This window comes from Rissa tridactyla, chromosome 4, assembly GCF_028500815.1.
Source record: "Rissa tridactyla isolate bRisTri1 chromosome 4, bRisTri1.patW.cur.20221130, whole genome shotgun sequence".
In the NCBI taxonomy this organism is placed as follows: Eukaryota; Metazoa; Chordata; class Aves; order Charadriiformes; family Laridae; genus Rissa; species Rissa tridactyla.
In genome coordinates, this window is record NC_071469.1 from 28474956 (window position 1) to 28697583 (window position 222628).

The window sequence follows — 222628 nt, forward strand, 5'->3', positions numbered from 1 at the left end:
GGGACCTAAGCAAGAAGTAACTCCAATTCAAAAGGTTTTCCTTTGTAGCCCGTCATCTTGGATGGAACATCTAAAGGTGGCAAATGTAGTGTCATACAAGATTAGGCTTGCAATCAAGTACAACATAATATGTTGTGATCTTAAACTTTCTAAGAACTGTTTTAGTACTTTAAAATTGAGAATCTTCTCATTACCGCTATTTAGTCAATGGTCGTTGGATTAGACAGCTCAAGATTTGGCTTGCTGGACGTGGATACCTTTCAGAAAGCAGGAGAAACCTGCACTTTTCTGCTCACAATGCCAAAGAGCTCCTTGCAAGGATGGTAGTACCCATGCATAAGGAAAGCAGTTATGAACTCTGCGCATCTGTGTCTCTGTGTATATATGTGTGTGTGTCTCCCATTTCCAGCACAGGAGAGAATCCAACAATATTTCACCCAAATGAGAAATGTTATTCTGCAGATTAAAGCCACGCAGTGCCTGGTTTTGTCTTTATTTATGCCTTTCTATTTCCTTCTCTGCTGACATGGGTGCACATGCCGGGAAGCACTGAAGGACATAATTGGCGTTGTGAAAAATTATTGGGAAGCCAGGACGTTCCCTTGCAGTGATCCCCCCCTTCTCTTTCCCATCTGTCACCATCTAATGTGACAAAGTTTTTATCGGGCATTGAGGCAGAGGAGATTAAAAGTAAATACTGCAATCAGGAAGCAGCTGGGGGGAAAATGTAACACATTTCACACTAAGCTGAACAGCTCATCAACTTAGCCTTGTATATCTACGGCGGATGAGAGGGAGGGAGGGCGGGCTGCAGGGGGATGGTGTGGTTCAGCACGCTCCTCCACACTGGGAGTCTGAAGACAATCGTGTGTATTTTCCTATACAAATAGGATTCATGCTTTCTAGCACTTGCTTGTTTTGGGAAGGAAAAAGCCCCAGGAGCGCAGTAGTTTTCCACTGGCTTTTGTAACAAACTCCTCTAAAAATGCTGTTTTCCCAGGCCCCGACTCATATATTTTTGGATTCCCTTCCTTACTTTAGTGATGATTCTGGGTACTGTCATGTCCTATTCAGCTAGGAGGGCTTTACGAGACGTGTAGCCCTGGATGCTGTGGGCTCCTGTCGCACCATGTCTGGAGAGCTGCAGGATGGAAAGTTTGTTGGCTAAATGGGAGGCACCCTCTACAGGTAGATACAATAATCTTTTAAGCTCATGAAGCTGGACACTGTGATCTTTGGTACGCGCTGTGCTGGGCATTGTTATATTCTGTCCAAACTGATCTGCCTATAAAGGCCAAGAAACTTGAAAATTTTGTGCCACGGTGCTTTATACTTATGAGTGTGTATAAAAATAAAGGTATTTGAGCAATGCCAGTCACATTGTTTTCTTGCAAAGCTGTTAGAAGTCTTTGTTTTAATTTCCAAAACTGCTGCCTGTGTCTTCTTCCTTTTTTACAGTGCTGATATGATGTGAGCTCAACGCTGGTGAACAAGAGTAGCTGTCAGAATCTTCTTTTTATCCTTGGAAAATGAGGCTTCCCTGGCATCCCTGCCCCTGTGAACGCAACTCCTGCTACAGAGGGATGGGATCCTCCTAGATCAGGAGAATCCCACTCTCCAACATTTTTTTCATCCCTGGCTTTGCAGCTGAGTACCGGTAAAAGTCCAATCTATGTCATTTATGGTGGCATTTCTTATGAGGTAGAAAGCTAATTTTGCCAGGAAAGGGACTCTGACCCTGTTGCTTTAATTAATTTGATGCAATTTCCTTAATTTACAATTTATTCCTGGCTTTCTTGTCACCTGTTCTTCATTGTTGATGAGCTGTCCTGTCATTCGTAGCAAATTTTCTAAGGATAAAAAAAAAATAATCATAAAATCTTTCCAACTACTTGCTGAAAAGTTGGATTGAACAGTGTCTCCTCACATGGGGTGAACTCCCTTTCCTGTGCTTGGTAATCTTTCAGGGTTCCTCAAAGTACTGAGTTTGTTTCCCTTGTAGTCTGATAGCCAATAGCCTTGGTTCCAAGGTAAGTTATTGTCACTTTTTTTTTTTTTGGTGGCCTTCAGTTTCCTAGCACTCCTGTTGCAGTTGTGGTAGGGAGCCACCTGGGTTGGTGTTGTGTTGCCATTTGGTGCCCTGCTCTGGTGGTGTCAGCCTGGGGACATCCAGCTAGAAGAACTTGGTCATGTTGTGGAACACACGACTAGGAGAAACTGCATCCCAACCTCAGACAGTAAATACGGGATGATTCTGGGGCTTCTCTAAAGCTTCCAAATAGCAGATTGTAAGAATTTCTTGCTATTCTATCAGCATCCCTGTTCCTCCTTATAAATATTCACGTTGGCTTTGATCTCATTAATTAGTCATTCTTTGTTGGTTATAAAATTCACCAAGTAGGACAGTTATGGAAGTGCATACTTTCTAAATATTTGTTTGGTAACAAAAGTAGAACCTGTAATGTCTTCCAGTGGGAGCTTAAAAAGAATATCCTGCCACTGGCTTGCCAGCAATGTGTATTTTGTTTGTATAACAGCATTTACGTTATTGGCTAAAGAACCCTGATATCTCCATAGCACGAAGAGAATGAGGTAAGGATTTAAAATAAGGCAAAGGGTCATTATTATACTTTTTCCAGTATCCCCACATTATGAAAAATAGGTGAGTTATTGAGATTCTTTTTTTCAGTAGCTCACATCAGCTCAATATCTGCTTGCTATTGTTTGGCAACTAAATTCTGATAACACTATCTGCAACAAGCAGGTACCTGCCCTCATTACAGAACTACTCATTTGCTCTCCCGTTGATGCAGTTACATGCTTTATCTTAGGTCTGTGGGCGTTGATCTGGTCTTCTGTGTCACTGTTTCTCCAAATATCTAAAGGCCACTGTCATCTTACAAACCAGAACTGGAAGTCTTGCTCTTATTGTCACTCCCCTCCTACTGCCATCAAAGCCAGAAGGAGAAAAAGGAGCCACACTGGTATGAAGAACACAAGACAAGAGAAGTTAAACAAATGAAGGAGGGGCTTGGGAAAAGTGCTAGATGGGCACAGGAGTGTGTGCAGGAAAGATCAGGCTGGACCTTGACAACCTCCAAGGATGGAGATTCCACACTCTCTCTGGGTAACACGTTCATCTACTTATTTATGGTGAAAATGTTTTTTCTTCACATTCAGACAAAATCTCCCTTCTTGCAATTAATTCCACAGTCTTTCGTTCTCCTGCCATGTGCCTCTATGGCAGTATCTTAATCCTGGCTGTATCTTAATAACCTTCTTTTAGGTGTTGGAAGGTTGTTTAGGGTTCCCCTCTTGCTAAGCAGGCCATTTGTATTAAAATGTTCTTAATTTTCTCGCTTTTGGGGTACAAATACAAAGCAGCTAATGTAAAGTTGAAAATTAAATTGAAGAATTTGAATTGAAGTCAAAATGAGCTGAAATTTAGCCACATAAAAGTTGTGAAATCTAGGCTGATAAAACAGGCCTTCATCACACCACGGTGGTCCTCTAACGTGAAAGAATATGAGATGTAAGCTTTAGGCTGTATCCATCATCTTGCAATTCTTTCACGCCATGAGCTCCCATGCAGATATTTTGAAGAGAAATTTCTTAGTGTTTGTGACATATCTAGGTATTAGAGGGGAGATGTCCAAGAAAAAACTGATATTCCACTTAAACCATATGCTAAATGCAACTGTGCATTAAATATGGCTGAGGTCCGCACTTCAAATATAGATGACAAATCGAAATACAGAAATGCTGCCCTGTTCACTGAAGTGGGAGAACGATCTTCAGAGTGGTTAGTGGGGTCTCATGCCCTGGGTGAGTAGTAGGGGCAGGTGTCCTGCATCTGACTGGCCTTAGCATCTACTGTTGGGCAATGCCTTTGTTGCATTCTCTCTGCATATACTACAGGAAATTCCTGAGGCTTCCATGTGCTTCAGCATCCCGTTTGACATGACATTCACTGTAACCACCTTCCAGTGAGATCAAATGATCAGGATATTCGCAACAGGGGGAGATAGGAGAACATCTCTATCTACAGCCTCCTTAAAACCTCACTCACTTGTCCAAAAGATTTTACTGGTATTGGGCAAGCTGCTAGAGCTGACCAAAACAGAGGTAGGACATGCACGACTGAGGGACCGACTGCAGATTTATTGCCCTGAATATATTATGAAACTGCTGGATAAATCCTCCTACGTTTCCTGTGTGATTCCCCCTCCCCCTGCCCCAGGAATGCATGTTACATAGAATCATAGAATGTATTGGGTTGGAAGGGACCTTTAAAGGTCATCTCGTCCAACCCCCCTGCAGTAAGCAGGGACATGGGGCCTTTCAGGATGATGCTGTCAATCCTTCTGCTAGATTTATTTTTCAAAATACTCATGTCTTCAAGAAGAGATTTTTCTACTGTCTTAACCTTTATCATATTCCCTTTTTTGATCTGACATTAATAAAGAATTTGGGAAACAGTCCTTAATGTAATAAAGGAGGGAGAATTTTGTTCTCTCTCTCTCTCTCTCTCTTTTTTTTTTTTTTTTAACATGTGCTGTAGTATGTCAGCATGGTAATTCTGATAGGCCAAGAAAGAAAAGACAATGGTAAAAACCCAAAAGTCAGATGTAATTTTAGTACTAGATTAATACCTTTTACCTTCAAATATCTCTAAGCTATTTCTTTTTGGGTTCCCAGAGAACATATTTGGATTAAAATCCCTTAGGAGGTGGGTCTTTCACACAAGCGTTGGATAACTTGACACGACTTTGCAGATTAGAACCAGCATTGGTACTGCAGCCATTTCAGAAGTGATACAGCAAGGAAAAAAAGGTACTGGGGAGCTTGTTCAGCTTACACTCATGGCATACTGGTAAGAACTCCTGTTGGCATCTCATTTTCACAGGCACCATATTTATTTGAGAATTTCTGCATTTGTTTTTATGCAACTCACTTAACTCTCTGCCAAAGTCATTGAGGTAGTGATGCTCTTGATCCTTTAAAGCTTTTAGACTGAGTGGAGAATGTGGAAAAAGTACTCCAAGTGACTGATTACCTTTTCTCTCAGAGTTCCCCACTTCACTCTGTATCCCTTGGGCTTGGAAGATCTGAAGGACAGATTCCAGATTTGGGACTCCCTTTTGCTAGTCATCAAGGTGGGGAACAACAACAGTTGCTGAAGCCAGGCACGTGCCTGGTGCATTTCCTACACCACCCCAAGTTAAATAGAGGAGAAGGCAACTGGGTAATTTTTTTCAAAATGTCAGTACAGAGCGTCATGCTGTGGCTAAATATTTGCTCAAAATTATTGCCAGGAAGGTTGCCTGAGCCTTCCTCCTGTTTCATTCTTCTGCAACCCAGAAGAAACCCATGCAACTTATATTGATAGCTCCTGACGTTCAGTTCCTAGTAGCTTTCTGATTAATAGTGCTTTTTTAAAACAGAAGGAACTGATTGTCTCTAGCAGCTACAGCCTTAGGGTGCAGTCATGTGAGCAAGCGTGCTCAGCTCTTGGTGGTGTCCTCTCCAATGAATGCTTTCTTCAGGAAGCGCTGTTAGTAGTGCAGAAAGTAGCACTTTCCCAGGGTTAGGTGGACGCTTGCTGCTGAAGATTCTGCCTTTTGGATAAGACGTAAAACTGAGGTTCTGAACACTTGCATATTTTTATAAGTGTTTCCTGACACTCTCCTAGGTGTATTATAAAAAGTGCTTGTGCTTTGTTTGGGCAATACCAAGTAGCGTGATGAAGTGCAAGTAACTCAATGGGATTTATACGAGCTTATGAAGCGGAGAATAAACCCCATAGTTTGCACAGTAAATCAATTTGTAAAGCGCTTTGGGATCTTTCTGGATGAAAGGCGCTATATAAATGTAAGCCATGACCATTCATCATTATTGAATATGAAAGAGAGATATACACTCTATCAAGCTAGCAGCAATAGGCTTGGGCTCATGATTGCTCACAGGACCCAATCAATCATCAGATCACGACATAATGCAGCTAGAATAAAAAAAAGAAAACCCACAGCAAATCATTCCAAGCAATGCAATTAATGGGCATCTAGTATAAATAGTGATCTCAGTCAGGGAGACTGGGCTTTTCCTGAGCAGTAGAGTTGATGCCAGAGCCATACAGTGTGAAAGGGAGAATTACTGATCTAGTGTTAGCAGGGAAAGGAAAGATTCCTCACCAGCAGTACGCCGTATAGATATTCACTACAGCTAGACTAAAAAGACATTGCGTCTATGCTCTTCAGAATTGGCTTTTCTTTTTCTATTTGGAAAATGGAACAGAAAATGTTTTTGTATAGATGTTTGCTCTACACTGAGATGCTGTTCATTTTTTTTGCAACACGTTGTAGCCCAGGCACAACGTGTCACGTAACCTTGGTCATCATCTGTAGCACACATGGCTGTTGCAGTGCAATATGCACAAAACCACAATCTTCATTGGATGCAAGGATTTGGACCAGACTGCCTTGCATGCCAGGGTGTATAACCTGTTTCTTCTGCTCATCCTTGGAGACACTGACTGCCATAACGTGCTCCATTTTATGCCAATTAAGTTGAAGCGTAGGCTGCTCCAGTACTCTGCTTCAAGAGCCAAGCAAACTGAGGACTTTCTTCACATGTACAAGACCTCCTCCTGTCTACATATTTGCTTTACGAGGGAAGGCAATATCTGGTATGAGCTTCCCCTCCTCCCCCCTTCAGTTGTGCTGATGCGTCTGTCTCAAGCTGCTGTGATGCTATGGGATATAATATTCTGCTCTCATTTTCTGTTTGTTCGTTATTACCAAAGAGAGATTGAAATTTAATAAAATATAAGGGAGGGGGGTGAAAGCTGGGATAAGAAAGTGGGGGGAGGGGATCAACGATCCCCTTACATAAAACCTGTCTTACCACAGGTCAGTTTAGGAAGAATGGGAAGCTCCTCTCAGCTCTTCTACTGCCATGGTCACCAAGCAGTAGCCTGAAGATTATATGCAGTCTATAGTGCCCTATATTGTCACCTGCAGCTATCTTCATCTCCAGTACAGTGGTGTAGCCTGACACGTTCTGGAATTGGTAGGTGGAGCAGATACAGTGTCTCAGATGCCCCTTCTATGCCAGAGGTGCTGCTATTGCAATTCAATATCCCATCACAAGTATGACTGCAGGACTGGGAGATGGAGGATCCTGAGCAATCAGCCTGTAGTTCTGGTAAACCCTGTGCACAAGACCTTCTAGCAGTCATCAATGTGGCTGTTTTCAGTCACATTTTCCAGTAGCTTTAGAATCATGTGGGTGCTAATACCAGACGAAACTCAGCTACTGCTTGGCCTTGTCAAAATGGAACAAAAAAATTGGCAATTAGAAGGATCGGATCAGAGAAGTTACTGAAATTAGCTGCGGTCCTGCTCTGTAAGGTGTATAGCTTGGTAAGGTGCTCAGGTTGTATAATAGATGGCCTGGTTATAAACAAGAGGTAAAGAGTAAGTGGGTGTCTAACTCACCTGCCCTCAGGGGAAACTGCACTCCTGCCCCTAGGGCTTGGCCCTTCCACACCATGTCCCTCAGCGAGGGTGGGAGGGGTGTCTGTGCTACTTCTGTTTTATCCCTATCTGGGTGCAGCCCCTGGTCTCCCCTGCCTCTGCTCTTGCAAAGACTTAGACTGAATTGAGTCATGATCACAGAGTGAGCAGCACGTATTGAGCAATCCATTAGCATCTTCTCATCAGAGATTAATTAATTGGTAAATACCCATTTTAGTTCTTATCTCGGTGGTCTCTGAGAAACCATAATAAAGGCAGCAGCTGATACCGAGGCTGGTAAAGTAGAAGTATGTTTTCTTTTAATTTTTCCTACCTTTTCTTCAGAATGGGAATTACTTGCCAGTCAAGATCTCAGTCATAGCTTGTTCTTTTGTGTTTGAAAGTGGTGCCATTTCAAGCAACCCCTTAGACTTATGTTTGATAATACGTATTCTAGTTCTTTTCTGGTTTCCCATGCCATGCAACTTCAGGGTGCATCTCAAATCCCTGCATGTGAATCCTCACAGATCCACACTGTTGTTTTTCAGCTCTGAAATTCTTATCTTTGCACCACAACATTGCAATTGTATTGTTATTTCTAGCAGCAATCGATATCCTTTCAGTCAGGCTTTTAATAGCTTCTTGATTAATTAATTAGTTAATGTAGCTAATTTTATAGCTTCTTGATTCATTGATTAATCAAGTAATGGTTTTTGCAGTACTTCTAAATGCAAAGTGTGGTATAAATACTAAGCAATAGGATATTATTAATTATTGGTTTTGTTTTAATACTGCCCTGATTGGCCAAATCCTACCAAATAGCTTATTCAGACTGAATATTTTAATACTAGATTTACCATGGAGTTCTTTCAGTTTGCAAGAGTGGATGTTACTTTCATATAAGGTCAGAACAAACAAAATAGATACCATAAATTAATTTTGTTCTTACACGGAGATAATCTGTATGAGGCAGAGTAACATAAAAAGAGAAACTGTTAAAATGATCAACTCTCCATTAAAACTCTGCCATGTTATAGGAGCCTGTTGGCAGCATATGCTTCTACAGTTATTGTATGCATCTGTTGTTTAGACTGTGGATTCCCATGGGCAAGGACGTATCCTTACAGAATGATGATGATCCCCATACAAGATAGTTTCTGGTATATAATATTGATATATTTAAATATAAGTAGGTCACCAGGTAAATTTCGGTATTTGGTGGCAGTTTCTCTCTTTCTTTGGTTAAGATTATACCTGGAAAGCTTTACCGTGTGCTGCCCCCAGTGCTTAGTGTGAATGCAGCTAAGGTGGCGGCAGCTGTGGAGTTTTGTTGACAGGGCTTGTACCAGCCTCATCTTTTCCCACTCACCACAGTTCCAAAGATATTACTAAGTTTGTGTTAGCAGGTTTTGTAAATGTGTCTACACATCACAAAATCACATCTCACTTAAATCATGGAGAAGGAAGGTGGCAACGATACTACCTAACTCCAAAAACAAGGAAGGGTAAGTTTTCTAGGCCAAGCAGATCACTGGAAGCCATAACGGAGAATTAAGTGTGTTGATATGTGAGTAAATAAAAATGGAAGAATCACCATGACAAAGGTTTTCATAGTATTGAAAAATGTGAAATTACGCCCTGGGCAAAGGCAGGGTGTGAGAGGAAATAACCCAAAGTATGCTGTGGTTTATATTACCATCTGGAAAGAGTCTTTGGGTCATTGTGGTTAGATCTCCAAAGCCCGATGCCCCAAGAACACAGTCATTCTGTTCCTGCCTTGTCTCTAATCAACTTTCTTTAAGTATCTGCTCTACGCCATTGCCACAGGTAATGTTCTAACATTGATTGCACCCTAGACCGACATAGCTACAGTGCTGGACAAAATGGATCTTGTTTTAGGAGATTATAGTGCTTGGGCAAAGTGGAAAATAGAGCAGATAGAGGAGAGAAAGCGGCATACCTGCAGAGTGTGAATCATTTAAAATACAACTAAGTAGAACAGATTATTTAAAGCCTAACAGCTGTGAAATCTGCGCTAAACCACACACAGGAAAGAGAAACATACTGTGAGTTAAAACGTAAATACTGCCAGAAATCAAATGAGTCGGAATATAAAATCTGATGATGTGTACGTTGGGGAGATAGGTATAACCAGGTATGAAACTAGATTCAGGAGAAATGTTGTAGATCTGTTCCTGGGGCAGTGCTAACATGGTTAGGGCATTCTGGCGGAAGAATGCAGTTTGGTGAAAAAGTAATGGGCTCCTGAGCCACCTTTCTCCTTGCTGCTGCCTGCTGTGGTCTCCTCTCTGGAGAGCTGCACTGTTTTCTTCTACTCTCTTAACCAGACAGGTCCTCTTTCTTCTCCTCCTCCTTCTGCTCATTCAAACTTAGAGTGAGAAGATCGGGGGGAGTGGTCAAGTCCTGGCCCTTCCTCCACCCCTCACCCCTTGGCCTCTGCTCTGAACCAGAGAACTTTCTTTTTGCCCACAGGGTAGAGACTGTGGTGCAAGGATATGTTCCTTCTGCTTCCTTTGACTCTGGTAGCACATGTTTGCTCCTTGTTCACTCTCCCGAGTGGACCCCAGATGATCAGGCTGTCCTGCTACATCTGGTGCGTGAGGCCTCAGAGAAAGCAAAAGTGGTGGCATCTTACACAAATGCGTAAGGTGCAAATACTATGCTGGGAAAAAAAAAGTACGAGGTGGGGGCATACAATTTGTAAATTATGCCTAATACCTCCTAAATTGTCAGTTGCAAGCAAATTCAGGCACCCCCACAAACCATCTGTTTTCTGTTCTGCTCATGAGGTGTATTTACTGCCCTTGAATTACAAATTGCATGCTGATTTTGTGATGTTGCTGAGGCGTTTCGGAAAGTGAATGTTGTTTTTGAAAGAAGTCTGGGCTAGAATCCATGTGGCTAGAGAGCAGCTCTGCAAAAAAGGACCTGGGGGTTCTGAAAGACAAGTTGAAGATCAATCGGCAGTATGACTTTAAGGTAGTGGAGGCTGAGCACATACTAGCATATAATATTGCATTAATAGGATTGTATCCAGTAAGTTGAGGAGTGATTATTCCCCTCTGTTCAGCAATCGCAAGACTGTAGCTGGAGTACTGTGTCCATTTTGGGGCTGCCCCGTATAGGGAAGAAGTTGACAAACTGGAGCAAGTCCAGCCAATAGTGAAAAAGATGGTTAGAGAACTGGGGCACATGAGATAAAAGGAGAGACTGAAAGACCTGAGTTTATTCAGGTGGGGAAGGAAAAACTAAGGGACATCTAATTGTAGCCTTCCTACCCTACCTAACGGGTAGTTCAAGAGAAGACAGAGGCAGTTTCTACTTGGAGGAGCACAACAAAAGGATGAGAGGCAACGAATACAACCTGCAACAGGGGAGTTGAAATAGCTATAAGGAAAAAGTTCTTCATAATGGAAGCGGTTGCAGAGCGACTGTCTTATTTATAGACAGCCACAATTTGCTCTGAACAGCCTGATCTAAGTTCAAAGCTGGGCCTGCTTTGAGCAGGGATGAGATGACTGCCAGGGGTCCTTTCCAATCCTCTTTCTGTGATTCTATGTGATTTGTAAGTTACATTAAACTATGCAGTGAGTTAACTTGGAACATGGCAGACCAGAAAAAAACTAGTTCCTTGCTTTAGGAAGTGAATTGGGCAAAGAGCCAAATGAGGTATGTGTGTTTTGGTGCTTTAGCCTTCTCTTGAACTGAATCAGAAGCATCTCCTGAAGAAAAGGCTCCCTTCACTCAACAGACCCTTTGCTTTTTATTATACAATAGGTATATGTAACCTGATAGATGGTGGTTACACGTGTATGAGCTGCCCTCATACACCTAATGACGAGTTTCAGCGGCATTAATTAGAACTAGAGGAGGCAAGTGTCCCCCTGTGAGTTTATTTGCACTTGATAACTACCTTGGAGAACTGAGCAGCATACCTGGGGGGCCATAATCAGAGACTGAAGTCCCTGCTCTGTAAACTGGCCTACTGAACAGAGGATGCTGTGGAATCTCGGCTTGCAGTCAGACATTGTTTAATGTCGTCTTGATTGTTTTCAGGCAACTTTATTCTGTCACTGGCAGTAATCTTTCTTCAGTTCTGCTGACTCAGGGGGCTTTTGAAAACAGAAATCCTGGAGGAGTTCCCGTAGTTAGTGCTGAGTTTCAGGTAGCATGAGAAATGCATTTGTATGCTGTTTTTGTGAGCCTGTTTCCAAATGTTTGCTTATTTTTCCCATTTTATGCTTACCATTTTTAGAATAGTCTAGATGGGACTTGGTCTTCTGCCAGCTGTGGCAAGCAGCGCATACTCTGTCTTTGGATATTCAAATTAGGCATAGGTAAAACTTCCCTAGAGAGCCTGTGCAGCAGTGAAACACGTTACCCATAGATATGGTGGAACTTCCATCCTTGGAAGTTTCCAAGACTCAGATAGACAAAGGCACAGCTGACGTGTTCTAGTGATGGTAGTAGTCCCACTTCATGACTGACTAGTTGTCCCCCCAAAGATTCCTTCCTAATGATTTGATGAGCCTGCTGCATCAGGACAACTCCTCCTCTTTCAAGATCCCTGTTCTCACAGGAACAGCAGATCTATTCACAGGGGAGACAGGTGTCTTTCATCAAACACAAGCTGCAAGGACTTCTTGATCTGAGACAGGTGCAGTGTGCTGTACCTTGGGGCTGGCCTGGGTTTTCTGGAGAAGGTGTGATGTGAAGCGGCTTTAGTTGCCATATCTGTTTTCTGCTGTGAAGCGACTGACTTGGTGCATCCCCACATTAGATTGTATCCAGTTTCTCAGTTTTGTGTGTCAGATGTATGGAGCCAGCAACAGACTTGGGCATTGCTAGAGAAGCCACAGAGAGACTAGAGAGTATCACAGACCCGTTTCATTGTTTTGGTTTGGGGCATTTCCACGTTATTACATTATACAGCTGCCCCTCCGGTATTCTGTCAGTATAGGATATGCCAAACCTTTCCAGGAGGGAGCATGGCAGTTCTGCAGAGCCACACACCCCACTACGTGCGTGCACTGACCACATACTTACCCAGGTTTCATGCTAGGATCTCTAGAGGAACAGCCCAGAGTTCTCTGTGTTGCACTAACTTGAAAAAAATCTTGTTAGGAATTGGTTTTCTCAGCTTCTTGCAAGAATTTACCAGACTTCCCTGAGCCGATGTGCACAAGTGCTCTTTGTTTGCCGACACGCCACGTGAGTCCAAGTGTGCTTCCCCTTCTGCCCACCCCAGCCCATGACTGAGCCATGGAACAGCACATGTGCAAGAGCTGTTCCACTTGTGACTACATTGCTTCTTGCAAGAACATTCAAGTAAAGGCTATGGAAAGGTGATTGAATGATTGAACTGAACAGGGCAGTGAGCACTGAAAGTTTGACAGGCTTGAGATCTTCCTCTGTAAAAAAAAAATAATTAATATTTTCAAGCATTGGTGAGCCATGGGAAAAACTCGTGCAAATATTGTTAGCATTATGTCGTGGGAAACACAGACGCTGAGGCTTGCTGGCAGCAAAACAGTCAGACCCCAAAATTATGCTGTGCATGGAGACCATGAGGATGTCAAATGCTGACATGAACAGCGGCTTCTTTCACATATTACAGCCACAGGACTGACAAACAGCTCGGGTTGTTTGGGGTGATTCTCTCTAGCTGTGTACCTATATGTGTGCTGGCATGGCAGAGGTATGAAGAGATCAGTTTGTGTCGAAATATATGCCATGCTCACTAAATCAGTGACCTCATTTTGGAAGCTCCCTCCAAGTAATCAGTTCAAAATAGTCTGGAATAAATCACAGAATCATAGAATTGTTTGGGTAGGAAGGGACCTTAAGATCATCTTGTTCCAACCCTCCTGCCATGGGGTTGGAACTACTTGTATGTCCGCATTCCCCTCCCACCCCTCAGCTGGAAACCATCTTGTGTCACATTTTAAGGGAAAAGATGTGACTTACACTTTGCACAGAAGCCAAAGCTATTCTGTGTCACATAGTATTGCTTTAGCAAAGAAGTTACTGGTCAGAACTTGGGACCTTTTTCATTTATACCACAGCTTTCCCAACATCGATAACAGAGAGAAGCTTTATGCCCACTTTGCATATTCCTTGGGTATGCCCTGAATGATCCTTGAAATGAAGCCCAGGACACACCATACCCTAGTGGGCTATGTGGCCTGTTCCAGGATTTCCACTGTCCCTGGGCTTTGGGAACTTTCTTTACTGACATCCTCTTATCTTTTTTCAGAAGCTTGCCATGAGTGATGGTAGGGTCCATTCTTGGTGTGGCATAAGCTGTCAGTTTGGTTGTCTGCAGAAGAGGCAGATGCCTCTTCTGTTGCCTTCCACTGTGTCCCTCTGAGATTTTCTTAATGTCCATTGCAGCTATGTTAAATTGAAAATTGTAATTACAGTTATATACAGGAAAGCCAAACATATTACGGTATGTGTCTACATGGATATCTCAGAACATTCTACGTTAACCCACTTTCCAGGGGCACTTCACTGTTGTGAAAGTTTTTGAAATTTTTGTGTTTCCTTTATCAAATTCATCTGACTTTTAGAAGAACCTAATTTTCCTGTGATATTGTCACAAGAGGGCAGAATCGGGGTTTGTACATGCGGTAACATTTAGCGCAACTGAAGAAATTGCTATGTATGAGCTGAGCTGTGGTAACAGCTGCGTGCACAACTAGCCTGCAGCAGACATGGGGTAATTCCACTTAATGCTGTCTTCTCCTAGGTTAAGTCAAATGACCTTGTATTTATCATATGCCAGGACCATGCACGTGCTCAATTATCAAGCTAAGATTATATGCCACGACTTCTTAAGGCTCAGTAACTTAATCCTCTATCTGAGCCCTTAAGGCCGTTTGTGTACCTTGAATAGGTATCTTCCCTAGGTATTTTCATAAAGCTGGACTGCACTGGTAGTCAGAGTAGCATATTGTGCACTCTGGAATGCTTTGAAGAACCTGCAGCTCATTCCCTTGCTAAAAAGCTGCCTTTGGAAACCTGGCACTATGTGAGAGCAGTCCAGGCCCAAGCAAGGGTATCTTCATCCTCTGAGAGTTCCCCAGCATGAGCTACCTCCTTACACATGGCCCAGTTACTTCTGCCATTGCAACAGTCTCAATTTAAGGGTGACTAGAGTTGTTGACTTAGATCTGGCCTCCTGCTGTGATAATCGCCCATATAACTTTGAAATAACTCTCTTGCAAATGCATCCTGGTTTGCTTAGATCCTTAAAATGTCCCACAATTTTAATTACTAGGTGAACTTTCAATGGTCTTTTTTTTTTTTTTTTATTTAAGATTAAAAAGACCAACACAGGAACTACATTTTTAAAGGATTCATAAACTGTCTTTAATTTGTAAAGAAACTAGTCACATCTTTGGAATTACTAAAGCACTGAGTGAGACGTGCCTACTGAACTAGTCTGAATCAATTTGACCAGCTTCTAAGACAATTAAGTCTGTACACAGACAAAGCCTCAGATGTGGTAGCATTAATTCTAGAGTTAGTTCAAAAAAGTGGACAAACCCCCAAGAGAATCTGACTCTGCTAAATAATCATCAGCGAGCACAGAATTGCATGTTGTGTGCTTTCTGGGTGAGAACCGTGAGAATGTAGTCCAGTTAGGTCATAAAATGTGCCCCTTAAGATGGCTAAGTCTTTACCAGCAGGTGGCACAGCTACAGGAAGTGCAATATTTAATGTTTTCCTGCTAATCCTCTGGAAACTAGGCATGATAGGAAAAACAAATAAAAAAGAGTCTAAAGTCATAAACAGGCTTCATACCTGAGCTATCCAGGTTCCTGAATGAACCACATCATCACTGATCAAATACGTTCTTCCCAAATTAACACCTCCTCTAGTTTGCTAAGCAGAAGCTAGTATTAGACTCCAACATTAGTAGCTTCTACAGTAGTACATGCAACTACAATTATAATCATTATTCAAGAAGCATCTCTATGGAGACTACAGGTCCCACGATGCAATGGGGAAGGCCATTCAAATAGAGGAGACTTGTTGGGTGGGATTTGTAATCCCTGGGCACGGTGCCACTGCACAGAAGAGGCACGTGTGAATGATTTTACTCCACTGATGTGAATAGGAGCTTGTCTTCAGCTCCCAGCAAGTTGCTCTCATTCAGGCAAAGTTTGGCTGATCTCAGTCAGAATCATGGAAATCGTTCCTCCTGTTTTCCCTTCCTCCCAGCTGCTGCTTGGCACTTGACATGGCTCTGGCTTGTTATCTGCTTCTCTTTGTGGGGACAGAGGAACCTGTGCTGTGTGCGTGCGAGCATGCATGCGTGTGTGTGTGTCTGGCTGCCTGTCATTACAGCACTAATGGAAATACTGCACGGATCACAACTCTCAATTAGCTCCTCGGGAGATTGCTGTGACAGCCAGTTACTGAACAGCAAGGCCTGAAGGAATGAATTAATTTGTAGTACACGGCAGTTAGAGTCACAGTGTTAGCAATGGAATGAGACAGCAATAGACCCTTATTAGCTCAGGCTGTGTGATGCAAGAGACTGTTACCTGGGGGACGTATCTCTTTTTTTTCTCTATCACACCCCGCTAGGGTTAGGAAGGCTCTTGGCCCATGAGTGAATGAGTTTAGAGCTCTTAGTTTGGTTCTCCGAGTCACTGTCTGCCTGAGGCTATTTGGCAGCCGGCAGTGGGCTTTCATTCAGCACAGACAAGGGCATGCTGCTCTCCTCCTGGCCTGGAGCCAGCCCAAAGCCACTGAGTGAGTGGTATTCGGCGGAGGTAAGGCTATCTTTCTGTCCTCTTCAAACATCTTTCCTCCTTATTAGTTCAGATAACTGTATATCACAGAGGATATCCTAAGGCTGCTGCACCAGGGGATGCTGGTGTTTTGCCTTTGCAGTGCTGTTTGTACACATAGAGCTGCAAAATGTGCTCGGTTAAGGCGTGAGCACTCAGGTAGTCTTCGTAAAGTATTCCTAGAAAAACTGGGAATCTTCATAGACAGCCTGAAGTTTCCAGAGCTTCTGCGCACAAACAGCCACACATTCCCTGTAGCTTGAAGTACTGCACTATGGCCCAGCAATACAACTTTGGTTTTACACTCTCTTATTCTTCAGGTCTGCTGTCCAAAGATTCGCCCTCTCTTATTCTGACATTCACAAAACTAAGTCTTGTCTCTTATCAATTATGCAATGACTTCTTCTTAAAACTTGTTTTTAACATATTTTATAGACATGGCTTCTTAGGGTGCAGAGTGGATTTGTCACAGTGGGACACCAGCCCTTCTCTTCCCTTTATCAACCACCTCGTGAGAACCAATGCGAAGCCAATGAAGTTTTGGGCATGCTACTTGTTTTAGCTGGGACCGATCTGACCTCCAGAACTGGGTGACATGCAAAGCTGGGAAGGAGTAAGGTGAAAATAGAGGAACGTTCTCTTGAGCAATCCTTGCAGAAGGTAAAAAACAGGAAAGGAAAGTTTCCTACGAACTGTTCCTGTGGTGAATTTGGTGCTTGAGAACAGAACTCTGCTGTGTTGTTCTGGTAGGCTGAGGAATATGCTAAGTACCATATGGGAATAAATGGCCTGTGTCTAAAATTGTTTATGTTCTGGAAAGAAAGATGTCTAAGTGGTGAGGAAAAGAGAAATAGTTCACTGACAATGCAACGCCTAAAGGTGGTTGTCCTCTGTTTATCTGCTTAAAGGGACTTGGGAGCAGCACCAGCAGAGCCTTTTAATGCCATCCTGGTCCTTAGGCACAAGAGGAGTCTTTTCTTTTGAAGGAATTCCGGAGAGTGATTCAGTCTGTGGTCCCTGCATTGTCAACCAACAAATGGAGCCCTCAACGTTACCTTTGTTATCGAAAAGCAGGAGATGAAGCCCAAACTCCTCTCAGCACTGGTGTCCTCATAACTTGCAAGTCAGCAAAGTGGTTGTAAAAGGGTTTGCAGCTCTGGCAGTGTTCCTGCTGTGAGCGGTATCGCCTTGGTGTGCTTTTATTTTCCTTCACATCGAAGCACGAACAAAAACTGTGGTCCAAACAGTCCATCTTTTCCTTTTTGCAGCCTGTGGCTCCTCCTTGATCTGTGTGTCTGCTGCTTGTATTAGCTGTCTTGTCCCTTGCTGCACATTCTGGCCAGTAAGTGGTGCTCCCCCCTTCCTTCCTACAGCTCCATTCTTTGCGCAGAGCTAAGTGCTGTCATACATTGCTGTTCCTTTCAGGTATGTCTCACCCAGACGCTGCGTCATACTTTGATGTAGTGTATTGATACAATAATGGTATTTCTAATGTGTATTTTTAATTATAGAACTTCCTGGCATTGCCTGTTGTCCTTACTGGAGGTTTTACAGAGGTGCTTGAATAGGTTCCTCTGATGCAAGCCACCAGATGAGACGGGCCACAACTGGGTTTTCATGCATAATGTTGAAAGTGAAGAGGAGAACATTTATATGGCTGACATGGCTATAAGGACACTAGAAATCTTAGGAAAATGAAACCTTGGGATACAGCATATTTTGGATCCACACATCCCAGTGCTGTATTCTTCCCAATTAAAGAAGCATGTTTCTTTGCAGGGATATGTGATTTGGCTGGGATATGGAATGGGCCTTCTCCACTGGCACTTTAGAGCCAGGATCTTTTCAGTAACAGTTCCACTCTGAATGTTGATGGCCGCAGTCCAGATTTTTCCACTCTTGATCACTACTGTGCTGGGTTTTTTGCCTGAATATAAAATGCTAATATTCTGCTCTAGTACCTGTGTTGAGTTTGTTCTTCTAGGTGCAAGTGATGACACCACAACCAAGGCAGAAGTAGATCCAATCTTTTGTTTTGTCCTTAAGTGATGGTAGAGTTTTTGGAAGTAGCAAATAGCTACCCAAATGGTTTTGTTATAGAGACAGGGAGTACAATGTGTATGAAGAACGGGGGGGAAGGAATGGACCGAAAGAGGAGAGGCAAAGAAGATGGGAGTACAGAAAGAGGGGGAAAATTGATAAATAAAAAAGAGAGAAGTGACTAAAGCAGGAGAAGAGAGAGGGAGATTCTCTCCTGATTAGAATTCATGAACTCCATTCTTACATTAAGTCTATATATGACACCTGGCCTTTAATGTGAAGCTGCCTACGAGCATTAAAAATTAAAAGCAGAAGGTAGGATCCATCCATCTCGGGCAGCGCTGCTCCCCTCCTATCTGAGCTCTGCACAAAGCTATTACACATTGATAAATTATTTTGGGTAATAGCTGAGATATTACATTGTTTCTGAGTGAAGGTAAAATCTCTCCATGACATGGGCATTTATCAGGAGCGCATTTCATCCTATTTATTATGGCCGAGACGAGATCGCAGGCTGCGGGCAGAGCTGGCACGTCGTGCTGATCACCTCCCCCATCGCCTCCCTTCCCTCTGTCACTTAGATGATGGGATATTGATGGAGCTCATGACAAGTTAATTATTAACTAAAGATATGCAGTTCACCTTTGCCAGGGGAGGGGGCATAGAAGAGAGCAATGATAGTTCTTAAAAAAAATAAATATATCCATTGTATCTTAGGATTCTTCTCTCCACCTTCCTCTCCCTTCTACCTGTGGTATTTTACAATCCCCCAAACAAATCAGATAGGTTATTTGAATTCCAGTATGGTCTAGAAGGCCAACAGAAATGGAAGAACATCTAAGAACTTTAGATCTTGTTCAAAAAAAGTTTCCACAAAAGTTTTTCTCCATTGGCTTGTCATTGGAAATAGGTGCGGAGAAATTTTCACTGTCCACTGAGTAACACCGACTTTTCTCTCTCTTGAGAGGGCCAGAAAGCAGAACCACAGAATTTTGATTCTGTCCCATAAAAGAATGCTTGCTTTCTATGTAAGGAAGGGATGTCCTGACATCTTCTGAATATTTCAGCTGTTCCTTTCCATTGAGTGCTGGATGTTCCCCTGAAGGCTAGCTGGTGTTGCAGGACAGAAGCAGGAAGGCAATGGCCACAAAGATAATGCTTGCTCGCTTATCTAAGCTCCTAGGCTAAACAGGATGATTTTGCCAACACATGAAGGACTGTGTCATATTTGCATCCTGGTAGTCTTGGTCCCTGAGGGAGGCAGCTGCTACGTGTGAACCTTTGGGTTACAGTATCAGATACACTGAAGTATAATAAATAAGAGTTGCTCTGTTTATTGGCTGTGGATTGAGTAGTCTGCAGCATTCACCTTGCAGTAAAACAGCCAGTAAGTACTACCTCATGGCTGCGTACTATGAGTTAGTGTCCCAGCTGAACTAGTGTCTTACTCATTTTGCAGAGAAAATGGCCAAGATTTGCACTGGGAAGTTTTCCTGTCGGCAGTTTCATCAGGAAGGTTGAGGTGCGAACGACCCTCTGACTCCAATTCTGCAATTTGTTGACTAGGTTGGAGCCGAGGCAGTAGAAAGGCAGTCGGATGCCAGAGGTAACTAGTACACCATTTTATGCTAAGCTGCTTCTGGTTTGTCTGTAGCTATTTTAGCGTTGTGTTGGTCGGGTAATTCTAAAAGAAAGGAGCAGCTGCTGTAAGCCTCCATGACAGTGGTCATTTAGAAAAGAACAGGAGAAAATATCCCAGTTTAACAAAGGAATCGTTCACTCTCTACGGTCTATAGCAAGACCTGCCTAGTAAGTTTTTGCCACTTGAGAGTCCTTCAGGAAAAAATGTCTGTGATTATTTTTCAAAACCCAAGCTGCTTTAGATGCCAGTTTAAAACTGCAAGTGTGCCAAATTTCATGCAGGTTGGATTTGAACCATATAGCTCATTTAGGCCCCATCTACTTCACTTCCTTGAAGAAAGCGTAAGATTATTACTTCAGGGTTGTGGCCTGTTACCTTTGAAATTTTCCATAAAATGAAGCTTCTGCTTGTCTTTTCAAGTGCCATTACTACTTGGTGTTTCTGCAACAATCTGGTCTCCCCGAAGAAAAAATTTACGTACTTTCTTCATGCTTTTCAACTTGAAGTATTCCAACACTTCTGAAAGCTGCTGTGTGCTTTCTATTCTTTTGGTGTAAAACATATGCTCCTGTGCAGCAGCACTGAGCAGGGTAAGGGAAAACAGAGTACTGTTCTTTGAAATCCACCAGTTTTTTCCCTTGGATTAATGCCCTATGTTGGAGTTTCAGGAGCAGTCATTTTGTTGCACTGATTTTTTCCTTTTCCTGTGAAATCTGACAGTTTCAGTTCTGGGCTAATTCTGAAAGATCCTTTTTAAAAACTAATATCATTAATTGTTTATTTAAATCAGCTGCATTTCCTGTTCCACAGCTTTGAGGCATCTCTCTGAAAATATAGATTTCTACTTCTTTGCCTCAAACTGGGGAAGTACATTTTAAGCACAGGAATTTGGATTCTCAGGTGTAACTCTTCCTCTCTGAGACTATGCTAGATGCTTTTGCATTGAAATTGCTGTGTATGAAAGCAAAACTTTCAAAGTCTTCATTGGCTTCGTACACTTTCGCTTTCTGAAATCTTCGAAAATCTAGCTGCTTGCTATCAAAGGTATGAGAAGGAGAGATGGGATTGGGCTCCCACATACAGATAAAGTGAGCGCTGTCTGAAACATGGTGGGTAGATTAGCTGTCTGGGCTCCAAGTAAGAAACTGCCCATCACTGCAGCAAGGCTAATCTCCCTGTCCTTGTCTGGTCATAGTGATCAGTTTGCCCTCTACTTAATATAATAAAATATACAATAAAAATGTATTAACAACTGTGAACCACCCTCATCCCCTTTCCAAACCCCCCTGGGATCCTCCAAGGTTAGAAGATGTGCAGTATACTCACCTCAAAGAAAACGCACGTTCATTATCTTCACCCTTTTATTGCACACCTTGTCCTTGCCTGTTGCCTCTCTTGCAACTGCTTTTTACTCTGGGCATTGGTCTGCAGTCCCTGCGTGCACAGCGTGACTGTTGACATCACTGGTGAAATACTAATGGTGTAATGCCTGGTGGTCCCATTTATCTCCCAAAGATACCCTTCTGGTGAGTTTTGTGAGAACCACGTCAGGCTGTGAACTTGTAAATATGTGTTCAGGAGGTCTGGGCTTTTATGCTGCCTGTGACTCCTTCAAGGCAGAGACTCCGTCATTGTTTCCAAGCAACCTTCCCACCTGCTGGTTTTGGTAATGACAATGCTTATGGCATTTTTTTCCTAATTTTTTACTTTACCTAGACTTTCCTCCTAAGCACCTCATAACCCAAGCTGTAATTACTTATTCAAAGAATGCCTCTCACACTAACATAGACAATAGGAGGAGTTCAGTGCTACCAGATTGCTCATGTAACACGCAGTTCTAGAGAAGTATGAATAAGGAGCCAATGGAGAGGGGATTGCTCTGCTTGAACTTGGAAATCATTATGTTTATAGAATAAGCATTGAAAGCCCGTAAGAACAAGGCCTGTATTGAGAGACAGTAGCATGAATACATTTTGTTGAGGCGTATCCTCTGCTTTTATTAAGGATTAATATTAATCTTTCCTGGCATAAAGATGATGACATGTGGTTACGCTACCTCCTGGATACAGAAATATAAGAGAAACCTGAGTTAAGTTTATGCTAGCTTTATTGGAATTAGTTCAATCTTGAATGTGGCTCAGTGTAATATAACTGAACTGTACCTAGGAGAGTGTATTCAGGCTGGCAGTACAGGAGGCGCCACAGGGCAGGCAGTAGCAGGAAATCAGACAGACAACGCTCATCAGAACATTGCTCCTTCACAAAAGCTAGGCCTGAATGTGCAGTTTAACAGCTGTTGTGTCCTGTCCTATGTGACAGAGTTTTCACTGAGTGTAATCTGCATTGGGCAGGCAGCGTATTCTTTCAGCAAGGCTTTATGGCCGTGCTGTGCTATATGGGAGCTCATGTGCTGCTGCGGTGTGTCAGATCTGGTGTCCTTTGCTAACCTGATACCTTGTCTTTTGCTGTGAGTGACACAAAATGAGTTGAGAAGGTGCAAGGACTCCAGGCAGGGGGCAGTTAAAGAACAGCTGGACTGTGGGGTCACATCTGCTGAGATTGTATATGTAGAGATTGGCTTCTTGTGCATGGGCTTAGCTGTTGGTGTCCACACCAACCAACATAGGTCTAGACATGTCCTTACCTCTGCCTTATCCTTTTCAATTGTGTCAAGCTCCTGGCTTGGAGCTTAATAGCAGCTGAGGTGAATATTGCGCCAGCTAATTATTTGTGTGTGGAAAAATTACTTTGTCGTCTTTTAATTTCAATGAATAACCCCTTATTCTTTTTATATCCTAGTTCTAGACTAGTGGCAATAACAAGCCAACTCCTGGCTTGTCTGTTCTTGTACTTTGTTCCTCAGTATTCTCAGCAATTTGCTCTTCATGTCTTTCTCACTCATAAGGGAAGGTAGCAGAAACCTAGCTGGTCTGTCTGCTGTGGTACCCTTTTTACTTTGTCTTTGTATTTGTGTTCCCTGAACTGACTGGCAAAACCACTTCATCCATCAAATTTTTCCTTGTGATCCACTTCAGTGTTTTGATACTTCTAGGAAAATAACTGGTTCTGATGTCAGCAAGAAACTTGATATTTATTAGTATTTTTGTGTCTCACAATTTTTTTATTAAGAGCATATTTTCAAACGAATTTGTCTTAAAATTGTCTATTCTTGCTTGTGGCGAGTCTGTCACTGTATGTCACCTTCTTTCTGCCACTTGTTTCAGTCTTGCCTGTTGTGTCTCACCTGATTCTTCATATGGATTTAGGTGGTAAACTGAACAGTGAGGCCTTGAGCCTGAGGAAGGTGTGGTGGCTTTGGGTGGTACCGTAAAATAAATAATTCCTAGTAATAACCTGATTTGCTCTAGGCCAGACATGTTGCTGCTTTCCAAATGTGGCAAGCAGACACACAAGTGCTGGAAGCCATGACATACCACTGTGCTTGTTCCGTATACATGCAAGCATCGTGCACCAGCCCCCCCCCCCCAACAACCTTCCCCCCACCATAACATAAATGGAGGATCATGTTCCATATGCTCCTAGGTCAACCCTGAGAAACAGTTTAAGCAGCTCAGAGAAACACACAGCAACTTAAAGAGTTAACCCTACAGTAATTGGAAGGTGTGGGAGGGGGAACAGTGTAATGGAGGGGTGAAGAGTTTCCATAAACCCATTGCCTCAGCTCAGAGAACCTGCTAAGGGGCAGTGGTCAGAGAGAAACAGAAGGAGAGAGAGAGATATCAAGTGTAGTAATCAGAATGAAAAATGGAGCTCCGGTTACTTTAAACAAGAGCTAATTTATCACGAGAACGAGTGGATAAGTAGCTGAGTTTCAGGCGTTCAGTAAGTTCCCCGTTCTGCTCCAAAAATTATTCCACCCCTGTCTCCATGCTCCCATAAATCATCCCCTTCTTCACTTCTGCTCCGATTACCAATTACTCCTGCCTACGACACGCTTTCCCCTGCCCGACACAATCTGATGGGGCCCTGCCTTTTAATTTTACAAATGCTTTTTTCTTCTTGCTTCTCAGCTCCCGTCCCTACTCCTCCCCTCCCCGGTTTCTTTCTGTATCTTTGTTTCCCCTTTCCTTCCTCATCTACTTTTTTTTTTTTTTTTTTTTTTTAATTTGAAGAAAGGGAGGGCAGTAATGTTTTCTGGCACCACCCCCCATGAGGTTGACTGAGCTGAAGGAGACGAATAGAAATTAATTATTTTCCCCAACCTGAACTCTCTTTGGGTTTGTGAGTCCTCTCCCTAAGCACATGACAAATTCTAGATCCAGTACAGCTGTATCAAAGGTGAAAGTCTTGTTCTTGAAAGGACGCGTTGCTTTTTGTTGAGCCTTTGAAGGAAAACATAGTTTTTTTCCTTTTTTCTCTTTTTCTTTTTTACACACAGAGCTTTTTGCAGAATAGAGATATTTTGTGAGCCGCACAGCTGCAGGCAGGAGAATTTTAATTTCTATTGCAGTGTGTTATTTTTCTGCGTATGCTTCACCACTGCTAATATTTACACTGGAGTAGTTCTTACTAGCTGTCATACAAATATGGAGGTGCTGATCTGGACCCAAACCTTGGTAATTTAAGACTAGGTCCACACAGGAAACTTTTGTCGGCTTCATCGATTCCATACATGAAATCAACTTAAGCCAAGCTTGTACTAATAAGCAAATGTCTACTTTAGAAGAATGTGCTGGATTTATTGATATAGCTATACCTTTCTGATATAAAACCCTTTGACATTGCTTATGAATGGTATTCTAGTATACCTTACATCTGGTGCACTATTTAGGTGCTGAATGGATATACACATGCATTGCACATATAAAAAGCCTAGAAACAGATTTCAAACATCAAAGAACTGGCATGCAAGAATGCATTGTTTTGCTTATATATATTGTTTCACATCATAAATTATTGCTGATGTTTGCACAAGCTACAGTTGGAGCATTTGAAATCACTGTATGTCATGTTTATCAGTTCAGCACAGAGGCAACAGATCTGTTTGATTTCAGTAAAATAGTTTTTGGAGGCTTCATTAGTTGATGTTTAAATAGCCCGTGGAAAATAAAAAAGCTTCATGAGGGCTAGCTTGCATGAATCTTATAGATGCTGGCAAGTCCTAAGTTGTAAGAGCCATCCCAACTGAAGAGAAATGTTTACGCAGGTCATCAGTCTAGCCTAATGTGCACAGACCCGTTATTTCCACCTGTAAGACATTCAACCAAATTGCCACGAGGCTTACTGAATCTGAAAAGACAAAATTCCCTTGCCCTGCTGGGAACAGAGTAGGCAAAGTGACAGGTCTGCCTGCTACGCTGCAGAGAAAGTGGCTGTCCAGAGCTGATTTTTGTGCAGGATAATGGATGGAGGAGATGGATTGCTAGGTGATAAATCACACAAAGGAATTGGCTGGTGCCAGAACTCCTGAGCAAGGAGATAGCTGGCATGCTCTGCAGTGGGCATTGCCATCTCCACCTGAGGAGCAGTAGCCTTTATGCATAAACAGTAAAACAAAACAGGAGTTAATTATAGTGCAGCTTCTTGACATAAGGCCTTTACAGCAAAACAAGTGTGGCAAAGGGAACACATCAGTTCATGTTTATCTGACAGTTTATCTTTTTTCTCTTCAAGGAAGGAGTAGAGGAAATCCTCTGTGTTCTCATTTTCCATCTTTATTCTCATTTTGTCTTTATGCTCATTCTTTAAAGCCCTTAGTGGTATTTTCTGACCAAGGAGTATCGCAGGCATCTTTCAATAGAGAAATAGAGGAGCTAAGTGAGCATGACTCAAGCCATTCCTATCCCACGTGGTTCATATACATTCCCTCCGACCTGTCAGGCAAAGAACGGTTGCTGGCACTCACTGTGTGACTCGGTAATCAATAACGCTGCTCCGCATCACCCTAAAGACCAATGATTCTCTGAACTCAGTGTGCTCTGGGCTGGGCAATCCACGCAAAAGAGTTACTTGGAGATGGTGGAAATTTGGCTTCATCCTACAGCATCTTCATGTGGCCCACTGTTAAGTGCATGCAAAAAATGTGCAGTGGTGCAGACTACATTTGAAATCTTTTTCCATGAAAAGCAGTACAAGGCAATTCTTAATTCTGCTATTGACTGCGCACATGAAAATAGAGCCTAAAAAGAGAGCCATGTGGGGAAAGCTGCTGGCTCAAGGTCAGGACTTGTCAGGATGAAGTGTGTTCTGTTTACTTGTCTTTACTTTAATAATAATACTTTATTAAAAGCATAACAGAGAAAGGGGTTGTTGCTACTGTTATTTAAAAATCCATCTTTATTGAAGAGAGAACCTGTACCATACAGAAAGATACCATGTTTTCAGGTGTCCAGCAGTGGGCTGACGTTGCTGTGGAAACTGTACTAAACTAAACTGAATTATTCCTGACTTGGGAGTATCCCAATCCCCACTGCCTGTGTAGGCATGAAGGTGACAATGGTCATCCTCTTTTGATGGAGCTGTAGGGGAAAGTTGCCGGCAAACAATCAAAAGGGGAAGCTACACAAATGGTGCTTGTGCAAGCTGTTTCCAATGTGTCATATTTTCTGAAATGTGCAGCAAAAGAGAGCTTCTGCCGCTCTCTGAGGAGCTGGGAGCCCCCAAAGAGTTAGTGACAGCAAATCTTTGAACTAATTTTTTTCAGGAGGACAGTAGTCCATGGACACGTAAACTTTGTCTCATCAAAGTTTTGGGTATAATCTCTAAAGCCTTGTGTGACTTGAGACTTCTTTAGTAATTGTAACTTGACACTGTTGCTTTTAATAATGTAAAGGATTTGACTGAACCTTGGCGAAGTCATCCATTACATGTGGAATTAGCCCATAACTTGTTTCATGACGTGTAGGGCAACTGAGATTCACCCTGTACCCAAACATATGGGCACTGGGTTAGCATCTGACACACCAGCGGGCTGGTGGCAGTGACTGTCTCTTTTAGGTAGAGATCCTTGACGCTTGACCTGTATATTTTGAACATAATTTAAAAAAGGTAGTTCAATAGTAGATTAATCTTCCAGCTGGCTCCTCCCAAGGACCTGGCATATACTGAACACTGACATGACATATCCGCTACTTTGCTCTGCTGTCTCATTGTTGAAAAACTCTGTGTGAGTGATTTAATGTTTAGAGTTTTCCCAGTTTTCCTAGAAATCCCTACTATTTCACAGCAATCTCCTTCTAGAGAAATAGGCAGTGACCTTAGTTTGCCTTGAATTAAGCTTTTTTAGACTTAAATTTTTAGATGCTCTGACAGCTCCACTGTTTCATGGCAGTATGAAATTTGATAGGGAAAGAACTTTTAAAGGGGCTTTTTTGTTTTTGTTTTCAGGATTTGGCTGCTAGAAATCACGGTTTCCTTCCTGCAGCTTGTGTTTTTCTGGAAAAACACCAATATGGTATCAAGGCAGTGAGTAAACATGCAGGCTCTGTGTCCAAGCAGAGGCAGACAATTACGTTGAGTAGTCTGAAAGCTGGCGGAGTTGTATAAGATTGCGAGCAGAGACTTCTGGGCTTGCCTGGAGTGCCTTCCACCCACCACACCTTCCTTTGAATCTGTTAGGTAGCTTCCCCAGGACCCCCACATAAAAGAAGCGAGGGTCCTGCATTCTCTACTATGTGAGACCAGCCATCCATTCCCCATGTCAAATGGTACTGACTGCCAGCTGAGAGCAAGAGCAACTCTGAGAACTTCAGTGGTAGAATACCATTGAATTTGAGGTAGAATAACTTTTTTGAAACCCACATTTGATGTGGGGGAATGGATGTGCCTGGGGCTTTCTCAGCAGAGCAACTATGGCAGGAGCAATGGCTGCCATCAACACTTCTCCCTGCTGCCTGCTCACAGTACCGTCACCCTCCTGTGAGAACACTTTGCTCAGGAGTCTGGAGAGAAGGTTTGTTCCTCCCAACCCAGCGTGTTTGTGCACCAGGAATGGGGCTGAGAACTGCCTATTTGTTCCACAGAAGGATGGTGGGCCTTGCTTAGGTGACTGGATGTTTATGATACTATCACAGTGAGAAAGGACCCTTCCCATATCAAGAGATCATCAGGCTGTACTAATGCTACCTGCTACATCCACTGCGTCTTGAAAACAAATGTCAGTGAGGAAGGTTATCATGGAGCTCTTTAACCGATCCCCTCGTGTGTCCGTCACATCGAAGAAACCAATTAGGCTGTGCTGCCTGCTTGCCTAAACCTCACTTAGGAGAGAAAGGCCCTGGCAGGATTAGGGGTGCACTGGGAGAGAGGGAAATGGCTGTACGTTAGAATCCCTGCCTAGAAGCACTAGTACCCTTTTTTAGTTCTGTTGTTTTTCAGTGATGGTAACATTAGTGTAAAGCAATAGGACTTTACACTTGAGCTGCCTAAAGCATTCCGTTTGAATGACTCATCCAATGCATTCAGTCTCTTCCTACACTTATTTGACAATTACTAGTTAGCTGACATTGAATTTTCCAAATAATACTGTATATTTCTTAATTTTCTGCAATGAATTTATGTAAAAAGAAGCACATTTTACTCCCCCAGGGGAGAAAGTGGAGTCTATGTGTGTTCTGAGGAGAGATACGCAGTTTCTTCAAGCACACAGCATGATGTCTGCTTGCAAAAAGTTTAGCCAGGAGGACAGTGAGGCACAGAGAGACAAGCAGATTTAAAAAGTAATACTCTATTAAAATTTTTCACTTAGCCTTTTCTGGAAGTTGACTCTGGGATTTCCTACTTTTGTGACACAAGTGTAACAATGACCTTTCTAGGGTCTTAGAGTAGCAGAGTTTAGGCCTGCTCTGAAAAGTGATCACTGTCAACTTTTCATTCATAGAAATAATTAAAAGAAATAATTAATAAAGAGTACTGGGATGCCCCAGATAATGGGGAAAGCGGAAAATACATTTCTGAAAACTGTCTTTGTATAAGTTACCTTCTTATTAACAGTTACATAGAGTTAACTTTACTGACCCTGGAATCAAGAAGAAGCATTTGTGATCTTTTACTTTGTAGTTCAGTTGAGGCAGCAGGGCCATAGCAAAGGATGCAGGATTCTCTTCCTCCCTCACCCACTGAATGGGTCCAATCTTTGTCTTCCCAGAAGACGTGTGGAGGGAGGCAGGGGAATGGTTGCATTGTGCCTGTAGGGGTCAGTCGGGGTCAGACAGTATTTAAGCAGTAGAGCATTTCTTACTGACAAGGCACAAGGAATCAGAATACAGCATGATTTTGTGAGACCTGCGTGCGTTTACTCATGCCAAGTAACGATAGCCTTCTAAAAACAAGCACATTGTGTTTGGAGTCAATAGGCTTCAAGTACTCACACCTTCCCCTATGGTTTTAGCCACTATTTCATTTATGGAAGTACAAGAGAGACAAACAGATACGTGTTTACATTGCAGTATGCACATATATACATGCACTGATGGCCAAATATTTTCAACAGAAACCATTCATATGGTGCATCAGAGCCCAGGTATAGTGACCTTAGGGGTTTTACAGGGCTCATGTATTTCTTCTGCAACAAAAGCCTCCAGGGTTTATAGCAATAAGCTTTCAACTTCTGATTAGGAAAGATTTTGGACCTGTGTAGCTTCCAGGAAATAGCTGGTGCTTTCAGGTGCTCAGTACTATTCTGAACTGGAGCTTAGCTAGATTTTGGAGTAGCCTGTCTCTTTTTATTTATGTGCTTATTAATGAGGATGTTCTGGGTGGGGTTTTTTTCATTCCTTTTTATGGTCGTGCCTGGATTTTTATAGTAAGACGCATCCTATAAATTAACAGATAAATCTTTATTGCGGTCACTTCAAATACTCCCTGTGATTCACGGTACAAAAGTGTGATGCTTTGGTTTACCAACAGTCTGCCTAATTCAGCTTGTTCTCTTGAGCCTGTCCTGCTGTGTTAGGGCATTTCTCAGACCACCTACCAAGCTGCATTTTTATTGTTATTAAATGGCTCCATCCCTAAGTGCTAGAAATATATCTTCTTTAATTCCAGGCACTAATATCTCTGGAGAAATGTTTTTTTATATTAGTTCAAAACAAGAGCAGGCTGGATAAAAAAATGGAGTACAAAGAGTCTGGTTGTGCTGCTGAAACCCTGAAGAGTGTGTAAGAAAATAGAAGATTGTAGTAAAAAGACCACTGCATATCACCATTGCTCCCCCCATCAAGGGACAGAATTACCTACCTTTGTGCCATAAACTGTATACCATTAGCAGGCAATAGGGATTTTTCTCTAGCTTGTACAGTAGTTTTAAAGGAAAAGGACCCGCACAAGAGCAAAATAGAAGACGGGATAAAAAGCAATGAGATAGCTGGCTTTGATAAGATAACTGGCTAGAGCTTGTTTATCATGAGTTCAGAAAATCATTAGATAAGGTGCCGCATGGTGATTAGTGGAGGAATCATAAGGGTGACTGAAGCGGGGGACAGCAACAGGTAGTGCTGAAAGTCGAAGTATTATGCTTAAAGAAAGGCTTTTCTCAGGACTGGTCTTGTCTTGACCATTAATGGCCTTGGACAAATGTTCAGCATGGTGCTGATGAAAGGTCCAAACCTAGGAGGCATTTTTAGCGTAGAGATGCTTCCAGTAAAGAAACTGAATTCTTGTGCAGTTGTCCAAGAGCCTGTTATGCCACTCCTGAAATAGCACATACAATTCCAGTCACCAGTATCCCAGAAGGATGGGTATGAAGTGGAACAGAGCACACAAAGGTACTAGGATGACCAGTGATATGGGGAATCTGTTTTACAGGATATTAAGAGTTTTGCTAGTTCAGTCAGGCAAAATGAGGAAAGATGGGATATGATTTCTGTCTATAAATACATCATGCCACAAAACCCTCAAGAGAGAGAACAGCTATTTAAGCTTAAGGACAATGTTGGCACAAGAACAAATGGGTATAAACTGGCTGAGAATAAATTAGTCTGGAAATTAAACAGAGGTTTCGAACCATCAGAAAGAGAAGTGAGTTTCTGTAACATCCTTCCAAGGGAAAAGAAATAGAATAAATATTAAGATGGAGCCTGATCTTTTAGGAAAGGGCTTCTGTGATGGTGCTGGTAGCAGGAAGAGTGGACTGCATGACCAAAGAGTCTCTTCCAGCCTGTGCTCCTACCCCGCTCCCCGTCCCTCACCCTATACCATGCCCCTTCTCTTTCTTGGTGCTCTGAGCTCCACCTGCTCCCGCTCTGAAGGCACCATGGGCCCCTTATCAGAATTCTGCATTGCAATGGGTTGTTTTTAATCCTCCCCATATCTCCCTTATTTTTTTCCTTGCCGAGCTTGCTGGGCTGTAATGTTTCCCTTCGTGTAATCCATCACAGACACAATGTCGCTTGTGCAAATTAAAATGCACCTCGGAATAATAAAAAAGGGGCTTTTTTTTCTTCCTTCCCAGCAGCAGTTCCTCAACACAAACCATTTGTCTCTGGGAAGAAATTCAAGAATGTTAACCCTGTGTGTGCTCTGTGGGCTACACAGCACCTCCTGTAGGAACAACACTTAATGGAGACTTGTTCAGTGGAGCAAGCTGCCTTGCGCTGTGGACCTTGCAGATAGCTGGAACTTTAACCCATTTCTTTCCTCATGAACGCATTGATGATAGAGTTCAGTGCAACAAGTTCCTCCTCCATGTCTGGACAAAGAGGTACAACCTAGGAGAGCTACACAGCAAACCATGTGGTGCTCCACAGAACTCAAATGGTCCGAGTTGAGCGGTGTACATTGGGACCTTTAGAAAGAATCACAGGAAGATATTCGATTGATAAAAGAGTCACCAAGCTATCTCATACTGTACAGTTATGGAAGCTATCATTGGCCCACGGGTCAGGCACTGGTCGCTTTGGATTTAGAAATAAAGCTGCAGTGAACCGTTAGTGAATGAATTCTATCCTTGCTGAGACAGTGCATGTAAAAGGCTAAGTCAAGGACAGGATTTTATTTCTTCCTTCTTTCATTTGGGGAGAGGGTGTGAATTTCTCCTCAGTGGCATATAAATTCTATGAAGTTAAATATGTATTTTAAAAACCCAGTTTATGTGACAAGAAAGGTCCAGAACTGAATGGAGAGGTAGGCAGGTACTAGAGGATCTGAGTGCCTGGCCACAGAGAGGATAGGGCATTGCACAGCCACCTAGACTGAAATGACATGGGAATAGCAGCGGGGACAGTGGGCCAAGACTGACCTCCTCTGTGGAGGAGCACTGGTGGTTGGATAGAAGATGCTTCCATAAGGTCATTACTGAGAGATAAGACATCTTTATGGTTTATGGCATAGGCTTTTGTCTTATGGCTTAGGCTTTTACACATCCTAGATTTTGCTCAGACACAGCCGGGTGGTTTTTCTTACTTCCCCAAACAACTGTTTCACCGCAGACTTTGACTCCCATCACAGATGTTATTTTATTTACAATCACAGTAAAGGGTCCCAGTGGATCATCTCATACTCCAATGGGACCAGTATTCCTTACTCTCCAACCCCTCTCTTGCTCCCCCTTTTCCAGTTCAGGAGCTTGCTAAGATCTTCAATGCGTGACCTTATTGGGAACTAATAGTAGCATTAGTGCAGTAGCACTTACATGGATTTCCGTGTCAGGCACAGGGTTTGAATCATCCGCTTTGACCTGGGAAAAAGCATGTCCCCGGAACGGGAGCTAGACTAAGGCATGCAGGATGCAGAAAAGACAGCTGGTGTGTGAGGGGAAAAAAGGGCCAAACCCAGCATGAAAAAAGCAATTGAAAGCTTCAGGTTTCTGGCAGAGGAAATATCTCCATTGTTCTTCATCCTTATTAGGAATAAAAAGGCCAGGAGTGGTTAGAGAAATGGGCATGTATCCAACAGTGGGGAAATGCACAGGCATGCTGAACATCACCAGCTAGGTTGCCAGAGGAAGCTCTTGTCTCTTTGGGTGGACCTGATTTTGCCCTCATGAATTTCAGTGACCTCAGACATTTTACTGTGCTGTAGAGGCTGGGTAGGTGGCTGGAATTCACTCCGCAGAGCAGCAAATTCTATTTCTATAATGTGTTTTGTCTCAGCAGCAAGTCTGCTCTGTTCTTCATGTTCTTCAGGGGTCCCAAACAAATGACAGAAAATCCTGGGAGATGGTTCCTTTTCAATTTATTATTTTTTCCAATTCTTCCTTACTGTGAGTCTTGCTGTTTCCGAGCTTCATCCTTATCATCTGAAAAGAATAATTCCAAGTTGGATCTCTGCTCAAAAATTTTGGTGCCAAAGAATAGTGCTGTTTTCTTATAGTGTAATTGTCTTCCTTAATCTCCCTCTTATGATGCAAAGTTTCTCATAATTCAAAGACCCACCAATTTTCTGGTAAGCTCTTTATTTCCAGTAGACATAGAGGAGATTTTAATTCCTTCAAGCTTCATTTCCAAATGAAACAAGGCTCAAGTGATCATGCTTTCTGTCTTTATCTGTCTATATTTTTTCAGTCATTCCTCACAATAACTTTTGAATTGAACCTCTCATCCACAAATTAATTTACCTGAAAAACATGCAGAGCTCTTAAATGTGCTAGGTTCCAACAATTTCCCTGGACAGAGAAGACAATTTTTCAGTGTCTGCACTGAGTGAAAGTTTCCTAACCTCACCTCTTGTTGGGTGGACAAAAGGCAGCCCTGCAAAAGGAGTGCATGAATGTCCTGGTTGTGGGAAAAGCTCCGATTCATAGATTCATAGAATCATAGAATGGTTTGGGTTGGAAGGGACCTTAAAGATCATCTAGTTCAAACCCCCCTGCCATGGACAGGGACACCTCCCACTAGATCAGGTTTCTCAGAGCCCCATCCAGCCTGGCCTTAAAAACTTCCAGGGATGGGACTTCCACCACCTCTGTGGGCAACCTGTTCCAGTGTTTCACCACCCTCATGGTGAACTTCTTCCTAATGTCCAGTCTGAATCGTCCCATCTCTAGTTTTAATCCATTCCCTCTAGTCCTACCATTACCCGACATTCTAAAAAGTCCCTCACCAGCTTGGAGTTCTCCTGTTTTTATATGCAGCATTGTAGATTCAGCACAAGAGGGAAATCCATAGGAAGCTGGGATTCATTCATCCCATTTGTCCCAGTAGATGGTTTCAGGATTACCCTGACACGCTCAGTTCTACCTGGTGCGTGAATTTGTATGTTCCTGTCCATTGCCTTTTTCCAGGCTGGATTTGCATTTTTGGTTGCATTTTGTTACGTGACTCGTCTGGTTCATGCCTGACACCAAAGGCCTTTTCCACTGAATATTGACACTTTTGCCATTTCGCTTGTGTTCTTAAGCACAGGGTGTCTTTAGCAAAGCAATTCATTCTGTTTAAGTTTCTGCGTCCATGGTCACTCTTCACAGCAGGAAGGAAAGTAGCCAGTGGTCCTCAGAGCCAAAACAAGGTAAGCCCAAGCTGGTATGGCAGAGCCTTCTTGCTCAGTGGGGTCTTACCAGAGTTGTTGTCTGCAGTGAGATAAGGAGGATGCCTACCTGGTTCATGGACTGTCCGGTGGTTAAGTCTGGTGGTTAAGTATGTGGGCTGCTAGAGGTTTTAGATCATATTGAGAGAGAACATTTGCAAAACAAAGACATTGGCAACAGTATGGAGAGTAGGGAGTTGTGAAAGCCTATGTTTGAATCCTTGCTGTGTGTGACCTTGGAAGCTCATTTCCCTTAACAGTATCTCCGTTTCCCCAGTTGCAAACTAAGAACAATAACAACTATCTGTGTCTCTTGCCATTTGTGGAGGAAGATGTGGTTGTCAGGGGAAGAATCACCAAGTATTGTTATTGTTCTGTTGAAGAGAACTGGAGTTTAGCAGGAATAACTTTCACTAGAGTTTAGTAGGAATGACTTTCCAGCACCACCTAGTATTGGGAGGAATGATCTGTCAGGCCAGTAGTGCTTGGAAATCCTTCCTGGCTACATGCGCGTGTGTTCACTTAGTGTCGTGTTTTCTGTTTGGTTCAATGTGGGAACAGGGCCAACTTCGGGCATAGAAGGAGACAACAGGGAGGTGGTAAAAGCAAAACTGGGCATGACAGCCTGTCCCATTCTTAATGCTATGCTGGCCATTAATCTTTTCCTCACTGCCAAGCCTTGGACTACAACAAAGGCAGGAGGGCAGCTGCACTGAGCAGAACACTAATTCATTGAACCTGCTCCTCACAAAGCGTGACAGAGGTGACTGCTTTTGCAGCCCTGCCTTCACCAGCTACTGCCATTGCCCTTGGTGACCTCTCCTGTGAAGATGAGGTAAGCCGCAGTAAGGGATTTTTATTTTCATCTGCAGGATGGCAAAGCTTTCTGTGGAGTCTGAATCTGGGGGAACACTGTGAAGGGTATTGGACACTGTGGTCCTCATTTTCTGGATTGCTCTTTCCTTTCTGTGTTAAGGCCGTAATGCTGTCATCTTCCGCTGCAGTGTCCCACAGTACCCTTTGGTAACCACTAGGGCAGTGTGGGAAGAAGTCCACGATCATCTAAAGCTCTCCAGTTTACACCCTCTTACAGCTCTCCTGCACTGGCATCCAGTGCTGACCTGTCTATTGAATTCAATGCACTGTGGAGCAGCTGAAGCTCTTAGCGAACTGAAGAGAAATGACTACCCCTTTGTCCCCTGCCCTCTTCTGCAGGAACCCAGGGAAGACGAATTGGTCTGTTGACTCAGAGCAGAAGTAACTTGATAGTTGTGTGCTCCTCTGGAAAGCAACCGCACTGCCCTGTGCCCACGTCTTGTTATGTGCTGGCTTCATTGCTCTGACAGCATGAAAGATGTTTGGTTTCGTTCCTAATGCTGTTATCATTTATCATCCTCTTGTAAAGCCAGAACCTGCTGCTCACCCACCCTCCCTCTATGCCAGGTTTTTTGCTTCCCCTCCACTCCTGCCCTGGTAGGGAAACAGCCGGTATGCCAGACACAAACTGTCTTTCCAATGGGTAGTAGAAAAGGCACAGCATCCTTTCTGCTCCCCGAAGTGACTGCTGTGACCAATGGTGATGGTTTGACAGGGTTTCAGCTCTTGGGCTTTGGAGGAGCAACTCCAACCATGGAGTGGAGAGCTGATAGTAAGTTTATTTGATAGCTGATCTTTATCCCATAGAGATGCTAGCCGGTCCTGAATCTACAGAATTCATACAGCTGGTACCTGTGGAAGGACATAAGCATTCAAATGCTAGAGGTGGAGAAAGGCATGCAGTGTGCAAAATCCCTACCCTTCAGCTCAGTGTAAGTCCCTCAAAGCTGCCTGTGGGGCTAGAACATAACTGAAAGAGCATCCTGCCATCTTCTGTCTTGCACCCATGTCCCAAAATAATCCACATGCAGCCCTCTAACTGCAGATCAGTGGTCCATCAGTTTCTGCAGACAAGCTGAAATAACTCAGAAGCAAGCAGAAATATCTGTTGAGACTTGGAGATGACAGGATGAAGGAAGGAGACTTAGCATTCCTTCCTTCCCTCTCTGGCATGATTTCAGATAACAACAACCTGAAACTTGCAAAAATGTAGTTTGGAGCTGGAGGTATGCAGCACTTTGCTGCCATTTGTGGTGTAAACATGAGCTGTGCCAAAGGATTTGTTTCTGCTCCCTTCCCTGTCTCACTCTTGGTTCAGCAGTAATGATGAGTCTTATCTCTAGAAGCCTACGAGCATTGTACTGTGTTTCTAGAAATATTGGGTACATCCAATATGGGACTCCTCAGCCTGCCTTGGAGGGTCGGGCTGTAACGGTAAGATTGCTTGCAGAAGGACCAACTTTGCTAGGCTTTTAATAACGTGAGCTCCTTTTTTGGGAGGACTGGGTCTGGTGTCCTCTTAGTGGTTTAGAGGTGTATGCATTACAAATCTGCAGCTGGGTTGGTGGCACAATCTCTGATTTCAAGCTCCTCATGGACCAGGTTGGCCTTACACTATTAGGGGTTTTCTAGGTGGGCAAAAGTTACACTACACTGACTGGCCTATCTGGACAGTACTTCTCATACAAACTCTTTGTAAGTCTGTATTGCTTGCCAGGTAGTGCAGTGCTGAGAATTGTTGCATTAAATCAGCTCCCTAACACAGCACCAGCTCTGCTCTTGCTAGGCTCAGAAAGATTTTGATAGGTATTGCACTCCAGGCAGAAGCCTGTTTTGGTATAAAATCTTCCAGTAAGCAGAATGATGTCACTCCAGGAGCAGGCCATTATCTTTTCCTGTGCATCTGCCAGAGCTGCTGGCATTAGACTCTTACTATCCTTATTTATAGACCAATATAAATGTTCTGAGCACTTTATAGATACATAAAAGAGAAGATTCCCACTCCACAAGGAGCTGACAGTAACTCAGATGTACAGGAGTCATGGGACAATAACTCAAGTTCTGAGAAGAGCAGACATGGTGGAAGAGGAGCTCAGGGCAGAAGTCTCTGCAACAGGAGGCTGTGAGAAGACGGGAACTATTGGCCACGATTTGGTGCAGGGAGCAGGTGTGGGTGATGTGGCCAAGGTGATGATGGGAGAAGCTAAGAGAAGGTGACAAGGTAGAAAGCTTAGGAGTTGACTAGGAAGACAAAGGGGAAGTGTAGGCAGTAAAACTGCTACCAATGGATGGATTAAAAGCGACCTAACTAGCAGTGCTCCATTCCTTTTCTGCTCCTATCATTGAGAAAATCGAGAACATCTGCACCCTCCCCACTGCCCTTCACCTACTGTTCTGGCTGCTGAGAAAGAGAGGGAATGATGTTAATGACTACCATTAGCAGTACTTACAGTTCACCTGCTAGGAAGGGACAAGGGCTGCATTTGCCAGAGAAGTTCACTTGTAGTTGGTGCTACTCACTACAGCCAGGGCCTTCCTTTCATGGCTTGGATAGAGATCGCCAGCTTCTGAAAACGATTCCCATGCACTCACGGGTAGCCCAGTGCTGGGATTCGTGCTGTCACCTCGGCAGGCACTGGCTACGGGCATTGCAGGGCTGCCACCATCAGCTTCACAGAGCTGGCATGAGATTGTGGTGTTTTTTCCCATGGTGACTGTCAGGGTCTTTGTGTAACGTGTGTCTCTCCTCCTTCATGACATGCCAGAGAATCCTTGCATTGTTTCTCTCTGCAACTCCAGTTTCCACTGTCAGCTTGTGGGTCCCTAGGCTGGATGCAGACCCTTGTTTTAGGTACATCTAAGCTTAACAGTAGCGGAGTTACTTTTTTTTTTAACCTGTCATTTATGGATCCATGTTCCCCTGTGAAGGGAGTTACAGACTGCAGATCAGCAATGTCTCTTGTCCAAATCAGTGCACGTCGTCTGTGCTGACCTTCCTCCACAAGTGCTGGGGACTGTGGAAGAGGGCTGCAAGGTTTTGCTTTTTTTGTGTCTGCAGTAATCGGCAACGACTGCTAGACAGAAAGACACCCGTGTCCGTCCCCCCCCACCCCCCGCTACCACTCTGACTTTGTGCCCTGCTTGGGGCTTGGCACTTCTGTTGCCTTTTATTAATCTTCTCCTGGGACAGCACTATCAGTGGCCCATCAGCGTTCAACATGCCCTCAGTCACCAGCGCTACCTCGATTAGGGCAGTGAGGAGTGACTTACAGGGGAAGCTCTTCTCCACAGGCAGTATTTGCATACAGTGATTGATGCTGATACGTCCTCTAAACACATCCACATTTTGCATTTTAAACAAAGCAATTTCTGTAGAACCGGTCCCTGTCACTCAGTAGGATTCCCAGGGCCAGCATAAGACATATCTTCCCTTTCTTAAAATGGCCTCTCTCTTTCCCAAAAATGACACTCAAGTGGGATGAAGAGAAGGTCACTGACTCCACCTTATGTTTGAGGGGGAACAGACAAAAGCCTGCTGTGTGTCCTGGCTTGTGAAGTTGCTTGTGGACAGTTGTGGGCTGTGTGGGCAGTGTCACACAATCAGTGGGCTGTCCACCAAGAAGGACAAGCTTGAATGGGGGCCGCATACTCTGAAGCCTCCCGTGTTTCCTTCAAAACAGTCTTTCCTGGTCAGGTTTCAGGCTCAGGGTAGGCTCCCCCCACATTCACCAGTGTCTCTCTGTCTTGGGAATGCATGAGCTGTCTGGCACCCACGCAGCACTGAATATATGTGTATGTTGTCCACATGTATTATGCATATGTACAATATAAATTATATGTATATATTATGTGTGTATACACACACGTATATATGTATATAAAAAAAATCCACCTTGCAAATTGTCCAAAGAAGCAAAAGATGCCGCGCTTTCTTCCAGTTTCTACTGGGGATTCGATTGCAGGACATGTCCAAGTGAAGTTATGATTTGGAGATGGTGCCCTGAGCCATGTCTTCCTCTGAAGAGGAGAGTGTCCAAGGGAGGAAATGGGTGAGTTTAACTTCTGTTTGAAGAAAGGGAAAAATTAACTCTGTGGTGATACTACTGGTATTCACCAAGGGAACACAGCTTGCTTTGCAAAGGCAGCAGTTATCTTCTTTATTATATCCTAAGTGTTTCCTTTCTTTCAAAGCTAAGGCAAATTTGCCCAGAAAGTAACCCGCTTTGAACAGCAGCTGGGACTTATCTGTAATTTTGGCTGCAGAGCTCTTTGGAGCAAGCACTCAGTCCCCTGCTTTGTCCATGGAGTGCAGGGATCACTGAGGAAGCTAAATAAATAAAAATAATTTCCGTAACACTGTCCAGAGGTGCCAGAAAGAACGTCTCCTAGAGGCTGCCAGTGCTCTTTGCCTTCCAGGTGCTCCTGGCTTGCTGCACGGGGAGGGCTTAACACTTTCAACAACATTCAGAGTCCTGTTGGCACAGCGCTCCAGTGAGACCCAGAAAAGTTTTGCTTAGGCTTAATAGGAAATGCCTGTTTTTACCCCTTCCTGTCATTACTGTCTCATCTTTGTGCTTATCTCAGAGGCCTTGCAATGCATTGCTGGTTGCCCATTTCGCGTCTGAAAACTTTGTGGCTTCGCAAAGCGAGGCGCTTCATTATTGGGCTCACGCTGTCTGGCTCCATAGATGTGGGAGCTCCATGTACAAGGTGGCCCTTTCATCTCCTGCCACACCGTATTAATTTTGCAAATGTGACAAGCTCAGCTTTGCAAAAATAACATATTGCCCATGTCTCGTTCTATTTAATATTGTATTCAAATGGTCCAAGTGCTCAGCGACGTGGGCTGGGGGAAGCGGCTCTGCAAGACTTCTTTGTCACTTGACTGGCAGCTGGCTTCCAGAAGTAATTATAGCTGTTCCGTGCTGTGGTACATCAAACCTCTTGGGGATTAGTGAGCCATCAGGTGCATGGTGACTCAGAGGCAAGAACAGAGATGCTCCAGTTCCCAGGCCATAAAGGCCATAAGGTTTATAAATCCTAATATCTACTTGGACTTGGGACTAAAGTGAAAAAGGAAGCATTGCAGTGACCTTGCAGAGGGCATTCTATCCAAACAGGGAAATTTAGACCCTAGGAGTTTGAAAGTGAATTGCATTGCCATCGTGTGGAGGCATGGAAACTAATGTCTACTCAGAAAAATCCTGGGACCCTAGTTTCTTAGAAAGGAAAACAAAGTCATGATAGTTATGAAAGTTGTTAAGACTCAGAATGTTTAACAAAATGTGGAGTGAAATTATAGTAACAATTTAACTATGGCAGTGTCCAAGTAAACACTAAAGTTGGTTTGAGCAAAGTGATACGGGTAATCAGTATGAATTGTAGTCTAATGTGTTCATTAATGTCACTACTTAGTGACATTTGGTGCTTACAGAATTAGGTCTTAGAAACACTAAGTACTTAGAAAATGAATATGCAAAATAGATAAAGTAGTACAGGATCAGCACGATTCTTTGGTGCCTTCTTCAGGGTGGTGTTTCCAGACACCAGACTGGATGAAGAGGTATTAGGTAAAATCCTGTCTGCTCTGCTTGAACAATAAAAACTGCTAAAACTGGTAACTCGTTAAGTTTCTACTTAAGTAAATGTGATTTTCTGTAGTAATTACAGTACCAGAAGCAAACCTGCCAAATAATGAGTGTTAATTAGGTTCCATGTAATCTTAAACTAATCTAAGTCAATAATTACTAAGCAAGAAAGGGTAGGTTTGCAAATACTCGTGGCGAAATGATCTAAACAGAAGAAGTGAACCTGTAATAGTGTCTGCCTGTGCACCTTTAGGGCATGTCAGCTGCAGGCTGGGTGCCTCCGTGCCTCCAGCATAGGGTTTTGCAGGACATATGCCAGAGCTGCTGGGTTTCTGATTGGGATCCCTCTGCCTGCAGTCTCTGATGCTTCCCTACAGGTAGGAACCTAGACACATTGCCTGACTCTCCCAGAAGAAATGCATGCGGGATTCTGTCTTCTGCTTCAGGCTCGCCTGCTCCCAGTTCCTTGAGTGGAGCTCACTCTGTATTTATCACCCGTTCTGCTCCTGGCTTGTCACATCCTGGCTGTATCCTCAACAGCCTGGCCGCACCTTGGCCAGCATCTTCCATAGGTCGCTGCTTCCTCCCTACTGCTTGTTCCGAAAAAGGAGTTGTGCTGCAATATAAAAGAAAATCCTGAATCGGTGGGGAGGGAGGATGGATAGGAATGCTTATTTCCAGGGAAGGAGTTTCCAGGCACAGAACCAAAACACCTGCTGGATCATTCTTTTCTGTGTATCTTGCCAAGGAAATTGAGGAGATCATCTGGCCTTTTGTTCCATCCTAAGGATCCATCTGTATCAGACATCATATAAGGGTTCTCTTTGGTAAAATGTTCTTATGGGCTGTTGCAGGGTCTTCACATGGTAAAGCCCAGTTTGCAGTAGTTTAAGTAATTAGCCTCCTAGACTATGTAGTTCTCATCTGTTAAGACTGGGACAAGTGAAGGACCAGTACTGGATCACTAGGACATCAGGTATGATTTCTGTTTATTGCCGCTTTCCTCTGTAGTACCCACAATGGCAATACAGTTGTTACATGAATAAATACAAATCTTTTGCTTATGCATTTTTTTCCCAGGACAGAATTTGGTGGAATGGGGGAGAATGAAAAGCGATTCTTCTGTAGAGCATAGCCAAATGCGCAAAAAGTAGTGAGGAATGACCTAAGCAGAAGATGTCAGAAGAATCAACAGGACTTTTAAAGTACTGAGGAGCAGTGGAAAGAGGGCAAGGACACTGGAGAGAAACTAAATGAATTCTTTGTGCCAGTCCTTTCCTGTGATTATAATTTTACTTGATAATTCAACCAATTTACCTGATTCAAAGTAAAGCTCAGTGGTCTGTGACTTCCCAGATCACCCTATATGTCTTTTTTAGAACAACTTACAGCATTTGCTACCCTTCATTACTCCAGTAGAACAGCTGATTTTACTGACAGAATTCATGGTTTTAGCAGCTCAGCCACTTCCATCCCAAACCCCTACAGATCTCTCGGATGTACGTGGTACACTCTGCTTGTTATTCTTCAGCAGTTTGATTCAGCACCTGCTCTCCTGACACTTCAGTCTCAGAAGGTGTCTCATCTTCATTACTCGGAAAGGTAATTCTGGGAGAGAGGTCTCTCTCTGGTGCAGTCTGGCTCAGAGAAGCACCATCTTTTGATGCCTGGGTAAGTACTTGCCTTTAAGGCCTCCTTCTCCAAGAGAGACTTTCTTGTGTGATGCAGTGACGCTTGTAGCCATCCCTTCTCCATAAGGAAGAGTACTAGGAACGCATGAACGTGGGAGCAGGAGGGATCCCATGGCTCATGCAAGTGTATAAAGGTTGAGCTGCTTTTCAAAGGTAACCATAGTTTTTGCTGCTCTACCTCCTCTTGGGAAGCAGTCACAGAACTTCCTTACTCTGAATCTAATGCCCCTCATTCCCTCTGCTTTGGGTTCTTTGCTCCTGGCTATCAAACTCCAGATTTGGGGCCATAGGTTGAATTCTGCTTCTCAGCCAAAGAGGTGATGACTCCCAGAGAACAGACCATACAGTGAGGGTATGGGGAAATCTCTTGCTGATGGGAAAAATATATTTTGGCTTTTCTCTTGGCTTTGAAGAGTGCTGGGCTCTGCCTACATTATTCAGATGGCCTTTTCTCATCCTGCTCAATATTGCTGTCCCATCTGGAAATACGAAGTATGCAGTAAAAACACATAATAGCTGCCTGTCACCCCTCCTGTGTGTGGGACTCTGATTAAGCTTCATTGATGTCTTCAGGAAGTCTTCAGCTTCACTGATGCTGAAGCTCTGAATTGACACATTGTCCCTTTTGCTATGTATTTTTTCTTCCCTTTCCTTTCCTGTATCTACTTGCACACCAGGAGAAATCATCCAAGATTCACTCTAGGAGGAGAAGGAACAGAGCAGTCATATTGAGGTCTAGGGTGAGGAGCAAGGTGACATTAGTGTTTTCCATTGTTAATGGTTGCTTCTCTCCTTCTTTACCAGGAGCATGTTGGCCTCCCATTTGCGTACTGCACTCTCACTGATGCAAGGGTTGATGGTGAAGGCGGGACAAAAATCTTCACGTCTATGTCATGGTTTCCTGCCAGGCTGATGAATGCGAAACAGGCAGTAAAGCTAGTTATGCCAACTAGTTAAGGAACAAACTGTATCGTATTTTCTTATCTTTGTCCTGCTTCTCTCACTCTTTTCTCCTTGAAAGGGCAAAATACATCTGAGCACAAAGGCAGGAGCCTTTCTAGTCATGAGAAATGACCCAGCAGAAAGAAGTGCTACCCATGGTGTGGACTGGCAGGGAAGTAATATTATGGCCACGTCTCCCCCTTCCCGTTAAGAAGAGGAGGTTGGGGACTGTGAAGGGAGAGGAGTAACAGAAGAGAGTTTTGTTTTTTTTTTTTTAACCTGCTTAGCAGCAGTTAACTGTGAAGCATAAAGCTAACTGCAAGGGTGTTTGACTCCTCAGCCCAGTCTGAACCACAGAGATGCTGCTTAATTTTCTTTTTGTGTTATCGTTATATTGGTTTTTTTCTCTTGTTTTTGTTTTGGAGGTACTCCGTGTTCCCGGTTTGCTGGATAGCTAGTTACCTGATGAGTGCTCATGGAAGAGATGATTATCTCATTTCTCAGTCATGGCTAGGAACTCACCAGGACACTTCTGTGAAGGACGTCTAGCCAGCTCTGCTTAGCTTGTGAAGCGCTGTCACAGTGCAGGCTGGCCCCTCTCCCTTGGCATCTCACAGATGGACTGCAACTACTCATAGACATAGCCCAGGCAGTTTCTGTTCTTTGACTCTTTTGATCTTTGAAGAGAGTACTGCTTATCTGCCAGGTGAACAATTCATGCTGTGGAGGATGCAGGGCCAGACTCAGTGAAAAGGGCGTTTGTTGTGACCACCTGTGTGAGAATAAATGTAACCAGCAGAGTATGGAACCTGGTACCAAGGAGGTGACAGTGTTTGTAATTATCATGGTATCTCACTGACAACTTGGAGGTAATTTATTTATTCCTTGTAGTGGGAGAAATAACACACACAGCAGTCAAGCAGCTGTAGGTAGCCTAGTGCTAGCTTTGTTTGTCAGAAGGTCCAGAGAATTGACAGGAGCAACTTAGCAACATGCTCTGGGACACACAGCAATCACAAACGCCAGAATGAGTCATTGATGCCTGCTTTTGTGGACATGGTCCAGTCCAAGCTGATTCAGCCTATGCAGTGATGAAGTCTCTCAGAATTTGAGAGGTCCCAGGCATCACTTGTTTGAGGTTTCAGCCACTTTTTAGGATATATTTATTTGCAAGCAACATGCTCTATGGAAGAAGAGGCGAGCCAGGAGCCTGTTTTATGTGCGTGGCACAAAAAGGAGACTTCTGCCCAGGTTTTGTTCTCTCTTTTTGACTTCTTGTTTCTCTCACAATTAAATTTCTAGGCACATTTAGAACATGTTCATGATTTATGTGTAAAATGTCTTTATTTTCTGTGATCACTGAATGTGAATGTGGTGGTGTTTCTGTAATGGCTGTAACTCAATTTGGGTTAATAACTGTTTTGGCAAGTGAACACAGCATCATGGGAACGCAGCTTTCCTGGGGCAGCACTGGCAACGCCACGTGTCGCTGTGTGCTGCCGAGCTGCATGGCCTTGCTGGCTTACACAGCCAGGATTTTGGGGTTCTCTTGAGTTGTGCAGCGGAGCCTGAGGTGAGAGTGGTATTTCACTGGTTTGGCATAGTTCATCTGATTAACTAGAGCTGCCATAGAAGCTGCCGTGATCTGGTCTCATTGTGGACCGTGTCTCAGGCCTGCACTTCATTCTTTTCTGCAAATAGAAGATTGAGAATGAAGGGGAAGGATGATCCGGCCCAAATGGCAGTAACAGTGACACTTTGCAAATGCCCTCCTGTAGCCCAGCCCTCCGTTTGGTGTCGCTCCAGGGGCACTGTATTCCCTGCACAGCTGGAAAGCCAGGACATCTTAGCAGAGCCTCATCAATGGGAAACAATAAACATGGGGTTAACTGGGATGACCCTCCTCCCAGGTGGAAGGTATCCAGAACAATGCACTGTCTGCGAGCCATGGGGGCCTTGTTTTTAAGAGAGCTGGAACAGTCTATCCCGAAAGGGGTTTGGAGCAGCTCAGCATGGTCGGCTGCCACAGGGAACTGAATGTTCACTGGTGGCCTCCTCACCCACACGGTCAGCGTGCCAGAAACGGGACAGGAGGAGGGAGGCAGGTGGAAGAGAGATGATCACAGTAGAAAGATGATCACACAGAAGAAACAAAAACATACCAAAGATTAGCCAGGGAAACAGGCTGGATGTTAGCAGGTGCCTCATCATGAGAAATCATGAAGTTGTGGTGGAAAGAAGAAATGCACAGAAGCAGCAGCAGCAATTTAGGATTTTCTGCAGCTAGAAAAAGTGAGTCTGAGCTAGAAGTGCTGAAGGCAGGGGCAGAGCTGGGGATGGCACCCTGAAAAGCTGATGCTTATGCTAATGCTGTTCCCATAAGCATCACTCCCGTAGGACACTGCTGAATTTTTAGTATGTGATGACAAAAACAATGAGGGAAATGACAAAAACAATGGGGGAAATAAGTGATTACCCCAAGCTTGTTTACAAGGGTTCATTAAATTGAAAAAATACCTGATGAAGTTGTACTGCTTAAGAGTGACCCAAAAGATCATTGATTTGCAATAGCACTAACTACTCACAAAAATTATAAACAAGAGTTTGGTTAACGTGTTTGAGTTTAATAATGTGAATGGTAATAGAAAATTACTTGCAGCTTTCAGCGTTGTGATGGAAAAGAATTTACAATGCTGGAAATGTAATTATTGAAGGTGATTATAATTTTGGCTTCAGTTAAATAGTTTTCCTTCCAAACATAACCTCTTCACTCCAATGAGATTATTCATAACTTATGTATTATTGCACTTGACTTAATTGGCATATGGTGTAAATCAACCCCTCTCAAAAACATGATTTATGTGCTTTGTTCTAACTGATTTATTAAATGCAGCCTTGTTTTGTGTTGATTCTTGCCAATTTAGGCAAAGTGATTTCAGTTTGCTGTGTCCTGGCTTCTCCTTATCTGATCGCTGCCCTGCCTTTTATTATTCAGCAATTGCAGTTACATCGGGGATGTGTGATAAAGCTTATTGAAAATGTAATGCCAGTTTCTTGAAATCAGAGGACAACATGTATAATAATTTCATTCATCAAAATAATGCAGTTGATTTTGAGACTTTTTATAAAATGGTCAACGTGCTGATTTTAAGCATTTAGAAAAGCAAGAGTTTGTTATTTCTGAATTAAGCAAGCTGGGATTTCTAAACAGAAGTCAGTTTCTTATTCTGCAATAGGAAGGAATACATTAAAAAAATTTCTCTTATTCAATACATCAAGGAATGCACTAAAATCTTCTGTTTTTAAAACACTCATTTGTGTTATAATAAAAAGATTATATCAGAGAAAGGCCAAGGTGCCTATTTAGTTTCCTCTGTTTCAGATGGATGAAAAAGAGAAAAAAGGTGTATTGGGGGAAAGGTCGCATCCATGTATAAGAGGAAGGATTCTAATCTGTTATAGTTAGTATTTTCAGGAAAGTATGGTTTAAATAGGCTAATCTCGTTTCTAAGCTATTTTGAAGGTAAATGGGAACTCCAGTAGTGCTATGAATGAGAGCATAACTAAGAGCTGAAATGCGTGTGTGTAGAGAGCTACAGAAAGAGGGGTTTATATCTGTCTTTGTATCTCAGATAGGGACTAGGTTTTTGTACTTGCCTTTAAAGCATCAAGATCAAGTGGTGAAAGGCAGCCATTTGCCTTTCTCGTGTTATCACGTTTTCCTGACTTAATTGGTGCGGTGTGTACCCAGTGAAGGCGTAAGGCTGGCAGCTCTGCTTCCTCCCTGAAAAGAAATGGCTGGGGCTGAAATCAAGAGACCTGGAAGATTGTGAATGGCAGGGAAAAGAGAGCGGGAGACTGTTTGTTTTGCTGTAGGAGCATGAAATGGGATGAGCTTACAGCATGTTCCGAACAGGCAAAGGAGATTCTTCTTTGAGCTCTGGTCCATGGAACTCATTGCTGCAGGGTGCTGTGGGGGCTGAACTGCTGGTGTGGCAATGGCAGCTGTTGTTTGTCTTCTCGGATTTTCTTACAAAAGGTGCTTTGAGCCTTTGGCCGGTTCTGATCTTTCCTGGACTTCACCTCTACTTATAATTACTTGGATGCTGCTACTCCCAGCATCGAAGACTTTTCTACCCTCACCCAAGCCCAGTGGAAGGAGGCACACAAAGGCCAGAAGCATGATGGGCCTCTCAAAGCTGATTAGCGCTAATGGAAAGAGGCTCGCTGGCTGCAGTTCTTTTGGAGCAAGACTGTTGCTTTTGGCTGTCTGGCACCACTGGTTTGGATCAGGGCTGTTGTGTTTTGCTGAACCATCCTTGTGCTTTCTAAACCCAACTCTTCTTACTTGCTCCTCAGCCTCCGTCTCTTCCAGCCACCCCAGCACGCTGCTAGGCAAGTCCTCCTGCTCCCCAGGCGCAGGTGTTTGGATTTTGCCATTTCAGATTGGTTGGAACGGGAGAGCACGTCTTTGGAAAGCAAGCCAGGCACACAGCACAACCTCGCCAGCTTTCTGTTACTGGGAAGCTGACAGCTGATGCCTTCCGTACGCCAGCTAGCATTTGCTTTGATTCCCTGTGGGGTACCTTAGCCTGAAAGAGAAAAATCTTGCTGGTTTTCATTTTATTTTGTGTGCAGGTAGCCACAAACAACTACTGCGATCATGTTTTACTATTTGGATCTTAAGAACATACCTCAGCAGTTAAATATGCCTTTATCTTGGGGGAGAGAAACGTGTTTAGAGAACTCCAGACTGATTGCTGAAGAAAACTCCTTCTCGCCTCAGTCAATCAGAGAAAATAGAATCTTTTTTCTAATCTTTCCTGTGAAGCTCTTTTGTAAAAGGGAATTTCAGGTTGCCTTCAGTTTCTCCCAATGCTCAGTGTGCTTACTTTAAAGACACCTCACCTCTTTTTTTAATTTCAATTCCAGTGTGATTAAACAATAATAAGGAAAGTAAGGAAAGCCTCAAAAAAACATAGACAAAGCAAAAGGGTGCCCAGGCAATGTAAGGAAGGCAGCTGCCACTTTAGAGGTAAGAGACCAAGGAAAGCTTGCATCCCTTGGGCGGTGTTTGAAGGGACCAGTGGGGCCTGGGCTCTCCCTAGTCCTCTGGATATCCTTACTGATTGCTGGATATCCTTACTGATCGCTGGACACTGGCAGCTCCACAGAGACTTTTCAGAGCCCCAAAACCGCTGCCTTTCGCAAAGCCACAGATTGACTGTCCCGCTGCTATATTTAACTCAAAGTGAAGTCCTACTGTGGTGGCTAAATCCAAACCGTCTGTGAATGGATACAGCATTCAGGGGGCCTAAGCACTCGACACGGGTGGGCTATGGGGGAGGCTGTGAGGTCCCCATGTGAACTTGGAAAGGGATTGTGTTGGTTCAAAGACTGAGCCTGTCACGGACAGGCTGGTGGTGACTGTGGGGCTGGGAGTAGCTGTTGTAACTGCAGAAAAAGCTTGTTGTGCTTCATCTCCCTCTCCAGCTCTCTGCTCATCTTGTTTTTTATTCAAGCTCATTTCTAGCCCATAGCCTTTCCTACCGGCCACTGCTAATTCAGCCACCTCCTCCTCCTTCTGCGGGCAGGCTGAGAGGCCTCTTGGTTGCTTGGTTTAGACACATCATCCCAGTGAGTGCCATATGCCTGGAAGAAGGACCTTAGAAGTGTTGGCCAAGCGAGGAGTGGGGAGATGGCAGTGCTTACACAGGGTGCGACGCTGTCTGTGCTCAACAGAGTCAGAGGCAGAATAAAAACCTGTGGGTCCTTGTTTCTCACATCTCTGCCCCAATTACCACAGTGCGTTTCCTTCTGCATTCTCAGGCAGGCGTGAGCGTGCCCCCTGCACTGCCTCGCCACCAGATCAATGCAAATGCCGTGACTTCAGCACCTGCACCCACTTTTTACAAGCAGTGGACAGCTGCTGTAATGCTTGCAACGCTCATGATGTCACCGTTGGGTTTAAGCCAGTGGTCTATTTTATGATTAGAGATATTGTTTTTCACTGGAACAACTTCCAAGGCTTTTTCATCACTAGCTCATGTTTATTCCTTGCACCAGCAAAGTGCCGACTGTGGGGAGACAACGGGTGAGTGGAAGAAACAGGGCAGTCCAAGGCAGAGGCTGACAACAGTGCCTAACCAGCCCTCAACAAAGCTAATCTCACAAAAACTCAGAAGCTTGCTGAGAATTTATTTTTCTAGATATGGGAAAACACCAAATGAGCGTTTCTAAGTGAGAGGGCTGGGGCTCCCCTCCCCTTCCTCAGCATGCACGAATCAGGCCTTCCCCCACCCCAGCCTTCTCCGTGGGGCTGTGTGCATCCCGAGGGACAGAACGGAGCAGGTCCTAAACACAATAAACATTACTCTGTCTGGGTTAGTTTTTACATTTCTTTGTTTTATTTCTTGATTTGTTTGAAATGACCTGTACCACAAGAATACAATTTATTTAACAGGTTTTTTCTTTTCCTTTTTTTTTTTTTTTTTTTTTTTAGGAGCAGATAATAGTTAAGTAGATACTGTTTATTTCACTGACTGTCTATAACTCCCTGCATCATTCTCACAGCCTCTGTCTCTCTGGCTTCTCCGCATAACCCAGCCACAAGAACAACAGAGCGGCCTTTGGCCACATGATTGACTATAGCTTGTGGATACAAAGTGGAAGCTCTTTTTTTCCCAGCTCTGATCGGTAATAAAAGCTCAACAAGTTACATTCTAGGGTCTTTCTCAATGACTTTCCCCTCTAATAGCTGCTTACATGTTTCTGGTGCAGCTTGTTTTATCTTATATATTTGTAATAGTTTAAAAAAAAAAAAAAGATGACTTAGCTTACAAAGAAGAATAATGCCCCCCTAGCATGAGCAATACTGAAGGTTCTGATTGTTGTGGGGGAGTTTCTTCTAGCTTCACAGTTCTGCTGTGAGGTGTAATGCCCAAGTTTCCCCAGAAACCTAATTCTGTGTGGTATTTTACCTTTTCTTTTAATTGATCCCTATGAAATTTGTTTTGCATTACAGGCCAGACACTGCTGCTCCCAGAGAAGTATGTGCCCAAAACAGAAGAGCTGGTCACTTGGGAAGAATTGCCTTTTGTAGTAGCTGATGGGTATGTGGTTTCTGTTATCCGCACATGCAAATCAGGGGCTGGAGCTGCTTTTAGCATAGTTGCTGGATGTGGGCTTCATGCTTATTCACTGTCACTCATACACTTACCTCTGCTGCTTTTCTTTTCTTTAAGTCATAGAGCCCATTTGTGTCCCAAGGCTCAAGGTCCATCGTCTTTTGCCCTGGCGCTGACTCTGTGACTCCTATATTAGAAATGAATGGCATAAAGAGCTCTCACCCAGAACCCATTGCCTAAGTCATGTCTCAACTTCCACATCTCCAGACCTTTTTGTAAGAGACTGTGAGCATTCAAAGACCTAAGCAGTTGCTGAAGCCCCATTTCCTATTTCAAAGTGCACTGAGAAGACTACACTAAGATGCTACCCTTCTCTGCAAGCCCAACTCACTGCATCGCTGGACATGTTCTTCAGTTGTGGCAGCGTGATACATCACTAATACAGTGATGCACAGCAGATCAGAATATCTGGAAAGAGAGAGGTGTGATTTCTGCACCACTCCGAAGGGCCCAAGAGACCTGACCTGGTTCCAAATATAGGATGGTACAAGCCTTTTAAGGGTTAACTCTAAACAGGTGTTTCTGTCCCAGTTCCTGGGGAAGAGTTTGCATTCCTTGCTTAAAGAGATTAATATATGCTAATTACCGTCTGGTTCAGTTTCCATCCTATTTCAGAAGCAATGCAAACATTTCCCGGCATATTGTCTTCAAGCAATGGGGGATATCCAGATGGGCTCCGTGCAGCTGTAATGGGGAAAGAAGGTCCTGGAAAAAAAATGCATTTGGTATCTTTATAGTGTTCTGCCAAGGCAGGAGTTGCCTCCATACCATAGCCCTACTCTAAATAGCCAGCAGTCTCTATGGGCTAGAAGCTAACTCGGCACCTTTCCATAATCATGTTTTATACATAGTTCTCCTTCCCCGTTCTGGAAATCAGGCCCGAGTCCAAATACAACAAAGCTGGAAGAGCCTTTTTTGGTTTTTTGGTGGGTTTTTTTTGTTTGTTTGTTTGGTTTTTTTTTAAGTGACCTTTCCAGCCAGGGCCCAACAGAGCAAGAATTGCTTCTTAGGATCTTTTTAGCCCATTTTGGGACAGCTACCTTTGCCCAGCAGGTCAGGACACTATGTGCTGTGGCTGAGCTGGGTGGGACTTGGCAGGGAAGCAACAGTGATCAAGTGAGTCAAACTTACAGGCGATAGCGCAACCGAGCACATTTGTGAGAGAGCATTTATGCCACAGCCAGAAAGAGTTGCCAAAGCTGGCTCTATAGTGGTGGTGTGCATTTCACTTTGGTCCCTCTCAATCACAGATGGGTACAGGGATCACGACCGCAGCCAAAAGCCTCTCATTTTCTCCCCAGCTGCTGGGAGGCAGCTGGGGAGAGAAGCACAAGTATCAGTTTGAATCACAAGGCCACTGTGTAATTGCTACTGCTGTGAGCAGTCCCAGCTCCTGTGTGCCTTCTTCCTCTTAGGTCTCTGTTGGTTTACTAATGTGCCTGAAGCAAGACTGAATTCCTTTATCAAGTGAGTACAAAATAAGTGAGAGTAGCTACAACTGTGGCGTGTAGGGAAAACTCAAAGGAGTTGGAGCTGAACTAACTCAAGTACCAGGAGCAGGCTGGGTACAAGAGCTGAGAGGTCAGCATCAGTCAGCGCCCCCAGCCTCTGAGCTGGGCTGGACACTGGTCTGCAGCACTGACAGCCCTGCTGTGACACACTCTGCTCCAGTAGAAAACAACCACCCAGCGTCTCCCTGATCACACGCCTCAACCCTGGTTTGGAGGCGTCCTGCTGGGGCCAAGTTACTCCTCTGCCACACCACTTTTCTCCTGGGCTATCCAGGAAGGGCTGGAAGCTTGAGGGGAACAGAGGCAGTAGAGCTAGTGGTGTCTCAAATGTAGGCCAGAGGCTTTTTTCTCACCTCAACAGCCATGCCGCTGACCACAAAACAGACAATACATTCAGGTTTCATCAGCTCAGGCTGGCTCAAAACTAAGTGGCCTAGAAAATAAAATCTCAGAGAATGCCAAGAGCCAGTTTTGTCAGTCACCTACATCCCCCCCTGGCTACTGGGAATGCAGCAGTTGTGGCTTAGGCAGCAGATCTAAACCAGGGCTTGGAGACAGCAGGAACCTGGTTACATGAAAAGAGTAAATAAACATTCCCCCACTTCTCCCACCACCTCAAGGTCAGGTATTTGCTTTCCCATCAGCAAGAGAACCTCTTACCAGGCCCAGGTATAATCTATACTAGCCCTTTTGCTGCCATTGAGGATAATGGGATGAGGCAGGGGAAGACAGTAGTCAAGATATTGGGGGTTTCATGCCACCCTCTAATTTATTTCCCTAGGCTGCCACAAAAAAGCAATCTCTCAGGCTCAAGAGCTGCCTCCTCCAAAAAGCAGTGCCCTTGATTCCTAACTAGCATTTGGCAATAAGCCTAAGTCTCTGTGGAGGCAAAGAGCTATCACTTTAATGAAGTCTAGGAAAGCCCTGGTTTGGGGTGTATTTATACTTGGGCAGTAACCATGCAGACAAAGCCTTGTGTTCTCTGCCACAAGGAACAAGTGGGGAATGGCACTCAGCTGAGCTGAAGAGGCAGGTTTGATATACACTATGGGGTGAAAAGTGTGGAAGAACTGTAGTTAGCACCACATAGGAGAGGATGCAGAGATCGTCAAGTCAACCCAGCACTGAAGCATAACGTTGGGCTCTTTTTTTTCTTGCCATCTGGGAAAGGAGACTTGCATTCTCTCAGGGACATACATCCTACCTCTTCAGGGGCCTGCGGGGATTGTACATGGGAGGGACTAGCCAGGCGTAATGACACACTGTACAAGGTCGCAGAATATCTTACACAGTTAGGAGCATCTTTCCCGGTAAGAAGTGGGGCCTGTATGTACAAGTGTTAGATGTCGCTAGAGGAGCCTGGGAGGCAGTTGTTTTCATCGGGAGAGGTCCAGCAGCACTCTTCTCCAAAGGAGCATCTGCTCTATGGTTAGAGCCAGAAAGGTGACAAAAAAAGAAGGACCCTGGCTGCTTCCCTTTTCTATCTGACCCCTCACAACACCAGCAGATAAAGTTTACATTGACTCTATTCTTCCTCTCTTCCTGCTTCTGTCCCCACTCCCCCTCCAGCACTGGCGGAGGGAGCTGGGGAGCAGGCGGCCGGGACAGCGCTGAGAGCATCACTGCTCAGAGGGGCTGAGCCCCGATGACCACCTCAACAAGTGCAAGAGCATATTCTGGTATTTCCCACAGAGAAAACAAACGAAAAAAAGAGAAACAGGTGACTGATTAAAAGAGTTTCCCCCCTCCTGTACACGAGATTCTGCAGTCACGCCGACAGATAGACATTAAATAATTCTTCCATAATAAATGATTGGAGATAAAAGCCGGCGGTGGCTGCTGCTGCTGTTTGGATTGCTCCGTTGTCTGCATCTTTGTTTCTAGTTTGTTCCCCGGCCACTGTCGGCTGGCGCTGGGGCTGTCAGACCTTTGCCTCTAGCATTTCTAGGAAGAGTTTATGCATGGGAACCTTGCCCTGCAGTTTGATGCTGTAGAAGTGCTGCACAGCTTTGGCGGCCGTCTGCCGCAGGAGGGGCAAGGTCAGGAGCAGCTTGCCTGCTCGCCGGGGCTCCTCGTTGCGCTGACTCAGCTCGTAGTCCTGCAGGGCTTCATGAAGAAGGTCCTGGAGTTTCTGCACTGCATCCATGTCCTCTATGTGCATGGAGTCTGGGGGGAGGAAGAAAAGACAGCAAATGGACGTCAGACATGAGGAAGGAAATCTCTTATGGTCCTGAATTTAAAGATGCTTTCTTTCCGTTTCTTTCTTTTCTGGGGTTTTTTTTGGTTTGGTTTTTTTTTTTTTTTTTTTTTTTTTTTTTGGGAAGGGTAATGGTGGTGTTTTGTTTCTTAAGGGGAAATAACCATCTTGCTGGCAGGTGTTGGTGCTGCTGCTCTGAAGTTCAGTGTCAGCCCAATGAGTTGGCTCCAGCAGTGCAGGGACAGTGAGCTTTGCAGGGGTAGGTGACACATTGTGCCCTGTGCGCTGCCCGTTTTGCCAGCCACCCCAAGGCTGTGCAGGGGTCAGCCGGGGGCCTTTGTGACTTGCACATTCACTTGCCCTCCATGCTCCTTATGGGGAGAGTCACCCTGCAAGGGGCAGCAGCTGCTGTGCTGCCGCTTGGGAGCAATCTCATTAAGAATAATTAACACTGCTATAGCGCTTCATCTGTCTAAACTGCCTAATTGCCATGCAGCTGCTCAGGGTGTCAGCAAGACGGAGAAGCCCCAGTAGGTCACAACCAGTGTGCCCAGGGGTGTTGCCAGCCCCACCTTTGTGCATATGCCCCTGTTCTCAGAGACTGCCAGCAGCTGCTCAGGGAGCTTCCTGCGTCAGTAAAGGAAACCCACACCTCCTGCACGGCCTCTTCCCTTAGGCTGCCAGTCAGATTTCTACAAGCCTCCAGAGGGACTAGCAGGGGTTGTGAAGATAGCACAGTTCCTTGGTGTGGCTGAGGCAAAGGTAGCTGGTAGTGACCCAGCCCAGGGTTGAGCTGGGGAATCTGAGTTGAACACAGGCTGCTAAACTTGCGGGTAAGTCACGGTGACAGAGGGCAGCACCAAAGGGCAGAGGAGCAGCGAGGTTAGATTAGAGAAGCTAACCAGGCACAGCATCACTGAAAGTTTTTCTCTTCATCTTGCTGATACTTGCTTCTTTCTTACAACCCTGACAGAGCTGAAGACACTGTTCCCTCGTCTTCATTGTTCGGAGACTTTTAATTGATGCTGGACCCATTGATAAAGATTCCTGCCACAAGGCGATGAATCCAGAAGCAGCAGCAAAGGGACACTATGGCAAGCACACGTGTCCACATGTAGTTGCACCGGCTGCCACTGCAGCTGGGCTTTGCAGCGGGGCAGTGCTCTGGCTCAGCCCACATGCATACAACTCAAATGTGAGGACACGGATGGGTTCCTCAGGGTGACGGCAGTGAAGGGGAGGGAAGCTGGCTGAAGCGCCAAAATCTCTCTAGAAATATGTGTCTTCTCTATGGAGAGCGCAACCCAAATTAGAGACTCTGAATTTCATCAGACACATGTACAGTAAATCCTATTTATGATGCATGATTTATAAAGTATTACAACAGTTGGGAAAATATTGTGTCTATCAAGAAAGCTGGTTAAGAAGCTGTTTAGAAGGAATGCACTAATTAAAGGATATTAAAGGGCTGTATTTCCAAGAAGCCTTCCGAGGAAGGATTGTTCTTGCTGCATCTGCTTTTTGTATCCAAGAGACCAGGCAAAGAATCTCAGATAAGGGCTGGTAGGTCATCAGAGTGACCTGAGCTACCCAGAGAGGTTGATTCTGAAAAGTAGGGAGGGAGAAGCATGTTGCCAAGTCAGTCTGGCAACTTCTCATAGCCAGGTAGCACCTCCGGAAAATTCCCATACGCCATCCAGAAGTGAGTGGGATGCCAAGTTGCAGAGGTCATTTTGGAAGCATCAAGAGCTGGAGCTTGAAGAGAAATGTCCTCCAGCCTTTCTCTTTTAATGTCCTTCTGCCTAGGGGCACAAGGGGGAGAAGTAATCACGGCCCATCGGAGTCTCCGAGTCCCTAGATCTCTCTAGATCCCAGCGGGTGCTAGAAGCAGAAGGCAATGAGCCATGCTTCTGGTCAAAGCGCGTGCTCTGTTTTTGGGTACGGATGCTGCTGTACAGTAGACAGAATCACAAAGCTGTGCTCTTCTGCCACCTGACTTCTGTAAGGGGACAAGACTTAACAGCACTAAATAACTAGACATATACAGGGAGAGGAATTGGGGAAACAAAGATCAAAGCTTGCCCCACCCCCCCACTCTTTGCTGAAAGAAGCTCAAAATTGGCAGCTGACTGTGAAAAATAAAATAACATCGCAGGATTAATTTCATTGCAATCCATCAGTGAGCTGGTGTCGATGGCATTGATAAACTGTTAATTACAAAATCAATAGCTATGAATTTTTACAGCTGTCAGAGCACTGAGGTGGGCGGAGGCTGCCTGACCACATCCCTGAGGGTCAGCTGGCCTAGAAGTCAGGCTTCATGTCAGGAGCCCTTCTCCAGCGCTGCTGGGATGGGGTACGGGGCAGGTGTGAGAATGGACAAGGGTCACTGCCTTCTCACCTAACTCTTTTCTTGCAGCTTCTGGCAGAAGCAGGAGGAGCAGAGACCTCACAAGGCCCATTAGTACAGAATTTGCTGCACATCCCCTTGCTAGATTCAGACCTCATTCACTCCATCTCAGCACTAAAACGCATTGGGAAAAAAAGGGAGAAATAAGGTTTGGCCAGTCTGGGATGTCTTTAACTGAACATGTGCTGTACACTAACCTGGAGAGCTCTTCAATACACAGGTTGATCAATTTATATTCTTGAGGAAACAGGACCTAGGAATGCCGAAGATGGACTGCTGGCTCTGAAGGGTAACAAGTTAAGTCTACGGCACCCCTACTCGGTCAGAAAAATGGGTGATCATATTGTTGGAACTTGCCTGCTGCTCTAGGCATTAAGAATTCATTTCTCAGCTCTCTAAAATGCACTTATTAAAGACACAGTTCACTTGAATTATCTTTGCCAGTCCCAGCAGGTGTGTCCTTGGTGCGTTACACTGAGGACTCGGAGATCGGCCACAGCTCTGGCAAGGTTGGCCTATTGTCAGCTTGTCCTCTAGTGAAGAGCGAGTGAGCTCCCACTTCTGTTTTCATTTGGTTTAATTTCTAGAAGCAAAGGTTTGCATGCAACCACATACATGCAGGCTCTGCAAGTTTCCTCCGTGTCAAAAGTACCTTATATTATAAAAATGTGAAGGTTGAACGTGAAGGTTACATTAGAAAAATACACTCGCCTTATTCTAGCTTCCTTATGTGCGTGTTGTGAGAGTCTTTAATTACATAAAAAACCCGAGATCTTGTGCTCTATTTTCATATGTTTCAATACGAGTAACAAAGCAGGACTTTTGTGGATTATGCTCCTACACAGCTGCACTTCTAGCTGCGCTAGGAGAAACCAGTGAAGTCAGAATGGCTTTTCCCATCCAGCTGAGAACGTGCTTTGGCCTGTGTCTCCTGACCTTAACCTTGGTTTCTTCACTCCACAGCGCTGGAAGCAGAACCCCAAAGCAGCTGATGAGCGCTGGTCGTTCTGCTCTGTCTTTGCTCAGTGTTTCTCCACTCCTGATAGAGACTGTCCCATAAGGCTTATCCTGGGCTTAGTCCTGACAGCACAGTGAGCAACATCGGCAGGGCGCTTCTGTTGCGCCGTGAGGAACTCGACAGCGCCAAGGCTCAGGTCCTGCAGTGTCTCTGCTCACAGCATGGGCCCGATAAATGTCCCGGTGTGGCACTTATCCTGTCACCCTGTCACAACCACTACCTTAGCACTTCAGCCTCTCTGAGGAGCCCTTCTCCCTGTTACGCTCTGTGACCTTCCGGGTAGACAGGAGGCAGGTTCTTTAACAAGAGTTGATTACATCGCCATAAGCCACCGTCCCACAATCGAGAGAAGCCAGCCTTGGCCACCTGCCCATCCTGGTTCAGTGGCAAAGTGAAGGCAGCAATTAGAGCTAAAAAAGCAATATATGAGAAATTGAAAAAGGGAACTAGATAGCAATTTATATGAATCAGAAGTTATGAAGTGTAGAAAATCGATAAGGGAAGTGAAGGACATCGGAGGAAAATCCATGGCTGGAAGGGCTAAGGACAATAAAGAAGTTTTATACATATTTAAGAAACAGAAGGAAAAAATGACCATTTGTAGGGGGGACTCTTTTCACCTGGAGATGATTAAACTATTAATAGCAGTGCAGAGCAGACAGAAGTCCTCAGTGAGTATTTCTGTCCTGTTTAGAAAAGAGCTGCATTTTGTACCTGTGTTAGATGAAGATGATGATTTCTTAGTCTGTTGTTTATGCAAGAAGATGTTAGACATCTGTTAGGGACAAACTTTACAGAATTCAGCACAGATGGATAACTTGGCTTTAAGAGTTCTAAAATTGCTGGCTGAGGCCCATCTAGGGCAGATTAATGATTCTTGGTAATTTTGAGAAATTCAAGATGACTGGAAAAGTTCTAATGATGGAAATATTTTCCTAGGTCTTATCTGATAATTTCCATGCTAGCCTCATGTGAACGAGGGCACAATAAAGGAAAAAAAAAAAAGTGACGTTGAATTAAGACTTATAAGATGGTATTACAACTACTGCCAGTCAACATGGTACTTCGGAATAGACGTCTCGTCAAACAAACCTGATTTCATTCTCTGATGAGATTACAAGTTTGGTTGATAAAGTTAACTGCGTAGATATAATAGACTTAGGCTTTTCTAAGGCACTTGGCTTAGCACCACAGGACATTCTCATTAAAAAATTAGCACTATGCAATATCAATAAAGCACACTTTCAATTGATTAGTAACTGGCTAGATGACAGATCTCAAAGTAACTATCAGTGGTGAATCATTCCTGAAGGAGGAGTTTTCTAGTGGAAATCCACAGGGATCAGTAAAAAAACAGATGCTACTCAACATTTTCATTAATGAGCTGGAAGTAATTTTTCTTTTTTCTTTTAAATTGCTGCTGCTAAGCAGTTTGGATGGCAAAGAGGAACAGAATGGTGTAAAATAGTGAGGACAGGGCAGCCTCACAGTATTCTGGACCACTTGCTTACACTCGAAGTAATACATCTATAGCCAAGGAATGCAACTATGGAACAGGAACTTTATCATGTCAAGCTGTGATGTGTAAAAAGACCTGGGGTCACAGGACACAGCTCAACAAAGACCAGTATCTGGAGGCTGAACTCAGGAAAACTGACATTAAAGATACGGTGCCTTCCTTTTTTTTTTTTTTTTTTTTTTAAAACTGAGAGAACAATTAATTATTAGAGTCAGCTACCATGAAAGATGTAGATTCCCCCTCTTTTAATCCCTTCAGGTTCACACTGGGTGTCTTTCTGAAAGGCAGCTTGAGCCAAACACTCACTGCTGGGCTGCAAGGGCGAATTCTGTGACCTGCACAATGCAGTTCAGCAAGATCTGATGTGAGACAATGAGACTCAAGGGATGTAGAGGGAGCCCTCGTCACACAGTAGCTTTAGCAGTTTCCCTTTCGGAAGGGACTCCTGAGCAAATACGTGTCTGGCTTTTGTGCAATATCAGTGCAGCACACAGCACCTCTTGTGTCTCCCACAGCCTGCTGGATTGAGGGCTGCAGCCCCCCCCAGGCTGAGATGAAAGGCACTACGCTGAGGGCCCTGGCCTTCCTCATCCTCTTCTCAAGATGAAACAGAACAGGCGATATCAGGCTTCTGCCAGCGTGTCTTACCCTCTACCACCCAGATCCGCACTGTCTCCCAGTTAAAGGGGGATTCAGTGTCAGTGGTCACTGAACATCTCCAGGACAGGACCAGGCAGCCCCAACACCACAGCTTTTTGTGGGATTTCAAACTGGGACCAGGGGTTTCCCCGTTTGCTGGAACTGACCAACACTACTGAGGTGGATACAGGCATGGCCCTCATCCCCTTTCCTGAACTCACTGCAGTGGAGTCAGCTTGCTAATGGAGAAGGGGTCAACAGCCTTTTTTTTACTGGCAGAGACCAGCATCCAGCCCATCCCTGCCTGGTTCCACTCCCTAATACAGGGCCAGAGCACAGCTGGGGCTCTATCAACAGCAAGCTTCATTTCCCCCTGCTCTCCAGCTTAGGTCCTGCTCTGAGGACAGCGAGGAGCTTTGAGGAAGTTGCGTGACACAGGCAGAGCACAGTCTCAGGCAGCAGGCTCTGGTTTCCTCTCAGGCCAGATAACAGTGTGGGCTTTGCGTCCCTGACTGTGAGGCTGGCTGGGCCAGGGCTGTACCTGAGTTGGCAAGGGCCAGAGCTTTGAGCGTGACAAACTCCTCCTTTTCCACCTTGAGTTTCTTGTAGCGGCGCACCAGTTGTAGGATGGCCAGGTAGAGCTCCAGCAGCCCTGTCAGACGAGAGTGCTCTTCATCCATGATGTAGTCCTCAGCATAGACAAGCTTGTCCTCATACGGCAGGGAGCGGTACACAATGCCCAGGATGAGGATTTCCATCCAGGCGCTCTGCAGGAGGCTCATCTGGTCCCCAAGAGAGAGGTTGGAGAACCCTGACATGGCAAAAGACAAGCAGGGTCAAATGGGTGTGCAGCAGAGCCTCTAGGAGTCTGGGGTCCTTAGTTTCCCCAGGATTCTCCCTAAGCACTCTCCCCCATTGGCCTGCTGCTTTAAAAAAAATCACCAAAAAAAGCAGCTTACTAAAGTGAACCCGTGTCTGTGGCACGTGTGGACCTTACCCTTCTCTTTGCTCCCATGCCCACCTGCAGCCTCCAACAGGAGTCCTGATGCTCTGACTGCATTTATGGCAACCCAAGGCTAATGCTAACCTCTTTTCAATGATCTCTGCTTCTTCTATAGCAGCAACTGTTTTGTACCACATCGTCCTGCTCACTGTTCCTCTGTAGTTTTGTACTGCAGCTTATTTAGTCTGCCCCAGCTGACCAAAGAGCAGAGAAGAGCTCCAGATGGCAGAAAAGAGGGCTTCTGATGAGATAGGAGGGAATGGCACAGGCCTGAATGACAAGCATGCCACAATCTCATTTTGGCCAGCGTAAGAAAGGGTCCTGCCACAACAGAGTACTGAAATGTATTCAAAAGCTGAACATATTTGTGAACAGAATCTTCTTCTACTCCTCATCACTCCCTGAGCTCCACAACCATCGTCTTTCTGCACCTCACAGCCAACAACCCTACCCAAGTGTCAAAAACACCACTATGGTGCCATACAAGTACCTAAATCACAGCCAAACCCAGTGGCAATGAAACCAGCACACAGCAGTGCACCAAGTAATTCTCCTCAAATACAGGAATAGCAATCACCATCTGGAGATAGACCCTGACAGCCCCAGGGCCCACTTGAGAAAGCGGAGAGGCCAACACAGAGACGCTGTTTGCCCTGGGTGGGGGGATGCATGGGAAGGAAGGCTGTGTCCGTTATGTTCTCTGTACTAGGTACCCCTGAAGTCCAGCCCATGAGAGATCCTGGGAGACGGGCACTGTGCAACAGCCATTACAGACAGGGATGCCGAGCGCAGTGTGTTGGTCCCATCTAGGCAGCTCCTGCCCACCACTGACAGACAGGGACTGTGCTTTTTGGCAGCTCCTTGCTGCTAAAGGTTCCCAGGGCTATGAGAGAATGGGACACCCAGGCACCCCTCAGCTGGGGGAGCAATGCTCCACCAGCTTCCCCTGCCAGTTTTCTCCCCAGACGTTTATTAAGCCTCAGGGCTCGCCAAGAGGTCTGCGAGCTCATTAGCCTCTGTCCAGGAGGCTCCCAGCCCCGCTGGCTGTGTGCTAGGATCAGAGGGGCTCCTTTATCCCACAGCCCTCTCTGCTCACAGTTCTTGGCCCCGCATCTGGGCCTAGGTAGCCAGCCACCATGATGATCATTTGATTTCTCTTGTTATCAAGTTGGCAATTAACAAAAGAGCTGATGATTGCTATATTGACTGACTGTGGGTTCTCTTTTTCTATCTGCACTATCTCAGATGGGGAAGGGAAGGCTGAAGGGTGGGTTAGTGGTATTTATTTATCACTACGCCATGTTTTGTGTTTGTGTTGCCAGGGGAAGCAAAGGGTGATAATGGCCTGGCAGCCCTTGGACATCCAATTTCCCTTATCAGGCCACTGAATAGAAAAGAGGCCCCAGGCCACATTAATTAACAGATACCAATCAGCTGTCACGTGTTGTGTGTGCAAGGTCTGAGGGGAGCAGTGGGTGGGAGGGAAGAATCAATAAACCATTGGGGAGGAGTGCCAGAGGGAACAGCTGAAGAGGAGTCCAGGCTACTGGGGAGAACAACTACAAATCCAGCTCCATGACTGTGAGACTGATTCCTGTACAGCACAGACAGAGCCCCGTGTAGCCCTGCACCTGGTGAATCCCATCCCTTGCTCAGGCTGTGAGTACTTCAGGGCTGCCTCGTCCTTTGCCTCACCCTTCTGCCCCTTATCTCCTGCAGTCAGTCCTGAAGGCAGCCCTCCTGACTGAGTCCAAGTGCAGGCTGATGCAGCTCAAAGGCTTGGGATCCTGTCTCCTCAGGTCTCCTGCTTGCTGCACAGGGTACTGATGAGATTAACCTTGAGACAGAGGCAATGGTGCTGTGCTCAGCCACCGCCAGTCTCTAGCACCTGGAATCTCTCCTTTGGTCACCCCTTTCCTAGCTCTGACCATGGAGAACAGTCCAGCATTTAAGCTGCTGCCTTAAGTCTAGTTTCTGGGTCAGTGATGTGGCCCTTCTGCATCTTCATTCACATCTGGATTACAAAAGGGGTTATGCCATCGCCTCACTGTGGTCTGCTAATGAAATTTGTTAAAGATTCAGAAACAGTCACGTAGTAGAGTGAGAGGATTCAGAACAGACATGGCTCACACTTTTCTGCTGGAGAATAAAGTAGAAAAATTGACTTAACCCTAGCAGTAGCCTGTACATCCAGCATCCCTGTTAATCGCTCTTTCCCAGAGGCAGTTATGGCAGGTGGGAATTGCACAGGAGAGACCAAGTTTTACCCTGTGCCAAGGAGAACAGAAGAGTCAGCTGCAACTCCCCTACCCTACCCACCTGGGAAAGCCCCCTGCCAGAAGCACTCCCAGGTAGCCCACAACTCGGGCTCTGGCAGGCAGGCGTGAGGGAGGGAGTGCTGCAGTGCCAAACTGGGACTTCAAACGTCTTGACAGAATCAGGACCCTTTTCCTCAAGTAGAGGGCAAGGGCTGGAGGGCCGCGCCTGTATCATTGCAGCCTGCACAGACAAGGGAAGATCATATAACCTGGGCTCTCCCATGCTATAAAACTTGAGATCAGGAAAGGTAAATGCTAATTTCACCTGGCCAAAATCACAGGCTTGCTATCATAGGTTTATAACACTGGAGAACCTCTAGTTGTGAAATTCAACTGCCTCGCCATCTTACAGCTCCCAGGAATTGCTAGAATCCAACCCTTTTGCATTCCGGAGCTGTTTGATGGCGCAGCATCCAGAAAGTGCCTTTAGTGATCTGTTTCTTGCTGCTTTCCTCAGGTCTTATCCTGATAGGTGCTGAATGCTCCACTGCCTTCCCTAGGCTCCCAAAAGAGGAGTCTCTATCCCTGGCACAAAGCTGCATGCATGTTTCTCTCCTTCCCAGTTGCAGGATGAGAAAAGCTGCTTTATTTGCAATAGCTGATGTGACATTCAGTTTTTTTATTTTTTGTGATTCTTTTTTTTTTTTTTTTATTTCAGTGGTTTGGCAGTGGGAGCTCCCAGAATGAAAAAAAAAAAAGTCACATAATTTGTGGCAAGTGGAGTTCATAATCTGTTAATTTATTATCATTTCTGTCATCCTGGAGGGCCATTAGCAGAGGTAATAAAGGGAGATGTAATTATAGGATCTGAGGCCACTCCAGACACAGCTGCTGTCACTCCACTTGCCATATTTCATTCTGTGCTAGTACTATCGTCTTCCTAGTGAGAACAGCACAACAGCTACCCTGGGAGAGCCTTCATTGTCACCCCTCAAGAGATGCCTTGTCTCCCTGCATCAAGGCATGCAGAAAAGGTAGATGTTGTTTAAAGAAAATTAGCACAGGGGGAGGGAGAGTACTGGGGAGGGGGCCTCATGCTGAACGGAGCAACTCCACGTTGGCTAAGCGAGGCTTTTGAGCTAATGGTTAATAAGGTTGTTGAGCTAATAATGTTTGCTAAACACCATAAAATCATACTTTCTTGTTATCATAGGAGACTGTCTTTAAGCTTAACTGATTTAATTTGCTAAGACTCTGGAGTAGAAGTTTGTGCCGACACCTGGGACAGTGAAAGTTTGGTATGACTTTAACGTCACACTATTCTTTACTAATTCCAATGCGAACACAAGGCAGGAATATATGAATTTTGTTCTTTTCTCCATCTCTCTCTGTCCAAGAGTTCATGCACACAGGAGGTAATGTCCTGTTTTGCTCAAAATCCTTGGCAGGCAGAAATAGAGGGCGTGGATAATCTAGATACCTGGCCGCCTTCTGGCCCTGCCCTGCTCTGCCCCCTTGCTGCCTAACTCAGTATGTTTCATACTTGTTTCAGAACTATAGGGTATTTTGTTCCATTTTTATGAACTGTCTTTTATTATGTTTGCTTCTTGGTACTGCTCCCTTGTGTAACAATCCCTGAGCTCTCTTCTGTAGACACAGTCCTATTATAATCCTGCTGCTCTGAACTGTGCCAGGCTGATGGCTGTTACCATGTTGCAGGGCCTTTGATAGGAAAGGAAAATACACAGAGAAAATTGAGATGATGGCAGGTATGTCCTGCCTGTCAGAAAGGAGAGGAAGAGCGCTTTCATAATGCAGGAGTAATCTCTACTATACACCTGTTCTGGGATAATATCACCATGGTAGGCTGAAAAACTCTGTAGAAACTTGGAGCTGAGCATCCCACACTCATCCCACAACTGCAAGCTAAGGAACTACAGCAGGGCACCCTGTGCGAACAGAAATAGCCAAGGTTAGAAGAACATACAACAGCACCTCACTGGACAGCCGTAGCAGCTAATTGCATTGCAATAAAACTATTCCTGTTAACACCCCAAATACTGGGTTAGTAGAGCAATCCAGGCTGAGTTCCCTAATCACCACTGTAACCCCACTTGTGATGAATCAGCCCCAGATGGATTCCAGCACTAGTGATGGGTGTAATCCCTGCAGGTACTGCAGATCCTGTGTAAGAAGGGCACCACTGAGATTAACCTCTATTCAGAAACACCGTCCTGCAAAAGTTACTCCAGACTTTATAATCCCACCACATCACAGTCCATATTCCACATTGCCCAGGAAACTACTAACCCTTGAGTCACAGGATAAATCCTCCCTCTGAAAAAAAGAGAAGCAGCCACCAAAAAGCCAAAAGGGGAGCTACAAAGAGAAACAAAATACATGGGAGAACTAAATAGTCTGATCACTCATGCTAAGATGCCTCATCAAACAAGGAAGAACTTAAAGCCAAGAAGCAAAACAAGAAAACACAGACCCATGCAGTGGAAGACACAAACAATGTGCAATATGGGTTAAATCCTGTGATCCTGTGGCTGAGCCTCTGATATTCTCCTGACACAAGGAAAGGGGACAGAAGGCAGGAGACAGCTGTAGTGAGCTGTTCATAGTGGGCATCTGAAGCAGTTTTTGGAAAGCAGATACATAAACCCCAAGGACATCCCCTAAATTTCCTGGCCAACCTTCTCCATACCCAAATCCAACCTATCTTTTTATTGGTGGGGGACAGGGCGCAACTAGAGAGAGGAGGCATTTTCCCTTCACAGTCCAAATCTTTGTCCCCAGAGCGCCCTTGAGGGCCTTGTCTGCTCCTTCAGTGTGGGTCCATCCTACCTGCAGGTGTGAGATATTTGCTATGTCACTCAATCGTACAGGCACTCATTGGGTAGTCAATGAGCCTTCTGAGGCTAGTCACATTACCAATAAGTTGTCCTCATTATTCGTCAGCGTAGAAGCCTGGAGATTCACTGACAACAGTGAGTATGTCCTCCATCCCAATGGGACTTGTTCCATGATGAATCCATCATGACAAAAGCTTTCCTGAGTCTGGTCAAGAATGCCCACTGCAGACAGGCTGGGTACCTGCCTTGTCATTAGCAGTAAAGCGCCGTCACTGCTGTAACACTTATTCGTCTATAAACACAACAGACCTAGGTCGTGTTGATGCAATGCAAAATCACTAAAGTCCACTGTACCATCCCAAGGGCTGTTTCCTGAGTGCTTTCACTGTGACACTCAATACCGCGTACAACTGAGAACTTTATCATATCATCTCAAAGCCTTCTGCATAATGCTGGGGCACACACACATACAGTCATCAATTTATGCACCTACACGATGGGCTATATTGGAGTTTGTTACCAGTGAAAGCCCACCACAAGCAGTTTTCTGGGATGGTAATTTCCATACATCACTACACGTAAAAATCCTGGTTGAAGACAAAACTGATAGGAACAGTGATAACTAATAGCTCCCTTTGCTATTGATGCTTACACCCTTGTAATTCCCCCTGCTTACCTGGGATGTGCTTTGCCCAGCCAATGATCACCACCAGTTCCCTGTCTGCCAGGTCACAGAGGGTTGTCAGGGCTTTGATGTCACTCTCCGGCATGGTTGGGTCAGGCATGGCATAAATCTTCTCTGGCTCAGCCACCAGCAAGTGGGAGACAATCTTAGTCACTGCACATTTCAAAGGAGAAGTTGTTGTTGGATCTCTCGTGACATAAGGTGTCATAACAGCCCTTTCTGGAAGGACCTTCCTGGGATAAGACATGACTGCAGAGACCATAGGACCTCAGAAATCATTTTGGTCACAACAGGAGAAGACTACACTGCAGCTACACAAGCTGTAGTGATCTGCCTATGCCAAACCAGCTCTGCACAGGGATGACAAAAGCAGGAAGCTATTGTAAGGTTGTCAGCCATTGTCTCAAGTTTAGAGAACTATGGGCAGTGTGGAAGAGAGAAATCAGCGTGGGACCAGTTCTGTTAACATAGCTTGGATACAGGAAAAGATCAGAATATCACTAAATGGATTTACATAATCTCCTAGGAAAGGTATGGTATTTAACCCTAGGTACAACGAGTACAGCACCTGGGCTACGCCTTAGGTGTACCTAATCTATCTCTCCACTGTGATCATAAAAAAAAATAATCCTAGCGCTGGTGACTGATATGGGAAGCAGAAATGACAGTGGCTCCACTGTATATTTTGGGAGACCAATAAAAAGAAACTTAGTGGTTGTTCAGAGGACCCCAATTCAAGGCCAGTACATACGTGGCTTTTTAGCTGGGGGAGGGATCTGTAGGCTCAGGTAAGTGCTACTCTCAGAATCCAGCCTCCTCTTGTATTTCTGACGGCCTCCGCGGACTCGATCCAGACGAACACCTGCAGGTAAAACAAGATAAATCCTCATGATTCCTTAGTGCTACAGGGAACCTTGACATGCAGATGCTAAAATTTGCTAAATAAGACCTTCCCCACACTCCAGGGAGCTTCCCTCTCCCAAACACTTGAGACCTCAGCTGAAGCCAGCAATCCCAATAACACCAGCTAGACTGCCTCCAGCTCTAACCGTGCTGCTGTGAGCTTTACTTTTATTCAAAACATTAATGAAGACAGAAATTAACCCATTCAAACTCTTGAATCACCATCAATCTGATGGGCAAATGAAAAGCTTCAGACCTCAATGCCCTCTAGATGATCTTGCTTTTAAAAAGAAAGACTTTGAATGTCAATCAAACCTGCAGTTATAAAAATAAGCTTTTAGATTGTTCTTAAAAATGAGAAGTTAAATGTTCTGTGACCTCTCACTGTTTATATTTGAAAAAAGTGACCTATAGCAAATAGATTATGAACTATGAATTCAACAAAGATGTTTCCGCCTTGATCAAGTAAGGCAACTATAATAAAAGTAGAACCCAAATAAATAGAAACAACCTCTACTACAATAAAGCAAATAGCACATTGAAAACAGTTCCCAGTGACTGAGAAGCACCAGTGACGGTCACCATGCAAAAAACCATAGCAGCATCAATAGTCCATGAACAGCAGCTGAACTGCTGTGTTAGTACAAAATACGTTGTTAAAAACAAATTGTGAAAAAAAGCCATAGATATCTGTCCAATTGTCAGTTGTTTCTGGCCAGCCACATGGTCTCTGGCAATCAGTTCTTGTGCAATTGCACTAACAGTCTTGCTGGGAGAACCAGCTATTGTGAAAAAAATAAAATCTTTCAAGATAAAATGTAGGAGCATTCAAATACAATAAAAATTTGAATTTACGCTATACAAGTACTTCCTTAGAAACACATGAGTCTGATCATGGGAACCAATTATGCGATAGACTTACTAATCACATCGAGCCATTAATATTTTGCAATCAGTCCACTGCATAAACACAAACAAGTAAAAGTAAACACTCCAGATCAGTTTTGAAGTGATGCTTTTTGAACACCTTGTACACCTGAAAAAACCCTAATATTTGTCTGCTGACAAATATTCTACCCTAGAATGAGGCACACATCTGTCATTTACACTGTGCATTTCAATGCCACATTTGCTTACTATGTCATGGAAAAGAGACAGCTTTTACCGTAATGCTCACACCAGCCCCACTTGCACCACATGAATCCGTTACTTGCCACAACATCTAGATTCTGATACTTTTTGTGGCTGGAGCATCCAAACCAGCTTGACTGACAGACAGTACCAACAGCCCCCCAACAGCAAAAATAACCAACACCAACCAGGGCAACAGGACTCAGTTATACAGTCTGACAGCAGAATCTCTCTGGCAGTAGCAACACCCACATGGAGGTCTAGGTGGCATTACCTGTAAGACATAGCGTGTGGGGGCAGAGGCTCATAGGTGTGATGTTATTAATGCTATATACCTGCTTCCTTTTAAGAGTCCTGCTGCTCCCACTGAACAGGAGAAGCAGGAATGAGCAGGCCTGGAGGTCTCCAGAGCAAAAGAACTGCCGCTGCAAGTGGCTGCTATGGGAGGATGGCAGACGTTGAAGATGGAGAGAAAGACATGAAGCTGAATAGGTGAACTCAGATCACACTGAATAATTTCCTTCCCCTGCCCCATTTTCTATTTCTGACTCTGTGTGGAGAATTCCCTGACAAGCCTAAGCATAAGTACCACCTTTCTCCTCCATTACCTGGTAGCGTTTCCGAAAATGTTGCCTATTGCTTGTTTTACCTCCATTCCCAGCAGCAGATAATCTGTAGGCAAGACTCCTTCCTGGGAGCCCTAACACTTTGCAGAGAGTGATTTCAGAAAGGGCAGCCAGGGAATCCCAGGCCTGAGATTATCTAGGGAGATTCCTGAGGAACAGCACTAACAAAGTCCTGGATGAAGCAGGAAACTTCCATTTCCATTCATGATTTCTCTCCCTCTATAAATGTGCCCTAGTTTCCTAAGAAAGAAGACCATGCTCTGCTGAATGAATAACACCTACCTAATAAGCCAGGAGAGGAGGGACAGACACAAATGCCAGGAACTGCCAGAAAACCAAGTAACCAGGTGTGAAAATTATAAGGGTCAGGAATATACTGTTCAAAGGTTACGGAGAAATCCAGGACAGGCTGCAGGACTTCAGGCTCCCCAGGACCCTCACAAAAGAGTGGTCACAGGCAGGTCCGTTCCCTCACACTAGTGGGCAGGATGTCAGTGGTGCAGGGAGATGCCATTTGCAGCCAAGAAGAAACCAACACACAGCCCTCCAGGATGCTTTCGCTGTGCAGTTTGATAAGCAGCGGGAAGGGGGTACTGGGAAGGATAGGGAGGAAATGGGAAAAGGAGCTCATTTTCTTCTCCCAAGGAGAAGCATGCCATCCTCCAGTGCTTGGCAGAGGGATGGCTGCAGAGGTTACAGCAGTATTAGGGACCCTCAATCAGATTATAAGGACACAAAGGACGTAAGTGCATTAAAAAAAGATAAGTGAGATGCAGAAAGATTTATCCTCCATCCCTCCTTCCCTCTCTGAGCAGATAGAGGTCTGTTTGTCCAAGGACTTTGGCTTGTTAATTTTGAAGCAGCGTTTGTCCTCCTCTTGTTCCCCATCCTGTGCGACACTCCTTGAGGCATATGTTTTCAATCAGCATTTGGAAAGCCACTATTCTACTCTGTCGTCATCGCTCCAGCCGCAGAGCTGGTGAATAGGCTGACCCCTAAGGAGTACATCCCAGCGCCCGTTGCTGAAGGCAGCGACCTGCAGGTGCTACAGCACACAAAAGCATTTCGACCCCTGCGTTCCTGACTGTGACACTCCAGACATAAGCATCGTGGCAAAATCCCTCCCCCAGAGATCTGACAGCCTAATGGGTCATACCTAGATGGAAGGAAAGGGCATGACCAAAAATCAGGACTGAGCTGTGGTATGCAGGTGGCTTGTTAATGCCTGCTATTCTACTTTGATTACCTTGGTGGTAGATTTTAAGATAGGCAGGCTGGTTACAATGAGGCTCTGAGCAGGACGCTAAAGGACATTAAAACGGAGTGGGGAAGTGCAGTGGGTGTGCTCAGAGAAGCATCATCAAGGAAAGCATTGAGCAGAGAAGAAACAGAGTGGGATGTAAACTGAGAGATGAACGGAAGTGAGAGAGTGTGAGGGGAAGGAAAATGAGAAAAAGGGCCTCTCTGAGTGGTACCTACGCTGTAATCCCAAGGGCAGATTTCACACCAAACATGCAGCCACCTGACCTTTAACTGCAAGGTGCAGCGGACGCTTAAGAGATGCAGTTGGTCTGTACTGAAGACTCTTACATAAGGTTTGGTGCCAGCGCCTGACAACAAGACAGCAGCAAGAGAAAGCAGTTCCCTTTCAGCTCCTGCACAAACCCATTTCTCACACAGATCATGACTGGGCAGTTCCCAGGAGAGAAGGCGCTCATTCTACAAAACTGTCACCACCATAGGCACTCTTGGACGCCCTTTCTTGACAGTATCTGCAAGGAGGGACTGCCAAAGCAGCAACGAAAGGAGGATTTACATACGCAATGTGAGATGCAACAGTATAGAGCAAAGTTTGGGAAGTGCCACCCCTTGATAACTTACCTTTCTGGCAGCTGCTCCTTCACAAATGAAGGCTATCTGTGCTGGAAACAGCCCCTCTCCTCCCACTCCCCTGCGTTGCAAGGAAGCGCTGAATCTTGTTACCTTTTGAGGGACTCTGCATAAGAGTCCTGGCACCCCATCTGACCTAGGTGTGGAGCTGATCCTGGTCACCACCACAGGGACGGAGTCCCAGCTCACCGGCAGCACGCTCTCAGCTCCCCAGCCTGCCTTGAGCCTGCTCTGACCTCGCAGGGAGGAGGGCAGGGCCAGGATTTGTGCGGGACTTTTCGGCTCAGCGTCTTGCCTGGGGTAGGGATGTCAGTTTTCTAAGCATCCTGTGGGTGCCACTCGTGTTCCAAGCGCTCTTGCAGAGAGGTCTATGCCAGCACCAAGCCTCTGCAGTGGGAGAGCTGATCTGCTGATCTGTTCAAGCTCCCTGCATTTCTCTGACATGCCCCTCGGAGAGATGTCTGCCTGACAACTTTGGGATCAGATGTCCCCTTGCTGACTTGATAACATCAGGCTTTGGGGTTTTTTTCTTAATGGAAGTAAAATAATTCCAGCTTTTTTTAAAAGCTGGACCCAGGCCGAGTCTGTCGGAAGTAAAAATAGCAGAGTATGCAGAGGCGACAGCACGCAGAGTCAGGTTTAGTTTCTTTTTTATTTTCTGGGGACTAAAAATACTCTTAAAAGCTCTGTGAAGCTAAGCCCTAGCCAGTGGGAAATGCAGTCTAGGCCCAATATCAGCTGTCGTGTCAAATTACTAGCCTCACCTCACTTTCCATCGAGTCCTATCACATGCCCATGAATTGATAGGAACAGAAAGATCTATCTTGCCAAAAGAGCTAACGGAGGAGCCAAGCTACAGGGTTTGCACGGTACAATATGTGTCTAGACTAAGAAGGACACAACCAAAGGGAACACAGGGCAAGTGCTGGCCAGGGAGCAATGCCCACAGGGTTGCTTTTGCTGAGCTTCCCCAATACACCAGCCAGGTCCTGTGCCCACTGCCCACCTAATCCTTGAGCTGCAGTTTCTGCATCAATGCAGCCTGCTTCCTCTCCCAGGGTCTCAGCTGGGGTCGTGCTCTGCTGCTTAACAGAGATGCCCCTGTCCCCAGGAGCTGCAGTCTAAAATACGTGGACTGGCACTGCCCAAGGAAGTTGGAAGGCGTAGGCTAAGAGCAGAGAAGAAAGGAAGGGAGAAGGGTTGTGCCCAAGATGTCTCGTACAGAATTTTGCTCTCCCTTTTTGCTCTGAACTTCAGGAGAGACAACAGGATGTAGGGATGGGATGAGTGAGCCAGGGGAAAACAGAGAGCAGCAATGACCTTGCCAAGATGGGGAAAGAAACAGACTATGGGGAAAGGCATTTCTATCTAATGAGAGCGGAGAGGCTGCAGCCTGACTAGGCTCTCTTTTGTTACTCTGAGACTCCAGCATGGGAAGGGAAAAAGACCCCTTTGTACTATTAGGCTCTTATACTGCTACAAAAAGAGGCTGGCCTCTGGAAAATCTCCTGGTAGATGACTGGTGCAAGTACCAAACTCATTTGAAACACAGGAAAGTGACTTGAGGGTCACAGGTCAGCACGGCCAGAAAAACCCAGTGACTAGCATGGTGCAGGTTCAGCAAGCCTGGGGAGAGACACTTGCAACGGGAGGGTGAGGAACTAGCCTGGGGAGGGGGGCAGTGGAGTTGAAAAAAAACATCTCCTGTGTTATAAGGGCCTACAGAGAGATAAAATCAGTTCAAGCAGGATGTTGCAGCCTGCTCCACCTTCGATATTTTCAGGGATATGTTAGTTGGGTAGGGAAGCTCCTTTACTGTCTGCCTGGCTAAAGAGTCCTTGGACTCAGAGGAATAGGTTAGCCCGGTGATGCCTGATGACACCTGGTACAAGAGGCTGTCACATACCTCGGAGCAGTGACGCAAGGTGTCCTTGCTCCTCACACACAGAAACATAAGCAGCACGTCCAGATGGTTGGTCAAAAGCATACAGGATCTGGTGTAACCCACATGGCTTGCAAACCAACCCTTCTCCTCTGCTAATGCCAGCTGCACGGCTGCCAGCTCTGCAGAAGTGTCTCTGCAGCATTAGCCACTGCCGTCTCTCTCAAATGTACAGCTTCCTTCCTGTGCTGAGCCCCTTTTACCTCACCCCTCAATCACCCTGGAAAGTCAGGAATTAACAAGGGCTTCAAGAGCAGATGGGAATAAAGAATACCTCAGTACCTTTTTCAGCTCTCTGTAATAACCCCCACACGCACACACTCACCCTGTGTTCATGGTTCATGTAAATGTTCTCCTTTGATTGCTTCCCTTCCCAACCCTCTAAACAGCCAGAAGCAGGACAGCGGATCTGCTGGCTATGTCACCCACAGCTGCAATGCCTCCATACCAGCAAGCTGAGGGGCACTGTGTGAAAGGAACACAGATACATGCCCAGATGCAGGCATCTGCCCGCCAGGAAAAGACTAAGGATGCCTTTCACAAGAGGACCTAAAAGATGAAAAAGCCCCAGCCCCACTGACTTTCCAAGAGGTAGTGCTCAGAGCTAAATCCCCAAAAGGTATTTTGCTGTCTAGAGGAACCTGAAGCCCTGGGTGTGATTTAACTCACCTTATTTTAGGCTTTGATAGCTCCCTTCTGTGCATCTGAGCTCCCTTGACAGGGAACAGGGAGAAGCAGGCACTGCCACATTCATGTCACCAGCCAGACACTTACCTGAGGAGGAGTGAAGACAAATACTTCTTGCCATTGACTACCAAGGCAACCCCTGCAGGGTCAAACCAATGCTTTCTCTATCCCAGTTTTCTGTCTCAGTCTATTTAGGTACAGCGTATGGGCCTTTTGGAACAGGTAGAGAAGCGTAAGCATGGAACAAGAACCAAATTTTTAGATACACGACACAACGGAGAGGCCCCCATCACTACAGGGAGAGAAGCCTTCTTGTGATGGAGATCCACAGAAGTGAGGGAGTTAGACCCACCAACACAGCATGCTGCTGCTTTGGTGAGCCACTTAGAGCAGTTCTGCTTGGGCCTTGCAGCCTTGAAGTCTCTCCTGAAGTCTTCACCTCAGCAGTGGCTTTTCCAACACTAAGAACTAGTGTCCACTTATTATTTAATTCTTAAATTAGAACAGCTGTGCCAGGGAATTCTGAGTAAAGACCCTCTCAGGATACCCTGCAGCCAAGGGCTGGCACAGTCTTCAAAGGTAAGTTAGGGGAAGGGACCGACACTCTCAGCAGAGCTGAGTCACTGGTGAACGTAGGTCACCAGAGGCTGTGAAAATGTTGATGCACATGCCTTGAGTTACTGTACAGCAGTGGGACATACATTCAGTCACACCCCACTCTTGCTCATCTCAGAGCATCTTACCTACCATGTTGTTAGAACTGCCTAAAAGCTTGTAGAACAATGGCTGGGGTCTAAACACCCCTGGGTGATTGCAGCTTTTATCAGCTTCCTCTTTTTTGTACATGTTATAAGAGAACTAACCACAATTTCTGTTGACAGAATGTACAAAGTGCTTATCATAAACCTCTGTAGAGGTGGTGCCTCTCTGAATCCACACAAATGTACATCGATGGAGCCTGGACTTCATATTTGAAAGAAGAGAGATTTAATTAGGTATGTCAAGAACCTAGGCAGATTAATAATTCAAAATGAATAGGAGGAACGAAACTAAACAGCTTCATAATCCATTAGATATGACGGGAGGTGTGGGGAGGGTCCTGGATGCACCTGTCTTCTGGCCAGAAAACAGATACCAAGTGCCATCAACCCAATGTGCACTTTGTGGACAGCCCATCCACTGGAAGCCTCCTCTTTGGACAATTACCATCACTCTGCCAAAGGCAGCAGCACATGCTGTGTTACACCATCACCCAGCCCAGATCCAGCTTCATCGCAAATGCTTAATTCATGCCTTGGAAAAAGTTGGGTATGGATGATACAGACATCAAGATGCCACTCACTGCACCTGGAAATCCTGTGTGGACAGAGGGTTGCCTGTCTGTTCTTAAACACAGGCATATTTTAGAAAAAGAAAAATCATTTTTCATTCTCTTTTTTCATTTGGATGCCTCCAATAGTGATATATCTGGCACCGGCTGGAGGCAGAGTACTCTATAAATACAAAGCCATTAAATTGCATGCAGCAGCAACCTGATCGGGGCTGCCTTTTAATTTCCTGACATGAGCTGGCCACTAACCCAATTACCCAGAATCCCCGGAGGAGCCCTCATCCTTCCCAGGAAGCACAAAGCAAGAACCCGAGCATATTGCAGGGATGTCAGCTGAGCTCTCACTGAAATCAAATATCTTTTTGAGAACACACGGTCTGGAAGCAGGGATGGGGACAAGAGGGAGAGGGGAGAGGTTGCTGGAAACACTTTGATCCATTGAGAAATTCTTTCACTTGAAAACAGAAATGAAACACCCTCCATTTGGCTATGTTGCCGAAAAGGAGCTCTGCTGTTGATTCAGTTATCTGGATTTTAGTGGAGGATGAAAGCAAAGTTACTAAGTGGAAGTAGTTTGGGATTGCCAGTGCTTGGAATCCCTTGTTTAGATACTAGATGACTGCACCCAATTTATAACATGACAGAGCCAGGCCCGCCCAAGGTGACAGATTTGTTTCCTTGGGAAACATTTACGACATCAGCCACTGGCTGCAGCCATTAAGGGAAAAGGCAGAGTCAGGAGTAGACACTCCTGTGTGGAAAGTTCCACTGGCTACAGGGTTTCCTAATCAGTTGCGGTCTTGAGCCGGAGGAACATGGATTTAAGAGACAGTGGCTTCTGAAATCTGGAGATTACAGGCTCCACCATCTCTGAAATGGGGACTATCTCCAACTTTCACTGAGATGCGGGCACTTAGGCAGCACAAAGGTTAGTAGGGTGTTGCAAGCTTCTGGTGGGCAGGGTATTCCCAAAGACACTAGGGACAGGAGGGAAAGGGGAACAATTAAGAGGAAGATGAGCTGAATTAATTTTGTGGCTCTCCTCTGTTCACTTCTCATTCATATTTCACTACCTGGCCCTGCGGTGTCAGTATCCACACATTCCAGCAATTACTACATCAGAAATTACATTAGACAGATAGGCGTTCAAGAGCTTGGTGGATTTGTAACAGAGAATTTGTGTCACCTGTTGAATTTTAACATGTTCTTTAGCATTTCTTATGGAAATGCATTAGGAGCAAAGGAGCAAAGCCAGGGAAAGGCATGGTTGTACCTGGGATTACTACACCACAGGAGATACACTTCTGGGAAGAAACAAGAGTCATGTGGATAAAATAAATCATATCCCTTTCCTGGATAATGGCCTAACCTCTCTCTTTCTCTTAGAGAGCCTCCCTTTTCTGCATCCAGATCAAGACTACCTTCCTCTACCTTCTTTCCGTTAATTTGTAGACTTCACCCTTGCCACACAAGAAATAGCTGCTGGTTGACTCCTGAGAGCCAGGAGGCTAGGCCAGAGGACAGCTTGCCTTCAAAGATGTTCAGAGTGGGGCAAAGCACCTTGTACAGGGCAGGTTTCCTATCCTGGGAATTCCCGCTCCTGATTTTATCACAAGAAATGCATGTAGATCTGTGGGACTCCAGAAATATCTTCTGCTTTCTGAAATATGGTATACCACGTCTACCACAGGACACACCCCAAGGCCCTTTCAGTCTTTGCCCTCTTTCTTGGAAGCCAACCAGTGATGTCTGCAAGAAACTGGGCAGAAGCCACTCACGCGTCTCAGAAAGTTACTCTTAGGCCTCAATCGTGAGCAGGACTCCGAGAAGACAAGTCTTAGCACTGGTGGGGACAACCGATCTTCAGCAATACAATACACATTATTCCTAATAAAAAGGAAAACAAGACTCAAAGGCTGGTGGAATAATGGATGACATCTCAATGCCTGGATGAGATTTTTTTAGCAGTTATTTTCTTTGCTGTTTGTCATTGTCTGATGTGACACATGATTGCTTACACGTGCACTTCATGAAAGCGTCAATGACCCAGCTTTGCTTCCTTTTCAGAACTGTGTATGCTCAATCGGGGTCTCTGCAGGAGTGCAAGCACAGAAGAGGTAAAAAGACAAGTGGGAATCCATTGAAGAAAAAATTCCACAACAGTAAAGGACCAAATGCCCAGACAACAGCTAGTCTGCTCTCTTTGGTATGGTATGGTTTGGTCTGTCCAGTATTGCCTCTCCTCCGCTTGCCTGCTTATCATTTCCACTCAAAGAAGAGTTTTGTAATGAGAGGCTTTGAAGTCCCATCGCACGTCACCTGTTATCTCCATCCTCTTCCCATGATCTCAGAACATTTCCCTTTCATGAACTGACTCTACTGGGTTTAGATGGCAAGGTTTTGGTAGTGGGGGGCTTCAGGGGTGGCTTCTGTGAGAAGACACCATGTCAGACAGAGCCAGCTCCAGACAGCTCCAAAATGGACACACTGCTGGCCAAAGCTGAGCCATCAGCAGTGTTGGTGGTGCCTCTGTGATAACATATTCAAGAAAGGGTAAAAAATGCTGTGCAGCAGCTGTGAGAGAGGAGTGAGAAAATGTGAGAGAAACAGCCCTGCAGATACCAAGGTCAGAGAAGAAGGGGAGGAGGAGGTGCTCTAGGCGCCATAACAGAGATTCCCCTGCAGCCTAGAGAAAATCATGGTGAAATATTTATCTCTTTAATATCTTTATCAATGATCTGGATGAAGGGATCGAATGCACCCTCAGTAAGTTCGCAGATGACACTAAACTGGGCGGGCGTGTTGATCTGCTTGAGGGTAGGTTGGCTCTGCAGAGGCATCTGGACAGACTGGACCGATGGGCTGAGACCAATGGTATGAGGTTCAACAAGGCCAAGTGCCGGGTCCTGCACTTGGGTCACAACAACCCCATGCAGTGCTACAGGATTGGGGCAGAGTGGCTCGAAAGCAGCCCGGCAGAAAAGGACCTGGGGGTGCTGGTTGACAGCCGGCTGAATATGAGCCAGCAGTGTGCCTAGGTGGCCAAGAAGGCCAACAGTATCCTAGCCTGTATCAGGAACAGTGTGGTGAGCCGGACTAGGGAAGTGATCATCCCCCTGTACTCGGCACTGGTGAGGCCCCACCTCAAGTACTGCGTTCAGTTTTGGGCCCCTCGCTACAAGAGGGACATTGAGGTGTTGGAGTGTGTCCAGAGAAGGGCTACAAAGCTGGTGAGGGGTCTGGAGGACAAACCTTATGAAGAACGACTGAGGGAGCTGGGGTTGTTTAGCTTGGAGAAGAGGAGGCTGAGGGGAGACCTCATCACCCTCTACAACTACCTGAAAGGAGGTTGTAGAGAGATGGGGGCTGACCTCTTCTCCCTGGTGACAAGTGATAGGACGAGAGGAAACGGGTTCAAGTTACGTCAGGGGAGGTTTAGATTGGATATTAGGAAACATTTTTTCACTGAAAGGGTTATTAAACATTGGAATAGGCTGCCCAGGGAGGTGGTGGATTCACCATCCCTGGAGGTGTTTAAAAAAAGGGTAGATGGGGCACTTAGGGACATGGTTTAGAAGTGGCTTTTGTCAGGGTAGGTTAAAGGTTGGACTCGATGATCTTAAAGGTCCCTTCCAACCTCAGCAATTCTATGATTCTATGAAACAAGCTGTCCCCCTGCAGTCCATGAAGGACCACAGTAGTGCAAGATATCCACCCTGCAGCCCTTGGAGGACCCCACACTGGAGCAGCTGGATGTGCCCTGATGGAAGCTTCAGCTTGTCGAGAGCCCATGCCAGAGCAGGCTCCTGGTAGGAGCTGTGGCCCATGGAGAGGAGCCCATGCAGGAGCAGGTTTTCTGGCAGGAACTGTGGCCTGTGGGGGACCCACACTGGAGCAGTTTGTTGCTGAAGGACTGTACCCCATGGAAAGGACTCAGGCTGGAGCAGTTCTTGAAGAACGGCAGTTTATATGAAGGACTCACATTGGAGAAGTTCGTGAAGGACTGTATCCCATGGAAGGGACTCCACTCTGGAGCAGAGGAACAGCACGAGGAGGAAAGACCAGCAGAGATGAAGTGTTATGAACTGACCACAAACCCCCAGTCCCTATCCACCTGTACTGCTCAGAGTGGGAGGAGGTAGGCATCATGAGTGAGTTGAACCTGGGAAGAAGTAGAAGTGGGAGAAAGGTGCTTTTAGTTTTGTTTCTATTTCTCAATATCCTACTCTCTTATTAACTGGCAATAAATTAAATTAACTTTCCACAAGTTGAGTTTTGCCCGTGACAGTAATTGCTGAGTGATTTCCCTGTCGTTATCTCGACCCACAAGCTTTTTCATCGTATTTTCTTCCCCAGTCCTGCTGAGGAAGGGGACTGAGAGAGCAATTTGGCGGGCACCTGGTGGCCAGCCAAGGTCAACCCACCACACTGACACACAGAGAAGGACTGACATCACTGTCCACGTCACAGTGCCATTCTGCAAGGTGACACACAGGATTGTGATTTCAGAGACGCAGTAGAGGTGTGGAAGGCAAGGCTGTGAGGTCATGCTTAACCAGCCAATGTCCAAAATCAAACCTGAGCCCACTTACACAAGCCGTGTGTCATCTGAAATGACATCTACCTCTTGAAGACAAACAAATTGCTGTAGAACAGAAAGGCTATGTGTGGCTAAAGCACGAATGGCAAGGGTTTATTCTCCCCCAAACTGACAAGGTATATTGAGCTTTTAAAAGAGACGTGACAAACTGCTGAAATTTCGCTATCCATCATTCTAGAGAGTCAGAGAGACCTAGATCTACTTTGTAGAGCCCAGAGTTAAAGAGCTACACTTTGGTCATTGTGGGCACAAGACAGACAGCGCTGGGAGCAAAGAGCAAATGGGGTGGCCAAAGACAGAGACGCTCAGCTCTGAAGAGAGGTCTCCTCTGCAAGTTGGAGGGCACACTTTCCTTCACTGGCCATCCCCGCTGGCCAGGCATGTATGTAAATATGATCTTCTCCATCTGGGGTCAGCAGTGTCACAGGTTGCTCACGTTTCCCTGATTTTTGCAGAGCAGGGATGCATGCACCTTCTACTGGATGAAGCTGTGAAGATGCTCCATCTCCCACTGCCTGCAGGCTGGTTCTTCAGCAAGGCCAAGAGCAGCAGAGTGCAGGTTTTCCGGGGACAGTGCCTCTTCACAGGGGTACTGAGACTGGAGTCCACTGGAATCCTGGACTCCAGATTCAGCAGCTTCCTATCTGAGCCTGCTAGTGAGAGGCTAATTAATGCTCTCTGGGGGCATGCTCCAGATGGACGGGGAAAGTTGAGAGACAGGCAGCCAGACAGGCCAACACTTCAGACATCTGAGCCAGTTGGGCTCCGTGGGCAAATCTTTCTGCCTGCTGCCTTCCCCAGCGAGTCTCGCCTGCCCTGCAGCGTCATACCAGGAGAACCTGAGACAGCAAAGCTCTGGTGTCCGTGCAGCTCCCTCGTTGCAATGCATTGATCGGAGCTCTCTTAAAGAAAGTGGCCTGGATATCTGAGACACCTATTGATTGCTCCATTGGCTCTCTTCCTGCCCTGATCCTCATTCACTCTGCACTGCCTGAATAACCTGCACTTCTGTGTTAGGGGCCGTGTCCCCAGATCTTAAAGGGCTACATTCACAGCTGTTTGCCTAGCTGCAGCCCGTGTGGGGAGGAGAAAAGATGCCTGGTGACCCTCATATGCACTCCCCAAGCAGAGAGCCTAAGTATCTCCTACAGCATCAAGCTGAGCATTTCAAGCGTAAGGCAGAAGCTTGAAGTCATGGTTACCTGTGTTTGTCATCTTTGAATACTGGTACCTTCTGCCTGAAGAACTGGCTCATGCCACATGCCCAGCAGGCAGGAGGTGGTATGCATGATGACAATAACCAGGAAAATCTTTCCTCCCTTAATGAGAAGAAATCATGAAGCCCTAAATTAGGTACTAATGGAATATCGTACTCTTCTTCTTCAGAGGAAAGACAGTTTCTCTACCCAGAAATGTCCCCACTAAGTTACCAACCCAGTGCCAAAGATATCAAGGAGAAACCTGTCAAGAGAAGAAATGGTTTCTAGATCTTGCCTTTAACCACAAGACCATTTTTCTCCAAACTTCAGTAATCAAGCAGGAGAACAAACCTGGTATGGCAACCTTCTGCCATGGATGAATCCAAGGAAAAGAGAAGTACACCAAGGCAAAGTAGGAAGGGGAACTACTGAAAGGAAAAAAATCACAGCTCAAGTATCAAGATACACCTTGTCCTAATAAGTGCTTGGAGACTGCAGAGTAGGCTCCCTGGGGAAACCAAGACATCAGGGATTTTTAAAAACAGTTAAACTACTAGAAATGTACAGCTGGGAACAGTCCTGCCCTGTCAGAGGAAAAAGGATGGATGAGCTAATAGGATGACAGATCAGAGATGGAAAAGACTAACGAACCTTTTCTAATCCAAAATCCCTTGCCAATCCTGCATTTTTGAGCAAGTCAAACAATTTTGGATTTGTTCTTTCCAGAAACTTCTGGCTCTGTGGAGACCAAAGACTGTAAAACCATTTTTCTCCCTTTTTGGATTTTGCTTTTAAAAACGTGTATTGATTGAATTCTGTATACTAATTCTTTGTGCTTCCACCAGGCTTCACATAAGTTAACTAATAGGTCCTCACAATCTTTTTGCAAAGCAAAGCGGTATGACCCTTCTTTCTCAGATTGGGAAACTGAGCAAAAAAATGAGAAAAAAAAATATGCCTGCTTAACAGCACTTGACGACAAATAGGACACAACAGTCCTATTTGCAGATTGCTAGTGTAGTCTCCTCTGCTTCTCTTTATACTGTCATGTGTTCTTGCATCCCATTACTATCAATAAATCTTTATACTGTATATTCCACAGCTCTAAATATTATGGGCAGGATCACAGATACACTAACATCAATAGCAAACCACCGTTCCCCAGTGGCTTTAATGATGCCAAATCAATCCCTGTATGAATAACTAAATACACTTCAGCACAAAAGCAGCCTTAGAGTCAAATTTCAGTTTGCCATGAGTAGTCGTATCCCATGGGGTTCAGGAGTTCAGACACAGTGTGGTGTGAGTGAACCTACGTTGCTTTTCAGTCTAACTCTGGTCTAGAAGGAGTTAACTGTTTTCACACAACTTGGAGGCTAAGCCACAAAACCCTTCACAGGACCCTGCTCTGGACTGTATCGAACTCCCAGAACTGGAAGCAGAGGATGCCCCAGCCCCACAGTCAGACATGCCAGCGCCGGCTCCTGCGACTCTACGCCCCCAGCTGCTCTGAGAGGCTCAACTGGTTGGATGCATGGCAGCACCGACACGGGCAGCCAGCGAGCCTGGACCCATGCTGCTGCTCTGCAGAGTGACTGAAGCCCCATCAGGCTTTTAACATTGTTTTATGGGATTCATATAAGCAGGCTAGAGCGCATTACCAATCTGCGTTCCCACTAAAGCCAGTGTCACTGGTGTGGATTGGCATGTGGGTAAGGGGATATATCCCCGCTCCGAACTACCACATGCAGAGAAGCAGGTTTCCAGTGGTCCCTCTGTAACTCCAAAAGCAGATGCCTCCCTCCCAGCAGTGGATCAAGATTCCCTGAGTCTACCACCTCTACACCTAAATCAAGGAGGGCTGCACTACACAAGCCTGCATATCTCCTCCCCTTGGTAACTGGTGTGCTTTGGCAGGAAGATATTTAAGCATAGAAACTACACATCTATCAAAGAACAGAATAGGGTTTAACATCTAATCTACATTCTTAACAACACTGGCTGCCATCAACTTGCCTCTCAAGAAATGAGAAAGCCCTAGTGCAAAGTAATACAGACTCAAGTGATGTTGTACAATTCATCACCAGCTGCTATGATGGTATGACCTGGAAGCAGGCTGCATGCTGGCATCTTGGCTCCAGCATGCAGGACTTGCACAGACCACTGCCAGCTGCTGTTCCTTGTGATTAAACTGAGGGGGACCATGCCCTGCCAGGTACAGCAATGCAGAGGGTTGCATGCAATGCTTCTCCTTCCTTCCCCCTCCTCCCCTCACTCCCTCTCCCAAAGGGACTCAAGGGAAACAAAGCTTTAAAGTCAATCCATAAGAATGTGTTTAATTGCCACTGAATTCCCTGTAGTTCACCTTGAATGGACAAGGATTGGGGAGGGGGGTGGGGGGAGGAAAAGCAGCACAAGAGAGAAGCTGAACACTGCTCAGAAAGCACTGAACAGATCAATAGGCTGAGCACAATGTAGGTTGAGCATGCAGGGCAGGGGACTCACAGCTCCCAGACAAACCTGTGCTACCCACCATCTTCAAAAAGTCTCCTGAGTGGGAATATGGGCAGACCTTCGTGGCACACTGTGCTTTGCATTAACTCCATCCTTCCTTCACAAAGCTCAGCCAACCCAGTCATGATCATGCAAGAGCCTCTCCTCCCCAACACTGCAAAATCACCTGGGGGACAAGAAGAGCAACGTGCTCCAGCCTGGGGTTCCTTTGGGAAAGGAAACAGTCCGGCACAGACAGTTTCCAGTTATTGTCAAACCTGCAAGTGCTAGAAGTAATATCCTAGCATGAGGGTGCTGTCTAGAACTACTCTCCTCTCTGGACTGCCCTCTCAGTCGCTGCCCATCCTGACTCTTTTACAAAGCCTGTAAAAAGATACCTTCGGAAACCCAGAGAGGGCAAGCATGTAGTTAGCCTAGGAGATCCTGCAAGGCCTGGAGTTCCGGGTGCTGTTGGGACAGAGAACAATTCTGAGTCTGACTCTGTCTTACCTTCTTTTAGCATCCCCACTTTGAGGCATTTCATGAAGCGACAGGCCTGACAGGACTTGCGCCTCCGTTTCGTGATCTCACATTCATTGGTGGCCGGGCAGCTGTATTCAATATTCCCTGCAATCAAACACAGAGATGGTCACCCAGGAACCACGTTCTCCCCACTGATCCAGGGACAGGCTGTAGTGCCCGGATATTCCCACCACCATCAGTCTGCATACGCTGCATGTTTGCTCACTCATTTGCACACACACATACTCTGAGACCACAGCCACCTGACGATAGCTTTTAGAGCGCCCAACACCACTTACTAGAACACATTTCAGAAAAAAAGCAATACTGCTCTAAGTACTGTAAGAAACCTATCTATCCAAGGGGCTGACTGCAATTTGGAGCTTTCAGACACAACGTGTCCTCCAGGCATGTCATCTTCCCTTGTGACCTGGCCTGTTCCCTGAAGTCCAGGGCTGAGCGTAGGAGCAGTTCAGACATAGCAGCATTCCCTTTTTGCCAGTCTTGCTCCATGTCTGTGGGATGGATGTTACCTGCCCATTCTTGCTTTGTTTGGGGGACCAGGAAGCTCAGAGATGGCATTTCCTCCTTTGCTTCCTCCTGCCAGCTGACATACTACAGGTAGCAGGGAAGCAGGAGACCTGGATTGAGAAAGACGGATAAGATGTCCTGTAAAATGAACACAGGCTCTCTATGCAAATCTTTCCAGTTTTACTTTATGAGTCCTGGTGCACCTGCCTCTCATCCCTCTGCACACAGCATCAGAATTTCTTTCCTCATTCCCTTTCATTTATGATCACCTCACAACACTGCCTCCAAGACAAAACAGGGAAAGAAGCTTCCCAAATTTATTTCTGGTCACATTGTATTTTATCATAAGCCAAGAATGTAACTGAAACATGGATGTGAGGGTCTGATATGAGGGTGTACATGGAATTATGCTGGATCACAGTGTAATGCAACAGTTTTTCAGTCCTAGAAGACAACAAATGGAAACAGCTGCCATTCACTTTGGAGGTGATGTTTCTAAAGAGGGCTATTCAATGTTTGCTGTGGAGCAGGACTGGAAGTCTAAGCTTGACAGTGATGCATTGACAATGACAATACATTTAAGGCAGTCTAGCTACTGGATAAATCAGACATCTCCAAAAAGGATTTCTAAGATCTACAGTCAGTTCAGAAGAATGGAAAAGTCAGTTTGGTGGTTTAGAGCAGGAAATTGAGATTCAAGAGTTGAGTCAGAGCGGTAGGGAGGAGTGTAGGTGAGAGCTGAGAGAATACACAGTATGGACTTCTTATACCATCAGATTATAAGCAGAGCTTACAATTTAGTAGCACTGGGACAGGACTTTATTTTTGCTCCTCCTTCTGTAATGGATTTCTGTGTTCTTGTGCGAGACCTTTCCTTCCTCTAATTAAAGACCAACAACCTGATACATACCAATCTCTCAGGTGGTGATTAGACCGTGGGACTAACTAAGCAGTTGAAAAGCCCATTGGGAATCTGAGTGGAAAGGCAAAGCACAGACTCAAAAGGAAGAAAGCATCGTTATATCACTATGCTTGGCCCATGCTGGGTAAAATCCCAGGAGCACGCAACTCCCAAAGCCTAAAGGTAATCTGCCTGCTAGTTATAAACCTTCTACCTCTTGCCTCTTGTTTTGTCACAAGGCTTGCAACTTGCCCCTAAGCTCCAGCCCAGCCACCCCATTCCTTACCATTGCTCATCTGCCCCCAAAATGCAGTTTGTCTGCAGGAGCAGAGTGTGCCGCACAAGTTGCAGACTGCATTTTGTCATTGTGCAGCACCTGAATTTCAATAGCCAGCAATGTATCAAGGTTCTCAGAGAGCTGGAAATTGAGATTCAGCCTTGATCTCAAGGTAATAAACAAACTCCTGCTCTAGATACAGAGCTCCAGCGCATTACAGACCCGTGAGTATGGAGGCCCTGACCTCATGATCAGATACTTGCTGTGCCCCACACAGGAAGGAACAGAGCAGGAACAAAACTGGGATAAAACTCAAACACAGTCTCAGTTTGGAAGGCTTTGCCTTAGTTTCAATGCCCACCTTTCTCACCAAAGCCAGGACCAGAGACACTACACCAAGGACACTGAGCCCTTATAGTAGCAGGAGACGGTGACAGCCCTCATCTGGCAGCTCAAGGTCCCTCTACACTGTGTAAAGCAGATCCCCCAGCTTCCCCATGCCTCCAGCCCACGGACCCCTTGACAAGCAAAGTACTGGAAAGGGTCTACAAAACCAACATCACAATTAAATGCGATAGTATCGGAGTAGGTGTAGGTACTGGTTACCATATACAGACTGTATGTACAACTTTAAGCAGTTCTCAAAGGAACTTCTGTACTGGGATAATGACTATTAAAGGACTGAGACAGAGCAGGGTGGGCACGGGGCAAGCGTCCCTTCCTGGATGGCAAAGCAGTGGCCATCATGTAGCGCAGCAGCCGTGTGGTTTGCTGGCAAGCACAGGTGAAAAACTACACCCAGCACTGGTGGGACCTCCCGTTCAGCACATTTATTGCCTTCACACTGAACACTGGCTCATGTGCCCCTTCCACACGCTGTGCCCAGTCTAAAGGAAGAAAGCACCAGCAGCCTTCCAGCTGCTGTGTCTTACAGCCCTCTCTACAGGTGGAAATGCTAGAAGTGAGGCCCACTGTGCCCTCTTCACACAAGACAATGCTCCCAAAGTCAATGGGATTTTATATCAGGCCCCAAAAACATGCTCTGCACCGCATGAATTGAGAGCTACAACTGGGGGCAATACCTGCCATTATTGCAGAAAACAGGGACATCACCAGGGAAGGCACCATCAGCACTACCCAAGCAGAACTCATCCAAGAAAAACTATCGTGTCCAAAACTTTAACAAAGTTCTCTGACTTTTTTTTTTGTGTGTGTGTGTCTGTCTCAATTTCTTTTATGGGTCCTGGGGCTGGCTGCCAGCACAGTGAGCTGCTCACAGCTCCCTGTAATTTCTGTAAGTGCCCTGTGATAAAGTGATGAGATTAACTCATCGAAATTCCAGCAGCCTCCCAGCGGCTGGCGGTCACACCACCAGCCCGGCTGCCGGCGCACGGGGCTCGGAGAGAGCTTCCCCTTCACTGCAGCAGCTGGGGGTGCTGCAAGGCCCTGCAGAAGAGCATCAGCACACAAGGGTGTATGTGGACAAATCTGTATGTACGTATAAGATTTGAGTCAAGTCTCTCTGTGTCATGAACTGTACATTATGTGACCCAGAAGGAAAAGGCAGAAAATGGGATAATCTAATAAACAAGGCCTTGCTTTGAACTGTTGCTTATTAGAAGAGGTTTCCTTCACTTAGACAATATGTACATTTGATCTGAAAAAACTGCTAGGACCTCACCGATGCCATGGCACAAGGTTTACCTAAAAAATGGTTTCAAAAAATCAAGTTGTGGGTGACCAGATCAGAGTTTGGATTTGTTCTAAGCCTTCATGTGGCCTTGGAGAGCAAATCACTTCCTCTCTGTGTCCTAGTTTGTTCGTCTGCAAAATGAAACGAGCATCAAACCTACCTTCTGGTGAGATCGTGAATCTTGATTCATTAAGGTCTAACTGCACTTTAAAGCCTTTTAATGAGAGATGCTGAGAAACAGCCAAGGACTATTAAAGTGATAGATCATGTTTTTTATGCTGGAGAACTGCAAAATTACCTTATTTTCTGTAAAATTAGACCTTTGACTGTTAAACAGCACACATAATAGGAGCACCTGAAAATTGCACACCAGCGCTTGGTCATTCAGGAGACCTCATAGTTACCATACCTCTCTGGAAAGTGAGGGACTAGGAAGAGGAGAATGCCTCCCTGAGGTTGGGGAGCGCAGTAAAGTCCCACCCAGCTCCTGCTTAAGTTCTGGACAGGGCTTCTCAGGGGAGCTGAACTCCGAATTAGTACAGCACTGAGAGCACAAACTGCTCCCTGCTTACTGATCCTGCCTTTCTATAAAGCCTTTCTACAAGGAAACTCGGGGAAGATTAGAAAGAAGTAGCCAAGAAAGTCTTTAAAGCTAAAACTTTTTCGTCTTCTGCTTTCTGAAGACACACCTCCCCACCCCCATCTCTCCTCCTTTTCTGGTTTCTTCTTCATTGCTTTTCACCATTCTTTCCCTCTCCTCTCCCCTCCTTGCATACTCTGTCCTGCTGCACACAGATGTCTCATCTCCTTCTTTGTGTGACTCAAGAGGGCCAGATGACTGCACCCTTTCCTGAATTTCAGGGGAAAACCCAGATTCAGAAATATCTGCTATTAAGTTCCAAATTCCCTTCATTCAAGTCGTGTCTTTTCACCCTAGTGATTTGACACAGCATGCTGCGGTTGTGACCAATGGTGAGGTGTCACTCTCTGCTGGTCCCCCTGGGGCCAGAGGACTGAGAGCAGGAATTTCCAGGGAAATCCATCTCATAGGCACCTCAGCTTTTGCATTTATTTCCTTTTATCCCAATTTTGTAACAATTGTTATACTGCCCCCATGTTGGTTTTTTTTGTTGTTTGGTTGGGGTTTTTTTTTGTTTTGTTTTGTCCTGAATCCTTTTTATCTCTGATTCTGAAGGTAAACAGATAATTTGGGTGTCTCGGTGAAAAGGGACCTGAAGACTGTAAAAAGGCCCTTGGTGAGTGCAGTGCCAGATCAGCAGGTTCATCTGACCTCCTGCACCAGGATGGGGAACACTGATAATATACATGGATTGGATTCTCTATTACCTTCCACTTTAATTAGCCCTTCTAACTGAGGCATCAGAGCCTGCATCCCCATGTGAGGAAAACTACTTTGTGAAAATCAGAAGAAAATCTCTCCAATGATCTGTGGGAGTTAGGAGGGTTATTTTTTAAGCCACAGTTTTCAAAGAAAGTGATCCAAACATTTGACCTGTAAATCTGTATTTAGGCACTTGAGTAAGTGATCTGATTTTCAGCAGGGCTGTCCTATGCTTCCAGTGACACGTCCATGATCTAGGTGCCTGAGTATATACAAGCATCAGTAGAGGCTCCTATTTTTGGAAAGAAAAAAAAACAAACAAAACAACAAACCCGAGCAAACCAATAAAAAAAAAAAACCAACCACAAAAAACCCCCAACACCCTTCCCACCTCAAAAAAACCAAAAAACAACACAAAACCCAACCCACAAAAACTCCCCACCCTAGTACACATGTTTAGCACTTGCAGGAAAATGAGGCTTTGGAAAAGCAAGTGAGATAAGCCCTAGTGCTTGACTTAACAAAAATTTTACTTCATGTGCCTTATACATGTAAGAACCAAGGCTTTGGGACTCTTGATGCTATGAGACGAAAAGGAGGTGGCTATATGTGTAACGCCAGCACTGTCGGCCTCCTCAGGGTGGCACACCTGGCTCCTGCTCCATGAAAGAGGACTAGGACATTTTCCACAACCTCACTCAAATCAGCCTCCTGCTTGCATGAGGACACAGGAGATGGGCTCTGTGGCTACCTACTGGCAGCAAGTTTGTCTGTAGGGTTTCTGACACAGAAATACTTTACTGAAGTTCCACAGAGAAGATCATTCTGCACAGAGTTCTCTGTATGGATGCACTGAGGCAAAAAGAAAACACAAGACCAATAGAGTTGAGTTGCACTGGAGATGGTTTTCTGAATCCAAGTGCTAGAGCTGTGAATAATAAGCAGCACTCAGGAACTAGATCCACGGGGCACTTTACTTTCCCTGGTTATGCTTCAGAAGTTTTTGGAGAGCTCTGAACATCTGGTTTTTGGTTGTCAACTCCCATCTGAGAACTAGCAGGCACGTTTCTGAGAAGGACAGAAGGATAGGACGGTGCCTGGCTGCTGTGGGTGCTACTGTAGGGACACAAAACCTCCTTTCTGCATTTCACAGGCCCTTTGCTGATCTTGTGGATGGTAATGCTATTTTGCTCAGGAAAACGAGCAAACTCTCTCAACTGCTCCTCCCTCCTTAGCACCGTAATGACAACCAGGGAGCTCTAGAAGACTACAGATTTTGTTACAAGCCTTTTATAAATCCCTACAAGTCCTCTGAGCTGCTTAATCCACAGTTTAAGCCCCTTATTGGTGTAAGGGCATCCCAGCACAGCAGTTGTATTGCTACACCCACTGAGTTTGAAGCTTGCAAGACTCAAGCAGGGAATCCACACATGCAAGCACTTTGCCTGATACATAACCTGCCTATTCAGAAGATGACGGTAAATGTGTTTCTGTTAACTCCCCAATAACCAGTCCTCCCCAATATCACTCCTTGCAAGTCCTGTTGTATCACCTCATGGGTATGAGTTCCAAGCTCACAAAGATCAGAGAGGGAAATCTTAATTCAGATCTCTTTTGATGAGCTTTAAGCTTTTATTTTATTTTATTTTTAATTTATATTAATGCATCATTTTAGAAATAGCCTTAATTTTCACTATTTGAAAATGAAAAATACATGAAGGGTAGTCACAGCCAGGAATACGTTGAATAATAAAGGGCACATATAGCCACACAGCACTGTTATTAGTTAATATTCAGAATAGGCAAAACTATCTACCAGTTGTAACGACTGATGAACAAAAGATAATGACCATATATTTGATTGACATATAATTATCTACTGAGCAAACTATTAAAAGAATTAATAGAATAGAGTTAGATTAAGAATTTGTACCCCATAAGAAATCCAGCATTTGCCTTTGTCCTAAATTTGGATGAAAGGATTAGTTAGGATTTCCATGGAATAGAAATTAAAAAAAAAAAATAATTCAGAAACAGCCAATACACATTATCTTCCATGTAACAGATTCGTTCCATTACATTCAACTAATAGGAAATTCTCGGTTTCCAATCAGATCTCTCTTAAGCCCCAACAGCAGCATACTTCAACATGCCTGAAATTCAGATTCTCACCTATCTTTGCCAGATTGCATCTTCAACAATATTCACAAAGTCAGGTGATGCCCATGGCATGTGTTTTTATGGTGGATACTTGCATCATGGAGCTAAATGCACACTGCTGCTAGAATATAACGGGGACCCAAAGCACAGCTCCCATAAAGCAATACAATGGTAGAGAAATAGGATTAAAGTTTTGCCAGACAGCCTAGCTGACCGAAAATGCTTCAAGTCAGTCCAGAATTTCTGACTCTGCCTCAAAGTGTGGGAAGTCCAGCCCTGGAGTTCAAAATAATGTGTTCAGAGAGAAAGGCCCATAGCCCAGTGGTGCGTGCTGTCATCTCGTCTCAGGTTTTCACCTTTCCTTCCTAAGCATTGCCAGTGCTGCAAAGTGAAAATGACACACAGGTTTCTAGGCCTTGATCCTTCCCTTGGGCAATGTAACACAATATAAGAGACGTCACAGGTGTGACCCCCGCCCCCCATAACCTGTGGGACAGGTTAGGAAGTGTTGTGTGATCCTAGCTTAGTTCAGCAAAACCAACCACTCCAATTCAACTTGAAGTGAATCAATGGTTCGGATTTTCCCGACTTCTTTTTTTCTCCTATGATCAAAATTTTCCTTGGGGAAATTGGACTTGGTAAAAATTCTGCTTTTCTTTGGAAAAATTCTACTAATGGAAAACTCCCATATAGCTACAGACCTCAGAGATAACCCGCCATGTCCATGCTGGCTTTTAGCCTATCTTCTCCCCACCACTTGAAAAGCAACACCACTCATGTTGTCCAGGACAGCATGGCCTTACCTGGCTAAGGGGGCAAGCGAGTTGCAGAGCTGTCAGGCTCAAAGAAGATCTGCAGTTGGATATCCGTTCTTCCCACTGCTGTGGTAGCAGCAGGGGGAGCAGAGATGCTATTGCAAGATCCTCCTGCCTCAAGACATGCAGGTTTTACACGAGCTAATGCAGCTAAAAAAACCCAATAGGCAGACTGGGGTCATTTGTAGCAGCGGAGGGGGGTAGTTGGAGGTGGGACTTAGAGCAAAGCTCTGCTTCATGATCAGGGCTATCTAGATAGGGCTCCAGTAGTCTAATCATCCAGGATAGATTTAGAGCCATTTTATAGCAGCATGCACACTTATTACTTAATAAAGTTACCAAATGTAGGGCCACCAGATTAAGTACTCTCATAATAGTCATTAGTTTTTAATCTTTCAATACTCAAGCAGAGAGAAGTGAAGTGGCTGGTCCAAGACCACAAAAGCCTGATGACGAATTTACATACTGCAGCTCCTGAGCACTTGGGAAATCCTGGGGTCATAGCTCCATCTCTGTAATCAAACCATTGAGACAACGCCACTCCCAGACACTAGAATCATGGCAGGTCTTTTGATACTAGCAGGGAATGCAATTGTATAGCATACACATCTGTATGCTTTCTGCACACCTTATATCGATGTTAGGCAGCCTGGATGAGTATTTTTCCTGCTTCTTCAGTTAGATGCTTAACACATCTACTGAACGTAATACAGTTGCAGGCTGAACACGTTTTGGAAATGCTTTTGCCACTCACCATCTCTTTTACGTGATCCTTAAACCCTTTTCCCCTGCATATCCAAGGCTGTGCTTGGATATCGCATGCACTGCAGCAGAGCCCTGGGAACAGTGCATTTTCTTGATTCAACCAAACTCTGCAGCCCTATTTGCTGCCTACTCCCCTGGGCTCAGCCTTCAGCTCTGTAGCTGAAATTGCTCACCCTTGGGCACAGCACACTCAACTCTCCTCCTCCTGGGAATAAAAGCATTTTTGTACCTCAGTCGCCAGCCCAAGCTGATGACAGGGTGAGAGAAATCTCTGGTTATTCCTTTTCCCCATCTGTTACATGTTAACAGGCAATCAATTAGGGAACCACAAGGAGAATATGGCTGTGTTGGGGAGAGGGGGTTGGAAAGAAGCACTCTCGCTTCTTGGGATTAAGTCAGCTGATATATCACCCAGGCTGATACAGGCTTTAGTTACTGCCACACTGCATCATTTTCTTTTAATTTTCTCTGAAAACTCTTCAAATGTTGCTAGGTCCTTTTCTCTCTCTCCAAGTTAGGTCTCTTCTGCTCTGCCACAGAGATGCTCCGGTATCGCTCCCACGAGGGGTTAGTTTTTCAGTCTCTTCCTTTGTAGGGAACCCCTAGGGCTTTGCTTCAAAATACTACCCTGTCCCTCCTTTAGCACCTGAATGTGCCAAAAAGAAACACTGGGAATGTGTCCAAGTGCTGGAGGAGGGACAGAGTTGGTGTTGACAGTCAGAAGTCCAAGTAAAAGTTCACATTCAATCACAGGAGATTCAGCAATGACAAATCACAGAAACCCTGCCAGGGAACAGGCCAATGCCCTAGAGGTGGCCAGAGTGATTATTTCCACAGCTGGATAACAGTAGGGAGAGATATCTAGAATCTAAGAAATTAAGCTAGAAATAGTGAATTCTGCAGAGACCTGGGCCGAACTGCACCCTGTACTGCTCTGCTCACTCCAGAGTTGAACACAGAATCATAGAATTACAGGATAGTTTGGGTTGGAAGGGATCTTTAAAGGTCATCGAGTCCAACCTGCAATGAACAGGGACATCTTTAACTACATCAGGTTGCTCAGAGCCCCGTCCAGCCTGACCTCGAATGTTTCCAGGGATGGGACACGTACCGCCTCTCTGGGCAACCTGTGCCAGTGTTTCAACACCCGCATTGTAAAAAATTTCTTCCTTATATCTAGTCTAAATCCACACTCTTTTAGTTTAAAGCCATTACCCCTGATAGCAGGGGTTTGTTCCCATCTTTCCTGTAGGCTCCCTTTCAAGTACGGAAAGGCTGCAATTCAGCTCTCCCCAGAGTCTTCTCTTCTCCAGGCTGAATGACCCCAACTCTCTCAGCCTGTCCTCATAGGAGAGGTGTTCCATCACTCTGATCATGATTCTGACCCTCTTCTGGACCTGCTCCAACAAGTCCATGTCTTTCCCGTGCTGAGGGCTCCAGAGGTTGATGCAGTACTCCAGGTGGGGTCTCACGAGAGCAGAGTAGAGGGGCAGAATCACTCCTTCAACCTGCTGGCCACGCTTCTTTTGATGACACCCAGGATACAGTTGGCTTTCTGGGCTGCGAGCACCCATTGCCAGCTCACGTCCAGCTTTTCATCCACCAGTACCCCCAAGTCCTTCTCAGCAGGGCTGCTCTCAATTGCTTCATCCCCCAGCCTGTGCTGATACTGGGGATTGCCTCGGCCCAGGTGCAGGACCCTGCACTTGGCCTTGTTGAACCTCATGAGGTTCATACAGGTTCACTTCTTGAGCCTGTCCAGGTCCCTCTGGATGGCACCCTGTCCCTCAGGAGCATCAAGCGCACCATTCAGCTTCATGTCATCTGCAAACTTGCTGAGGGTGCACTCAATCCTACTGCCTATGTCATTGATATCGTCAATTGACAACACGTCATTGACGTTGTCATTGACAACATCCCCAGTGACAGAGTGTAATCAGGCCTATTCAGTGAACAAAAATAAGTGCACTCCCCACATGCGCATTTCTTTCATTTCACAGGAGACAAGGAAGTGTTGCTGTGGTGGATCGACCCCAGCCAACAGCCAAGTACATGCAGAGCTGCTTGCTCACTGGACGTCTGTCCCCACCATGGTTGAGTAAACTCAATACACTTTCCACTGGCAGGTGAATGATTCTGTCCTTTTTCCAGTTAGAGAGTGCAGGAAATAAAGGGAGTATCTGTATGTCCAGGCATGTTTGCTTACACAGGGCCTGCTTGCGTAAGTACACCCAAGCTTCCATGGATGTTGGAGTTTGCCTGGATGCACTTCCACTTCTGGCTATATTGTTGTACCCGTGTGTGTGTGTATATCTGCAGCATACCTTTGGCAGTCAGGACACAGCCATACATCTCATATGTGAATCGTACGTGCAGGAGCATGCACTGCATTTCATCTACACATACATGCACTGGTTTTCAAAATCACCTGAGGAATTTCTCATCCTTAGTAAGACTGACAAAAACTGGGTATCTCTATCTCCTCAGTGCCTAAATTCTTTATATGCAAAGAAGTTGCATCTTAAGGAAAAGGGTTGGTGGAGCTGAAAAAGGAGGAACACAGGATTGACTCTCATCCAAGTGCCCTGTCCATCCTTGTGGTGAGGTCTGTATGGAGTCCATGGCCACAAATTAAGACTGGCAGGACAGAGTGAGAACCTATCTACTCCTGTGATGCTGGAGCTTTTGCCTCAAGGTGCAGACATCTCTAAAGAGATGCCATCTCTAGGCAGGGGAATCCACTCTTTAAATGGGCCTTAAAACCACCTTTAGAGTGCAAAGCATTCCCTTTCCAGGCCTCAGTCTACGAGCAGCCACATTATCAGGTCATCAGTACCACTAGCAGAGGCAGGAAGATCCACTAGGCCAGATAACCAGATCTGGTAGCCAGCTAGGCTAGGAACTTGGCAAAGGTTCCTACCACTGCAAAGCCTAACTTTACGTCTAGGTTGATTTGGAAGGACCAGAGCCAGGCAGAAGGATGAGGCATACAAAAGAATGGAGGGTTAGATGCATTACGTTCACCCTCTCTTGTCCCCTTCTTATGACATGTAAACACTGCAGCCTCAGCAATATCTGGGGCTGCCTCCATTTTTTGCTATGGAGTTAATGTCTCAGTTTCCCTCCTTTCCCACCATACCTTGAATAGTCCTCTTGAAGAAGGCTTTGCATGCCTCACAGGAAGCCACGCCGTAGTGGTACCCAGAAGCAATGTCCCCACACACCAGGCACAGCCGCTTGGGGATTGCATTGAGCATGTACTCGCACTTGGTGGGTGAGTCCTCCATGATGGCGCTGGCGCAGTCGTCGTAACGCTTACGGCAGGACCCACCGCCAATCCCTGTACCATTGAACATGGGTGGTGAGTCTAGGCCATTGGGGTGGCCACCCATAGCGATGCCGTAGCCGCCGCTAGCATCGGAGGAGCCGCTCGGGCTGTGGTGGCTGATGGCGTCGATGCCAGAGGATGGGCTGGAGGGCTCGGTCTTGATGAAGGACCCACAGCTGGAGGAGAGGTGCCGCTCCTCCGTGGCCATTCTGCCGAGCAGCCTGCAGGAAGAGAGCAAAGGCACTCAGCGGCCTCCTGACCAAACCCAGCTCCAGGTTCCTTCCTTTTCCCACCTCAGTCCAACTCCAGTTGGCTCAGAGAGTTCAACCCCCCCCCCTCACCCAGGTACTTCTTCAGGAATATCAGCACAACTCACTAAAAACTGCTTGCCTACTCTCCACAAACTCACACTAGAATAAAGTCAAGGCTATTCACGTAGATCACAATTTCAGGCTGTTCACAGGCTGCGGTGCTGGGAAGGGGCATCAGTGCTGGTGAGGCACAATCTACCCAGAGCACAATCTACCCCTGGGACAGCAGAAAGAAATGAGCCTGTCTGTGGCAGGTCATCTGAAAAAGATGCTTGGTTATTTCAGGATGCACTGCCCAGGCTCTAAGCAAAAAGTTCACTAGCAGACTCTGCAGGAAGGACCTGCTCAGATTTTCTCTTGTAATACAGAAGTCTTTGATTAATTTTCATGTTGGATTCCCTCCCCCTCGCTTCGTTATCATCTCTAAAAGGGGACCTTAGAAACTGAAGGAAAATCATCTGATCAAAAGTTTCCTCCAGCTTAAGCTTAAATCTTAATTTTTCTTCTATTTACTAGTATAAGGCTTTTGCACAGAGACACTTTTCTTAAATTCCGACTTCTTAGAGAAAGGGATATGCTTTTAAGTATAAGGAAAGGACTGCATCTTTACAAAATTTGCAAGAAGTTCTTATTTATTGTAGTCACAGATAGTCTTACTCCTTATATAAACGTTCACACTTTTTTTTAGAACACTGTTAATTTTTATGATATCTTATGGCAATGAGTTACAGCAATTACTTGTGCAGTGTGTGAACAAACAAAAAAATCCCACTTTTATTTGCCCATGCTATTTTTGCAGCCTTTCAGGCTCCCTGAACATCTCCTGACTCTCCTTCTCAGGAAATGTACTTTTGCCATGTTCTCCTCATTCAGCTCTTCATTATCTATATAATTGTTCTTCACGCAGAAGTTTTTGCAGACCTCTTATCTGCTTCATCATCCATCTCCGAACTTCCTCTAGTCTGGCTATTTCTGTTCAGTCCAGAACAGAGTTCAATGAGCCAGCTCCTGAGCAGCATGAAACTGGCACTGCTCCATCACTTCTCCAGCTGAAGGTCTGGACAGTAGTCAAGACAAAGGCTCGCCATCAATTACCTACTGACGTTACCATATTTTCAATGTTATTTTCAGCCTATCTATTATATAACCCCTTACATTGTCTGCTTTTTTTCTCTTCAAATTAAAATCTAAATTGTTACCATTTCTTCAACAGAGAATATCACCAAGTTGCTTACTGCAATCCTCAGATCTTTTCCTGAGTTGCTACAGTTAATTTAAAATCCATTAAAATGTATGAAAAATCAAATTAATGCCTTCTGGTGTGCAATGTTTTGCAATAGTCAACAGTGTATTTCATCTACCACTGTGCTGTCCACGCACCCAGCTTTATTAGGATCCTCTGGAGTTCTTCAGGCTTCCTTGATAATTTGATGTCCTCTGCAGAGTCTCATTGTTCACCCACTTCCCAGATCATTAACACGTGGATCAAACACCACAACACTGATCTTTGTGGGTGATTCGTGTTAACCTTTATCATGCTGAAAATTGACTTCTCTTTCTTTTCTGGGTAGGATATGTCTACCCTTTCTTTTCTGTCTCAGACACTTTTTAATTGATAATGGTATTAACCTGAGAGGTTAAATTTTCCCTTTAGCAAGATAATTTGTCAAAGGCTTTTAAGAAAACCTAAATACATGCATTTTCCTGATGAAATGTCCAAAGAATTCTGACTGAGTGGGGATACTTGACTTTTCTTCTTGGAAGCTCTGCTGGTTTAGTTACCATACCATGGTCATGTGGGTTATTTCTATTTCAGTTTCAGCCTATTTACCTGGTATTTGTGGCAACTCTTTCTGCCAAGTGGTCACACCCGTCAGGGGACAGGACAAAACATTCTGTGTTACAGCAAGGCTGGACTGCACGTGTATATATATCCCATCTGTTGATATGATTGTACGTTTGATATGCAGCAACTTCACAGTCCTGCATTCTTATGATCTCGTTTGACCCTAGTATCTCTTAATTTTCCCTTCTCTGTTTCATCCTCAATGTTTGACCTCATGTCCTATCTCTGGGATCGATCAGCCAAGTTTGTTATTTGGCAAGACTGTTGACCTTGAGAGTATGGGCAGGCATCTCACGTTCCTCAGCTGCTTTGCCTGGTGTTACTTGAGAGGAATCCAGAGTTTGGTCCCTCTCAGACAGCGTGATGAGTTGATGAATGCCTGTGCTTTGCCCAGAGGGTCACACTGGACTAGAGGCCATGAAGCAGTTACAGGAATAATTGCTGCAGGTGCATTCATCTTTAATCCCGCAGGGCACCTAGACAGATTGTAGATCTCCTGGTGTAATGCCAGATGACTGTGTGGAGGAAGATGAAGCTTTGCTAGCTGAGACCAGATCTTAGCATTTCACAGCAAAGCTGAAAGCTGCTGTGCTGGTCAGATTCTGGAATGTTTCCCTACCTGAGAAGTGCATTCATAGTAAAAACCTGAAAATCACTGGGCACAATAACGTGAGATTAGGGTCAAAATGGAAGGCAAAACCACCATAAAACTGTTCTGCACTGAGGAACTCCTCAGTAAAAGGAGCTGGAGTTGTAATGTTAAGGGCAGACAGAGGACAAGAATATGAAAAAGGCACAACAAGAAGGTGAGCTGTACTGTCAGATTCAGTCAGTGGAGTTCAAACCCCAGCTTCTGTGTCTTAAAAAGCTCCAAATTCAGAAGACCTCAAGAGGACCCACTGAGGTATTTCCCTCCACTGGATATAAAAATAAAAAAAAAAAAAAAGAAAAAAAAAGAGGGGAGATCGGTCTCCTAGGACCAGCTCACTTCTCAACTCACAACCTCGATTAAGGAGCCTTTCTCCCCAAGGCAGGCAAACAGTGACTGTCTGATGGCAAATCAAGGATAGCACACCCCACACACACCCCCCTCCCCCATACTTACAGCTGAGGATGCCCCTGTTCCCTTCCAGGAGACAGTAATACATAGCAAGTTCTGGTTAGATGTGAAGGCATGCTTTAGGGGCAAAATTCCTTAACACCAAGACAGACCAAAGATCATAGCTAAGGTGACTCCAGCCATTCCAGAGCTTGTGTTTTTCTTTTCTGGCCTCTGGAACAACTTGCATACTTGATTATTGCTGCACAGACACACTGAGTTAAGCCTCACCAGCTCTGACTTTCTGCAAGTCTCAGGGAGATGCCGTGGTGATTTTTAAACGGAGTGTCCGCTGGCAATGAAATACAACATCTTGAACTTCAAGAACAACAGCTTTTTGCAAAGAGTTCAAAGTGATGAACAGCCATTTTGTTCAGCTCTAGTTACCTTAATAGGAATGCAAAAGGAGAGAGACTTGATCCAACTCTCCTCCGTGCTGGCACAGGAAACTCCGTTACTATTTCTGTGTCCATGTAACAGGCTTAGAGGTTCTAAACATTTCGTTCTTTTCACCTTTCCTCATCATAGGTCATTCCAGCTAATCCCTTTAGCATCTTTGTGGCCCTTCTCTGGATTTGTTCCAACTTGCCTGGGTCTCTCTTGCAGCAAGGTGCCCCAAATCACACAGTGCGATGCCACAGCATTACCGAGGAGAGTCGCTCTGGAAAGCACGCAGCCAGGCAGACATATGGACCAACTGAGCAGTACCTTTGCCTGCCATCAGGTTGCACATCAGCTCACATCATTTGACAGCCACTGTCTCACTGGGACCTCTCTGAATATAAGCTGCTTTTGCCACTGTGCTCTGCACAACATGAAATTTGGAGATTCTCCTTGTTCAAAGTAGATCCAGTATCATCCTTAAACCACACACTGCTAATTGCCACTTGTTTTACCAAAGCCTGTTAATAATGCTCTTCTTTTTTCAGCCTAGCTCTTCTTTTTTCTACTCTGATTTTTTTTTTTTCTAGGATCTTTCAGTTGTATCAACTGTAAATTTGAGAGCTACTCCTTTTACATTTTCCTCCAGGTCACTAATGAATATTTAAAACCAAAACACTGCCCTTTTGGACACCACCTTCGCAGAAGGATAAAGAATATCTCTAACCCTTCTGTTTACACTCTGTCAGCTAATCCATGATGCATTTCACAGGATTTGTATCAAAACCAATTTGATCTAATTTGCCTAATAAGATCTTGCACAGCTTTGTGTCAAAAGCCCATGCATGGTCCAGAGACAGTCTATCCACTGCATTCCTTTTTCCCACTAATTATCTAATTGTATCAAGAAAGGTTATTGTCTGCTGTACTCCTGTTTCATAAACCCACTGCTGTTTATCATTAACGCTGTTGTTAGCCTTTATGTGCCTGTAACTGCCCTCAGACAAGCATGCTCCGATCTCAGTGATTCTGGATGTAAACATCAGGTTTAGACCAAGTCAAGACTGTGCTTTAGGTTTTTATCCATTAGCGTTATCTCCCTGGGGCAATGACGTTGGGTTAATGTTACAAGATTCTCCAATTCTTCTCCAGCCTTTCATCTTTTGCTATTTGTCTATAATGGCTGGACTGCTTATGACTTTAGCGCTCTCTTGAGAACAACAGTAATAATAAGAGAGGGAAAGAATGCTAGATGGACAGAACCAGAAAGTGACAAAAGCTTAGTCTTATAAAATTAAGGCAGTAAATATTGTCCCCAGTTTTTTTTTTTTTTCTTTTAACTTCAAGGATTGTAAGTTTGGGATCCATGCAGATAAGGCTGTTTTATTGCACATCCTTTGAGGTTATTTTTGATAGAAATAGTAATTTGTAGCTATGTTCATCTCTTTAACCCCACTTCAGGATATGAAAATTACAGGAATTCAGTGCTCCTTATCTACAAGCCTTCACCTGACTCAAGAGAAAACACTCACACCTGCTTAGAAAGACAGCCAGAACAATATCTGGCTTTGTAACAGAAGGTAACTTTTCCCCACCGTAATTCTCTATCGGATAAATGTATCCACAATTCAGTAACTTAATTCCATCTGAGCATCTAAGTGCTGATGCAAACCCAAATATTTGACCCTGTACCTTCTCCATTCAGCACTCCCTATCCCAGACTGGATCAAGGAAAGTTTAGAGGCAACACTGCTGAGCTTCTCTAGTGGCTGGTCCTCATTACATGATCTTCACTAGGAAAGGCAAGGGTAACTCAGTGTTATACTCCAGTTTCCTGGAGGAAGGTAAGGAATGGGCATCAGAAGTTCTGCCATGTAGGCTAGTCCCTTCACCAGTATTTTCTGATAAAATCACACTCACCAACCCAACATGTTGGAGACTTTCAACAGTAGGACTGAAATTGTCATTAAAATTAATGCTGAAATATAGCTGTAGGACTAGTATCAGCTGAGGGAAAGTGAGAGACAGAGAACACTCAGGCCCTCCTCAGGCAAAACCTTCTCTATTCTGGGCACAAGGAGCAACGTAAAAGGTCAAAAGTGGGCTTTTTTGGGTGGTTCTTACAACTGGATGTGGATTCCAGATAGAATAAAATCTTGATTTTTTTAAAGTCCTCTAAGATCTACCATAAAATTGAAAAACCCTGCAGGCAAGATGCCTGTACAGCTTGTAAATTCCAGGTGCCCTGTGGCTGTGCTTGTGGAACTGCACTTCAGCCCTGAAGCCCACAAACAGGGAGTCCTCACAGTAGACTCAGGCTTTACCGACAAAACCTGAGAAGACTGCCATTATAAAGCTGCTCACTTCAGGCCCAGCTTGTGACAAAAGCACACTTTGGATTGCACAGACATTTTTAAACCAACCATGAAAGACCAAAGAAGTTTTAATCTGCAGAAACACCACTGATTTAAACAGAGATAAAACATCCAACCTCTTCCCCAGTACAGGCCTATTTTTGCTATCAGTATTTGTTAGCCCAGATGACATAAACCTGTACTGCACGTGTAAATGAGATGTGCATATCATGCCATGATGCCATTTGGCCAACACAGACTTTGTGTCCTTTGTGGGCCACATGAGAGAGCTTTGCAACCCACAGCTGGCTGACAAACAATATAGACCAGCTTCTCAAACGCTGGCCGCAACTCCAGTAACAAGCCACATTTTGTCAGGTGGTTTTTTTTTTAGATACAGGAGACAGAAATAAATAATGTTTTCCAAGTGGCGGGCTAGATGTGACAGCTGCAATAACAGCCAGTGTAATTTTAGGTCACAAATGCAAAGAGTTAATGTCATGGAGCTGAGATGGCCACACGTGTTGGGTGACCTGCTCTTACCATGGACAGCTCACACACGTGCTCCCAACCCCTACCTCTCTGCTTTGAGGACACCCACCATGGGGCTAGGGAGGCAAGGGGTCGGCACACCCACTGGTTTCTCCTGCTCTTCTACTCCGTTTGGACTTCAGATGAGAGAGAGACATCACCTAGACACTCCTTGCTTTTACCGACAGCTCTACTCCACGCAACAGCCCAAGAATAACGGGATCTGCCAATGCGTCACTTTACTCCTCTACAGTGGATAACTGTGGATAACTCGGCCATTCCAGCCACAGTCCAGGAAACTTTTCTGGGATTATTCTATCATACAGGGACATGTCTTGTCCCCAGGGCAAACTTCATTTCTCTCTGGGGGTATGCAAGAACTTGGGTAGTAAATGTATGATGGGCACGATCATAACTACAAAGTGCCAAGTTACCAGTGCATAGGCTTTAGAGGTTTTTTGTTTAAATGACAGTATTTTGCATTGCTCTAAAGGACAAGAGAGTAAGAACCTCAGATCAATCTAAATATTTTTCTCTGGAGTGCAGATATGATTTCTAAGCATTCTGCCATGTTTGCTAGTGGCAGCTCCCTTTGGCTTGTGTGGGTTACACTTCTATTCTGTAGAGTATGGCAAGCCTCAGACGGCTTGTTTGCAAGGCATTTGTCCATAATACCCCCCCACAAATACTACATACTTGTCTTTGGAACAAACATAAACCATAGTTTAGCAAAAGGCTGATGAACTTGCTCTCTAATTTGGAGTAGAAAGCATTGTGTGACTTCTTTTCCATAGCATGAATACCAAGCTGTAGTTCACAAACCTGGACTGCCAGGTTGTAACAAGGTCCAACTGTCAGCATCTCATGCTAAGAGAGCTACACCATCCTAATTCCAATTACAACTATTTTCTGTTGCCTTTGTCTTTGCTGGGCATCTGGACCTGGCGTATTTTGTAAAAAAGCATCACACTTGGCCTGCCTGTCACCCTTGCTCTGAAGAGAGATATAGATTATTTTATATTTGTTTTATAATTTCACAGTGGGTCAGGGGAATAACTTTTGAGTGAGGAGGCTGAAGAAGCTAAAATGAAAAAGTGTAAGAAAGCCAGCAAAGTCCCACAGCTTCACAACTGAAAAAGCCTATCTAGATACCAGCCTCCAGGGATCACGTCCCCTGGTATTCCTAAAGAGAACTGGGTTGTGTGAGATCTACTGAAGTGCGTCACTAGATGAGACCAGTTCTGCCATGTAGACTGGAGGAACATATTCCTTGTGCAGCAGGGGAGATGGAGGCCCAAGCTAGGCTCTTCTGTAAGCCAAGGAGATGAAGACAGCAAGTGCTCATATTCTGGCTCTTACACAAATAGTATTTGCTTGTCTAATGCCCAGGAGACATTTTATCCGTTTGACCCATTGCATAACCAGAGCCCAGTTACATATCGGTAGATCTTCTCTAGCTCAAATTGGCTCACGCTGATGAAAGCTGCTGCAGCAAACTGTCTGGAGACTGCTTAATACATAAAAAAGGCTTCTCATGGGCAGAAGACATTATGGTTTTTCTACTAGCCTTCATCCCTCTCCCCATTCTTGTAATTTCTCTCTACCCTTAGGATGACACTGTTGTTAGTAAATGGTAAGAAGTATTACACAGATGAAGTGACAATTAATCTGGAGGTGTGACATATATTATCGGTTCACTCTCTTATTAACGCATTGCCTTTTGAAGGTACCTTGCCCTCTTCATGTACTAATGGTACTCCCTACAGGGTGAATTGCTTCAGCGCTTGAGCTAATGCTTCTTGCTTATACTTAACATGTTGATATCACAGCAAAACAAGGACCAGGATTGACTTGCTGTTCACTGTGTATCCAAATTCTACCAGCACCCTTTTCCCCCCATGTTATCATTCTGTGTTTCACATTTCCACTTCTTCCCCCACTATTTCTACATCTCGCAGACTGCTCACACCAGTTCAACAATTTTGCTTGCATACAGCAAAGCTGCAACTCAATCCCTGTTGAAATGCTCACCTAGACCTTCATTTCTTCTTGAATGTCTTTCTTTATACTCTGCCTATTTAGGGCACTTATAATCTATATCTCTCTTCAGTGTCCTTCAGACACTTGTGAATGAGACCCATACAACAACGTATTCAGTAAAACACACTTCCAACACTTGTATGTCATAATTTTGCTTCCACCTTTTCAGCTGGGCAAGGAAAGGAAAACCTCCAGCACTGCCATTCATATCACATTTATTTTTGCATCCCAGCCTGATCCCTCGTCTCATCTCACATAGACCTTTTCTTTCACTCAGTACCCCCTTAGCATTTCTGAGAGAAAATTGCCACCAGTGCAAATTCTTCAGCCTGCACTTCCTTGCATTTCAAGATATCCATTGAATGCACCCCTCCCTTCAACCTTGCCTGCAATTCATAATGAACAATGGCAGGAAAAAAAGACAGACCCAGAGGTATTGCTTAATTCCTCTAGGTGTTTGAGGAAGGAGTTAGGATGGGAGATACTTACATATCAAGGACATCATCCTAGAAACAAACGTGAAAAGAGACTTAAGAATTAACATTTCTTTATGAATACTAGTTTATTGAAAGGGGACTCTAGGTTTATTCAGATGAAATATGAACTTGCGTGTTTCTCCAACCTGGATGCATTTGGGAATTCTCCAAGATGGACCTGCTACTTTTTTTTTGAGCGTTTCTGTTTCTTACACTTCAAAACTTACAGTTGTAGTGGGACTCTGCCTCTTTCTCCCACCCTTGCCAACACAATCCAGACAGAGTAGAAGGGCTTTGCCTAGATTCCACTTGTAGCTCTCAAAGAAATCTATAATTAAGTGCCTCATCATTAGAAACATTACTCAAAATCAGACAGATCCTGAAAAAGTGACTGAAATTAGTTCCACATAAATTACAGCATGGAAAATAACAATGGGCAATTAGTGCTTTTCAGTTTGAAACCTTTTTTATCCCTGACTCTCTGGAAAGCATTTCTAAGATGATACAGTAGCAAAGCAAGATAACAGTGTGAGAGCAAACACTGGATCTGATATAGGGTAGATGTCCCAGAACCACTAGAAAAGTGTGGAAGTGGGAGTGAATTGGCTGTCAGTGGGGATGGAGGTACAAGAGCAGAACTGCATGGGGTCAAGGACAGACAAGAAACCTGTGCTACACAGTGAGGCTGAGATACAGCACTTGAACAAGCAGAGAAAGGGAGTGCATGACAGAGGTAAGTATAGACCAGGCTCCTCTCAAGCTGATGAGCACCACAGGTTTGAGAATAGGTGATACATGGAAACACCCAGTTTCCTTCTGCCCACCTTAGACTGCTGTAACATACAGGATTATCTTTAGCTACCTATTTAAGATAACCTCAAGGTTCAGTTTTGCTGAGTCTTTAAAACCCCACCTTTGGTAGGTATTTAGCAGATCTCTTACCACACAGTGCATGTATTAAGTAGCCCGTTGTAGCTGACCCAAATTCCAGCTTCAAACCCTAATGACTTGTTCTAAATCCACTTCATTCATCCATCTTCCAGACTGTTTGTCCCCATTTCCTTTGACTGACAAAGTAGATTCCAGTCCACTCAAGCTGAGCCCTACCTGAGGCCCCATGGTGTCCTGCTTTCTTACTTGCCTAAACCAAGAGATAAGGAGGGGACCATGGCCAACAAACACTCTTTAGACAGAAAACTGTGTAACAGAACAAGCACATCATTTTCCTCAACACTCTGTGTAACTTGCACATTCTCTAGATAAAGTCTCTAGATAAAAGACTTGGGACAAGTCTCTAGATAAAAAAAAATACAACCCACCACAAACAAATTTTAAAGAAAAATACTTTTAAATTGCCTCCATTTTCCTCCCAAGTTGGCATGACTTTTTGAAAATTTAACTAAATGTGATTATAAAAAACCTCACAAAAATATTTCTTTCTGTCATGGTGAATAGATTATCTTCTTATCCCAGGATAAGACGTTTTCACTTTTCCCTGTTATTATTTTGGGACATGAGAAAAAAGCAAAACACAAACTTGCAAGATCTTCAACCTCAGAAGCCAACAGACAGACACAGCAAAGCAGAGAGGCAGTCAGGCACTCACAAAGAAGATATACAGCTGCTTCTACACTTTCATATAGTACCTTCCTGAGACAGGCCTAAAAGTTACATATTATTCTGTAGGGCATCTGTGTATAGCGGGTATGCATACGTATAATAAATTTATTGTGCAAATGCACACAAATTCCTTCCTCACACACACCCTCCCACATCTCTCCTTTCCTCATTATGTGGATGCACCTAGCTACCATTCCAGCAGCGTTGCTACAGAAGCCAAACTATGACTTCATATTTCCAGACCATCACCGTGAGCGTTCAGACCTTTATAGCAAACATAATGCACTAAAGCAAACACAAACAATCAAAAAAACACTGATTAACTGAGCTACATCATCAGCAGTTTGCACCTTCAGTCACAGCCGTGTCTACCAGAGCATGAGAAGAAGACCTAAATGGTTTTACATATGTCTGCACTCTGTCTGATCTCGTATTTAGGAACTGTTTGTTCTGTGTCCAGAGGTCTGGAACTCTTCGCAGATGCTACTAGGAGGGGGGCTGCCCTCTTCAAAGAAGGGACCCCAAAAGAAGCAAGTTTCAGCAACCGACAGCCCAGTGTGACCCAGCCCAGCCCAGCCCAGCCCAGCCCACCCTGCTGACATGTTCTCCCCGCTGTGCTTGTTCCCTTTGCCCTTGGAATGCCATCACTTATTATCACGCTGACTTCTCCAGATGGGGCATTTTGGCTATTGATCTGATAAATAAACAGCCTGCTCGCTCGATCAAAATGTTATTTTGCATTTCAATTACTGTTCACTAATGCAACCTTCATCCCGCCAAGAGTGCTGCTGGCAATGACACTCGACCTGGCACAGGCGTTTGCAAGCAAATTCGGCAGCGCCTGCTGCAAGCACCTAACGGGATTACCAACCTCCATTAGGTGCATAGAAAGAGAAGGAGATGGACAGACAGTACTGGGCTGAAGGGGAACAGAAGTGTGCAGAACAGAAGGTGTGAGCAACCTGGACAAGGGGTAGGAATAGGCAGAAGCCCAAATCCATTTACAAAACAGCTTTGCCAAATATTTTGACAGTGGGAGGTCTTGGAAGCTAGAGACATTCAGACCAGTGGACAACCCAGGCAGCTCATAGCAGACAGACTGAGCTCACTGTATGTGAGCCATACAAGAGTTCAGAGCAATGGGAAATGGAAATCAATGTCTGGTGACAAGCCAGCAGTGAGCATTGCAAATCCATCAGGGCAAACAGGGTCATTTCTAAAGCAGATTCTGCAGCCTAGCTCCACCGGGGTTCAGTAGGGGTCCAGTAGAGCTGGATGCAGAATGCTGTGTGTAAACGTGCAGGGAGGAAACCCTCTTAGTCCTTGATGGATTCTTCAGTATAGCAGGAAATGTGACTGCCTTTGGAGAATCTGGTGGTGGTACAGCAAGAAAGGGGCATCCAGAGGTGTTGGTATGAGATGGATCTTTTGCAGGTGTTGGTCTCTATTGATTCAGCACTCTGTTTACATCAGGGAATCTTTTCCCAAATCTGCTAACTGGTTTCACTCAAACCCTGTCTACAATGGGAAACATGGCACAAATAGCAAGTCTGTGGGTGGCTACAAGCAGTGAGGTCAGGCATGACTAAATGGTTATGAGACAGCTTCTAGTCCCAAGCTCTTCTGGTCAACTGATGTACTTCACCAGGTGGCTGGTTTTGCACCAGACTCCTACTGCACAATGCAGAATGCACCTCGGCCCCTTTTCTTTTTCCTACCTAAATTCCTAAATGAAATGTAACATGTATCACAAAATGACACAACCATTTACCAACGCATGCAAATGGTGGTCAGTGCTTTCACCACTCCCTGCATAGTGTGTCTGTGGGAGGGTGTTGGACTTAGCTCCCAAGTGACGAGGTAATATAAATAGTCAAGAAAATGCATTTATCTCAATTTCCAGAGACCTTTTGTCAAAGATCTTTTGCCAAACCTGAACGAATTTCTCCCGTTTCATTACCAGTCATGATCCAGACTGAAACTGCCAGTCATCCATGAGTTAAAAATAAACAAACCCGTGTAACACCCTGACATTATATAAATGAAATGCTAAGTATAACACACTGAATAAGATCAATGTGATGCATAAAGACAGGATCTATAACTCCACAGACTCACACTTCAGCTGCTCTGTGTGCCCAGACTCCCAGTTCCCTCTGCCCTTGGCAAACTAAGCCTGTGTCCCACACCCATTTCTCTCTGGCCAGGTCTGTGCTGTAGACCTTGCTCTCCCAGATCTGTCTCTGTCCCCATCCTTTCTCCGAGTTCACTCTCGGGAGCAGAGTGTCTGGGAACCATTCTATACCTAGATCGCATCTCTCCCCAACCACTAGCACGCGTGCTCCAATGACAGCCTTAAGATCAATATACATGTTATGACTCCTAGTCACTAGCTCTGTGTTTATCACATGGGGCACTGAAATACAGCATACTGAGCCCTTAAAATGCACCCAAAATATCTCAAAGTCTAATTGCAGCCTCAATACTAATCTTCTCGTGGATTTCACCAAGTCATTGCCGCTCTGGAAGACACTGCTTCCCCAACTGAGAAGCAGGAATATAGTCCTGAATGACCTACCTCTCAGGAACATCACATGAGAGTTAATCAGCAACTATGATTGAACAAATGGAGCGTGCAGACGAGTGTGCTAAACAGGATGATGGACAGGTAAGACCTGTGCTCACAAGATGGCCTCCGCCCCAGATTATCAGCAGAATTTGAACCTCTTTCTTCAGCACTGCATCTTAGAGATTTGTCTAAGTAGTGTGAGTAGTTAGTGTTTTCCTGCATGCAAGCTAGACAGAAGAATAAATAAAACATTGGCCTCTCAAACCTGTCTGTATCATACAGACCAATTCTGACCTCCTCCTACATCCGACCGTACTTTAAGCACAGTCCTCGGTGACCCGGTCTACAAAATAACCTTATCTCTAATGCTGCCTAATCCTATCTCCATCTTCCTAGGTGCTATTTCACATCCCAGCTGCCTCCTGACCACACCACCATACAACCCATTTTTCCATTCTCCTTCGCAGTTACACTTCAATACAAGTTTTTCATCAAAAATTAATTTTGTTAAAAAATGCTATTCTGTTTCATTACAGAACTAGGTCAATTTTGGCAATGTTCTGTACTGTAAGATTTCCAAAACAACTCTAAAGAAAATGAGACGTTTAATTTTGCTTTGTTCCTAGCACTTTGTTTAGCCTGTCATGTGCTGCTTCATGTTCTTTGACTGACCAAGAGTGCATTGTTTCAAGAACATAATGAAAAAAAATATTGGAAGCTTTCTCAAAATAAACTTTATTGGAATTTCCACTCTCCTTAAAATTTCAGATTTCAGCCAGATTTGGGAGGAACTAACATTTTGAAACATAAAATATTCTAAGAAACAAGATTCTAATTTTCATGCAGCTTCACTCCCTATATCTTCCACACAGCCCTCTGCTTGCACTTCACTCAGCAGGTCTCTTTTCTCTATTTATATACATTCAGAAATGTGTATGTTCTAATGTACACAGAAATGTTTTGACACTTCATGCTATCTTCTATAGCCAAGCAGCATAGAGAGACAGATACTGGCAAATAAACTACATCTATATCATCTGAAAAGCTGGAACTCTACATAAAAGTTCTGGAAATTCAAGAGTACCATGGAAGCTGTGCTATCAACTCATATGAAATGGTCACTCTGTATTACTCAGTCCTTTTACATGGTAGGGATGAACCATGTGTCAAGGAGCATCCTGCAGCCAAAAATCAATCCCTCTGTTTTGAAAGGTGAGTGCTGCTGCAGAAACCCAGCTCTGCTTTTCCATCTGGTGCCATTTAAGCTTTAATGGCACTGGAGCTTTAAGCTTTACCCCATTCCTTCTGCATCACAATGAAATCACTGCTGGCATGTGATCAGAAGCCTCTGAAACCTTGGCTCCCTATCAACTTACAAAAATTGACCTGGACATTTTATCCACATTAATGAGAGCTTGAATGAAACTTCTTTCTCATTCACTCATGGCAAGGAGTGCTACTTCTTAGCACCTCTGTGAGCCACAAAACAATACTTCATTTTACGACCTACTGAGGAAAAATTGTTGGAATTGAGTATAAATATCTCACCTGCTACCTGAACCCTACCCAGCATTTTGTAGCTCCAGTGGAAATAAATCACAGGTAGTTAGGACAGGTTCCTATCTCTTCATTTAAGCCTTGATTCAACTACTGTTGAAATTAAGTCATGATTTCTATTGACCTGAACAGGAACTGGACCACAGGATCTGACGAGTCATCTGAATGTTGGACACTGCAGCTATCCCATGCCCTTCTCTGCATTTCTGGAGACTTGTCTTCTAGTGTTAAACTGCTTCTTCAAACACACTTTTATTTCAAACGTTCCTTGGAAGGAAAACAAGATGAACAAATCTTTCCCAGTAGAAGGCTTTCTCAGAAATCCCCACTTACACTAAAAAACACTCTTTTTCTGCCAGTCACACTGCACAGATTAATGGCCATAACCAACTATTACAAATCATGGGGTACAGCGAATCCATTCACACATCTCCATCTCCAGGTGACATTCACTGGCCTGAGCATCCCTTGGAAGCCACTTTTCTGCCAGCTGTGACAGGCTTGTCCACCCTGTGCACTTCACTCCAGAGAAGAAAGTCAGAAACAACAGGCTCCCTAAAAAGAACTCTTTAATAGGGATTCATTTATTTCCTTGGATTCATCCTAAGCAGATGAACAGTCCAAGCTCTAGATACCTCTGACAACTATTCTGCTTGCAAAGAGGAGGTAAATTCTGTCCACATTCAAGCAATTTTCTCGCATCCCACCTTCCCACCCTGGAAATAGCATTATTCTCAAAACAGGATGAATTTAAGGAACCCAAGCTGCAAATGATAATGTCTACAAGTAGCAAAATTACCTCCCGTGCTGCACTGACCACCTCCTCAAAACAAATTCCAGTCCACAGGGTTAACAGCAGCTACTTTGTAAGAAAATCACTGCTCATCCCAGCTACACCTGAACTGCCTGTTCTGATTTCCTGGGGTACTGGCTGCAGTGCTGCTCACCACTTGGCATTCACAGCAAATCTGGTCCAAAATAGGCTGGATCAGCAAGGGAGCCACAGAGACTGGATTGCAGTGCTGGGAGAGCTTGTTCCTGACCGTGCACAAAGCTGGTGCAAACATGAACACCAATGTTCAATTTCCTATTTTTTTTGTGCATAATTTAGCTGAGGTGTTTAAGTTCCTGACAAATCTGCAAACGTTTTAAAGTTCCTCTGTCCATGCAGAACTGCTGGATAGAGTTTCAGGCCACGAGTTGTTGAGAGTGTGCCTTTTGCTATGCTTTTTCTAAATATTAAAAAGAAACTGTCAAATTTGGTACAGCAAAAACCTCACACAACTACAACACGAGATCCCTCCAAAGTGACTCATGGCCTGAAACCCTGCTGGAGGGATACACAACCAGTCAGACATGGGTCAACGCTGTAAATATGAAGCACACGTCCTGCAAACCTACAGTCTTTGATCCGTTTGGAAGGCTAAAACAAAGACTGAAGTTGTTTTGTCCAGCTTCAACCCTGAACAGTGGAAAAGATATCCCTTTAGCAAAAGCACTGGCTTGCAAACCAGAGACATTATTCAGGGCTTGTGGACTTCCACCAATCCAGCTAAATGAATTTTGGTCACAGCTGGTTAAAAAACAGCAAAAAGGCACGTTTAAAAAAGCCACTCAGCGTTACACCCCCTCACTTCACATTGTGCCTGGAGAAGCAGGAGCTGAAGTAGAAGGAGAGAAGGAAGAGGAGTTATGGATTCTGGTGTATTCCATCAGAGCAGTGTTTATTCTAATCAATCAACTGAAAAAATAGCAGCTGAGAGTAATTATTAATAATCAAGTAAAATTGGATTATTGCTCTGCACTGCAGTGTTGTCTGGATGGGGAAGCTGGTGTAGAAATAAAGTTCATCAGAGCAAGCTACTGAAATAAAATTGCTGACCTCAGCAGTTCATCAGAGAACGTGGAAAAAGGAACCTCAGCTAAGCGTACGGTATACTATCTGCAGAGAATGAACGCTAACAAAAATAATGATTAGAAGGTGGCTGAGCTTATGCATTTGAATCAAGTCATATATCCTGTTGTATATCCAAATGACAGTAGTAAGACCTACTGCCAAAGCCTTAAATTTCTGAGGTATCTGTTTTTGTGACTCCTCATTCCTGAAGTATAGTAAGCTCCCTCTTCCAAAATGCACTGCTTGAGAAGATGGGGTTCAGATTTTCTCTGAATATGTTGAGCCCTCTGTGCAGCTGTCGCCTTGGCTGATTTTATACTCAAGCAATGGAATGGCAACGTATATCATAAAGGACCACTATACTGAACATTTTGCAATATACTCAAGTCAGGAAATTTGATGTTACTCTGCCTGAAACAACCATAACATGGCATTGCAGAGACAGTCATATTCTCAAACACAAATACTGAATTGCAACTACAAAACATGCACTTTTACTACAAAAACAATGGCTCAGTCATCTTCATCCTAAACACATAGGTGCAACTATATTAGTCATTTGTGTCCACGAGTGCCTTGTCTATGTAATCATATGTGCGTCTTTTAAGTACTTTGCAAACATGATTTAGGAGCCTCCATTTCAAAATGTAAGTCAGACTTTATATTAATGGCCACACTGGATATAAATGAGTAAGGCTCCCTTGCCATAAATGGAATTGTACCAATTTACAAAATTTAGGCAGCACGTCCTAGAACACTATACTCCTGGCAAGTGGAACTACTACCCAGCTTCAAGGGGAATACAATACTGCTACTGAAGGAGGCAGAACTTGGAGTTTTCTGACATCTGTGTGTGCAAGACCTCAGCCATAAAACTGAATTAACACAGCAAACATTTTGTGTTTAACAGCTTACTAATTGCTTTTTCAAATTAAATATTTACTTCTATCTTGAGCATTTCTATAGCACCCAAAAGAATCTAAGATGAGTTACTCTCCCATTTACTTTAACAATTTATTAAATTAAAATAATCCTTTATTTAAAAGGGGCTGGGGGGAACCTTAAGCCTTTCTTCCCCCTTTTCCCTATCAACTGTTGGATCATACAGAATGCTACACAACCCGGTACATATCATACAGGAATGAGGGATCTGAGGAGTGAAAGTTATCCATAAAGCAGGCAATGTACATACATATCTACTCCGCTAACGATCCCCAGGGTAGACTTTTACATATCACCTGCAGCAAAACACTGCATTCACAGTCCCACTGCAAACACCAGCTGTATTGGTCTATTTATTTCTTTCTAACATTTTTTTTTTTCTATTTCAGGAAGTAATGGGGAAAGAAGGAGATACATGTGGTTTAATATTTTGCTTTGAGTCGAATCAGTCCTGAAAAGTTTTGATAGTGTGGATCATTCACCAGGGCAAAAGCATACTACTACTTCTGCAATGTAGTGTATGCTTTAGGCACCAGCCCACGGAGCAGGATGAAGGAATGGGAAGAGGAAGAACAGTTCTGGATAAACAGCACCTCAAGTTTGTGCGGGAAGAAAGGGTTAAGCCTGATTTGAGGTTCACTTTGTTCTCCATGGTTTGTGTAAGGCCAGCAATCAATCAATCTTCTCTCTTTCCTCCTTTTTTTTCCTGGGAACCACTGCAGGAGTATCATGCCTAGGATCTTGTTTAAATCCACGATTCTTCTCTGTCAAGTCAATTCTTCCCATCCTCCCGCAAGGCCCCCCTCAAGACACCCCCTCCCCCTCTCCCCGAAAAGGGGCCTTCTGAGCTCGTTTTGCTAATGTATTCTCAAACCAAATTAGGGGCTCTGACTCTCGGTGAAGTTCGTGAGTTAGTTGCCGCGATGCACTGAATTAAAGATACCATCTCGGACTCAAATCAGATTAGAGCCCACACACACACATGCAAAAGCCCACTTTCTAATCAATTTTATAAAGGGCCTTCAGCAGAGATACACTAATGGTATTGAGCTAAGATCTTTAAACTAAGTCTGCAAGAAGTCTGCGGAGATAAAACGCACACTGTATTAAAGAGAAAGCTCTTCACTGTGCCCTTCCCACCAAGAATCCCGTGTACATTGCAAGAGCACCTCAAAACACAAAACAGCTCTCCTGAACCTAAGATGTTCCCTCCTGTCCTCCTCTCTTGTCTTCCTCCTTCAGAACTTTCAGTCCTTTCATTTGCTTCCTGTCAAGCTGCAGTAGAAGGTCCCTGCACAGAGGGCAGAGGACACAGGGGAGCTACAAAGTCCTGGGATGTGTTAGGAATTCAACGTAATGAGAACATGTAAACCCTTTTAGGCCTGCCCTGCGAAACTGTAAGAAGTGGGCAAGATGGATGATCAGCTGACCAGGTTCAAGGGGAGGTCCTACTTCAACACACGTGCCCTGCAGTCACACACAAGGTGCTAGGCACTGCCCTGGTGCTTGGCACGTATAACTGGGATGCCACAACAGCCACATGCTGACAGAGATGTGACGGAGTGTACGGTAAAGGGCTCCCTTTAGAAAGCAGCAGCTGCGCGCACCTGGCATCTTCACATCCTTCTGTCCTAATGTCTCTCTGTTTAGCAGCAGCAGTTCTCATCTGTGGCAGCACTTTCCCCCTCCTGAAACCAATGTTCTGGTTTGAAATGTGGCACCCAGGAAAAGAAGAGCAAGAAGACATAAGAAAAAAATGTTAGGTAAGATTTCCCACAGAAGGTGACTATGAAGGGGAGGCAGAAAAGAGTTTATAAAAGAAGGTGCAATTGATGATTTAATAGACCATCTGTTGCTCAGTGACCAACAACCAGAGAATAAAGCAATGTGGGAAGACTCTGGTTTTGCAGCGTTTTCTGTGTCAGACTGGGGAGCAATCTTCTGCTCTGTTTTAATATTTTCAGTAAAAGCACCTCAAATCATTTCACACACATTAGAAAGCCAAATCTCAGAATCCAACATCAGTCTTTACAACTATTTGCTTTCTTGGACACTGTTCCTAACCAAAGGACAAGAGGACACCTGTGTCTTAACAAAAATCACTTCAAAAATTGAAATTCCTCTTTAGTTATGAGGAAACACCCTGCTTAGATCCTCAAAAGTTCTCAGACGATCAGAATGGTCTTCATTTCTGAAACTCTGGTTCACAAATTGAATTGTGACATTCTGCACGTGCAGCAAACTCCCCTGAAAATCCTGGCAAAAATACATCAATTACAAAATAAATTTCTCTGACCAACAACTAGCTAACACACACAAGCCTAACAATGCACTAGAAGAAACCACTTGAACTTTCACAGGGCAAATCTTCCCCTTGGTTTTTGGACAGGTGACAGTTCCTAGAGATTGGAAGGACACAAGTGGCCTCCTGCAGCAGAGAAGACCCCAACTATACCTTTTAAAGGTCTGCAGCAACAATTTCCAGGAACTTGAGCTCTGCTCACTGTTAACACAGAACAGAGAGGACCATAGGTGCCTTTTCAGTGCAGATCTGCAGTGCAGAGACCATGACTCCCAGCCTGCTACGCTTCTCGCTTCTTCTTCATCTGCACGGCTCAGACTAAGGCCTGTAGTTTGTATGAGCTGCTCCTCCATATTTACTGCATGCAAGCAGAATATCATCCAAAGGCTGTATAAAACCAGCAAGTGCCCTTCTGACCACAACCACCACTCCTAGCAGTCACACCCTCACCAGCTTTCTCTAAATGAAGTAAGGGGACCTCAGCAAGAGAACTGTGGAAGATACAGGGTCTGACTGCCCTACACAGAAGCCTTCCTGAGCAAAATTTCTCAGATGGGCTCCTCTTGCCCTGAGACAGCTTCAGACCTCACACCACTGTGGAGTTTTAGAATGGTCATGTGCTGAGGATGATGCCAGTTTTCAATGCAATTAACCTTTCCAGCCTAATGAAATGGCTCTATTGGCTGTGGTGGCAGCAAGGAGCCCCTTGACTTTGGCAGGCTCCTGGGCATGGGTTATCGAGGTTGCAGAGCATTACTGCTCCACTTCTATTTGCAGGCTGCAGCTAATCAATGCCAGACCTGAAAGGAGTAGGCAATGCCAGCCCCAGCATCGTACTCCAACGTCATATTGATCCCTAGGAGAGGGGACTTGGGTCTGTGCCCATTGATCTGGTGTATCACAGGCAGCATTCTTCCAGGAACGTACCCTGGGCAGCAGAAGCACACAGCTGGGAGAAAGGGGAAAATTCCTCAGATGGGAAAGCATAAGGGCTACCCTAGAGTTGATACAAAGGCAGCAAACTTCCCCGTGGCTTAGGAAGAACCAAATCTGGAATGAAGCCTCAGGCTTTTGTGCTGTTTTATTCTCCTTAGCTGGAATAAGACAGGCACAACAGCCCTCCCAGGGGTGGGGGACAACTACTGTACCCTGAGGGCTGTCACTTTTGAATCACTTTCCTCCTTTCTAGTTGTTGAGCTTTGGGAAGCGGTGGTGGTGGTGGTGTCCAAATCTGGTATTAAGTGCTAAGACCCCAAACGTGCACTGCCTGTGGAGAGGGAGAGAGAAAGTGACAGGTACCTTTGCCTCCCACATCAAGCCATCCTGTCAATACAGACCACGGTGATTTCAGTCTTGGAGTTCTGGAGAGTTCAAACCTGACTCACATTTGCCTGTGACTTTAACAGGCTCTGTTGAGATTTGCCCTGCAGTGCTCAGTCCATCCCACTTCTTTAATTTCAAACCTGCCACAGACGTGTCACCAAACTCAAGCACTCAAAATTCTAGAACCTAAATTACACAGTTGAAAAAATTATTAAAATGGCTTTAAAATCAGGAAATTCTGCACATAAAAAAATATTGTTTGTTTTCTGTATCTCTTTCAGCTTTCTCGGTTACTTGCATGCTCTCAAGCCACAATATCAAACTTCCTTCTGCAATTCTGATGGCAAGAAATTTGCATTAAGAAACAAAATCATAACTGGCGCATCACTTCAAAAAAGAGGCCTCATCAAATATTGCAAGACTACAGACTCCTCCCTTCTCCATCTTTGTTGCTTTTCTTCTTTCAATAAAGCTTGCTTTCACTTGCACTGTGAAGCATCATTATTTTCACACACCTTCCTCATCCTCTTTTACAAACCATTGCTGTATTTTTCAAATACCCAGCGTATCTTTCAAACACAGATCTGGCTCAAACTTCAACGCCCACATAATCCCAGAAGTGTTTTCAATGTTCCAGTGTGATAAAGATACAGCCAGGACACATTCAGGACTCAGCTCCATGTCCTACCTGAAACTCCGGTTCCTTTTTGTAGATTCACTCATCGAAAAATAAAGAAAAGGAAGAAGAGCTACCAACCAGCTAGCCTTAGGAGCTTTCAGATGTGTTGTCCATGTGCACCTCCCACCAGGAGACTTTCTTGCTTTGTGTGTAGACCTCATGGAGCAGCATACACTTCCCACAGAACCTCAATATTCAAAAGCAGAGGGGCAGAGGACAGAACATACATGTGGAAAACTCATTGTGAAGAAATTTAGTTCTTGTTAACATCTTCAACAATGCTGGGCTATGCATATTCTACGTGACATCCAGTAATATCTACTTCACCCGGAGGTCCGTCTGGAGCCTAGCATTATATAAGATGACAATCTTTGGATGGAAATCACTAAGGTTTTTTGAACTTCCATCTATAAGAAAGAGGGGTTGAAGAAACCTCGACTCTGCATGTGAAAAGACAAAAAATCTTCTCTTATCTGGCATGTTCTGTGATGTCTCAACTCTCAAAGAGCAATTTCCCCCACCACCACCATTACAGAAACAGACTGACACTTTTTAGCTCTAGTGGGTGTTTCAGGGTGGCTAGAACTGAATCCAACACAGGGAAAAGGATCTTCTACAAGCTCAGCCAAAACACTTCATACAGTTAGCGTTGCACTTCAAGGTCAGTGATGTGTGGTCCCATTTGCCCAGGAAATTGAGGTAAGGCTGCTGAATGGTGCTCTTTCACAATAAAGGCAGGTGCTGCTGGTAGTGGCAGTTTCCAGACAGGTAAAGATACAATGTCAGTGTTGAAATCACAGCCACTAGGTGGTGAAAGAGGGAAGAAGGAAGTAAAATTTCTGTTGCAGATACCACTAAGCTTTGCTTGGGTCTGAACAGAGCCATACAGTTGCAGAGCACATCAGACAAATATATGGTGAACAGAGACTAGTTGAAGACTCCCAGAACAGAGATTTCCAGTGTCAGCCATCCACAGGCCTTCCCTGTCACTGGTGCCAAGGAAAGTTCCGTATTGGAACGTTCTTTTTACAGAGCGTTTGGCCACTTTGGTCCTAAATTTGCTGAGTAAAGGATGATACTGCAGAACTGCCCAGGAGATAAACCCAAACAGTAGCTTTGCCCTACTTACTGACCTGGGAAGTAATTAACCCATCAATATTGCCCGTCTTCAAGTTACAAAGCTCCCCAGAATAGCAGAGGCACATAGCATTCACATTGGTAGAATTCAAAAGCTTTAACTCAGCCAATCTGGGGCAAAGCAACACTAGATCAGAGGGAGGCCTGGCTAAGGCGAGAGGAGAAGTGAACCTTCAGTGGCTCAAAAAGGCATGTGATGCAGTCCTGGAAAGCCCCAGATTTCAGTAATGAGACAGAGCCAACCCTGAAGAAGATGGGAACAATGAGAGATGGGGTAGACAAGAAATTAACTCTCTGAAGGCTCCAAAAGGTGGCAGAAAAGGAAAATAGAAAAATACGTTCTGGTAACTGTAAATCAAAGACAGTCTGGATCAGACTGCAACAGATCTACCTCAAAAGGAGACGGTCAACAGGTAAGCAGGAGGAGCAAGAAAAACACTTTGTCCTTTATGACTTTGGCACAGAGTATGAATAGAAGCAGGGCACAGACAGTGTGATATGGATGCTGCCAGGGCAAAAAGGTCTCTGAAATTAGTGCTTATTCACGCCATGCAATACACAGAGACCTCCTCTCAAAGGAGGATATTTTCCAGACCTATAAAATGTGCTTATCTCCAATACCGGAGTGTGCAAATCAGGACAGCTATGTGCAGCGTAAGTTTATACATACACATATAGGAACGTGGTTGGAAAAGAGGCAAAGAAGTCTTGGCCATTCATCCAAAAAGTCTGTGTTAAGGTAGCACTGATGCATTTGCACCGCACATAAGCTTTCATCTTGACTCCAGAAATTTGAGCTAAAGGGCTCAGCACATGACACCCATCTTCAAGAACTTCCTGCTCACCAAATCAAAAATGAAGAATCTAATTTGTGGGATGGTGACTGGGACAGGGCAGGTTGTATTACTAAAGGCGTTATTCTCATTACAAAAGCACTTCACAGACCCAAAGTGTTCGGCAGTGCAGCGTACCACATATTAAAGATCTGTCTTTGTCTATAAGAACTTGCATTCCAGAGACAGAATAAAAGAAAGAAAATGTTTCGATGCACAATTTACAGGCAGAGGAGAGAATCAGAGACTTGAAGTGTTTGCTCAGTTCACCTAGGGAGGTTATAGAAGAGCTGGGAACTGGGCTTCGATCCTGATCCCAGCTTTATACCATCCAGCATCCTTAAGAAACTGACAGTGGAAGAGTGGCTTAATCACAGGAGTTACTTTTTGTGCTTCCAAGAGCTATGGATGTACTTCATTTGTTAGTAGGGACATAATACCACAGATAAAACAATATTTTTTTAACAAAAAACACCACCACCAAAAACACTGTCCACATCTGCAAAATCTTTTCAATTTGCTCCAAAACTCATACTATAAGTACATTTGAAGAGTTTTCGGGATTTTTCTTCCTTCATGATGTGTGTTTGCTTTGATTTTGTTTCATTTCTTTTAAGAGAAAGATAACTTTCTCTTAGAAATTACAACTATGCAAGGACAACTCCGTTTCATTTCAGCACAGCTAGGAAAAAAATAATATCGATTTTCTCAAGTTAAAATTTTACCACTTCCTTGAAAAAAACAACAGCAAAAAAGAGTCCCGGAGATAATCCCCACTAACTGGGAACACTAACCAGACAGCAGAATGGAGTCCTGAAGAGGAGAAACATCTGCTTGAGGGTCTGCAGGAGAAGGAAGGAAATAGGGAAAGGTTCCCTCTGTCAGGCCAGAAAGCATTAACTCCGCACGCTATGAGCACCGCAGCCAGGGTTTGGGGAGTCTGTGCTGCCATCTTCAGGGATGCTCTCATCTTTCTGTGACCCGAAATTACAAATGAAGGAAAAGAAAAAGGGGGGAATTTCCACACGAAATAAGAAAGAGAAAAAGGAGCTATCAGGTCTGCTTTTTTCCCTCCAAGATTGCTGGTTGCCTTGTCTTGCTTAGCTCATGGAGAATCATGGAAATTAAAACTGGGAAAGCCAAATAAATCCTGCCTAGTCCATATATATTCCCAGGCTGCAGTAAAGCTAACTCATCATTGGTGTTTAGCTGTCTGATTCCTCTCTCCTCTTCTAATCCAGAGCAGGATCGGATGATTATTCACTGAGCCTCAACAGCAGATGCTCAGTCGATGCTAACTAACCATCTCCTTTACAAAGCAATTTCAAAGAGACAGAGTGAGAGACCCTGACCCCGTCCCACAGGGCTGAATTAGAATGAAAAGTTAATTGTGTGCCCACAGGGTTCTCAAAGCCCTGTTTTGCAAGAACAAATCACAGTTATTCCAAAAACTCATGTATATGTTTTTCCTCCTCAGACAAACCAGCGAGATTTGAGATCTGTGAGGATATGTGCTGCGTAATAGCAAAGGTAAATTGAAAAGGATGAACCAGATTCTCCTTGTTTCTGACCTAGCAGACGCATGCATATCTCAAATCATTCATTCAAAAGTGCCTTTTGATGTGTGCAACTCTTCCATTTTTTCACTGCAACCCATACCACATTGCTGTGAATTCTTTGTCTCTTCTCTGAGTTCTTACCTTGTTACGCATACCTTACATTTTTCAAATTGCTTTACGGGCTCCTGGCCACAGGGCCCTCATGGATCAAATATTGCACAACAAAATACAACCCATTAATACTGTGTTTTCAAGTTGAAAATCATGTCTGTTCCCCAGCTGCTATGCTGAGACAGGACTTTCTTTGCTGGTCATAATGCTGACTGAATGGGAACCGTATTCTTTACATCTCTATTGCCCTCTGGCCTCGCTACCTCCACGCCCTCAGTAAACGTGACTGCTTCATCTTCTCAAGTCATCTAAATGACAAAATAAGAAATAATGTTTTTATTCAAATTAAGCACTAAGTATTTGCTCCTACATAGGTCAGTACAACCGCTGAAGGTTACAGATATAAAACAGTATTATTGTGTTTTATTAATATTAACAACCTGATTTTGTTTAAAGCTTTTGGCTTTGTATTTTATTTCACCTAGAATACAGTTATTACTTCACAAAATGGAAGAGTTCCTTTTTTATCCACTCAGGTCACTGTAAAAAATATATTAAAAAATGATGATTTACAGTGAATAAGAAGGAACGTGCAGCATCTTTCAACCACAAGGACTTCAAACTCCTACTCAAAATTGTATCCACATTAGGGGATCGTTTCACTCATCCCATCTCTAAAGCCTAATGCAGCAGCTCTTCTGCAGCGTACAGCCAGAGTTCAAGAAGTGAAAAAAAGAATTTTCTGTCCTATTGAAACTATGATGGAAAATAAGGAACAATGTAAACATCTGAGCTGAAATTTAATCAGAACATTGGTATCCACCAAATGACCAATACTGCAATGCCACGATGGGTGCCAGGGATGCAGAGACAACCCTGGTGCCAGGTTGAGGTGCCAGCTCTCAGCGCAAAGAATTTTTCATCAGCAATACCAGCTCTTGCCCTGCCTTCCACCTTTGATTGCTTGCCTCCTGCTCAGCTTTGCTAACCTGTAAGAACAGTCAGGACCACAATTCAGCATGAGTGTGAATGAAAGAGGAAGGAGAAAGTAAATGGTTTGCTCCTAACTGTAGAAACTCTTACTAAAAAAGTTGATTGAACAGAGTAGAAAGCTGTCGCTTTGCTGACAGATTATTTTAAAGCCATTCCACAAAATTTAATAGACAATCTCTTCTCACATTGTCCTGGCCCTTTCTATGATCTATCACATGCACTCAGCTCGGTCCATCTGTTTTGCCCGTCTTTCAAACATGCATACGCCTTCCCCCATGCCATCCCTCGCTTCGGTCAACCAACTGGCTGACACTGTCTCACAGCCAGTGCCTGTGATACATCCCTTTGGCAAGACCTACATCAACTGAAAACACTGGCAGAAAGCAACTCACTAATGATGGGTGAGATGTGCAAAGGACTCATGCTCTGTCTTTTCAAAATCTTTACAAAACATAAATGCCCTCACAGCCTATAAAATTGGACAGATTGGTTTTTTTCCCCATTGCTGGCCTGCTGTTGGTCTGAGGAAAAGAACAGAGCTAGCAAATTCTTCGTCTTCTCGGCTTTCTGATCGCTGTTTCACCATACCTCTAACAGCAGGTAGCACACCACTGCCTGAGCCCTAGGAAGAGGCATTCCCAATATTGTCCTGGGGTGAACCTGCAAATCTGCTGCTCTGTGCATCTGAACCTCTGTGACTGCTCCCAAAAGAAGATGCAGAGGTGCTGGGGAGGTGTGTGTCACACCGGGTGTGTGGATGCTGTTGCAGAGGAGGGTACGAAAGGCAAGCTCCAGAGGTAATAGCAGTGACTACTGCAGGCCACCACGGAGGAGTATGAACAGGGCTGGCGGGAGACAGCTTATCCGTGCTGTGCTTTGGTCTATGCAGTAATCTCAGCCTCTCACTTTCATGAGTGCTAAATTCACACAAAAATGTTTTTTTTAAAAGCCACCACAGGCGATTAAGCTGTGATCTAGATTAATTAGCTGCCATATTTCATTTTTAAAATCAGAACTGGCCTGTGCTGACACCACGGAAACTTATAATATTTTTACTCGTACCTAACTGCCTCTGATTTTTCACGCTGCCTAGAACTGAATGGCTGCTCCCATCCTCACTTAGCCACGCCAGGCAGCTGCCTGCACCTACTGCTGGAAGCAATTCTGCTGCACCCCTGGGGACGGATGGTAGACTGAGGGTGGGGGACCAGGGATCTCCTAATGAAAGTGCTGGCCCTAGTGTAACCCGCGTGCCCCAAGTAGCATTGCTTCAGTGTTGAAAACAAAAGATTGATGAATTGTATAATGTACTTTTACTGCTGCTAATTTTTCTGAGTGCTGCTGTTTTGTGTCTTCTGGAGGCTAACAGGCCCCTTTGGCCACAAAACAATATTTACTCCATCCCAGCAGCTGGGCTGCTGGAGGCAAAAGATGTGTCCTTGCTCCCCGAGTGATAAGCAAACATCAGAATTCACATCAGGGAAAGGACGCATCTGACAGAGGTTCAGCATCATTGCATGGAAACACAGTTCACCTTCTACCTCCCACACCTGTGAATATCTTTCACTTTGCACCTTTAAATCCCTGCAGAAAACAGGGGATAGGCAACAAACTTGTTTAAGCAACATCATGGACTGGCTTTTCCAAAACTAATTTCTGAGGTGCTAGACTCTCCTGTCCAGCACTGCTCCCTGCCCATTAAAATTGTAGCTCCTCAGAGCAAATGCTGTTCAACCCACCTCCACAAAAGACCTTTCAGTCTTGATGATGTTTTAAATAAGTGTTGGCTCAATGACCCCAATTCCAAATCTACATTTCCTGATGGAATCAGGGATTTAATATGTTCATTCAAGACCACAATCCTGTTGGGTTGTTTTATGTATTACTTTTACAGGAGGAGTCCTAACAGCACCCTCCCTCAAGCCAAGGAGATGCTCTGAGACTCAGTTCAGCAAGAAGCACCTCCTGCAACCAAGATGAAGCTTCACAGGAGGTATGCATAAGGCACATAAGTGAAGTAGCAGATCCATTTACACCAAGAAATAGGAGGCAGACACCATGTGACTCTCCATATGTTCACTGGCATATAAAGTATTTATATGAAATATCAATGAAAGTATTCCTCAAAAACAGGTAAAACACAGAACCTTCCTTTCCTTCCCCATCTCTATGTACACCTGCTACAGTAAGCACTACACAAATGTAAAGAGCCACCAGAACAAGAACTACAAAGCAATGCCATCAGCCCATGAACTTCTTAAGCAGAAGAGGTGCTGCCATTTGCTGTTCTTTTTCCCTCCCTCCCACTCAGCAGAAAGGACTTCAGATAAATATAAAAGTTGTAAGAAAGTGAAACCATCTCCTGCACCACACTGCCAAGACCCAACAAGGAGGCAACAGGTAAGCACCCTGTAATCCTGAAACACAGCACAAAGACTTGAAACCATAGTAACAGCCAGCAGCAGCCATTAGAACAAGCCAGAAAAAAAATTAAAATTGGTTGGTGGTCCCCAGTTCCCCCTTCTTCCATCTAACTGACTGCGAGCTTTTTCTCCTAGGGATATTCTATAGTATCTCTATCACAATGAAAAAGGACAGATGAGTTTCTCCTTCTTCCATGCCAAGCCAGTGTTTCTCTAACTTGTCCCAACCGATGCACAGGACTCTACTCCCATCCCACCTCACAGCAATGCATCATTCCTGCCTTCTCTGCTCCCTTGGAGAAGTGCAGCACAGGCCTCCTACCAGCTGCTAATGTGCATCTTTCTTCTCTAGTTGCAGAGATGCTAAATACACTGTAATAAATCTCCTCATCCCAAGGGAACAGTTCCCTTTCTTCAGGCCCCATGACATTACACACAGCAGCTCTTTCCAATGTCAAAAGCTCCATTCCATAGCTCTTCTGCCCTCTGAAATATCCTGCTGCCCTACCTCTCATCACCTCCCCCCAGTGCAATTTCCTCCTAGCACCCCCTGGGTTTTAGCTTCCCCACAATGCAGGAGGCAGGTTCTGCTTTCAGCCAGTGACAAAAAGCCGTGATAGGGCTGTCAGGTGGAAGGGACCTGTGTGTTTGTCTGGGCAGGCTTTACACATGTGCCTCTTCCTCCTCTCACAAGGATGTTGCTGACAACTTTCACCTTGCAGCAGAGAGACAAAACAAGACAGCCTGGAAATTTGAAGGAAAGCCCATTTCCAGTCCAGTGGCCATACAGTGCATATTTAATTTAAAAGCTGGGAGAGGAATAAAGCAGTAGTTTTGCAAGGTTTGACCCCAATTTTTAAGAAAATGCTCATTCAATTTTAGAAAGAGAAACCTCTGCATGTACTAGCAAAATCTTTCTTCCTCTTCTGTGATCTCTCCTTCTCCTAAAGCTGTTGCATTCAAATTCCAGCTTCCTGTAGGAAGAAACGGTTGTATGTTTTCAGTGTATGTTTAGTAAGTTAAATGAGAAAGTGACGAGAAATAGATGTTTCCTACTGTGCTTCAGACAGAAACTTTAGTCACACAGCACAACGCAGCCACAGTGACTGGCCTGCTGTCCTCAGCTTTTCAGTCACCATTCCTTCGTCACAGTCTGATCTCAAGCTCCATGACACAGGTTCTACCCTTGCTTGTCTTTCTTCCAGCTCACCATCTCCAATCAAACACTGACAATCCAATCCAACAGCGTCCCGTGGAAGTATACTCTTTACAATCCAGAATGCTCATGATCATTCTGAACTGTCAACTCTCCTTTAGATCTCTTGTCTAGAGCAATAGAGTATTGCCTGGCATGCTTTTTGCATTTCCTTGCAGCATCGGAGGTCTCAGAATCAGAGTGTGCTAAACTTGGATTTCCTACCTAGAGGAGAATATTGGGGAGATTTTGCTTAAGGCACAATTTGTTACATTTGTCTTCCACTTTTTCTTGATTTTATCTATTGCTATACAGATGCAATTGCTGCTCAGCTTTATGGCATTATATAGATACCTTAAAAGGTGCTTGGAACCAGAGGGTCTCTTCTTCCTAGCTATCTTGTTCTGGTGTTCCTTCTCCTTTGCACAGGCCTTCTTCTTCCACTGGTTCCATCCTCATAAATTTTGCAAAGGACATTCTCATCTGGAGCTCTCTGGAATTCTCCACATAGTGGGGTGCTGCTTTGGAGTCCTGCTTTACTCACCTCTGCTGTGCTTTTATCCCGATAATATTCTTTGCAACTTCAGCGAGTTCACACTTCACCTCCTCTCACACCTCATTTGGCATTTTGTCCTCTGTGCATTTTAGCAATGCATCAAACTGCTCCCCAATTACCACTATGTAGCCTTCTCCAACATACTCCAAATTATTCCCAAAGGGCTGAAAGAATCATTTCATGCATTAGAAGCATGAAACCTGAACTCAGAAAGAAGCAGCTGGTGATCTGAGGCACTAACAACACCTGGCAGAGTTTTACAGAAGGAAAATCACTAGTTTCTGCCCTTCCCACACAAAGCTTTAGTCTTTTTTTTTTTCCCCACTTCAATGTGATTTCTTATATTCGTTCCAGGTATATCTTCCTCTACTGTGAGGTTGAGCTGAATGGCCTAATATTAATCTTGTGCCAGTTTTACATTGGTGTATCCCATCTGATTTTCACAGTTACTTGTCTTTTACACGAGTAAAAATGATAGCAGATTCAGATCCAAAGTACCTTAGAAGACAGTTTTAAAAAGCAAGTTCCCAAACACGCTCAAAGCTTGTAGATGGCTTCTTCATCTTGTGGCTTCTGCTTGTCTAGTTTCCCATATAAATTCTTAACACCAGCCTCTTCCTTCAACAACAGTGACAGCACTTCATGGTTGTTAGTTGCTCTCAGAAGATGAAGTAACCTGATAAAAATTACCTATTGCTGCGAGTGAAACAAAACCTGTTAGCACCATAGTTGCTCCTAAAAGGCAGCAAGTACTGACTACATTATTACAGGCAGAAGGTTTTCTATCACAGTAGAAGTCATTTTAATATGGCATCCTCCTCAAAGATTTTTCTCTATGGCTATTAAAGGTTTTTTTCCCCTGGTTCAGTAATCCACATCATGAAAGTGTCAAATCTTTATCCTATCTCTCCTATTGGTGATGTACCAAAGATGCAGTGACACCACTCAGATGTCATTCTCCCATAAGAAACCAGAGATAGTCAGGATTGAGGACAGGGGTCAGAATAATGGCAACACACAAATTAATGGATTGTTCCCTGTTAAATCTGCATTTAATTGTTGCTGATTGCTATTCATTTACTCTGTTAAGAAAAGGACTCTGATAAACCAGCTAATGACTAAGAAAAAGATAAAGAGGATATTTGAAACAAATATCTCTACATATTCATCATATTGTGATGGGACAAACTATACTCTAGACTAGATGAGAAATTCCTGTATCTCCTGATGAGGCACAACAGATGCTCTTGATGAACCAATTGTGAATTTAAGACAACGTACCTGTCATTCTTAACTCAGGCTGCAAGAGCCCAGTGATTTAGATCCCAATGACACAGTTATACTCACAGCTGTCAATCGCCTACACGAGTGACATCAAAGATACACTGCCAGGGAACCAGGTAGGGGATACTACTCTTCCACATAGGTTTAACTTAAATGTACCTAAAATTTCTGTGTGTTGTCACTTTATTAGGAAGAGCTTGACAAACTAGGTAGAGTTTTAAGACCCCGTGACTGGGTAAACTCAAGTGTGAGGGGAAAAAACTCAAGAGGCACAACATGAGGGCATGAACTGACTGTCTGAACATTAGGAAACACTTTTTCACTGTGAGGGTGACTGACCACTTGCACAGGTTGCCCAGAGAGGTTGTGGAATTTCCTGTCCTGGAGATATTCAGAAGTAATCTGGATATGGTCCTGGGCAACCGGCTGTAGGTGGCCCTGCTTGAGCAGGGGAGTTGGACCAGATGACCTCCAGAAGTCCCTTCCAACCTCAACCATTCTGTGACTCTATGAGAAAGCAAGAGTTTGCTTCATTTAGGAAACAGTGTGCAAATACACAAAAAATGCACTCATAAAGACTATTATGTATTTCTCAAAGACTGAAAGAAACTCATATGGGAAACACTAAAGCTTCTCTTTCCTCATCAAGCTTCTTTACCATGAGATCTCCACAGACAATGGAATCGCTCTTCAGGGGATGTGGTGACAGCGTCCAAACATATACTAGTAAGATGCAGAAAAGAGTGTGCAGGGTAGGACCCGTCAAGGATGACAGAGAGACTCCCTGGAGGTTCCACAAGGTCCATAAACATGGAAACTCTCTCTTAATGCAGTAATAAGAGCACTGCCAAGATGCCCAGGAGAAAGCCGCATGTACTTTTTAGAGGACAAAGTAATTTGAACGTTTCCAAAGACCTGGCCTGTGAAAAGGAAGGTGCAATGGCTGCTCTCCAGGCAGGCCCTGCAGCCCCTTTCACAGCAGCGAGGTGCCCGGCGCACTGTCGGCGGAGCCCTGCAGATGGCTGCAGAGCTCTTCCAGCTCCTACCTGCGCTGGAGCAATGGGTAGGTGGAGGCAAAGCCACTGGCCAGTGCCCCACTGAAGGAAGCAAAACTATTCTCCTTTCAAAAGGAGGACACTTCTCTCTATGCTGCCTTTATTTCTACCCAAATCTAACAGCCAGTCGCCTGCAGGCTGAATATCACTGTCTTTAACCTCCCCAAGATCCTGCGTTTGCAAGTTTTCCTACAACGACAGCTGAAAGACAGAGATGCTGCAGCTCTTAAACGTGACAGCGAACTCCTCTTGCAGGAGGAGAATTTGTTGCTCAAGATGCTTTTCTCACCAAAGCTCTGTAGTGCTAAAAAGCTCTTACAGAGCAGATATTTGAAAAGCCATATCCTCTTCCTCCTTTCCCCAGACCTCCAGCTAACTGTGCTGAATGGCTGGCTGGTGCAGAAGAGCAGCCTTCTGCCTATACCCCACGTCACGCTCAAGCACTGTCCCTGAAACAAACCACCTTTGTCCACCAGCTTCCACTCTAGCTTTAGCTCTGAACCCTTTTTAAAAAAATTGAGATCTCCATTACTCCGGATGCCCTAGTTCCCCCAGGGTTATACAGCAGATCTAGGCAGGAACGGGGTCAAGTTTTGCATCACAAAATTTTGGGTGCAAATCCTTCCTCTTGTCTCAAAGGGATCGTGAGTTTTTCTGTGTCCACATTCTATAAGTTACAGGCTCTGAACGGAGGATAGCCTGGTGTATCTACTGGCCCCTCACCACGCTACAGACAGCTCCCCACCACAGGCACGCTGGCGCTCGGTGGAATTCAGTGCCCAAGTCACATCGCCTTCCTTGAAAATCCCAGCTGCAGTAAGGTAGTATGAACCGGTCCTTTATGGTATGTATTTACCTGGTCTCTTTCCAATCTACACGTCTGAATCAAATAAATTATCTCCTAAGAGGGAGTCGAGAACTTATAATAGACACCAGCTGCCCAACCTCTTTTAATCCATCCAATATTAGACTCGTTAGTCATCAGGATAACAATCCTATTTGCAAATCAGCTACCTTTATCAGATAACCAACGAGACCTAGTACAATATCTATTAGTCCAACAACATCACCACCAAGATATATAACGGCTTCGGTACAAAAACCTTTCTTCTAATCCTTCTTAAACTCAACAAGACTGATTGGCTTTTATTATTCATGAATTAATTTTTAACTCTTGGTCCAACAAGGGAATTGAATCTATAACATTTTTCAGAGACTGAAGCAAAGTAATAGTATGTTGAAAAAGGAGACCAGCCAAAAGCAGGTATTTTTTCTTCTTTCAAACAACAATTAAAGGGGCGGGGGTGGAGGGCTGCATCTGTTTTTCTCTAAACACCTGAGGGGAAAATTCTGAGGAAAACTAGTATATTAAAACATGCATAAATACCAAATCCCTGAACTGTGAGAGCTATTGCTTTTTGTTTCATAATTATGTTATTTAAAAAAGGATGTAGAATTGAATTTTTTCATATTTTTAAAAATAAGTCCGTGTTAGAACAGGAACTCAAGAGGGGAAATTTAACAGAAATGGTCTGTATTATTATAGAAGTAATGATCATGGGCAGTGATTAGGGCTTATAGAATCCTCTGCAATGACACAGTTCCGAAGCTGTAATTGCTAGAAGAAAAGGAACTGCTCTGTTGTTTTGGGTTTGGTTTGGTTTTGTGGTATTTTTTTTGTTTTAAAAAAAACACTTCTAAAAGAATAAAAGGAGAATGGTCAGAAACACTACAGGTGTTGAAATAAAAAAAAAAAAAGTAGTATCTCATTGTCAAATAACTTTCTAAGCAAGAGGTTTCATAAGAGGAAGCACATGATATTTTGTGCCTTCCAAAACCAAAATCACATTAGAAAGAAAAAAAAAAAAAGGAAATAAAAGTTTCCAAAATAACCAAAAATTAAACAACAAGAAGAAAGAAATTCCAAACCACTGACTTTTCTGGCTATGGCACATGAGCCAAGCTGTATCTGGACAAAGTTATAGGTGGATTTATGTTCTGCACATCGTTTTTCAAATTCCTCTCTGATATTTTATTTAAAGATAATCCTGTTTCTCTTAAAAATCACAAATTCCAATATGCATTGATTTACAAACAGACAATCTAACTGCAGTTGTTTAGTAGCACCTAACCGTATATAACCCAGAATTATATATGTTCCGAGAGAAACGCCAAATTTTTTTTAAGCACAAATGTTACATATGGTATATTTGTACAGCGTTCTACATTTATAGAACACCTTCTATGCAAGGCTATCAACAGATTTACAAACTTTAATTAACAAAGACTCAGAAGAACCTTGTGATGAAGACAGGCACACTTATCCTTATTTTTTTTATACATTTATACACACATACACACACACAGAAACGCAACCATACGCAGAAAGGTTTGCATATATGTATGAAGAGCTATTGTATGGATAACTGTTTCAGTGAAAGAGTACACTATGCAATATCAAATTAACATGTGGTTATATATAAATTTATGTATTTCATATACATGTGCATAATTTATAGCGTGTGTACATGTATTTAAATAGAAGTGCGTACACACACCCCCAATATACATCCATCCATGCACTTACAGATCTCTGTATGCAAGAACATTGTTTCTCTTGCATTTTGACTCATTCTAGTCTTCTACAGCATGCCTGGTGCCACTACGCAACTTGTATCAATTATTCCGATGGAGACCCATCTGGCATCCTCTATGTAAAATAATACATGTGGACATATCGATAGACTTAACTATCATTTCCAAAAGGTCATATTTGCTACAATCTATTAAGGCAAAAAGAACCCACAATAAGTAAAGTAACATCCTTCACGAAGCCCAAGCACCGAAATGCAAGTTCCCGTGTCAGGATTTCCCTTGGCTTTAAAGGTGAATCTCAATTGTATCAGACAGCTGTGGCCCCCTCCCTGCCCCAGTCCCTGCTTAGGCTGCATTGCAGGCTGCACATCGTCGCTTGGAAGTCGCTGCTTAATACGGTTAGGTGTACGGAGAGCCCCGATCCAGCCAGATACCTTTGCACTACCGGTGAATCTGATAACAAAAATTGCCTACTAAAGAGTGTCAGGCAATAGGCACCAACGTTTTTAGTTTCATAGGAGAATGTTTTCAGTATCTCCCTATAGCATTACCCCCTTGGTCTACAAAAATGACCAAAAAACCCCTCATCAACAGAAATACAAACACTACGAAGAAACTGAATTAAGCTATTAGAGATAAAAGTAGAAGCAACACCACGTATGTCTGAAAAGGAGCTGAAGAAGGAGTGAACTTGTGTGTTCTAAAGAATTAAATCGCTCTTCTTCCTATATAGCACTTTCTGAACTGTTAAAACTAGATAGCGATCACATGCCGTACACGGTCCAGAAACAAAGAAAAATAAAATGACAGCAACTCTTCAAAATTGCTATATAAATCAAAGACTGTTTTAAAAAATAAAAAGCAAAGTGTGAAGAAAATGTACACATTGAAAATGCTTATCGGCTAATTCTGGTTACGTGCACCGAAAAAAATTCTAAACCAAATGCCTGAAATCAGTAACACCCTATATTCTCCACTGCTATGTTGCCACATCTGTGAAAAACTTATCTAGATAAGAACAATTTCTTAAATCGGGAAACAAATAATACGTTTGAAAATGAGAAACTTGTCGGATTGACTGAATAAAAACAAAAAAAAAACACAGAAGACTTTGGAAAAATAAAAACTGTTGAAGAATAATTCTTCGGTGTTCTTATTTTCAGCTGTTGAATTTTTTAATATATAAAGTGGTGTAAATCTCAGTGAGAAATTTGGTTTGCAGTCATTCATGTCAGCACGTTTAAAAAAAATGTACTTGCGGTAACTGATGGAAAATGATATTTCTGTCTTATTTTCACCCAAGTGCTTACACGTTCTTAAAATGATCATCTCCATATGCAAAATCATAACAGGAGAATTGAACATTTTTTTAAAGCTGTTCTTTTGACCTTTCTCTTGAGTAAAAGGACAGTGAGACAATACACTCACCAGCATTGTTCATAGTGACGGCTCCATCACCGGAGATTGAGGGCCATTATTACTAAAGGGAACTTTAAAGTACCAGGAGAAAAAACGGGGAAAAATTAGAAAATAACACTCCTACATATACTGTATGTACAAAAAGCCTTTCAGAACAGTAGACACAGAGCAACAAGAAATATTCATCTGAAAACAGCTGCAGTAACACACAGACAATCAATTCAAAACAAAAGGTGCTATGAGAAATTGTCTCCTGTTACGCAGGATGCTCTAAGCTGGAGGTCCCACTTCCATCACACACATTATCGGCTATTCTAATTTAAGAAAAATATATGACCCTTAAAATACATGGTAAATCCAACATAATTTCTGGGAATGGAAAAGAAAAATCTGGACTGAAGGAAGGGGTTCTCATCAAAGGCTCTTACCCCACGAAAAAGAAGCTAGAATAGGCTTCCTTTTCCTTCCAAGCCTTCAACAGGATGCAATATTTGTGAGATGTCCTTGCAGTCGTGACAAAAATTGTATGAAAATGGTTGCCCCTCTCTCCATTTAAGCCATTTCCTTTCACATATACAAAAATGCAAGACTAAATAAAACTCTGTCCGAAACAAGACCAGTCCTATTCCAAATTCTATTGCCATTTAAGTCCTATCTTAAAAACAAAAAACAAATAAAAGACAATATTCACATGAAAAAGCAAAGTGGCCCTCCATGCTTCCTATGCACACATAAGTTTGTGACTTTATGAAGAGATTCTGTGTTGTTTGCTAAATCCTTATGGATAAGGAATATTCTTTGCAGGACGACAAAGTCATCCTAAGGGTGACTAGACTGAGATTTGCCAGGATCCCACAAAATGAATAGGATTTCTTACATATTTATTCCACCCCCATTCAGAAAGGCAGTGCAAGAAAATTCCAGCTCAGCAGGGACACAGAGCCATCGCAGGTTGTGTGATAACAGCTTGCCACCTGCTTTTCGCAAGTTGTCTTTGCGAAGTGCAAGGGGCACTGAATAGTAACGTTGCCTGTGGTGATAGGAATGCACTGAACAGCTCAGTATGCAAAAGCACTTACTGGTACACAGTGCTCTTCACAAAGGGCATTGCAGAACGCTTTCCAGACTGTATCAGAAGTGCTAGGAGAGGAAATATTAGTGCGTGTGTTGCAGGAGGAACAGAAGCACTTGCCATCACAATAAAAGAAGGTAACTAAATGCAGGTACAATGCTGTTCATAGCAAAAAAAAAAAAAAAAAAAAAAGGCGGGGGGAAGGAAAAAAAAAAAAGACGGGAACTTAGCAGCAGTGAGACTAAAAGGAGCATTTCTTTGCAAGAACAGCAAGGGTTAACAGTGGCATACAAGCTCCAGTCCAGTCAAGATAGGGTCAAATGATGTGCAGTGAAAGTTTCAAGTCCTCAATCCCCCAGAGCTTGTTTGCTAATTACATTTGCAATTACAAACATGACAAATATATTATTATACAGTGCGTTCCACCTTGAGCAGGCATGTTTCTCCTCACGGACAGTCACTGCCAGCATCACTGTGGGCATCTCTATTGCTCTGAAGAGACAGGGCAAAGCTTTAGAGGGAGGCAGCATAGCAAGGATGGAAACAAACACAGAGAATAAGTTACTACAATTTAGTTCCTCAGAAGTAAAACTCACCAGATCAATAGCTATTATTAATAAATAATACTAAATTATGTTCTGTTCCCGATGACAGGAACAAAGCACTTTACACATGCAAGCTACATAGAGATGACTACATTCACAACTCAAATGCAGCCGATACCGGGAAGACAGAAAGAAATCAAGATTTTCCTATTTTTGGCAAGGTCACTACAGCTGACTACTGCTAATATCTTCTTTGTTAAGTCCCTTCACTAAACAACCAACCCTCTAATTCATCGTTTGTTATGATCTTTCCTTTTTTTCCCCCCAGTTTCTATAGCAGCATTACCTAGGAACTTCGCTGCTGGGTACTAGACAGATGCTAAATTTACCTACTCACACTACACAAACTAAAAATTCTGTTGTGCTCCCTGGCTGTAAAGTTACCATGGGTAGCTCCATGGAATAAAGAACAGGTCTTACTGGGAAGAATTTCCCAGTCTCTGCAATCTACATGCAAATTGTTGACATGCAAAACTAGCTGCCGCTATGACCCCCAACTCCTAAACCAGGGAGTGCGAGTTAGAAGTAGTTGGGGAAAGGATTTTGGCTTTTATATCCAAGCTTTGTCACCATCTTTTTCTACTTTTACTATTCCTTTCCTTAATTAAATCTCTTTTAGACATTTCACACTCTTCAGAGAAATTCTATCATGCTCCCAGCAGAACCTGGGAAGCTCCTCTAGTCTCAGGTTTAAACCTTTTACCTTCTCCCTTCTTCCATTCCCTAAGAGAGCTTGTATCCTTCGAGCCCTGGAAAATTGGTAAAGAGACCCACTGACCCAATGCACAAAACTTCTTATTGGACTAAAATTACTTGAAGAATACAGGTGTTTTCAAACGACATGAAATTCTGAGCAGTAGTAACAGCGCAGAAACGGGGCTGGGGAATAACAGTGGAAAGGGCACAGAGAGCAGCGCAACGTTCTCTTGGAGAGGAAGAAAACGGGATGTGAAATCTCTGTCACAGCAACTTTCTCTGATGCAATCTCTCCAAAGTCTTTCCCCTCTCAGGCTAAATGCAATATTTATTGATTACTTCAAATCAATACAATGAAAAAAAATCCTATTTTTTAAATATATCGATCTTTCCATATTTCTCAATAATTGATAATGATTAGATCATCTTTACTTTTACAAGTGGAATTGGAAGAGGAGGGAAAAGTTAATACAAATACTTTAAAGGTACCAGTTCCTCATCAGCCTTGTGCTCAATAAGCTTAGTATACCAAGACCCCATTCTATGATGGGAACCTCGTCAGGAACCGAGTAACTAGGCCATTTCCCTTACAGAGGTTTTTCAATTTATTCTGTCAATAAAACAAACAACTCCCTCCCCACTCTCCCCAATTAACAGCTCCTCCCTATCCCAGACTTTCAGAGATACTCAGAGCAGACAGTTGCGTTCAGCTTCTCTGACTCAGATTTCCTCCCATTCACGGAATATGGAGATTTCCAGTAACCTCTGAAATCAAGTCACATTTCCTCAGTCTGTGCATTACAGTCAGTGACAACAACTTTGTTAATTCTCTGTCACAGAGTCTGGAATTTCCTCCTTCATTGACTTAAAATTCCAATGTCATACCTTTCCGTCTCTCTATCAAATGTGTCACTTACTCCTTTTGACTTTTTCCTTCTGTTTATAAAGTAATTTTCATTTTTATCAGATCAATGACTCCTGTGTCTTTCTTGTACATCAGAGGAAAAAGTGTAAGAGACATAACCTCTGACAGGATGCCCTCATTTGCCAATGATTTTTATTTTCCCTTCATGATGGTTCCTTGGTCATTTTCTGTCTGTCATGTAGAATATTAATTAGTAACAGAAATGGCAATTTTGTAGTCCTATCAACATTGCTAGTTGCAACTATAACTAGGCAGAAAAAAATTCTCTGGGATGTGGAAGTTAATACAGAAAAGTAAAAATGCCGTATTTCACTCTCCTTTGAAACAGCCTTAGGTTTGCATACAAGGGAGACGCAACACCAATATCCAGTATGAGCATACATATGTATGTGCATATTCCTACACATAAATATTTATAGATGCACACATGTGTTTGTGTGTGAATATAATCACATCTTTTATATGTCAGGGTGTACGTTTGTGGTGTCTGCACACACGTTCCCTTCCCGCTGTACTGCAGACAGACGTTGTCAGTACAGTGTAACTAATGTATTCTCGCCATATGCCCTCACCTGAGAGACAAACCGGCAGGTACAAATCATTGTCTTTGTTAGTTTCCCAATTCGAACTCATACAAAACCTTCTTCCTTGGAGCAGCATCGCCTACCCCAGGAATAATTCTCCCAAAGGTCAGTACCAAAAGGTAGTAAGGGGTTGCTAAAGAGTTGATTCCTACGCAAGAAATGAAATGCATACGCTGCCTTCAGACACAGGCACAGAGGGTCAAAATTAGGAAGACACATTTTCTTACTCTCCCTGCAAGATCCTGCACTGAGGGAAACCCCACAACCCGCTGCCCAGAACTTCCACAGGTTCCTGGTGTAATCACTCAAATCAACACATGCAGGCAAAGGAAAGGGAACTTTCACTGCTTGAGGAAGACAAATCCAAAGATTTGTCCCCACTCTGAAGAGTGGGATTTGGTACAATGAATTCCTTTGCTTAGTTTTCGTTCAGACTCTTCTTGGGTCTGATTGTTACAAAAATTAAGTTCTCCATAAACTCCAAGGTGAAGGGAGTCACCTCTTCTCTCCTTTGCCTTGTTCATCCTCTCTCTCTCAATAATTGCGAGGTGAAATACAGTTTCCAGGTAACTGTATGGATCACGTATTGAGTGACCGCATCCACTTCTCTTCCTACATTCTACTTTTCCTCCTATTTTTTCCTATAGCTTAACAAGCAACTAAACAAGAAAAGGCAGTTTGCAATATTTTTAAATTCACTTCTAATTTAAGGTTTAATTTGACAAAAATTGCCATATAATTAAAAGCAGTATTTTTTTTTTTTAAAAGGAATATAACTATTAAAATCTTTTCAATGGCCAGCAGTCAGAAAAGTGAATCACTACAGTAAGGATAACATGCTGTGTAGCGATACAGGCACAAATGCAATACCTGTATTTACATTTATGTTCACAACATAATTGGGTTACAGTGGGAGGAAAAAATGGCTAAAGGGATATATATTGGCCCAACTTTTATCCTCAGCTACAGGAATGCAACCTGAAATCTAACCTTAACAAAACCAGAATGCAAATCAAATCAGTACCTGACACACTGTACATATACCTTTAAATATATTGTATTTTTAAGACTTCTCACATCTTTTCCTTCTCTCAATAAGTTTTTCCAGACTTAGCCATACTTCCCTACATCATTGTTACTCCTTTAATTAAAAAAAAAAATTAATAAAGAGATTGAAAAATAGAGGTTGAGATATTTAAAATTATATTTCTCTGTCTCTCTTCCCCAACATCAACAATGTTAAAGAGTTTAGGTGGCACACAGAACCAAGCCAAGCACTTCCCTACACAGAGAGCTCTCCAACAGTTTCTCCTCTCAAAAAGCAGCGCTCTCTGTCTACTGTAAAGCTGTAGGGGCTCGGTGGCACTTCCCCCAGGGCCACCTTCACCTGTCTACCCGGCGGCCAAAGAGTTGCGAATATGGGTAAGGTGCACTTGACATTATTGAGAGCAAACTGAGAGCGCAGAGAAAAGTGAAACAGGTCAAGAGTAATACAACATGCAGGTTACTTCTTACTATTTTCATGTAGTTTGAGTTCCTTTTCTCAATTCCAAGAGTAGAAAAAATAAAAGGAAAAAGTTAAGAGACAATATAGTAAGTGTTGAAGATCTAGCTTTTGATTGTGCCATTTTGTTCTTTTTTTGTTGTTGTTGTTAATGAAGGTAAATGCACTTTCTATTTTTGCTTTAATATTAAAAGACTCCCAGCGGCATAGAGAATACATTTCCCTTAAGAAACTGTTTGTTTATTTTTAATTCAAAATCGAGCAGCCACAAGTGAAGCACCAGTGGGGAAAAGAAAATCACATGGGTTAGATTATTAATTTCTATTAACAATACTAAGTCTCATTTTAATGAAACTGCTGGAAGCAGGGGATTAAAGGAAGAAGAAATGAGTGTAAGGACAGATGGAATATCAGGAAACGAGACAGAAAGACAAAAAACAGCTGTAATGAGGAAAGAGGAGGAAGTATCATTGTGAGGTTTTGTTCGGTTTTAGTTGTTTTAATTTTACTAAATACAATGTGTTCTTAAAACAAAAGCAATGAAATAGGCAAAATTACTTCACTCCCACCTCTGATGACACCACAGAACCTGTGTAGGTGACACACGGATTAACATGCAAACACACAAAAGAGGACTCTGCTCAGGGTGAGATTTATTGGAGAGGAGAAATGCATTTTAAATGAATTGCGCCAGCCAGCTGGATGCAAACGCTGAGAAGATTTTGCCCTCTTTCCTAACTTCCCCAAAAGGATCAAGCCAAACTTAACATACTAAAGTGATTTTAAATACAGCATTACCAGGCACAGCCCACTTCGGAATACAAAGAGCATTAGCAGGTGCTAAGGTATCAGTCACCGGTCCCAGCTTGGGATGTCTGCTGGCCAGCCCCTCCGACTCATTCCGCTCTTTCCCCGGGCAGGCTATCCAAACAGTAGGCTGTGGGAAACTAAATTTCCACAGGGCATTTCAGGTGAAAAACGGACTTTTTTTTTTTTTTTTTTTTTATAAAAGACAGTGCTTTAATGGATCTACTTTGTGTAATTTTATAGGCACATCTCTTTATAGACACCTAGTAATCCATCTGATAAAAATGCTAGCACAGACGGAAAGTAAAACTGCGCAGAAAGGACTGCTCACTGTTAGCTGCCTGTTCCTAGGAGATGAAGCATTAGAGGGAGAAGTTACAAGGCAAGAAAGAAACAGACCAACACAACGACCTCCAAAAGCGCTGCTCCGCGGACTCTGCCGCACCTGCCCGCCCGGAGGTGCGCATCACCCTGCCCGCGGCCGGCCGCTCGGATACAGCCGGTGCCCCGCGGGGGCGAGAGGCAGGCGGCTCTGCGGAAGGGAGGCAGCGGGACTGCGGGGTCACTGCCCCGTCCCACCCGCAGCGGGACGCGGCGCCGGTCCCAGCCCGCCCCCGGCCCGCCCGGCCCCGGCGCGGCACGGCACGGCACACTCACTGGTTGTGGTAGCCGAGCGGGTCGGAGATGCAGAGCTCGGAAATGTCCATCAGTCCAGTTTGAGCATTCCCGGTTGGAGGAGAAAAAAATAAAAAAAGAAAAAGAAGGAAAGAAAAAAAAAAAGGAAAGAAAGAAAAAACACGACAGAACAACTAAACTGCGGCGGGCAGGGAGGGCAGGGAAGGCGGGGAGCCCCGGGAAGGGGAGCCTGCCCGAAGCCGGCGGCGGGGCAGAGGCGGCGTGGCGGGCGGCGGGGAGGCAGCGCCGCTCCGCTCCCGCACCCGCGTGCGGACACACTGACGGCGGCAGGAGGCGGGCGGCGCGCAGGACACGGCCACGGGGGATTTCGCCGCCCCGAGCCCCGCTGTAGCTTTAACGCCGGGAGACGGATGGAGACGGCAAGGCGGCTATTGGCTGCCGCGCAGGGGCTGGGCTTGGAGCGCGGCTTGGGGAGGCACGGCCCGGGGGGGGGCCGCCGGACCCGGCACCGCAGCGCGGCCGGCGGCACCGCGCAGCCCCGGCCCGACAGGCGCCGCGCTCCCCCGGGGCAGGCGGCGGGGCGTCCCGTCCGGTGCCGGTGCAGTGCGGGCCGCTGGCACTGCTGACCCTGGCACTGCAGCTGGGGTGACGGAGCCGGCGGCAGCGCGGGTGACACGAAGTCGCAGCTCCAGCCCGGTCCCAGCACGGGAAGGATCGCAGCGGCAGCGCACGCTCCCCCAGCCTCTTACCCACTAACGCGTCTCTCGTGGGCACCGGCTGCGGGGTTTAGGGTTAAGCAAAACCTGGAGGTGAAGGGTGCCCTGCTCACGCCCTGCGCGGGCACATGGTGGGCCTTTGCCCAGCCAGCCAGCATTCCACATACATGGCACGACGCACCAGCATGACACATTTCGTACATGCCTGTCACAGGCACCGTTACACACAAACATACAATTCCACATACACACACTTTGTGCACGTGCACAGACCCACGTCTCAGGCTGACACAACTTAATGATTGTACTCCGACACCTGCTTTCCCATACACACACAAACTCTTTAATACACGCACACAGACGAGTGCCCAAGTCGCATTTCAAAACAGTGTAATTCAGACGTCACTTCAGTGCAGCTTTTGAAACCACACTGGAATAAATCCTGGCACCTGAGATCAGAATCGGACATTCAGGATAACAGCGCATATTCCCAGGCACACAAACCATAGATGTAGACCCTCAGAAATCTTCACAAGCACCAAAACTGGCACACGGAACTAGCCTCATGAAAGACACATTTTCAAAGCTCTGCATACGTACTGGCTGCCGTTAGAGTCAGGGTGCTTTCACAATTCCCACACGCATTTTCACACTCGTACCATTCCGCTGCGTATTTACCAATACCTATCTGAAGATCCCCCTCCATACAAGCACGCGAGGCTCTCAGGCACACTCCTAGCACACACAGCCTTGCACTGAAAGCTTGACTCACATACAGGTGCCCTACAGCATTTAATTGTCCCTTGCTACCTACTCTCCACCTTCCAAACTGCACTCATGCACACCTCTCCTATGCTTCTACTACATGCTTAGATGTCTAGTGCTCAAATATATAAAAATATCCTTAACAGATAAAGAAATAGAGTCCTTTTTAAAAGGAAAATACCAACACATCTAGATAAAAGCTTCATGCTCCTATGCCAGGCAAACAAAAAGAAAAAAGTAGGAGCTAAGAGGATATTTTGTAATATAAAATCCAGCATCTAATTTGAGGCAAGAGTGTACAATACTGAGAGAAGCAAAGGGTGGACTAGAGCATTTAAGGTGACGAGAGCAAAGCAGCACAGAAGAAAACACACTGTGGTTTGGCAATAAGCACTGACTAAATTAGGCTAAAACTTTTCGAACAATCAGTATTTGTAGAAACTTGAGAATATTCAAAAAAGAGGAATGGCAAAATTCACAGCCCGTGTAAACTGCCCTTTCTTTACTGAAGTCTATCAGTGCAAATTCCTCACTACCTCCTCTACCAGAGATCTTAACAAAATTCCATACAAACTAGTGGTACGCCATAGCCTGTCCCCAGCCATGTGGGGACAAGCTGTTTGATTCTGATCAACTATCCTTAAGACAGGACAGCCTGAGGATGTCAAAACAGAGGTCTTTTATGGTGAGAGGTATACATGAAGATGGCACAGAAAACAGGTTAGTTTAGAAAATAGAAGTTAGAGAGAAGACTCACACGCAGTTTTTAGAGTACAGCAGAATCTGATTACCTGAATGTTGCAGCTGTGACACAATTGAAATTATACATCTTTCCAGGAAGCAGAATTAATACAAATGGAACATATACGCATATACATTTGTACACCTAAGTGATATATCAGCCCATCAGAAACTCTAAGGTACTTCAAATGTTGAAGAGACAGAAGACAAGACCTACAGTAGGGCATTAGCATTAGTAGGGCCCAAATTTGTAAGCAAGGAATCTCACTGACCACATCAGAGAACACCTGACCCAAGCAGAGGCAAGGAGGATGAAACCAGCACCCACACATTTCCAACAGAAATCTGAGGTCAGAGAGGGACTCACTGATGACCTAGTTGCCCCATGAAGAAGATTCCTGATGCACAGTAGCAAGGGAGGCTGGAAGAGGCACACAGGGTCAGGGCCTGGGCAGGCTACAGTTAAATAGCAGTCAGTGTTTGCAGTGAGCTGATTTTGATGAAAACAATTTGTTTTTTCATGGAAAACAATGTGCCCTGGGTAGATCCTGACTGTGCAGAGATTACCTCTGGTATGGGCTCTCAGTGTATGGGAGACAAGGGTGGGAATGGCCTGGCAGGCAGGTCCTGCTGGTCCGATAGTTGATGTTTTAATTTTGCACTTTCAACTTTTATTCAGGCCGAGGTGAGGCAAGTAGGGAGCCACGAGATCGCCTGGCACAAGGTCCACAGGGCCGAATTAACTGATATAAACAGTACAATGGTGGGTTTGTGCTCTGGAAATGGGCTGCTGCTGACAGAAGACTGCCTGGGTAAGGTGTGTATTTACAGAGTGGTGCAGAAATGTAACATTAATCTCTTCTGACCCAGTGCAAATGGACAAATGGAGCTTCCCCTGCCCTGAGAGTAGCTGTGCAAAGGCCTGGCTCTTCCTTTCTGAGAAGGATAGAAATTAATAGTGTCTGCTGGTTGGGCCTGATCTGCCAACCTGAATTCCCCAAGAAAGAGGGCAAGAGTCCTGCAGGCTGATTTTGGAACTTCAGGAGGCTTCATCTTTTGCAAACCCCTCGTCACACAGCACTTGCTGAACTCTTCTCACACAGCTTTAGCCAATTTCTCTTCCCCACAAAGCATAAAGAAGGAAACACCGATCTCGACATGGCCTTCCTTCCAATACTTGTATTTTTTTAAAAAAGTACCAGGACAAGGTTAGAAAAGACTCTTAAGATTAAGCTGTCAGACCTGGAAGCCAAAAACCTTGGTTTGGGTGAATACAAGGCAGAGCTGCACATGCAACAGCAGCAGAAGCTTGCCCTATGAGCACAGCCTTTGTTTGCTGGCCTCACGGAATCCTGTCCTGGAACTTCTGCTCTCTCCCTGCAGGAGGGGCAGGAATAGTCCTGGCCGCTCAGCCTGTGGCCTCTGAGCAGAGCACACACACAGGCGTTCTAGTAAGTGCTACCCACTGGGATGACTTTCATAAGACAGCCTCTGGCTTTTGAGGTCATTGGTTCTTCTCACACCTGGTCTAAATTCAGAACAACAACTTCCCATTGATGTTAGCTTTGGACAGAGCACAACTGGAGTGCTATAGGCTGATGGAGCTATAGGCAGTATCAGTTCTTTGAGACATGCAATCCCCTTCCCCAGAAAGAAAGCAAGAATTGTGAAGACGTGGCTCTCTACTTTTGCTGGCTCTTCCAAGAGATGACAGATAGAGACTTTCTTTGGAGAATTTCCTGCTATCCTTTAATGACTAATCTGTTTTTGAAAGATTAATTTTTTACTTTTTAAAAAATTTTTTATCATGGAATAATGATCAACTTTCCAGCAAGCTGACTGATTGACTGACAGAAATTTCATTTGGTCTAATATAGGAGTAACCTGCAAATCATGCCAAACAAACCTGATTTCACTTGTTGATAAGGCTAGTTTTTTTGTGAAGAAGGAAAATGCAGCAGACTGAGAGATCTAGTTACTTTGGGGGGCTTGGGATTTTTTTGCCTTTTATGAAGGGCCTATGTCTGTATTCTCACAAGGAGGTCAATGAAGTGGTATCTGCACAGGGCAAAAAACATACATAATAACTAGGAAACCTAAGCTGGGGGGAACAGACTTGTGTACACATATTCCTACCTTGTCTGCTGGGGAAAGAGGAGTTCAATATCAGGAGACCTTTCCCAGCCCCTGTCTCATTTAAAGGTACAGAGGTAGTCATTGTGATGAATTTAGGAGACAACCGTTTCACACTTTTGAGGCCAATAGTACTGCTTGGACTCACACAAGTCACTGTGTTGCATGCCCTGATCCCTCTGCTTTGCAAGGCTAGTAACCCTGGAGAGAAACTTAGGTCCCCTGAGCACAGGTCCCTGGATCACTGGTAGTCTTTCACCACTCCCAGATATATCCCCTTCCACAGCGAACAGCAATCCCAGATGCAGACTCTATCCATGAGAACAAACCAGCCTTCTTTATTTTGGGCTCCATTCTATTTTACCTTACTACACCCAAAGAAAACGATTTGCTCTCCCCACCAAAGGCAATGTCCTGTTTCCTCTATCAAACTCCAATAGATTTTTTTTTCCCCCAAAACCTCTTAATCGGCCTTACAAACAATAAGCTTCCATCTAAAAGGTATCACCACCATCACTGCTGAAGCTCAACACCAATTTAAGCAGGAAATAGTTTTCACATTGTAATTTTTAACTAATTGCCCATCTGAACATCCTTAGACATACTTCAAGCATTACCTAGTCTTTAAAACCTGTGTGTCATAATTCCCAACCTATAGACTGCCAAATCGTATCATAAAGAGGTTATGTGGCTTGCCCCAGATCAACCTGAGAAAATATGTAGCAGAGCAAGGTCTGAATATAGGTGCCTTAACCCTTACTGCCCTGCTTTGAGTGAGAATTCTGTCCCAAAAATGTGACCTTTCATTGAGTTCTGTGCTTGGATACAACAGTGTTAGAAGCCCCAAGATAAGACATAGTCGTTACATTGCCAATTAAAAGTCAATACTTTCTTTTAATAACCCCTATTTTTGTAGGGCCAGTGCTGTTTTGTGTCCTTCTATAGGTGCTTTTGTCTTTGCGGTGTTAATAGTCTTAGAAGGACTCTATTTCCAGAGCAGAACAAGTTCCTGCTGACATCTTAGATGAAAGTGCACACACAGACACATGCACGCACAAAGACAAACCAGGTGAAGCCATACTAACTTTTGTATAATTCAAAACAGGGCATCAGAGTAAGAGGCAGGAGCAGAGTATTTTACCAAATGGGAAAGAATAAATAAAGACGGTAGGAAGAGAGATATTGTTTTCCTGATTTTGGAAGAGCTTGTGGTAAGAAACATACAGGGAGGCAGGAGGGATTTATGTCTTCTGTTCTCTCTTGCATCATCAGTTAGCCAGGGTATTTGATAAGAACTTCTATCCTCCTTGCCCAGAAATAGTGCAGTGTCTCTGCTTTCATGCTTTCTCAACCTACTTCTTAGTCAGTCTTTACCTTTCTCTTGTTTAACTAAGCAGACAGAAACCTTCCTCAAAAAAGACAGACAATTACAAAGGCAGATGGATCTCATAGACTTAGAGGACTTCAATGGAGAGCTGTGAACCGGCTCCAAATTCTTACCTGTTGCTGATCTTTTCCCATGATGTATTACACTAACCCTCAGTAGGGCCACCGTGGTCGGGCAGAACACGACCAAGACATTGACTGGGAAGTGATTTAATTCACGCTGACAGCTGCACATAATTTACTAGCACACACACTGCTATTTCCCATCCTCTTTCCAAATTGCAGCAAAGCAGAAATGAATCCTTCCCCATCCATGATCCCAGGTGTCCACAGAGCAGAAGCTGGGATATTTGCTCAACTACCAGGAGGAACAAGGGAACGCAAAGCATCAAGGAATCTTGGAAATACCTCTGCTTAGCTGTTGCCAATCGTCCAGCACAGAGGCATCACAAGCATGGCATTGCCAATATGGTGGTTCATCCTGTCAAATGGGACAAAAAGCCAAGCAGCATCTTTTCACCTTTATCTTTCCTACTTCAGTACACTAGCTTCAGGTCTTGTATTGCAAAAGGCCAAGGAGGGAGGTCAGGAGAACAGGGGATGCTTGTTCATTCCTCTAATTTGGGAAGATGATTTGCTGCTTCTCTCTCCAAGCCCATGCATTCTAATCACCTCAGGTCCCTAATAGCCACAGTGCCAGCTTACTCACTGAACTGATCAAAAGAAAAATCTGTCTTGTCAGAAGAAATAACAGTTATGCTGCAAGCAAAGAATTAAAACATTCTTGGCATGTGCATTGATAATGCCAAGTGTCTCAACCCAGAAAAGGAGTGGGCCTTAAAGAAACAAAATGCTTCAGAATTACTACTGTTAGAGAGCATGCCCAGTGAGGGCTAGGCAGTGAAAATGGAAGGTAATTTTTCCAAGTCTGTGATGGAAACAGTAAGTTAAATACGTACAAGATAACATTTCCCAGCAACAGCAATGAGGTGGCTGCAGGGGCCCAGACTTTACAGTTCGAATACTATCACGCAACAAAAACCAGTGAATAAATGTGCAATTTCCTCTTAGCTGGGTTCTCCGAATAGGTAACAGAGTCCTTTTGGGAAGTGATGTAGGCAGTTATAAAGAAGCAAAGCAGTGAAAGGACTTTTCTATCCAGGTTATAAGGGATGAAGAAAGCAAGGTTTAAAGACCTTCCTTTCCTTGCAGGAACCTCCATCTGGCTTCACCTGGGCCCAGTTAATAGAAGACTGTTGACTTCACTGGGTCAGCCAGGCCAAATACAGAGGAGCTCGCCATCAGTGGATGTATGCACAAGTATTTAACAGTGAGATGAACCTGCAAGTCCCAAGTGACATTAAGAAACCTGATGCATGTGGACAGTATGGAAAAAGCAGAGATCATCAGATGATCAGGACTGCGCTCTTAGTTACCTCCTCCAGCCTCAGAATATTCCAGTTTCTAACAGTAAGGGGCTACAGGTTTTGGCTAGAGCCAGACACGACGAAGGCCGGCTTCCTTCTGACAAGCTGTATCAGCAGCACAACAACTGCAAGTCTACTCTTCTCTGTCTCTCCAAACAGCTTGGTTAAGTACACAGCAATTTTGAAGATTTGTTCTGTGCTGACTGTAGTGTTTGAACAACAATACAGATTTTTTTTCACAACTCCCTCTTGAGTTTATTTATTACTTGAAATTTGTTTATTTCACTTTCTGGACAAGAGCAAATTGGTGTGACAGATTATTTGATTAGACAGCTTTGCCAACAAACCCTATCCCAAGCTTCTTAACATACTTTTAACTTCTGAGTTCCATCAACTGTATCTCGTTCAGACACCTGCAGTAAAACACGTTAGGAAATCACTGCTGTCAACAAATCATTAACATTCCACACTATGCCTACAGACCATGAATGATCATTGTTTTGCTGTACTTTTTCAATCAAGAAATGGAAAAAGAGCAAGAAAAACAATCCTTACCTATACCACAAAACATCATTTAGAAGAGGCAGGTCAACTCAGGACCACATAAACATGTCTGCTTTAGCTACACAATATATGCACATACAGTATCAAGAGGGCAGCCAGTCACAAGGAGACAGATGCTGGTTACCAGAAAAAAAAGCTTTTCTATGCAAAGGAAAGGAGAAACTTCACTAGCTCAGTCCTACTTCTGTTATGCAGCCCTGTGTACTCCAAAACATGGCAATCCCTCTCATGTGCGAAAGTACAAGTCCCTGGATGTTTTTGAAAAGGTCTTATTGACCTGACTTCCAAGTGTTTAAGTTTCTCAGAGATCCAGGCACAAGAGGCAGTTGTAGGCAGCAGTAAAGCCTTCTCCTGATGGACTGAACATCCGTCACTGGACTGCAGCAAAAATGTCTTCATCCTTCAAAGTCATATGTTGCCAGCTTTGCCGTTCCTGTGGCAGCATTAGAAAAGATTACTTTTCAGTATCATTGTTAAGGCAAACTCAAATCTCAGTCCCATGTGGTCTGAGGGTGACTTTGGTGCTGCAGCCTCCTAGGAACAGGTCCCCTTGGTCTCCACAGTGCTTACAAAGGGAACCCAGTTTTGGACTTTTGCTCATCTCTTGAACACCTTTATTTTAGTGATGATCAAAGACTACCAATGCCTCCCCTCTCTGCTCCTCTGTGGAACATACCAATCTTCCATTAAATATTTACAGTCAGCTGAACTCAGTAGTACTCAACTCATCTTTTAGACCTTGCCCCTCAACATTTGGCAGCATTTCATAACTCATGTGGTCAGCAGTTCAGCAAAGAGTAGGCTTTTATGACATAACTTCTGGAAATTGTTGCTATGAGGTTTGTCCTGGGAACCATACAGCCCGGGGACAGCACTTCCTGTTAAACCCACTACTTTTTCAGAGTACCAAGAAGGTAGACAGAAGCAGGACAGAAGGAAGATGGTGGGAGAGAAAGACTGTCACTGCTTCAGATACAGAGGTCTGCCAAACAGCCAATGACATGGCACCCAGGAGGGCCTTGCCTTGCTTCTGAGGGAGAAGGTATCAGGCAAGAGTACCTTGAGAGACCACTTTGTTTCCAGGGGCTCATTTCACGAAGAGAGTCACTAAACTGATTGGTCAAGCAGGATGCTTGAAACAAACAAAAAATGTAGGTCATTAGCCTTGATTAGCCAGCAATCATTTGGGTTGAATCAGGCCATTTGGCATTATAACCATAGGCATGGCACCTGCATTCCACCCAGCTAGACTTGTGCCTCTTCTGAAGGCACTATGGAGGACCGTAACACAAGGCTGTGCTAGTACATATCACATAGGATACCTGGCCAGCACTCTAAGGACGTTCAGCACATGCCTTGCATGTCCTACTGCCCAGCAGGTACATTCTGCCCGTGGAGGCAGTACTAATACTTCCAGAAATACAGAATACTTCTGCGTAGACAAACCTAGCTGACACACATCAGATGAGCAATAAATACCTCCAGGGGTTGCACTAGGGTGCAAACCAAGCGCCTTTACATTTGACTATACACTTGCTATGTAAGAATTACTTTTTTTTTTTTAGCTATTACAGTTCATACATACAAAGTACAAGAGCACCAACATAAGCCCTAAGTATTTGGCAAGCTGTCAAATGCCCATTAATGAGATGCTGTAGGTCAGCTGAACAGACAAGTGAGAACCTGCACTCCTAACTTACATTCCCAAACTTTTACCTACACACTGTGGTGCAAAGGATAAGCACTCAGATGTCTCAGTGATTAGCTCTCCCAACAGTAAAACATATCCAAAAAAGTGCAGTGTCTTAGAGTGGTATAAGAGTTATTAAATGTTTGTGGGGTGTCCATGAGCATCACATGTGTTCAGTGCTCTCAAGCAAGGGTCAATGCTAGCCGCAATACCCAGCGAGGTGCCTTGTAGAGGTTTGTCAGAATAAGGCATGGGGCACCCTGGTAGAATCAGCAAACTGTAGCTTTGCCTGCACTGCTATGCTGTTTCACCTCAGCCAAAACTCTTGACACAATATAAATACCCCCCAAAACTCTCTCTCTAAAAGAATAAATTGTTCCTTCAAAAATAGGAGGAGAAGCTGGGTCATCAGATGAGGGTGAAATTGGTTTAAAAGCCATTAAGAAGAGAGCAACCCAGGCATTCAGGAGCAATCATAGCTGCTTGGGCTGATCAGGAGAGACAGAGGGAATTATTTATTTATGGACTTCCTGCTCTCCCTGAGCAGGTGTCTCCACTGGGGAAGCTTTAAGAGGAGTGGGGACCAGGAGGCAGGTGCTGGTTAGAATCCTCCAGAGGTTTTCCTGGCCTGGGCCTCAGGAGAGTTAAACACAGTTCATGCTCAAAGCATGCAGGAGCCATCAACTTGTCTTTCTCAGAGCAGGAAAGGCCAGAAAGACCATCACACAGGTCTCTGCTGGGCTGGAGCACATAGAGAGCCCCAGGCACCTAGATTGCCATGCAAGCTTTGCACAGCTTAGAGTAAGATACCTTCAGAGCAATAGTGCTTGAGTACACAGCCGTTTCTCTCTTCTCATGGTTCAGCTGCTTCCCTTTAAACACAGATCAAGTGTCTCTAGGGACTCAGCAAGCATTTAACAGACCTGCCTGATGGAAGGACCTCCAATGAGAAAACCAAGACCTGAAACTCCCAATAGACATCCTCAATTCAATCCACAGCTGATAGCAACCCTGAAGTTACATGCAACCAGATCCTAACTACACAGAAAGCACGTCAGTCTAGTCTGTATCCAAAGCTCATCTAAACCTTGTAAATTTAAGGGGGAGGGAAGGATTACCAGACTAAACAGGAGGAAATATGTGAATTGAAAAAGTCAGCATGGAAATATGGAATTCTTGATACAGTATCATACCTTTTCAAGATACAGTACTGTCTTTCCTGATGCAATTTCTTATTGTTTCCCCAAACTGGAGGATGACGAGGAGTTATCCCCTAAAATCACAGAGTTCCCTTCAGTATTAAGAGCTGACCCTTCAACCACTAAAAAAAAAAAAAGTTGTAGAGACAGATCGATCTGCCCAGTAAGACAGATCTGGCAACTATCCTCTTGTTCTGGCTTTGGTCAGAAGGCCACAAAGGGGAACCAGGGCTTGGAAACTATCAAACACCATCAGATTTTTTTTACTGGAAGATGCTGTGGAACAGTAGGGGTACAAAAGGGTCACTGATAGGGACTGAACACATTATGTGAGCGGTACAGACTGCACTGTGTCAATTCGTGTCTCCCTGCAATTCATTACTGATGAGATGCCAGAGATTGAGATGAAAAGGGCAGGAGCAGACAGTGAACTACTGCTTTAGACACATCTCATTCAACATTCGCAGTTTATTCCTGTTCTGCCTCTGCTAGTATATCTTGCACTACTCGCCGGCAACAATACTTTTCCTCAATTCTGGTCTCAATCAGTACATTGTTTTGTGCCATTAAAGCTACTGCAAAACCAGTTGTGGTAGCAAAATAACTCATTAATGCATAAAGTGCTTTGGGAAACCTTTGAAAAAGAACGGACTGAAGAACATGAGAGTATCATCTTTATCAAGATCAGTGATCCAAGGTAGCCTCAACATCAAAACGGCACAAAGTCTGAGTGACAGTGTTTCAAGTGAGTCCTAACTCAGACGGCCTCCTCCACAGTCTGCTCCTCCCCAGACATAACAAAGTGATTTCTGCTACTTGTAAATATATAAAACCAGTTTTTTTCTCCCAGTCTATGATCCTCCAAACAAAGGACAGTATAAAAAAGATCCATTTTCCATTCAATGAAACAGGTCTTATTTGGTCTCTCAAAGGAAACTCCCTTTGCTGCCCATTCAGAGACGGGTTACATTTTTAGGGTTTGTGTGACCTTTATTTCCCACTCTGGGAAGAACATCATTAAGCACTGATAGCTGCTTAGCCCTGATGGAGGACTGCTCCAGAGAGGGTTGCATTCCCCAGGGAGCTAAAGCACAGACAAGCCAGGGCTCTCTGGGGAGCTGTTCTGCTTTGACCGTTGACTTGTGGCTTGAAAATCTTTACAGGGCCAAACCAAATACACTGCTAGTTCATAAATACTGGGGTTATTAATTTGTGCGCTTCAACACACATTGTTTGGGAAATTCAATTCATCCCTTAATTTGCTAAATACAGCTTTAGGTTCTAAAATCCTCTAGAGTCTGCAGTGTTCTTTGCCCCTTCATGCTCATTTGCCTTTTTTATTTCCCTTCCAACTTGCCAAAAGAAAAAAAACAACTCCATTTTGATTCTGTTCCTAGCCAGTCGACCTTCCTTTCAGAGCCTGGCACACCAACTTCCCCCCACCACCACCACCACAATGGTCAGGTTACAAAAATGAAAAGAGAACATTTGCTTCCTTGTGAAACACTTCCCATTGAGATTCCTCAGTCACAGTAATTCCTGTAGCTTGCTCTGTGCCTTCACAGAGTCTCAGTTTTGCAGAAATACAAGACTTAATCTGCACCCATTTACACGCATTTGACAGCCAGAAGGCAGCCTCTTCTTTCTGCTAAGATACCCTCAGGCCTCTGCACAGATACCAAATGCCTCTGTACTGCTCAGCAGCATTAAGGTCCCCCAATGGCATTTGGTATTAGTGATGCCCAGTGTTCAGCTCCTCTCCTCACAGGCTTTCCTTGCATGAGAATGCAGTACATCGTAAGGTATAATTTTAAATAGATTAACTTAAGCTCGTGCAAAAGGCACTCATTAATATTGAAACTAAACCTGTTTAGAGACCTCATGAGCAAAAATGAAGCATCCTCAAACTAGCAGGAGAGCATCCACAGTTTGGATTTTCACTAGTTTAAATGGATTGTTTTCAAATCGATGCAATTTAAAGTGTACAACTTCATTGTGTATAAAGGATCTTCTCTGGAGTGATGAAACAGCAGCGCTTGTAAAATAAATGACTGCCTGTGGAAGGGTGCAACACCCATTAACAAGTACCACAAAACGGCAGGGAGGAGAGGAGGCTGCGGAGACAGAGTCAGTTTCTTGCACACAGCTTGTTAGGAAACATTGCATTCAGATTGACTACCTATAAGCACCCGAGAAAGGGCAAGCAGAAGCGACAGCCAACTAACCAAAGTTTCAGGGACATCCCAATATACTCAGGATTCTCCCTTGGCTGGAAAACACAAGGGGAAAAAAAACACATGCAGGTGCACCTTCAGAGGCGCAGAACATTTTCTGACACTCGTACAGCATGTGCACCGCATAGGGGTGCAGGTCGCAGTCAGCAGAGGATGCAGATTAGTTATGGTAAAGTGAACACTGCGTAGAGCAACGAGGCACATCTTGCAGCACTGCTGCCCTGCATCCCTACCACCCAGGGCAGCCCACAGAGCCCTGCTATCAAGAAAACCCTCTCAGAAGATGCAACCGCCTTTGTGGGAGGCTGGAGCCAGAATCCGCTCCTGTCAAACAGCTCTCCAGACCAGGATGTGACTGCGGCTGGCGAAACATGTTAGCTAATGAAGATTGAGTCAGGCAGGCAGAGACGATCCCCTCAGCCTGTTAATCCACTTAGGGAAGGAGAAGGGAAACCTGAGCTGAATTCCTGTGCTCCCTGCAAGGGACTGTACTGTGCTGGCTTTAGTACCTCAGCAGAGCAAATCCAGCCAGAGCTGGAATGGGGAGAGCTCTGGGTGCAAGACTGGTGCTTTCGGGAGACAGGAGCAAGAGCGGAGGCAGGGAACAGCAGTCCCCAAGGAGAGAGCCAGGGACGGATTTTGTGTCCGCCGGAAACTAATAAAGCAAACTGAACTTTACTCGTCCTCTCACCAGGAAAAAGCAAGAAGGGTCTGAATGTGAGCTTTTGCCCAACAGCAGGGCAGGGAGAACTCAGACACCTTACACCCTTTTCACAGGGCAAAAAGGCTTCCCAAGGGGTCAACTCAGATTCCTAGGTTAGAAAGTCAGAGCCTCAAACACCCATCCCAGCAGTGACAGAAAGACAGCATTGCCTCACGCCCAATTTAACTGGCAGCTTGCAGGGATGATGGGTGCCAATCTCAGGAAATGTCAGATTATCCTTAACCACCAGAGGGTGCTCCCCATCTCAAAGACAGAGTCAATGTCACAGATGCACCCAGACAGCTAGAGGAGCCTTTATTTCCAGCAATTGTGGAATCCGAGCAAGGGAAAAATTAGAAAATGAATAATAAATAATAAGTAACGAATCTGATCCTGTGTCTCACCTCTGTTTCCCCATCCCTCCTAGCTGGGCAGGGTAAGGCCCTCTGTTCCATTTGTCCTCTGTGTCCTGCTCAGTCAGGTGATTTTCCTCACATTGGAGGTTAAGTAACTTTTATTCTTTTCTCATACATTGTGGATCCAAAGCGGCAAATAAACATTTTCCACTTGGCAGGTCTGTAAAGAGTGAGACTCTGACTTGCCTGCCCCTGAGCACAGTTAGGATCACATCCTCCAGTCACACGCCGTTTTTGCGATTCCAAGGGCTGACCTTACCTCTACACTGCCACAGTGGTGTGGCAGCCACTGGCCAGTATGAAAATGGCCATGGGAAAACGAACCAGTTCAGGTTCACTTTGCTCAGTGTGTCCTAAGTTGGTTTTCCAGAGGGCAGAGTGCCTGTTGTCCAGAGATGCCTCAGGATGGTGTTTTCAAAACTCCGTCAATAAGACACCTGTAGGGAAAGACTGTTCACTTCGGTAACGCAGTGCCCCCCACAGCCCCTCTTCCTTCTCTCACATCCAAGGGAGGCAGAGGTGTGTGACTGAGGTTGCACACTCAGGAGCTGTGCACCTGGCAACACCCCACCTTGTGTCTCTGTTTCCCCTTTGTGTGGGTTAGAAGTAGTACCCGAGTTGCACCATACGCGAAGAACAGAGCAGTTAAGACGAAATCATAATGGCTATATTGCACCCTGAGATTCAGAAAAGAAAGAGTTTAAAGCATGCCAAGTAAGATCAGGAGCCTATGCAAAACAGACTAGCTCTGCTGACGTGTCTGGCATAACATCTGTTTGTCCCAGCCCCAGTTTACTTTGATAGTCCAGGTCTGCATATCCCATGGGGAAATCAGCTCTTATTGATGGCTCCCACCCAGCATACGTACTGCATCTTGCTGTCTGACCACTACAAGAACAGACTGTTTTATTTTTTTTAACTGCCCTTTCCTCTCTCCTTTGGCTAGTAGTGCCAGGCCCTGCCTGAGGAGATTTTTGTCAGAGTTCCTTCTCCTGGGTACCCTGGCATCGCTTTTTGTTCTGTCCTCTTTAAACTATACAATATATTTTTCTGATGAAACTGTTAAAACTGAGAAGTTAAACCACTGCACGAAAGACACTCACTCAGCCTCTTACACAGATTAAAATGTATTTGATAGGTTTGGATTACTTCATTTCCAGAAGGAACCGTTATCTGCAGCACATGTGGAAACCAGTGCTTTCCAAGTCGTCAACTGGCCAACAATGATAGTAGTCATCCTTGAGAGGCATCACATTCTAAAGCATAAATGAATTCTTATGGTATTTGAGATTGTGAAAAGAAGGGGAGAATATAAGAGAAAAAGATTTTATGGTACGTTTCTTAAACATTTGCAATTGACAATTCTACTACCTACAAACAACATGTCAGGGGTATGTGTCCCAGCTCCACTTCTCGTACTATTCGTAACATTCTCCCTTGGAATTATAGCAAATACCAGACATGTCACGGAAAGGTTAACCAGTATTAGGTTTGGACAGTGATCATCCCAGCACCATTAACACTCAACTTGATAGATTTTAACACTACTCCATTACCATTAGAGTCATTATATATTTGTTCCTAAACATGCACATAATCAGTCATCAAAAGTGTGGTTATTTAAAATTACATTTCCACATACTTTCACTAGGAGCTTAAGCTTTGCCATTCTTCCTCCACCCATTACAGCAAAGACTTTTTAAAGTAATTTCATAGCCCTAGTGACATTCTCCTCCCTTGCATATTGCTGCATAGGAAAATTACTGTGGGTCTTATTGTTTTAATTACTGCTAGCGAGTTGTAAGATCTCAACTATCCTCAGTTCCTTCACTGTTAAGAACAGCAGCATCTGGGTGTCAGTTTTGCTCATGAAGGCAAATTACAGGGTCAGATCTGCCTTTCTCATTCACACAAATCTGCACCTCAGTGGAGATTACAATTTGTGGAATACATAATATAGAAGATGAGCAGGTTTTGACCACCTGCAATTAGCTGATTTGCAACTACATGAAATGGCAACACTTAATCCAAATGGAGAGACCAGGACAACACCATCTTACAGCACATAAATCTGCAAAGCATGACAGGACCAAAGACAAACAAAAAACTGTATGTTAAAGACGGTAAACTACAAACTAAGTCAAGAATTAGGAAATGCCACGATTGTGCTTACTTGTGAGAAATATAGCCCTTAATTACACAATCATATTTTTTTCCACAGTACTCCATCTCAGACTGCACTCAGAAGGGACTGTTCCCATGTAATGAGCAGCTTTTTGAGATGCTGGTTTCTGCTCATTGTTCAGTACGTGGCCCCAGGCCTTATTTACCACACATTATTCAAACCTGGCTCTAGAGATTTATTCATTTCCTTATGTATTTTACTATGGGCTTATCATTACACTGTCCAAGAGCTTCACGAGCCCAAGATCATTTGTTTTCACACACCTCTGAGGGGAGGGGGTATTTTTATTCCTATTTTCTGGGTGAACGACTGAAGACAGTATTAAAATATATTTGCTAATTCTGGGTGCCCAGTCTGAGACACCAACAGCCTGACTGATGTGTGCTTGTATAGCACTTTAGGTTCAGTGGATTCCCATTCACTTCATTTGCAGCTGTAAGCACTCAGTGTTTCTGTAAAGCAGGTCCTTTGGGATCGAAAAGGTCCCCTGCAAAATAAGGAATGCACAATTATACAACCACTGGCACAACAGCTGATTCAAAAAACCTGAAAACTATCATACAGAAGTGGCCAGAGAAAAAGAGTCAACTAGCAGGTCAGAATTTCACTGTCTCAGCTCTAAAAGCTTCCCTTTCTTTCCTGCAGTTCCCCTGTCTCACTCAGTACACACCTGACAAATGAGTCAGGGGTCCTACAGAGGGTGTCTTTCACTGTGCAACTCTGATTTATCTCAGAGCAGGTCCATCACATACAGTGAATGAGGCAGGGGTCCTCTGGAAGAAACAGCACGCAGTGACGTAGCTAAAACATGAGTTGTATACAACACACAGTCAAGTAGACAGAAGCGCACACAGAAGGTAACTGGTCTTTCCCCAGCTTCCAGTTCTTGCATTAGCACCCTTTTCACGGAGTTTGTTGTTTCCTTTACAGAGAACAAACTCCCTTATGAAGCATCACAATGACACTTTTGTGGATTATCAGGAGAGATGAATCCACCACGTGGACCACTACAACCAAGGTAATGGAGTAAATGAGCTGCAAGGGTAGCTCATCCTCTTTGTGAAGACTAACCTGAGGAGTGTGAAACAGTGGGTGAATTTCAGACACTGATGACACCTGAAGAATAATGATTCAGAGGCTCTTCCAACCATTCAATCCAAGTCATGCCTCTTGCTCTCCTCCTCTCCAGACCATCCCAGCCTACTTTTTCTCTCTTTAGTGCCTTTGTCTTCTCACCCCATCCCCTTGCTTTGCTCTCATCTCACCCCTCCAAACTGCATTCCCCCACACTCCACAACCCTGGCCTCCTTGTTCAACAGCTGCTTATAACTATTTGCTTCCTCTCCTCTTTTTGCCCAACTCCTGTTGCCCTGTCTTTCCATTACTTTTTGGTGGCCACATTTACTGACACTGCTTCTGCCCTGACGCAGCCCCAGCTGTCCCCAAAACACAAGCTGATTTAGAGCTTTGCAAAGAGGAATCTTCTTGATTTGTTTTTAAATGGAAAGCAGGCATAATTCAAGAACATGGCACACTCCCTACTTTTTCTTTAAAAAAAATTTTTTTATATATATATATATATGTAATTGCTGGTTTTGATAAAATTTCCACAAAACAAGTCTATCAGAGGCATAGAAAGTGTTTACAGAGATGGTTAAAGGTTGGCAGTGGTACGGACAACTACCTTTTATAGGAAGTACTAGTAAAAAAAGGTGGTGCTACTAGTCTGTGTACATGGCAGTGAGAATGAAGATAAAAATTAAGGAAGTTGGTTAAGCAAGAAAGAGTGCTGCTGCCATCTCTTTTTAAGACTTACCATGGTTTGGATGGCAGGCCTTTGAAGGAAAGTGGACTGCTTGTAATCCTTCATACACTATCCTGGTAGCTTATAGGAGATAGTGCCTATTAGATATACAGACATGCACCCATCTCAAGCTGACATCAGCTGCACACAAAATTATACGCATCTTAATATTTCACAGAGTCACAGAAAATAGGGCTAGGGCCAGCCCAGGTGGTTGGTGTATCCCTCTGTCCAAATGAAGGATCAACTATAGCAGCATTATTTTTGACAGATGTTTCCCAGCCTGTTCTGAAAAACTTTCAGCCCTTCTCAGACAGTCTGTTCTAATGCACCTGCATCACTGCTAATAAAAGTTTGTAACATCAAACTGAAATCTCCCACATTGCAATCAAAGCCCATTTACTTCCAGCTCTACCAACAACGGACATAGCAAACGGCTTAACCACTTCCTCTTGGACAAAGCCTCTTACTATTTGAAGACACATTCATAGAATCATAGGGTTGGAAGTGACCTCTGGAGATCATCTAGTCCAACCCCCCTGCCAGAGCAGGGTCACCTACAGCAGCTTGCACTGTAGGTGCAAGGAACGTGTCCAGGCGGGTTTTGAATGTCTCCAGAGTTGGAGACTCCACCACCTCTCTGGGCAGCCTGTTCCGGTGCTCTGCCGCCCCTAAAGTAAAAAAGTTCCTCCTCATGTTTAGGTGGAACTTCCTACGCTCAAGTTTGTGCCCATTACCTCTTGTCCTGTCCCCAGGCACCACTGAATTCCCCAGACGTCGCCTAATATCTAGATTTCCATAACAGAAATATTAACCTGCCTAACAGAAACAAATTAGCACCTCAGTCCCTCTAACTTCATTTCTGGGTCTCCAACCTTATTACTTGGAAGGCCACAGACTTTTTAAAAACACCTGCAACAAGGAACAAGGTTGCAACTAGCAGGCTGGCTTGCTGTGGACAAGCCAAACTTCCCATCACTTCTAGGGGACTCCAATTGATTCAGTAGTAACACCTCACTGCAGTCACAAAAAAAAAAAAGTGTTAGCCCTTCACTGAGGCAAATCGCCCAGCTGGATTCAATTTCTCACGCTCTTTCAAAGTCTTGAGCTGAAATTTTGGGAAACTTGAGAAAATATCTTCTGATAAATCAAAGCTATCATCTGTTACATTCACTACACTACTAGTAGTAAAATTTCTTAGCTGTCCTTGGTGAAGCTGAGAGCTGTGCCCATGGTCCTGACTTCCAGTGCTGTGCCTTGAGCACAAACCAATCTTTTCTCGCTGACAAGCAATGAAGCAATGAATGAAAACCTGCCAGATTTCATATGAAACATCTCCCAGGAAACTGGAAGTCGTTAAAAACATAGGACTGTGAGCTCCCAGGGAAGCCAGGAGCCATTCTGTGCAGAAACAGAGGGCCCTTCTTTACCATAGGTCTTGTGGTAAGGTGAACTGGCAGCTCAAAGGCACATGCAACTGCTCTGTACTGTCTGTTTGCACAACTGCGTGAGAGTGTATCCCTTGGTGATGTTATTCACAGGCCTTGGCCGACAGTAAATAAGACAGTGGAGCTTGATTCATGAGGGATGACAGGAAATCTATAACATGCGGGCTCTATAATCTGCTTGCTACTGCGTAGCAAAATGAAAGAACAACAGTCCAATTACCAAGTCCTTGCTGATCCCAAGCACATCCTCCAGATCTTGTTCTGCTCAGAGCAGTGGGAGTCTCTTGGCATCAAGGGAAAGCAAGCTCTGGCACAGGCCATCTTCCATGCTGGGATGGCAACAGTATTTTGGAAGCACCAGGCTACCTTACAGTGGATACAAATGCAGAAAAAACTGTGACATGAACTTCATGGCAAATTTGTGGAGAGCGACAGGCTGCTGAGCTCAGCTCACCAAAGGACCACTCACATGGACAACAATTGCTGCACCCCACTGCAAGCATCCCATGTCCCAAAGGGCTGGCGGTGACAGGGAGCAGTGACCCACCACAGCAGTGTGGCCCAACCACTTGGTTTGGTGGGGACTGTGAACACCATTCACCTGTGATAACACAAATCAATCAGGATGCAGCTCCATGAAACTAAAAACAGGGCTATGATCCAGCAGGACACAGCAGCTGAGTTACAAATGGTGCCCAAAAAGCACCTTAAGGGGAAGGAGGAGACAAAAGGTGGGGAGAGATGTGGATTCTGGGGCCAGACAGAAGAGGGATGGGCTGAAGACATGGTTCACACTAGGTGGAGAGCTGGGCCATGAGAGAACAGGGAGGAAGTCTGCAGCAGCTGCAGAGCAGACTGCTCTCATACCACCAATGCTGAGGACACATGGAAAGACAGAAGAAGGTTTCTTTTGGACAAAACAGCAATGGTGGTGGTGGTGGGAGGGAGGAGGGCTGCCAATTCCAGACAGAAAGAGAAGGAAATAATTTTGTTTCCTAATGTGCAGTGTCAGAAAACCCACAGGGCTACCCAAGGTTGGGAAGACACAGGACAGCTCAGCTGAGGATCCTGGCAGCTTAGAGGAGACAGTTCTCTCATTTTTCTCTAACCAAACTAATACTCTTCATTCTTTGTGTCTCTGGCCCTTACCACTTAACACCTTTCAGATCTATCTTCTGCCCCCTAGGAAAGGGGCAAGGGGAAGATTTCTCACCCTGGCAACAGGTAAATAGCATGGCAGGATGGGGAGAGGGGAACAATTTCTTCTCCATCCCTAGCAAAGGCCTTCTTTGCTGAGCGCACACTCTGGGGACTGCCGTCCTTTCCCTGCTTCCCCCTACAACCATCTCTGCTGCCACCTCCCCTCCCTTGTTATCTGTCAGTAAACAGTAATTAAAGATGTGGCCTGCTTGATAAAGCTCCCGCCCGCCCTCACACGGTGCTGCCCTCTCGGACGTGTCTAATTAAAATCCTGATGAGAAGATGAAGAAATCCCAGCAGCTGGGAGTCTGCTGACTCTCCCTGCACTCGGCCTCTTCATTACTGACGACGAGGCAGAGAGATATAAAGGACCCCGGGAAACGCTCCGACAGACCAATCGATACAGCCTTTTGTGGGACGTGACGGACCGCTCAGGACTGCCTTTTGAACTGTGTGGATAATGAGGATGCTGGAGCGTGGCTCACCGCATGGGGCTGATGGGACTAGACTCCCCCACTAGTCCTGCTACACTGCTGCTGCCAGGAGCAGCACCCAGAGCCCCTGCAGGTTGGCAGCCACTCACACCGTACAGTGAATTCACACAGTTATAATAGCTGGGGCACTTGCCTGTCCCCCACCAAACCTAGCTCCAAATATCATGGCTTGTAGTGCTAGAATACTGTCAAACCTCTAACCACTCCATCATTTCTATGCAAACGCAGAGCATGCATGTGTGTACATACACTGCAAAATGCTGAGAACCAGCTCAAACGTTCCCTAAATGAAACCAACACCATGCACGATGTGCACACCATTGTGTTTACACGGACACTTATTCATGGGAACGGTGTGTTTTCACTGCTCTCCCAGGATTTTGTGCTAAGGTGAAGTTCTTGGTATGCACAAAATGAAACAGCAAAGGTTTACATGAAGTGCACAGCAATATCATCATCGTGAATCACCGTAACTATATTTAGACACACTTCACTTCATGCAAATACATCCAGTAAATGGTTTTATTCTTGAGTTTTTTTCTAATATGAGATCAGCTTTACCTGGAAACAAGCCCATTTTCACTGGCAAACTCATATTTATCCAAAACACCAGATTTCATTGCTCTTAGTTTCAAGATGAAAGAAATAGTAAAGAGATGGAAGTAGATTTATACTTTATAAAGCTTGAAAGTGCATCTCAGGCACTTGCCTCCATGTCCCTTTTGAGCAAGCCCACAGGAAACACAGTCACATTGGGAATTAGGATCATGTGCAAGAATGGGAGTGCATACATGGCTGCAAACACAAGTGCACTGTGCGTGAGGGAAATGCATGTTACACATGTGGAATCAATAAAAGTGTGAGCTTTTATCTGTCTGAGTTCACACCTCCTGCTTCACAAACCACTACTGCTCATGCAATCAGCATTAGTCCAGCAATAGCTGGAGCTCTTTTCAAGAGTCCCAGCTAGGTCCTTGGGACCTAGTTTATTCAATAAAGCCTCTGTTGTTTTCTTTCCCACTCAATTTTAATTATTTTTCCAGACTACAAAAACTAAAAAAGTCCTAAAAGTCTCATAAAGTAACAAAATACCTATATCTACTATTTTCCAAATTGCTATAATCCTGCCCCACTGTCCCCTTTGTCAGCCCAGGCCAGTGAGAAACTACATAACAAATCGTTGCTGGACTGGTTTAATACTGAGTTAAACTTGCCAAAAAAAAAAAAAAAAAAAATCAAACCATCTCAAAAGAAACAGTCCATAGCAAAATATGATCAGTAACAGCAAGAAGTGATCAACCAAATGCAGAAGCAATGAACTCAATGGTAAAAGCTCAGAAGTGCTACTGAGAAAGGACTTTGGGGAGTCCCCTGGAAAAGACGAGTGAAGAAGGGGAGCAGAGGGGACGTCCTGCTGGGAATGGTAGCAGAAGCACTGTTACAGGGAAGTTCACAGCCTCTCTTGGCCCTGTGGCCTCCCTTGGTAAGAGATGCTGTTGCGCAGAACAAGGCAGCAGTGCTGGATGCACGGAGCTCTCCACGCAATCCCTGCCTGTCCCAGTACCTGTACTTGATGGAATGACACATTGCTGCGGCAGCTAATAAATAGAAGTAATTTGATTAGCTTTCCCTAACTAGCGATAAGATCCTGACAAACCCTTTTTAATGCGTTTCTGGAGCAGGATGAAATTGTTTCATTTGGCGAGCAGGGCCCCACGGGAGTTGCCTCCAAGCTCCTTTAGTGAGAGGTAAAAATATGCCAATCATTAATGAGGGGAGAATTACGGAGACTTTAATGCAATCAGAAAAGAGGAGCCCTGAGGCAGCTGGGGAATAAAACCTGCCCTTAAATCAGAGGCAGGCAGCTGGAGCATGGAAATAAAGGCACACACAAGCATGTACATGCACACACGCATACCTACCGCACACACAGAGACTGTGCAGAGCTGCTGTAAATACACTGGGAGTTTTGCCTGGGCAACAAACACCTATCTCAGCAAACGGTATCCATCTTCCCCAAAAAGCATTTGTAAAATCACCGCAAGCTATATGCATTTAGCAGCCCCCTCCCCCACCAGGAGGGGACCACTGCCCGTTCAGTCTCCTCCCCTTCACACACACATAGGCACACAGAGAATTGCAGTTTTCAACATTTCAAACCAAAGCCTTTTGCAGAGGAGGCGTATTAACTGCTTGGGTGTCAAGCAGCAACAGCGGGGCGGCTTTGCCAAGTGGAAAGGTGCCTCTCTCAGGGCCAGACTTGCTGCGTGAATACAACATGTACAAACCCTTCACTCTGTCCTCCAACCATGGCACTTATGCCAGAGGCAGCATCTACTGTGGATGTTGAAAGGCAACTCCTCCCACCCCCTCCCCATTCCTTCCTCAGCCACTTCAGTGAATTCCCTTCCTCAGGTGAAACAACTCTAGCACGAATAATCTAACTTTTATTCCTAAGCAAAACAGAAGTCTTTAAGCTGCTGGCTTTTTCCCTGGCACTACAGCAGGCATGAGCTGGGGCAGACACGAGTGGCTTGGCTGGCTCTGATTTTGCAGGTGTCTGTTCTTTCAGAAACTCCTTCTCTGACAGAAAGCGTCCCATCTTTCTCCACTGATGCTCTAACCACAGCCAGCACAATACAGATGGCTGCATCAGCATGGACCATCCCAGAGAATGCTAGCTCCCAGTTTAACGGGATAAAAACCAGGACAGGAGTTTTCTCATGTCTCTTCCAGATTCCCCACCTTGTTTACTTGAAAATAATGAGCAAGAGTACTGGGATATCAAACACTAGCCACCTTTCCTCTGCCAGATACACAAAACATGATGCTACAAAGGCTAGGCATGCAGTACTTCAACCCTTTCCCCTAGTTTGCATTACCACTAACATGTAGGGAAGCAACCCAATGGCTGCTGAAAACTCCAAGAAGAAAATCAGTGCTTACTTCTGGCCTTAATATACACTTGAGGGGATGCGAGACAAGTATTTCTTCCTCCCAGAACTCCTGCACTATAGTGAAAGAGTATCTGTGGCAACCCTGCCCTCTGCTAGATGGAAAGACTGTCCTGCTTAGTGTGCACTGTAAGTCCTATATTGAGAAAACTACACTGCTTCTTCTTCTGCCAGAGATGTATCAGACGAATCTTCCACAAAACAGCTGCTTCTGCACCATATTCTCACATACACTAGACAACTGTGGGACTAAAACACTGGTGTAAGTGACTATTAGCCATTTAACCCTACAGACAAAGCAGTTACACAGTCACCAAGACAGAGTAAAAGATAAAGGACAAGTAAAGAGGGACCTGTCCTGCGACGCAGAGCTTGAAGCTTAGCAGGTAAGTTAGGGTACATAGCTGGCAAATTCTCAAATGTGTATTGAGCACAGAGCTGCATGTCCCACTGCTAAACGATCACAGAATACTTAGCCCCAGGCAAGAGGGACTTCATGTCTCTCAACAGCAACTCCTAATGGCTGCTTGAACCATGTGGTGATGGGCTCCCAAGGAAATACAGCAAAGCTCTCTGTGGCTGAAAGTTCAGAATGAAAAGTACCTCCGAGGGTAAAGAAAACCTCCAGGGTTCTCCCAAATTCTCTCAAAATCTGTGTCTCTAAGACTGAAAGGATCAAAGCAGTCTTGCTGATGGGCACATCACTCAGCAAGACCACATGCCCTTGAAAGTCAGAGAAATCACTTTCCAGAAACACAAACAAGTGAGAAGACCCTACCACAGAAACCATCAAGACTGCAAAAAGTAGCTATCAGGAAATTCAGCACAGCTACAGCACGATGCGCTCTAGCATCTAAAAATTGTATTTCTGCCTTTTTGAGATCAGGGACAGTTTTGATCCAAAGCTCCAGTCGAATTTAGTGATTCTTCTGGTCAAGAGCTTCAGGCTATTCAAGATAGTTAGTAGACTCCCTCCCTGGATCCATTTCTAGCTGTGATCCTGGTTTTGTTTTTTACTGTGATCACAGTCCAACCTAGTTTGTGGTGGCACTCAAGCACAGTACCCTTGTGCGAGTGCCTCCTCTGAGCAGCAGGCAGAGGTCTGAGATGGTGTCACACTCTGTGGCTCCACACACAGGTCTGCTTTACTGCAAACAACTCCTTCTCATTCTGGTTTGTTATGATTAAAAATGCACATCACCCAGCGAGGCCTTGGAGTGGAACCCAGATGGAAATTGGATCATTAATATTCCTTCTCATGCCCATTGCCACAATTCCTTACCTCTCCACAAAGCAATTGCTAACAATGCAACAATTTAGGGTCTTGGACTAAAAGTGAAGAGAAGTCAAGACTAAACTGCTCATTGTTACTCCAATTCACCCACCCTTGCCCATATCCTGGCATCCCATCAACTTTATGCCAGTGTGCTGTACATCAGATGTCTTTCAGCGCTTTGAACTACTTGTCTCTAGTTTATCTACCAAAAGGTCCATAGCCTCTTAAACCATCAGGAAAGGGATTCAAGATTATCCTCATTCCTGAGCAGTTGGAAACACAAGGAAAGAAAACAATCCATTTGAAGAGTCTAGACACTGTGTGGCTCTAACTTTTGGTCACCACCCTTTCCACAGAGTTAAAGTGCTCTCAAAAGGCTAGAGGCATAAATGCAAATCAAGGGTAGGACATACCACACGATGGAGAATCCCACAAATGTACAAATGGGAATATTTCAATTTCTAGTAGACAGGGTTACCTACATGAGCTCACCTCAACCCTATGTGCTGTTACTGCTACAACTCATTACCTGGGCAAGCTGTGAGAGATGTGAAATTCCCTCATCACTGTTACAATGATCCTTTGACAAAAAGGATCCAGAAGCATAGAAATGACACAGGACATACAGCAAGTGATTGTAATCACCCACAATAGTCATTGTGCACACTGATTGGCCTCTTTGAACCTTTCTCCCTGTACGGTGTTACATTGGACAGCAAGGAGCACGATGCAACCAGGACTACAGCACTGATAACGGAAAAACAAAAATCAGAAGACATATTTTTTCTTGGGACTCTAGCATCACCACTGTGGACTGCTCGCACACATTGGTACCAAGCAGAGGAAATTTGTTCTTGCTCGTCAGCTCAGTGAGCTGACATTCCTTTGGCTGCAGGCAGCCTCCAGCCTCCACCTGGTCAAGAGGTGGAGAAGACAGAGGTGGAGAAACCTGCTAGACAGCAACTAGCACAAGGCAGCTGTGAAAATAGCACTGGTGACAGGGATCAGGACAATGCCAACTATTAATTCTGCTTCAAACACCTATTAGTTCTCCATTGCCTCATTCAACTACCCCCAAAACGTCTGCTCCCAATAAGCATTTTCCATCTTAGGTGACTAAACTCTTTTGGAATCAAAGGATCTGTTAGGTATAATTGAAATGCCCATCAGGCTGAGCACTTGCTCCATGTGCCTCTCCATAACACAGATACAACATAAATAGCTGCAGAATGAAGTGTTCACTAACACAGTGGTAGAATTTAATGTTAAACTGCTCCTGCCATACACAAATTTGTATGTTTGGCACTTGCCCTTTGATGTCACTGTTTCTTTAGTTTTATTTTATGTCAGAAATAATAATTTTCAGTGAAAAGAAACTTTGACAGTAAAATACATAGCTACATTACCAGCCATCTCAGTGCAGAAACATGAATGGTGACAGTCTCAGAGTGATGGGCTCAATGAATGTACACAGCAGTAACAGCTCAAAGGAATTTGGAAAAGGAGCTGTCCTATCAGTCAGCTAGAGTAGCCAAGACCCTGCCACACCAATCTGAGATAAGCACAAAGAAACAAAAAAGAAGAACCAGGGGGTCTGGAAACACATGACTGGGTTTACCTACTTATAATAGGTACCCATTTCAAAACCAAAAACCTAATAAACTTACTGTGCCACACACAGATGTTTCGCTTAAATAAGAGGAAGTAACTACCACCACTGCTTGTTCCCTTCAGCAGCTCCGGCAGTTCCTGGCATCTCAGCCTAGTGGCCTGTTCACAAGGGCAGAGCCTCAATTGCTACTGAAAGCCAACAGAGCTCCAGCAAAGTCAAAGCTGCAGCCCACATGAAGACAGGTAAGTGATTAAAGGTATTTTAAAGAGACAATAGAAAAGAACAATGCTCTGCCGTAGGATTTGCCAGATCCTGGCTCTGTCGAAGAAATACAACATGCAATCTCCACATAAGGACCAGTGACTTTTTGTGCATCACTGAAAGCCACAAACTGCTGGGTGTGGACATTCAGCCTTACTTCAATGCTTGAGTGTCAACTTTTCCTATCTGGACTGAGAGGCAACTCCTGAGTCTTCCTCATCCACCAAGCTCCAGCCTCCCCAGCAGTCCTAGGGCCAAGTAATATGCCTTTCCAGACAGCCCTCTCTGTGAGCATGACAAGGGCAGAGCAGAGGGGTGCTGTTAGCAGTCTTGCTCAGGGAGCACTGGCTGCCATGCCACAAATTAACATCATCGTCAAATTTTTCGGGGGGACAGACAGAAAAATCTTGAATAGTTTCTCCTTTCCTGCCAGTTGTTCCCGTCTTCTACCTGAATTCTGGCTGGATTCCCCCTTCCCCCTGTCCTCAGCTAGCACCATCAGGCTCAGTCCTCCTCACCCTAGCCCCCCCTCCCCAAGGACAAGCAAAGTTATTACAATAATGAATTAGCCAGGCTGCTTACTGCTGCCAGTGGCGAAGGCAATTATCCCACTCCACGTCCCCAGCCACCGCTCAGCTCCCTCATAAAGAGAGGCTTTTGGGGCCGCTTTGTGCTTTGATTGGAAATGAAGAGATTGCTAATTAGGGAACCCCTGCTGGGATCAGGCTGGCAGGAACAATGGTGAAACGGACGGAGCACACGTCCATTTAGAGAGGGAGGGAGAAGAGAGAAATGTGAGCTCCTCGGTAATGTAGTGCATCCTCTGTTCACACCATAAACAACAGGGCAGACAATTTTATAGAGCTTTTCACCTTTTAAAGCATGCTAATTTGTTTATACGAAGCGATAATTTGGTGTGTGTTTGCATAGGTCAATGCCTGTAGTTTCTGTGTACAGTATGGATTGACGCATGCGTGCATACATACACACGGTAATTTCCAGAGGCATTTTCTTAAAGAGTGTATTTTCACAGCCGACCGTGTATTTCTTGTCATTCGCTGGGCAGCACGCATCAATCCTGCATTAATAGGGAAAGATGCTTAGAAAAGCCTGTTGATGAGTATTAACACAGAATTATAATGCCTGAAATCACAAATCACCAAAGTTGAAAATGACTTACCAAATTAGTTTACCTGATGCTTGTCCAGCAACCACTTCCATTGCTTTGCCCAAGTGCTTTAAATGACAAGTGGACCTCCAGGAGGAGAAAATTTCACCATTAACACATTTTCTTAAACTCATCCTGAAATTTCTTCTTAATTCAATTGCTCTAACTGTCCATGGGGGGTCACAGGAGCTAAATTCACCTTTCTCAGCTGATGAATTGTACACAGAAAAAATAGAAAATATCTCCCTCACAGTGCATGAGTGCACCTGGACAACTTCATAAAACTGCACCAACAGCCCCTTATATACATAGCACACTCTTGTTTTGGGCTCTAGTCACTTTTAACTCTTGTCAAAGAAAAAAATACCTTCTCCAACAGATCAACATGCAAATTACACGATTTATAAAATACAGCCTGTCAACAAAAGCAAATGCCTCACCTTTTTGTGCAAACCTATCCTCCATTGCTCAGTTAACTAAGTAATTCTATCAGGGAAGCACACAACTACCATGTTAAAACTGAAAGTACAGTTTGCAAACACATATTTGACTTGCCATGCAGAAAATTTGCATACTGTTGATTAGTGCAATGTACTACACACTAGGTGACTTATGTAAGCCAGAGCAAATTTCAAATTTTAAGCTTGAACTTACATTTCAGAATTCCCTTGCAGATACTGAAGCATTTGAATATACGAGTGTGCTTTTCCCTGAAAATGTTTTCAGTAAAGCACAAGTCTTAACAGAAAGTGAGCACTAAAAGGTGGAAACGGAGTTGAACTGAAAATGACTTTCAAATTCACAGACTATTTCTCCCTGCTGTTTGCTCACCTCTAGTGTTTATATCCTTCAAACAGTTGTAGGTAGTTTTCATGTTCCCTTCTTAGTCATCACTTAGCCAAGCTCCACATATTTAGTTCTTTTGATCTTCCCTCATAAAAACAATCCCTCCAGCTCTGTCATCATTTTTGTTGTTCTTCTCTTACTACCTTCCAAGTTTCCTCTGCATTTTTGCTGCTAGGGCCCAGAGCTGAAAGTCTCACCAGAATCGTACGAAGCAAGAACGCTACCTCATTGCTTCACTGTGTCCTGCCTACATACAACACAATCAAATCTCATACAAAGGCCAACATTTGCAGCCTTTGCCCCCTTGGTCTGTTGTGCTACAATGCCAACTCAGATCAGACTTCCCCATCACTCCCCCACACTCTCTCATTCAGTTCTTCACTGTGTTCCACGTACCTGATGGGAATATTTCCCCTCGTGTAGGTACAGTCTGAAAGTAAAACCCTCTGCTAGAACCACACTTAGGGTTGATTTAAGTTGCTAACAACCCTATAGTTACTTATTGCATGTACAAAACCTCACCACTTAAAAGCAAGGAAACATCCACCTGACGACACCAAGGGCCAAATTGTAGTGTGGTGTATAGAAGCACAGCTCATTTGGTTTCACCACAGCTGTACTGGTATACAACAGCTGAGAAGTTATTTCCGTAAATCTTAGACTGGCCATATCACAAACAATCACATTATTCAGAGAAAGTACAAAGAAGGGTATATTTCACTCCAGCAGCTGCAATTCTGCTGCATGAAGCCCCGTTACCTTGATTTCATAATCCAAGTATTTTCTTTTTAGTGATACAGCTATAGTGAATATACAAGCAATTCAATATATCTACCAACTGATTCCAGAATTCTTTGCTAAAGCACTTAAAATTGCTCTCTTGATAATCAAATTCTAATCTAATAGAAGAGGAGTAAAACTCATGGTAAAATTATGGAGGTACAGGCCACATGCATTTGAGGCTGATGAATGGGCTTCATTACTACATCCATTCACAGGGTCTGGTTTTGACTAGCCTTAATATCCTAGCAAAGGGGGATGAAAGAAGGTGGCCTTTTCACGGCATTATAGCAGGCAGGTCAGGGGGAGACATCAGAAGAAATAATCAAATATTTTAAAATCCTGCAAGAGAGAAGAAAGTCCATTCCCCGCCAGATTGACTATCTCAGGCCCTAAACAACAGGCTACTAGCTCTTGCCTTGTGTGAAACTCACTCTCTTTCACACCACAACTTCCTTGAGGTAACTCTGTTCTTAACATCCATTCCTGCGCAAAGTGGGAAAACTACGAATGTAGAAGCACCCAAGCCAGGATTTCTTCCCCAGATTCTTCCTGGAGCAACACAACTACATTCAGCCACATACAGTATGGGCAAAGCCCAAAGGCTTCAGAACGTATTCAGTTTCTTTCTTGGGGAGATTTTAGTATAAGATTTTTATTTAAAATTTAGCAATGAAAGAATTGCATCTCTTCCTCCCCTCTGCAGAAGTGTAGATTTTGCTTTAATTTGCTACAAATAACATAAGTGTGTTACATTCAAAGAGCATTGTTCTTGCCTATTTATTTCTTTTAGAGTTTAGCTTTTACAAATCGGATTGTAGAACAATGAAGTCTCTCTACATAGGCTGCAGTATCTTTTTAATCCACCTCTGAAAGAGGAGGTCCCATCATCCTTCCCACCTGAGCCACATTTGTCCTGCCTCCTCCCTTGTGTTAACACATGGGTTTGTACAGCTCAGATTGAGGAGCTGATCTGGGTTAAAAACGCCAAAAGGTTAGTCTAATTCAAACTGACCACAAGCAGGATTACTATAAATCCACGTGTACACAAATACTTCTACATGACATATGACCCCCACGTTACAGCAGTTGTGAAAGTTATAAAACCATTAGCAATGTCAAATGGTTTCTTAAAAGCACTCACATCTGCGGTATTTTTCTTTGAAAACTTCCCCTTTTGTAGGGTAGGTAAACTATGACATGGTTGAGACAGAATGAGATTGAAAGACGTAAATTACTGAACTGAAAAGCATGCTGCTGTCAAACTAATACCTGCTTGAAACAAAGTCTATCCGGTAAGAGATCTGAGAAGCATAATAAATTTAATTCCAAGAATAGGCTAAGGGGTGACCTGATCTAATTGTAAGTGGGGGAAAATTTAATAGTGGAAAGTTCTTTAATCTAGCTTTAAAAGGATGTAAGACAAGACTATTCCTGGTATCCAAAACTAGACAAATGTCATTTAGCAATAAAGACATTTTTAAACAGCAGGAACTGGCCATTGGGACAACTTGCCATGAGGCGTGCTGGATAATCTATCGCAATGCCTTTAAATCAAGGTTGTATGTATGAAGACATTGATGTTGAGAATCTGCCTGGATAAGTGCAGGTGTTACTAGGTGGATTTTAATGGCCTGTGCTATGCAGTTAGGCTTAGAGAATTGGAGTAGTATAGGACTGCCTTAACATCTGTTTAGACTCCTTATGGTTCTTTAAGAGTTATAGAAAGCAAGACAAATGTACTGGCCAATACTTGTTTATTCCCAATAAGCTTCAATTAAGAGGTGTCATACATGGTTTTTATAAGGCAATTTCTTATACATTATAGTAACCTTGCTGTGAAAAACTACCCATTTTTGCCAGAGGACATATGCTTCATCTACCAGAACGTATAAAGCATATATAAAGAATGTATAAAGGCTAATGGCAAGGGCTGTGCAGTGCATGAATCATAAACAAGCGGAAAAGTGGTCAGTTAAATCAGCCCAGGTCCATGTCTTGAATTCAGTAATCTTTGGGGTGGGTGGAGGCGAGGAAAGTGAGATTTATTTTTTTAAAGGTCTCCTTTATTGTTCTGAAATTTTATTCAATCTTCATAGAGTAAGTTGCCAGTGAGAACAAACACTATAAATGCAGTACAACACGGTTACAAAATGAGTGAAGAGAGCTGCTTGTCAATTAGTCAATCCCAACATGTTTGCATCGCTATCCAGGTTTGCCTTCACTACTACAGCATGCATTTTCAATATGGGTACGCTGGAAGCCTGAAGTCAAGCTGTGAACCCTGCTGTAATACATGCTCATAAACACGAGAGGAAAATCCTTGCTCTTCCAGTTCTCACATACTCTGGCTAACCAAACACTGTTCTAATTTTAACAGATAAAACAAATCCATCATAGCCATGTTCCATCAGAAGAGACTCTGTCATAGTATTGGGGAAAATACTTTTCTATTCTTCTCCATTACATGTCAATTTACTACTTTGTTGCCTATTGAAGGCTTCTTAAAGGCATACACTGCTGTTCTCCAACCCACTCTCTGATTTGCATCATAGCAGACTGTTGTTAAAAACTGACCTTTTCTGCAACATTTCTCAAACCTCAACCTCAGCTTCTGAAACAATGTTAGGAAGACATGTTTTCCTACTATAAGTTATGGCCCTTGGGTCTCAGCAAGGAAAATCTCTATAGCCTTTTCTCTAAAGGGACCACACCAACTTTTTCATCCTTCCAGATTCTACCTTTCCATAACAGTGACCCAGGACTAATTACGTTCACCCTGTCACTAATCTGGAAAGGCAAAGAACTTAAAAGAAGAAAAAGAAAAAGTACATCCACTGAATATTTTCTAGAGTTTTCTTCACTCTGAAATTAAACTCTTAAATATTCAGTGATATGTCTTTTTTTTTTTTTTAGATCACTTTCTGAAACAACTGATTGTAGAGGCAAAAATCCTTGATGACATTGTTAATTTTTAATTTTTAGGAAGCCCCAGTCACACTCACTTATCTGAAAAGCTACACTAGCACAGCCTGGAGAAAGAGGAGACAGCATCCATTAGAGTCATTTTTGTCCTCAGTTTCAAGTACCTGACTGAAGAAGCAGTCCCTGAATCTTGGTAGGTGCAGACTTCCATTGCAGAGCTCCAGTGATACACCCATGATGGGTGCATCAGGGCTGGCTCAGATCACAGGTGCAGAACTTGCCATGTGGTCACCTCTTGAAAAAGGCCTTCTCCAGGCTTGAGAGAGAATGTCCTTCTATCCACAAAGAACTGCTACCTGTGACCGGCCTTGCACCCTGGCGTAGAAGACAGGTTTAAGAGAAAGAAAGGAACCACTAAACTCAAAGCGTAAAACCTTTTCAATAGAACCCCAATAAAGATTAGACAGGAGTTCAAGAGACTGACACAAAGTTGCAGCAGGGGGAAAAAGGACATAGAGCCTACTGGAGGCAAGGAGGATTTAGAGACAGGACTTAGGTCCAAAAAGTATTGAAGAGCAGAAACAGTGAGGAAGGAAGGAATGGGGCAACATGAGAGAGAACTAGGGAGAAAAAAAAGAAAATAAATTAAGAAATAATTTAGACTGAATAACCAGGAGAATTTCTCTCACAGCAGAAGGAATTGAGCTGTGGAACTGTCACCCCATAAGCGAACAGGGATGGAAGCAAGCTGTGCAAGCAAAGCAAATCAAACAGAAGAGAAAGAATTGAATAACCCAAGAACCTTTTCCCCACTTCTGACTGCTGTGATTCCAAAACCTGTAATAGCTGGCAAACTTAGGAGAGGTGTAGCTACTATCACAGAATAGCCGTAGAAAATGGAGGACCAACACCTCCCCCTAAATCAGCATGTTACTGATAGAAACAGTTTTCCACGCTCAGAAAAGATTATAGGCTTCCCCTTTAAGACATATTTAAGCATTGGAGTATTTTTTCTTCCCTAACGATAGGAGAAGGAAGTGAAGGAGGTCAGAGTCCTGTAGACCTCTCTGCACTCCCTGTGGTCTAGTTTAGGAGACTTAAAAGGATTCAGATTAACTGGGGTGGCTTTGTCGATTACACACAGAGAGGAAAATGACCCCATGTGGTAAGTGTTTCCAGGACAGCTGCTCCGTTGGTGAAACACTGCTGCATTCCAGAAATAAACTCCTACAGTCAAATTAGCAGCTCGAGTCCTCTCTCTGCAGAAACGTGCCTTTACCAAAGTTGCAGAAGTTCCCAGATGAATGAGAAACCAGCAGCATAAATTCCTGCTTGGCTCCACTTTTAAATAGAAAATGGTACAAAAAGGTGTTTGTACAATATCAAATTAGTCATCATAGTCAAATAATTGCCCCACATTATTGGTGGGCTCAGAACAAAAAAGGAAGACTGGGAATATTTCTGGCTGGGATGGAGTGCTAAAACTAGCATGGTTCTCCAACACTCCAGGCCTGTCATGAGTTTTTCAGGTCTGAGTTCTTGTCAGGATTTCAGTGTAAGAGATTTTGGTTTTGATTCCCATGGGGGTCAGTACCTACCAATGCAAAGTACTGAAGAAACATGCAAAAGATGAAAATCTACATTTGAAGCAAGACGGGAGGCACTGTTGCCACTTGCCTGGCCTCTTCTAGCTCCCAAAAAGTAAGGCAGAGCTGCCCTCTCACTACAGAAGTGAATTCTGGGCCATGAAAGTAAATTTGATCAGAAGCCCCAAGGCATTCATGTTTTACTGAAGACATACATTAAACAGCAAAACTACATGAGACAGCTTCCAAGTTTACACAGGTATACAACTACAGGTTTACAGATGCCTGCATTGGGGAAGGCCCATGAAATCCTGAGGGAAAAAGCGCCAAAACACCGAGCTACGGTTTTCAACAGATAACAGGGCACTTTTTCAGTACTCTGGGCTCGCAGAGTAGGTGTTGTACGGGAAGCAGGCTGCTCCATATAACCACTGAGTGCACAAACATTTGTGGTCCTTCCTCTTTCTCACACTGGCCCCTCATCCTGGGAAGGTGTTCCCAAATGCTTCACTGCAGAAGGAAGATACTGTAGGCACATCACTTCCCCTCACTCACAGATGGGAAAGATGAAGCCATTGTCAAAGTTACAAGGAACAAGTATCAGCATGGCAAAGGCCCTGCTGGGTGTTATAATGTAGTGTCCATTTACTTCAAGAAACCTTCACCAACTGGTGATACAGCAATGCAATGCTCCTCTGACTCAATACACCACCAAACCAAAACCCATCAGGTGACTAAACCTTCTGCAGACCTATGCATTGCAGAACAGAGGATATTATACATTGAAACAAACTCACAGCTGCTGCATAATGTGGTCTTAAACAAAAACACCTGAAAGCATCCTCTAACCCATTGCCTCTTTGCCTCTGGGCCTACTTCTGCCCTGCAAATTCCACCACAACAGCCACCCAGTCAGTGGGAAGGAACACAGTACCGATCAGAAAGGATAAATTCAGGAAGCATCATTTCTGCTTAGCTCACCCTTGCTCCCTGGATGCATTCTTGTCTTCACTGATACTTTCATAGTGGCATAGCTTATCTATCCTAGGAACCTTCACGGCTTTATAAACACTGCCTTTAACAGTAGAAAAACATTCAGGGTAAGCAAGATCAGGTACCCCAAAATACAGATGCTGCATATCTGTAACAGAGTATCGTGTAAACAAGTAATTCAGCTATCTGCAAAGAGTGACAACACTGGTTCCAGGTGCAAGAGAAGCTATGAGGACAGCTATGCCAGGTCAAGTTAAGAAGTCACCTCGTCCCATATTCTATCTCTGATATCAACAACTAACATTTGGCTCAGGGAAAGACTATAGGAAAGGAGAATGTTTTCCCTGCTCTTCACCTTGCTGCACCTTTGCAGACCTTACAGTCAGTATCTTGGCAGCCTGTGACTTAGGCTGTTCCCTCTGGACCATAACATCTACTTGCCACTGATGAGGCCACATGTTCCATAGATTCCTTGATATCTTTTTGAATCCATCCATAACTTTGCCACTGAATGATGCAGAGGCCAATAAATCCCACAGTTTAATTTTCTGTTATGTGAAAAAATACTTCCTTTGGTTTATTTAAAGCACTTTTTTATTTTAAGGGAAAAAGCATTGAAAAAAGGGGGAAAATACAATGCAAGTATAGAGATACCAAGAAAATGAAGCAGAGCTCTCTTCTTAGATGAAAAAGTGGAGGTGCTGATTTTGCAAAGCAAAGAATAAGGCAGATTTTACACATAAAAGCCCATGCTCTTTTTTGTTATCTTTTCGTTAACTGCACACCAAGTAAAGCCACCTTTACTCCAAACAAGCCACACTTGCAGCAATACATTACCACAAATACCTATCTCTGTTACCCTCATCTTTCTTCTAGCCACAGACTTCATGACTAACTCTTCCGCACTGATAGTCTCTTGTCTTGAACCAGATTGGAAGCTCTTTCAGACAGAAGTTGTCTCATGGCTAAATACAGCAGGCCCAGCAAACAACGAAGGCAGAATGGAATCAATGGCCAAAGCTGCCAGCACAACTCATAGCCATTGTCTGAGAGCTAGTTAAAAAGAAGTGGAACAGTCACAGCATGAGATTTATTAAGTAGTAGATAATAATTTTACATTACATAATACACAATGTTGCATACTATATTAAACCCAGTATTGTAAGCCTCAAATGTTCAGCTACTGATCAAGTCCCAAAATAAACATAATTATATTCTATATGATACATTGGTGGCTATTCTTATCACCCGCCTTTTTTCTCAAAAAAAAAAAAAAAAGGAAAAAAGAAAGAAAATAGTCGGCATTGCTTTTTAGTTGTTCCCTGAAACCTGGTGGTCTAGACACTTTTCTTCTTTTAAAACAAAACTGCAGTTTTTCTCATCATTTGCTTTCACATGGTGGAGATGTAAAGTCAAACATCAAGTACAGCAATAAAGTTGTTGGCAACATCAAAGAGCATGAAGTATAGAAATGATATATAGGGTAATTAAATGGCTCTGAAAGTTATTTGCGTATCTCTATATATAAGCTGGCCTGACTTAATAAAGAAGCATTTCACAGTAGCTTTTTGGCCCTCCTGGCTTTGTGCAAGATTTTGCAACAACCTCCAAGTGGTACCAAGCTTCCACGGCCTTCTAACCTGGCTATGGGAAGCTGCAGAGACCTGTCTGAGATTCCTCAAAACACAACAACACATCCAGAAAAAGAAAGGGTGCAAAGCACGTACAAATACAAAGCAGAAAGAAAAGGAGATAGAGAGCACGCTGAGCAAGCTGCACTTTTATTTCTACAGGTGAAAGTCCAAATCTTGTAGTTATCAGCAATGATCACTAAGAGGGCTAAGAGTGTGACCCAAGCCCAGTTCATCAGCTGATCGCAACTGGTGCCTCAGGGGGAACAGCGTGAGATCTTCCCCAGCCCACTGTGCTACAAGGACAACCGAAAGCATAAAACCAGTCAGGACCATATGCTCACCACCAGGCCCATGGTTGCAGAAGCACCCAACAGATCCTTAGGGCTGACAATCTGCATGCTGTGCTCTTTGGACATGTTTCGTGCATCTACAGGAGTAGTGTAGCTGAGCAGACAAAAAGCACTGCTCTTCCCGCAGCTCCTGTAGCAGGTGGGTGTTTCTCCCTCTGCCACCCTGAGGCCAGAGAGAAATACCTGACTTCTCAGGGCAGGTTTGGAGCCTCAGTGCAAAGGAGATGGGATATTTCATCATCCACCCCCCCATCAGCCCACGCAGGTGTCTAGAAGTTAGCATCAGGCTCACAGGATCAAAAGCACTCAACTGCCCTATTTCAATTTACAAGCAAGACCAAGTCGGGGGTGACTGCCAATTGTCCAGAAAGGGGAAGGGAGGGAAAAGGATGGGAGAGATGGTTACCCTGTGACATGATAGCCTGGGACTTCACAGAAGGCTACAGACCAAGACACTGCCAGCAAAGACTCAGTACAGTAACTCACAAACTACCATTTGCAGCCAATCTCCATTAAGCACTATAAAATAACACGGCTTGCTGAGCTTCCTCTCTCCACATGCACCTCTCCCTGGGAGCAGACAGACAAGTGGTAAACTCAACACATGTCTCGCACAGGGTTTTTCTGGAATGAGTTAGCAACAGAGCAGCTCTTCCTTTGCACTATCCTAGGTAAACAGAGGATGTTGCTGGTACAAAGTGCCTCAAAGTGGCAGGAACAGCATTATCACTTCAGTGCTGTTTCCTGAAGGATCAATAAGCCAAGACAATCAATTCTTCTGGCTAGTCCTTATTCCCCAGGAGAAGCTGTGGCTCTCATCCCCCATCATTTAACCCTTCACAAACATAGCAGCAGCCCCCTTAATTCTGTCCTCCTTAAACACACTTTCCATGAGCCCATGTGCCAGAAGAGACTACAGAGCTGAAAGTAATGTAGCCAGGTGAACATGGTATTTCAGAGAGGTATGGCCCATTACTTCAGCACAGCAATAACATGTCTATATACTGCCCTTTGAGCACATGGAGGCATCCTTTCACCTGATTTCTTTGTATGGGATGGAGGGTCCCAAAGAGGCCGTAGCGCTCTATCCCCTACTACTTCTCTGTGCAGGGAGCATAAGGCACTCCCAGAGCACCAGCAGACACTCACAGAAGGGGGCTACGTAGGCAGTAGATGGCATGGACAGTCATTACAGAACTCACAAGAGTAGGCCCTATTTAGAGACACACAAAACTGAAGTTTAATCCTATAAAGCAAAAAGAAAGTAAGAGGGATTGAGAGAAAGCACAGGAAGAATTATATGATTATTTGCAATGTTAAAAAGGGAATAGGGGCTACCGGAGGCAAAACACAGGACTGTACTCAGAGCCTGCAGTAACACAAAGCGTTTTGCTGTGATCATGCAATTCTCTGTAGATCATGGAGAACAGGCAAGCAGGAACCCCATTTAAGATGGGCAAAACACATCACAGCAGTGAAGGGACCCACCTTAGACTGAACAGGGAGTCTGTGTCAGAGCTAGAATTAAAGAACAACAGTGAAACAAACAGCTTGGTATAAAGATTGGCCATGAATACATTTCAGATGTACACAGGAGTTTTCAACTAAAAAGCAGGGGGGCTTGGGATAGGCTCCAAGATTGACTTTTGGGTGAAGCATTAGAGAGGATGCTGATGCAAGGAATCCCTTCCCAGCCTATGTTTTACTCACAAAATCCTTGCTGTCCTCCTCCACAGAAAGACAGCATTAGCTAATGGTTATAACTTGAGTGCTACCATACTCTCAGTGCTACAGACTGTGGGTTCAAAAAGCATGACCGAGAAAATCATATTCACATGAGCTCTTCACCAATCTACATGAGTTCACACCACCAACAGAGAAAGGTTGAAATCCCCTGTACTAGGCCATGGGGACATGATGTAACAGGGAAGAACTTATTTAAAGGGAAGCAGTAGAAAGAGCTACCAATGAGAGTAATTGCAATTTTTAAAAGCCCAGGAGACCTGTGGGAAAAGAAGGGCCTGAGGATGGAGAACAAAGCAAACAAAAAGAAAGCTGTCTGGCAGGCCTGGTGGCAGATGTACCCTCTCTTCTCACCCAGAAAGTCACCCTCTAGGTCCTGTAGGCTTTAGAGGGATGTTGATTAAATGCCAATGTTTTAGTATATGGCTACCAGTCATTTGCTCAGGCCTACTACAAAGAGGTGATCACGGGAGGCTGGGGAAACAAGAACTTCTGGAGTACATTTCCTGCTGATCCAGCAAACACAATTACAAAGAGAAAGAGAATCCATTCTGGGAGCAGCGTGAAACTCTTGTGAGCAGGATCATTCACATCTCACATGGTTGAAGGAAAGGAAAAGGCAGCGACTCCTTAATGAATAAAAATAGCCACTTATGCTTCCCTCTCATACATGCTGGGCATATGCTTTCCAGTATCCAAATAACAAGATTTAATTGCAAGTTTTATTCCATTAGAAAAGGAAATTTCCCCTAAAGACACAGCCCTTTTTCTACAGACTTTCAAGAGCCCTAAGACTTTAAAACTGTCACTTTCAAGTCATCGTGTCAACTAAACTGTGCGCTTTAAAAGTTTAAAGAGCCGCAGTATTTCCTTCCCTAAAATTCCTATATTACAAAATCATTTTTAAGTACTTGTGGCATGCATGGAGGACAGCAAGAACACAGTAGCTTTCTACGTAACTTGTGGAAAAGTTGAAAATCAGGTTTTAGTTCCCCAGTTCTTCATAAACTATACATATGCCAGGCAAAGCTGCACTGAAATACAGCCACCTTCAGGGTAAACAGCAGCCGGTCATTTGTAGGATTCAGCATAGCACTGCAAAGGACAAAAAAGAGAAAGGAGAGTATTTTGCCTGAAATGTCAGCAGGAGAAATCTAAGTATAAACTGCTAGGCCGTGGCCACAGCAGAATAGTGCAGGAGAGGAAAAGGCTGAGGCAAACAGAAAGGAAACCGGGATGGGAAGGAGAGGAAGGCAGGAAAAAATGTTATACAGTGTTCACCTCAGACACAGAAAGCTCCAGTCTCAAAGGGATCTGCTGTGGGTGCCAGCTATTAGAGGGAAAGCACACAATTATTATGTATTTCAAATTCATTTAATAAAGTACACTCTAGCTGATGGTGCTCTCCTCAGCAGGTCCAGGCACAGAGCACAAAGAGAAAGAGGCCTCAGGCACTCACATCAGGTCGCAGTTTTAAATAATTTTTAAACTAGGGCAAGGTGCCAATTCTTACCTCAAGGTGCTGCACCCAGATAGACATGTCAGCAAAACCACAAAGTTTGGTGTCTACAGGATGACCATCAATACACATGGCTCCGGAACCAAACAGTAACTTACTTTTTTAGCCAAAGTTTACCACTTTTGAGTAATAAGCCTGGAGCTTCATCTCAACAAGAGTCACCAAGACCAAATTCAGACCTAGTGTGTAGGACGACGCCATTTAATGTTATACTAACAGTAAGTTAGCCTTCTATCTGATTGTCTTACCAAAATCAGAAAACCTTTTCGGTGGCTTGTACCAAATGTATTTAAAACAAAACAAAAACAGGAAAAAAGGCGAAGTAGAGTAATTCTTGCTGCCAGCACAAAAACCTCCTATTTTCAAACTAGACACCTGTGTCACTGATTTGCAGTTTTTGCCAAGGGCGAACCAGCCATTTGGGATTTATATAAGATTGTTCTCTGTAAATCCTGGAGTGCTTTTGATGGCATCCATGTATCGTTTTACAGGCAGGGAAACTGAGGAACACAGAGATATGACTTGGCCATGTGTCAGAAGATGGCAGGTTTCTATCCCCATTCCTTGTCAGGACCTCTTTACAGAAGAGAGGCAGGATCATGGCACAGTCTTGATTTTGTGCAGTTCACCTGCTGTGGACAGATTTTCTAAACCCAAGCTTGGGGCAAAAAAAGCCTACTGCTGGCTAGTTCACGACACACCAGGCCTTAGCAACACAGAGGTCCTCTGCTTGCTGCAGGCAGGCCGGCCTGCTCTTTTTCAGCAACAGCAGGGTCTACCCAAGCATGCACGATGAACTCATCACAAAAGCAATCAGGCGTTAATTTGGTCAATCATTCCTGTGACAGCAAATCCAGTTCTCCAACCAGACTATTTGACACAAGACTCCAGCTAAACTGAAGGACAGAAAAAATGCCTCGAAAGATACCAATCTACAGAACAGAAGTAGAACAATTTAGATACTGACCCATCCACACTGCTTTCTCTTTTTTTTTTTTCTTTTTTAATAAAAAAGTTACCCAAGAGCTAAGTAGAACCAAAAATAAAATGCATTAAAAAATTAAATCGGGTCTTCCAGGCACTATTAATAAAAAGGCAGACCACCCTCCAGTTCTTCTCATTTAGAAGAATATTTATTTGGAGTTTCTATTAGGCTGCTGCTTGCACTGCATGTATGCTGCTTCAATAAAGAAGAGCCTTTTTGAAGCATCACTTGACTTTGTTTTAAATATCTTGCTACAGTTTCCATTTTAGCTCTGTGAGATGATTATTTTTTCTCACCAAACTGAAGTTATACAGCAGTTGAAAATGCTGATGGCTTAACTGGTTTCCTTCCCCCCCCCCCCCTCCACAGCAGCCCTGAGGGGTTTTAACTCTTTCTGCAGCACTGAAATCCTGCTTTTGGAGTTCAATGTTTAACTCGCGCTGGGAGACTCATAAATATTCGGAGTCACTCTCTCCCTCTCTGTTTGATTAGGAAATGAGCCTTTAACTCAATGTAATCCCCAAGCCATTAACAAAAAAGCCCTCAACAGCTCCACTATTAGAATTTCACTCCTAACCCACAGAGGATTGAATTAGATTAACATAACTACCGCAATCTGAGTTTATTTTCTGTGCCAGATAGAAATGTGTCTTCAGGAAAGGAAAAGAAGAGAACGGGAGAGCAAGCATAGCATAATGAAATGTAAAAATAGAGAGATGAGAAATAGATGGACAGATGTACAGGTGAAGCGATAAAAGAAGTAAGAGAGAGCAAGAGAGACAGCTAGCTACACAATCTTTAATAACTGTTTGCTGGCTTTGGGGGTTTTATTCAGAAGGCCCCTAAAAACACAGAATTGTTTCAAGAAGAGTATTTTTTTCTTGCTGATGTTTACTCCATATTCTCAGGGATTTACAGCAAGACACCTGAGCATGCTGTACTCCAGACACCTGTGCAGCAGATTTGGCACAGGTTTTATTTATAATTCCCCAGAGATGTCATACTTAGCAATGAAAGTAGGGGCATGAAGAAGAGAATCTGCACGTCAATCATTACTTTGCAGTGAAAGAAACAAATAAACTAGGATGAAACAAAATGCTTGTTTGGTTTTTTTTAAGGAATGAAAAAAAATCATGCAACAGCCCTGTGACAAACCACACCGTGTAGAATAAGTCACTTTGGAGGTTGATAGATGCTTAGTCCACAAAACATGAAACATTAGTGAAGCAGAAACTAAACAACAAAGACTTCCTTCCACATAATGCATCCAAGTCTTCCCTCTAACCACAGATAACTCCCTCCCTCCAAATAAAAGTGGTCCCATAAACCATCGATTAGTATGCTACAGGACAGTAGGTGCTTGGTTATTTTTTCTAAACGCAGTAATAAAAAAAATACGGCAGGTTTAACGGGAAAAAACCCACATGTGGTTGAAAGAGAAAAGTCAAATCCAGCAATTGTGCAGACAAAACCATTGAATAGTCCAAACAAATTCTTAAGACTAAATCTTTCCTAGCTTTATACTTGGAGGACGCAGATTTTTGCAAAAGTGTATAGTAAATGAGGTTTTGCAGTAATTCCTGAACCTAGTCATGCTGATATTTCTGTTTGTGTAGGGAAGAAAGATTCAATTTTTATTTTTCAAACGATAAGATGTCTCTTGGTTTTCAATTTTTAGGGGGACCTCAGACCAGCTATATGATAGATTCTTTGTTAGTTACAGAGTCAGCAATTTTATTTCTTTGATGCCTTTCAGAAAAATCTGCTCTCCCTTTATTACACAATAACGTTGCATTGTCACAGAGAGGCAATAAATGTAATATCATGCCAAAACAAACAGAAAAGGGACTTAAATAATTTAAATACATTCATTTTTAAGTAAAGCAAAAAGCCTTAATAATCAAAATGAAGCTTTCTATGATGAGAACGGTCAGGCTCACAGTTTTGTTTTATTTGGGGGGAGGGGAGCTTCATAGCGAGCGGCGTATTGTAATGATCATTTGGGGCATTATTTGTGTATGTAAATTCCCCGTGTTTATCCATATCGTCCTAAAAGCCTTCCTTATATCTAGAATTGTAGCTGAAAGATGGAGTATTTATATAAATGGTTAAAAACTTAGAAAGAATTAATTCGTAGTTGGTATTTTTTGTTCCTACAACTTAAGTTAAAAACTTTGAGTATTATAAAATGTACATTAAAGAAATGCAAAATAAAGAACCAACCTATTTGTCACCTTTCTACAGTCAGTCCAAGAAATTCAGTTATCATGTATTTCTTAGGGCTTGATATTTCAACTGTAAGACGCCTCTGGTTTTATTATTCTATTTCTATTAGACACTTGTTCCTCCAAATTATTTTAAGTTTAGCTTCATTTTATTTGTTGTTACTTTCAAAAATGGTAAATCATGGGGGGAAAAGTTTTAAGAACATATATTTAATGAGAAATTTATACTAAAAAACTTAACATACAGAAATTAAAAATTGTGATATTAGCCTTTTTGGGAGTAGATGTTATAAACACAAGAAATCAAGGAAATTTTTCTATGCTTAAAAATAAATATAAAAACTAAATTTTGGAAAAGGTATAACCCAAATCTCTGAGGCAAAAATATGAAACAAGAAAAACCTCTTTGTGTTTTGACAAAAATGTTATGCTAAAAGCTCCTAATAAAAAACAAATTCTGACTTATTATTGTCTTCCCTCTCTTCATATTCCTGTTAACAAAAATAGTCCAAAAATTTATCATTGTTCAAACATTTTGCTTTTTGGCTGCTTTAAAGCAAACAGCTCATTGGCGATGAGAGAGTAAGTTTCTTCTTTGAGTGCTACTGCGCTGACTTTGCAAAGACTTGCACCCCTCTTTTGTCATTGAAGAGGCTTCAGTTACTTTGGGACTTTTAAAATTAAAGAAACGTCAACTGCTCAATGATAAATGCATTCAGTAAAAGCAAAATTTCATTTAATCTCCCTGCTAAGAGAAGGTTTGTTATGAAGCCAGGGGGAGCAGGGTGGTTGTTTTTCTTTTTTTAATAGAGGAAAGGGTGCCGCTTGGTTCTTTTAAGACAGGACTGCTGAAGTTTCCAGGTTTGCCTTTACCAGCATGGGATAAATAGCACCTGTCCTTGGTAAGCCCTTAAGCAGAGTTACATTATACATTGACCTTTTTGGAATGCCAGCAAACCTGACCGTTTCTATTCCCAAAACAAAACTGTTCCACTCAAACTTTCATTTGCTTATTTCCAGAGAAAAAAGCCTCTCTCAAATAGTGAAACCATCTGATTTCTACAAAGTTCTGAACCAACTCCTCTCCTTGTGGGTCACACTGACCTTCCTTTGACAGTGTGAAAATAAATAAAAAAAATTATTACCTTTAACCATATTGAGATGCTGCCACAATTTTTAGCCCAGATTAAAGGATTGGTGCAGAGCAACATTTGGATCAAAAAACCCCAAAACAAAAAACAACCCCATAAATGCAATAAAAGGTAGAAGTTCGCTACTTACATGCTGCAGGCTGAGAGATGAAGCTTGAGGCTGGAGTAGAATTTCCCTTGCCCTCAGGTGTTTCTAATTGCTGATTAAATATCTTTTGGTTCCGCCTGCACCAGCCGACAGTCCCCTCTGCGTCTCTGCCTCTCTTTGTGACTAGGACACAGTACTCTGAGTCCTAACCTATAAATAGATCCCAGCTCTGTGATTGATATAACAGGCAGCTGACAAAAAAAAAAAAAAAAAAAAAAAAGAAAAAAAAAAAGAAAAGAAATAGCCAGGTCTTAAGCAAAGCAGCAAAAGCTGGGCTTTTAACTGTGCACTGTGCCCAGGGAGGAGTCCCCCACAGTCACCCGTGGGCATCAGAAAGAGAAAGTGCAAGGCAATTACTTTCCCAGCAGCATTACAGCAACTTGAGGCATGTAAAGCGAGTGAACAAAATTCAATGCACAAAGAAGGAGAGGAAAAGCACAACTGGCAGACTGCATCCAACTCTTTTACAATTTAACAAAAATAAATGTCATTTTTAAAAACAAGTTGGGGATTCTGACAGAATGAGAGACGAGTTCAGAGTTGAGTTCTGGGGGCTGGCCCAGTTGTGCTTGTATTTCTGCTGCAGAATAAACTAGGGCTAGTAGGGAGGCTAGCAATTTAACAGCTCGGCAGGCTACTTAGGGTCTCTGCCCACAAACAGTAGTTGATGAGGCTATTCCTGAAAACAAAACTGAGGGTATTGATGGTACCTCCTCTATTGACTCAGAAGAAGTTACTTAGGTCTCAAGGACCTGAACCATGATTCCTGCTCGTATCCTTGACTGACAGGAGAAAACTGACGAGTTACAGATATCAGCACAGCTCTTTTGCAGAGGCTGAGCTGGGACCCCACCATCTGGACTTGAGAGAGTGCGTCTGCCCTGGTCCCCATTAATAAGCGCAGGGGTAATGGCTCTGGATTTTTTCATATCTAACCTCTACATGTTCTCCTGTTAGAGTCACAGTCAGGCAAGGCCAAAGGCTTTTCTAGGAGGCAGCTGGTTCTCCAAGACTTCACCAACTCCTAGATATTCATGATGTCCAGTAGAACCTTAATGGCTATGCAGTTTCATAGCAAACAGACTCAAAGGCAAGACAGCTCCTGATGAATACCAGGGGAAGGGTGGGGAAGAAGAGGGAGAACAGTAGGCAGAGAGAGGCAAAACAGCTTTTGCTACACTGCTACCTTTGGCAGTATCTCCTACAATCAACCCTAGCACCATGCTCAGCTCTGCAGGCAAAAGTACTAGTGCAGACAGAGTACCAGATCCACCAGCCTTCTTTTCAACATGTTGCTAGGCTTGCTTGAGCTGCAATGGTAAAGAAATGCTGAACTCATAAAGAGCAGGATAAAATCCTCAGGCACCAAGCCCATGCTGAACTTCATGGTTCTTTGGCTCCGTGGCTAACAGTACCTGAGCTAGTTTAGGCATGTCTACACTGCGCTGTGGGTGCTGCTCTTGCTGGAGTAAAGTTAGTTAGTTCAGTTCAACAGGAGCAGCTATCCTAAAGCAAGGCAAGGACCCACCATATCATAGCCAAGGTCTCAGTTCAACTGCAGCTATTGATTATGTGGGAAGATAAAGTCATTTCCTCTTTTTGGGCCAAATCCAGTTGATATGCTTAGTGTCTAAGCCGGTAGGATTTAGTCAATGAGTTTTTTAAAAAAAATGCCCTTCTCACGGGACAGGGGTCTGATGAAGCACTGTGCAAAGACTCATGACATTTAGACATTTCCCTCAGTTGAGCTACTGCCCTATGTGAAGTCTGGCTTGTCACTTTACTACTGCTGCATATCCCCCAGCTTTAAAAAAACCAAAGATAACAATACTTAACACTGTACTTTAAAGCACTTTGATATCTGCAGATGAAGACCTACAAATGAAGGGGGGAAAAAAGAAAAGTGTCTGACAGGCTGAGCTCCAGTGTGGAAACAGAACCTGGTCCTTCACATTCACCTAGTTGAGTCAGATTAAAAATTACCTTACCAAACAAAGAAAATTTTGAAATTCTGCCTTCTCATTTGGGCTGGCCGTTACAAGGTGGTTTGGGCTTTAATACTCAGAGCTGTAAAACACTTTACACTTCCCATTGCCATTGGAAGGAACTTTAGAAGCTCAGTCCACAGAACAATCAGGCTGAGGCATGGCAGATCAAGGTCCCAAAACAGGAGTACCTACATCCAACAGTCACTTTTGAAAAATTCAGCTTTAACAAAGGCATAGCCACATAGATCCTGAAAGTGTTACCACTGTCAGACTGTTCTTTGCTGTTCTATATTACTGACATCTGAAGTTCTTCAAATACTACTTCAGCAAGCCTTGTGTTGTTTAGAACAGCATCATCCCTGCCCCATTACACTGCCATGGGCCAAACTGAAGCCTGGGGAAACGCCACGATGTAGTCTAAATCACGAGGACACTTTGGGCACATCTCAATCAGGTAGTTGGGAAGCTCTGTTCAGTTCTCAGGTCCAGGTCCAGTGCTTATCATTGGCATCCCCTATCCACAGCAGATAAAGATCTGGGCATACAGTAGTCCCCCATCCTTCCACTTTCTGCTTGGAGGATGAAGGGATGAGGACTTGCCAGCATGCAAGTTAGCTAGTATGGATGAACCTTGAATGGAGCCAGCATTCCCCCATCCTTCCTCTCTGCGTTTACACAACAGGATGTATGACCTTAGTTGCTCCTCACTCGGGTACCCAGCAATCCAGAGAAGATCTGCTTTAGGTAAAACTACAAACACATGTCCCCTGCCCACACTGCGAGCACCCCTGTGCACAAACACCTCTTAATTCCAGCCTCAGGTGAGGCAGGGAAAGCATCCAAGAGTAGAGGCCATGAGACTGAATGCCCACTTCAAAACACTGCAAAAAGAAAGCCAGAAGATTTCAACAGCACCCTCAGATACATTAAAAAAAAAAAAACAAAAAACAAAAAAACAAAAAACAACCAAAAAAGATCAACATCAGTGACTTGTAGACTGTATAAAGGCTCAACTCTTTCCTTGAGGCACCCAAATAGAAGGCATTGTAAAGTGCAAGCGCAGATTTACAGTCTTTTCTACTTGTCTGGGAAGGTATTTTTTTTAAATGCTTCTTGCTAGGGCCACTTACATCATAAGCCTATATTTCAGTCTCAGATTCTCAAGTCTATGGTGGAGGTAAAATTTCAGTGCTTAATTTACTTCAAACACGAGGAGTTTGAGCTTTGCACATATAAATCTGGGCAGAATTTGCTCAGCTGGATACAAGCTATTATAGAAGAATGTAAAATATACTTTCCTTCTTATGACAAAAAACAAAAATTCACAGCTATCCTTTTTAGATAGGGACACAGCAAAACCAGTTGAAGTTTGAAAATACTAGTCCAATCAATGGAATCTTCCAATTCCCCCACTCGCACATTAAACCACCCAGATAATCTTTGTCCCTTCTCCCGTGAGCCTCAAGATGCTTCTGTGCACATCTGATTTATGTGCCATAAGTTTAGAGCTCAGAACCACTGCTGCTTTTATATCAGGAAATGCAGCTATGAATCTAAGTTTTAAAAGATAAACTGAAAGTCAGCCCTGTAGTTTCCAAGGCTAGCCACAAACTACAAGGAATAACTGTAACACACAACAAAAAGTTTCTTCGGCAGAGTCAGACTACTTTGAAAAATTCTCAAAACCCCAAAATTCCAGGGCAGCTGCGTTAGTGCCCTGCTGGAGTTAGTGAGGTGTGAATTGCACAGATTTCAAACAGGGACTACTTAAACACCAAAAAAAGATACTATAAAATAACTCTTTTCACAAAAAGGAAATGAATGTCAAAAAACCCTCTTCCAAGACTGTGAAAATAACAAGATGAGGAATAAAAGAGAAACAAAAGGAAAAGTTTGAGTAGACACGCTCTTCTGGATGCTTGGCATACATAGTATTACTCTTAGATCTAACAGGTAGATCTTAGATTTAACAGGTAGTTAAATATACTATGCATTTTGATACAAAGCATGTACTCTGAAAAAAGCAAATTTTCAAGAGGGAAATGCTGATATTATTGCTAGAAGTTTAGCTGTCTTATTTCCTTATTTGATTTTAAAGCTGCAAATTTCATATTACTTCAATGTTGTTCTTCTCTGCAAACCATAGCAGGATATTTTTTGGCACACACTAAACCCAAAGTCCATACGTCTGTATACAGTTCTTTCGTGTAACCTCCAGGACGGTGCATGCCATGCTGCCATGTCAAGTCTCTGTCATCACCAGGGAAAGTCACACTGCTCAGTTAATACACTTGTAAACTTTGCTCCTTCTTTAACTCGTATATATTTTACTATTTTTCAGGAATGTGAAAATGAGTAAGATTTTAACAGAAGTCCCCTACCAGATTTAGCCATTTCAGCTAAAGTAGTTACCCCCCTCCAGCTGCCTGCCAGCTGGAGATTAGGACTCCAAAAGCTCTTTGGGAGAAGTGAACCTGCAAAAACTTTCTAAAAAGCTTCACACAAAGCATGTCAGATTAGGACTAAAGAACTTTCCTGGATTAGGCAGCATCCAAATCTGTTCTTCCATTTTCAGAGCTGTGGACAGAGAAAAGTCTTCACCTGGCATAGCTATTTGCAGAGTTAGGCTGTGGAGAGGCACCCATCTGTGGCTGCTCGGCAGAGGTTATGCCACTGGCTTTAACAAGAACAAGAGCAAGCACAGAAGAATGCTACTCTCCCTTGTTTTTCTGAGTCCACCAATAATAACAATGTACTAATGAAAAATAGCTTGGCCTGAGCAACGAAACACATACCAGAGTGCGTTCAGAGACTATCCAGAGCAAGCATTCAGTTCTACACGTACACACAGAAATAAAACCTGTAAGGATTTAACTAAAGCCTGCAAGCAGTAAGACAGTCATATGCTGCATTACATTTAAACACGCAACGTTTGACAGCCTATCATGTACAGTATGATAACACAGTCCCTTCTCTCCTTACCTCCTTTAGGTCCCTCCTAAACTTCTACTGCAGAGCCTTTGGCTCAAAGGGCTTCTGTGTTTATACCCAGCAAAAAGCAACAAAACAGAATAAGACTTCTTGGATATACTCCTGCCTAAATTGTGTAACCACGATATTCTCTCGCTGGAAACCACCATCATCTTCTTCCAATCGCACGCTGCAACGTGCTGTCAGTTCCATCGTTTGGGGCAGGCACCTTTCGCGCTTTCAGCTTGTTGTGGATGCTTTGCAGAAACTCATCGCTGTTGCTGTACCACTTGTTTAGGACCTTGTTTAGCACCAGCAAGTCCACACCTGTGCTGGCAGGGCATTAGCTGTGCACTCGGACAAATCTCAAAGCAGCCCTGCAGCCTACAAAGGTCGGCTTCAGGCAAGAGATAGTGTTTCATGTTTTCAGTGACCTTGGCCATGGTGGGAAGCGAGAGAAAGCATGGTAACTGTCATAATAAAACTCATAGCAATTTTGATAGCAGGAGAAGGAGGACAAAGTGAGATTTAAACCAGTTCTGGTGCCAGATCAAATAGGGACCAGGACTGCCAGAAACAGGTTCCCCTTGGGTTTTTGTTTTGTTTTTCATTCAGATTCCTTCAGACAATTTCTACAAAACCCAAATAACTACATTATAACCACAGACGGGCCTAACCATGATGTCTGGCTCCAGATCTAAACTCCTTACAGCCAGACTGTTAGCTCAGCTCCCCAGAAAAACCATCACCATTTTCCAAATGCGTGTGTCAGGGGTGTTATTACCACTCCCTCTTCTCCTCTCCAAGGAGAGGCTTCATACTCTTTTGATTGTGTCTTGCTCAATTAAAAGATATTTTATAAAAAATAAAAATGAAGGCAAATAACCGACGAAGTTCCTCAAAGGAAGGGGGTGCTCCTGGCTGCAGGCACACAGACGAGGAATAAGCCTTTCCAGGAAAAGCCCTTCACACACAAGCTGAGGGGTTTCAGAGCTGCTCACCCGTCTCCAATCCCCACTGAGGACTTGCCTGCAGGTTGCTGGAGCTCTCAGAGGAAAGTGAGGTGCCACGCATGTTCCTCGGCCTCTAAAGTGAGGAAATAAGTAAAGAGAAATTCTGCAGTGGGTCCCTTGTTGAGGCCCCTCCAAAGCAACACAACTGACCTCCCATCCTGCCTCATCTCCCAGGCCAAGTTAATTGTGCCTGAAGAGCCCTTACCCCTGCCCTGAGACTGGGACTCTCACTGGTCTGAAGGAGAAGGCGAAGCTCCCATCCCGATCAAAATAACCACCAGCCAAGTGTCAGTCAGCGAAACGGCATTTGGTGTCTGTGGCAAGGTGCTGTCTGCCAGGCGGCCTCTGTGAGGAGAGGCCGGGGCTGCCCCGTGCCAGACAGGGCCGGTTCCAGCTGGCTCCAATGGACCCACCACAGGGCACAGCTGAGCCCCTCAGCCAAGATGGTGGCACCTGAGGGAAAAAGTGTTTAAGAAAGAACAGAAAACGCCACACAGCCAGTGAGGAGTGAGAAATGGCCCCACAGAAGGAGGGGAGGGGATGTTCCAGGTATCGGAGCAGACAGGCCCCTCCAGCCCCTGCAGAGATCGCAGTGGAGCAGGTGGATATTTCCTGAAGGAACTGCAGCTCACAGCTGGCCAAGGTCAGCCCACCACAGATTCAAAAAAATCTGCTTCGTTCAGTAGCTCTCCCTCTGCATCCAAGACCCAGGCAAGCAAGCGCTCCCAGCCAGGTGATCTCTGGCTGACGCCGCCCAGGGCTCCTGTGCCAGGCAGGATATGCCACAGGGATGGGTAGGAGGAGACAGGCCACCAAAAATAACCCTGAACAGTACTGGAAACTGTCTTGTTACTACAGGAGAGACTATTCTCCCACACAGATCACACCAAAACCCTACCTATAACTCCTGACTGATGAGGGAATTAAACCACCTGATTTGGGAGGCACTTGAGGGCACACATGACTTTCAAGACACGGTAATGTGTATGCAGATGCCTGCCATAATTCCCTCGCTGGCAGTGAAGTTCTGCCACCATAATATCGCTCCCTCACTGTGGGTAAATCAAACACGAAATGGCAGGCTAAACATTACCTTCACAGAAGCCTCTCCAGCACATAAAGCTACAGCAAGGTTCACTTGCATCCCAAGGGGAACTGGGATCTGCGTTTCCAGCTAATGCCTCTCAGCTCTGTGCCATCTAAAATCATGTCGGAGCCCACTCCGTGGCTACCAGGCCCTTGACAGAGAACTATAAGCCCTTGTAATATGGTGAACAGGTGCAGACGCAGGTAAAATTCCCCCCCACCGTCCCTTGTCTCCCTTTCTTCAGGCTAACCATAGCAAGTTCCGCTGTGCTTTGGCTCAGCTTCATCTTAGCACCAAGTAGGGTGGTTTCTCCCGCTTCACAGTGATTCTGCTGCAGTCCCCTAATCTTCCTCAAGTCCTTCTTCATGTCAGTACTCCCAGCCCTCCGAAAGCTCTCCTGACCCAGACCCTTCCTGCCCCTGCAGTCTGGAGCACCTCAAAACGCAAAGCATTTCCTCTCCAGGAAAGTGAAGAGAGGGAAGGGAAAAAGGGCAGGAGCCTTTTCATTAAATGCAGTTACACGTATTTGCAAGAAAAAAGGGGTTTGCCAAAGGATTTAGTGTTCCCTTTGTATACTCCCCAGGCAGTCAGAAACTCTGCTCCCCAGCACTGAGCTCATCCCAGACCAAGGAGCAAGGCTACAGCACACGCAGAGAGGGGACAAGCTGCAGGGGCCATCTATGCTGCTGCCGAGCTTCATTGCTTGTTTCAGTCACTCAGGATTTGGTCTGAGGATGCTATGCTATGCACTGAGATGACGCAAAGGAAGGGCCACAAACACAGCCCCAGAAGAGAGGTGTCAGTGCCAGGGAGTGCCAGGATAATGAGGCCAGTGCTCTGGCAAGTGCACCACAACTGTCCCCTCATCCAGCTGGAGCTACATGCTGCCAGCCAACGGCCTGCCAAGCTGAGAAGGAGGCAAAAACCCGACAGTTTCCCTACCAACAACCTTGGCGTGTGCCACGGACAGAATCCCCCCTTGCAATGCCTCTGAGGCCCTGGTGGGGAGCATGCTGTGCCCCCCATGCTCCTGGAAGAGCTTATGGGCCCCTTCCGCGCTCAAAGGTGCCCTGCAGTTCACCACAGATATTCAAAGCTGCTGGAACCTGAGCTGGAGCTCAGGCATAGCACAGTCTACAGCAAGCTATATTATCCTTCATCCTCCTCTCCTCCTCCCCACCCCCCACCTACCCCCCGTAAAAAGATGTCGCATTCATTGAGGCTTAACAGTGAGGAGGGGGAAAAAGAAATAATCTGTCAAATTCTTAACCTCAAGTGGATTTACCCAAAGCCCCTTGGAAACAGCTGCTTGAGGAAGGTTTCTGTCGAGTCCGTGTTTCAGATGCAGACATTTGGTTGCTCAGTCCTGTGCTGCCGCTTTAGTCTCTGCTCTTGCCACACCTGGACCTGTCCTTGCCTGGAATAACCAGTCCCTTCCATCGCTTCTGCCTAGGGCCCTGCTGCTGCAGGGAGGTGAGGCCCAGCTCCTCGCGAGTCCCCTCCCTCCAGGAATGTGTCACGGGCATGGCCTCACACACACTTGCTCACACATGGCCTGGCTGCGACTCCTCACTGAGCACAAAGAGGAAGATCTAAAGCAATCACAGTAGCTTCTTCCCTGACACGCCACGTACCACGCAGCTCTCCCAATGATCACACGCTTGGAAAAAACCAACCCAACCCACCATGAAGTGAATTCAGCCCTCTGCGTCTTTGTGAGGCAGGGCAGTTAGCATCAAAGCACTTCACAGCCAGGTAACAGAAACTCCAGGAGAAGCAGCCTCATTTTTATGTCACACAGCAAATAAGGGTATGTTAGCAAAAAATAGCTATACAGGGCTATTTCAGCGTGCTCCGTATGAGCTGTTTTGGATTTTGGCAGAAAGATAGCCTCGTTCATACGGACTTTATATCCAGATGAGAACCAGGCTATATTAATTCAAATGGAGAGCACCCGGAGATTGTATCCAAGCTGAGTTATCACTGCACGGTTCTCTCCTGTGCCCTGTAAATACGCCTTAAGTAGCATAGACAAGAACAGAATCTCTCTCTCTTGGATACATCATGTGCCTTGCCATGAGATCCTGGGATTCATCCACCTGGTGAAACCTCACATAAACTTGCAGGACAGACTGCCTTCTGCTCTTTGGGAAGCTTGTTCTCCAGAGTTGTGTTGCTACATCTGCATCATTCTTCCGGAGAAGTTTCTTTTTGACACATTATCAGACTCAATTCACATTTATAAATTTGTAGGAAAGAGATGTTAGAAAACCTATATATAGCCTGTGGAAATTTTTTTATGTCTCCTTTTTAAGTTTTCACATAAAATGTTTATGTTTAAAGAAAGTTATTTTATTCTTCACTTTCTCACTGATCACTAGCTCTCATCCAGGCAGAAAGCAAGGCTCTAATTTGGAGGCAGGTGGCCTGCTGGTCGTAACCATAGGGCATTTCATATTTCTCGGCTGTATCAGCAAATTCCCCAAGCAAACACTTTCCTAAAGCTCGGTGGTTCTTTTATGAAATTTAACGAAAAGCAGAGTTTTGGACGAATTGTTTGGAAGTCTTCTATGTTAACTACTATTGTTCTGAGTGGTGGTGGTAATCTGGAGAAATTGTTACTCACTCCAGAAAACTTTAATCAAAGTGCAAACAAGACTTGACACCGAAAGCCACAACACCAGGAAGCAGCCCCCTACCCTGAACTGCTCATTGATTCCCTCCTTCAAAGGTGATTTCTTCAGACAGGGTCTCCATGAATGCAAACTCTTATTTCACCTCCTTCCTCAGAATGTCTGAAACTGCTTCTGCATTGCTACATTATGCTTGCAAAATGTTACCTGTTTCCCTTGCAAACATTAAATGGTCATGGAGAGCCTCAGTGGTCCACGTAATGGCAAGATTGCAAACAAACCCCATTCAGACATTACCTTTATTTCGTGATACAGAGCAAACAAAAAGGAAGGAAGTTCCCTGACAAAAATGTCGTTAAGGCTGTGCCATGACAGACATGACTGCATAGTTACTGTTCATCTCTGAGAGTTAGTGTTTCCAGATGCCTCATAAATGATCATTTTTACTACAACTAATTACAGACACGCTGTGGTGACTCCCCAGCCAGACTTGTAACCCTTTTATGTTATTGTTATTATTATCATTATTATTATTACAAGCAGCATTCAGAACCTGGGCCCTTTGACACTAAACACCACGCATATGCAACTATGCAAATATGGTCTCTACTGCAAATACTTTGTAATTTGAGGCCTGGTCCGCATCATTTTTGTATAAATGTAACTATCCCACTTCACAGGAGTGATTTTATAAGAATATTGCACTGAACAAAGTTATATAACTATAACCACATTTATGTTAGTCTAGCTTGCAGCTCCAAAGAAGATATGCTGAACTAAGTATGTCATACCAAAGTAGTATTCATGCCAGACCTGTACCAGTTTAAGTATACTGGGATCCAAAATCACAATGAAACCAGTACTCAAACTTTCTGAGACTTATGCAATGAAAACTGGGGCATGCATAAGCTAGAGGGCAGAAGATAGAGTCAGTACAGACATCACCAATTTCACATCTGCACCTCAACTTACCTCCAGAAAGAATCTTCTACTGAAAATTTTGGGTCTGCATTGCCTTCTCAGGTACCTGAAAAAAAAAAGCCTTGTTTCCAATAGTTTTCTCTGTTGCATTTGACTGGCTTTTTAACTGTATTATACTGAGGCAGCAATATTACTCACCTCTTATTAAATTCCAGGGAATCCACATGCATTAGAAGCATTATGAATGTCCAGAAAGAAGGAAGCTCATGCTTTACTAGTCACTAGAGAATCTACAAGAGACACTGACCAACCAATGGATTCTCTGATGCACACACGGCAAGATGTGAGCCTCAGCTGAACTCTTCTGTAATTGGGGCATTTGGACAGTCCCTGTCCCACATGGATTTCCTGGACTCTAATAAGACTGAGCTCATTCTGCAGTCTTTCCCTAAGGGATACTAATAAGGTCTTCCTCCTCTACCTGTCACCTATTTCACGAAACTTGCGTGAACTTAATACCTTTCAGACTTCTGACTGGGTGCAAAATGTGTCTGAAATTAGATAACAGGTTCAAAAGTTACACAAACTCACCCAGTGCAATCACATACGTAGTATTCCCGTCGAAAAACAGGCCTAAGAATACATCCAAATTAGACTGACAAGGCATTTTTCCCAAGGGACACAATATTGCAATATAATCTGTATTTAATTTTCTTTAAAAAAAAAAAAATACAAAAAAACCCCAAAAACAAACAAACAAAAAACCAAAATGAAACTAACCAAACTAAAAAACCCCACCCCACTCTTAAACCAAAAAGAGCTGGATCTGGAATCAGGAGCCCTCACCTGTGCAGTACTCAGCTTCATCCTGCTTCACTCTTCTCGTGCTGCCACCCCTCTCCTTGCTGATGAGATATCCCACCTCTACCCTGCTCTGCCTCATGTGCATCATAGGAAGAGGGCAGGCAAGGGCTCTGTGATCGCTCCTGGATTCTATGATTTGTGGCAGATTTAAGGACAACAGTTTCCTTGGCCCCCAGCAGATGTGCATAGGCTAACTAACAGCGATCTTTCACGTGCTGATAAATTGCCACTGTTGTGCACAAACCCCTGGAACTGGAAGCCAAATTATCTTTCTAGATTTAGTCCCTCTTTTCATCAGTTTCTCTGTTTCGAACCACCTTGGTTCACTCTGGATCTCTTAGGGAGCTTGAGGATTTGAAGTAATGATGGTAGGCTGCAACCTGGACAGCTTTTTTTCTTCTGTACGGTATTACTCCAAGGAGGCTGGGTAGGTCCTCTGCATGCTCAGAATCCAACTTCCTACTCGACAGATTTCTTGGAATAAAATGCAGCAGACAGCTATGTTCTCTAGAGTCAGATCTCAGGATAAATAGGTCCGGATTGTGTTGGTCTCATATGAGGTATAAATGCTGTGTCTTTGTCTTATCACTCCACTCCTCCCCCTTCACAAACCCAAAACATTTTCTCTGAATAATCACAACTGCACTGATTTCTTCTCTCTGCAAGGGAGCCGGGAGCCTGCACTGATATTTTTAGGTAACCCACTTGCTCAGTTTTCTTTCCCCTCTGTGAATAGATCCTTCATTTATTCTAACTCATACTGCCACACACATTCCTTGTCTCTTTCTTCTGGCACTCTCTCAGAACTGTAAATGCAGGACCTACTGCTTAGATGCAGAGTTACACTATCACTTTATGCTTTTTTGTGTGTCTGCGCTCTCCCAGGGCTGTACATGCTATGACCAGAAGTAGAGAGATAGAGACCACAAGGAGACCTTGATAAAAGTAGTAAGTGGTTGAAGTATTACGTAGGAAGCCAAGCAAAAATTCCAATTAGTATTTTATGATTACTCATGAAAGCTGATAAAGATCCCATTCCAACGGAAGTGGGTAAGAGACCCAGCCAGCAAAGGAAGGTAACCTACAACTGAAGAATTTTCTCATCCAAATTCTCTCCTGTTTCATAGTGACAGTTGGCATAAAATATCACTACTGTGACATGAGGAGGCTTTGGTGCCAAGTTTATGGAAGTATGAACAACAAAACCAGTGACAAGACAGGAGAGGATCAGTCAGTTCTTGCGTGGCTGTGTCCAACCCACACTGCTGCTGTCTCAAAGGAGTTTCCCCTTTGGTTCTAACCATATCCTGGTTTCTTGTTCTTCCCGTCTTCTGCTTCAGGAATCTTAGGAATGTCTTTTTAAACATACCTCTTCTTTCAGAATATGTGCTTTGTCCTACCCAACTGCTTTTTTTCCTCATGCTTTCCATTCTCATTCCCAGTCTTTCCGTTTCCCTTTCCTTTTTATTTTGGCCCACAAACAACCCCCTTCCTCAGCATGTCAACAGCAGTGGGAAGTAACCTAATTAATAGCTCCTTGATAGCCTACCCCACACACGCACACACCCATCCCCCCAGTATCCCACTGGCAATTCAACAGCCCTCTCTAAAGAAAGGAAAATATTTCCATACTAATTAATAACAACATTGGGTATTTCTGGGCGGAAGGATCTGGGATTCCCACCTGGGCCTAGATCTCTCGAGCTGACAGAGCAATTGTACCTCAAAGCACATTTCCTTTTCCACATCCTTGTGTCATTAACTGTTTACAGTGCTCTCAGTATCAAACATCTATGTCAGCCTGGCTTGTATTTTAGCAGGTATCTTTGCAATTGAATTCAGGATGAATTCCTTCAGCACTCAGCCTGTGTCTCCCTTTCAACACATGGCACTTGCTCATAAACCTACGTTGCTTCCCTTCTCTCTTCTCCAGCAGGATTCACATGAGCCAAGGACCTTTCCACACTGTGTTTCTCAAAGGACACAGATGCTACTAGATACTAGATCCGTTTAAAATGTCCCTGCTGCTTGACATCCCCTGACATCCACTTCACTGTCTCTGTTACTGCCACAACCACTTGTAAAAAAAAAAAAAAAAAAAAAAAATCAAGCGCTGTTTTTGAACAGAGGAGAGGTTCTCAGTGCTGAGTGATCTACAGTACAGATTTTTTTCTATATGTAGTAGGATAGTCCCACTCCTGTCTTCACACAGGAGAAGGGGACTGTAGGAAATGCTTCATTGAGGACTGTGTTGAGAGACAGGCTTCCAGAGAAGAGAGGGAGCATATATGAATTTTGCTATCCCGTCCTGGAACCTCCAAAAAGGGAGAGTTGTATCTTGTGCCTCTGGAGGTGACCTGAAAAAACAGGACTAGTTGCTTCTTCTGCATCACAGGCCAGCAAAAGAACGAAAAGCAAATAAAGAAAAGTGTGGGAAATGCTTCTGAAAAAGACAGAGCTCTTCCCAGTGAGCAAAAAAACCATCAGAGATCCTATACCACCTATTAGCTCCTTCAAGCTATGACAAGTAAGCAAGAGTATTTCCTAGAAGCCCAATACAGACAGCATTGTGTTGGTGGACATCAGTATTGAAGTGAGACTGCCAGATCCCACGCATTGGAGGACAGCAGGCTGTCTCCAGGGACTGTTGAAGTAACAGAAACACCAGCAGCAGCTACAGAAAGTCTCACAGCAAGCAAGAAGTGGTCCACAAGCGTGGGTCCTTCTCCTACACAGGCTGAGCTGGAAAAATACTTTCAGATAAGCATTTAGATAAAATAAATGCATAAGGGGCACAATTACTAAGCAGCAAGCCAGTGAAAGGCATCTTCAAAACAGTGTAATAAGGAAGGAACTGTAAAACGGAACAAAGAAGGGAGATAAGTGAGGTGCCTCCACTTATTCTGCCACTGCAGTGCTGCCTGCACAGCCTCCGCTGTGTCACGTACTCAGTCTGTCCATTTCCCATGCCAGCCTTCTTCTGAAGAGAATTTTATCCCGCGGCTGCTGCCCAAGCCTCGCTGCATCCCCACTGTCCCCAGTGCCTGCCTGGCCACAGTCTTGCCCAGTCTCCCCCATCTCCACAAACAACCATTCTTGTACGGCAAAGCCTCGTTCATTGAAGCACTTGTTTCCATCCACAAGGCTGAAAGAAGGAAGGATGGAAGGAATGAAGGAAGAAAGGACCCCTCTTAAAGGAAGGGGAAGAAGGATGGAGGCAGAGGCAAATAGGAGGGAGAGTGAGAGGGGCCATAAATTCCCTTCTAATTCCAAATAATTCCGATTACACGGATGAGTAGTTTTCAATCAGAAAGATAATCTCAAAGATAGATGGCAGGATAATTGCTCGTCGGCGCGACGTAAATATTGTGTCGTTTCTATTAATCTCAGCGAATCGGGTGTCAGGGTTGTCACTCATTCATCAAAACAAATTAAAAAAAAACATATTAAAAAAAGAGAGAGATGCTAGAGGGAGGGGGATGTGTATCCAATAAGCAGCTGAAGGCGTGCAAAGTAATGAATGCTGCTTACATGCTGTTTGTATTTTTTGGTTTATAAAAGCTAAAGGTAACTCAGCCAGTAGGTCTTTATTAACCTCTCAGTAAGGACTGCAAGGGGCACTGCTGCATGTGGAACAGAGCAATAGGGATGCAGAATGGGACTTTGGTTGCACAACACAGGGAAGGAAGTGGACAAGATGCCCTAGATATTGGGGCTGAATAGCCTGGGCATTAACAACAGGCAGGAGGTACTGCAGACTCAGTACCTGGGATAAAGGACATGGATCACAGCATAAAACAAAGGCAATGCCTCCATCTGCCACGTATAGGAGAGGGCAAGGAACAGAGTGTGACGTGGGGAGGTGATGACAGCATGTCTCTGCCCCACTGCTATATCCCCTGTGTCCCTAGGATTGCATCCCCAGGCATTGTGAACTTCCCTCTCCCTGCCCTTGCAACCTGTCTGGCCTCATGCACCATTCTCATTAGGCAAATACAGCCCTTTGGTCCCCTGACTACTGTGTTGGCTTAGTTCATATCTGCTGACCCAGCAAGACCCATCCTCCACCCTGCACCCACCAGCACTGTCCCTCTTTCCTGGGACCACTCACTTGCCTGGGAGAGTGCCCTGCTCTGGGACATACGGGTAACAGCTTGGACCACACACTGGTCAGTCACCAGTGTTTCCCCACTGACTGCACAGAGAAGTTCCTCGGGAAGACCCTCATCCCACTGTGATATCCCTTTCCTGAGGGTTAACATCTCTCTCTTCAGGTTAGGAGCCCTAGCCTTAGCTTCTGCGCATGAGATTTTCTCTAGTGCATACTGGGCTGAAACTACCACTCACATCACACAGCTGGCACAGATTTACTGGTGGAGATCAGGTTGGATCAAGCAACCACAAAGAAAAGGCTCCCCATGCAACTTTCTCCTTACCCAAAAGCATAGTCACATATTTCCAAGAGTGGAAAAATTCTGCAAGATAGTAGCCTCCAGCCATGCTATCTTGTGCTACAGCCCACAAGAGCTGGTGAACCAGTAAAGACTAGATAAGCATTTGGACAAATCACTTCCCCAGTAAACTGAGCTGTGGGCAGGAAGCAGTTCCTACCTGTGCAGGGAGGTTCTCCAAGCCAGGACTGTCTGAGCCTGCTGCTTGCTGCTGTGATGCGACAGGGAGCCCTTTCAGTGCATCACAATCAGCTGTAGTCACTGAAGTGGTGCTCTTTAAACAAGTCACCTTGGTTTGCTGTTGCCTATGTAGCATTTCTGTGTCACTTCAAAAAAACCCTGTTCCTTTCCCTGCCTGCAGTCTGGAGTGGCCAAAACACTGCCTGAAGCTTGTGCTCTGACTAACGTGTTGTAAGAACTTTGGATCATAGAATCTTAGAATCTTCATGGTTGGAAAGGACCTTTGAGATCACCAAGTCCAACCATACACACACAAAAAAACAAACCAACCAACCCAAAACCAAAAACAACTCTACAATCCTGTCACTAGAGCATGCCCTGAAGTGCCACATCTAGACGTTTCTTAAATACCTCTAGGGATGGTGACTCAACCACCTTCCTGGGCAGGCTGTTCCAGTGCCTGACCACTCTTTCAGTAAAGTAATTCTTCCTAATGTCTAATCTAAACCTCCCCTGCCGCAACTTCAGACCATTTCCTCTGGTCCTGTCATTATTCACCTGGGAGAAGAGGCCAACACCCACCTCCCTACAACCTCCTTTCAGGTAGTTGTAGAGGGCAATGAGGTCTCCCCTCAGCCTCCTCTTCTCCAAGCTAAACATGCCCAGCTCCCTCAGCCTCTCCTCATATGACCTGGTCTCCAGACCCCTCACCAGCCTGGTAGCTCTCCTCTGGACACGCTCCAGCACTTCAATGTCCCTCTTGTACAGAGGGGCCCAGAACTGAACACAGTACTCGAGGTGAGGCCTCACCAGTGCCGAGTACAGAGGCACGATCACTTCCCTACTCCTGCTGGCCACGCTATTCCTGATACAAGCCAGAATGCTGTTGGCCTTCTTGGCCACCTGGGCACACTGCTGGCTCATGTTAAGCTGGCCGTCCACCAGCACCCCTAGGTCCTTTTCTGCTGGGCAGCTTTCTAGCCACCCTTCCCCAAGCCTGTCGCGTTGCTTGGGGTTGTTGTGACCGAAATGCAGGAGCCGGCACTTGGCCTTATTAAACCTCATACAGTTGGCCTTGGCCCATCGATCCAGCCTGTCCAGGTCCCTCTGTAGAGCCTTCCTACCCTCAAGCAGATCAACACTCCCACCTAGTTTGGTGTCATCTGCAAACTTACTGTGGGTGCACTCAATCCCCTCATCCAGATCACTGATGAAAGAAATGCAAAGGTATTATGTTTTTAGACCAGACTTAAGTTTGTCAACTAAGACAAGTTTTGCCTTTCTGAGCTCCAGGAAGAAGCTGACAGGTTTTGGCTGTAAGTTAGCTTAGTGCTTCACAAACAGCCTACTAACACAAGGACCTGAACCAGTGCCCAGGGCCTGTCTTCACTAAACGGATTTGAAAAATGCTAATATTTCATCCTTGGCCATGTCAGTGTTTCTGTTCATTTACTGCTGTTGTTTGCTAAGTGAACTTATTTATTTAAAAAGCCATTCTGTGGGTAGCTCCCGTTGAGAGTTGGAAACAAATTCCCCATGGATGTCCTCATGCCAGGCTATGGCAGAACTGGTCCCAGCGTAGGCCAAGAATCATTAGGATTGAGTGCTGTTCTCACCGCACAGTCCTCTGGGACAGAGGGAACTGGGAGACTTGTCCCAGCAATACTTTTAACCTGTCAATCCAGCCAGCAACGCAATATCCGCTGGGGATTTCAGCTGCTTCTGTGATCCTGCCTTATCTCCCTACATCCCCCGGCGTGCCCACCACTCGGTGAAATGTCACTTCTCTCTCCCCTTCTTCCAAGATGGAAGTGAACTTGTGTGCCTGGCAGGGGGGCTGACAGACATGAGCTGAAAGGCTGTCAAGGACCCACTGAAAAGCAGGCAAGCCACACTGTGTCATATTTCGGGGTCTAACACTGCAGCTTTCTGTCTGCTCTCAGGCTGGCTCTAAATGGAGCCTTTGATAGGCAGCCAGGCAGCTGTCATCACAGGGTCAGCCTCAGAAGCAGGAGGGTATGAGCACCTGGGAAGCACATGCCAGTGAGCAGAGAATAGCAGCAGTATTGTAAGGCTGGGTACTGAGGGGAACCAGGAACACTGGAACGAGGGGAGAATCAAGCATCAGACAATGGGATACACCAAGTGCATCCATCCACAAGTCCTGGAGAAACCTCAGTTCCACAATGACTTCTCAGGAGGGGAGTGTCCCACAAAACCAGCCTCCTACTAACTCCTCAGTGCTCATATCCCTCTCTAAGAAATCAGCCTAAAGGAGACCTCTCAAGGAGAAAGAGTGCAAAGGCAATTATCTTTGAGAACCACCCAACGTCATTTCCCATTTCCCATGGGCGGGGACTGTAGTAGCCTTTGATTTCGCCGTGGCTGAAGTCAGGGCACCTAAATGTGACTTGATGCTCGAGAAGAGTATGCCTTCTTCCAGTATGCCTCAGCTTTCCCAGTAAGCCCCTGGATGGGCCCCTAACACCCAAAACACTGAGCTTACCCATGATGGATGTGAGGGAAGAATAAAATGCCACACTAAAGGGAACCCCCATGATTTCCTCACTCAAGGCCCTGATCCTTATACCCATGCAAGCTGGAGTTACAATTACGAGCTTATTTAATTGCAACCATATAAACTATATACAATTATATATATATAATTAATTTACAGCTACCAATTAAGCCAGTTCTCTCACTCTGGAACAAGAGTTAGTCCTTTGCTTAGTGGACTTCTGTCAAGGTACCACTGAAACAACTTGGTGAGGTAACAAGCTGACAATGTGGACGTCCAGGTAATGCTTTTTTTCAGAGACACTCTTGTAAAACCAGCATCTGTGGAGTGAAAGTTCTGACACAAATGAGAAATTGGGTGAAACTGAAAATGTTAGTAAAGAATGAACAGCTAGTCTTCAGCATGGGACCAGGTCAAAAGCACAGTTGCACCAGGGACTATGCTAGGACTACTGTGGTATGTTACAAGTGACCTGGAAACTGAGAAGAACAGGTGGTAGAAAACTGCAGATAACTGCTTCGTTTAAATTAATCAAGGTAAAAGTGGACTGAGAAGAACCTGACAGTGACAAAGCTGGATAGAAAGGCAGGCAACTGTGGATGAAATCCAGTGTCAGCCAAAGCCAGGCAATGCAGACTGCCCCCAGACAGCACTTCCATAGGGCTGGAATTTCCAAATGAATACAGGAAACACAGATAGTTCAATGGAAAAGACCTTTCACTTTACAGCGGTGGCAAGGAAAAAAAAAAGCAGAAAAAAAAAGCGCACTCATTCAGACAGACCAGGAAGGAAATAGTAAGCGATAACGGATAGGAATTTTTGTCCCTGTGTTCTGTCCTCTACAGTAGCACTATCTCTGAATGCTGGAGGAATCTCTTAGGGGAAACGTCTCTGCCCTCCTTTTTCCTTCCTTAGATACTACCATAAAGAGCACAAGGGAATCTTGCCCTCAGAGAGAGCTATCATAGCCAGTTAACACCAAATGTCTTCTGGAAGAGAACAGAAACAGGACTGCAAAGCTGGGAGAGAAAAGTGCGTGGAGAATATAGAATATATGAAGCCACATTAACTCATGGGACTTATTCCCACCAGGTAACACTGAAGATACAGATTAAGCAGGATTAAAAATAGGATCAGATAGGTACATGAATTATAATGTGATCTATCCAGGCTCTCCAGTCCTCTGTTCTCTCACTGGCAGCAGCCAAAACTTGCTGCAAGAACTTCATAGTAGTTTGGGACAATCTACCTTCTCTTGTAAAATGATCATCCTGACAGTCAGAGATTCATTTAAAACTCATAAGCTGGTAAGACTCTGAACAACAGAGAATACTGGTGCACCCAGCCACACATCAGTAACTGGATGCCAGCTGAGGGAGCCTCCCACAGGCTTTATGGATAAATTGGGTGGCAACTCTTTGGCCTAAGGGCCTGATTTGTCCTTAGGCTTTCTGCACTGACACAATAGCTGTTTCCATCTCTAAAGTTCCTCCAGAAAGAGATAAGAACTGTACAGAGTTGTCCCCTGAGCTTGCCAATGCACCACCTGGACCCACCTTCTTGGAGAAAAGGCAATGAATATCCAAAATCGGAGTCTGAAGCCAACCTCAAACCAGCAGAAAGAGAGAAAAATACCTTACCCCCAAATTCGACTCCTCTGGAGCATCAACGACCCTGGGAAACAGGACTCAGGAGCAGGGAGATAATTGGGTGCACACCAGTGTGATAACTTCTATGCTTCTACACTGTCACTCCACCTAGCTCTATTTCAAGTGCTGGATGGCTCTTTTCCGTGTTAACTCCCCCACACCTTCTCGTGTCTAGACCTTCCTCCTCTGTCTCTCTAGATGAGGAGATAGGTGTGGACACCAGAAGCTGCAGCAAGATAAGTCTGCCTTGTTACCCAGAGGCAGAACAACTGTGCTGGCCATGTGAACCCAGCCTGCAGAGGTCAAGCTGGAAAGCACTGCAGGGTACAAAAAGCCATCAAAGGAAAAAACTATAAGTTTCCTTCCCTGGCTACATTTCCCAGCTCTGCCTCACCCTTCCATGACCTTTACAGACTGGCAACCAACTACTGCTGAAATCCCCTGCCTTTCACACAGCATTTCTCACATGGTGTAACAGCCCAGAACCACCCAGCTCCACCATTTGGTGGCTGGCTCAAACACAGCCTGAACCAAGCAGCCATATCTCATTCAGAGCTTGTTGTAAAAGTGGTTCTTGGGCCTGTCAGAATCAATGCTAACCCTCTAACCCTACAAAACAGTTTTAGTATATATTCCCTTTCACCTTCTCACCTCTCCCTGCTCCACTGAGGATGGGATAGGCACATCAGTACCTCACCAGCCTGGTGAGATGCTTGGTACAACCTCACCTTAAGGAAAGTTCATTCACTTCCCCTCAGCCTCTGCCAGCCTCAGCTGAGCACTTCAAAGGCTGTGTAGAGACTTCATCCCTGCTGTGAGCACCTCTGGGGGCATCCATGACCCAGCTCACTGGAAAGCCCCCATGCAGAGCAGCACAGCTCTCATGGCATCCAGCCGTCAGACAGACACGTAGAACTGTTCCTCACAGGATGGATTTTCAGAGTCCTCTCACACCACCTCACTTCCAGAGCTGCCATCTACAACTGGCGGGGGATGTAGGGGCCATGTTTACCACATGCCCCAGCTGAATAGGAATGTCAGGGGCATAAGGAAGCACAACTTGCAGCAATGGCCCCACACAGTCTAGGCTGACAATGAGGCAGATTCACCAACAGCACAAAGGGTGAATGTTAACCTCCAAGAGCCCTACTGCTCTCTTTTGTCTCTCAAATGCTAAATGGACAAAACACAAAGTGAGAGTCCAATGTCCCAAGGGAAATCTGGGACTCCTAGGCCTGAGCCTGGCTCACTCACATTAACACCTTCCTGGCACCAAACTCATTACTTTCCTGCTCCTCTTACTCTATGAGAAGTCAGTATTGACCAGGAGGCCATGTTTGAGCAGCTCTCTGGAGATGCTGGAAGGGGAGGAGTGAAGAAGGCCAGAGCAGGTTGGTTATATATAACATTTCATTATCGATTTCACTAATTTCCTCCCCTGTCATTCTCCTGCTCCTGCATTGCAGTAAAATCCTTTTGCTCCCACCCCTGCTCCCTATTCAGATCCCTTCTGACACTGTAATTTAGCTACAGTGGCCTGAGGACACTCTAAAGATGGAGGTCCTTACAGTGGACATGGGTCCTCTGCTCCAAAGCATGCCCACTAACTCAGCTGGGTGCACATAGTGCTTCTGACCACTGTCCCACTGGCTCATCCATCAGCACTCAGACAGTCTACAGGCTGTATCCAAACCTCACTGAAGCCTCTAGGAGACTTTCCATTGAATTCCACAAACAATGAGTCAGACTAATTTTTCTCTCCAAGGAGCACAGTCTTAGGATTCCCCCAATGGGCAGCAACTTCCCAACCTTCAGGCACAAAATGAATACCCTCATACCTCCCTCTGGCACTATAGTCTTTCAGGTTTCTCCTCTCCACATAGCACGTTCAATGTGGTTTTCTTTTACTTGCACTGTGTCCTGGCAGTAGGGACCTTTATTTCTTACCTTTGTTTCTAATTTCATATTCCTTTGCATCTCCACACTGCAGTCACTGGTTACAGTGCTCCCAATTTAGTATCCCTTGCAGATTTAATTAATGGTCTGTTTACCTCCTCTTCCATATATCTAATGAAAAGGATTAATCATACCAGCTTGAATGGTGATCCCTGTCCCACCTCACTGGCCATTTCAGGCTATTAAACACTTCAACGGCAAAGACCAGGTCTTTCTGTCTCAAGCTTATATGATTCTTTTACAATCATTGTCATACTTTGATCAGTTTTAAGTTCCCAGTCCTCCTCCTATCTGGAGAACAAACACACACTGCTAATGGGATTTCATACAGCAGAATCAAATGCTTCATCAGCACTCAGATGCATGTAAAATATCACACAAAGAAAACATGAGTGAATAAGCAGCAGCAACTGAAAGCCAAGAGCACTTGCTCAGCCTGGTTTGCTCTCCATACTGTCTCTACAGATGTCATCACCTGCTCTCAAGAGCTCCACATCATTCCTTTCCCCCCCCCCCCCCAGTTTCCAAGGAGATGCATCCACTGCAAGAACCCCAATGCTTCCACCATCCCTATCAGCCATTCCTATCCCTTACTTCCAGCCTCCCTTGAGCACATTCCTCCTGTGGATGTTCTCTTATACAAAAGCTAGGGGTGGGGAAAACAAGGGTACATGCTGGAAAGCTCAAGAATTTGTATAAAAGTTTCTGCAGTAGCTGAAGGTACTTGGCATTTCCACACGCAGACATGCCAGTGAATGTAAGGGTCACATTCTGCCCTCGAAAGCCTCTCACTGCAAATAGCTCCATTTAGAAGACAGAGCACATGGAAATATCCCTTTCCATCTGGAAAAGCACTAGGAATAGGACAGCTTCTCAGCAGAGCTGCTTCTCTCACCTGAGGCCACTGCAGGTGAGCTGACAAAAACCAACATCTGATACTGGGCTAAAACCCGCCCTCTCGCCCTGCAGCCAGCAACAGATCAAGAGAGGTGCTCCCGATGGCCACCCTGTCCCCTCTCTCAGCCTTATCTCCCTCCTTCCTGGCCTGCCAACAAGGGAATTATCTCTCTAGACTTCCTGCAAGAAGGAATTGGACACAGAAAGCTCTCAATATACAGAGGAACTTTGCAGCTTTGATTACAACAGCTGCATTTAAGCTGCCTGTGGATTACTAATCACAATGCCGACAAGTACACCTTGAGAGAATGAGATGAATGCTCCAGCTGTCTTACTCTGAGGCTTGCAAAAAAAGGTGCATTTATTTTTATCTGAACTTCTCTTAAGGAAGAGGGCAGAGCAAATGTGTCCTTCCAATGTTCATGACATTTGGTGGGGTTGGAGTAGAGGTCCATTTTCCTCCTCAAGAAAGGGGAGGGATACAGAGCAGAGAGCGTGAGGGCAGATGCCCAAGCACGAAGGCAGATCTCCCTCAAGTGAGAGGCAGAGTGACACTGCGTGGAGTTGCAGGGAAAGGGCTTTAAGGCCCCTGAATTGAACCCTCGGAGATCTTCATTTCTGTGAAATAAATGTATTCACCCACAGTATGTGATTAGAGAGCAAGTAGCAAACCCTCAGCTTTATAAGTCATTGCTTAAAGACCAACTCATGAGAAAACCCACCACGTGGTCTGCCCACCATGCTCTCCGAGGACATGCCTGCGACAGGCTCTCTCTGCTTCAGTGTTGCAGCCCAGTTATTCTGCCCCTTGTTCCATTCCACCTCTCCACCAGCACCTCCATACTGATGAAACACCACCTCTGAGATCCCGCCTCCACTCCAACTTGCATCTTAGCCCTTCCTTCCTGGCTTCTCATGTCCCTTGATAGAAAATTTGAACCAGCCAGAAATCTCTCTCACCCCATGCATACTACCAGCTACTCTGTGCTGGCTGTAAGCTGACTAAGGAAAAAGCAGCTGAAAGTAACTTTACAGACTATGGGTTTCTCTCTGACCTATAACTTCGTTCTGATCCATTTTTAAGAGGTTCAAAATCCAATAAATTAGGGCCAGTCAGCCTCACCCGTGTCCTTGTGAGGATGATGTAGTGAGTCCACTTAGAACATATTTTGGGCACATAAAGGAGAAGAAGGTGTTTTGGAACAGTCTGTGTGGATATTCCAAGGATAAAGAAGAGACCCGATTCTCTTCTAGGAGAAAAGAATGGGACTTGTGGACAAAGGGAATGGCATGGAAGCCATTTACCTTGACTTCAGCAAAGCATTCCACACTGTTTCCCAGAATGTCTCCAGTTTGATAAAAAAATATTATGAGTGGACTATCAGATGGGTTAAAAACTGATTGGATGATCAGGCTCAGAGGACAACGTTTATACACTACCTGGAGGCCAGTAACAAGAAGTATGCAGGGTGTATTCTGGGACCTGTCCTGTTTAACATCTGTACCAACAACCTAGAGGCTGCAGCAAAGCACACGCTCTTATCAAGCTTGCACTTGCCACCAAACTGGGGGGACCAGTTGATATGCTTAAGGCAGGGCTGCCATCCAGAATGGCACAGACAAGCTGCAGGAATTGGGCTAACATGAACCTTATGAAATTCAACAAGGACAAATGCAAAAGTCCTACACCTTAGAAGAAGTAATCCACTGTGACAGTACATACTAGTGACTGCCTGGTTGGGTAGCAGCTCTGCTGAAGAGGACCTGGGGGCCTGATAGGTAGTAAGGTTAATACGAGCCAGCAGTATGCCCTGGCAGCAAAACCAGCCAGCAGCGCCCTAAGCTGTATTCACAGGCCCATAGCCAGCAGGTCAAGGGACGCAGTTATTCCACTTCACTTAGCACTTGTCAGACTCTATCTAGAATATGTTGTCCACCTTTGGGGCCCCAGTACAAGTGCGAGATTGATAAACTGGTGCAAGTTAAATGGAGGGTGAGCAAGGTGGTCAGCAGGCTGGAGCATGTGCTCTGTGAGGAAAAAGTGACGGAACTGTGCTTGTTTAGCCTGGAGAAGAGAAGGTTTTTGAGGGACCTAACAGCAGACTTTCAATAAGGACCTTATCAATAAGACAGAGACAGTGGATTGTGGGTTGGCAATACACCACAGATACAAACGGAAACAAGGGAGGTTCAGACTGGATAGAAGAAAAGCTTTTCCAGCACGATGACAGTCAAGCATTGGAATGAGCTGCACAGAGAGGTTGTAATTCTCTCTAAAATAAGAAGAACAGAAGATGGCTCATCCCATATATCTTATGATGGAGGAGATCTTTTGCTCTTTACAATCAAGGGAAACATGAGGAAATATCTGTTGAAAATAAACCTTCCCACTGAAATACCTTAAAGGGCCTCCAAAGATCTCACGAGTGATGCCACTTCACACCTTTTAAAAAAAAAATAATAAAACAACCAACATGAAGCTCAGGCAAAGATTGAAGCAATGATAGTGAGATTCCTGTATTTTGAAAAGGACAAAAGGGATGTTGGCGGGGAATTCTAGATCAGTTAAACTTGATCTCAGCCTGGACAAAACAATGAAACAGTTAATCCAGAATTATACTGGGAAAAATAAAATCAGAGGCTAAAAATATAGTGGAAAGTAGGTCTTGTTAGGCTGCTACCCTCTCTCTCCAGCTCTTTTTTTTTTTTTTCTTCTTCTTTTTTTCAACAGGATGACAGGCCTGGTAGGTAAAGACAGCAGTGCTAGTGCAGCATACCTGGACATCCATAGCAAGGCTACAGCCATAGCCAGTTTAGGTGTCATTTCACACCCAGTGTGCAGGTCCTAACACGTTTCTGGTCCACAAACCACCCTGCTGCCCCTGTTCTGCACAAGCAAAAAGCTCAGCCCCAAATGTACTCTCTATACAGTAAAGAAGCAGGGCATGTGAAAGAGGCAGTAGCGGCAGTCTGATAACAGTGGCATGCCAGCTGCAGGAGCATGGAGAGGTGGACATGCTGCTTTCACTCTGTCTGCCCAGTGCAATCTGCTCTGCACATCCTGGAGCAAGGGAGAGCTCTGGGTTGGGCTGCAGGGGAGAGGACACAGACCTCTGCCCAAGGACGGACAGGCAAGAATGGCAGGGAGATCTGTGTCCCCATGGAAGGAGAGGGATAGAGCTGGGGGCTACAAGCTCCCTTCCTGGTTACAGGCAAGCTGCAGCCCCTGTCTCTGGAGAAACAAGTGCCATGAGGACCTTGAGGCACTGCGAGCCAGAACAGGCACCTGGGCAAAGTACAGAGAGATGCCTTGGTCCAGGGCAAGGAAGACACTGGGCAAAGTTTTCAGGAGCCAGTCTTTCCCACCATCACCTGCTCATGAGGAGAGGAACAAGAAGGACAACATTCTTTGTCTCAAACTTCCTTCTGTGACATCTCAAGTAACAAATGTGTGCTGTGAGCAACCCATAGGGCATGCAAGCTATGGATTAAAAACTGGCTCCCCGTTTGCGATTCAAGAGCAATTGTCAATGGTAAGATTACACTAAACAGAGACACTAGTAGAAGCTTGCACTGGCCCATTGCAATTCCAGCTCACTGTTGGTACAGGTACAACATACAGATGGGTGGGATGAGGAAAAACAAGGGAAGAGGCTACTCTCAACAACTTGACTCACATCATTCTCCACAACCCAGCAATGCACAGCCCAGTCAGTGCAAAATACAAAGTGGGACTGACGCTGCAGGCAACTGTCACAGAAGCAGACTTAGGGGTCTCAGGCACAACATGAGCTCCCATGTAACCCTTGGATCTACAACATGGGAAAGATTAAAACCAATATGTAAGCATCTTGCATGCATCAGTAAGGCAGTTACTAGATCCCTTGTCCCCAGCGGGTGCAAGCTTTTTGTTCCTTTGATTATTCAAGACTGAGAGGACGTACTTACCATGGTAAAGAACCTGAGAGCAGGGTGCTGGTCTTGTAGGCAGAACTGTAGGCAAGGAAATCCAGAGGCAAGAAGTTGAAGTTGACAAGTTCAGCTTCAGAATGAGATACTGCCATACTGCCTCCTCATGGCAAGGGAAATTACACACCAGCCGAGGGAGACAAGAACTCACTGTCGCTTATGCCTGTTTACAAGAGATTAGTTACAACATGACATTGTCTTCAAATGCTGCTTACCAATCCTTACAGATGTCCTAGAAGACATTCTGTTCCAGGAATTTGTTTTCACCCTGAGGAGAATACACCACCACGGACTGCTGAAGCAAGACAAACTGCACATCTGAGAAGGTATTAAAAGTCAGCTATCTAAGGACCTGCAACAGGACTCTGTGGAGATATGGAACAGATCACACAAGGTCAGTGTAGACATGACTGGCTCACAGCTAACCCAGTTGTATCTGCTGTTTCCAATAGCTCAGGTCCCCAAAAAACCCACATCACTATCTTTCAGTAATCAGTCAAGGGTCAAAAGACATGCAGAAACTGTCCCAGAAAATGAAAGGGGGGCTGCTTTCATAAAACCAATTTCTCTTTTACCGAGAGCCACCACAAATTGTCCCCGGTGCAAATCCTCTTTGATAGGTAGGCTAAGAGACAAAGTAGCTGAGTGCTCCAGCGTCACTCCATTAAAAGCACTGCAAGTCTTAGACTGCAGTAACTGATCACTAGCTCTCTGTCACTACAGTTCCTGCTCTATTCCTCATCCTCCTTTTTGCCAGGAGGTATTGTCTATTCAGTACCTGTTGTATTGTTTTGTGGAGCACTGTGATTAGCGCTGAACCAAAATCACCCAACCCTTGTGGACCTTTTTTCCCTTCCTACTATCAGAATGAGATTTCATCTTGATGTTCAGTGCATGGAGACCCAGAGGTCAGAGGCTACCACACGATCCACTGAGTCACCCAGTCCCTAGATCACAATGTTAACAAATCACCATTTATCTTTGTTACTGCAGCAAGTGTCCAAGGCAAAACGGTGCCAAAGATCACATCTGTTGGGATAACCTATTGATTTGTGTCATATTCTGCCCAATCCCTATTTTATTCTTGCTCAGGCAGAGGTCAAGGCAGGTTAAAAATAACTCCTTCAGTCTGAGGTGCAGGACTGAGGAATTTAAAGCCAGCCTGTTCTTCCCAAGGGTGGGGGTTCAAAAAACTCCAACACAAGCAACAGGAGCAGTAAGCTACAGTGGTTACGAGCCAGAACTTGCTGTCAGGGAACTCAAGCCATGGCAGGAGGTTTTGCAGCTTTAACTAAAAGACCCTTTTTTTTTTTTTGTGAGAGAGAGAATAAATCAGTCGTTTTAGTTCATTCAAGCAACTAAGCATTACAAAAGTTTACGTGATGTACATACACAGCATATGCTTTGAAGTACCAGTGCAGACTCTGTTACTGCATTTACACCACCTAGCCAAAGTACACAGACCAACATCAGCATAATTCATTGTCCTTATTCCACAGTAAGTCAAAATTTTGAATTTTATTACAGGGATTAAAAAAAAAAAAAAGAAATCAAGAAGATCAGAGTTGAAGTTGTTACTGCTGTTCCTAGCACTAATGTTCACCTGTCGTTTTCGTCAGAGAAAACTCCGGGTAGATGCAAATTTTAATTTATATTATTTTATCCCATTTCAAAACCTTTTCTATAGGAGTTAAATTGCCAACACTTTAGAGATATTTTGCCTTATTTTGCCTTCTATTAACGTTGTGCTCTTCAGGAAATTAAATTTTAAACTAATACACATTTCCCCAGCTTTTTCATTAAAGAAGCATAGTGTACATGCAAAGCAGAAAACACCTCTTTATAGCATTTACATGATCTCCTGAACATTTTCCCCAGTGATGCAAAAGAGGATCTTACCTTTACTCTGGCTTCATGTTACCACTCTCATATACAGATTAGATGATTAAGAAAGGAACCCAGTTTGTTATTTCTTCTTCTAACAACAGTTTCTGACACTAGGACTAAAGCCCAGAAGATTTTAAGGGGGCCTAACAGGTGGACAAGTCCTTTTTTTCTCTACACAGAGATTTATATCTGAGTATCATTCACCTAATGACCACACTCCTGCAGGCCTCTGACGTCTTCTGTAGAAGGAAGGAGGTTAAACCAACCTATGCCACCAGGAGGTAGAAATAAGCACTCTGAATGACAGAGAGAAAGAAAAAAACCTCCCACTGATTGCCAGCACCTTGCCTGTAGAAGAGGGGGTATCATGAACTGTACAATATCTCTCAGAAATTTCACGCACTTATCCAATCAAATGTCAATAACATGGCTTCCCTTTCCATCTCCTCCTTGGAACTGAAGGGCCAGTGTATTGTAAGAGCATACTCTAGTCATACCACTCGGGACATGAACCAACAAAAGAACTACCTGCCCTTGTGCAGAAGTCCTGTGGCAAGGATGGTATGCAGCACCTCTCAGGGAAGCAACCAAAGCAGAAACCCCACCTCTGACAGGACAATGGTATAAATGCCCCAGGCGGGACATGAAAAAATCTCTGAATTACAACAGTAAAACCACCCTAGTGCTGTGACAAAAAGCGAGGAAGAGGGGCTGAAGTTCTGCACAGGGGAGGGAGGCTGGCTCACTGCACACAGCCATTTAACCCTTCCTCAGCATCCTGCGATTTTGGCACGGAGGGGAATGGATGTGACACCGAGCAGGGGACACTGGGCCAAAACCTCATAGACACTGCTGAGAAACACGAACACGTTCATCTCTGCCCTGTCACAAAATTGACCTGCCCCATGGTTAAGCAGGCTCAGAGGTGACTAACCCGGCTGACCATCACAGACAGGTTTTTGTCAGTAGCAACCATGAGGTGGAAGAGGCAAAGGGCAGTTGAAGTCTCAGCAATACCATGCTCACTTGTACGATATACGCTCCGAAGTCATCTCCTCCCTTACCATATTCTTTCACCAGCCATTTCTGGAGCAGCAGGGCAGAGCCCAGCGCTGGGCGTCAGAAGCCAGCCGCAACAGGAGTTAACCAGCTGTGGCTGCTCATTTACAGGTTAAAGAGGAGACCACCAGCACCGGCAGGAGGAAGAGCATCCGGGGGCAGGAGGCAGTAGAGACCTGGCGAAGCACTCTCCTCTCTGCTCTCTCTCTAGCGGTTCTGCGGGCGATTACTCCGGAGCACCCAGCCATACCAAAATCAATAAACAATTTCTACGCGGCCCAGGGAACTTTGCCACACTTAATAAAAGTCTCCAGTCACAGTTATGGCTTCATTTCACCTTAATGTCTTCTTTAACTGTCCCTTCTTTTCAAGATCAATTAGAGGCCCATGCAAAGAGAATAAAAAACAAAACAAACAACAACAGCGGAAAACCTAAAAAGCAAGGTCAAACTAAGCCGCCCATCTCTCTCCCTCCCCTCGCCACTCTCCTGAGGTGAACATGGAAATACAGGGAGTGACAAGTAACACATTGGGACACCTTGTTTACACGTGCTTATTGCAGCCTCTGGTTCTGGGCACAGATCAGCAAGAGACCAGCCTTACTTAGGAGAGCTGGAGTATTTGGTAAGACTCAACTGAGCCCCTAGAAAACACCTTTGTTCCCTGCAATTTCAATGGAAATTCAGCACCCCTGAAAAATTCCAAATAAAAAGGGCGAAACTCTACCTATCCTCCAAAAGGGATACAGCACTGGCACCTAGAAGCGGACCTTCAGCTTGTGCTGGGATAATCCAGTCTCGCTGTCCCAACCATGCCTTTGCTTCTGATGAGACATCCAGGAACCCTGCCACTGAATCATCCTCTATACTGCAGTGATTTACGGGAGGAAAGGGGTAATGAAGGGGGCAAATAGCTTTTGGTTTCTCCTCCCACTTTGCAAACTGAGGTGCAAATATTGCTTTGATGTTGTGTATGCAGGTTGAAAGTATTAGAAAAAAAATCAGCTGTGGGTTTTTTTGTTGGTTTTTTTTGACTTGTCTGAAATAGCTGGTTCTGCACCTGGGACATCTGCTCTTGAACAAACTATATGACAGTCACTTTGTGGAGGGCCCGGCCCATATGCCAGTCCTTCAGTCTTTAAGAGGCTTCTTGAGTTCAAATGCTTCCTCAGATAGAACCCAGAGTCTCTGCCCTAGCTGAGCTGAGCCCACAGGCCACCAGGGCTATTACAGACAATAGCAACTGAACAAATTCATTCATTGTCTTGCAACAATTTAGACCCCTGCAAAGTAAGATTCAACAGCTCTGTGCCTCTGATGCCACCGCTACCTTTAGGTCCTTAACCAGAACTGTGCAGCAGAAACAGACTGAAATCATTACAACTCCTCAATTCCTCTTGCTGCTGCTGGAATCGGCAAGGGAAGATCCGCTTTGCATTCATCCCATCAGACATGGGAAGGAGTCACCAGAGAGACACCCTGTGGAAGCAGCAACTGGTGGGACTGACCTACCCAGGGAAGACAGTGCTGAACTGCTGCCACTTGGTAGCATTGGCCCAGGAAATACTATTCCCACAGGTAGGACTTTGGCCTTTCAGATTGCTCTTAGAGAAATGCATCCTCCTACTGAAAGCACAGCTTTGGAGCACAAAGCATGGGGCCTGCAGAAAGCAGGACAACACTTACCACCGTACCACTGTCACCAGCAAAAAATCTTCCCAACTCAGGCCTTGAATCAGAAGTTCATCTATACTGAGCCTGCGTCTCCTCTTGTGCCTCCTTCACTGGAAAAAAAGCACAAGGGAGGAAGCTTGGGGACAGGCAGACACCATTCTCTAGCTGGCTCCCACTGCTTTGGTAGGGCACACAGAAAACTAAATGCATGCACACAGTCAGCAGGGCAGGTTGGTTTTTGAAATGAAAAGATCCAAAGAAGGTGGACAATAGGTTAAGATATAAGGAAAAAAAAATTGCTCAGCCTTCAATCTAAATCATATTTCTTTGATAACACCTCCAAAGTGTGGGCTCTGCTTCCCAGCTAGATCTCTATTCCAAACACATCTAGCTCTTATCTTGGCTCCTCTTCTTCCTGCCTTTACACGCCTTCATACATGAATCTTCCCTGATGACTTTCAATGTGCTTTAGCTGGTATCCTGAGATACGCTGGCTCAAGTCCTGAAAATTAAGGACAATTAATTCAGCAATCAACAGTTCCGCAGTGTCTCTTTTTGCCATTTTATTTCATACTGATGTCATCACAGATCATGTATCATCCTGCCCTTCCTCTCCTTCACTACTTGTGGCCTACACCCACATCTTTCTCTGTTTGAACGGTACATTCTCTGGACAGTAAATGCTCCTATTCAAAGTCCGTAAAGCCTCAGGTTCAGCTGGACTTGGATATTGACTAGAACCTTCTAGGGACTATAGCAGCACAGAAAATGAGGAAAGACTGAGTTTACAATGATCCCACAGGCTACAGCAGTTGCTCAGGGCATCACCTTGGTCCATGGATTGTTTCACTGAAAGAGTACTTCTTACATCTCCCACATAGAAGCACTACTTTTCCAGGGGCCATCCAGTGACTTTTCTTCACGTGGCCCTTGCTGGAGGAGTTTAAAGCTCTTCAGCCACCACTTACTGGAGACTGTGAAGATTTTTCAGCGCACTTACGCCATGGCAACTCTAAAACAACCCAAGTATGCATCAGATAGATAGAATGAAACATTTCAAAGCAGGTTATGCAAACCTGTGCCTGGTTATATCCTCATAATTTGAGGCCTCTCAGGGAACATTGAGATGACCAATATACTAAAGAACACATCAGAAACTAATAGGGTGTTAAATATTTCCAATTGAGAAGAGCCTACATGGCTGGGAGGAGACAGCTTCATCAGTAAAAGTCTCTATTGCTGCTGCATCACAAGCCTCCATCAAGAGCAATGATCTTCTTGCTTGCAATATTTTACAGGCTGTTCAAGGATAAAGAAAATTTACCTTTGTTATTTAAATGCGAAATATCTCAGTGATTCCCTGTGTTAGGGAATTGGTCACCATCTTCTACATTTAATCTTGTGCTGTGGTTCTACTGCCTGTATGAGTGGGTACACAGCAAGGCCTAGAAACTGTGCCCCGCAGCAGAATGCAGTGACAATCACCACACCTGTAAAAAAAATAGAAAAATACTGTTTGTTAAGCTCCCGGTTTGGTTGTGAGTGTTTGGAGGAAGATAAGAGGGCTAAGCAGGATAGACATGGAGGCCAAATAACGAAGGCCCTAAAATAGTCACTGCATGGAGCCACTAAAAATATCACTTGAAACAAAAGAATTCAGTAACACTGGGACAAAGGTGACTGGAGGGATGAGATCTCGTAAACCATTTGCTAGTTGGAGTCAGAAGAGAACTTTCTCCTCCGCTGATGTGTTACCACACAGTTATTACACATCAAGTTTATATCCACCTGGAAAGCACCAGTCAGAAGCAAGGCAATCTCCCAGGCTGTGACAAAGCAAGCTTTTCATTAATAACCCCACCAAAGGGAAAAAAAAAAAAAAAAAAAGAGAGATGCACAGTATTTTCAGAACTGCCCAAGATTCTCTGCCCATTCAACCCCATTTTGCAAGCATACACTACAGGTGCAAGTAAGCTGATTTTTAATTCCCCACCTCAATGTCCAAGCACTTCTGCAATTGTTCAATGATGAGACCTATCATATTCAACAGAAAACCTGTCTCTATGCTGAACAACCAAGGGTCTTTATCTAGGGATGGAAATGGAGACGTAGTAGGATGCATAAATAGAGCTGGATCATGTAGCCAAACTGAATAACATCCAGTTCATAACGACCTGTCATAATCCTGTGCCAGGATATGGGGAAATGGACCAAACGGCTTCCCAAAGGGAGATGTAAGTTGGAGGGGGAATGGTGAAAAACACAGACTGAAGCTAAGCTTCTGAGCATTGCATTGCATCCCCTGGGTACAAGAGGGAAATGGAGGGGCAGCTAAGAAACAGATCCCTTTTCCCTGATCCCTCTACTGCTGGCAAGGCAGGAGAGAAGGAAAAAAAAAAAAAAAAAAGGAAAAAAAGGAAGAAAAAGAAAAGAGCACTAGAAGGGTCTGGAATAGAAAAGATCACAGCTCTTTCCCCCTCCGCCAGGATGACAGCCCTAAGGGCCCAACAAAGCAACATATCTGCTTGTCTTATTCTTTCAAGGATCACTTCAGCTGTGGCATTGTACTGCACCCTCCCATCCAACTGGGATCATCTCCAGTGGCCCTTCTGCTTCAATTGAGAGGAGGAAGAATTTAATACAGGAATGCCCCAATGCTAATGCCTTGCCAGAGGTGCATGAGGTTCCTAAGAGGCCTGACAAATATACAGTCCTTTGGGGCAAGGTCTTTTGTGCTTTTTATGGCCTGATGCACTCTCACAACTGGAAGTGGAACTGATAACCAGCAACATAGGTCATTGCAGCACCTAAAATGAGACAATCCTGCCCGTTAAATCAACCTGCTTTAGTGCTTTCCTAGGTGGAAAAATATAGTCACGCTCTTTCCTCAAACCCAGACCCTTCAAAATCTGGGAGCAGACAGAGTAACTCTACTTCTGCACCTGAGAATTACTCAGCACAACCCACCTCTGCCTTGGATGGCAACAGCATTGCCTGGATTGCCTCCCCACAGGCACAAGAGGGCTGGAGAGTCAGACTCTCTCTTCAGCTGTGGAAGATCACCACTACATCTGTGTGTACCCAGGCACGCAGAGCTCAAACAGCACTGAAGCATTAGCACTGCCCTCACAGGATGAGTGTGGCCTGGCACCCCTGAAGCTGGTAGAGAGGAGAAGATAGAGATCTTTTTGGATTTGAGTGCACAACTCAATCAACCAGGCCTGGTCTGGGCTTCTTCCATATTTTTTCTTTCTTTTTTTTTTTGTTTGTTTTGTTTTCCTTCTGCCTTTTTAAATGGCAGTTCTTTATTGTTTGGCTTCACAGAGGACTTCAGGACTCCAGAATCCTTCAGCATTCCCCATCTGACAAATTTTCATCTGCCTTACCTACTAAAAGCAGACAAGAAGTATCTGTGCTCAACAAGGCAGACAGATCCATAAAGCTAGATAGGGCAGAGCAAGATGAGAGTTGTTCATTGATACGACAGCAAGCTTGACGGTTGGCTCAAGAAAAACAGGTGAGAAAGAGTGACCCCTGCATTGCCCAGTGTCCCCCTCGCTCCTTCTAAGACACGTTTGTCACCTGTGTGAAATCCTCACTTGGTCATCACGTCCTTCTTGAGGGATTTGACTGCTTTGCAAGTGTTCCCATTAGCAAACTCTAAGCCTCCCTTTTGCAAGTGGCAGCCTGCTGTAGAAGGCAGCTCCTTTACCAGGCAATAACACCTGGTGGAGAGAAAACCTGCAAGCAGATTCCTTGAGACTGAAGCAGCAACCTTGACCAGTCACTTCAGAGCCTTGTTACATCCATAATGATACCGTCTCCACCTTTCCCTTCCCCCCAGCATGAAAGATGAGTGGTTGTGTGGAACGAGTCCCCGAGCTGTGATGGGAATCCGTCTCGCTTGGCTGCAAAAAATATATATATCCTGGTATGGCTGTGATGAATCCTTTCATTATTCATCTGCAATTGCCCTGCTACTGCTGGTGTTCCGTTCTCGCTCGCTCTCTTTCTTTTATAAATAAAAATGGAAACAGATTAATGACAAATGTTGACAGTGATTGCTTTTAAACAGCCACACCTGAATGTGGGCTATGGGGGAGGAGCAGTGGCAGAGCAGCATCAGAGGGATGGGAAGACCAGGAAAGACTAAGTAAGAGACGGGAAAAGATAAAGATGCTCACCTCCAGCTGGGCTAGATGAGCAGTGAGTGACTGGAGCAAGGTATCTTTCTGGTGATGAGGACCTCAATTTGCTCCAACAAATGAGATCTGGATTAACAGAGTAATGCATCAAAAATATTTGAAATAACCAGCAGTAGTCAGTTGTGCTGTCAAAGATACTCCGGAGAGAAGTTTGTAGGGACTCCAGCAAAATATTCACAGGACAAAATGGCAACACACAGAGAGGTAGTTACACACAGCAGTCCCCAGTGATGAAGAAACAGTCTCTGATAATGCTGCTCATCCCACTCCACTCCTGGAGACCGGCGAATATCAAGGCTCTAGTTAGTGCCTTGCCAAGGCACAACCGCCAAAGCCACTTGTATTTTGGGAATGTGGCTCAGACAGGCAAAGACTGTCCGTGGCCAGTCAGGCCACAGCCTGACACAGCAAGTGAATGCATCCAACTGAGGCAAACCTGGCCTCATGACACCTTTCCCTGTTCATTCCCACTGCACGAAGAAACATGACAAGCATTTTACTGTCATCACTTCTCTGTGTATCTCTATGCCTACAGTGATATCCAGTGATTTTAGTCTCCTCCTCCAGGTCCCACGCTCCCTGCCTCAAGCACTGCCTATCCACCTGAAGATACCAGGTCTGCTAAAATCACCCTCTACCTAACCATTTCCAAGGCTATCTCACCTTTCTTCCATTGGTTACACCTTCTAGCTAGCTCCTCATTCCCATCAAACTGTTTGGCACTACGTTTGAGAGCTGAGATGTGCATGGTCTCATTGCTGCTTGCTCCTTGCCAGCCTCCCACTTAACTAAACCCATTTTCATCCTTCCCTCAGAATTGCTCCTGCTCTTTCGGTGCCAAGCCACCCTTCCTGTCCTCCTCAAAGCACACTGCTCCTTGGACTCCTTTCAACAGCAGCTAATGCAAGACATTACAGCACAGAAGCCTGCGCCAACTTCCAGTGCACAAACAAAGACCAGATACATGAGAGGAGAGAACACACTGTCAGCATTTAATAACAGACACTAATTGCAAACAGGGGGATGAAGTTCTCCATCCCTGTTCTCTCAGCAGCCAAAAGCCATCTGAGCCAGGAGAGATGGCCATTCACAAACCAGGATCCGTTCATCGCTGAATGGGCCCTTGCTCAGTATCTGTGTGACTGCCACCTGACTGATCCACTGAACGGCCAGACAGCCTCTGGGAGCATCCCTCAATAGTGCAGGGACACAGAACTATAAGGCCTTTAGGGAAGTAATCTCAAAAGCCTCTTGGACCTGCCACAGGTTTGCCCTATAACCCTTTCAAACTTTTAACATCTCTCTGTCCCTCTTGTTTTCCTGAGAAAATGGCCTTACATCCCATCCCAGAAGGCTGCAGAGCATGCTGTTTGTGGGCCTCAGCATTTCAGTACGTCTATCAAAAGCTGTTGCAAAGGACAGATGGCTTTTTTAGTAACATTCTCATTCACCAGAAAGGCTGGTTCTCATCACATGCAACATGGTCGAGAGATACTAAGTATTTTGCCCCATCACCCATTATTCCATATAGGTAAACAAATCAGCCCACCTAAACAGAAGAGATCCACATGA

General features: G+C 44.4%; 1 protein-coding gene across 3 annotated transcripts; it reads right to left on the bottom strand.

Annotated features, from left to right (window-relative positions):
- Positions 1 to 50228: 50228 nt before the first annotated feature.
- On the bottom strand, positions 50229 to 221092 carry ESRRB (estrogen related receptor beta). Of its 3 annotated transcripts, XM_054200862.1 has the most exons (12): positions 221036 to 221092; positions 218176 to 218341; positions 216864 to 216961; positions 212212 to 212395; positions 195800 to 195854; positions 185119 to 185286; positions 95771 to 96180; positions 84136 to 84252; positions 67576 to 67686; positions 66816 to 66977; positions 60562 to 60831; positions 50229 to 54403 (listed from the first exon to the last, which is right to left on the bottom strand). In XM_054200862.1, coding segments are annotated over exons 6-12 (1317 nt in total). In that variant the 5' UTR covers positions 185121 to 185286; positions 195800 to 195854; positions 212212 to 212395; positions 216864 to 216961; positions 218176 to 218341; positions 221036 to 221092; the 3' UTR covers positions 50229 to 54158. The 3 variants fall into 3 exon arrangements, with proteins under 3 accessions (XP_054056837.1, XP_054056838.1, XP_054056839.1); XM_054200863.1 differs by lacking the exons at positions 84136 to 84252; positions 95771 to 96180; positions 185119 to 185286; ... (3 more) ...; positions 218176 to 218341; positions 221036 to 221092 and adding an exon at positions 71468 to 71692; XM_054200864.1 differs by lacking the exons at positions 84136 to 84252; positions 95771 to 96180; positions 185119 to 185286; ... (3 more) ...; positions 218176 to 218341; positions 221036 to 221092 and adding an exon at positions 71366 to 71492.
- Between the last annotated feature and the right edge of the window lie 1536 nt (positions 221093 to 222628).

What these genes read in the sequence shown, in the direction of transcription:
- ESRRB (XM_054200862.1), bottom strand. An exon ending in AGTGGGGATGCTAAAAGAAG is followed by an intron (nt 67,687 to 84,135) that starts GTAAGACAGAGT and finishes TTTTACCTGCAG; the next exon opens with GTGTTCGTCTGGATCGAGTC. An exon ending in CTGGGCAAAGCACATCCCAG is followed by an intron (nt 60,832 to 66,815) that starts GTAAGCAGGGGG and finishes TTGCCATGTCAG; the next exon opens with GGTTCTCCAACCTCTCTCTT.